Below are 288,358 nucleotides of genomic sequence, written 5' to 3'. Positions count from 1 at the left end.
TACTTGCAATATCATATTCATTGTAATCATATATTCAACAAATGTGTAATTAAATTAAATTAAACTACATGGATATACCCTAAACCCTGTATGCTGTCTCTATTCCTCAGTTTGCAAGCATTGCACTTCTCATTTTAGTTTTATTTTCTCTAGTTCTAATTTTTCTATTTCAAGTTTGAGTTTTCTGTCTTCTAGAAGAAAGTTGCCATATTGTTGTTGCCTTATGCGCCGGGGGGAACAGAAGAACCAAAAGCATACAGGGATGCAGAAAACATGGCAGGTTTAATAGCAAAAGCAGGGGCAGACAGAGCGGAGTCAAAAAACAGGCCAGGGTCAAAAACCAGGGGGTCAGTCCAACAAGGCAGAGGTACAGATATCCACAACAACCAAAGAAGAGTCCAGGGAAGCAGGCAGGGGTCAAAACAGGAAATCCAGATAAACAAGGGCAAGGACTCAGGAACAAGGAGGCTAGAACTGGGGGAAGGAATAAAGGGCTCAGGACTCGAAAAACAAGACGAATTAGCAGGGTGCAACTGAAAGGGACAGGTATAAATACACAGGGGAATGAGACAAACTAGGCAGGGCATGGAAGTGAGGGCGGTCTAACAAATAAACATCAGGTGAGACACATGAAAGGGTAATAGCACAATAACGAGGGGGAAACTAAAACACGGACTGGATTCACAAAGACACACATGTAATACAAACGGCTCCGGACTAGGGAGTAGACAATTGCAGAGAATCAGGAGATGCAGAGATAGGAAGAGACAGGTGCGAATACTTCGCTGAAACTAAGCAAGTAATCAGTGATAGAATAGGGAGTTACATAACAGAATTGAAACTGGAGATGCATTAGTAAGTTAGTTAAGTGATTTAAATTACAAATACCCAAAACTAGTGAATGTTACATTACATTACATTACATTACAGTTTGTTAGTTTGACACACATATTAGCGTGTTAGTATAATTAGTATAGTACAACTTCTATGCTAGTTGGGATTAGTATATTAGTGCTATGTACAAACATGAAATGGAGAGAAAGCAGGAAGTAAGGAATGCAAGATTGGAAGGAAGGTTGAACCCCGGAACTACCTTAAACACCCGAATAGTGGGGCACGCAGACAGGGGAGTGACTGGGCTAGTAAACATTCAGACTCAGACATCACAGGGGAAGATGAGTGCAAAGACTAATGAATATAAACAGAACACCAGACATGAATATCCATCCATCCATCCATTATCTTAACCCGCTTATCCTGAATAGGGTCACAGGGGGGCTGGAGCCTATCCCAGCATACATTGGGCGAAAGGCAGGAATACACCCTGGACAGGTCGCCAGTCCATCGCAGGGCACACACACCATTCACTCACGCACTCATACCTATGGGCAATTTAGACTCTCCAATCAGCCTAACGTGCATGTCTTTGGACTGTGGGAGGAAACCGGAGTACCCGGAGGAAACCCACGCAAACACGGGGAGAACATGCAAACTCCGCACAGAGAGGCCCGGGCCGACGGGGATTCGAACCCAGGACCTCCTTGCTGTGAGGCGGCAGTGCTACCCAGTGCACCATCCGTGCCACCCAGACATGAATATGAAAAATAATAAATTACAAGAATAATGAAAATAAACAATGATAAACTAACACAGGACAGAACACAGGAACATAACATTATGTTGTTCACTGTTGGAGTTGGCTGGGACTGGCTGGGTCTGGCTGGAGTTGGCTGAGACTGGCTGGGTTAGGCTGGAGTTGGCTGAGACTGCCTGGGTCTGGCTGGAGTTGGCTGGGACTGCCTGGGTCTGGCTGGAGTTGGTTGGAGTTGGCGAAGACTGGTTGAGTCTGACTGGATCTGACTGGGGTTTGCTGGTTGAGCCAACTGAACATGACTGGCTTCTGGGTCGGCATCTAAATTATAAGATATAGGGAAAAATGAATATCACATAATGGAAATGTGAAGTAGAGTACCTAGGTAGCTAGCTAGAGACTATATCACCCTTTCCCAAATACCCATACATGTGTTAGTGACTGTTTGATCATTGTAAACAGGTTAAAATAGGTAGCAGGGTTAGACAGGGTTAGATTTTTTTCCACTGGCCACCCAAGCCACCAGTAAACGTAGCGGCCAAGATACAATTCTTTCTGGCCCAAATGTAAAGAACCTGGAAACTATTGTAAAACCCTTAATCACATAGAATCTATGTTTTAAAGCCCTTTCCCAAAGGTACCAGTCTCAGTACCAGTTCCAATATGACTTTCCCAAAATGACTCAGTTTTAACATCCGCATCAAAGAGGGGCTATAGTACACTGGAAACAATGAGATGCTGCGTGTGGCAAAATAGCACAGCTGGGGGGTAAGGCTGTGCTCTCACCTTCTCATAAACCTCCTAACTAGTAGGTTGTACGGTGGTATTGTATTTCAAGACAGTACAGTAAATCATGCTACAATCGCTACTATTATTTTAATCACTGTAATTTTTTTCCAAACTGAGTGTTTCTTTGTATTAGAGTTTACATCTGAAAACATTTACAATGAAACATTCTTCTCTGAATTATATTATTCCATAATGCAGATAATTTCAGCATATGTGAATGTAATAGATTTCACTCTACCGCTTGATGCCGCCATGCTTTAGTTTCTTTTCAGTGTCTTAAATTACCCATAATTATGTGCAAATTTGACTAAGTCAATCATTTAAGTCCTACTTAGCAAAGTCAACCGTTAGACAGCTCTATGCAATTGCCTCCAGTCAGTGACTTTACCAAGTCCTACTTAAAGGTACAATAGGTAAGATTTTCGGGTTTTTAAATATGCAGTTGATGGGCCGGCACTCTGTACCATCTTGTAGCTGTACAATAATATTAGCTCATTGGTTGAAAATTGTTTCTAATTGCCACAGCCAATGGTGTTTCACCGTCAGTGCGTTTACAGAGACGGGGTAGGATAAACAGTGTTGTGGTTTGAGTGTGTTTGTTTCTGCAATTCCTCTCTTGACCGTTAGAAGTACGAAATTACCTATTGTATCTTTAAACAAGACTGAAGGCTATGTGATTTCTGCATCAGCCTGAGACTAAGCCCAATCAGCCTACATTTCTGCTCTTTACAAACATTTTCTATGTATTTCATGATTTGGTTGACACACATTATTCCCTATTACAGCCAAAAGTTGGAACAGGAACATCTGCCACAACAGCCAATAATGTATTGTTTCTTGTGTGCTCAGCATACTCTCCACCACACTCTTGCCAATTTAATAAATGCTGCCCTGTTCCACCCTGCATTAATGCAAAGACTTTCAGGCCTTTCATGTCGTTCACAGCAAACCGCACAAAAGAACATTAAAGCAGGTTCTGTCCTGCAAAAACTATTTTTCACAGTGTTGCCAGATCCTCCTCAATTGTCTTTGAGAGTCTGAGAGTAGTTGTTATCTATCTTTTGATGGTCTTAAGGCCCAGACGCACCAAACCGACGGTCGACCGTCGGACGTCACACCATTCACTCACACACTCATACCTATGGGCAATTTAGACTCTCCAATCAGCCTAACGTGCATGTCTTTGGACTGTGGGAGGAAACCCACGCAAACATAGGGAGAACATGCAAACTCCACACAGAGAGGCCCCCGCCGACGGGGATTCGAACCCAGGACCTCCTTGCTGTGAGGCGGCAGTGCTACCCACTGCGCCATCCGTGCCACAATTTTAATTTGTTCATGGAAACCTCTCATTTCTAAATACAGGATGTTTGGTTCAAAAAATACCTTTGTGGGTGTTAGCAGAATACAAGCCAGTCTGTCAGTAGAACAGTATATATAGAAATGGTAAAAGAAAAAATTATATTTCTTTACACAGACACTTAACTCATCACTGCCTGTCCTGTAGTGCTACTGTATGTAGCCTATAGGGTGTAAAATAGTGACTGCCTCTCCTGTAGTACTGAGTGTGAAGTTTATGGTGTAAAATACTTGCTGGATCTCCTGTAGTACTGTGTGTGGGCTGTAGGGTGTAAATATTCACTGACTCTCCTGCAGTACTGCGTGGAATATAGGGTGTACTATAGACACTGGCTCTCCTACAGTATTGTATGTACCGTAGGGTGCTAAATACTGGCTCTCCTGTAGTATATTGAGGACTGCAGAGTGTGAAGTAATCGCTGGCTCTCCTGTAGTACCGTGTATGACCTGTCTATACAACCACCCTCCAACCACAAAGAACTGCAGACACCCACAGCTTGCCAGCTGGTCCTTTTCACCTTACATTTTGGGCGGGGGGAGAGGGTCAGGCCATTCCGAATCTGCCCTCCAGCTGTTGCCGTTTCTCAAGCCATCCCAGTCCAGCCGCCCCCATCTGGAGATTTCCAGGGTACGCTTTGTTTTTTTCCAGCGATTCTTCCAAAACTCAGCGCACCTTTTCCCACACATGTCATTGCACGTGAGGATTCTGGATCACTAATTGGATTTATTTCTTTTTTTGGGGGGAGGCGTGCATTCCGTCCCTGTTGCCCTCAGTGGCACCATTCCCCCCACAAAAAAACATTTGCACAGACATAAAAAAATCCAAAACAATCAAAAGTAAAAAGATGTTACAGGAAATCACATTACATTTGACGTTGACCAAGCAGTAGTTGACAGAAAAACTTTGAGAGCTGTGCTTCACAGATGAGTTTGTTTGTCTTGGATCATGAGCAGATCCATTCCTTCTCCACACTTTGACCTTTCCATCACTCTGGTAGAGGGTAATCCTGGTCTCATCAGTCCATAAAACTTTGTTCCAGAACTTTTGTGGCTCATCTCTGTACTTCTTTGCAAATTGTAATCATCCCTTCTGATTCTTACTACTTGCATCTTGTGGTATAGCCTCTATATCGCTGCTCTCTAAGTCTTCTTTGAATTGAGATACCTTCACCCCTGCCCTGTGAGGATTGTTTGTGATGTCACTGACTGATGTTTTGGGGTTTTTCTTTACAGCTCTGTCATCAACTGCTGTTGTTTTTCATGGTCCATGATGGAATGTCATGGACATTCTAAGTTGTTGTATAAGCTATTCTAAGCTATTATTTTTTTTATAAGCTTCAAAATGGCTTGTTGTTCTCTCAAAGACAGCTCTCTGGTTGGTTTATCTTAACAAAGGAATCGACCTTGCTGTTCCAATACTTTTACAAAAATATTAACCATTTCAAAAGAAATTACTGAAAAATCAACTCTCTGAAAGAACACTGAATATGAATGGTGTTACTTTACTTTACAAATACTTTTTCCGAGAAGCATAATGGGGAGTGTGCAAATCAAAAAAAGATTTAAAAAGAGAGAATGGATTCTAAAGTCTCCATTGCTTTTCAGGTTGGAGCCATCATGTACACCAGACTGCAGGATCATAAGCCAGCATGTGCATGCATACCCTAGTTTAGTTCTGAAACACATCCTGAGGACCATTGACTTATCTATGTGTCTTGAAGTGGAACAAATTGGGAAACACCTGAGTGAATAAGGTGAGGCGGTTGGGTGGGGAGGGGGGGCAGTTGTGACACTCCCTCATTTTTTACTTTTCCACACAGGAGAGAGGCAGGCATTCCAACTGCGCCACACCCAAGGTCATTGTAATGAAAATTCCAGTGGCCATGCCAGAGAGATTGGGTTTCCTATAATCCCTCTGTGAAGAGGTACCTGATCTTTGGGTCTGGCGGAGGTGTTGTTGTGTGCCTGCCGGCAGGGTGGGGGGGTGATTGGAATGGGGTACATGTGGAAGGATGCAGGACATAGGATAGCGTGGGACATCTTCCCTTCAGCCAATATTCACTTGCTCAGGTACAGACCCTTTCAGGTGTAGACCTACTCAGGTATAGACTTTTTCAGGTATAGACCTGCTCAGGTATACACTGTTGCAGGTATAGACCTGCTCAGATACAGACCTGCTCCATTCAGAGCCTGCACACAATCATGTATACACTATCATTTGGGGTTAGTTTATTAGGCTATGCCTTTATGGATTTTTAAAATGGTCAATAGTCTTCGGCCCCGTGAGAAGCCCATTATGCCCTGGCCAAGCCGAGCACAAGCACAGCTGCTACATCGCACAGACTCCCTCCCCACTTCTGTACGCAGAGTATCTGTAGACATAACATCAGCTGTCCCCAGCTTCCTCAACCTGCAACTGCCTGCAATCTCAATGGTAAGGATAAAAATATATCTGAACTGACAATTTCACAGGCTGGAGTTTAGGATCTGATGCAGTTTCATCAGGTCCTAAACTTTATTTTATCTACATTTGGCTTCCTTGCAACACCTACAACTTTGGCAGCATTGTTTTTTAAGGTTAATTTATCATTTGCTTCTTAGAGATAATTAGCAAGCTATCTAGAAACAGCATCTACAGTTGGTAGCTAGCTAGCAAACATTCAGTAACCTATGTGAAGGTGGAGGTTGACAGGAAGAGTTCTAAATTAGGCTGGCTTGTGAATGTGTACCCTATCCATTCAAGCAATACTGGATATCACCAATAATGTTCAGAACAAAATTGCCATCTTCATCGGAAGACTTCAGTCTTAATTATTGCATTTTTCCAATAATTAATGCCCAGAATGCTTTGGTGTCTGCCAGGAAATAAAAAAAAGAAGAAAGAGAAACAATCATTTTCCTGCTGAATTTGATTTTGTATATTTTTTTAAACCTCTCTGCTTCCACAGTTTTATTAGACCTTGTTTAATGACTGTGGGTGTCATACTCAGTGACCACTTTATTTGGTAGGCCTGTACTCCAGTTCATTAATGCAAACATCTAATTTGCCAATCTTGCGGCTGCAGAGAAAAAAATGTAGACATTCAGTTGTTGTTCAGATCAAACATCTGAATGGGGATGAAATGTGATCTAAGTGACCGTAGAATTAATTTTGGTGCTGGACAGTGTGGTTTGAGTATCTCAGAAACTGGAGCTCTCCATGGATTTTCACACACTACAGTCTCTAGAGTTTACAGAGTATGATATGAAAAAGAAAAGACATCAAGTGAGCTGAAGTTCACCTTGTTAATTTTACAGGAGAATGGCCAGACTGGTTTGAGCTGACAGGAAGGCAACAGTAACTCAAATAACCACACGTTATGCAGAAGATGCTCACTACCATACCAGTATGTAGAAGTATGCAGTATCCAGTGGTATCCCTAATTTTGAGTTGCACGATTTGACCTATACTGTCAGTGTAATGCTTAACATGACAAGTGCGATGTTCTTGCTTTGAGGCTAGGCTTGTAGTGAAAACAACAGTCTGTCTCTTTTATATTTAGGCGGGGTTTTATTGGCAATGGCTAGCACTGCGGGTATCTAATCAGCTCCAGCTGACTGACTGAATAAACTTCATGGACACAGCCGGAATGCAAGCAGGATGTTGACGTGCCCTCCCGTCCCAGTCCCAGTTCAATGGCCAGACTGACTCTAATTGGAACAGCTAGCTGGATTTAGTCATTCATACCTTCCTCTCTTGTCATTAAATCATTTTCAAGAACAACTGAAGTTGCTGCCTAGTATGCATTTACACAGCTGCATATAATACTTAAAGGTGCAATAGGTCATTTCGGTCAAGCAAGGAACAAACACACTCAAACCACAACACTGTCTATCCGACCCCTTCTCTGTGAACGCTCTGACATTGAATCACAATTGGCTGTGGCAATTAGAAACAATTTTCAACCAATGAGCTTTAATTATTGTACAGCTATATGATGTTTTGTACAGAGTGCCAGTGTGTCAACTACATGAATTAACTTACCTGGGAATTAAACCAGCCTATTTCTTTACCCGTTATACTATACTGTCTTCCTAAAAGACAATCAAAGGGTGGTAATTTCTTATCACTTTCTTACCACCAGAAAATCTGGTCAAGTCTGTTTAAGCCTGTGTAATAAATCAACTTGTGTAAACACAAAACCTTTACTCATTTAGTTTTCTTGTTCTTTTTAAAGCAGTGTGTTTCCATATTTGGAGGCGTTTACCGCCCTAAAGCTTTGAGCTTTTGTAAAACTGCAGATTTCTCACGGAAGAGGTCCTTAGACACGCATTTGTCAAATGGAGTTGTGTTATTGTTGAAAGGCTTATGACACACCGACTGCCCCACTACTGCAGTCTGACATATCATACATTTTCACTTCACATATCTCTACTTATTTACTCATATTTATTTGAGCTGTCATTTGCATTTTCTGCCTTTGCACATTTCATTATACGCATTGCATACCATTTTTGCAATGTATTGTATTTTTCTTTTGTTATTACTATTATTAATATCAAACAAGTACTGTCATAATACAATACAGTAATATTGCACTGTTATTACAGCACTTTAACTACTATTTGCACTACCGGGTCAGATGCAACTCCCATTTCATTGCCCTAGTACTTGCACTCATTCTGATTCTAAACCTGAAAACCTTCCAGAAAACAAAAGAATTCATGAGAAGGGGAAGACATGGACGCACTCAAACAGGTGTGCTCACCTGCCGGAAGCCCCGTCCCGATCTCAGAGATACCGGGGAATGAAAACATGAAAGGAAGCCAGGCTTACACAGGGGCCCATATTTCATCTGAACGACAGGTTAAGGCTGTCTACCTGAGAGAGGAAATCAGCTCACCTGTCAAGGGTGGTGGAAGGGGGGGAAGGCATGTTTACTTAGGCTGTATACCACAGCCACCCCAGGCATTTTTGGAAGTGACACCGGTCTTGGAGGGAGAGCTGCCGTGTCTGCTGGCTTTCAATGAATTTCTGCACTTAAGTGCATAATCATTGTCATTCAGTCATTGACTGGCTAAAGGGTCTATCCACATTGTTGGTCTAAACTTGTTGGCTAAAGAGTCCACCTATCAAAAAAAGCTTACATCTGCTGCTAGTTGAAAGGAAACCACCACCACCCTATCTATTCAAAACCAAAACTAAAAATGCTGGATGGCATAGTTGTGGTGAATTCCATTGCAATTTTAGCAAATTAACTCAAATTAATTGATAACACTTTATAATAACGATCCCTTATAAGCCATTTATAAGTTACTAGTTCATGATGAACTAATCATTAACAAATGATTTAAATACATTTATTAATGATTAATAAATAATTTGTTCATACATAGATAAGATGTTATAAGTCATGAACTAATGAATAAAACATGTGTAAATGATTGGTAAACAATGAGTTATTATGTTAGCTAAACCTTTACATATGATTTGTTGAATACTATCAACAAACTATTAAACACATTTGTGAATGATTAATAAATAATTTGTTCTTATATAATATGTTGTAAGTCATGTAAAAACTATGAACTAATTATTGATAAAACATGTGTAAATGAATTGTAAACGTTATGACGTTAATAAAGAAAATAATAAATAATCTGTAGCTGATCTATGAAACATTATTTTTAAATGGTGGTATGGCCAGCAGGGATGCCACCATTCACTTTGCTCCTGCCAAATGGTTGAAGCTCAGCAAGTATGGGCTTGGTTAGTACATGGATGGAAGACATCCAAAGAAGTTTCTGCTGGAAGAAGGCGGCATTCTTCCCTCTGGTAAAATAAGCCCCGACGCAGTGATGTTTGGGAGGCCATCTTTTGAACGAGACATTCAATCATGACACTCATTGTTTTAATTCATTAGTTCTCAACCTGTCACCTAATCGTCATCTGATTTAATTTGCTAAAAATCATTCTCTCCCTCTCCAATCTGTGGCATGTTTTTGGTGCAAAACATCTTTATAAATGAAGTTTTCAATCTACAATTTGATACACAAATGCAAGTCCCTATAAATATATCTAATTGTTTTTAAGAAGCAAAAAAAACTAGCCTTTATTCAATTTAATAATCAACAAATCATTTACAAGTGACAACACATTTGTCATACTAGTTAATCCCACGCAATTGGTCTGTAGATCATTTGACGCATAAAAATGATTTACAAATGATTTCTTCAACATTAAATATTCATTAGTTAATATGCAGTAACCATTTCTAAATACAAATGAGTAGAAAGTAATGCACGCTCACCTACAGTAGAATATTTGTAAACAAAGTATAAATAATTTAGCATGTACAAATGTCTAACTGATTTGTGGACTACCAGTTGTTTCACTGACTAGTTTCTCATCTGTTATACGTGACCTGCAAATGTATTAATTGTTTATTCACTAGTCATTTACAAAGCTTGTTGCAGCCCCTAATCTAAAGTGGGAACTGTTCTCCACGTATAAATGTGTATTAAACTTTGTTATGCATGGTCTACCCTTTTTAGTTTCTCACCTGTTACACATGATATGTAAATGTATTCATTAATCATTTACTAACAATTTACAAAGCTTTTAGAAATGGCAAAAACAATTCAACCCAAAATCACTTGAATTGAAATGAAATTCACTGTTTGTACCAAAGTTTTGGTGAAGTTCTAAGCACAAACACGTACCTTCCCATGATAAGCGTTTAAACATGAAATTCTCCTAAACATAACAAACAAATGATGTATATTGCCAATCAACTGCTGCCCCCCACGCAACACTCACCAGTTCAGCTAAACATGGTATTCCCTTTAACAGAACACCCCTGTATCACCTGTTACTGAATAAGCCCCCCGTCCCAACTATTGTGTCAATAGGAATAGACTTGTCTGTACAGTTTTGCAATGTCGAGAAGGAGTTGCCATAGGTGCCCATTAGGATGTATTTTTGCAAGCCATTGATGCTATTCATATACTGCCAGGTGGTCTACCTGTGTCTCTGTGTGGTTAATATGTCTTTGTGGTTAATATGTGGTTAATAACACTTCACTGGTTGACTTCACGCTCTCATATGACAGTTGGTAGCCAGGTCAATATTTTTACTGGACACTTGATATGTACAGCCTTATAAGCCCAAAGTCCCTGGTTACGTTTGAGTAGTTTAAATGGATTTTGATAATAGAGATGTCAGACTACAATCATGTTAATGCTTTCGAGCGTACGCCAAAATTTAGGTAGCAAATAACCGTGTTGTATCCTTCTAATGTAATTTACATAGCAATGGAACTCTCAGATCACGGGGACTCACCAATATCAGCCAAGAGAAATTAATGACAATTCCGAAAATGTATAACTTTTAAAATTTAAATTGATTCTATGGTGGGACTTTTGCCATTTATGGATGGTGCGACAGAAATTTTGGGTTCTGTTATATTTACAGTACTGTGCAAAGGTTTTAGGCAGGTGTGAAAAAATGCTGCAAAATAAGAATTCTTTAAAAAATAGAAATGTTAATAGTTTCTTTTTTATCAATTAACTAAATGCATGAACAGAAGAAGTGAATGAACAGAAGAAAAATCTAAATCAAATCAATATTTCGTGTGGCGAACCTTTGCCTTCAAAACAGCATCAATTCTTCTCGGTATACTTGCACGCAGTTTTTGAAGGAACTTGGCAGGTAGGTTGTTCCAAACATCTTGGATAAATAGCCATAGGTCTTCTGTGGATTTCGGCAGCCTCAAATGCTTCTGTCTCTTCATGTAATCCCAGACGGACTGTCTGCCAAATGGTATCATGAAAATGAGGAAGTGAATAATGTCACAGCCAATTATTATTTTTCTATTATTTATATGAAAGAAATTCCTTAGTTAAAACACACCCAACATCCTTTTACACACCGTGTGCCTTTTAGTAGCAACGATAGCAGCACCCTACGTTGTGTTTCTTGCAGCATAGCTTGCTAAGATTACAGTTCCACAAGTTCCAATAATTCCAATAATAGTTCCAAGTTTAAATAATTCAGGCTCATTGAGCCAAACAAAATGAATGCACTAGCAAAAGATTTAAATTGATCCTATGGTAGGACTTTTGCCATTTAGATTCCTTATATTTCAAGGTTTTCCTATAGCATAATGTAGATGTAGTCTCAAAATCATAGCTCCCGATTTCTTGCATAAACAATGTCTAGCCTCACTTGATTTTTTTTTGAACGATTAAAGTTAATGCTTAACAGTTACCTTTCATTTAAAAATGAAAAAGTACGTATAGATTAATAAACCAACACTGCATCGTGATTCAAATTTCAACACTTTGTAACTTTGTTTACAAATAAAGTTATTATTATTCTTGAGTCGCAGATGCAGATTAAGCCTAGTCGCAGACTACATTTAATTGGAGATTATCCATACAAAAATGCATTTAGTCCAGGATTAAGATTAATCTGTGTCCATGTAACAAGTCCATTTTTTGTTATTGACCCTCATCTTATATTATAGCCCATGGTAATGCTTACATTATGTCACATGAGTCACACAGAGTTCTTAACAAATAGAATGGGTATTTATTTTATCTTAGTGATATATCAATTACCTACCACACCAGACCAAAATGTTCCAGCCATATTGAGAAAGGCTTTGCCAAAATGTTGGCTCAGGCCTGGTAGTTTATTGATATATGAATAAATAAATGAAATCTTTTTGTGTGCCCCTGCTAATACTGCTTCTTCAGTTGTCACACACTTGATGTCATATACAAAATATGTCTTCTACACTTCTGGTTTCTATATATTCAATCAGCATAGGAATCATGTTAAATTTCTATCGCCATACTGTTGTTCAGGCTGCACCATTCTGGAGCCTTGAGACTTGACTTGGACTCTAGCTCAGAGACTTCAGACTGGACTTGGACTCTAGCTCAGAGACTTCAGACTTGACTCAGACTTGCACTTGATGACTTGTGAACATCTCTGCTGCCTACCATAACAATAGAAAATAAATGGTTAAAAAATAACTTGTAGCACTTCAACTGCCTCACATCACCCTGAAACTCATCGACACTAGAAGGGAAATGTGACTTTGGAGTGAATGTAGAGAACTAGGAAAGCACACAGTCCCTGGTTTTTGCTTTTGGTGTTTGGTATCTCCAGTTATGGAAAACCATCCGCCCTCCTTTCAGTCTTGGTCGCCAACTTGTGAAATAGGCATTATGCTGGTTGCAAAGCATTGTGGTTCCTATCCACCTTTCAAGTGACTAGATTTCACTAGATTTGATGATGCATTGTGGGGTATTTCTACTGCCCTCAAAATGTGAGTAAAATTAGATTTTTGAATTTGGACACCAGAACAAGATAGATGATGGCCATGATGCAGATCTAGTTTGCTATTTAGTGAATAGTGAGCCATTTCGGACACAGCCCTGGTGTCGTGACAAATCAATTGAACCAAGCCTGTCTTTCTCTCTATTATTTTCCTCTCTTTCTCTCTCTCGCCCTCTTGTCTTCCCTCTGTCCCTATTCCTCCCTGCCTCCCTCCCTCTCACTAAATGAAAGAAACAAACAGCAAAGGGGAATACTTCCATGTGGAAGCTTCCAAAATCTGCTTCATGATCCTGCTCTCCCGTTCAGCCCTGAAACCTGTTATCCCTCAATCTGCAGTTATAAGTGATAACAGCTAAAGGAGCTTCTCCCTGATACTGGCATAGGGAAATGTGTTTGTTATTTGTTGTTATTTAATGTATTAAACATGTACAGTGCATGCTGGAGAAATGACAGGAAACCATTGTGAAAAGAGTGAGAGATCAAGGCACAGAGATCCAGAGCCTCCTAGTCTTCCAAATTCACAATCTGTTTAAGGTCTGGGCAATATGCACATGAGGCTAAGATATATATATTTGTTATGTTATGCACTCGTTTTAACATTGGAATGGGGAGAGCCAACCCCATTGGGCATTTGGACTTAATTAATTTCTCCAACACTGTAAATGCAATACTCTCCTACAAAAATTCCCTGCAAGCCAATAGGAAGCAGGTAAGCCTACTGATACCAAGGTGTGAAGGGGAGCTCTCTCCTCCGACATGCTATTCAGCCACGGAATGACCATCAATCAGCAATCAATGCTGTAATGCTGGAGAAGAATGAAGCTGCCGGGTGCCTCCCTCTATCCTACCCCTAACCCCATCCACTCTCCACATCTCTCTCTGGACACGACTGGCTGGTGCAGAATCCGGGTAACATGCTGCTCTCCCCCCGGGGGCGCAACCTCAGAGTGTGCTCAGTGTGCCCACCGGTGCCCGAAACCTGAGAGCAGCAGTAATCCCACCAGAGTTTTACACCACAGGTTTTTGGTGGAACTACTGGGGACCAGCCAACCACAAGGACGCGGCAGAGGGAAACGATGTTCATTATAAACGCCTCAGCTGGCCTTGGGGCCCGGGCAATGACACGTATTGCCTGATGTGCAAAGGTTTGCAGCAGGTCAACAGCATTAAATTAATACTTAAAAGACAATAAAGAGAGTCTCCTTGAACAGTGGTCCTCACTCCTGGTCCTGGAGAGTTGCAAGGTGTTCTTGTTTTTGTTTTTGACTTAACATCAACAACCAATTCAGACCCACAAAACCAGGTGAGGTGAGTTAACTGTGCTATTAACTGTTTCATTGATCAATTAAGAGCTGAGTAACAACAAAAGCAAACCGTGTGGCTCCCCAGGACCTGGAGTGAGGACCACCGTCCTAGAATGTACCACCCATCCCAGCTGGGGCAGAGAGGCTGGTCTGGCACAGTCAGGAACCAACAAAGCACCCGAGCACAACTTTTTTTTGCAGTAGGAGTTTGAAAAATATCCCAGATAAATGTGTGCAGTCTGCTGTATATCTTCCTTCACTCCTGCTTCACTGAGTTTCGGGTACAGAGGCGCTCAGCTACATAGACAGACAGGGGTGCCAGAATAATTTCTGAAGTGCAGGGGCCAAATATAGGAATGGTTAAAAAGAGCTTAAATCAGGAAAACTGGGCAGAATGAAGTGGTACTTTTTACATTACATTACATTATTGGCATTTGGCAGACGCTCTTATCCAGAGCCACGTACAGTTATTAGACTAAGCAAGAGACAATCCTCCCCTGGAGCAATGCAGGGTTAACTACGCTACAGGCCACCCCACTTTAAATGAAGGAGTCTTTAATTGTTCCTTAATTTGTGAGCAAACCTCTTAGGCTGCTGTTCGGAATAATGGCTTTGCATTTTGTTCAGATAATATTTTTGTACCACTGAGAGAATCTTTACTTGTCATCAATAAAGCATACAGCCTGACCTTATTGAGTGATATTTTATTTGGTAGCTATGTTTTATTCACCTTTCTTATGGCCTGTTCTTTTGATGTTTTTGCAGAGGCACGTGATCACAATGCAAACTGTATTAATTTGATTTGTGTGACAATTGACACTTTGATTAAAATAAAATGTGACTTATCGTCCTTTTTATGTTTGCATGGCTTATTTGACCTAATATCAGAGTGGACAGGAAGGCATGCAAATATTTTTATCGCAGGATAAAAGGGAGCCCCCCCTAATTGGCCCCCTGGCCCCCCCTTGTTCCGGCACCACTGGGGACAGCATGTACAACACAACCAAGGGACTTGCAATTTCAGGTGAAATCTGTCTTGAGGTCAAAGACTATGAAGTGATTGGTTATAACCACAAACACACATACATTTGCTCCTATCACAGATTGATTGTACATTCAGTGTCAGAATTGATTTAGACCTTTTTTTATTTAAACAATTTGCTTTCCAGCCAGTTTTAAAAAAAAATGTAAGAGGCATGGAACACTGAGTGACAATGGGCAGAGCAGGAGTCCTCCTGGAACACAGGCAGGAAGTGTTTAAGAGATTCCAGTCACACACTGCAAGGGGCTGGCTTTAACGCAGGACCAATCCCACAATCCCTTGCAGCCAGGCACATCAGACCTGCTGAAAATCTCCAATCTGTGACCAGAAACCTCATCCTGGTGGCTTTTTTGGTCTCCTTCAAGGAAAGAGAGAACAGGGTCGTTTCCAGTTCCAGGTTGTTTTGAAAGTCTCCCGGTCTGAATTGAGCCCAAAAAAAAGAGCTTAATTGGAAGTGAGAGAATAAATGCTGGAGGCATTAAGGACCATAATGTTTCCAAATTAAAGGCAGGTTAGCTCAGAGCTGCTGAGGGTAATCGGATCCAGGCACCGCTGCAAGTTTACACTAGAAGGGCCTGGTTTATGGGCCGAATGGCCCACGTTTGGCCTGAAAAACATGCACCACATCTTTGATTCATAAAGCGATAAGAAAAAAAGACTATGAGACAGTACCCCACCCCCCCTCCAGCCCCCAGCGGAACAGTCTCCCTGCGCCCTGCTCCTCCAGGCTAATATTAAAGCCAGCTTGGATGTGGTAAATATTAGTCTTCCTCTCTAATGTTGACAGTGTGTGATTTTCCACACACCACAGAACAAAGGTCTGTGATACTGGAAGCCCAGCTCAACTCAACTCTACAACAGAGTGGGGCTGACTTCCACTGCAGGCCACAAAAGAGACAGCCTATCATTGTTAATGCTATTTACACCGGTAAAAGCATACATACCAGTGTGTGTATATATACAGTCCACTCCAAAATTATTGGCACCCCTGACTGGCAATGCAGAAAAAATACAATATAATTATAATCCTAATATAATTATTGAGATCAAGTCAATATGCCAACATGTGAAAAATAATGCAGTTTGTTAATGTTTCAATTGAACCAACCAAAATAAAAAAAAATAGATTTCACCAAAAAATTAAGGTTCCATAATTATTGCCATCCCTGAATTAATACTTGGTGCATTCACCTCTGGCAAGAATAACAGCATGAAATATTTTCCTGTAATCCTTGACAGGTTTAAGGAATATATTTAGAAGGATTTTGGACCATTATTCTATGCAGTTCCTTGCAAGATCCTTCACAGTTTTGGGTTTGCATTTTTCAACCTCTTCAGTTCAGCCGACAGGTTTTCGATATAGCCAGTTCTGTGTGGATTTGGGGGTATGCTTTTAGTCACTGTCTTGCTGGAAAATCTACCTACAGCCAAGTCTCAGCCTTGTGGTAGAGGCAACCAGATTTTCAGCCAAAATTGCCACCGAGGACCGGGGTTCGATTCCTGGCCCTGCCTCACGTAGGAGCGGCATAAATTGGGCCGCCGCTCCGAGAGTGGGGGGAGGGACTCGGCATGGGAGGATCACCCCAACAGCGGCCCGGTCGTGAGATGAGGTGATGCGGCTCGGAGAAAGCATGTCACTCTCCAGATCAATAGATCTCCTTGGGCCGCCAGGGGGCGGGTTGTAGATGGTGTCTTAGCAAACAGGGGTTACGGGAATAGATAGGGTACAATTGGCAACCAAATTTTAAGAGAATGGGAAAAATATGAAATATATTATTTAAGAAAAACATTTAAACATCAGGGACACACCCCTGAGAAGATAGGTGAGCTGGTCACCGGGAGATATGTAAATTATTGATTTCACTGTATTGTATATTTCACTGTATTAAATTGCGGAACTGGGGAGAAAGTGATTGCCGTGAGAACAAGCTTAAAAATAAACAGAAAATCTTTGCCTGTCGCCCTCACGGGTTCTGGGTAAAAAATAATAATACATTCTGGCAGACTGGACACTCAAATATTAAATTCAGGAACTGTAAGCATGTCTGTAGGTTTAGTTCAAACACTGGCATTTTATGGGAATATAAATGCTCTTTACTCCCATATAAATAAAGTCACATGGAGCTCCATTTTGAGAAGCAGCCATTCACACCAGACCCTAGACTTTCACAGGTCTGCAAGCTTACTTCCGTAAGTCACTGGTGAACAGAGCCATCCCGTCCCAAAATCATTAAATGTGGACATTTTGTTCTCGTGAATGATCTGTAAGCTATATACTGCAATAAATACATAAAATTGCACTTTCTCCAAGAATGAATATTAGTAGCACACTGGGGGAAAATGTACATATTTTACACACCAAGCAAAACTAAAAGCTGACAAGTTCAGTTGTTTAATGTGCTCAATTAAATGAGATGACAGTTCGATGTCAATCTACAATGAAATAGCAATTGCTCAATAGGTTTAATGCGACCAGCATGCTAATATTTACACTCATGTTCAAATGTCTTTCTTAAAATTACGTGCACCTTCATACACAGCAACAACAGGTTGCCCTTACATTTCCCAACCCCGCTTCTAACTAACCACTCTAGCCTACAATAAAGCATGAAACTTATCGTCACATCATTATTTGTGAGATGACAGTAATTGCACAGAAGGAAGTTATGAATATTTATATTTTTCTATGTTTCTAGTTCCTATGTTTATAGTTTTGGAGGAGTTAATGGACTATTCTTGAAACTTAGGCCTGTATTAACATAGCCGAGCCGTGTCCATCCCTGGTAATTCCCTGGTCGAGATCAGGATTGTGTCTACATTTTATAGGATGTATAAATCTATATAGTGGTGTCCTGATTAGAAATTCTCAGATTTCTTAGCATTCATGATTCCTACTGTCACTTAAATCATTATTGTTTTTTTATGGAATAACATGAAAGTTATGTTGTAAATTCTGTGAAGCCTCCTTTTCATAATGTTCCTGTTGTAATATTTTTCTATGTAGGTACAGTGCACACTGAGATTTTCCTGCAAAGTATAACTGTATTGGGAAAGTAAACTTTTGAAATGAACCCTACTTATCCAACCAGCTCTTCGCATACATGTAACAAAAAAGACAGAATGTAATTTAAAAGCCAGAAATATTATAATGACTGGTTTCATAGACTGCCCACAAAATATTAATGTGTTTCATAAAACTTGGAAGTTTAAACAAAAAAAGAAAAGAAAAACAGAACTGAAAGTAGGCCGGCAGTATTTTTGTAATACTAGAGTTCTGGAACATGTATCTGTGAGCAGAGGCAGTTTGTGACATCACATCCTGTGGCAGGATGAGGATGTGCAGAGTCCTTGATTGTGGTGGCTTCTTCTTTGATCACAATAAGCTTGTTTACTCTCTTCCCTCATGTGTTCAGACTATATGCTAAAAATAGGCACTTTTTGTAAGTACAATATATCATCAATTATTTTTCATTTAAAAAAAAAGATTTCTATTTATTTCTTTATTACTAGTTATTCTGCAACACCTTGCATCAGTTGCCTTGTAAATGTAATTCATGAATACTCTGACCATACATGTCCTTTAAGTATTACTTTTGATTGGTGGACTCCTGTCAACAGGATTTTGGATTTTGGCGTGACATTTGCCGCACGGCTTTCTTGTTAATGTGGACAAAGCTTTTCCTGGTGAAACATATTGTTTACGTTCTCCGCTGCAACTTTTTGGCTAACGGGATTTGGCTAAAGTAGTTAATTTAATTAATCTATTGCTCAATGCATATCTCCCTGTTTTTCTCAAAGGGAAGTAAAGGAATGCCATTTCACATGTGTATAAAACCCTCCTTTCAGCTGTCTTACAGCTGTTGAAAACGGAGAGAACTTTTTGATAAGCAGCTTCCGTCCGCTTTTGGCTCGGCTCAAAAATTTTAGTTTGTTTTAATTTGTACTTTTTTTAAAACAGTAAGCCCTGTTAATCCAAGAGAGTGTTTGGATAGTGTTACCTTAATGTTTTTTGTGTTTATACTTCAGGCCAGGTCTTTTGTCTCCTGGAAAAAATGGGAAGGTGTCATAGCTTAATCCATTCATCAGCAAGGGCTAACTTATGAAACAAAATACATTGTATAGCTTTAAGATAAACAAAAGCAGTGATCATTTAGAAATGTAACAATAATAAAAGGCCAAGAGGCTGCCGAGGTTTCGCTGGCCTGCCGGGTTCCTCCACAGTGCCGAGGAAATGAAGCGATAGCATCATGACCTCAGCATTAATGATTAACCTCCATGAGCCTGCTGTACTGCTGTAAGCAGGAAAACAGACGTGACAACTAGGTTGTGCAGGTGTAAACCAGAGCATGGAGTCTACGTTCCCTTTTATGTTTGTGGCTGATGAGGGGAAATGCTGAAGGTGAACTGCTACATTATAACTTTTTAAAAAAGGACACTGAGACTGACATTGTCATGCAGGAGAGAAACTTGTTTGAAACTCATAGGGTGGGTTGAAAGAAATAAAAACCACTGAGTAAAATCACCAACTGCATAAATAATAAAAACATTTAAAACAAAACCTCTCTGCTTTACTTTTTGACTATGTGGCAGCTCTCTTCTCCATTCCCCTCCCCCTATCCTCTCCTCCACATCCCTCCTTTCCTCTTCTCTCTCCTCGACCCCCGTCCCCCCTCCTCCCTCCGCCTGCGGTTTCACTCAACTGACTGATAATAACAGACACAGAAATGCTCTTATCCCATTTCTCTCCAATGAAATGAGTCACTTCCGCGGCAGAACCGGCAGCTGGAACACCGCCACCAGATACTCTGCTATTTACTGCCCGCGTCCCCCCTCCCCCTCCAACCCCCCAGCCCCCAAAGGAAGCCCGGGAAGAATTTTAGAGGACCCCACACTTCCTGCTTGGCTTAAACATCCGATGGGACACGGACCCGTCTCGTTCCAAGGCGGAGGTATTCTTCACTTGCTCTGCCTCTCTCTCCAAACCCCCCCCCCTCCCTTCAGGGACTCGGGAGATTTACGTCCATCTCCGCTTCTGCTTCAGATGGGAAAACTGTTTGGCTCACTCAGAATGCACATGAGAACGAGTCCTGAGGGGTGGAGTGTTTTTTTAGGGATTTATTTTTTTGAGTTGAGTTTCTGTTGTTGTTTTGTTTTGTTTTGTCATTGTCCTTTTTTGTAGAGCCCTTTAGTTGGGACATATTAAATAAGGTATGCGCGCGCACACACACACACACACACACACACAAAGGGACACACACATACTGTGCATGGGCACATGCACTCACACAGATATGCAAACACATGCACAGGGACACGTGTTGAGCATTTGCACACTAAAAGAATCCTTGTGTGCAAGCAGGAACTGCAGTAAACAAGGATTTTACAAATGTGGGGGCAATTTTAAGGGTTGGCTGTACTCAAAGTCCCCCTCTTCCCACCACCTCCCATAATTCAACAGCAGGAATGCTCACAAACATGCAATCTATTTTCCTGTCTGCATCCTACCCTGTGTAGAACATGGTCAGAATTTTATTCTACATCTCTGATAATATTGAAAAAATAAATGCTCAACCCTTCCCACCACCACCAATAAAAGAAAAAGCGTAGTCCTGTGATTGTGTGATGCAGCTTTGGCAAAATTTAAACCTTGAGCCATTCCGCCCTTGAAAAAAAAAAAAATGCCTTTGGCAAAGATATTCACGATGTTACTCGGAATTCACATTAAACTGCCAGAGCAGCACCGCATCTACCAAGCAGCAGTGGAATGCCACCAGCTGAATGGCCCTGCATCACCCAGCGGACCAGGAGAAAGCAGCCATCTTTAATTCTCCCCACTAACAGCTCATTACAAGCATGACATTAACACACATTTTATTCTGTCAGAATGCTAAAGAAAATTTATAAGCATAAGCCACTACTTCCTGTGGGTTTGTAATTGAAGAGAAAAGAAACAGCTGGTAATTCTTGTCTTACGCCTGGATTCAATCAGTATTTGCCCTAAACTTTACGCCTGGATTCAATCAAGATTTGTCCTTAACTTAAGGCTCACAATTAAATGCATATCTGAGCCATTTCCTTCACAAACACAGTTTGGGGAGGAAGTTCAGTGATCACCAAAGTGATATCGGAAACCTGTGTTTATGACAGAAAGCTACTAAGGCTTCAATTTAATTGTAAGACTGAATTAAGGACAAAAGGTGTTTGGATCCAGGCCCTTATTTAATCTCTTGTGATGACTGACTGTTATTTGTAACAATGTCTAAAAGGTACAATAGGTAAGATTTATGTGTTAAAAAATGCTTAAGATAAATGCTTAAGATAAATTTGGGTTTCAAAATATACAGTTGACAGACCGAACACTCTGTACCAAAACATCGTATAGCTGTACAATAATTCAAGCTCACTGGTCGAAAATTGGTTGTAATTGCCACAGCCAATGGCGTGGGGGTTTCAATGTCAGCACGTTCACAGAGAAGGGGTGTGATAAATAGTATTGTGTTTTGAGGATGTTTGTTGCTAAAATTCCTCTCTTGACCGATAGAATTCTGAAATTACCTACTGTACATACTGTAAATTACCTACTGTAAATAACTATGGGGTAAAAATTCTGATAGACAGAGGAACAGAAGTGTTGGAGACATATAAGAGGCAGGCATGTGTAGTTTACAATAAGTATGTGGCTGGTGAATCCAGGCTAGATGAACATTAAAATAGTTTGGCTGGGAGACGTTCAAAGGAGTAACCTTATCACGATAAGTCACTCTGAATCTGAGTTACTGTATATAAACATGTTGGTAAAATAATTGTGACTTACCGTGAGATGTCACTGCTGTGCTGATCTGTAGCAGTGTATCTCACGGTAAGTCATTCCTTCTCAGCAAGGATGTTGGGTGGCTCGTCCTGTTAAACTGCAGTTATGCTGCATGGAACGACGTGCGGTTGGCACAAGCGCAGTCCAGGCATGGGAGAGTCTCAGCTAGCCAGGATGACAATGACTCGATGCACACCAGTGACCCCTGCTGGTCGACTGCACACCCACAAGTCCATAAGTCTTCCTCTGACTTGGGAACTAAAGTGTGATAAGAAGCAGCAGCAGATATCACATGCTTCGGAGAAGGGCAGTTTTGTTGACAATACACGCTTATCTACACTCTAAACACTAAACTACACTAAAATAATACTGCAAGTGCCAGCAGTATTACTGTATGGTTGGCCATTCCAAACCAAGGAGAAAATCATGAAAAAAATAACTGAAAAGAGGGAATCGTTCAGGAAACCTGCACATGTATTAAGTGCTAATGGAGTCTGTTCTCTATCTGAACATACAACAACAAAAAGGTGCAGAACAGACTGGAAAAGGAGATTCATCCATACGGGAGGGGGCTGAAGTCTCTGTAACCCCAGTCCTATACAGCTGGGATCCCAGCAAGGTCCTGTTTGTGTGCGTATGTGTGTGTGGATATGTGTGCGTGTGTGTGTGCCTATCTGTGTGTGTGTGCATGTGTATACGTGTGTGTGTGTTTGTCTCTCTCGCTCTCTCTAACACAAGACCTTTTTCAGTCCCAAAGGCATTCCTTTCAGTCCAGTCCAGACACGTCTCTCTAATGGTAGGGTTTGTGTTTTTATTCAGGAGGCCTCTGTGTAATGCTACTGCCTTCTTCTTCTTTTATTTCCACTGAGGCAGATACCTGTTTGCTTTGTGCTGCCATTCAGCTCATCGTCTCTGTTGGGGAAAACTTTGGATGCGCTGGATTGTAAATCAAATTAGCCCAGAGCTCCTTTAATCTCTGCAGCCAGCCAGCTTTTATTTGTGGTTTATTTGTACCCACTTCTCAGCCAAAAGCCCCTCGGCCTGCACCAGGTTTGGGCGTGTGGAAAAAGAGTGGTCACGCCAAGTGATGACCTCAAAAAATCAGTAAGATAGAGCAGAATCTCAACGTGACCAAGTGCAACCAGCTCTTGGCAGACAGAACTGAAATCTGTTTAATTTTTTTATGTGGAAGAAGGGTGAAGCAAAAAAAGAAAAAAGCAAATGCAAAGATTCTTAGGTTCACAAACTCCAGTATGTGAGGTAATCTTAGAAAGCGAGTTGCCAAAACAACATTGAGGCTGTTCTTTGAGTCCTCACCACGATTAAATTGGCTGCAAATGCTGTGGATGCATTCGATTTCAAACTGATGTGACTCCAATATTTTAACCCTATCTACTTCGCCCTCTTGTGGTTGAGGTGTCGAGGTCTCAAAGTATTGTTGCGTTCATATTTATATCATACAAAAAACTGTGACATAATAAAAGCCCAAACGGTGATGCCAGATTGTTAAAAAGACAGTTTAGATGCTTATCAGCCCCTTACTTGAAAAAACCTTAGGGCATTAAAACTCTACCCTCCCCCATGCCATACTCACAGTTTACAACCCTTACCTTGCTACAATAAAGGCATATTCTAATAATCCTTCATACAATTTCTCTACATCAAAAAATCTTGTTCCAGTATAAAATAATATATATATATACAATTCAGAAGTTGCATGAATAAACACTTTTTTTTTTCTTAACTCACTTTTATTGCACATCCAGCCGACCAACATATTTCCGGTTTGGGAGAAAAAAAAGTTTATTTTGCTAATTATTTGATATGCGTGTCAATCCACAGCAATCTGGCTTCAGGCCTGGTCATAGCACCATTACAGCAGCTTAATTGGCTATAAATGATATAGTAACAGCGTTTGATAATAAGCAAGACTATGCAGCCCTTTTCATTGATCTAGCAAAAGCTTTTGATAAAGTAGACCACACAATCTTAATAAAAAAGTTGTCCTCCATCGGACGTGACAGCTTAGCCTGTTCATGGTTCCAGGATTACCTTTCAAATAGAACTCAAGCTATTATGGTTGGGGATGTGAAGTCAAAAGTAAAGAAAGGAGTACCCCAAGGATCCATACTTGGACCAATTTTATTTACAGTCTATATAAATGATATTGCTAGCAAGATAGCAAATTGTAAGGTTAAGTCTTATGCTGATGACACAGTGCTTTACTCTTCAGCACCAACAGACGCCCAGGCCCTTACTTACTTACAATCAGCTTTTAATGATATACAGCATGTTCTAGCTGGTCTTAAACTTGTTTTGAATACTGAAAAAACTAAGTACATGATCTTTTCTACACAGAATACAACTATGCCAAATACTGCCATATCCTCATTGACTGTTCAGTACTACAAATAGTTAGGTATCTGGCTGGATCATGATTTCTCTTTTAAAACTCATGTGGCCTACTTGTCCAAAACAATTAAGACCAAAATCAGGTTTCATTACAGAAATAGATCCTGTTCTTCATTTGACAACAGGAAGAAGATTGTGCAGGTGACAATCTTACCCTTATTTGACCATGGAGATGTCCTGTACAGGCATGCCTCCAACAGTACTTTAAGGCCCTAGGATGCAATTTATCACAGCGCATTACGCTTCATTACAGGAGATGGTTTCCGAATACATCACTGTGCTTAATATAGTTCAGTAGGATGGTATTCTCTTTATTGTAGAAGGAAGCAAAATAGCATGCTATTTATTTATAAAGCCTTGCTAGGCAAACTTCCTTTTTACCTGACCAGGCTTCTCTCCATCAAAACCGCAAGTCATCGTATCAGATCTCAAGATTGGATTACGTTAGAGGCACCCAGAACTAGAACTTTTATTAAGCGTTTTAGCGCATTTTCACCTTATATGTGGAATAAATGTCAGGATATAATTAAGTTAGATTGCCTTACCCCGATCGAGTCCTTCAAGAAATTAGTGATGGATATGATACTAAAAGAGGCTGAATGTACCTGCCTTTAGTGATAAATTAGCACAATCAGGTCACTATTCCCTATCTTGTGTCCTTTTTATGATTTTTGTTTTTATTTATTTATTTACTTCTTTTATCCTTTTGGATCCAAACTGTACATTTTGTTTTCATAAAACTGTGACACCCCTGAAAAAGGTTTTGTAATCTGTTCAGACATATTCGATATATAATTGCCGGGACTATACCTCGTCTGGAACTAGTTCTTATTGTTGCATAAATGCATTGCAAGGTCATTTCAATACCAAACTAATGTAAACCATGGTATGGTTCTTGTACGGGCTTTCCTAGCCTTTCCAACAAGGTATAATGTGGTATAATGTGGTATAATCAGGTGACGTACAGCAGTGTTCGTACAGCAGAATGAAAATATAAAAATTCATAATTACAGGATTTGGGCTTGCTATAGATAAATCTGTAATTGTACTGGCTAACGGGGCTAACGTGGTTCTGGTCAACATAATTTTGAAATAAAGTTCCATTGTAAAGGTAAGGCAGTTTGGTTAGAAAGCATTAGAGTGAGAGATCCTTTTTGGAGAGCTTTTTGGACACTTTAGGCATACTTTATAAAAACATACTGTCATATATGTGAATAAAACACATGTGAAGGTTAATGTTCTTAAAATGTTGTATCATAAAATCTGTTTTAATAGAAAAATAAACATTTTGGATCGTTCAGGTGCCTGGACAAAAAGATATCCAGATGTTTTGTATTTGAGGACACAAAACATGGAGGACACTTGAGGACATATGTGTGCAGTTGTCAATATCTTTATCATATTTTGAACAGAAGTTGACATCAAGTTCGTGCACAAATATAAAGTAGTTCTAGGTTGCTCCTTGACTTAGAAATTGTTAGAAGTCCTGCAGATTACTGATGATATCGAAAGCAACATCTACTTTCATTCTAATATTTTTTAGCAAAATTCTTATTTTGTGTGATTGTAGATTGTGGTCAACAAGTTCTGATAACATTTTCATGGATTTAGAGGAATATTTTCCCCCATCTTTATCTAAACAGTTGAAGTAATTCCAATACATATTTGACCCAGGTCTGGCCACCCAATTACCAATAGTATATTACTTAAACTGCTGGAAGCAGAGCTCTAATTTCACAGGGGAAACTTCCTCCCTAGTAGAAATTTTCAGCACAGAACAGCAGGAGAATAAAAAAAGGAATGTTGGATATTTATGTGGCCTGAGGTGCCAGGCAGGCCCCCTTGTATTTTTTTTATTTAGTGAGGCCTGGATGCAGAAGTAGTTACTGTTTTCCCTGGAAAATGTGTAATTGCAGACTTCCTCCTTAATAATCAGTTCCAGAGACCCAACTGCCATCCTGCCAGGGTGTAATTATCTCCTCCTCTGAGCCTGCTTCAGACTTACACTACGCTCCCTAACCCAACTATAACTCTGTACACTTAAACCCTAACTCTCTACACTTGCACCAGGCTCCCTAAACCAACCAGTCAACATCAAATTCAAGAACAGAATCCAGGTTTATACCACAAAGAACATTTTAAATGCTTGGTCAACAGAGAAGAGTGCCTCCTACTGGCCCACCAATACCTCTGCCACCAGTGTCCACGTTCACTCAGGTTTTCCAGTGAAGTACTAAGAGTAGTCAACACTACTGAGGTTTACCCACTAGGCAACAGTGACAAGGTTACATGGCTGCTAACCAGGTCATTAGCACAAATTTACAAATGAGCTGCAGTACTCTACTGCGGTTTTTGAATGAGAGGGCCACATGGAGACATTTTTGCCAAAGCCTCAGACAAAATGTGATTAAATGTTATTATTCATCCTGCTAAAACACAAACCTTTTTCTAACCAGAACTGAATTCTGCTCCATGATACAGGTCAGAGTGTCTATGGAGTCTCTCCCTCCTTGGAAGCCAAACTAAACTTCCTAAATGCATTTGGGATACTTTTCGGCGGCATTCAGTTACTCCTTTTCATAAGAAGTAAAAAAAACTCTGTCTGAATTACTGCATGCTAACCCTGTCCAACGACAACTCTAACTGCACTAATTGTATGTTTGTCTTGTGCAAAGAGATTATTGTGAATTTGTTTTCATCTAAAATGACAGTGTCAGGGTCTTTAAATGACTCTAATTACAACTATCGCCAAAACCTCTCGAATGAGAGGAGCCAAGGACCCAATCTCCATGTAGCCCTTTTCTTAGTGCATTACATAAGCCAAACATTCATGCCTATTTGACCTCAGGAGATATATTGCATATGTGCAGTTTCTTGTAGTACATTATCACTGCTATGACAGCATTTTACCTCATTCTCACTTCCAATGTGAAAGATAACATGTATTGGTTCTCAGAACATTGCCAAAATACTAAATATTCCCAATAAATATTCCCTATATATGAATGTTTCACGTTTCCTGGCCATCTTTATAAGGATTTGTTTGGAACAATTAAATATTCTAAGACTGTTTAAGGAATACTTTTGTCATCATATGCTCTTACAACCACAAGGTGACATAAATAAAATCTTCCTCCAACATTCTGGAAACGTTTGCCGTCAGCTGGATAGCATGTGTGAATCCTGATCCTATGGCCACTAATGTTGAATGAGCATAGTTGGCGGTAACATGCGCTCTTCTAGGGTGGACTCGAGTGGGTCATTTAAGACCGAAAATAAAACTGCCCTGCCATTCTGGTGCTCTCGCAAAAGTCAAAAACCTGGCTGCAAAAGTGTGGCGATTAAAAGCAGGACTTGTCTGGAGGAGGCTTTATCTCGGTCTCCTGATCCGCTCAGATTATCTGCGGAAGTGCCGCTGGATACGGGCTACTCTCAAACACAGCGACTGTACCATAAAACACTGGCATTTCCCCCCTTTTATCACAGGCAAACAAAATTGCACAAATGACATCATCCTGGGAAAAAAGGAATTGTTCACACACACAGTCAGAATGATGCACTTAGCAACTCATTTTTGGCATAGTTTAAACACCGGCAGAACACCAGGCTCTAAACAGTCCAGTTCACACACTGCTGTACTAGCTCAACAGGCCTAGAGGAAGTTTTGCATGTTGAAAGGGAATCTTTATTTGCTGTGCAAAAACTTCACTTTAGTATCAGACTTTCAACAATCTCCCCCTCAATTCCGATTCCCTGCCACCCACCTCGGAATGGGAATTTCATCAGCCTGGCAGTTTGACGGCCCTCATTCGCATTGAACATGTTGGCACATTTATCGTCTCATGGCTTCCATTAAATAAACCTTTAACCAAATGCATTAACATGCTGAAACGCACTGCAGCCAAAAGGGTCTCCCCTGCTTTCTGTAGGTATTCCACTGTCAACACCACACCCGACAGGTAAGCACATTAAAGACATAATAATTACAATGTAAATAATGTTGGACACCACAAGGTGGCGCTAACCAAACTGAGACTTGCATGAACTTTGCCACCAATGCCAATATGTTTGGAGAAAGAAGATCTACAACCTGGGAAGACAACAAGCAAACACGAGTCATTTTGACTGACACACGCACATTTAAAAAGCACAGAAGGGCTCTTTGGTTTGTTTGACTATGCTTCCAGGAAAACACGTGTCTGTGTCCAAAAATGAATATAATTCTAGATTCCACAACAATCATGGTGGACATCTAGTATATACAATACACTGGCAACATAACATAAGCAATACTTACACATTTATTGCACCGTGTTCAGAAAGAGACAAAGATGCAAAGTCAATTTATATCCATTACTGGCACCTACTGAAAACAAGCATTCTTGTGTTGGATGATATGCGTGTGTGCGTTTCACAGTTTCATGTACAGTTGCTTGTAGCTATGGTGCAAAATGAGGGAGGTCAAAGATGGAACACAAACGGCTGCAGGGGACCCACACACGGGGTCTGGAGTGACCCACAAACAGGGTCCGATACTTATCCCTGATTTATATTTCTGCATTGAATCTACGCAGAGCCTACGGCGTAGCCTTCACAAGTGGCCTACGCTGTTGTGAGCATTTATACTTGTGCACTGGGGTGTCTGTGTCACTCTGCAATTACACCGCCAAAACGCTAGTTTTCACCAGGCATTATATGCCAATCCTTTGTGATTAACTGATTCTTATTTCCATTAAACTAATGATGGCTGAAAACAGTGGTGAAGTTCGCAAAGAACTGTGAAAGAGCTGTAAAAGAACAAGAACAAGCTCAACATTTTGTTTTAGTTATACTTTTTAAACAAAATTCAATTACCTATGTAATGTTTTTAGCCTCCGTGAGCTAGCCAGCTATATTGTTTCTAATTATGCATCACGTAATCGCATTACTTTCACTCTTACATCTTTCTGCCTTCAAAGTGCACCTCACTCGCGTGCTGCGAAGGCACCTCTGAAGTCGCCTTTGAAGGACACATTACTAATCAGGCAACGAGGCATCAAGTCAACTGACTTCAGTTTCGGTCACAGCCACAGGTGACTGAAACTTATCAATGGCAGAGCAGCAGGAAATACGTAATGCAATGCTACCAAGCGGACCAATTACAGTTGTTGCGTTCCGCATTGGCGGAACATTTCTGGGGAGGTGCACGTCAGGCTATGCCATAGGCTACAGTGTAGGGAACGTGGCTACCTACGTGTAGGTAGTACCTACCTACTTTGGCGTAGATTCGACGCAGAAGTATAAATCAGGCGTTAGGGTCTGCAGGTTGCTCACACACAGCATCTGTACAGAGTCTGGAGGGAGCCACACAAAAGGTCTGAGGGAGGCTCACACACAGGGTCTGGAGAGACCCACACACGGGGTCTGGAGGAGGCTCATACACAGGGTCTTTATGGACCTACACACAGCGTCTAGAGGGACCCACACACAGGGTCTGCAGGGGACTCACGCAAGCACTAAACAGTTTCTTCCAAGTTTGAAGCCCCTTGTGTCAGGACACATGAGCCACAGTGCAGGCCGGGGAAGCAGAGTCTGAGGGGGCTGAAAGTCAACGAAATGAAAAGTGTGCTCTGAGTAGCAGAAGGGAGGGAGGAGAAAAGAGAGAGCAGGCTTCAGAAAGAGAGAGAGAAGGGGTGGTGACGATTTGTCCCACAGCACCCCAAAGAAACTGATGGAAATCAGGAAATATTACTTTATGTTAGTCTACCTCTCTCCCAGACTATCCAACGTTGCAGAGTGGTTAAATCAAATTACTGGAAACTTTGAACTTGGGCAACTGGCAAAGATCCCGTACAAACAGCAATGTAGAAGTTCCTCTCGGCAGTGGGGCTGCCTGTAAAATGGCAGTGGTGGAGGAAAGGAGGGGGTGTCCCTGTTAAAGACTTATAGCCGGTTACAGCTGCTTGGAATGAACCCTGGAGATAGTCAAACAAGCCTGGACTGGTGTTATTTCCTACTACTGCCCCCTTTGTTTGGCAAAGAGGTTTTTTTGGCAGCGCTTCTACTGCAGCCTGATCTGCCATTGAGAAAATGCTCATGTCTCACCATGGAGAGAGTTCCTCCCATCCTATTATCAACAAAGTGATAATAGGATTATATTCTGCACTTCTTTCTCTCTCTCTTTACAAAACTGACATTGTGTACTTTTCTCCCTTGATTTCAACTCAGGATATAAACGTTATTTGTCCTGGCTTTGATTATTGTATGTATTAATATGTGTCCATTAACCAGAATTAGCTTGCCAAACGGTGTTTTTGTCATGATCTGTGTTTCATTAATAACTAGCCCCGAATAAGACAGGGACAGACACAATCGGTCACTCCCATCCCGTCAGATTTGTTGGTTCACTGGGATTAATATGTCTCCAAAATCACCAGGTACACTAGTAACACAAAATGCTAAACAAGACCTAACTGAAAGTGGAGACTTCCTTCCGTGGCCTCACCACGCACCTCCGTCTGTTTGAGTTCTGCGTCAGTCAGAACACTTTTTCCGAAAGATGGAAAACTGATGGATCTGTTTCTCAGTTCTAGGTGTCACAAGCAGCGCTTCATTTTGAAGGCACGTACCATGATAAATAATCATGTAGTTAACATGTTCTTGGTATACATACTGTGATTTTTAACACTAATTGATCATTCATATTTACGCCTGCTGATCTCCTTAATGTGGGGGTCTACTGCATGGGGAAAGTTGGAAAGTTCTCAAATTCCACAGTATATTGCATATATAATGATGGTTACACCGGAAAATGTAATAAAATCAAATTTGCTTCCTTGCTTTTCAATAAAAACACTGTAAATTATTGATGAACGTGGACTGATGAGTCCAGTACTCTATATAAAGTATTTATATATTAATAGATTGTTCTCAATGTTTATTCAACACTGAAGCTTTTACCGTGTTAAACTACAAAAACAACAGAAAAAATGGTTTGAGTTTTAAGAAAACAATGGATTCTAAAAGATTGAATGTTTCAGAGGTTAAGTTCCTAATAAATTCCCACATCATTAATTAATATTTGAGATTGAGATTTGAGATGTTATTATTTATTATTGCTATTAGTTATTATTTGATAATATCACTGCTGATATACTGTGGAACTAGAGGTAGTTTTTTTCCTAATAAAGTCATCTTTTCTAGTTTTCAACCCTTCACCAAAACTAACAAATATAACTCAGTGAGACTTAGTAATTATTGTAAATATCCAATAATTAACCTGACAAAGAAATGTTTCAAAGAAATGTTCATGCAAATTACAGCAGACACTGTGCAGTACTGTTCAACTGCAACATTAAATCTGTTTGACTAAAGCGATGAGAATTCCAGGTCTGTCCACTTAATAGCTCCTTATAGGCAATGACATAATTACCCCTTTCGTACCAATCTCCCCCGGCAACAACCATCGCAGAATGAAATAGCTTGAGTTAATTCATTACTTACAGAGGAAGTCCCTGCCCATAATGACATGAATTGCCCAGGCCTAAAGGCTCTACTAAGACCTACAGATATACTGGCTAGGAAAGGACTGCTATTGAAGCTCTTTCTCCACCTAGCAACTGCACGCCAGGCCTACAATTTCAGCACAAAATGTTGCACATTACTTGTTGCCTGAAGTCTGAGAGCAACATAATGAAGGCGCAGTTGTACAAATTAAGGATGAAAAAACAGTTGCCCCAAAAGTGGAAGCATGTGTGCTAAATGGGACCGAACAGGAACCGCCGTACCGCGTTTAATCTGTCACGGTCTGAAAAAGGCGAGGATGTCCACTCAGTCAACACAGACCGTAGACCTTCCTCTACATATCCTTAACCCTGAAGTGACCAACGGGGGCCATATTTGACACAGATATATACTTTTATTTATATCTTAATGGTAATATATTTGATCCTTCCAAAATGTCTTGACTTTGTCAAGCAAGAAATAAATAAAATAAAATTTGGGTTTCTGCCTTAAGTGATGTGGAGTGGTGTGATGATTATGTGATGACATATCCTACAGTCAAAAGCAATACATTCTGCCAATGCAACTTGATAAAGGAATCTTTATAAGAAACCAGATTTCTGATATCATACCCCCAGTTAAAATTATGTTCCAAATTAAAATGATTATATTCATGTGCTTAATTAATATATCAGAGGGTATATTTTTTCAAATGTTTAAGATAAAAACATTGACTGTAAATTTAGAAATGTGGTATTACAGCACATGGCACAATAGAGTGTGGGGAAAAAGTTTAAATTGTACGATTCTGGGCAGTAGCATGAAGTAAGGGACGTATGTGGCTCTGTGTGTCACGTTTCAGGTCTGTCTCGCCATGTTTTATGTTTATTCATTTTGTATTAGTCTTGTATTGTCTTATCATGTATTTTGTTAGTCTAGGTTCGTCATGTTGTTTAGTTATGTTTCGTTACGATTTATTTTCTTGTCATGTTTAGTTATGTCTCATTACGATTTATTTTCTTGTCATGTCTAGTTATGTTTTCGTACGATTATATTACCTGGTTATGTTGAGTGTTTATCGTCTTAGTTTCGCTTTGTGTTATGTTTTGATGCATGTTTATTGTTACGTTACTGGTCGTTGTTATGCATACACTTTTACATGTTTTTCCGCAAACCTTGCGTTCCGCCTTTTCTCTCTCTCTCTCTCTCTCCTTCTGTCATTCACTCCCTAATTGTTTCCATTTGTCTATTTACTAAAACTACTAACGCTAGATCAGGATTGGGTAGAGACTAACAAACTAATCATGTGTTCATGTTACCTTACGTTTCTCGTGCATGTCATCTTCTAATTTACTAATGCTAGGGCAGGATAGGTTTATTACTAACGATTACTAATCTCCTTGTTAAACTTGTCATCCATCACACCTGTTTTCCATTTCCTTGCTACGCTCTAACTAATTGTCTGCACCTGTCTATACCCGCATTTATAGCCCAGTCGCGCTACTGTTCACTACGAAATTGTCTGCCTCTGTTTACCACGCAACTCTTGAGCATTACTTACTGTTTTGATTACACGTTACGATCCAAGCCTGTTTTACGACCATTGATTATTGATTTCTGTTTTGTGACCATCGTTTGTTTTTTGACTACGTCCTCGCCTACCGTTTTTGTACTTTTGCTTCGCTGATTGTTTCATGGTTTCGACTCCCGCTTCGCCCACGACTACGCCTCTGCCTGCCGTCCGTCTGTTCATCTGCCCCGCTGACAGCTCTCCTGCTACCGGACCTCCCTGCACGTCTACCGACTACGAGTTTGCCTCTTCCCTCGGCACCGTGCTTTTTGTTTGTTTACTTTTTGTTTGGCTGGATCTACGTGTATGGACTTTGCTTGTGTTGACTACTCTCCTGGGATTCGTCCCAAATAAAGCCCTGAGGGGTCTTTATATTACTTTTGTTTCTGAGTCGTGCATTTTGGGTCCAACCCCCACGCACCCGTCGCACTGTGGCTGTAGAACATTTTAGCAGCAGCAAATACAGAGCTTGTGAATAGAGTCACTGACTCCCCTGAATGAGTTCACAAATAAATATCAGAGAACAATGTCCTATCACATCCAAAACAAGGATGTATGCAATTTATCACAATGTTAACATTATATATTGACCTCACACGGGTTGCATGTGTTACGGCTTGCTATTCCTCCTATTCTATTCCTGTAAGGGTGGCGAGCGGGGCGGAGAGCCAGGGGCGACCAATGCTAGAACCTTTCTAGACTAGTAGACCGAGATAGGGGTACACAGCCTCGGGAAGACTTCTCCCGGAAAAGAAAATAACACAAATCCTATAAAAGGGGAAACAGAAAACAACCCTTAACAAACAGGGCGAACCAATAACTTCAGGAAATGTGCCAATAGCTGGGCACAAATGGTCACAGACCAATAAACCAAAATAAAATACAACCTGGCGAGAAAAAGACCAGGCACGAAAAATAAAAACCCTCGAGACGCAGCTCAGGACAAAACGCAAACCAAAACACATGCACCGGGGACACCGTCCCTCCACCGCCGACCCACACGAGCCCAAAGAAAAACAAAACCCTTGAGGAAGGCGACAGCACATAAACACTCTCAGCTGAACGCCTTCCTTACCTTTTCTCATAAATACCCTTTTTTAGCTAATAAACCACCAGCACCGAACCCGACTCGTATCCGTGCAGAGTCCACCAGGTGCTCTTACCGGCTCTGTGCCAAGGGCGTACGGTTGAACACAAAAGCACTGAAAGATAGTACCCGCTGGTCTTAAATACTCTCAGGGAGGTAATTCCTCTGGTGCTAACAAGGAACAGGTGGAACCAATGATCCTTGGCCCTCTCGTGGCCACAGCGGGAATAACCTCCCACCATGACAGGACCCCCCTACTAAGGAGCGGCCCCAGACGCTCCTTCAGCCCCTTGCCTGTGAAACTCACGAATCAATTCAGGATCTAAAATATCCCTAGTGGGGACCCAACAGCGTTCCTCAGGCCCGAAGCCCTCCCAGTCTATGAGGTATCGTCTCCCTCTGCCCACGCGGCGTTCCGCCAGGATGCGACGTACGGTGTAGACCGGGCCCCCGTCAACCAATCGCGGAGGTGGTGGAGGGACCTCCGCCGGTGCCAGTATGCTCGTTGACACTGGCTTGAGACGGGAGACATGGAATGTTGGGTGGATCCTCATAGAGCGGGGCAGCTGGAGGCGCACCGTGATCCTCCGAATGATTTTAAATGGTCCCACGTAACGAGGGGCGAGCTTACGCGACTCGACCCTCAATGGCAGGTCCCGCGTGGACAGCCATACCCGCTGCCCCACCCTATAGCAAGGCGCTGACCGGCGACGCCTATCGGCCAGCCTTTTCTGGTTAGCCGTAACCTTTAAAAGAGTCACTCGCACCTTCCTCCACGTGGCCCGAAACCGCCGAACAAAGGCCTCGGCAGAGGGCACCTCGCCCCTGTTCTCTAGCTCCGGGAACAGTGGCAGGGGGTAGCCAAACTGTACCTCGAACGGCGAGAGGCCTGTGGACGCATTCTGTAATGTATTGTGGGCGTTCTCCGCCCACGTGAGCTGACGGCTCCATGATGTGGGGTTGTCCATGGCCAGACACCGGAGCGTGTTCTCGAGCGTTTGGTTTGTACGCTCTGTCTGCCCGTTAGTCTCTGGGTGGAAACCAGATGACAGGCTCACCGAAGCGCCCAACAGGGAACAGAACGCCCGCCAGAACCGGGAAGCGAACTGAGGGCCGCGATCAGACACCACATCCTGAGGCAGACCGTGAAGTCTGAACACGTGGTCTACCACCAATCTTGCGGTCTCCACTGCTGAAGGTAATCCAGGCAGTGCCACAAAGTGAGCCGCCTTGGAAAAACGGTCCACCACCACTAGAATGGCCGTTTTACCCTCCGATGGTGGCAGACCTGTGATGAAGTCTAGCGCGACGTGACTCCAGGGGCGCTTAGGGATGGGTAACGGGCGTAGCTGCCCTGATGGCGGTTGGTGAGAGCCCTTGCTGCGTGCACACACTGGACACGCAGCCACGAAACCACGGACATCCTTTTCCATCCCGGGCCACCAGAACCGTCGGGACACCAAATCTTTGGTGCGGTGGACCCCGGGATGCCCCGCCAGCCGTGAGGCGTGTCCCCACTGAAGCACTTGGGACCGGACTCCAACCGGCACAAAGAGGCAATTAGGTGGACCCCCCCCTGGATCCGGCTGTTGGAGCAGTGCTCTCCGCACTGCCGCTTCCACCTCCCAAACAATAGGTGCCACAATTTTAACCCCTGACAGAATGGGTTCAGGCTCATGATCCCTGTCCGTCCTATCAAAAACCCGTGAGAGCGCGTCTGGCTTGATGTGCTTGGATCCGGGGCGGTACGTTACTGTAAAGCAAAACCGCGCAAATAACAGTGCCCAGCGGGCCTGGCGCGAGTTGCGGGTTTTAGCGGATTGAATATACTCTAAGTTCTTATGATCCGTCCACACCGTGAACGGATGCTCCGCCCCCTCCAGCCAGTGCCGCCATTCCTCCAAGGCTAGTTTCACTGCTAGCAGCTCCCTGTCTCCCACATCATAGTTTATCTCGGCTTGGGACAACGACCGCGAGAAAAACGCACAGGGGTGCACCTTTTGGTCTTGAGGAGAGCGTTGAGATAAAATAGCCCCTACCCCCAGCTCGGAGGCGTCAACCTCTACAATAAATGGTAGGGACGGGTTTGGGGTTATCAGAATCGGTTCTGAACAGAACCTCTTTTTTAGCTCAACGAACGCTCCTTCTGCACGAGCTGTCCATACAAAACGCGCCTGGGCATTCTTCTTAGTGAGCGCAGTGATGGGTGCGACTACTGTGCTGAAATTACGGATAAACCGACGATAAAAATTGGCGAAGCCTAGGAATCTCTGCACTTGTTTGACAGATTCCGGGGTAGGCCAGTTCTTAACGGCAGAGATTTTAGTTGGGTCCATTTCCGTTTTACCTGCAGATACGATGAAACCGAGAAATGACACAGAATTGGCGTGAAACACGCACTTCTCCGGTTTAACAAAAAGGCGAGTCTCCAAAAGACGCGACAACACTAGTTTCACGTGACGAATGTGCTCAGAGATAGTGGCGGAGAAGATCAGGATATCGTCCAGGTAGACGAATACAAACCTCTCCAGCATCTCCCTGAGCACATCGTTGACTAATGCCTGAAACACCGCGGGAGCGTTGGTAAGGCCGAATGGCATGACTAGATACTCATAATGGCCAGAGTGCGTGTTAAATGCGGTTTTCCATTCGTCGCCCTCCCTTATGCGTACCAAATTGTAGGCATTACGGAGATCTAGCTTTGTGAATACCGACGCCGTCTGCAGGCGCTCGAACGCAGAGTTCATAAGTGGCAAAGGATATCTGTTTCTAACCGTGATAGAATTTAATCCCCGGTAATCAATGCATGGCCTTAGACTTCCGTCTTTCTTTTTAACAAAAAAAAATCCCGCTCCAGCCGGAGACGAAGACGGTCTGATAAAACCATTGGCTAAGGCGTCGCAGATATATTCTTTCATTGCCTTGCTCTCAGGCACTGACAGCGAATAGAGTGCGCCCCGGGGTGGAAGTGTACCTGGGTGTAAATCGATCGCACAATCGTACGGCCGATGCGGAGGTAGCGTGGTCGCGCGCTGCTTGCAGAATACTTCTGCCAACTCGCCATATACCCTAGGAACGTTGATAGGTAGCGAAAATTCAATAGCCCCTACTATCTGCTCTTCACCCCCACTCCCTGTGGTCATTAACTGGCTCTCGGTGTCCCAATCAGAGCCCTCGCTACCCTCCCCCTCGTCAATAGGACGATTCCAGTCATACACAGAGTCCCACTCTAGACTCCCCTCCTGCTCCTCCTCCTTCGGCGCCCTGACACTAGAATCAAGGGGCTCCCTAACCTCCTCTTCGTCCAATTCGGACCCTATGTCAGTTTCGAAAGGGGGCATCGAGGAGTTATATGTATGATCGGAGTGTGCAGCACATTGCGGACCCCACTGGGACACCGGGTTACTCCGGTTACCCCAGTTTATTTGTGGCTGATGTTTTACTAACCATACATGTCCTAAGACTATCGGATAAACCGGGGATTCCACCACATAAAAATATATACGCTCCCGGTGCCCCTGAAATGGGATACGCATAACCACTCGCTCAGTCTTATGACGTACCACCCCGGACCCCAGTGGGCGGCCGCCAAGTGCCGTGATGGCTTGAGGCTGCGGAATCGACCGAACCGGCAGATGGTTTCGCTCAGCCCACTGATGGTCAATAAAGTTGTCCACCGCCCCAGAGTCGATAAAAGCGTCTGTCCTAACTGTGGCCCCCTTCCATGTCAATTCGACGGAAAGTACTGTGTGAAAGCCAACACCTGCACTCGGTCCCACTAGTGACTCTCGCTCCACTAGTGAGACTGCTCTTGCTTTCCGGTCGGGACAGTTTCTTATTAAGTGCCCTGGTCGCTTACAAAAGAAGCACAGCCATTCTCTCCCGGATCGCCCTCTAGGGCGCACTAGAGTGGTAGTATCTAATTGCATAGGTTCCTCCTTGCTATGTACCCCCCGTCTCCCCCCAGTCTCTGTACCCTGACCTGGGGAAGACGGAACCTATCCTGCTGGCTCTCTCTCGCTCACGTTCCCGAACCCGGTTGTCGATGCGAATAGCCGTAGATATAAGCAACCCCAAATTCCCCGGTGGCTCCACTGTGGCCAGCGCGTCCCTGACCGGGTCTGACAACGCGCATGTAAATAATGTCATGAGCGGTTCGTCAGCCCACCCCGTCTCCCCTGCCAGAGCCTGAAATGCCACCGAAAACTTGGCCACACTCTGATCTCCCTGCCTCATCCACGTCAAGCGGGCCGCCGCCTCTTTGCCCGTGACGCTGTGGTCAAATACCCGTGTCATCTCCTGCATAAGAAGCTGGGAGTTGCTCATTAACGGGGATTGTGCCCCCAGGCCAGCGCGGCCCCGGTCAATAGGGATAAAATAAACGCTATTCGTGAATCATCCGTTGAGAACCGTGAGGGTTGGGCTTTAAAAAAAATTAGGCATTGGGAAAGAAACCCCCTACATTTACCCGCCTCTCCCCCATACCGTAGCGGCAGCTGTAATTTGGGTTCCCTTATTAGTTGTGTAATGGGCTGGGAAGCGGATCCCATAGGTAGGGAAGAAGGGAGTGGTTGGGGGTTGTCGGGGGTTGGCGCCTGTGCCTGCGCTGAGCGGAACTTGCTTGCCAGTTGCCGAAAACTATCGGCGAGCCCCATCAGCACATCTTGCTGCCCACCTAGCCTGGCCAGGATTTCATCCTGACGCTGAAATACCACCGTTTGCTGCTCTACAGTAGCAGCCTGCTGTGCGTGCAGCGCTTGCAGCGCCTGCTCCTGCCTCGCTAAAGCAGCCTGTTGAGCGGCTATTACAGCTTCAAGCGCGGAACTTCCTATCTCGACCCCTGAACCGGTCGCTGGTCTCTCCATGGTGGCTTTTGTGTTCTGTAAGGGTGGCGAGCGGGGCGGAGAGCCAGGGGCGACCAATGCTAGAACCCTTCTAGACTAGTAGACCGAGATAGGGGTACACAGCCTCGGGAAGACTTCTCCCGGAAAAGAAAATAACACAAATCCTATAAAAGGGGAAACAGAAAACAACCCTTAACAAACAGGGCGAACCAATAACTTCAGGAAATGTGCCAATAGCTGGGCACAAATGGTCACAGACCAATAAACCAAAATAAAATACAACCTGGCGAGAAAAAGACCAGGCACGAAAAATAAAAACCCTCGAGACGCAGCTCGGGACAAAACGCAAACCAAAACACATGCACCGGGGACACCGTCCCTCCACCGCCGACCCACACGAGACCAAAGAAAAACAAAACCCTTGAGGAAGGCGACAGCACATAAACACTCTCAGCTGAACGCCTTCCTTACCTTTTCTCATAAATACCCTTTTTTAGCTAATAAACCACCAGCACCGAACCCGACTCGTATCCGTGCAGAGTCCACCAGGTGCTCTTACCGGCTCTGTGCCAAGGGCGTACGGTTGAACACAAAAGCACTGAAAGATAGTACCCGCTGGTCTTAAATACTCTCAGGGAGGTAATTCCTCTGGTGCTAACAAGGAACAGGTGGAACCAATGATCCTTGGCCCTCTCGTGGCCACAGCGGGAATAACCTCCCACCATGACAATTCCACCCAATGTGGGTGACATTGATGAGTAAATATGCTGTAATTGTCATAATATACTGTGGATATATACTTTTGTGATTTATGAAAATTAAATGTCTTTTATTTGTTTAATGACATTTTAACTAACACCCTTTTTCTTAAAGGAGCACTGTCACGCTTGTTTCAGTTTCCTAAATATGGGGTAAAACTTCTAAGGGCAAACCCGTCCAGTCTGTGTTTCCCAGAGGGTAAAAGGCACTCAAACTCCACCCTTGAACGCAGAGACTGGTTTATGGCTGGTCACCCATCCACGCGATCACATGATACTCTCAGAAAACACAGTAATGTTAGCATACAAATATGTCGTAACCTAACCTGGCTAGCCTGAGCTCTGACTTCGCAGAGTACATACAACCTTACAGTTTTGAACCGGAATTTACAGAGGAAGAATTGCGAGAGAGACAGAGAGCAAAGGGTGAGGCAGCCGAAGCTAACAGCTTTCTAGCAGCTCTGACTTCTTTTTGTTGGCTATTGGACTCCATGGCGAACTACTGGGGAGAGGTGTAAGAGTTGTGCTGCCATCATGTGTAGTCTCTGCAGCATGTCACAGATACCCTTCTCCCAATGGTCAACATTTTGGATTTCCGGACATAACAATAAGCTGTCAGAGCTGCGAGAAAGCTGTTAGCTTCGCCTGCCTCATCCTCCACTTCCTCGTCCTCCACCTTCACTTTCTTGCATACACAATTCTTCCTCTGTAACACTCATTTACTTTTTTGTCTCACCAGGGTTTCTGACCCCAGTTGGTCATTAGTGTGTGCAAAATATGTTGGTTGCTTGAGGGTGCTAGAGAACTTTACAACACAGTAAAATCAGTGTTATTTCAACATTGATAGTGTTTATATGAGTCTACAAGGGAAACATCTGTGAAAAATCAAGTGTGGTACACAGAAGCACAAACTATAGCCCAGTGGTCCACAAGGTATTTTATCTTTTATGACTTTGTTGGTTTGTTATACATTGGTTGGTTATCTGAAGAAACCTTGGTTGGAGCATTTACAAGCTACAGTTTTATTGTTTTGCATTTTATTTTTTGGCTGCTAATGAAAGCACATCTGAGAGCCGGGGGTTGGATAGCACACCTGAGGATGCCAGGTTCCAAGATTTTGATTTGTCGGAGGTTAATGCTAGCTGCTAGCTGGCCTATCATCAGTCAGTATAGTGGGGGTTCAAGAGGAATGAGTGGAGAGCAACGGATGGGCTCGGACTGGTGCGCAGATGTTCGGAGCCACCCTTTCATCTGGTCCAAAGGCGCCCCAAACGGCCATCTTGAACCTTCAACGCACGCTGTCACGCACAAAAGAAAAAAGAGAGGTGCATCTTCTCCTTTCTCTTTCTTTCTCTCTTCTGCCGTTTGTTTGTGATTTTATGCAGCATCTCTGGAATGCAGTCGGGTGATTTACAAGCTAAATCTGTCTCAAATATAAAACCACAGCAAACAAGTTGGAAACGACTGTGTCCGTTCCAAGTCCAAGGAGGATGCCGTTTGTATGAATGAAGGCAGTCATTAAAAATGTTTAATGTGAACAACAAAATTATGCTTGAAACAGCAGGTAGCTGGTAATTGCAAGCTGACCATAGTTGGATTTTATACTTTGGACAGTGTGCTGAAGAATGGCATCTGTGGATTCTGAAGCCACTCATGCTAAAGTGGCCTTTTTTTCCAGAAGAACCATCACTACTGCACTAGCTTTAATTTTCAGTGCTGAACTTTCTGGATCATCGCCACTGGTTCATGAGGCACACAGTCTGCAACACTCAGCAAAATTATAAACAGGTCTTCTGTTTGACACTGGAGCCAGAAAGTGCCGTTTTGACCATATTTATATGGTTGGAACACAGAAATTAGCCTCTGTTACATTTTTATTTTTTTGCAATTGACTAATTCAGTACCATGGTGAAAAAACGAAAATGTTGGATGTGGATTCAAGGGGAGGAGTTCATGGGATCTGTCAGAGCTGGAATATAATGCAATATATTGTAAATATATATGGACTTTTATATATTGCACTGTTCTGAATTTGTGTCCTAGCTCACACATTTTGGAGATCTACATTATAGTATATTGACTAGTGTTATACTTTCTGACCTGGCTAATGCAGTGAGTACAATATGTGACAGTGTGACACGTTTTTGTACTCTAGCACTTTGAGTCTTAAAAGATAGAATGACAATAAGGTTGAATCCGTCTTCAGTTCCTGCTTGTTCCTACTTGCCTTCAGTCTCCTCTTCAGCATGTAAAACACATGTTCAATTGGATTCAGATCGGGTGATTGACTGGCTCTTTTAGGTGCTTTTTAGCAAACTGTAATCTCGCCCCTTTGCTTCTTGTAATGTACCCTCTGTAGTCCTGCTGGTGCAGTCTTCTGTGTATGGTAGACTTTGACACATCTACATATGCATCTAGGAGAGTGTTGTTCATCTGTTGGGCTGTTGTCAGGGGGGTTTTCTTCATCAGTCATCCATATCAGTGGTCTTCCTCGGTCTACCAGGTCTTTTGACATAATTGAGTTCACCGGTTGTTTTTATCTTGTTAACAATGAGCCAAACTGTTGACTTGGGCAATCGATCAGTGTTCCTGATTGATTGATTTTAATTTCTGAGCCTTATGATGGCCAGCTTACATCAACACTGTTGTCTTCCTCATGTTGTCACATCCCAACAGGAATCTCCAAAGTCAATTGCACTTAAATCCATCACTTACATATTCACACATGATTAATCATACATGCCCCTCGAGGTAGGGAAAAGTGGTCTGTAGTTGCGCAATGCTTTTGCCCAAACAAGCTACCGTGCTGTCAGTCATGTTGCATACCCGCATACACACCCTTTCTTTTACCTCAGATTTCAATGGACCACTTTCATGTCAATTTAGTGCTCCATTCAATGTAAAGTTTTTCTTTTTCTTTTTTTTTATGATACTGTCATGCATTTAACTGTGAACAAATCATAACATATATAATTTCAGATGATAATATGTGGGATTATCAGTAGATATTTAGTATTTAGTATTGACTGTGAAACTCTTCAAGCTAGCATGACCTTGCGGAAAATGGCCGCCCATCTTAAAATTCCAGCTTAAACTAGCCTGAGCTGTTTTTAGTTGTATAAAACAGCTCAGGCTGTGTAAAACCAGCTGTTTTCCTGCTGACCAGCTTATATAGTCAGCTGGTTCAGCTAGCTACTTCTTTGTGCTTCTTCAACAGAGCTTGGACAGCACATCTGGAAACCCCTGTCTGCCTGGAAATTTCTGCCTGGGAGAGACCTTGCTGATACAGTATAAGTACCTAGTGTCTTGTCACTGTGCTCAGTCTTGCCATTGTGTATGACTGACATTAAACTGTCTTCAGCAACCTCACCTTGGAAGCAGAGTTTGGCTGTTCCTCACCCAGTTTTAACCCTCCTACACAGCTGTTTCTGTTTCAATTAATGATTGTGTTTCAACCTACATATTAAATTGATGATCAATAGCTTCTGTTTGGTATAATTGGTTAATCACACACCTGACTATATGCCTACAAAATCCCTGACCTTGTTTAAGTGTACCTAGAAGAATTGATGCTGGTTTGAAGGGAAAGTGTGGTCACACCAACTATTGATTTGATTTAGATTTGTCTTCTCACTTTGCATTTTGTTCATTGATAAAAAATTAACTATTAACATTTCTATTTTTGAAAGCATTTTTTCACACCTGCCTAAAACCTTTGCACAGTACTTTAAATAAATTAGAAAACAGATCAGTTTTATCACGTTATTATTACGTTACCAACAGAGGATTTGAGGATTCAGGACACCAGGTGGAGCCCCCTTTGCAATGAGAGGCCCTATGCAAAGCAGTGCTGAGCCTATATATGAATGACTGACCCTGACAACATGATTGAGCGTTGAAATCCTCGTCCCATTGGTGCACTGTGGCCAAAATCCCAAGATCAAGGACCTCCAGATCACCCGATTCACCTTACCATAAGCAAACAATGTCAGAACACTGTTGTCGTTAATTCCTTAAGTTAAAAATAATAATGGGGTGTTAGTGTAGTGCAGTGGTTAGGGAACAGGTTTACCTAAGCTATAGGACTGATTCCCATGTGGGAACAGCACTGCTGTTGTTCTTTAGTTAATGGTATTTAAACTGAATCACTTTAGTACCTGCTGTACAAATGGGTTTTATGTAAAAAAATATATATATTTTTTTAAGTTAACTGGACAAATGACTTGGGATTAGAGTTTATGCTAAATGCCTTATGGAAATAAAATAATGATCATAATAAAGGGTGCTTATTAGCATAAATCCTCATTCAGACTCAGCCTTCCTTCTCTGGAGGACGGCGGAGTGCACCCTATAGACTAAGCGGTCATTTTGGCCTCTGAGGCCCTGTCACCTAGACAATGGTGGCAAAGAGATCCGCTTCTTCCTTCCTTCCTGTTGAGTGTTCTGCCTGGCTTCACAAACTCAATGGGTCCCTCTGCCCCCTCGCTCCCCCCTTCTCCCTTACTGAAGCCCCCCCCCCGCTCTCTGTCCCTCTCCCCCTCCCCCAGTCGACACCACCCCCCCACCTACACACACACACACACAGACACCAAGTACACAGTGGCCTCAACATGAGTTGAGAAAAAAAAGACGGGGGGGGGGGGGGATTTTGCTGAGGGAGGGGCAGATCTGGAGTGAGGGTGGGGGTTGCAGCTGTAGTCACTGAGCACCAAGTCAACAAGCAGGTTTCACATTGAAATGTAAATGAGGAAAAACTGTCCACAACAGCACCTACAGTGTTCTAAACTTTTCAACTCCCACCACCGCACTCTCCCCAACCCCATGGCTTTTTACAAGCACGTTTTGCCAGGCTGCAACCAACCACACACTTATCATCACAGGGCCCTGTAAAGCAGACTGTACCAGGGCTGTAGCCAGCCTACTAGAAGGGGTGGGTCGTTTTTTTCCAAAGAAAAAGCAAGCCGGCCTTTTAAATTATACGACTATTACACTATGAACAATAGCAATAAGGCACTTTAAACAATTGAAACATTGTCCAGCACTAAGTTGCGTTTCAATCATTTATAATACTGTATCTGCTACATGATATACATTTTCCCTGCTTTAAGAAATTAAATTAAAAAATGAAACAACAATTCTTATATGTGTGGCTGCATGTGCTGTCAGAACTCATGATGGAGCTGGCCACCTGTCAGCACCTGACAAGATGGCAAAGAACCATCCCTTACAATCCCTTACATTAATACGTCATTATTTTTGGTTCCGCGAGTTTACAGTAACATATTGTATTGATTACTGTACTGTAATTCAACTTTTCTTTGTGTTAATTTGTTGTTGTAAAAACCTGCAATGGCAAAAAAGAAAATAAGCTGTATATATTTTTATCTGAAGCCTTTCTATTTTTGTGTTCATTGAAATGTGATTAGATGTACTGTACTGGGACAATCTTTCACAGAAGCATGTATGAGAAAATGTAAAAGGTACTAGTACAAAGTACTAAAGACAGCAGTGTTTTGCAGAAAGTACATCAGCGTGTTGTTGCTGCTTTGAAAGAGTAATTCAAATGGTGCATGTGTGTATCATTTTGTGGCAAAAATGCCATTTTGAAAAAGGATTGTTAGGTTTTGATTGAAAAGTTTCATTTTGCCATAGAAGTGAGATGTTTATCTCCAACCGTTTTGTCTTATTTGACTTGTGTTTTGAGTGAACACAATGAGGCAAATTCCACAACAAGTGAAAAAAATCAAAAAAATCTCAAGACCCAATTGGAAGATCTTTTTGTTTTTTGTGACATATGTTGATATGTGATAAATGTCATATATTATATATTTTTTAACAGTTCATGTTTTAATTATTACTCCCGAACAAGGTAATCAGATTTCATTTTAAAATAGTTTTTCCCTTATTTTATAAATGTACCTCATTGACAAAAAAAAGCCAAATGCTTGCTTGAAGTGAATGATAGTATTTATATAGTCATTAGAGGTTTTCTCAAGGGAGAAAATAAATACTTTCTGAACTTAAATAAATAAATATATTATGCACAAGATGTCATTGTGATTTACTGCAGCTAACAACAGTATGACAGTAAGATATTCCTCGTCTCAAATACTAGCTTTTCCAAAGGTTATTGCAGGCTGACTGTGTGCTGATTGCTGAAAGCATGCCAAACACACTTTTTGCCTTCTATGGTTAGGAAATGGGAGAAGTTTGGCTAAATAAAGACTTGTAATAGCTCAACCTGAAGTGTATTTCTTCAAAGAAATATACACAACATGTGCCGGTTGCATTTCTGGTTCACGGAACAGTATTTTTCTCCTCTCGTTCCACTGCAGATAAACTGCTGTTTGGCTTCAAGATTTGTAGTTATCTATTTAATCTCAGTGAAGGGAGACTAATGAGGATGTGATTGAGGTTTTAGTTTCTTAAACAGAATTTAAAAAGTGGTTTACAAGAGGACACTGGGTATTGTGTGAAGCTTAATTTTGCACTCATGCTAGGAAGTTTTTACTTTGCACAGAGTTGCTGTTTAATGAGCTCAAATAAATTTGCAAGCCTCATAGTGGAAGCAAGAACTTGCTGAATGCACTCTGTGCAACCCTTGCCCTTGGAGCACCAATGGATCTGCTGGGTGCTCAGTTTCACCTTAAATTTCAACACCCAAATCAGACATAACAAATCGAGTGAGGTGGGCTGACTGTATAATCAACAGTTTTACTTGATTAATGATGTGCTTAGTAAAAGTAAATACCTGCCCACCCTGTAGTTTTCTCCAAGTTCTCTGCATTAGCTGTTTATTTATTCAATTATGTTCTCTGATGTCCACTGATGCACTGTTTGATTATGGTGCGCCTCCTGAAAATATCACTGTTGACCTCATAAAACCTCACAGCAGGAACAAAGGCTTTGACATTTAGGCTCCGCACATCAGAAGAAAAAAACATTCTGGTCTCCAAGGGCCGAACACAAGCTGTGGGTATGTTATGAATAATGTGCAACAGGTAAATCAGTGCACCGGCCTGGTGGCTTGGCAACCCATCTTAGTTCTCAATTATAGTTATAAAGTGCAATTCCACTGACTCACTATGGGTGCATTGAAGTTAAAACTGTGACCTGCTACAGACAATGAGAATTCAGGACAACAGGTTTGGCCAATCATAACTGTCCAGCAGCAGAGACAAGGATTGGTTGGGTAGGGGGGTATTGATAACATTGTCGAACCTTGAGTGAAATCTATTCCCTATGTGTTTTCTCTCACTACAAAGTGGCGCACACACGGACACACACCAACACACACCATTATTTTCTGCTCTTCAAAAGACCACCACACAAGGAGGTGGTCTTTCTGGTATTCCTGTTAAAGGAAATAGACCGCTTGATTGAAGCAAAATATTTGACTCATTATTGGTGTGGGGGGCAGGAATGTTGCAAAGAAAAGGCATTTCTGTACAGCTGGTTTAACTTTTTATGCTCTTCCTCCCCCTCCCCCTAACTGCACTACCACCCCACCCGACATCCCCAAACAGACACACCACAAGAAATGTTTTTACCTCAGGATGTCCTTGATTCGGGGGGGGGGGTAAGTTTATACGATTCCGAGGGCCCTTTCTGGAGTGCTGTGGCTCAATACAACACCTTTTCATGGGGTCTAAAATCTGTAGTGTCACTCCTGGTCAGATGTCAGTTGATACTGAAGCCTACCACCCCCCCCTCTCCCCAACCAAAAAAAGGCTATGTAAATCAGGCTACGTTACGCTCTGGGGGTTATTCTGATTGTTTGTGTTGCTGCCCAAATTGCACTCCAGCCAAGCAATCATTGAAACTTTGTGTACTATTGCGAATCTATTATCCAAGCAAAGACTACACATCTAGTTATAAAACAATATCACTTTGTTATCGGTAGCAACAAGTAAATTAGCTATAGTTAGTTTCAAGAATTTACAGATATCCACTTACGATAAAATATAGGCAATACGAACATAGTAGCGATTGCACAAGCGTTGTGCTTGAGGTGGATATTTGTACATTCGGGAAGCTAACTAGTAATAGCTAATCTTCTTGTTATAGTGAACTGGTATTGTTTTCTAGCTAGATTAGCAATAGTATACTGAGTTTCAGTGATCGCTTGTCTGGAGTACAATTTGGGCAGCTACACATTCCTTTTGTCTCTTTACAAGTTCAATCATCTGTAAACCTTTATTTCTCTCAAACTGTAAGTTGCAGTTGCATCGTTTGTGGTAGACTATCATATCTTAGTTACAGTCCCGGCCAAAAGTTTTGTCGCATGAGTGGACAAAAGTGACAATTGCTAATTACCCAACTCTTAATTAGCTAATACAGTTAGGAAACAACACAAAATAATCATAAGTGTCTAAAGTTTATTTAGATACTTCCATCCATCCAGCCATCCATTATCTGAACCCTCTTATCCTGAACAGGGTCGCAGGGGGGCTGGAGCCTATCCCAGCATACATTGGGCGAAAGGCAGGAATACACCCCGGACAGGTCACCAGTCCATCGCAGGGCACACACACCATTCACTCACACACTCATACCTACGGGCAATTTAGACTCTCCAATCAGCCTAACATGCATGACTGTGGGAGGAAACCGGAGTACCCGGAGGAAACCCACGCAAACACAGGGAGAACATGCAAACTCCGCACAGAGAGGCCCCGGCCGACGGGGATTCGAATCCAGGACCTCCTTGCTGTGAGGCGGCAGTGCTACCCACTGCACCATCCGTGCCGCCTATTTAGATACTTGCAAAACAAAAATTTCATAGATGCTTATAAGGTTTATTGCTTGATAATGATGAACAAGCCAGTTTCTACCTGGACAAAAGTCTTGTCGCAAATCAAATTATAATCAATACATTTTATCTTTCTCAAAAAGTAAATAAAATACCAAATGAAAAATCAGTCTAGTATTTCATCATGGACTTTAAGTTAAGAAATGAATAGCTTGTATGGGTTCCTTTGGCCTGCAGAACAGTTGCCATCCAGTTTGGCAGAGAGTCGTAGAGCTTGTTGATGAAGTTGTCGGGGATGGCATGGAAGGCCACCTTGCAGGCATCCCAAAGCTCCTCCAAGTTCTTCGGCTTGGTCCTCCAAGCTTCCTCCTTCATTCTTCCCCAGATATGCTCAATAATATTCATATCTGAATACTGTGCTGGCCATCCCAAAAGGACCTTGATCTTATTCGCCCTGAGAGAATTCATAGTGGAACCAGAGGTACGGCAAGGAGCTCCATTCTGTTGAAAAATCTGACCCCTCTTGTAGTTGGGAATGTACTGGGAGGCAAGAATCTGTGGATATTTGGCACTGTCAATGTTACCATCCACCTTACAGATATCCCTGGCACCTCCGTATTGGATGTAACCCCAAACCATAATCTTTCCACCTCCAAATTTGACTGTCTTCTGGATTGTCGACGGGCCCCAGAGGGTTGGAGCTCAACTGACGAATCATCTGAAATATAAATTTTTCACCACTTTTCTGCTGTCCAACCTTCCGTCAGGCTGTGGGCCTTGGCTTACGCAACACGTTTTCTTAGCTGTCTCTTGTTTAGCTCTGGTTTCTGGGCAGCAATACGACCGTGGAGACCACTGCGAGCAAGAATCCGACGTACAGTTCTTGACGAAACAGGTGTTGCTGGCGTCCACTCCTCCTGGAGCTGTGAGGTGGTTGACATGGGGCTGGCTTTTGACAGTCGGACCAGCAAGCTGTCGTCTCAAGCAGTTGTCTTGCGTGGTCTGCCTGACCTGGGTCTTTCATGGACTTCGCCAGTCTCTTGGTAGCACTTGCGAATCCTCTCCACCTGCCGTTTAGACACATTGAAGATGTCTGCAACTTCAGCAGGAGACTTGGACTTAAGATTCTTGATGATCAGCACTTTGGTTTCTGGTTTGATCTTGGGCATGTTGACAGAAGCAATGTTGAGCATGAACTTGATGGCTTAAAGTGTCAAATTTCTGCTTTTATAGCGCAAAGTTACCTACAGCTGACTAATCAAACCCCTTGTTTGTTTCTTCCTTATTCACTGTGGCCTAGAAATTGGAGTTGGCCATTGCGACAAGACTTTTGTCCGGCCAAAACTGGCCTGCTGTAACATTTAGTAACAATTTTGAAATGTAATTTTGCTAGCTTCTAATAAACTTTAGACACTTATGATTAATTTGTGTTGTTTCCTAACTTTATTAGCTAATTAAGAGTTGGGTAATTAGCAATTGTCACTTTTGTCCACTCATGCGACAAAACTTTTGGCCGGGACTGTATACAGCCAGCTGGTTATGCAGCCAAATAACTTGCTTTCTCACAATATAGTTGGTCAGCTAAAGTGAAAACTATAAATAATGTTGTGTAGCACACCAAAGTCAAGATCTCATAAAGCACAGTTATCAAATTCCAGTCCTGGAGGGCCGTAGTGTCTGCTGGTTTTTGGGGTGTTCTGGGTTCAGTCAAGTCATTGATTGGTTAAAGTATCCACACGCCTTATTCTCAAGGCCTTAATTGCCCTTAATTTGGAGCTGATTGAAAGGAAACCACAAAAACCTGCAGACACTGCGGCCCCCTGGGAATTCAGTTTGACACCCCTGTCATAAAGTCACTTGTTACTAGAACACTATGAAAAGATGGCAGGCTCTGTTGCGTTTGTCACTGTCAGCTTTCCAAAAAAGTGCACGGGAACACTGAACTGTATAATAGCGATTTATATCACGGGTTATATTCATTGACTGTGGGAAGCTTAAACAGTGTTGTGGTCTGAGGTTGTCTGTTGTTGCAATTCCTCTCTTGACCATTAGGAGTCCGAAATGAGCTATTATACCTTTAACAGCAAATTAAAGGCCAGTAAAACAGTAAAACAATTAAAGGCCCTGTTCACACTTGCTTTTGAGGCTTGACAAGCCCAACAACTGGAGTCACTCATGTTCTCTGTCCATGCACAAAAGCATATTTAGTAACAAGAATCCCTCCTGTATGTACAGAGCTCTCAGTATGTAGCGCAGGTAATAGCGCAATATTTGTAAATCGTCTTTTCAAATATTGCAAGGGTGTAAACATGACCTATTTATAGATAGATAACTTTATTTGCCCCCCCTGGGGGAAACTCAATTGCCACCACATCACAACATACACAAAATACAAACATTACATTGCCAATACAGCAACACTGTAAAAAGCCTTATCTCTCATGACTAACAGCTAAAGGCTGCCGTGAATCACTTAGAAGTGATCATTAAAACATTTGACTGCTGCTGGAACAAAGGATCCTATGAAATGTTGAGTAGAACAGCGCGGCATCACCAATCGCTCACTGAATGAACTTCTAAGATTATTAAAAACTGCATATAATGGATGGCCTTCATAAAACAGGACTGTCTGCAACTTGGTCCTTATTCTCTTTTCAAGAGTGACCCACCTCCCCCAGCAGATACAGCTTGAAAAGGACACTGCATTATCAACCTAGATCCCACCAAATGCCAAATTTTATATTCTTGCCTGGCCAAGTCAATCACCCGACCTGAACCCAATTGAGCTGAAGATTAAACCCCGCACAATGAATAGGAACTGAAGATGGCTACAGTACAGGCTTGGTGGAGCATCACCGGTGAAGATATGCAGTACCTGGTGATCTGTGGTGTGCAGACTTCAGCCTGCCATCAATGCAAAGGATTTGTAACCAAATCTTAAATATCATGACTTTAAGATTATCATAATTTGTCCTATTATTTTGGCCTCCCAAAATTGGCTATGTATACAAAGGGTTGCTATTCCAAAATGGTTCATTCGATATTGATATAAATACTTGAATTAAAGCTGCACTCATATGGGGCGACATGGCTCAGGCAGTAAGAGCAGTCGTCTGGCAGTCGGAGGGTTGCCGGTTCGATCCCCTGCCCGGGCTGTGTCGAAGTGTCCCTGAGCAAGACACCTAACCCCCAAATGCTCCTGACGAGCTGGTCGGGGCCTTGCATGGCAGCCAATCGCCGTCGGTGTGTGAGTGTGTGTATACATGGGTGAATGAGAAGCATCAATTGTACAGCGCTTTGGATAAAGGTGCTATATAAATGCCAACCATATGAATTGTTTAATTTCAAATCCAATGTGCCAAAATGACAAATATTGTCCAAAACCAAAAACTTACGGATTGCACTGTATCTGGCTCAAGGGTACAATGGCAGCACCCCAACATTTTAGTTACCAGTCCCATTCGCTCACCATTATATTACGCCGCTGTAAGACTAGATTTAATAGCAGAGAGTATCAGTTGCCATCACCGACACAACTGAACAGTAAAACTGAATACCGGGAAAACCTGGAAAAATAGAACTGTATATAAGTCAGTTATGTCTCCCACGCTACGTCATCATGTGATCTTCTACACTCATTACCGTACCCAATTGTATTATTTAGCTGATGCCTTTATCCAGTGCAACTTACAATGGGGACTTGCTCAAGATCCCAACAGCTGTGCAGATCTTATTGTGGCTACACAGGGCCTTGCACCACCAGCCTTTCAGTTTTCTAGTCATGTACTTTAGCCACTAGGCTATGAGCCCGTCCCAAAATCATATGGACTACACTATTCCGGTACGGACTATATGAGGTTTCAGTGGTTTTCTTCCCACACACCGGGGAGGTTTTTATTAATACAGTGAAACTGAACTAAACTGAACTATTCAATTAAACAATTGAAATTCTGATTAAATGTTTTTTTTAATTATTTTAAATACTTACATCCTTAACCTGGTCAACGCTTTTACTCTCAGTTTAAATATGCACTCTTTTTCTGTCTTCCTTTCCTTTTCATCCCTGTCTGATTACAACAGATGTATTTGTTCTGTAAAAACAGTAATTCTGAAAACAAACACAATTTTCATTTTGTTTCAGACACATATATCAGACATGTAATTCCTCATTTAAAAGAAAAGATTCAGAAAAGGATTGAGCTTCAGATTATACACTTAAAGGGCTTTAATAAATTAGGAAATGTTTTTTTCTTAAACAGCCAGGTGAAAAGTCAGAATGTCTCCACCTGTAATTCCCTCAAGCATTTTTGTAGTGCTTAGCGTTAGCATGAGCTCCAAATCAACAGCAGATAAGTTGTCTCTAAGCGTCGCCTTTGATATCCCGGACCCCTGTTGGCTTCAAAAACAAGGGAACAAGCACTGAGTTTCCGACAGAGACTTCTGGGGGGTGGTGGGTGGCTGCAGGGCTTGGGGGGAGAGGGAATGCAGGCCTCTTCACAATACACATTCATCCCATTGATCATTCTAAGACCAGGGAAACTGTGGTGCTGGATGGCTGAGGAAGGCGTAAATGAAGTTTTTTCTCCTTTTCTCCTTTTCTCCTTGAAATGGAATGGTCATGCTCACATCGCAAGGCTCCTCACAGCCCCACTGTCGATTCCAGATAGCATGCAAACAAACGTTTGCCCTTCTGTGAAACGCCACAGTTCACAGAGTCAGGCTCGCGCTCACGTGAGTCAGAGGAAGACACTTCTATGTACAGATTTACGTGCATAAAGCTCACAGCGCAAAATGTGACCTGACGTGGGTGTGTTGGTGCGGTCGCAGTCTGCCTGAAGTTAACGTCTTATTTACAAAGGCTACAGATAATTATGCATCAGCGAATGAGACTGCCTACGAACTGCATTTTGCGAAGAGACAGATCTCAAACCGTGAAGTTAAAACAGGCGTATAGTGAATCTTGAATCTTCACTGCGTGTGGCGATATACATGTCGGCTGCAACATGAAAGTGTATCCAGTGCAGGACAAAATGTGTACACATTCCAGCTGTGGCAATTAAAAGCAGAAAATCATTGCATTTAGCATACTCATATGTTTTACTAGCGGATTTTTTTCAAACTTCAGTCAGTGCCACTACAGTTGAGCATGTTATTTCAGTCACTTCCCACTGCTTCGCATGAGATATTGCTACATTTAATCAATTATTACAACACACAGTCTTAATTATTGCTTGGCTGCAATCATTAATTAATATTTGCTATGAATAATATGTCTGATAATTTCTTGCTCTGGGGGTTGAAATAGAGTAGTGATTCTTGTTGCAGTGTGAGTATTTCAGTGCATCTTCAAAGCCTCTGTGTTTCATAGGTGCACCTGAAAATCGGCACAAAAGGCTTAGTAAATCTGGTCCATTGTGTGCAGCTCAACAGGCAGACTCGATCAGCAGGGGTCACTGGTACACGATCAGGCACCTTTATCCAGGCCCACTGAAATCCTCCCCTCTCTGGGTGATGCTAGTGGGATGCTGACTGTAGCCAGCACGGCTGCACCAAGTCATCTCTGACGTGGTCCAGATTCAGACATCCATGCTCTTGGCCAGTGTCTTATTAGTGTGATATCAACATACTATGGCTTTCCAAGCTGGGTTGATCGAAGAGGCCAGGGCATGAGGGTATGGGAGCAGGGAAGGTTTTCAAAGTTGTTTCAAATCCAGGTCAACACCTTTGTTATATCGCACTGTGTGTGCATGTACCTGTGAGTATGAGGGTGTATAAGTGCGTGTGTGTGCATATGTGTGTGTCTATGAGAATGTGTGTGTATGTACACTGAGCTCCACTGTACATACATATAGTGACATATTCTTTCTTGATTTGGCTCGGCCTGATTAGGGCGGCCTGTAGCGTAGTGGTTAAAGTACATGACAGGCACACGCAAGGTTGTGGTTCGAATCCTGGTGGAGCCACAATAAGATCTGCACAGCTGTTGGGCCCTTGAGCAAGGCCCTTAACCCTGCATTACTCCAGGGGAGGATTGTCTCCTGCTTAGTGTAATCAACTGTACATCGCTCTGGATAAGAGCGTCTGCCAAATGCCAATAATGTAATATAGTGGCTCTGTACTCATCTCAAAATAATTTAAAGTGCTGATTTACAGCTTTGAACAAGTATTTTTATACATTTTCATTTCACAGTGTAGAAATTACAGCACTTTTTATTCAAAGTGTCCTATTTCAGGGTACCAAACAATTTGGGACAAATGGCTTCACAGGTGTGTGTGTGTGTGTGTGTGAATGCATGCATGTGTCTGTGAATAAGGCTTGAAAGCCTTAATGAAGGCCAGTAGGAAAGCATGTTTTCAGTAACGTCTCTCATCAGCTGTAATCAGGCGGGCTGTCCTGTCTATTCTCACATATTCAGGCTCCTGTCCCAGTTCTCCAGCTGTAACCTGAGATCGGCCCCTTTGTTGCCGTCTACAGGACCATAGGAACAGTGGAGGTCATTTGCTTCGGTCCTGTCCTCCGAGCAGCACTGTGTTCAGGGTCATATTCTGTATGTGTGTGCATATGTACATTTAGAAAACATAAACCAGGAGAGTTTATGTTGACTTTTTTTATCAAAGCACCCAGCCTCAGAGCTACTTCCACTGCTTCATTATATGTGTGTAAGAAAATCTTATACTTAAGAAACTTATAGTGATCTAGGATAAAGCTTTCCTATTCCCTACATAGGCAATGATAATAGTGATTTCCTCTTCGCACTTATACTTGTGTTTGATTTGCACTTTGTTGTACGTCGCTCTGGATAAGAGCGTCTGCTCAATGCCATGTAATGTAATGTAATTTCACCTGTGGAAAGGTGAGCGTCTGCTGAAGGGTAACATAACAGCCCCCCCCCCCTCCACAGTCATCCATGCCCCCACCTCATTGTAGTGACCAGGGTGCAGTGCAGAGGTGACAGGCCAGGGGATAGCCTCTAACATGACACCCCTACCTCCCAGAGCTGGGGCACAGGTCTGATACCCCAAGGTCTCCAAAGCCCCCTTTTGTTCTTCCTTTTCTAACTCAGAACTAAAACATGGCCGCGTTCCTAGCCAAGCGATGGGGACTTGGCCCTACCTAATCAAGGTCAAGAGGTCACTTCCCAACAACTGGCCTATAAAAGATTATTTCCAGCCATGGGGGGAGGGGGATTCTTTCTGTATGGGAGGGTTAGGGTTAGGGGGGAGGGGGAGTTAGTTGGAGGATGGGGGTAGAGGGGTGGGTTTCTGTCTGTGTGGGAGGGTTAGGGTTAGGAGGGGGGGAGGGCAAAGGGTGGGAGGAAGTGAATTAAAAAAAGGCAGCAGACAAGAACCATCTGGCGGGATTGCATGGCCTAATCTTGAAAGGTGTGGGGGAGACCCCCCCCCCCCGACCCCCCCCAAACACACACACACACACACACACACATTACATTACATTACATTACAGTTACTGACACACAGACTGATAAGGGCTGCTGCCTCCCTGGAATGAATTTCAGCCCTTTATAGATTTTATGGTAAATTAAATGGAGTAGTGGGGGTGGGGGAATTTAACAGTCTCACTCATAGCCACCCCCTCCACACCCAGGGAACGGAGCAAAACTAAACACACAATCTCACCTTCGAGGGACATCACGTAACATTTTTATATTTTCTATATACTCAGTGAGCACTTTAATAGGTATTTATTACTTATTACTGCTGCTGTAGCCTATCCACTAGGAGGTTTGACGCGTTGTGTGTTCAGAGTAGAACAGCAGATTTTTTTCTCTGTTTTCTCTGCAGTTGTGTGTGGAAAACCCCAGTAGATCAACTGTTTCTGAGATACTCAAACCACCCTGTCAGGCACCAACAATCATCTCACAGTCAAAGTCACTTTGATTATGCTGCCCTGGAACCAAAAGAAGCTAAGCACTGCATAGTAATATGTGGAGCTGAAGCTGAACATGTGCAGTCTGTAAGTATTTGGGCAGTGGTACAATTTCCGTTTTTTAGGCTCTGTACTCCAGCATGTTGGATTTGAAATTAAACAATGAATATGAATATGTTATAGTGCAGACTGTCACCTTTAATTAACATCCATTTCATACATATTCCCCCATTTTAGGAGGCCAAAATTAATTTCAGTTACTTTCAGTATCTACTATTGCTTCTAGCCTTTTGTTTGCCTTTGGAATCTGTTAATGGTGTTTGTCGACATGAGAACCAGAGTTGTGCCAATGAACGTCTACGAAGCTTGTGGTAGCCATACATGCCCAAACCATAACACCACCACCATGTTTCACAGATGAGGGGGGTGGTTTGGTTCTTGTGTGGTTCCTTTTCTTTTCTTTCTTTTCTTAATTATGCCGCAAAGTTCTTCAGTTGTCAACTGTTAAGGTCTTGCAGACCATTTGCAATTATTGGGTTCACCAGTGCTCTCTTTCTTAATGATGTTCCAAACAGTGGAATTCGGTAAGCTTTTGTCTGGCCAATGTCTCCGACTGTTTTAGTCTTAATGGCTTCCTTGTCTGTCATTGGCACAACTCTGGGCCTCATGTTGACAAAAGCCAATACCAGGCAAAGGCAAACAAAAGCCTAGAATCAAGACTAGATATTGAAAGCATTCTTGTACCTGCACTAAGGAAGTAATTGAATACACCTGACTATTCAGAAATGGCTGAGAAGCCAACCGTTCAATTACTTTTCGTCCCCTAAAATGGGGGGAGGGAGGGGGTGCTATGTATAAAAAGGGATGTGATTCCTATATGGATAACCCAATATGGATGTAAATTCCCTCAAATTAAAGGGGACAGTCTGCATCTTAACCTCACATTTGTTGTTCATGTCCATTGAAATGGATGTCAGGTCTGAATGCTTGTGAAAATGACTACCTGCCTATCCATCTATGAGTCTATTAATCACTTTGATTATTTATATTCACACTCGATTGAATCATGAAAAGGAATAGAAAATATGTATATTTTGTCCCACCCATGTTAAATGTTATCACTCGTACATCTAAAATATTGATGGTTCACAGAGAAGGGGGAGGGATAAACAGTGTTGTGGTTTGAGGGTGCTTGTTGCTTCAATTCCTCTCTTGACCTTTAGAAGTCCAAAATTACCTATTGTACCTTTAAACATGAGCTCTTACTGCAAATTTCAAAGCCATATTGCTTTTTATTTTCATCTTTTACTGTTTATAAGTGATATAAAAAAGGAAAGGGGCCCTGTACAAAAGTTTGGGAGCCCCTTTGGAGTATTACATTAACATTAATGGCATTTGGTAGACGCTCTTTGTTATTCTTTGTGATCCATTTCCACCAATAAGGAGAAGGCTACAAAAACTGTCTCAATGTGTCAAACTACCTTTTTCACTGTAAGAAACATTAGAAAATGGAAGGCAAATGGAACAGTTGAAATCAAGGCATGGTCTGGAACACCAAGAAAGATTTCAGAGCTACAAAAAAGAGTTGTCAGAAAGAACAACCTAAACACAAAATTAAGCGTTAGAAGTATGCAAAAGAAAATATTGAGAAGCCTGAAGCCTTTCGGAACAATATGCTTTGGACTGAAAAAACCAAAATGGGATGGAACTTTTTGGCCACCACCAAAGAAAGTATATTTGGAGAAAAAAGGGTGAGTGCTTTGCAGAGAATAACACCTTGCCAACTATTAAGCATGGAGGTGGATCCATTATGCTTTGGGGTTGTGTGGCAGCTGGGGGCACAGGAAATATTGTGGGAGTGGAAGGAAGAATGGATTTCACCAACTATCAAGAAATTCTAGAGGCTAATGTTTGAAGGTCAGTGCAGACATTGAACTTGAAGAGAGGCTGGGTATTCCAGCAAGACAATGATCTAAATCATACCTCGAAATCAACCATTAAGTACCGCCAGGAAAGACAGATGAAGGTTTTGGAATGGCCCCCACCGTCACCAGACTTTTATTTAGAATATTATTTCAAATCTGTGGAGAGATCTCAAACATGCCATGTATGCAAGGAGGCCGAAGACTATTTCTGAGCTAGAGGCGTTCTGGCAGGAATAATGGAAAAAAATGGAATTGAAAGACTGGAACTGAAAGTGAAGATTGGAAGACTCTATCTGGCTCCAGGAAGCGTTTGTAAGCTGTTATAGTTGATATTAATTTTTAATTATAGTTTTTAATATATTTGATAAAGTATTTTTGACCAGGGGCGCCCACATTTTTGCTGTGATAAAGGTTACTTGATTTGACGACTCTGAGGTATTGCTGATGTAACAGGTGAGAAATTGCCTGAGTCCAAGGTGGGATTTGAACCCCGGCCTCTCACTTGTCCAAATTATTTGTTGAACGAATGCATTACCAGTCAGCTAAAGACGAACTCGCCCCTAGCCAAGGGCAACAACGTTCTTTTTGAATTTGAGGGTTACGTCATCGGGGAGCGCCGTCGCGATAACCTGCTACCAGCCTTCGCTTTCACTGCACCATCTGTGCTTACTAGCGAACTAGCTGAGCTAACCACGATACACTGACATTCGGTGTCAACTATTTGGGCTATACTTGATTAGTGATTGATTAGTCAGGGTCTACTAAATAGCCAATCATAAGACTGTTAAGTATATAAATAAAAACACCAAACATGTGATATCCATTGCAATGGACACAGGGTCTGAAGTGGTTAAAAAATAGCTGGTGTATATTTCATAGCAAATGACACTCACTCAGAATTATTTTAGGCCTTTTTGAATTATCTGATGTTTATTATTTAATGAAGAGCAGTTAGGGGAGGAATCGACCTCGAGCAGTCAGCGTCCACGAGGTGCATGGGTGTGCGAGATGGAGGTTCTGCGCTGCCTCACTAATAACTTCTGTTTCAAAAAAACAGCAACATGGACAAATGGGCATCATGTCGGCAGGGAGGGAGTTGTTCCACTTACCTCTGAAATGCCCTCTGTGGGTGTTGGTTTTGGGTAAGTCACAAAGTTTAAATGGATAACTAGTGCGCAGGAGGGAACCATGTGCGCCAACCTCTGCTGTGGAAATGGCTAAAAACGAAAGCAATCTGTGAGCGGAAATGACGTGCCGACAGGTCTAAACCCTAGCGGCCCTACAGCACGTTGAGACTGGAGGGGGAAAATAAATGAAATAAAATAAATACCTCAAATGAAGTAGTTTGGCCTTCAGCTACCGAAATAAATACACAAAAATAAATACATTTAGCAATAGGAAAGTTTTAACCCTCCAGTGACCAACTGAGGACAGATATGACCCCAAACATATACATTTTTTACTATCTTTATGCTAATATACTTAATCCTTCCAAAGATTTCTTGTGAATCAACTTGTCCTCAATAAATACAACCCATTGTTTCTGGTTTCTGCCTTAATTTGGACTGATGTGATGATTTGGTGATGACATAGCCCATCCTTTGGGGTCATATACACTGATCAGCCACAACATTAACAAACCACTGTCAGGTGAAGTAACATTGATAATCTCATTACAATGGCACTTGTCAAGGGGTGGGATATATAAGGCAAAAAATGGACAGTCAGATCTTGAAGTTGATGTGTTGGAAGAAGGAAAAATGGGCACGCATAATGATCTGAGAGACTTTGACAAGGGGCCAAACTGTGATGGCTAGACAACTGGGTCAGAGCATGAAGGCCAACTGGTGAACCAGCAACAGGGTCATGGGCAGCCAAGGCACATTTATGTGAGTGGGGAGTGAAGGCTAGCCTGTCTGGTCCGATCCGACAGAAGAGCTACTGTAGCACAAATTGCTGAAAACGTTAATGCTGGCTATGATAGAAAGGACATGTGAGCGTCAGAACTTGAAGCAATGGAAGAAGGTGGCCTGGTTTGATGAATCACTTTTTCTTTACATCATGTGGATGGATGCGTGTGTGCCACACTGCAAAAATTGTTCAGGAATGGTTTGAGGAACATGACAAAGAGTTCAAGGTGTTGACTTGGCCTCTGAATTCCCCAGATCTCAATCCGATGAAGCATCTGTGGGACGAGCTGGATAAACAAGTTTCATCCCTGGAGGCCCCACCTTGCAGGACTTAAAGGATCTGCTGCTAACGTCTTGGTGCCAGATACCAGAGGACACCTTCAGAGGTCCTGTGGAGTCCATGCTTTGATGGGTTAGAGCTGTTTTGGCAGCACAAGGGGGACCTACACAATATTAGGCAGGTGGTTTTAATGTGGTGGCTGATCGATGTATGACCCCAGTCAAAACCAACACATTCTATGTGACTTAATAAAGGAATCTTTGTAATAATCCAGATTATCACAAGATATGAAGTGATACGTACTCACAGATTTATTTGGCAGGTACAATTATGTTCCAAATCAAAAGTATTGTATATACACTCACCGAGCACTTAATTAGGTATGTATTAGACTTATGATAACAAGAGTTATGATGCGTTGTGTGTTCAGAGATGCTCTTCTGCATACTACTGTTGTAATGTGTGGTTTGCATTTGCATTACTGTCACCTTCCGGTCAGCTTTGACCATTCTCCTCTGACGTCTCTCATTAACAAGGCGTTTCTGTCTGCAGAACTGCTGCTCACTGGATTCTTCTTTTTTTGCACCATACTTTGCAAACTCGAGACTAGTGTGCATGAAAATCCCAGGAGATCAGCAGTTTCTGAGATACTCAAACCACCCTGTCTGCCACCAACAATCATTCCAAGGTCAAAGTAACTTAGATCCCTTTTTTTGCCCATTCTGATGGTTGATGTGAACATTAACTGAAGCTCCTGACCTGTATCTACATGATTGTAAGCATTGCACTGCTGCCACACAATTGGCTGATTATAAAATCGTATTAATAAGTAGGTGTAATAAAGTAAAAAAGTTCCTTATAAAGTGCTTGGTGAGTGTATGTGTTTAATTAAAATGTCAGAGGGTACATTTTAAATGTTTAAGTTATAAACATTGAAACATTCTAATGTTAGAAATTTGGTATTTCACATGGCACAGTAAAGTATGGGGAAAATGTGTAAATGTAACAATTTTGGGCATGAAGTAGGGGATGTAAGTGGCTCAGAGGCTGCAGAACAGTTAAGCAACAGCACACACTGAGCTTGTAAATAGTATCACTGACTGACTGATCCCCTGATTGAGCTCACAAATACATATCAGAACAGTGTCATATCACATCCAAGACAAGGATATACGCAATTTATCACTGGCCACACATGGGTTACTATTCCCCTTTTTTATAGCCAATGTGGGTAACCCTATTACTAAATGTGCTGTAACTGTAATACTATAGATATATAGTTTTGTTCTTTATGAAAATGGAATGCCTTTGACATGTTTAATGACATTTTAATAACAATCTAAATGGTTCTGAATTGATTCTTTTTCATAAAATGTGAAATCAAAATGTGAGTCGTATCTGATCCCAGTTCGTGATTACAGGGCGTGAAATATGTTGGTCGCTTAAGGGTTAAAATGTATAAGCATAGAAACTTAGCAATCTTAGCTTCTCCCCTCAATGACAACAATCAAAGTATATGCTGAAAAGCATTCATCAAGTAAAAATTGTTGCGATTCTGGCAGATCAGAACCTGTGTACAGTACGCCCTCTTTACCCTTCACCAAGCTTTCAGATTTCCCAACAAACATTACCTACTGTTAATCAGCAGTAACATTTCACCCCAGCTACTTCCCCTGCATCCCAGGGCTCCGCTGTGAAACCTGAACAGCCCCTCATTGTCTGTGATTGTCCAGGGGCCAGAGGCAAACGGGTCTCGAATGGCAGCCCTGAAAGGCAACAGGAAATTGGCAAACCGCTAATCTGCGCTAAACTATTCATAGTAACAAAAGGTACATTCCTCCCTGAGAGAGGAGGGAGAGGGGGGGCGGGTAGGAAGAGAATGAAAAGGAGAAGAATAATTCTAGAAAGGCCCATTTAGGGGAGGTCCTGTTACCGCAGAGTGCTGACCCTCACAAAATGATACACATACTCTCACACACACACACACACACACGTCCTGATACACAAACACACAGCTGGTATTTTTCACTGCTACAGAAAGGAACGTAATGACTTATCAGGTGTACCTGGGCATTATTAAAACCATGACACCATTACAGTCAGGAAACTATTAGGCAACGTGTGAAACAATCACAAGGTTCTGCAGTGCTCGTTTCCAATGACTCAAAGTTGCTGAAGAAGAAAAAAAAAAACAGGGAGGGGTGGGTTGAAATGCTATTCCACCCCTTTGTATTTATGTTTACCTAAAGAAAGCAGAGCAGCAATTACACAAAATACCACAATCGCACAATCCAAGAAACGCCAACCCCTGTTACACAGGCCTGAGGGCACTACCATAGCAAATCTAAAAATATCCTGTGGTTAATTACTCACTCTGGGTGTTCAAAGGCAAACCCCAGCGGTATTTATGGAGGGTTGCGCCTCTCTTCTCGGTCAAAACTGTCGGAGGCATCTGTCAGACGGATGTGCTTGGGGACAGACAAGTGTGGCCCCCCGGGGAGTGGTGGTGGGGGTGTGGGGTGTCAAACTTCTGCAATAGACAAAATCCCTCGGAAAGAAACGAAACCAAATGGAAGGGTTCCTTCCCTGTCACTTCCTGCAGCGCTAAAACCGTGCAATAAAAATCGAGCTCCGCTAGCGGTTTATTATCTTTGAACAGGTGTACACTGGCTGATGGAGCAGCCCTTATTTCTTACAGCCATTCAGACCGGGACACAGTTTTAGTGCAGTAGTTGGCAACAGAAAACTCTCTAAATAATGCCAGTAAAAGTAGAGATGTCTGGGTTGCTTTTCTCCGGCCACTGTGTTGACCTTTAGAGGTGTTGGTTTAGTCGTCTGGCAGAAGTTTGGTCAAAGCTAAGCAAACCGCATCCGTTCCCGTTCCACGACATTTTGCGCTTGACCACAAATTCCTTTTGACACAGGAAGCCTTGACAAAATAAAGAATATGTTTTGTGGCTTAAAAGCTGTGCCGTCCATAACTCTGGTCATGGTCTGATTGAGAACTTAACAGCTAATACACAAAGCTATAGTCCTCAACGCTAACCATCAGAAACCGAGTCTGGATATCTAATAAGTAAAATAATTTTGGTAACTGAAAACATCTCCTATATTAGAGACCACAGTAAGATGTTTCAAGGGAAACTAGGCTAATGGGAACCAAAAAAAAAAACAAGACACAAAGGCATTATTTTTCATTAATTAATATATTTTTTGAATTATAGTTAACAGTTTTTTCTTTTGTGCCACCCTTTAATTTTTCAGTAAGTATTGATATTTTGTTATATTCAGACATGAGTAAATTTCAAGACTGTCTTTTGCAATAAATATCATAAAATAATAGCGCTTGACATAATAAATATTCTTTACAAGACAGACATTTTTCTTTAAAAAATAGCCAGATTTTCATCTTTAAGATTTATACATACAATTTACAACAATAAAAAAAATGCCACAGAGTGAATGAAGAAGTTTGGAGTGGGGGGAAGGGTAAAAAAGGCATTTCTACGAGAACCAGTGATGAGGTTAAAGTGTGACAGAGTGAGAGAGAGATGGAGAGAGAGGAAAGAGGGAGAGAGAGAGAGAGAGATGCTATGGATAGCAACATATTTTCCAGATAGTCCTTCACAGATTTGGCAAGAGGCTACTCTCACACAAAGTTGGAAGAAACAAGAGGACCTTCCTAGCTGAAAAAAAAAAAATTCTTTACAAGGAGTGAAGATTGTTAATGAGTATCTGAGGAGAAATTGGCAGGGCAAACACTGGATTGTAGAGGGGTCTTGAAGAAGGTTTGAAGAAGGGGGTTGGGGGGAGGGAGGGGTTCATACTCATTTTGGGCCATGAAGGGTTTCTCAGTGGAGAAAGTAGGAGATGGGGGGGATTGGGCGGGGTGGGAGGTGCTTAAACATCAATAATTATTATTATTATTATTATCATCATTATAATCAAGTGAGCTAATCCTCCCCATTCCAGAATCAGAAAGGCTTTTCCTGGGCCCTAGGGGGCGACCAGTTCTCCAGCTTGCAGTAGACAGTGTTGGAGTTCTTGCAGCGGCAGCCGGGCCTCTTAGCCTGGTCGTAGCAGCGCTGGCAAGCCTTGACACAGCCCTTGGCGGGTGGGTAGCACAGTAAACAGGGGAAAAGGGCCGACATTAATCCCATGCAGAGGAAGCGTGAGCAGCAGTGGGAGCGTGACAGGGAGCAGGGGCTATCTGCGCACGAGTCTCCCTCGTCGTCGTTGGAGCAGTGGTAGAAAAGCCCCTTGACCAGGCACATGCAGGTGCCATGTTCCACCAGGGTCTCGGCCGAGCACAGACATTGCCCGCCGCAGGCCAGGCAGGAGGGTAGCGTCCTGGGGGCGGTACACTCGGCGCACTTGCACCTCCTGCACTGCTCGCACACCAAGCGGTGTCCGGAGGCGCAGTCCTCCTCCTCCTCCTGTGCCTCCTTCTTCTTCCAAGAGGTGGGGGGCTTCAGCGGCTCCTCTGGAGGGGGCTGCGTGCGGCTTTTCGGCTGAGTCCGGATGGGCCGGTGGTGTGGCGAGCTCAGGCGGCCCGGCTGGGGCCGACCCAGGAGGCCCTGCTCCGACGAGACGCTGCTGTTGCTGCCCGAGCTGGCGGCGCTGCCCGTGCTGGTGGAGCGGCTCAGCACCGGGGCGCCGGGGCCGTGCCTGGGGGCCCGGCGCTCATAGGCTTCGTCGTCATTGTTGTTGTTGACGCCGACGACCTCGTGAGTTCTCTCCCGCTTATCGGGCCGGGGCGCGGCCCTAGGGGGGGCAGGCCTCCGGGGGCCAGTGGGGCCCTCGGTGTAGTTGTTGCAGGAGCGGATGGCCCGGATCTGGTCCAGCGAGAGGATGGCGGCGTGCTGGAGGTCCCCGTCGAACTCGAGCCGGGGCCGCCCCTCCGGCGGCTGCAGGGAGGCTAGTCCGCCGCCTCCTCCACCCCCGCCACGCTGACTATGGTGCTCCATCTGGGGCTATCACCACTTCCGACGTTCACCGCGGACTTGGCGTGCATCTGAGATCCTAAGTGCCAGGAACCACCAGAACAGGAACCAGGAACCGCCATGAGGAACAGGATTTAAAAAAAACAAAAACAAGGAGAACCAAAATTAAGGCATTGTCTCTCCACAATTACAACAGAGGAAGAAGTGGGGTTGGCAGAGCATGAGAGTTACCGCCACAAGCCACACGCTACAAATTCAGAAGTTTGAATGCACTCTCAAGCCTTTAAGGTGTGAGATCGCAAATATGCGATTAGAATGTTCTTAAGTGAATGTAACAATCACTACTGGTAATTGAAAATAATCAGAAAGTTCTAAAAATGTGACTTTTGAAAAACATTCCAGAAAATGGTGCGAGCTCCTTTATTTTGGGAATGCACATTTCACCTACTGAGGAATCCATAGGCCTCATTTCAGAAAAGGTATTTTCAAAATAAACGAATAAACTAATAAAACATTACCAGCATCAATCAGGCAGTGCATAAAAGTTTAAACTTGCAAAGCATTGCATTTAGTCTATGAATCAAAAAAATTACTGCCATTAAAAAAAAGATTTGTGCCCTTGCACAACTGCATTTTTAAAAAACCTGGAAAGGGAAGTAAGCTGCAGGAAAGTTGACTATTAACAGGACTTTAAACAACCTCGCACAATACGCACAAACTGAACTTCAGTACAAACACTTCCCCTCCTCATTTACATTTGTATAGCTAGTTAACATTAAAATGCACCACAGCGGCGAAACGAGGACACGGTCCATGTAGACTGTATGATCTACCTCTTTGAATATAACAGTTAAATTGAATTACACACATTCTATTTATGTGTGGAAAAACAAAAAAAAATGAAACGCATGAAAAATATGATTCGAAAACAACCGATAGCCTACATTTTGAGGTTTCTGCAAGGCCATACAGATTGACTTTTTAATAAATAGCTCTAAGTATCGTGCACCCACAGCAAACTAATTCTACGACGCAGTTCGGAAAAAAGACCCTGCGTTTTGTAAACAATAAACTTGGTCATTACACAATAGGCAACACGAGATTTCGCTTTGTGTGCCGCGTACGTGTATGTAGGCTACAGAACAGAACTTCGCTCCCGACGCGCAATTTAGTGGGCTATACCGACAGAAAAGTATAGTCTTTCAAGAGGAGAAATGGCCTGGCAGTGGGGGAGAAAAAAAAGATACAAGTCTTACCTTGATTTATGAACTCTCGCTAAAACAAAAACTAAACAAAATCGGTCTAGTCTCGGGGCGGTTTAAAAAGTGGACTTCTTTACACCTGGTAGGGAAAAACGTCCGATTCCACTTGCGTATTTCTCTATAACATGTAGATACAGCATGTTGTAAGTAGCCAACTCTTCCCCACTATATTGGGCTACATGCAGCCGGACTCCAGGGTAAAACGGGGGAGAGCTGCGCCCTCTGTGAATGCAATTGAAGTAGTGATTGATAAACAGATACCGGAGAGGAGCAGGGCGGAAGGAAAAACTTATGAATGAAAACAAGCACCGTTGGGGGAGGGGTGTTTGTTAGTTGCCGCAGGAGGGCGAATTCTCCCACTATTAAAGTATGACCGGTCTGTTTTCTTGCCAAGTACAAATGGCGTGTTCTCGGCTCACGCTGAGCGACGCAAAAGAACGGCAACAGTAGCAGAAAGCAGCAAATATTACAGGACTAACATCCGAGACTTTTAATCCGCATTCAGTAGCATGAAACACGTAGAGGACAAACTGCGAAAACGACCCACATTTTGCGACAACGCGAATAGTTAAAGAAAAGTAGCCCCGGGGTGATAGTATATTTATATATAACAGCCAGCCTTAATAGTATAATTGAAAACAAGCGGCCGTGTAACAGTAATAGATTACACCAGGATCTAGAATTAAAGCAAAACGGTACAAAGGGTAAACACTCACCTATATGCAACCATCCATGTTGTCGAATCCATCAAACAATATACCAAGAAAGTCCCGTCCAGTGAACTTGTCCGAAAGCATTAAGGTCCATATCATACATTACAAAAACGACTGTAATTCCACAAGAGGAGGACAGCACGATAAGTGGAGCTTCTCGCTTTTCAACGCGTACAAAAACATGCCAATGCGTTCCAGAAAGGGGGTAAATCCACAGTAAATGCTTGCAGAAACACGCGCCCAGGGCAGCGGAGAGGTTGCGGTACGCCGACGTCAAATCAGCCAATGCTGTTTTGCCCCACAAAAGGATCAGTAACCGACAAAAAAAAAGACAACGTGTTTTTAATTTACTTCAAAGGGAGAAAAAACGTAGTCTACACGTCAGATGCAGGGCAATAAAAAACATATCCGATTGCTGGATTTGCACTTGGGAGAGAAAGCAGAATAGTTATTTCGTCGCGTGCAATGTTCCATCAAAAGCTGGGAACCAACTGAAATGTGACGCGCTCATCAGCACTCCGCCTTGCTGTCTTTAACACTGAATGAATGAGAATGTAGAGTTCTGTGTTTGTTCGACTGGCCAACTCCCATTGGTCATTCACCCCACTGAAAAAGGATACATCGCATCCGCTCTTAATTCATTGGGCAGCTGTGGGGGGCTGGGCGATGGAGAGATGTGTGCAGCCTTTAAGGTAGACCCGTTTTACAAGGTTCCAATAAACACGATCAACCTTCTTCTTTTTGTTTAAAGGTGCAAATAACGCATGAACCAGCAGGGAATTTCATATGATGCAAAGGCTGTAAGCGGTAAGAGTTTTCTATGCCCACGTCTTCAAACGATCAATCAATTATTTTGGAAATAAACCGCGTTTTAGACTACTGCTTTCACTGGCTATTTTACTGGATTGACGGCTGCAACAAACTCAAACTTGTAAGGAAATAGGCCAATGCGTAAAACGGACTAATAACGCGATAGAAAGCAACGGATAGTATGGTTTGTCGAAAACCGACTTGGACGAGATTTATAAGAGGTATAGCCCATTCTTTTAATCTGGGTTCGGTCTCTTGTTTCGACAAACATTGCAGAGCCACCTTAAAAGAGAAGCGTCCCGGGAGGGAGAAAAAGAAAAGATAAGATGTCCCGCTCAGTTCTTGACTGTCTGGTTTGATTGGTGTCGAGGATGCCTTACATCCGGACCCATGAGAATAGGAAGTTCAATACAAAGTCAATCTATCCTATTCAAATGGAAAGTCCGCAGATAGCTGACCTTTACGGCAACCTTCCGTCTGCGGAAGTATAAAAAAAAGTATAAAAACAAGTGCAGCAGTTCCATCACACTTTCTCTTTGGTTACCTTTTAAAACAAGTCTATATAAAATATATTTATGTATTCATTTATTTTCAGTTTTTGGAAATGCAGTGTTTAAACACCGCATAGGAAAATGGGGCCTGTTGCACAGCAGGCGCCGTACTGTTCACAGGAGCGGAAGGAAGTCGTTCATTGATTGCAGCAATTAGCGACTTCAAGAGATAAAAAAACATATTACTTGTCTACACTATTTCTTCACAGTGAATGCAATCTGACCTGCCGACTGATCAGACGGTGGAAACATAGTCAATCGAATTTTAGCCTATCCGTTTTATTGTTTTGTCGGGTATTGTAGACTTGTGTTTTAGTTAACATAGGACAAAATAGACAATGAGATAATACGTTCTTTTTCACCCTAGGAACTGTACCGAAGGGCTGTCATGAATACTTGATAATAGTAAAACAAAACAAATAAATAAAACATAAAGAACTTAAGATGTTCTGTAAGGCACAGAACTCCACAAATATTAACAAAACCAAAATGTTTATTTTATGCTGAAATTCGGTACAGAACATCTTATGTATATAGTTATAATCAGAAATTAGAATCCGAACGAATGCGAAGCTATATTAAAATCTCAAGAAAATGCTTCCATAAAAACATTTTTTGGTCGCTTGAATAGGTTATACGTTAGGTTAAGTAGCCTACATTGCAAAACATTTGAATATCCGCCGAATAAGTTCAATGCTGCAACCTCTCAACTTGATTTATTCTAGTTTTATGCGCGATGTAGTTTTAATGTATTTTGGGTTCACTGTTTAGGCTATAACTGGCATTCCAGAATCAAGACACTGCTTTTGCAAAGTTTCGTGTACACTATAGCCTATATTTAGCATAGACTAAAATCGGAAATGAATGCAGCTTAGATATATTACTTTTATTAGGCTATGGTATGATTGGCCAAATTCAAAGTTTCGGGAGCCGTTCGTCTCATTAAAAACATTAAACTTTTCAAAGCAAACTAATAAACAGCTTTATTATATTTATTCAGTTTTCTTTATTGGTACACGTTTTTCCTGCAAATGCATTTTGTTGTGTAGTCTGAAAGAAAAAGCAGACTTCTGTGTTCGACTTTCTTGCGGCGATGCAAATTCCAGGCGAAAACAGTGCGATCTTCAGACCTCTGTCTCCGCGGCGCCACTTTCGGCCAGCTCCGCGTCCTTGTAATCAGGGGACTCTGTACCCAGCGGAAGAGCGTGCACGCGGGGTGACGCGCGTTCTATTAGTTCCAGTTCTGAAGATTAATTCTCAGCCGTGAACGAGCTCGGCCAGGCCGCCTCAGAGAACGTGCAGACCGCTTTTCTGCTGGAAGCTGATGTAGGACTGAATTAGGGACTCAGGTATCCGGGGCTGCACCAACTCCAGGGCGCCCTCAAAGTGCCTTCCCATGATGCTCCGGGCTCCGATATCCTCCTGCAGGGCCAAGAGGGCAGCCTCCCTGCACACAGCGGTTATCTGCATGGGGCAAACGGGGGAAACAAGAGACAGAGAGCGAGGCTTCATAAAACCACAACATATAGAGCTAGCCGCATGCTGTCAATCAGTTAAAATGTTCTCCGTGGATGGTGGGGGTGTTGATATATGTCCACGCTTATATGGACATACACTCAGTGAGCACTTCATTAGGTATTTATTATTATTTGACCAGACTGGGCTGCGTTTCCCGAAGCCTTCTTAACGCTACGTCGTTATATGCTGTACCTTAACATTTTAGTTTGTTTCCCGAAACGTTTTTAGCTAAGTATACCTTCTGTACGTGATACTTTCGTAAGGGTGGCCTGGGCTACTGAGCTATACCTTATCGATGTTGTCAGCTCACTCCGCTAGTGTCCACCACGGTTACGACCGCAAGCCTCTGATCAGCTGTTGGTCTTAGTTACATCTCAAACTGTTAAGCAATATGTACACTAATAATTCTACAGTTGTATTTGGCCAATACTGTTACTAAAATACCAGATTAATAGGATTGTTTTCATGCAAAGAATAAAATTGTACATTAAGGTGGATGCATGTTGCATTTTATTGAACATGTAGCCTAATTGCCTTTTAAATGATATTTATAAACTGACGACTTCCCACTCTCTCTCTGTGGACTGGAGCGATGTTTAACCAGTTATTTATTTGTTTTGTTGGACACCGTAGTCCTAAAACTGGAAAAATAAATAAATCAATAAAAACAAAAACAGAAAAACGTTTCTATTGTTCACCACAATATCCCCATTTAGTTTGCTGTGAAGCTGTGGGACCGCTTCTTTTTTTAATGTTGTTTTAGTGTTGGTGCGTTTTGCTTGTTGGTGCGCTTTCATTGAAAACGTCAGCCAATCAGAGAAAATAGTGAATTACACCAGTAATGTGGTGGGGCCACTGACAAATCAACCCTGATTGCAAAGTCATTTAAGGCACCTTGACAAAGATATTAAAATAATGTAAATAAAACATGACATGCCAAAGTAGGCGTATTGCCAGGTGGCGTAGTAGGACTAGGTGTCTGAGGTGCCGTGTTCTTGCACCAATTTGGCGAAAATTATATATACGGTTGGATAATTCAGTTTCTAAGTTCATTCTATTAATAAGTTCCCATCAGTAGTGATAAATGCAATATTTTGAAGTATTCCTGCAGTGTTTCATAAATAAATAACACAACTTTATCTCATAACGCAGCCAAGCAGTCGCTGCATGGAGTGAATAGTCCTTGATGGGCCTAGTTACGTCGCAAGTAGAACCTATGCCTTAAGCAACCTCCTAAGGGATAGTTTGGGAAACACCCCTAGAAAAGTGAACAACTTTAGTAAGGTATGCCTTTCAAGTCTTTGTAAAATGCTAAGAGATGCGCCTCTGATCCTAACCTCTCTCATTAACAAGGCGTTTTTGCCCACAGAACTGCTGCTCACTGGATGTCTTGTTTTTCGCAGCATTCTCTGCAAACACTAGGAGACTGTTGTGCGTGAGAATCCCAGGAGATCAGCTGTTTCTGAGATACTCAAACCACCCTGTCTGGTACCAACAATCATTCCAAGGTCAAAGTCACTTAGATCAAATTTCTTCCCCATTCTGACATTTGGTCTGAAAAATAGCTGAACCTCTTGACCACTTCTACATGCTTTTATACATTTAATTTCTGTCACATGATTGGCTGATTACATATTTGCATTAACAAGCTGGCATACAGGTCTACCTAATAAAGTGCTCAGTGAGAGTATATTCTGCAGTGGGCCAGTTGATGTGGTGTGCTTCATGGAATGTCAACCCGTGCAATTTCACAGAATAACAATCTTGGCAGGACACACCACAACACACATTCAGGACACTCATAAAAAAAAGTGTTTACTGAATTTAAGCTCGGACGTAGTTACCAAAATGATCTACGAAAAGAAAGTTGAAACGGTAATCTGAGAGCAGCACAGTAGCAGTGTATGGCGGCTACGAAAATTAAATGATCAGATTAGGAACAAAGTCCAGAAGATGAAAAATTCTCTCTCACACTCTCACTCTCACACACATATACAGGTCTGTCAAAAGATCTACATTACTAGTAAGTCCAGCACTTGATACTATAGTTCCCTGTCATCTATGGGCTGATAAGCCTATGTGAGTGTTTGACAGGGACACACAGCCCATCCGTGGCATGTTAAGACAAATACCGCCACAGAAAAGACACTGCAGGCTTACCTGCATTCATGCAGCCAACACCTAACACCTAAAAATACATCCATTCGATGAAGGTAAGATTGGGTAGATGTTTTCCTTCTCAAAACAATGCAGATGGTGGTTTCAGGATACCAGAGTCACATACAAATGAGATTACCGCATTTTGGGTGATTTACCGCAAAGACTATCTAATTTTAAAAAATGTATTTATTCTTGCTTCATAATTTGTGGCACGCTTAAAACCACCTGATTTCAGGGCATAGCAGGCATAAGCACGACTGCACACAGTCATTCAGAACCCCTCACTATATCGTTCTTAAAAAATAAAATCAAAAAACATTAAAGTGGCCTGTGACACCGGCTAGGTTAAGAACGCGTGTGCGTGCAGTATTTAAAATCACGGAGGCTGAACTTTTACTCGGGCGATTTCCGAGGACTGACAGCACGCCGCGGGCAAAGACAGAACAAGCAGACGAGCTGGGCTCAGCGTAAACAGCCGGCGCGCGCTTCAGCGGCCTCAATGCAGCAGTGTTCTCGGCTTAACTGCGAGCCTGTTCCTTTGGCTCCCTTTATAGAAAAAAAGAAGGGGGGGGGGGGGGTATTGCGTAAGTTGTCGTTTGTAATGAGCGTGTGGTTTTTGGAAGCGGCCGGCGCGCTCTGGAAGGTGGTGGCACGGCTGGGCGCGCGCCTGGTGTTCATCACGCAGATCGCTTCGGAAGTGACTCAGCCACCAGGCGCGTGGAGAATTTCATTTAAAAAAAAAAAAGATTGTGGCCTACATTCGATGTTGCGGTTGCATAATACATTTTAGTATTATAAAACACCATAAAATTTAAATTTCCTTTAAAAAATAGCTAGCCTGCAGTTGCTCCAGCAGCTCAGCACAGACTCAACCAGTCTGAAATACACAAAACCATCTGAGTATCTATCTCAGCCCCCACCTAAAAAAACAAACCAAATCAAGACAACATAAAAAGAACAGGTGTGTCTCCTTCACCTGCAGGTGTTGCTTTTGGAGCTGTTGGGTGTGTGGAAAACAACAGCCATCCAAAGACAACTGATTCACCAGTGGTAATGCACTGTGACTCCCTCTCATAGTCCTGCAGTGCGGTTTCCACTGTGACTCCCTCTCATAGTCCTGCAGTGCGGTTTCCACTGTGACTCCCTCTCATAGTCCTGCAGTGCGGTTTCCACTGTGACTCCCTCTCATAGTCCTGCAGTGCGGTTTCCACTGTGACTCTCTCAATAACTCTCTGCACTGAGGTCTGTGACTCTTTCTCATAGACCTGCAGTGAAGGTATTTAATGCATACACACTTTTTTCAGGGGGATGAGGGGGAGATTTCCATTCGTCCAGATGAAATGGAAAAATGCTGCTCTTCTGTGTGCATCTGGGCTGGAACCCACAACCCCCACCCTCCCTGATTCTCCTTTTTGAACAAAGAGCATAGTTTTAAAAATTTTTGAAGGGAGGCAGGTGCAGGCCAGATGTCAGGAAGTGGATTTTTTTCCTTATTTCGTTCAAGCAGCCAAAGAAGAGCTACTGTGGTGGTAAACCGTGGGGACAGCTTGTTTTCCCCTCGGTGAGGGAATGACACCTGTTGAGCAAGATATTAAACAACAGGGGAGTAAGAACATCACTTCCTTCATGGGTGTGATTTTCCTTTTTTTTTTTTTTTTCTTGATTAATACACAAATATCTGGATCTTTTGTCTTTATTACATTACATTATTGCCATTTGGCAGACGCTCTTATCCAGAGCGACGTACAGTTGATTAGACTAAGCAGGAGACAATCCTCCCCTGGAGCAATGCAGGGTTAAGGGCCTTGCTCAAGGGCCCAACGGCTGTGCGGATCTTATTGTGGCTACACTGGGATTAGAACCACCGAACTGGCGTGTCCCAGTCATTTACCTTAACCACTACACTACAGGCCGCCCTGGAAGTATGGAAGTATAATGACTTTGGCTGACCTTTATCGGGCCTGTAGTGAATGTGCCAGGCCCAAGCCCCAGATCTCTGAGAAGAACACAATCACCTGCACTGGACTGATGGCAGGCCAGGGTATTCAGCAGGAAAGGCAAAATGTAGTTAGGATGAAAATCAGTATTGTCTGATTCATCAGAGAAAATCGCATCCATGCAGCATGAGTGTGTGTGGGGGGTGGGTGTCATTTCCATGTCATGACGACCATCGCCAAATAAAGTATGTTACCAAACACCCCTGAAAGTATCATGTCCATTCATAAACTATGACATACCACTGTTATGAGACAATCTTTGAGACACAATTGACACAACAACCTGCATAGAAGGCTCACTATGATCGGGGTGTCATACCAAAGATTCATTTGAAAATGACTGTCAATTAATAGCTGAAAGCTATGTCACTATGCGCCATGCAGCAGTGGTATGGTGGCGGGGGGCATAAGCATAAATACATGTACAGACAGGTGCCTGGCAGCTCCACTAAATTATGGATAGTCTTACTGCAATACCAGCCCTGTTTGTCACAGCCTTCACCACTACATCCCAAAACAAAAATTGTGATTGTCAGGGTGTCGCTAAAGACTTATCAAACTCTCATAACAAAACATGTGGGTGCCGGACATTCAAGAAATTCGAGCCAATGGCCATGCAGAAGATTTTGGGAAAAACACCACGACTGGCTGGTATGTTTAAAGTACCGTTTGCCTTTTTCCATAGGGACATTATATTTGGGACATTATATTAGGAACATTATATCAGGGACATTATATTTGGGACATTATATTAGGGACATTATATTTGGGACATTATTTGCATATTATGTGCCGTAACTTAAATACCATGCCATGGCGTAGCTGTGGTAATCTCCCTCAAAGAGAAAACTGCCTTCCATTTCACTTTTTTACTTATTTATTAGAGAGAGAGAGAGAGAGAGAGAGAGAGACAGATTTACAGTGGCAGATGAGGCCAGTTGGGTTTTATGAGGATGAAGCAGACATCCTCATCACTCACACACACACACACACGCGTACATACACAAACACACGCTAATTGAGGTCTTGACTGACCCAAACCACAGGATTCACCTTTCCAACCTTCTCGACTGGATACACTGTGCCTCAAAACGTGGCCAAAATGTCTACCTTAAAGGAAAAAAATGAAGGTCAGAAGCAACAAAAATTCAGACCATTTACGGTCTGTCATTTTTCCCAACCACGAGATGGGGAAAGAGAGGAAAAGCGCCGTCTTTCTGGAAACGTAATGGTGCCTTTCTGCAGGTTGGGGGCGGCTTATTTGGGAGCAGGCAGAGCTGAAATGGCCTATGCGGCGTGCGTGCATGCCCCGGATTGGCCGGATTCTGGCAGAGGTGGGCTGAAATTCCGTGGGATGATGTCACGCCTGGCACCCGTGCGAGAGGGATGATGTCAAGGCTGGCGTGCGTTTCGACAGTCCCCATTTTCCGCCGCTACCGCATTGCTAGCCGCCCCCCACCTGGGGACGCACGACATACATGTGTACCACGCCATATATGAAGGACAGGAAGTAATTAGTGTGTCGTGCTTGCAGTCAGAGGAGGTCAGGGGTTTGGCCTGTTCAGCACACACCAGGGTTTGCAAGAATACTATGCTCGTATGCATTTTACTCCTAGTACGTACCGTTCATTCTACCATAAAATAATAATGATAATGATAATACTATTATTCATTAAAAGAAAAACACTCTACATTACATTACATTACATTACATTATTGGCATTTGGCAGACGCTCTTATCCAGAGCGACGTACAACAAAGTGCATACCCATAACCAGGGATAAGTTCGCTGAAAGACCCTAGAGGTAAGTACAATTTCAACTGCTACCTGTACAACAAAGATAAGGACAAGGGCCATTTTTTTTTTTTTTTTTTTGAACAAACAAACAAACAAGAGCAAAAGTGACCAAAGTTAACTATCCAAACACTGCTTACATATAAGCACACTATACATACAATTATTTCCACAGAAACGTACAAGACAAAAGTGGGAATGAGTAAAATGTTCAAATGTAAGTATTATTATTTTATTGTAAAGCCTAAGCTTTTCCTGGTGTTTATCAGTGAACATAGAATCTCCCACGGCTTGGGAAAAGGTGGTTATTGAATCCTGATGCAAGAGAATAACCTGCAGCGGCGACAATTTGTATGAAACGAACAAGAAACGACTACAGCCTGGAGAATAAACTCCTTTGAAATTCCAGTGGCGTTCAAAGCCGAGTCACCACCACAGAGCTGAAATGGAAATGGGAGGTGTGCGAGCAGTCTGACGCCTGCCCCGGGTGTGTGTGAGGAACAGAGCTCGCATGAAAGACAGACTGACTGACAGATTGACGGACTGACTGATCGTCGCGAACGGAGTGAGTGACAGCGCGCCGGTCGTGCCTGGCACTGACGCACGGCATTCCATACCTGCCCAGGCGTTTCCCAGGGCGTCCGCCAGCTTTGCGCTAGTCTCCACAGGCTCGACCTCACCATACGTTACACTGCGCTCGGGCACGTAGCAAGTCACAGACGACAATTCTACATACAGTCCACTTATACAGTCGGACACTGAAAGAGTAGTTGGGTTTAAGAGCCTTGCTGAAATAACACTAATTCTCTCACTTTTCTCTGCCACCATTTCTGTCGCCTACTGTCCATTGAATCATCAGAAACCAGTGAGAAAACCTTTTTATTAAATATATATCACAAACACAGACCCCACTGACACACACAGGTATTTTAGAGCAGCGATTTAACTCAGTCCAGCACTGCACACCCATCACTCAGCATTATAGAAACTTTTTTATTATTACTTTTACTCCACCTCGACCTCACTGACTCTCATACTGGCTAATCAGTCCTCCCCTCCTCCACGATTATACCAGTCCCTTGAAAAGAGTCCTTAAGGAAATGGAAAAATATTGACTCCCAGTTCCTAAAAAACCCTGCTTCCAATCGACAGAGAGGAAATTAAATAATGTATAAATCAAACAGCCATGCAGCGATGGGGGTGGGGGCCCAGCCAGGAGTAATGGGGGAGAAAACAAACATCTCTTCCTCTGAAAGAAGGAGAGGAGAGGAGGAAGGGACCAGCCAAGAGAAATAGGGCCTGACCTCAGTCCCACATGGAGCCTGTTTAGTCATGGGGGCGGCGTGGGGTTACACACACCAGCATTGGCCCAGGAACGCACCAGGAAATGGGGGTGGGCTGTCTTTGAGTGGGCGGATGGCAAAACAAAAGTTGGAGCAGTTTTAAGAAATGCTTATTCTCTTCTGTTTTCTCCCTATCCTTCTCGATCTCTCCTGCCATATTTTCACCATGTCTGTATGAAGAAAATATGCGTTGATCTTTCCACAATGGTCAGGACAGAAGAACCACCACCATCTCCTGACACACTGATACTAAGTCAGGCTATGATATTTTTGTGACTCTTCTTAGAGGCTGTTTATCTTCTTAAAAGGCTATGGATGGAATATGTATGTACATATAATTTATATTTTCACACTTAGAAAACCTAAAAAAGAAACAAAACTAAAAGTCAAATATACCACAAGATATGGTGCAGAGAATGGAAAATATTTTTGCAACAAGTATATGGTCAAATTAAGTGGTCAAGTTTGAAACTGGCAAAAATCTATTTCTTAAAAACACATTGCTGTGAAATATATTTATCAGTGTATTTCCCAAAATGTACACATGCTCGTGATGCTCGTGCAGGCAGTTTCCCAAATCCATTAAAAATCAAACGGAGAAACCTCCAAGCAGAACGCATTAATGGAGAGACGTGCCACCCCACCCCTGTGCGAGGGAACACCTGTGGGCCAGGCTCTTGTGTTTTATGTAGGGGTGGGGGTGGGGGTGTGTGTTCGGGGCATGTTTGTTCTCACCCCTTAATATCAGGACTGAAAGCCGCATGCTTGCACTGGCCTGGGGGATGAGACGCCATATTTACAAAACATGCTCACACTGGATCACCCCCCCCTCTCTCTCAGCGCCCTATTCCCCCCACCCCCCCTTGTGAATAACAGCACCCCCCCACACCTCTGTAGATCAGCAAGTTCTCTCACACAGCCTGGCCCCTCTATGAAAGTTCTTTCTGCTCTGCCGTGTGTGAAAGAAAACAGCTTCACCTGCTCACCAAGAAATCTGTCTCTCTCCCTCCCTTCCTCTTTCTACTCTCCTTCTCTCTCTCTTTCACTCTCTCCCTCTCTTTTTCTCTCTCCTCACCTTTAACCAAATATCTATCAGCACCTGCATAAATAGACAATGCGTTCGCAAAGGGTTTTTAGGAGTCATGCCGGATAAAGATGTTTATCAATGAAACAAATAAATGAAGAAAACAGGACTCAAATCCTTGCTTCTTCAGTGTCACTCTTTGTGATGCCAGGTGTTCTCTTGGTGAGAGGGGTGAGGGTTTTATGGCAGATAGGGAATGGTGGTGGGGTAAACAGCAGTGGCAGTGGCTCAATTTGTGGTTCATACTTAAAGGGGCCGTTCACCCAAAAATTAAATGAAGGTAAACTGCGTAGTACCTGTTCACCCAGATGATTTTGCTGAAATGTGTAGCATTTTCTAAAATATATTTGCTTTAGTGAAGTGGACCACATGGCTCCTTCGTCCTGTGGCTTGTGCCAACAACTATACATTTGAAAAAATGAAATGGTAAAGTCTATTTCCGAAATGCAGTCCTGCAGTTAAGCAAGGTTCCATTGAACTAGTTTACTTCTACCAAAATACACAACTTTAGTGGTGGTGACAGGACGTGGTGGAATTTTGTAAACATACATTATTGCAACTTATTTTATTAAAGCACATAACAGGTTCGAAATTACACACCCATGAATTTAAAAGCTGCTATGCACTTTCATGAAGTTAGTAGCAAACAAGTTGTTATATTGAAACTACTACACGCTCAAACACATACATAAACACACACACACACACACACACACACACACACGCACATATACACAACAACATGGAAGGGAAATATGTCAGGAGCTCAAACATATAAATATATAAAACCATGTTAAAATATGTATGTGTGGGACACAGTGTCTGAAAAAAACACCAGTAACAACACACACAAAGCAAATAAATAAATTGAAGTCAAATTACTTCCAAAATGCATACGAGTACACTGTAACACTATGGTGATGAAATATACATATATTTTTTTTACAAGGAACAGTAACACAAGAATCGTCACATTCATATTTGCTGGAAATGCGCTGAGAGGGAGAGCGGGTATCGCATGCGAAGGGACCCTGTCCAACTGCAACTCCACAGCAGAGCGCTATGGTAAACAAAAGCTGATTAAATGAATCCGTCTGCAGTGTGTGCTAATTCCTATTGTATACAGATGGCAGGGCGTGATGCGGTTTGAGAGCGAGGTGTCGGTATGGCCCCCTTGGCACACACACACACACGCGCACCCCAAATTCACTTTGGGCCAAGAAGAAAATTGCTGGGTGGGGGAGGCAGGTGTTTGCGAAGTGGTTCTAGACTTGTCTGTTGATAAGCGAGAGAAAGTTACAGGAGAGGAACTAACACTTACAAAGACAACAACAAACAGGGGGAGTGCATTTCCTGTTTTCTGATTGCTTAACAAAGGGGTGTTTCTCTGAGGTAGGCAGGCCGTTAACACTGGCCAATGGCACTTCCTCCATACCCGTCTATAACCCCAGCACCCCCCGTGGTGTATGTGTGTGTGGGGGGGGGGGCTCTCTGGAGGATGGCTAACACTCTTAGCCCCCCTCCTCCCCACCACATCCTGTGGAATCAGCAGCCTTCGTAAGCACAAGCTGCAGATGCCCGAACACAAGCAACCTTTCCTCAAAGTGCGTCACAGCGCAGAGAGTCAGTTATTGGCTGGATTTTGACTGGAATTTTCTGTGGGAAAATGTCATTTCTTTCATAAAAGGAGGTATGCTAACAGGAGGGGGGGGGGTAATATGGTCGGTGGAGGATGTATGTTTTGGGGGATTAAAAACCACAACAGTCTGGCAACTTTAGCGTGGAGTCAGGTGCGGAGAGTGCCAGGGGGATTCAGACGAACCTGGCAACCTGCCTCCGCCTGAAAATGGCCATCTCCAACCTCCCTGTTATTCAGAGGGGCGATGGCTATTGCCTGTTTATACTTTTCCTACACATGACCTTATTAAAAAAACAACTCTATTTGGGACTGCGCTGTAAGAGGTCATAAATCAGCAACGAAAAAGGCAATGGAGCCAAAATTAGCATCAGCCTTTAGGAGAGGGTGTTGGAAGAGCTAGCCGTTTCTCTAATCGTGAAAAAAAGACGAGGAAAGTCAGAGAAAAAAACTGTTTTAAATTGAACGCTTAATTAATGTTATTAGAAGTGACCCCCGGCTAATGGAATGCTCCCTGATACGTGTCAACCCTTTTTTACGTTTCTGACTGAACCTGAGGTTCAGCCAGAAACCCTTACCTCTACCTTTGTTCCTGTAACGCTACCACCTGTTCGAAACAGGCCAAGCCAGAATACATCTGAGTTTTTATTTAATTTTTTACTATAAATCTCCTGACAGTTATTTTTTAAAAAGAATACAAAGATAAACAATCCAAATAAAGAGGTGCGCTTCACCCCTGCATTTGTGTCAGAGCAGAGGGCCCAGAAAAAAGAGTCAATGCTTACTTAGTTTGAAAAGAAAAATAAAAGGAGTAAAACACTGGTGGCTGAGGACGTTTCCCGGTCGTCTCTGTACAGATGTAAAAAGAAAACGACCTACAACCCGCTTGTGTGACGATTCCCAGCTGCCTTATCTCAGAAGGTGTTAACATGTTAAAGGATCGGCCGTTTCCTCTGCCAGGATTTTGTTGTTTTTTTTTCTTCCCTTTCCTTGGTCTCGCTTGCACTCTTCATAGCGAAGAGTTTATCTAGAGGCCCCATTAATCATTCCACAGGCTGGAGGGAAAATATTTTTTTCTAAAGATGAACAAGTGATGGTGGCCGGAGAACAGCAGGAAGTTCACAGCTGATTGGCGAAATGGTCGATTCTTGACACAGTCACGTTGCATGTCTGCCACATGGAGGTGCTTTCAGTGGACCAGCTACCCCCCTCGATGGTGGGCAGAGCACAGCAGGGCTAAAGACGGCACTACATTACCCATAACCCTTTGGGTACAGAGGCTCTTTTTCTTGCATTTCAGGCCTTACCATGCTAATGCCAATGGTTCATGGTGAAACATTAATTATAACTGTTCTTTTTGAGGGTTTCTAACAGGGTCCAAAGAGATAACATTTTGCATGCAGGTGTCAATTAAAGGTTTGTTACATACAGACAGAGTATGTATCTGAATGTGCAAAAATTAGAGGTAAGAGTTAAAAGGATCTGTGATTTTTTACAGAGACCGGCATTGTGCCAGGTGACGCAATCCTGGGAAACAGGTGAAACAATAATAAAGTTGCGTAATTAACAAAGAAGACTGGTCTCAGACAACGGTCTGTATTCAATAAACATGTCCTTAACCGTGAATCACAATTAAAGAGCAGTGTTCATCCTTCACAAACACAGTTTGCCAAGTTCCGCAAAATGAACTTGGCAAAATGCTTTATGTGAAGAAACCAGAAAATTGCTTGCATTTCAATTTGGTTTACGGGTATAAAACAGTCAATTTTACTCTGGGCTGAATTCTAGCAGTGATTCAGCTCATTTAGTGGAAGTTTTTTGGATTTTGGGAAATAACTATAATTTGACTTTCGAGAGGTCAAGCAGGTGGCACGGATGATGCAGTGGGTAGCACTGCCGCCTCACAGCAAGGAGGTCCTGGGTTCGAATCCCTGTCGGCCGGGGCCTCTCTGTGCGGAGTTTGCATGTTCTCCCCGTGTTTGCGTGGGTTTCCTCCCACAGTCCAAAGACATGTAGGTTAGGCTGATTGGAGAGTCTAAATTGCCCATTGGTATGAGTGTGTGAGTGAATGGAGTGTGTGCCCTGCAATGGACTGGTGACCTGTCCAGGGTGTATTCCTGCCTTTCGCCCAATGCGACCCTGTTCGGGATAAGCGGGTTAGGATAATGAATGAATGAATGAATGAAAGGTCAAGCAGCCTTTTCAAAGATGGGCAGCCTATAACTAAGTGCCGAAGGTACATGACTGGGACCCGGAAGGTTGGTGGTTGAAGCCTTGGTGAAACTACGATAAGATCTGCACAGCTGTTGGGAACTTGAACAAGACTCTTAACCCCACATTACTCCAGGGGGGGACTGTCTGTTTAGTCTAATCAAATGCAAGTCACTTTGGACAAAAGAGTCAGTTAAATAACTTAATTATATCCAGATCAACAGGAATGTAGAAAAAAACAAAAACAAAGAACAGAAACATTTTGGGCTAGACTGAACACCTACCCCAAATGTAGGGTATCATTCACCCCACATTCCAGCACACATCCCATGCTCTGCTTCTTTTTTTGTACCGAATCGCAGGCCGGCTCGAAAATTGGCTTATCTGCCCAAACAACCACTCTGCCGTGCGTCAGTACGAATGCGAGGGGGGAACGTAAATGTCTTCGGTGTAAATATTTTCATTGGGGGTTGAGGAACTGCCAAAACCAACTGAAACCATGTCCCTCCGAAATTAGTATGTCTGGAGGGCAATCGTCATATCTGCCCATAAAAGAAGGATAAAACTTGACGAGGCGGAATAAATCCCTGACTTGTTCCTCGCCCACTTCCCTGTGCGTCCACACAAGACAAAAGTCCCCACAATGTCTGCCAGATTCAACATTTTTAATTATTATTTACACTGACATTTTTTACATTTGAGTCATTTAGCAGACGCTTTTAATCCAAAGCGATTACAAGTGCATAGGTTCTTCAACAAAGTAAAAACATCACATCCATAAATAGCAAAACACGCATGAACATCTGTTCTAACCAAAAAGCAATAGTCATCGTAAGTGCAATTTTTATTTTTATATAGGGTGCACAAGAGGGATATCAGAAGGGGGCGTGGGGGTTAAATCAGGAGGGAGGACTGATTTGTTAATAATATAAGGTGTACAAGAGGGATTTTGGAAGAGGCTGGTAAATCAGGAGGGAGGACTAAGGTATAGTCTGAAAAGGTGTGTTTTCAGTCTGTGTCAGAATATGGGGAAGGATTCTGCTGTCCTGACAGTGGTAGGCAAGTCATTCCACCACTGAGGAACCAGAACGGAAAGCAGGAGTGAATGTGCAGGTCGACCACCTGGTGTCGTAATGAGGGGACCACAAGGCGACCAGATTAGAGTGGTCTTGCTGGGGTTTCCTTTTAGAAAACGCAACTATCACCACAATAACAACACACCAGTCATTCCAGATCAAAACAATATCAAAAAAGTACTTTTCAAAAATCGTTTATGCTGAAATTGCCTGTGATAATCTGAGCTCATAAGTATCCAATCAAAGTGCCCGAAGAGCACTTTATACTCCACCAAAGATGATTTAGCACTGAGCACTGGTGTGCTGCCCTTGCTTACGGGTCTTATGAGTTTCACATTCCAGGTTAAAAAAATGAAAGATTTGCTGCGGCTCAAAAGGATCACAGTCACAAAAGAGTTGACAGACAAGAAGGAAAAAAAGGAAGAGGAGTGTGATGAGATGAGATGAGGGGTGCGGGGGTGTGGGGGGGGCACAGGAAGGGGTGTCACGGGCAGGCTTAAGACCAGGTTTCAGAGTGTGGGGGGCATCATGTTAGAGATCCACAACCATGCATGCTGCACAGGTTGCACATGCCACCTATTCAGATTTTCATGTAGTACGTTTTTTAAAATTGTATTGGACATTACAATGAAGAGAGAAGAAGAAAGGGAATGACATACAGGGAAAGACATGCACAAAGGTTGTGCCTGCATTCAAACCATTACATTACATTAATGGCATTTGGCAGACGCTCTTATCCAGAGCGACGTACAGTTGATTAGACTAAGCAGGAGACAATCCTCCCCTGGAGCAATGCAGGGTTAAGGGCCTTGCTCAAGTGCGGATCTTATTGTGGCTACACCAGGATTAGAACCACCGACCTTGCGTGTCCCAGTCATTTAGCTTAACCACTACGCTACAGACCACCGATGTTGCGTGTCCCAGTCATTTAGCTTAACCACTACGCTACAGACCACCGATGTTGCGTCTCCCAGTCATTTAGCTTAACCACTACGCTACAGACCACCGATGTTGCGTGTCCCAGTCATTTAGCTTAACCACTACGCTACAGACCACCGATGTTGCGTGTCCCAGACATTTAGCTTAACCACTACGCTACAGACCACCGATGTTGCGTGTCCCAGTCATTTAGCTTAACCACTACGCTACAGACCACCGATGTTGCATCCCAGTCATTTAGCTTAACCACTACGCTACAGACCACCGATATTGCGTGTCCCAGTCATTTAGCTTAACCACTACGCTACAGACCACCGATATTGCGTGTCCCAGTCATTTAGCTTAACCACTACGCTACAGTCCACCGATGTTGCGTGTCCCAGTCATTTAGCTTAACCACTACGCTACAGACCACCAATGTTGCGTGTCCCAGTCATTTAGCTTAACCACTACGCTACAAACTGCCGATGTTGCGGCTCACGACGAACATGCGGATAGTGCTGTGCAGACCGAGACACCCCTTTTAAATATCCTGTTAGTAATAACGTGTGCCAGTATTGGCAAACCTCTTCAGCTAGCCCCTAATCAAACCACTCCACATCTGTTGTTATAAACAGCAGTTAGAAGGTCACGAACAAGAAGTTAACGAACAGTCAACATCTCTGCTGCATATACGGACAGTTATTGTCTACTACACCCTTTTAAAGTCTTGGGGAGGTACGCAACATGTTCACGGAAGCGGTCTGCAACCTTTGCATATCTTACCCAAATGGCACAGACCTCCTACGAGGATCTTGTACTCCGCACAAGTATAAAACAGCACTAAACAGTGTTTCAATAAAAGCACCACAGACATTGGACAGAGTACAGATGAACTACAATACTATTAGAGCTCACTGGATTCCCAGTGAACAAAAGCATCAGCTGTACACTGCTGTAGAATACCCATGCGCTTATTCGCATGCAATCCTTTTTTGGGGAAAACAGTGAAAATAATACAATTCCAACAATGAATTTATAAATATGAATGTGAAATGAAGCAGGAATGCAGACGGACAAAGGGCAGGTGAGCGGAATGTGAGTTTTGAGTCTCGGGCCTTACCTGGCACCGTTCCCACAAACAGGAAAAACAGAGCAATGTGATACTGCTCTTCCCTCCTCACTCACTCAGACAGAGAAAAAAAACAACCTGACAAGTACATTTCATACAAGTGCAGAAAAATATCAAGAGTTATATTACGTACAGAATAAAAAAGAAAAATGTAATATTTCAGGGTTTTCCTGAAGAGAGGTTTCAGGGTACAGTAATGGAAATGAATTGTTTGTGTGCGTGTGCATGCATGTGGGTGTATGTGTGTGTGTGTGCACATGTGTATGCATGTGGGTGTATGTGTGTGTATGTGCACTTGTGTATGTGTGATTGTGTTAAGTACAGCATAATGAAATTGAGAATGTTATGGTATCCATCTGGAAAAAAATATTTTTGAAAAATGACAGTTTATGTTCATGAGGAAATTCATCTGTAATTAAAAGCCTTTTCAGCAAGGAGCAGGCCCTGACATCATCCAACGATGATGTCAGGGCCTGACAATAAGTGGGCCACTATGAGATTGGTTGGGGCCAGTTGATTGACCTGTTACTTGCTCAACTGGGCCGGTACAAACAGCCTACATCGTATCCGGGTCAAAGAGATGTTTTTGACCATCCTGCAAACTATGTAGCAACTTGATCCTTTCTGTACTTGCTTATCAATATTTGCTTATCAATAACTAATGTTATAGCATGTGCAGAGAGGCCAGTTTTGAGCGGTACTGCAGTAGTACTCAGTATCTAGCCAGCAGCCATACCATCATGCACCCTGCTCCAGCCAAATGGCTGAAGCTAAGCAAGTGTGGACTTGGTTAGTACTTGGATGGGAAACTCACAGTGGTCATTGAAGATCCCATGACACTCTTTGCAAAGAGTAGGGGGATCCCCGATGTCCTGGCTAAATTTCCAACCTGGCTCTTACAACCTGCCACCTAATCTTCCCCTGATTTAATACTGTTCTCTCCCTCTCCACTTCGCTAGTGTGTGGTCAGCGTTCTGGCACATAATGGCTGCCGCTGCATAACCCAGGTGGGTGGTACACAGTGGTGGTGGTTGAGGCGAGTTTCCCCCAATCACTGTAAAGCGCTTTGAGTGTCTAGAAAAGTGATATATAAATCTTTCTGTCTGTCTGGAGAGGAGCCACTCCCGGCTTCTCACAACGTAGCAGACGTTCACCTTGCTGCTTCAGTGTCAGCTACAGGGCCGGAAGCGGCTATATACCATGGTAACTGTCAGGCAGATATTGACCATGCTGGTTTCCATGAGCTTAATGCATCAAAAGTGCTCTTATTTCTTTGGTGTAAGGGGAAGCGTGTCACCAGCTTTACACTGCAGTAAATATGCATAACAGGCACAACGTCTGGGGGCCAAAATATTAAAATGTGCAGATATCATTTTAGCGACATGATGCATGTTCGGCACTAAGACAGTGTGTGCCCATTACCGCACAGTCCTTATAGCACTTATATTTATGGTCTCTCACTGGCAGTGCACGAGTGTCATCCCACAGGGAAAGCTGCCGGATCCAACCAATTACCTTTTCTGTCGGAAGCCCGGAGAGCAAAGGGCCACTCTCATCTCCTCTGCTGGAGCGCCGCTCGTAAATCCCGCCGGAGAAGGCCTGTTGGACAAGTAGGAGCAGTGCCTTCCTATCCACCCCGGTGGCTAGCCGTCCCTGTGACGATGCCGTGCAATTACAGTATCGAATGTCGTGTTTTGGACAGACAGGGGGTAGGTGGGGGGGTAAATGTAGGAAAGGGGTTGGCCGCGAGGGTGAATATTAACAGGCTTTTGGCCCTGAGCTGGCAGGTGCACCCACTGAGGGGGGGGGGGGGGGTTGTGTTCTCAGGAATGTAATTCAAATCTCCTGCTCCAGGTAGGAGGACCTGTTACGGCTGACCCCAGATCTGCCTGTTAGTCACACTCAGTAGTGAAGTTGAACTGAAGTCGCCTGGCAGAACCCAAGATAAAAAAAGATTCCGAATTTTTTTGCAGGTTGCTCAAAATTTCTAATGCGACAATTGATTAGACTAAGCAGGAGACAATTCCCCCTGGAGCAATGCGAGGTTAAGGGCCTTGCGCAAGGGTCCAACAGCTGTGCGGATCTTACCGTGTATGGCTACACCAGAGATTGAACAACCGACCTTGTGGGTCCCAGTTATGTACGCTACAGGCCCCTCCGCCCCTTAGACAAAAATATACGATTTTGTTCATAATGTTTTTGCTGTGTAACATAAATTAATAAGGATGGTAACTGGATAAGCCCTCTTTGGTTTCCCACATACCCTGCACTGTCCTTGTTATCCATTTCCAATTTGTTGTTGTGTGCTTTTTTAAGTGCGCAAGTAAAAAAGATATATATTATCACGTATGACGGTATTGAGAAGCGCGCTGTAAGTGTGAAAGCTGTTGCTGTTGACTGAAACACGACGGCAGCTCCTGTAGCCTGTGGACAGGTCTCAGTAAGAGCCTGGAGATTTACGGCAGCCACTCACAGCCTTGGCTTCCTGCAAGCGCGACGGGATGATATACGGCGTGTGGCAACAGCCCGCTTTCAATGTGCTGCGGGCCGCCGTCCGCGACAACGCTCCCTGATGACATAACCCTCAAATTCTAAATAACATTGTTGCCCTTGGCTAGCGGCGATTTCGCCTTTAACCGACCGGTAAAACCCTTAAACGAGTGAGAGGCCGTGGTTCAAATCGGGGTTCAAATCCCACCTTGCCAAATCTCTAACTCATTACATGGGCACCCCACCTCATTGCCGCTGTGTAGACCGGAAACACCAGCCATCCAGCAATGTGATAAGGTGGTAACACTTTACAATAATGCTACATGGACTGGCAATAACTAATGTAGTTGTTGTTACCTAAATAACTACAGTTAATCTGTACATCTTTGTTTATGTATTTGTACATCATCAATTCATGTATCAACAGCTACATTAGTTAATGCCTATTCATATTGGAATTAAAAAAATTGTTAATGTATTTGTTAATGGTCACCTAATTATAAATGAATCCCATGGTATGCATGTGTACACATTCATACATAACTAACATATTATTTAGTAGCGAATATAGTATCCAAAGAAAAGTTAATTCCATGCTTAATTAATGTCTTTGTACATCAATTCATTAATATTAACAACTACACTAGTTAATGCCAATTCATGTACCCTTCTTGTATTGTGACCAATAAGGTTAAGGTTATTGAAAATTCCCACACCAGGGATCGCAGTCAGGCTAATGAAAATGTACAGCAATGCTAATAGTACCGTTAGCCTTGCAGCTCAAGGGTTGCAGGTAAGATTCCCACCTTGTAGGACACTATCACTGTGCAGTACTTTTCTACCCTAACCAGCTCTATAACTTCATTACTATGTAAATGAATACAATAGAGTTCAAGAGTGGCCACTCCACTGAGCCCGCCCTGCTCGCAGTCACTGAGGCACTCCACTCTGCTGAAGCCAAATCCCTCTCCTCTGTCCTCATCTTCCTCGACCTGTCGGCCGCCTTCGATACAGTCAACCATGAGATTCTGCTGTCATCGCTGACTCGGATGGGTGTCACAGGATCTGCACTGACATGGTTTTCCTCCTACCTCTCTGGTCGTTCCTACCAGGTGACTTGGAGGGGCTCAGTCTCTGAACCCCACCCACTACAAACTGGAGTCCCGCAGGGCTCAGTTCTTGGTCCTCTCCTCTTCTCTCTATACACCATATCTCTTGGTTCTGTTATCTCTACCCATGGCTTTTCTTACCACTCTTACGCCGATGACACCCAAGTCTTTCTTTCCTTCCCCCCCAATACCCAGGTCACCACACAGACCTCTGCCTGCTTGGCTGATATCTCTGCTTGGATGACTTCCCACCACCGGAAGCTTAACCTTGCCAAGACTGAGCTTCTCTACATCCCTGCTAAGTCTTCTCAGACAATCGACCTCTCACTGATTGTTGAGGACTTTGTAGTATCCTCCTCCCATACAGCCAAGAATCTTGGGGTGACTCTTGATAACCGCCTCACCCTGGCTCCACATGTATCCTCCACTGCCAGAACCTGCAGGTTCTTCCTCTACAATATACGGCGTATCCGTCATCTCTGTCCAGGCGCTCGTCATTTCCTGCCTGGATTACTGCAACTCCTAGCCGGTCTCCCAGCTTGTGCCATCAAGCCCCTCCAGCTGGTCCAGAATGCTGCAGCCCGCCTGATCACCAGCCAGCCCAAGTCGGCTCATGTCACCCCACTCCCTATTGGCTTCCACTGGCTTCCTATTGCCACACGCATCTGATTCAAGGCCCTAGTGTTGGCATTTCAGGCTGCTAAGGGGACTGCCCCACCTTACATCCAAACCTTAATCACTCCCTACTACCCAGCTAGACCACTCCAGTCTGCCAGCTCTGGTCGCCTTAAGGTTCCCTCACTACAAGCACCTGGCGGTCGAGCTGCACGTTCACGCCTGTTTTCCGTTCTGGTTCCTCAGTGGTGGAATGACTTGCCTACAGCAGAATCCCTCCCCCTATTTTGACGCAGACTAAAAACACACCTTTTCAAACTGTACCTTAGTCCTCCCTCCTGTCCTTCAGTTAATGTTCACATCAACCATCAGAATGGAGAAAAATGATATAAGTCACTTTGACCGTGGAATGATTGTTGGTGGCAGACAGGGTGGTTTGAGTATCTCAGGAACTGCTGATCTCCTGCGATTTGCATGTACACTAGTCTCTAGAGTTTGCAAAGAATTGTGCAAAAAACACAAAAAAATCCTGTGAGCAGCAGTTCTGCAGACAGAAACACCTTGTTAATGAGAGACGTCAGAGGAGAATGACCAGACTGGTCAAAGCTGACAGGAAGGTGACAGTAACACAAATAACCACACAATACAATAGTGGCATGCAGAATCTCTGAACACGCAACGCATCATAACTCTAAGTTGAAATAAGTCTAATAAATACCTAATAAAGTGCTCATTGAGTGTATATGTATACTGAGTGTATCAGCCTATAGGCTGTGAAATATTTGTGATTTTACACATTTACACAAGATCAGAAATATCTACTTAGAATGTTCTACTAAAAAGCATTTCCATTTCCTGTAGAACAGAATGTTGGCTTCTGCCATGATATACAGCAAGATCATAATATGAGCAAACAAATGAGCAAAGTCAAATGAGCAAACAAATTCTAGAACCTGCACTGAGGGAGAACAATGCTTGCTTTGTCTCTTTAGGTCAAAATGGCAGTTCATTTCTGCATCTTTGTAATTAATTCAGAAAAGAGGTGCCAACGAAAATGAGAAAATGTAAAGAGGAACAGTAACTATGAGAAGCCTCGGGCTTGAGTGGAAATAAGTCAGCCAGCCTTAAAAGAATAATTATTTTGACAGTCAGTGGATTCTAGCCTGCATTACAAAACTATCAGTCAAGCCAGCTTAACCCCCAACCCCCAACAACCCCTCACCCCCCATCCCAGCGCCCCACCCCGTCAGATTTCAGAATGACAGCAGATTATTTAAACTGGTTGGAGGGGGTCAAAGTGTAAGAGAATCACCTGTGTCCACAGCTATAACAGAATTAGACGCTCCGCTTAGGGGTGATGATGTAAAATCCAACACGGGCCCCTCTGTGAAACATGAGGCGATGGCAGTGGATCGTTTACCCCTACATACTTACCTGCGGCAGGTGTAAGCTTGCTTTAAGCTGCTTTTAGGGGAGGGATGGGGGGAGCTTTCTGTTTTTACACAGGAAGGGGCCTATGGGTTTACACTGCCCACACTTAGACCTTACCTCTTAATTCACTAGTCTCTACACTGTATGAATGTTCCTCTAAATGTGCTGATCTTTACAGTGTAACACCGTTCCTCTGAATGTGCTGATCTTTACAGTGTAACACCGTTCCTCTGAATGTGCTGATCTTTACAGTATGAGACGTTCCCTCAAAATGTGCTGATCCCTACAGTGTGACACTGTTCCTCTAAATGTGCTGATCCCTTGTGGGAGACTGTTCTACTGTTACAAGGCTGCCGTTGCAGCTTACATTTCCATGGTTACCCCAAGATAATAGTAACAGTGTGGATTAGTGCACCCCCCCAGCCACAGGGTCTGCTGGGGTACGTAACCCCGGTTCTCGAGAGCTGTAGGGTTTGCTGTGGTCCCTAAACCCTGATTTATACTTCTGCGTCGAGTTGACGAGGAGGCTATGGTGTAGCCTATGCGCAGACGCGTACCCTACGCCGTACCTTACGGCATAGCCTGACGCGCACCTCCCCAGAAATGAAACTACACGTTGCGGGACCATTAGAACTGTGATTGGTCCACTTGGTAGCATAGCATTATGCATTTCTGGCTGCTCCGCCATTGATCAGTTTCAATCGCCTGTGCTGTGAAACCGAAATCAGTTGACAACAAGTCGCCTTGTTGCCTGATTAATAATCTGTCCTTCGAAAAAAGGCGACTTTGGAGGTGTGTTCACAGCATGCGATTGAGACGCACTTTGAAGGCAGAAAGTTGTCAGAGTGAAAGTAAAGTGATTAAGTAGGCGTACTTACAAGCAATTCAGCTGGCTAGCTCACGGAGGCTTAAAACATTACATACATTATTTCAGTGTTAAGCAATTCAAATGTTGTCCATAAAGTATAACTAAAACAAAATGTCGAGCTTGTGTAAATTGTGTACTTGCACTTGTAGACAAGCTCTTTTACAGTTCTCTGTGAACTCCGCCGCTGTTTTCAGCTGCCATTAATTTAACAGAAGTAAGATCCGTACAGTTAATTGCAAATGATTTGGGATATAATGATGACGAAAACTAGCGTTTTGGCGGTGTTTGCAAGGTGACGCAGACACCCCAACACACAAGTATAAATGCTCTCAACAGCGTAGGGGCTATGAGTAGGCTGTGTCTACTCGAGAGACGCAGGGTCCTTGAGAGACAAAGGGCCTATTGGGGACCCTAACCCTGGTCCTTGAGAGACACTGGATCTGCTGGGGTCCCTGACCCAGGTTCAGGAGAGACACAGGGTCTGCTGGGGTCCCTAACCCAGGTTCAGAAGAGACACAGGATCTGCCAGCTCTCAGTGATACTCAGCACTTCACCGAGCAGCTAAAGCAGCTGATTGCTGTTAACTGTGTCTGAACTGGTGGTGGAATTTAAGGCAAAAACAAACCGCACCAGACCCCGTGGCTCTGCTGTAAAGGTACACTGAGGTACACTAGAGGTACACTGCTGTAAACATTTACAATGGGCTTACTGCTACATATGTAAGAGAAATGAAAAATGATGCACACAATGGGATATTATTTACCTGTGGGTGGAAACTGGTACATTTTACTGATTTATTTATGCTTTCCTGGCTAGGTTAATCGAGACATGTCTCTTTTCTTAAGGCAGGCCTGGTCCAACTGACAACATGATAACAAATGGTCAAAATTTCTTGCGAACAAAATGGGCTAAAAGGGTGGAGGTAGAGGCATGCGATTCATAATTACCCCACAGGACACCTGGGGGAGCAGTCATTCTGTATAACCCCCCTCCTTCGCTCGTCTTTCTATAAATTTAAAATCCAAGGAATAGAAGTCAGTCGGCGTGCTGAGGCAGATTCTGGAGCTAAATTTGGTGACTGGATGAAGCATTTCAAATAATTATGCTCATGAGTGCTTTGGGTTCCTTTACATAAGCCTGGGTGAGGGAAGGTGATATGGTGGGGCCCTAGCTCCTTGTATCTACAGTGGGCTCCAGAATTATTGGCACCCTTAATAAAAATGGAGAGAAAAAGGCTGTATATAATACACAACATTGATAATGATATATATTTTCTGTTCAAAATACAGGAAAATTATATAATTGTATTTAATTTACTTTCATGTTTCAATGTTTTTGTATTTTGTAATCTTAATTTTTCGTAAAACCACAGGTGCCAAAATTATTGGCACCCCTAACAATTATTATGAATAAAATCAAACAAGGAAATAGGTAAAGTAGTTATGGGTACAAAAACATACATAAATGGTTAAACATACCCCTTAGCATGGTTAATAATAATACAATTATATATAGCAATAATAAAAAAACAAAAAACAACGGTGATGGAAGATGGTGAGGGAGGCAATAAGTTACCCAAGGATCTGTTTAAGAATTACAAAGATTGGTTGTGTCTTTCGATCACCAAGACTAAAAAAAGAAAAGAAAAACATATAATGGCACCTCCAAACCAAATTATGACTTGAAGAGAGTGCTATAGCCAGATCAGACTGAAATTTCAACATTTTGGCCGTACACACCATCAACATATTTGGCAGCAAAATGGAATACATACAAGGCGAAGCACCTCATACCTATTGTCAAACATAGCGGTGGGTCATTGATGCTTTGGAGATGTTTTGCTGCCAGTGGTCAGGGGCACCATTTAAGATAAATGGCACAATGAATTCAACAAAGTACCTCCAAGCAGACATCAAAATCAACACAGAAATGGTTAAGTAAAAACAACAACCATGTTCTGCAATAGTCATCTCAGTCTCCAGACTGAAATATCTGTGGTCTGAACTGAAGAGTATCCCAAGGATATCAATGATTCTGAAAATGTTTGCATGGAGGAACGGTCAAAAATCCCTCAAAATGTGTTTTCTAACAGAAATTATAGGAAAAGACTGGAAAATTATGGTTGATTCCATTGAATCATTGATAAAGTGCACTATTTTATGCAAGTTGGAAAATTAAGCTTTTGTCAATAACTGTATTATTATTTCGTTTACAGCACTTTGTGAAGATTTATCCGGGGTGCCAATAAATCTGGAATGTTGCTAGTGTGAATGTTTCCAGGAAAAGGAACATTTTTTCATGTTGACTTATGGACATTATTCAAGCCTTTCCATTAGGGAGTCAGGTCTGAGCAGCACTCTTTCTAATTATATTCCTCAGTTATTACATTTTTTATTATTATTATTGATGGCTGACACCCAGGCGAAAAAAGGAAGCTTGCCATCACCTGCGTTGGAGCAGAGAGAACGGTTCCATGTGTCTACCTGAAAACCACACTCACCTTCGTGAAGCACCTATGATTCACTGAACCACTGGCTCAAATGGGGAGCTGTATGGACATTAATACAAATAAAAGCATAAAACATTGACTGGTGGAGGACGGGGGTATATGTTGTCCTCAGGGTGGTAATTTTTAGGAGAATTGGGAGAATTGGAACAGTATACAGTATGTGAGAATTACAGAAAATTGAGGAGGATCTTAAAATGGCTGTCAACTCAAGGAAGGACGGTATCCTGTGTACTTGACTCTTCTCAATGACTCTACATCCCAATGTCCCCCTGACAACCATGGCCAGTAACCAAGAACCAAAGCAGGTATTGTGTTCTGGAGTAGAGTGAACCTATTAGGATGGCAGGAATCTGCCTGCATTCCACACTGGCAGGCTATATCCGATGCCAAAACAGCACGGTGAGCTTGGCACATTCCAGACTCTGTGTTACAGAGGAAAGGACTACGGCACTGTAAGCTGAGAGGTCCTGACGCAGCACAGACGCCTCCCCAGCTGCCAAGACAAACACGGTCTCTGCCCACCTCTCTGTTTCATAACCGTCAAAAGCAAACCATCCACACGTAATCCCCAGTGTCAATAAATACGTTTAAGTGGGTAGCGCTCATGTTTATTTCTCCTTGAAACACTACCTTCCAGGGGGAAAAAAAAGTGTAAACAAATTGCCAAAAATATTTCTTTAAAGTTCAATTCAAAATGTTTGAGTGGGAGAAGGAGCAGCAACAAGCCTCTCAATTTAACCTAGGGTAAGTCTTTGGTTGGACACTACAGACACTCCCTTAAGGCGGAAAACCATATTTTTTGGAAAAGAAAATGACATTTTTTTCTACTTTTAAATGTGGTGTTTCTGACTACCCCATAGGAGACAAAGCTAGGGTCAGATTCTGATTGGCAGGTTGGCCACCACTAGCATTTTGGTGGCCATTTCTCTCCACCTTTGCATAATTATAACATTTTAAGGTGTGTTTTATTCCTCCTGAAATTCCAACATGAGGTACTGTGTACATTGCAGTCAGACCCAACCCCCGCACCCTGCCCTGTCCTGCCACATCATCTCCATGCCTTGCTTACCACTGTCATCACAGCAGAATCCCTAAAAACTAAAAACACACCTTTTCAAACTGTACCTTAGTCCTCCATCCTGATCCCCCTCCCTTTCCAATATCCCTCGTCTAACCCCCCCCCCCAAAAAAAAAAGAATTCAGAAATTTGCACTTACAATGACTGTATTTTTGTTTAGAACAGCGCTTCATGTGTATTTTACTAGTTATGGATGTGATGCTTTAACTTGTGGAAGAACCTATGCACTTGTAAATTGCTTTGGATTAAAAGCGTCTGCCAAATGACTAAAACGTAAAATGTAAATACCGTGTCCACACAGTGACACTCACCTCTGATCCCGAGTACTTCTTTGTCCGGATCACCAGATCATCCAGGCTCACGTCGGGGGCCACGGGCATACGCCCAAACTGAAGGGCCAGGATCTCTCGCCGTGTGGCTGCGTCCGGCAGGGGCACATACACGATACGGTCCAACCGCCCAGGCCGCATCAGAGCCTAAACAACAGACGTGCAGACACCGGTCATTACCGCTACCACAGAGGGCTACAGACACAGACATATCTACTCTGAGGGTTACAGACACTGGTCAGTACTGCTACTATATGGAGGATTACAGACACAGTCAGTACCATATCTACTCTATGGGGTACAGACACGGTGAGTAGCATATATACTCTAAGGAGTACAGACATGGTCAGTACCATATCTACTCTGACGAGTACAGACATGTTCAGTACCATATATACTCTGAGGGGTACAGACATGGTCAATACCATATCTACTCTGACGAGTACAGACAAGGTCAGGACCATATCTACTCTGAGGGCACCAGTTAGTTGTATGTTCACTGGAAGCCCATAAATTCAATATTTCTGACTTTATTTTAATTTTATTTTTTTACCTACTTCATATCACAGGCTAGTGTCGGTCTTTATTGCTCTGACAGACTGAAGCAGCTTGTGAGGGTTTTGGGGTGGGCCCCAGGGAGATTGGGCTGTGAGACTCAACAGATACCTTTACTTTAGAGCAGAGGTCACAGCCAGATAGGTGTCAAACAGAGAGGGGGGGGACTGCTTTTCAAGCAGTCCAGGAGACAGGAACTTCCAGCTCAAATACTTGGCTTGGCAAGCGAGGCCGGCGATGATAGACACCTCTCTGAGCGGCCCGCTCCACCTGAAGCCTCAGCACGGTGGGGGAGGGGCAGGGATGGGGGAGGGGCCAGGCTGGGGACCGGCCCAAAACTACACCCAGCTTCACCAAACAAACACTTTAAAAATATATATACTGTACTGTAGAATAGGCACATGAGAAAAAAATTCTGTAAAAACAAAGATACTATCAAAAATAATTAAGTTTCGAAATATCAACGGCAACAGGGGAATGTAGAACTATACCACCGACACAGGCGTGGACGCACTGTAACCATGGAAACAAGTGGGGGTGAGTGGGTTCAACATGGTGGTCGCCCTCTGGAATTTGTTTACCAGGCCGTCAAGTCACTTTTCATACCTTCCGGAAGGCTCTTGACTCCAGGGCCAGCTTAAAAAAAGACTGCCAAAACAGAGCTGCTGACCTGACATGGCCCTGCCATATCCCTGATGAAAGAAGGTTTGCCGTGGGAAAGTGAGAGGGAGTATGTGTTTTTCATACGGCCCATGCCCCCCCACCCGCTCTAGCTACTGTATTTGCGACTGTGATGATGTCACTATCGCATCCCAGCCGGCCAAGTAACATCCTGAACCATGAAGATCCCACCGCATCACCCTCTGTGATTGAGGAAAAATGCACAAACAGGACCCAGCAAGGGACACAGACTCTGAGAATCTGTCCTTTCACTTAACCAGTCCCCAACAGAGGCCAGATGGGGCGGGCACGTGCGTGTGTCTTTGGGCGTGTGTGTTCTTGTGTGTGTGTATGTGTATGTGTTTTTGTGTGCGTATGAATGCTTGTGTGTGTGTGTTCATGTGTCTGTATCTGTCCATATGTTCTTGTGTGTGTTGTGTGTGTGTGTGTGTGTGTGCTTGCGTGCATGTGCTTATGCATTCTTGCGCATGTGCGCGTATGTATTCTTGCTTGTGTGCATGTATTGTGTGTCTGTCTGTGTGTGCGTGTGTGCATGTATTGTGTGTCTGTCTGTGTGTGCGTGTGTGCATGTATTGTGTGTCTGTCCGTGTGTATGTGTGTGCATGTATTGTGTGTCTGTCTGTGTGTCTGTGTGTGTGTGTATGTATTGTGTGTCTGCGTGTGTGTGTGTGTGTGTGTGTGTGTGTGTGTGTGTGTGTGTGTGTGTGTGTGTGTGCATGCGCAAGTGAAGCTTCCTCTCTGCTGGGCGTGGTCCTACGCAGCTCAGTCAACATTGGGAAACAAAGAGCGCAGTGTCACCACTCCCCACGTCACCAGCTGTCCTGTCCTAGCCTCGCCGCCAGCAAACTGTTCTCACTGAGTCATTCTCCAGTATCTGGAGCTAACGCTAACAATAAATTTCAGCAATGAACAACAAAATGACCACATTGAAATTTCTCTGGTTCGCAGTGGTCATCAGTGCATTTTAATGTTTTACTTCAATACTTTACTGCTGATACAGGCCAGGCCTAAATTAAACGCACAGAGCATGCAGGGCTCTAGCAGCCACAGGAGAGGAACTCATTTGTTTTAATTTGTCTGCCAAGTGATTTGGGCATGAATAGATAAGCACACTATTATTAGTTGTTTTAACTTCCAAATGTCCACACACAGGCAATCAGATGCAAAGATTAGTACACGCATACACACACACACTCTCTCTCTCCCTCTTGAAGACAGTGAACTGCATTAATCATCCAACTAGCCTGAGGCAGAGAAAGCCCTTTCTTCCTCTCCGAGAAGCAGGTCATCCATCACTAGCAGAGATACTTCCTGTTTTCAAGCAGTCCAGGAGACGGGAACTTCCAGCTCAAATACTTGGCTTGGCAAGCGAGGCCGGCGATGACAGACACCTCTCTGAGCGGCCCGCTCCACCTGAAGCCTCAGCACGGTGGGGGAGGGGCAGGGATGGGGGACCGGCCCAAAACTACGCCCAGCTTCACCAAACAAAATGTATATACAGTACCATGCAAAAGGCATGTGAAATCAATTCACATAAGTTAAGCGAAGATACTATCAAAAATAATGAAATGAAGTTTCTAAATATCAAAACATGTACTATAAAGAGCAGTAAACAGTTAAAACCTAAATCAAATCAATATTTGTTGTGACCACCCTTCGCCTGCAACTGCATGAATTCTCATAGGTAAACCGCCTGCAGTTTTATAAGAAAATCAGGTGGTAGATTGTTCCAAACATATTGGAGAACTTGCCACAGTTCTTCTGCAGACTTTGGCAATCTTGCTTGCCTATTGCTCTGAAGGTAATTCTAGACAGCCTTGATTTTATCTGAAAAGTGGTCTATTACTGAATATTTTAATGACATACAAAAACTTATCCACATTTAATGTTTGGAAATCTCAAACATTCTCTTTTGCTGACACACTAATGCAGAAAACAAAAAAGAAACATCTCAAATCCAGGCCTTTTCACAGTATTGTATATACTCTTTTCAGATGAAGGAGGTATTATACATTAAAAAATGTTTTATTATTATTATAAACACAACAATAATTATGTTTCTGTGCAAAACTGAACCTTGATACATTTGTTCAGAGCTGGTCAATGTGCTTTCTGAAAATGTCCCTCATTTAGCCTTTTTTAATGTGCACCTCCAGACTCAACTGGGAATGTTCCTTCTGGTGATGTAGGAGCTTCTGAGCACAGCATTATGTCAAGACACTCCATATCATAGAGGTGCACCTTCATATCATGGAGAAAAAACAATCCTGAAACAGGGCCTAGGACAAATCCATCATTCATTAATGCCAAACTCCTGCTCTATAGCACCGACCAAAGTAAAGCAGAGGCAAACTGTTTTCAATGACCACAAAAAAGCAGAACGTTTTCATTTCTTGTGGGTAAAAAATAGATGGTAGAGGGACAGCATGTTTGGGGAATCTCTCTCCCATCATTCCATCTGATTACAACATTCCATGAGGAATAGCCAATCTGACCCAGGATAAGCACACCCAAGCATCCAAGACTCTCTGAACAGTGGAAGACCAGACAGACAGAACCAGTGAGCTATGCTGGGAGACTGCTGGCCTGGTTGGGGATGAGAAAGGGGGGGTTGGGGTTTTGGTTGTGCTATTTACAATCTGAAATACAGTTTCCCTCCCCAGCTCTCACGCTGTAAGTGTGTCTCCCCTACTTAAGCACATCTTGCGCCAAATAAAAAAAGTGCAATTAAAAACAAAGCCTCTCCCTTATTAAACAAATTATGTATCAGCTTGCAGAAAAGTGAAAGCGGTTTGCAAACATTAGAGCGAGACTGTTGATTGGCTACCTAACTGTAAGAGCAAACCATCCAACCCCAGTGTAAACATTTTGGGATGACGTACACATTTTTGAAATGACAACTGAGATGCCTTCCGCTTGAGAACTAAACGCCCTTTTTTAAGTTCCCTCTGCATTCCTGCATTCTGACCTGTTCTGACCACACCCACATCTCAGGTGAGAGAGCCCAGGTGAGAGAGCTCACATAAGATAGCTCAGGTAAGAGAAAGGTAGCTCCGGTAAGGAAGCCCAGGTAAGAGACCTCAGGTGTCAGAGCCCAGGTTAGAGAGACAAAGTAAGAGAGCCTAGGTAAGAGAGCCCAGGTAAGAGAGCTCAGGTGTCAGAGCCCAGGTGAGAGTTGAGAGCCAGGCTCAATACAGCATGCAGTGCCATGAAAAATTATTTGCCCTCTTCCTGATTTCCTCTGTTATTGCATATTTGTCACACTGAATGGTTTCATGGGGGTACAATATTAAGCAGGATTACTGAGTTAGCTGGATAAGTTCACTGAGTAAAACCCTGAACAGCTGTTTTTACTTTTGTCCATGTTCCAGTTTTTGAAGGGTTCCTGTTTTACTCTGAACTTATCCAGCTAACTCAGTAATTCTGCTTTGTGATATACCCCCCTGATCTTTAGACAAAATGTAATATTAGACAAAGAGAACCTGAGTAAACAATCTTTTAATTTTTTATTATGGTTTCATTGATTTAATAAAGGCTACACGGATGGTGCACTGCCGCATCACAGCAAGGAGGTCCTGGGTTCGAATTCCGGTCGGCCAGGGCCTCTCTGTGTGGAGTTTGCATGTTCTCCCTGTGTTCGAGTGGGTTTCCTCCAGGTACTCCGGTTTCCTCCCCCAGTCCAAAGACATGCAGTTAAGGGTGACTGGAGAGTGTAAATTGCCCATGGGTATGAGTGTGGGAGTGAATGGTGTGTGTGCCCTGTGATGGACTGGTGACCTGTCCAGGGTGTATTCCTGCCTTTCGCCCAATGTATGCTGGGATAGGCTCCAGCCCCCCTGCGACCCTGTTCAGGATAAGCGGGAGGGATTTGAGGGATTTTAACCCACTCTTCTGCTTTAATAAAGACAAATTGGGCATGAAGTGCTCTTTTCAGGTTCAGCCACATTATCTCTATTCGAGTCAATTCCGGACTTTGACTTCGACCACTCCAAAACCTGCACTTTTTTTTCCAGTCAATTAGATGTGAACAAGTTGTCCAGGTCCTGAGGCAGCAAAGCATCCACACACCATCACACTAACACCACCATGTTTGACTTGTCTTTCCTTGATATCCTTCTTGTGAAATGCTACATTGATGCTTCATGCCAGACACAGTGGTTTGTGTTCTACATGGATCATGTGTGACATCATGGATTAATTGTCACTGTGCCCTTGGAGGAATTTTGGCAGGCTCGCCACCCCTGGGAATATTCTCCAATAGTCCAATTGTTCCCCATTTTGAGATAAGGGCTCTCACCGTGGTTCACGGTGGCTTTCCAGCCTGATACATTTCAATATTTTTTGGTCATCTTTTATCATGCCATACCAAACCTATGAATTTGTCTGAATTAAAGCATTTCTACAAAGAAAAGTGTTCTAAAAAATCTCCACAGCGGTGTGAAAAGCTAATATCATATTATAGGAAGTGTTTGGTTGCAGTTATAGCTGCTAAAGGTGGGGTGATTTGGGTGTTTGATAAGTTTTTACAGCAATTATATCACAGAAAGGGACATTCCATATCATGGAGCTGTACCTTCATATGATGTTCAATGAAAATGGTAGAACAATTGGCTCGTGTGCAAATTAAAACTTTTGTGCAAAGACGTCAGTTTGGCAGAGCGCAGTTTCTGTGCTGAGAAAAGATTCAGGGCACAAAAAGGATCATCTCTGGACCAGAGTTGTTTCACCGAGCAGGGTTACAGAGTTTGCTGGATAACTGCAGTGAGTAAAACCGGGAACCATCCAAAATCTGGAACATGGACTGAAGTAAAAAGTAAAAATTTGACATCACAAAAAAAGCTCACTTCAAATGAAGAGGCAAAAAGGATATAACACACAATCATGCACAGACATCCCTTTCCTGCAGAGTGTGTGAGTGTAGACCCTGCAGGTCCACCTTCCTTAATCCTTCAGGCTTCATTAGCACACAGGGCCTTCAGCAGGCCCCCACGGAGCCACTGCGGAGAGCTGGGGCCCAAGAGCCACAAAGACTACAGAAATTCCAGGAATTCAGGCCTTTGGTTCCCTGTCCCTCCCTCATTTTCTCTCTCATCTTTCTGCTTATTCTCCTCTCTTGTCTCTCTCCTGTATTCATGGCAGGGCCTAGATACATCTGCATGTGTGTATGTTTATTCACTCTCTCTCCCACTCACTGTTCTCTTCCTAGTTTATGAACACAGGAAAAGCTTGCCCCTGCCCCCTCTTAAACACACAAACACACACACACACACACACACACATTCACATTCCCTTGTGTCTTACAGTAATAGCCATCTTTCCAGGGGGAATAACAGGGGCCTCACGTTTGACTTAACGACCGGAAGTCCAGGGACAACAAACAGAGCTGATCCGGCCGGGGCAGGATGGGGGCAGGAGTGGAAGGGGGGGGGGGGGGGGGGGCATGGGGGGCTGATATGAGCACACAGCTGTGTGTAGTTATGAGTGCTCCCCTTTCCCATCGCGCTGAGAGACAGACTGGGGCAGGCCCCACAACCGCAGCCGTCTCTGTGACCATGAAATAAATGGCGCTACAGCGGGATAGGGCTTGTATATGGAGGGACACCCCCCGCCCCCCCCCCCAAAAAAAAAAAAAGAGCGCATTAATGACTTAACTGTCAATCTTTACCATAGGTCAGACGACTACGGTGTGTCTGTGTGCATGCGTGTGTATGTGTACACGCACGCTTGTAAGCATCAGTGAAAGGGTGAATGAGAGGCATTCATAGTAAAGCACTTACAATGTGATATAAATATAATGCAATCAATTTAAAATGACCATAGTGACTTTAATGAGGCGCACCAGCCATCCCACCTGGCCCTCCTCCCCCTATGACACTGTCTATCTCTGAGCCAATGAGATGCAGGAGCCGTGGCTACAAACGATATTAAATTATTTACTGAATTACCCACAGTGCATCACCAGTGTCTGAACTGTTACCTGAATGTCTGAGAGTTTTGAACCCTGCCAGGCCCCGCCACTCCCCTGCTTTGCCAGTGACATTGGCCTGATTTATGGCAGGAGGATGGGAGCAGTGAAAAAGCTCCTCTCAGAGGCAGCTGTTGCCTAATTGTGTTCTGTCAGTCAGGATGATCTACCCATTGCTCTCTTCCATCTGTTTCTCTTTCCCCTTCTCTGTCCACCCACTTCTCTTTCTTACCCACTTATCCTTTATTGCGAGTGTGTGCATTTTGTGTTCTTTTTAAAAAGTGGTGTTTTTTTTCTTGTTGGTGTGACTGGCACCAGCTCAGGCCTGTAGAGGCATTCCAGGTCTGTGGAAAGGCGTGTCCACATGGGGGTTGGGGGGGTGGAGTTGGTGGTCAGACATAAACCCTCTGGACTTCTGTGCCGAGACCAGCACACTTGGTTTTGTAGGGCAGAACTCCATTCTGGGTCAGACTGGCTGTTGCCATGGCAATGACCTCGGGGCAAATACTGACAGCACAAGGATATGGGGGGTACACTGTGTGTGTGTGTGTGTGTGTGTGTGTGTGTGTGTGTGTGTGTGTGTGTGTGAGAGAGAGAGAGAGAGAGAGAGAGAGAGAGAGAGAGAGAGAGAGAGAGAGAGAGAGAGAGAGGGGGGGGGGGGGGAGAGAGAGAGGGGTGGCAGAGAATGATAAAGAGGGAGAAAGAAAAAGAAAGAGCAAAAAAGAGATGTGGGTAGGGAGAGAGGCAGTGATAATTATTTTGAGAATGACAGAGAATGATCTAGAGGGAGCTCTGTGACAGGGTGAATCATGACCAGACCAGGGCCAGACCAGTTTCCCGAATCACACAAACCTAAACCTGAATCCAGTTCCAAAGACTCGCACAGAGGAAGTGTGGCCCTTTCACATTCAGCAACACAGGAGCTGTCAAGCCCGCTCTTTCGCCTGACAAAGTGACAGATTCTGCTGTAAGACCACGCAACCTGGCCTGATGAGGAGGATTTATCGCACCAGCACAGCATCCGATGGCCACAAATCTTCCTGGGACCCTGCGCTCCTGGATTACATCAGATAATGTCACATGACCCCACCACAGAGTTGCATGGGTTGCCTAATGTCTCTGCCATTGGCCTTCAGGAGCAGGGGTCCCACACCAGGCACCCAAAAGGAGTCCCAGGAGTCCTCTTAAGTCAAAATTATTTGCATGAATTAAGTTCCTGCTTAACTTAAGTGGGCATGTATTCATAATTCTATATTAAAGACACATTTTATACCACCAGTATACTAGTTAGTATAGTTGTACATACATATACGTTTGTGCGCACAGGCAGTAGAACCTTAGATAAGGAATGGTTCAGAACATTTCATAGCTTAATAATCAAACAAACAAGCAACAAACTGGATCTCAAAAGAACATTTATTTTCGATGTGGGCTTTTCTCGAAGGCAAATAATATGTTTGTAACTGACGACTTAACTGTTAGCAAAAAAAAACCCTATATTTCCTGTGAATATATTTTGTAGTAATATGTTTGTCTTTTGTGATTATGTGGACCTGTCGGCACTTGTAACACAGGACAAATTTCTGAGTAATCAGACAATAAAGTATAATTGCATCCTATTGTACTGTATAATAATGTACTGCATTCTATGTGCAGGATATAAACTTGGAAATGCAGAATTTCTCATGATTTTCCCAGGTTCAGGCTCTGTTCAGCTGACTGGGCAGTCCGTGAACTGGCATGATTTAGACTGGCTCCCAAACGTACAGGAACTGGGTCTGTTGCCAGAGAGGCGTCACCATGGCGCTGTCCTGATTGACAGGCTGCTCATTCCTCTCCACAGGGACTCTTCCTGAGGGAGGTCTTTCTACAGTGCTGAGCCAAATTTGCCCTGGGGGGGAATTCCCCCCACCCACCCCCCCACCACCTCTTTATTTAACTCCTGAGACCATGGTGAGCACAGCCTGACACACAGGAACCCCCCACAGGGAACAGACACACATACACACTCATAAGCACACACATACTTGCACGCACACATATCCACCAACAGCACACATGATTGCCCCACAGTAAAGGATAAAAAGGCTATTGCCCCACAGTAAAGGATAAAAAGCCTATCCTTCAGGAAGCAACTTCCTGTTTACTGCCCTTCACCACAAACTACTGCATGGGGGGGATTAAATATGAGGGGAAGGGGCTCCCCAGCCTCACTGGGCACGGCACTGGTGCGGAGGGCAGAAGCGAGAGCTTTGACGATATTTCCGGTATAACCCTGCGATGGCACAGCCCCAGAGCAGCTGAGTAGCTCCCCTGCAGCTCCCCTCCCTTAGCTCCTCCACTGTAAATCTGCCGAGAGGAAAAGCAGGAGCCCCAACAGCCTCCAGTGCTGGAGATCTGTTAAAAATATCTGGGCTTAAAGTACGCTTAAAAAAAATAAATAAATAAAAAAAAAAGGAATACGGGGGAAAACTGTGGTCAAACTGTCTTAGACCTGGTGGATTATTTCATTTTCAGAGTTAAGGGTTATTGGCTAATAACGCAGTGAATTCGTAATTTCCGATAAAAGTAAATAAAGATGTAAAGGAAAAGCTGCAATAAATAAATGCAAACTGCTGAAGTCTCCCTATCGGAGCTCATGTGTATGCATGCCAGGATCAGCTCTGCACAAACCACCAGAAATTGTGGGGCTGCTTCAGTTCAGCACACAAAAGAGACGTTAGGAGATGGATGACCCATGGAGTAATACGAACAACCCAAAGCAGTACACTCACACAAGCTCCTCAGATTTCCTGTTTATGCAAGCACATTTCAAAAATAATATCAAAACAAAGTGAAATTGGCAGTAAAATCTTACTTAATTTAGTTAAATCTTAAATCTTGGTCTAAAGTAACTACATTGTGTCATTCCATTGCATACAAAATCCCTTTGTCATCCATCAGCATGGGAAAAGCCAAAAAAGCAGAAGAAGGATTGTGACTGACCATCACAAGTCTGGTAATGGGTACAAAAATACATTAATGGTTAAACCTACCACTAAGCACTGTAAGTGCAATCATTGAACAATATTTCAGACATATGGATGTCCCCACAGACAATGAGGAAGATGTGAAGGAGGCCATAAAGAATCCAAGGTTTAAAACTCAGTTAAAAAATGTAAGCAGAGATAGGTTGCATCTTGGGGTCAGATGAGACCAAAATTTTTAATTTTGGCCATACACACTGCTGAGATGTTTGACAGCAAAGAGGAATGCATACAAGGAGTACCCATACCTGCTGTCAAATATGGCGGTGGGTCATCGATGTTTTGGAGACATTTTTCTGCCAGTGGTCCAGGGGCACTATTTATGATCAATAGCATAATGAATTCAATGAAGTACCAGGAAATTTTAGCACTTGTCTCTGCTAGGAAGGGGAGACTTGGTTGATTGTCCTCAAGAATGACTATAAACAAACATCAAAATCCACACAAAAATGGTCGTGAAAACAACACCCGTGTTGTGCAATGGCCTGTGGTCTGAACTGACACGAGTCCATTAGCAAAAACCTAAGGATTGCAATGAAGTCCTGCATGGAGGAATGGTCAAAAATCCCTCCAAATCTGTTCTCTAACCTGATCAGAAATTATGTCATATTGTCATATTTATTTTATTTACATGACAAATTATAGGAAAATACTCATGGCTGTCATCTTTGCCAGGGGTGTTTGCACAAAGTATTAAACTAGGTGTGCCAATAATTGTGAAACCTGTTTTTGTGGAAATACATTTTATATTTGAAAAATGTAATAGTTTGGTTGATGCTATTGAATCATTAATAGGGCAATTCCACAGTAACCACAGGATACTTGAGTGGCAAAGTCCAATACAGCTATATAAGACTGAAATCTGCTTTTATAACGATTGGTAGGAAATAACCCTGTTATCAGTCTCCATTATGTAGCTGTATTGGGCTTTACCACCCAAATATCCAGCAGTTCTAATGTCAGTTACCATGAAATTGCCCAATAAGGCACACTACTTTACACACTTTTTGAAAAAAGTCAAAAGTTTGTCAATAACTATTTTTAGTTTACAGCATTATTTATCAAGGGTGCCAATAATTCTGGAGGCCGCTGTATCTATGTGAGTACAAGTGTGTGTGAGTGTGTCTGTGCGTGAGTGTGTCTGCGCGTGTGAGTGTGTATGATGGGAGGCTCAGGCATCAGTGGTGCACTCTCTTCTAACTCACAAAGCACCAGAATCGCACACACTCTAAAGCCATATGGGAAAACACTTTCTGTTTTATTCCACAAACACTTCTTCCTCCTCCTCATCTGTTAAAAAAAAAAAGGAATAATAAACAGGATTTTATCTCTGGTACTTCAATAAAACCACAAACACTTCCAGGCATTTAGGCATTTTGCAGATCTGCGTAAGAGTGCACAAATACGTTTAAGTCATTAGGGCCACAACAGATAGTAGCCGCTTAAGACCGGGAAATTCAATTTTGCCCCTTGTAGAAGACATGAGGCTTCGGCCTTCAATTTGAATAACACTTGTGTCCAAAAAAAAAGGAAAAAAACGTGCCAATACCTGGATGGCCATGGCTGTACAGGAATGTAACGTACAGTGGGCTACAGAATTATTTCATCATTATGGGCACCCCTGGTTTAGTACTTGGTGCCTCCACCAACATGGAGTCTTTTCCTGTAATGCCTAACAAGGTTAAGTAACACCTCTGAAGGGATTTTGGACAATCCCTCTATGTAGATCCCTGCAAGATCCTTCACATTCTTGTAATGTAGTATCACTGGTCAGAGTGGTGGTTTCCCCATTTAGTTACTGTTGCTATGTCGTCAAGCTGTGGTCATGAAAGAGCACATGACTCAACATGATTCCACGGACAGATCAGCACTGATATTATATTGAAAAAAAAAAATTGTTTTTGGTTTTTGTATTTATAATGGCATACAATAATAATAAACATAATTAATACTACTCCTCATTTACTATGTATTCTGGCTTTAGCAACTTGAACCAAACAAGAGAGACATTCACAGTTTACGCAAAAAGAGCAGAGCCCATGCAAACTGTACATATGCCTGGTTAGCAAGGGAACAGTCGACTGTCACAGAACAGTTAAATTTCACTTTGAGTGCTTCCCACAGGAAGTAGCCATGGTACAAATAATTATGTAGCTATCATATCCTATTTCTGTGTTGATCATATTGTATTGTCCACACAGTTATCGTAGTTAGGTAGCAACGTTAAAAAAAATAAAAATTTATAATAATAATAATAATAATAATAATAACAACAATTCTCTACTCCTAGCTTCTTTCTCATTACAACCATTATAATTTCGAACACTTGTATGATGACTGCAGGTTTTTTTATGGCAAGACTGAGCACAGCAACAAGACACAAGGTAGTTATATGGCATCGGCAAGGTCTATCCCAGGCAAAAATTTCAAGGCAGACAGGGGTTTCGGTCTGCTTGCTGTCCAAGCTCTGTTGAAGAAGCACAAAGAAACGGGCAACGTTGTGGACCGTAGACGCAGTGGTCGGCCAAGGAAACCTAGTGCAGCAGATGAAAGACACATCATGCTTACTTCCCTTCGCAATCAGAATTGGCAGAAACCAGTGGGACCCAAGTACACCCATCTCCTGTGCGGAGAAGTCTGGTCAGAAGTGGTCTTCATGGAAGAATTGCAGCGAAAAAGCCATACCTCCGACATGGAAACAAGGCCAAGTGAACTGGGGTGCAGAAAAATGGCAGCAGGTTCTTTGGACTGATGAGTCAAAATATTTGGCTGTAGCAGAAGGCAGTTTGCTCGCCGAAGGGCTGGAGAGTGGGACAAGAATGAGTGTCTGCAGGCAACAGTTAAGCATGGTGGAGGTTCCTTGCAAGTTTGGGTCTGTATTTCTGCAAATGGAGTCGGGGATTTGGTCAGAATTAATGGTTTCCTCAATGCTGAGAAGTACAGGCAGACAGTTATCCATCATGCAATACCATCAGGGAGGCATCTAATTGGCACAAAATGTATTCTGCAGCAGGACAACTACCCCAAACATACAGCCAATGATATTAAGAACTATCTTCAGCGTAAAGAAGAACAAGGAGTCCTGGAAGTGATGATATGGCCCCCACAGAGCCCTGATCAACATCATCGAGTCTGTCTCGGATTACATGAAGAGACCGAAGCATTTGAGGCTGCCTAAATCCACAGAAGAACTGTGGCTAGTTCTCCAAGATGTTTGGAACAACCTACCTGCCGGGTTCCTTCAAAAACTGTGTGCAAGTATACAAAGAAGAATTGATGCTGTTCATGCATTTTGTTAATTGATAAAAAGAAACGATTAACATTTCTAGTTTCTAAAGCATTCTTATTTTACAGAATGTTTTCACACCTGCCTAAAACTTTTGCACAGTACTGTATATGTACAACCATGCAGTCAGCACCAGTAAGATTTGGGTTGTTCCGGCACATATGGTTTGCGCTTATCAATTGCTCAGTTCAGACCACATGTTTTCTTCAAAAACAACACCTGGTTTTGGCCATTTGTTTCTAAAGTTTGTGTGGTGACAGCAAATGATAAAATACATTTTAACATGCAAATATTGCATCATTATTTTATTGTACTTTATTAGGAGCATTTTTACTTCATTACACCAACTCATTCATGCGATTACCTAATCAGCCATATCAATTTGTATTTTATTTAGGCCTATTTAGCCCAGATTTTCTTTTAGCTGTTACTGTTTTTTTCCATCAAGCAGTAGTTAAAACTAAACCTAGTTTTTACAACAAAGCCAAAATGTAGATTAGCTATTCATTGTCACAACCATTCCAGTTTGGGCGAGGCAGCAAATGTGAGGATGACTGCTGGACAACCAACAGATAACCATGATGAAAAATGCCAAATAAAGTCACCAGATTCAAAGCTGAATAAGATCTGGGCCATGTTTCACGCAAGTGGCAAACTGAGTTACCCAGATTAGTTTGTTGACATTTTGGGAGAAACTTTTCTTCTTTTTTTTGGTGAAATTTAGCCAGGCTTGTTACGGGCTACAGAGATTTAAGACTAAATCTGGAAGAAAGGGGAAAGATTTGAGAATTGAAAGACTCTTAGCTAGGGCTCCCAAACTTTTGCACAGAGCCTTTTTCTTTTCTGAATTATTTAGAAAATGTAAAAAATTCAAAAAAAAGTAAACTTTAAAATTTGAAGAAATGTGTCATGTTTAACTTCGTACAATTTCAATGTCTGGTCTGGTCACCAAGATATTAATTGGAAAAGGCTTTTTGACCAGGGGTGCCCAAATATTTGCATATGACTGTATATTTGCTGCCTAACTAACGATTGGAAGAATTAAGTTGTATCCTACACCAAAAGTCACCAAAATTTCCCAGTGATGAGACCAAAAAATTTCTTACAATATACACTCACCAAGCACTTTATTAGGACAGTTTTTACTTTATTACACCTACTTATTAATGCGATTATCCAATCAGCCAATTGTGTGACAGCAGTGCAATGCATACAATCATGAAGATACGGGCCAGGAGCTTCAGTTAAATGCCTTGTTAATGAGAGATGTCAGTGGAGAATGGCCAGACTGGTCAAAGCTGACAGGAAGGTGACAGTAACGGAAATAACCACACATTACTACAATGGTATGCAGAAGAACATCTCTGAACACATAACTCTAAGTGAATAGGCTACAGAAGTAGAAGTTTAAAAAATAAGTCAAGCAAATACCTAATAAAGTGCTTGGAGAGTGTATATACAGTGGTGTGAAAAAGTGTTTGCCCCCCTTCCTAATTTCTTATTTTTTTGCATGTTTGTCACACTTAAATGTTTCAGATCATCAAACAAATTTAAATATTAGTCAAAGACAACACAAGTAAACACAAAATGCAGTTTTTAAATGAAGGTTTTTATTATTAAGGGAGAAAAAATCCAAACCTACATGGCCCTGTGTGAAAAAGTGATTGCCCCCTAAACCTAATAACTAGTTGGGCCACCCTTAGCAGCAACAACTGCAATCAAGCATTTGCGATAACTTGCAATGAGTCTCTTACAGCGCTGTGGAGGAATTTTGGCCCACTCATCTTTGCAGAATTGTTGTAATTCAGCCACATTGGAGGGTTTTCGAGCATGGACCGCCTTTTTAAGGTCATGCCACAGCATCTCAATAGGATTCAGGTCAGGACTTCGACTAGGCCACTCCAAAGTCTTCATTTTGTTTTTCTTCAGCCATTCAGAGGTGGACTTGCTGGTGTGTTTTGGATCATTGTCCTGCTGCAGAACCCAAGTTTGTTTCAGCTTGAGGTCACGAACAGATGGCTGGACATTCTCCTTCAGGATTTTTTGGTAGACAGCAGAATTCATGGTTCCATTTATCACAGCAAGTCTTCCAGGTCCTGAGGCAGCAAAACAGCCCCAGACCATCACACTACCACCACCATATTTTACTGTTGGTATGATATTCTTGAAATGCGGTGTTACTTTTACGCCAGATGTAATGGGGGACACACCTTCCAAAAAGTTAAACGTCAGACCACAGAGTATTTTCCCAAAAGTCTTGGGGATCATCAAGATGTTTTCTGGCAAAATTGAGACGAGCCTTAATGTTCTTTTTGCTCAGCAGTGGTTTTTGTCTTGGAACTCTGCCATGCAGGCCATTTTTGCCCAGTCTCTTTCTTATGGTGGAGTCATGAACACTGACCTTAACTGAGGCAAGTGAGGCCTGCAGTTCTTTGGATGTTGTTGTGGGGTCTTTTGTGACCTCTTGGATGAGTCGTCGCTGCGCTCTTGGGGTCATTTTGGTCGGCCGGCCACTCCTGGGAAGGTTCACCACTGTTCCATGTTTTCGCCGTTTGTGGATAATGGCTCTCACTGTGGTTCGCTGGAGTCCCAAAGCTTTAGAAATGGCTTTATAACCTTTTCCAGACTGATAGATCTCAATTACTTTCTTTCTCATTTGTTCCTTAATTTCTTTAGATCTCGGCATGATGTCTAGCTTTTGAGGATCATTTGGTCTACTTCACTTTGTCAGGCAGGTCCTATTTAAGTGATTTCTTGATTGAGAACAGGTATGGCAGTAATCAGGCCTGGGTGTGGCTAGAGAAATTGAACTCAGGTTTGCTAAACCACAGTTAAGTTTTAACAGGGGGGGCAACCACGTTTTCACACAGGGCCATGTAGGTTTGGATTTTTTTTCTCCCTTAATAATAAAAACCTTCATTTAAAAACTGCATTTTGTGTTTACTTGTGTTGTCTTTGACTAATATTTAAATTTGTTTGATGATCTGAAACATTTAATTGTGACAAACATGCAAAAAAAAAAAAAAAAAAAAAAGGAAAAAGAAATCAGGAAGGGGGGCAAACACTTTTTCACACCACTGTACAGTATGTGTGTGCTTACTTGTGTGAGTACGTGAGAGTGAGATAGTGTGCATGTGATTGTGTGTTAAGCACCTTTAGAATATATTTCTGCTTAAAATCCATAACAGACTTGGGTTTAAGCACCCTTAGAGGACATTTGTCAGGATGGGGACAGGATGCCAGACCTAAGAGTTCTGCTCAGTGGGAGGAGCCAAGTAGAGAATATGACCTCATTCTGTCATTCTCCCATCAGAGGTAAGAATGTTGCCCCCCAAACACAAATCCACACCTATCAAAAGGGACAAGGCTCTCCCACACAAGGCCTGTACAATGTTCATATCCACTTAATTTATTTACCTACAGTATGTTTAGTGCAATAAAATAATATACAGATCCAGAACACTGTAAGATTTGACACAAGGGTGCTACTATCACAGTCCAAAGTATTGGTGTAATAATATCACAGTAAATCCATGATCCCAATGGTAGGACAATTGTCTCTGAAAAAGATGTCCAAAGTACAGGTCATAAAAGCAAAAATATGGGATGGTTTGCATCACTATTGAATACCATTTCTATCTAATATAAACAAGAATCATAACAAAATATAAACAAAGCTTAGCTCCTACAAAGATCTTGACCCCATTTGCAGTTTCTGCAAATTATGGCTGGTTTAAACAATGTTGTTTGTTTGTTTTTTTGCGTTATATGGTTCCGTTAATTCTTATTGCATACTGGCATTTATAAGTGGATCTAGGCATGCATGCTAAGGTATTTACCACAATAAGCTATTCGGTAGGCTGCCAGTTTGTATTTGTGAATTTGTACTACCAAAATAAACAGCTGGGATATCTACGGAACTTAAAATTCGGAGCACATCCACTTGATACGAAGTGCTTGCAAATCCTGGCCTCATCTGTTGTCATCTCTTGGCTGCAACTACTTTCTTGACCCAATGGTATATTTCTGTAATTGCAGCAGCTGCAATGGAACCTGCCTTAGCAACTTTAGTTTGTCTCAAATTGATTTTGCTCAAATGATGTTGGTACACACTCATTTTTTTCTATTCAAACACTGTTGGTATCGTTTGAATACAAAAACCTGCTAGTGGCCTGCACTATTGGAACTTGTCCAGGTGGATAAATGAGTCTAGAGCAGAGCTAGCTGTTTCTGCTCTCTGTCCATTTAAATATAATTAATAAAAAAAATGTATCTTCCATGTCCAGATATTAAAAAGAGGTTGGACATCCACTGAACCAAATACACTTGCAACAGACTAAATGGCGACTGAGGTAAGAAATGCAAATTGTCCAAATGAGGAGGCGAGCATCAGGGCAGTGAAGGTTTGGGACAGACCACTCCCAACCAGTGCTGATACAATGTTTTGTGATGTTCTTCCAGATGACCACCACTCACAAACAGTAGTTGATGTCAGGACACTGTGGCTGCCCATTGCTCCTAAGTAACTAGGATGTGTGAAATGCAGCCCATGGGTTTCAATAATGTAAATCTTATCAAGTCACTTTCCGGCATGGAGTTGGACACCTCTGGACAGTTCCTCCCTCGATGTGTGCCATTTTCTACTCAACATACCAGGAGAGGTCCCCATCGACTACCCTCACAGGAAGACCAGCAAGTGAAGAAGGAACAGTCATGAGCAGCTTTAGCGGACCAGCTGGTCTCTGAGGGACTCAGAGCTCCCATTGTGTTCTGCTCATTCTGATAATTTATTTATCCATTTATATAGAGTCTGTTGGCTTGCAGCTCCACAGTGGGCCTGATTTGATGGCAGCTGTGCTTATCTGTAGCCGTAATGCTGCTTTTACAGCCATGTTAAATTTACAGTGGGCTCAAAACTTCTTGGCACCCCTGACAGAAAATGAACAAACAATACTCAAAAAAAATTCTAAACAATATATTTATAGACAAACTCAATATACCAACATGTGATAAATACTGTGCTATATTGATGTTTCAATGGAACCAACAAAAATCATTTACTGATTTAATTAAAAATCTATTTCCTCCAAATCAATGTTTCACAATTATTGGCACCCTTAAAGATTATTGTAAATAACACCTACCAAAATTAAACCAGGTATTACATTCCACTTATTTAAGTTTATCTATGTGTTCAGGAACTGTATTGAGTGATTACATCACTTCCTGTTTCACTAGGGTATAAAAATGAGGTAACACACATGCAATATCCCTTTGTCATCCAACACCATGAAGAAAACAAAAGAATTGGCAGTTCAAAAGAGGCAGATGGTCGTAGACCTTCATAAATGTGGTAATGGCTACAAGAAAATTGACGATTGAATATACCACTGAGCACTGTCAGAGCAATTATAAAAAAGTTCAAAAGATATGGAAATGTTGAAAATCTCATGGGTAGAGGATGCAACTGCATCTTGCCCCCCAGGATACTGAGGAGAATGGTGAGAGAAGCAACAAAATCCCCAAGGATCACAGTGAAAGAATTGCAGGCCTTGGTGGCATCTTGGGGTCACCAGGTTTCAAAAAGCACCATCAGACGGCACCTCCATAACCACAGCCTCATTGGAAGGGCTGCCAGAAGAAAGCCTTTTCTGACCACAAGACACAGAAGAAAGCGTTTGGAGTTTGCCAAACGTCATTTACACTATGACTGGAACAAGGTTCTCTGGTCAGATGAGACCAAAATTGAACGTTTTGATCAGATACAGCATCGGTATGTTTGGCGTAGGAACAGAGATGCATACAAGGAGAAGCACCTCATACCCACAGTGAAATATGGTGGTGGGTCAGTCATGTTTTGGGGCTGTTTTAATTCCAGAGGTCCAGGGGCACTGGTTAGGATTGATGGCATAATGAATTCCAGCAAGTATCAGGCAATTTTGGCTGAAAATCTGGTTCCCTCTGCCAGAAGTCTGGGACTTGGTCGTAGGTGTACTTTCCAACAAGACAATGACCAAAAACACACCTCAAGATCCACACAGAAATGGTTCCGTGACAACAAAATCATCTCAGTCACCAGACCTCAATCCAATCGAAAGTTGAAGAGGTCAGTTGATAAGCACAAACCCAAGAACGGATCTTGAAAGGATATGCAAAGAGGAATGGTCCAAAATCCCTCCAAATGTGTTCCTTAATCTTGTCAAAAATTACAGGAAGAGACTCCATGCTGTTATCCTTGCCAGAGGTGGTTGCACTAAGTGCTAGGTGAAGGGTGCCAATAATTCTGAAACCTTGATTTTGTTGAAATTTATTTTTTATTAAATGATTGTTATGATTTTGTTTTTTTCCATTGAAACATTAATAAAGTACAGTATTTGGCACATGTAGGTGTATTACCTTTCTCTATAATTATATTATTCCTTTTTTTAAGCCTTGTTTGTGCATTGCTGGTGAGGGTGCCAATAATTCTTGAGCCCACTGTAAAGCCAGTGGCTTCGGCTGAAAGGATGTCTCTCTACCGAAAGGCTTTGGCTGTAAAATCTCATCCTAATTTATTTGCTTGCTTTTTGCTCCTCTTTGCTTGGATTGTGGAAAAGCTCCCTGCAGTCACTGCCCTGCACGGATGGACTGACTGACTGAAGGCACTAATTGGTGGCCAATACCACCCCCCCTCCCCCACCCCGAGGGCCCTGGCCGGGGTGTTACGCTCTAATTGGGCGACTTCCTGAGGCAAAGCCTGCTGAGGGGGGAGGAATGCATGGCAAAAGGCCACTCAGACAGGCCAGCGCCTGGAGGGAGAGGGGACAAATAACAGGGCTGACCTCCACTGGTGCTGTGTGACACAGCAACTCATATCCAAATCAAGACAAACCCATACAGAATTCATAATCACACCCAAGTCATAAAACAATACATACCAATCTAATACCCAGTGTGGAGTGGTTGTGAAACCAGAATGGGCCAGAATGATTATAGTCCCACCCACTTCTCGGCATAATTTAAAAGAGCATTAGCCCCAATAACCTCAGTACATGATCACACTAAACAGAGCAAGTGTCTTCCTCCATTTGAAATGCTCCCGCCAGTAAATCTGGTTGGCTGACACACAGCTTTCTTCTGATGTCCTGGTCCCTTAGATGTCAGGACTACGGTCTGTTGCTCTTTGCCTGGGGTTAGAAGTTTCTGGCCATTTTGGAACATCACAGGCCAGATTAATGACCCTGCCCTCACTCTCTAGTGTTTTTGACTGTTCCCTTAACCCCTCCCAACACACAGACTCTCTGGTATCCGTGACTGCCCTCCTAACCCCCTCAAAAAACAGACTCTCTGGTGTTTGTAAGTCTCCTGCCAATAGCCCCAACACGGAAACACTTGTGTTTTTAACTGCCCTCATTACTGCCTGAACACACAGTGTTCTAGTGTCTGTGACTGTCCTCCTAACCCCCCCCCCCCCCCCCCAACAAACAGGGTCCCTCGTGTTTGTAACTGTCCTCCTAACTGCCCAAACACACAGGGTCCCTATCTGCCCCCCCCAGGCACTGCGGAGCCCAAGCGGAGACAGATGAGATTCCCGTCTGCAGGTGCAGAGTGCTGCTCTGAGCCGGCTCCAAAACAGGATGTCTGGAAGATTCCGGGCTGTGGGACTTCCTCTCCCTGGAGAGCCACGGATTTGCTGCAAGCGTTTGTTTGGGGCCCATCCTCGTCCCAGAGACAAGGAACTAATTACACATCTGGCACAGGAGACGGTACTGAGCGAGCACAGCACAGCCTGACTGCACAGCTTTAGCTGCAGGAGGAAGAGGAAGAGGAGGAAGAGGAGGATCCCTCTTTGGTTTCTTTCCAAGGGAATTTCCCCCCCACCAACCCCATTTTCTCCTGACGCTGTTTTGCGTCAACACAGGCAAGCACAAACACAACACACGTACAGGTTTTTGCAGCACGCAAGACTGTCGGCCCTCTCCTTGAGCATTGGAAAAACTGCAGAAAAAAATCAGCCGAGAGTAAAAAGATGTGGCGCAAGCTCAGCAGGCTTTTATCACATCATCCGCTGGCGAGGGGAAACGGTCGGGGAGAACATGCTGACCATTTGGAGGACTTCCAGAATAAATAACAGACTGTGCATCACATTAAATAAAGATTATATAACCATAACATAAACCTAAATACAGGCTAAATGCTTAGCCAGGGAGCTTACTCTCGAGTCAAAACCCCTCTGTTGCTTTGAAAGCCAGCGAGGGGAGCCAATGCGGAGACATGTCCAAAATAAATGATGAGGCAGACAGGAAATGAAGACCAGTCCACTTCCTGTTGAGGGTTCCTCAATCCAGGGGGAGGCAAAAATGATGAGAGGATAATGAACACCAGGAGGCTGCTCTTATCCCCTCATCTCCAAAAGGCTGAAGCACACCGAAGCTTCTAAACGAAGCCGCTAAACACCAGGTAGTACAGCAATACAGAAATACAGCCCATAACCTTTTATGCGTTATAAGCCTAATTCCCAAACAACTGCACTACACTGCCCCCTACAGGATGGGATGTCCTCCTTTGGGCAGACAGCCATGGATGTGCATCCCACCATGTTTCAGTGTACACGGTACGCAGAACCGCAAATCCCATAACCCCATAAAGTTTTTTGCAAAACCAGAGGTACCTTCCTTCCTCATTTATCCTGCTAATGCTAGAGTAACTGCATGCATGGTTACCAAACAATTAATGTCACAACTCCTGTATGACGCATATTTATGACGAGAATTATAATCAGAAGGCACCCACCAATAACTGTTGCTGTTCAATTACGCTATTATCAACACACGCTGCGATTGGTGAAAGGTATTTAAAGGTGAGGACAAGGTCAAATCCCCATTTTATTATTTGATTACCCCTGATTTCCTGCCAGTGTAGTCATTTAGTCAGAAGGAACTTTTTATGGTCATAAGTTCTGGAACCACCAATCAACTGACAGCTGCTCCGGTGGCCAGGAGTATTGAAATCCAACCAGAGCATGGTCACTGCAGGATTCCTGGAACGCCCTACAGAGAAGTAAAAATGGCGGCCAGTAGGTGACCCTAAACCACCGCCTTCATTTAAAGTGGATCCCCCTCCCTGGAGTGGTTGTCAGAACAACTGCAATATTTCTGTTGGAATATCAAATGCGAAGAGAGACCGCACAAACAAAGGCTACGATGCACATAAGTCACCTCTGTGAAAATTCACCTATGAAAATGTTTTAATGATGTGATTCATTTTAAATTGTTGTCTTCTTTTCGTAACTCCGTTAAAATTGATGCTCACTTTATGTGACACAACACATTTAAATATATGAATTTAAGCAGATATTCTTTACCTGTCAAGACAAAGCTCGTATTTATGATAAATTATTATTATTATTACTTCTTACACAGCAGGATATTTTACTAAAGCGGTTCAGGTTAAACTTGAGGGCTCCTGTAGTTTTTTGGGCACAACAGAATCCCACCTGGGAATTGCACCTGCATAATCTGAGTCATAAACCCAGTTGCCCAACCACTGTACCGCACAATCTCTCCAAGATAACAAAGGCAGAGCACTTCACAGCACAGAGCTGGCACTTCATAGCCTGCTCCCCACAGCACTATATCATCACAGCAAACCACAAGAGAGGCCTGGGGTCACATGAACGGTGGAGTCACATGACCCACTGCCACCCAATCAGCAGTGAGGAGGAGCAGAACAGGCAGGGTTACGGTTGGAATTAGTGTCCTTGCTTTTTCGCAAACAGATGTGGGACACGTCCCAGGCTTGGTGGGCACCCAGCCGAGAGTCTTGCTGAAAATGAGTGCCAGCTTCCAGCTTTTTAAAGCTTTTTTTTTTTTTCTTTAATTGTGCTTCTCTCTTTCCCCCCTCCGGAAAGCAGATAATACCTCCATGGTTTAACAACAACAAAAAGGTAGAAGCAAAATGCTGGCAAAACACTCCCTGGCTGGATGCTACTCACAGGTTAGCAAAAAAAGAGAACAGAAACAAACAAACTGCAGCAGAATTCAGAACAAATCTCAGAACAAATCTCTGAAGTTGTCAGGATCTTTTCGATGGCTCTATGTAGAGACTGGCAGAAGTTGAAACTCAGTTTTATGGATCTGGCTGTGATGCAGGAACTGTGTATGTGGGCGCTGTAAATACCACAAGGCCATCTCTGGGGTGTCTGTGACCACCGTGCACCTCCAGTGCTCATCTTTGCAATGACACTTTTAGGTCATTTAACATCCTGTGGTGTCTGTCCCAAAAACTCCTCCTTGCATTATGTCCAAAATAATACACCGCCAATACACCTGGCTTACGCAACACTTTCCAACTCTAGTTTTTGGTGCAAATATAGCGGCTGCAGATCTACCCAGTGCCTACGCCGACCCTTTGCTGCTGTTCTCAGTGTGCTGTACTGGCAGTAGAACTGTAAATACTGCAAAGACATTTCTCAGACCCACATAGGCTACTTCTGTCTAGTCAAGCAGGTTGTTTTCAATGAAAAACAGCAATAGAGAAAAGTGTGAGATTTTTGTCAGAAAATTTAGTGAAATGTGCAAAAGTGGAGAATACCCTTAAAGGTCTGGTTTGAATGTCAGGAAATGTATTGTACCAGGTAGTACAGGGGACATTAAGAAGTTGCTGTTGCATAGAGCATTTCACTGGCAATGTAGGTTAGATACTCCCGGAAATACCAGCAATGCATACTGACAAATTATATTTATAGAAAGGCAAAATATAATAATCTGATTTATATTTTTGGAAACAAATGGGCTTGTTTCGGAACCTGCAGGTGATAGGGGTGAACAGGAGGGCAAGAGCCCAGTGAACGATGCTAAGACCACTGAGCACAGAACCAGAGGCAAGTACAAAGAGGCTGGCTCCTATGGACACGGTGGAATCTGAGGCACCTTCCATTAGTGTGAACCCCAGAAGGGTTCCAGACTGTTACAAAAAAGCCCAGGAAAGTAAAGAGAAAGACAGGGGTTCAGAGCAGTGGTGCGGCAGTGCGGTATTTCAAAGTGCTGTCTGAATCCCTTAAGAAATGCAACTCCAGCGAAGTAGTGGCACTCACTGGAGATGTTAATTGCAGGGTTAATTTGCAAGAAAGGAAATGTGGAATCCCCAATCAAGTCTATTTAAGTCGATTTTGAGATAGTTTGATTTTGGGGATGTGTGGAGGAATCACATTGAAAAATTATACTCATGGGTTAAATTCAAGCCAGGTGTCTGGGGCAAGGCTTGAGAGATGTGTCAAAGCATAACATGACTTGGTTCCTCAAGAGCTCACTCACACCTTCTCATTTCTCCGATCACCATTTGTGTTCTGCTTCTGTTGCATCGAGTGATGGACCAGGAGCAGATACCGCATACCGCATACCGCATCAGGGCTTACCCAGGCTGTCTGAAGCAGATTGTACGGCCCTGGATGCCTCTCTGTCCCAAGAGGAGTTGACCATGGCAGCTAACGAGCAAAACTGTGGGAAATCACCAGGGTTTGATAGCCCAATGACTGAGCTCTATATGGCTTTTTGGAGCATTATGGGTGATGATTTAAGGGAGATTGTTCAGGAGAGCTGCAAAAAGGGGGACCTCCCTTTCAGCTGTAGAAGGCAGTAATGTCTTTACTGCCAAAAAGGGAAGATCTCTCCTTGTTTAAGAACTGGCGTCCGGTCACACTTTTAAGTGTGGATTAAAAGATCCTTTCAAAAGTACATTTCAACAGGCTAAAGAATCAGTTTACTGATTCACACTGACCAGACATATTGCATTAAAGGCAGGTCAATATTTGATGACCAGTTTCTAGTATGTGATCTACTCTGCACAGCTAAAACACAGGATATCGGGCTGTTTTTACTTTGCAAAGTGAATGAACAAGAATGAGTGATTATGTGTTAAGCAAAGAATGACAATTTTTTATGTTTCTTTCTGTTTATTTTGGTTCTTGTTCTCCTTGTCGATGTTGTTCGGCATTTGCCTTTATGGGAATGAACAAATGTCACCATACATTTCTCCTTGTCTGGCTTAACGCTTTCAGCTTCTCTCCTCATTCTCTCTCACGACCAGTATCCCATAAAAACATCTTGCCAGATATATTATAACAACCAAACATTGTACAAGTTGTGATCGTGTCTGAAATAGCATGCTGAGTCAGTTGCATAAATCATAGTTATGTTAAACCCATGCAATGTTCTTTATGAAATAGAATTTTCTTTTTAGTAGAACAGGAAAGTAAACTGAACACATAAACCAAGATTTCCTTTCTTTGGTGGCTTGATTGCTAGCAAGCAACATTACCAACTCGCCAGGCCGAGTAGCAACACTCAGCCCCTGCATTGGTATTCAGTAGGAGTGGCAACCTGTAACTGGCCTTGTCTGATGCCCACTCATGGACTGTAAGTGACTGTAGTCTTTAGTAAAACAGGTACCTAGAGCATGTGCACTAGTCTTAGGCTATAACTCTCACTCAATACAAGTAGATCAGGACGTCAGCTACTCTTCTCGAGTTAATTCTATGGAGATCTCATTTAAGCATGTTTTGTGTGATCATGATTCAGTAATGATTCAGGTGGGTCCATATGGAACTGGAACAGGCCAGTAGAGTGACTGAAAAGAAGGACATTACATTGCAGTAATTTACGTTTTTTTGCTGACGCTTTTATCCAAAGCGACTTACAGGTGATTAGACTAAGCAGGGGCCCCCCTTGAATAATGTGGGGTTAAGGGCCCTCCACAGTGGCCTAACATCTATGACAACACTGGGGCTTGAACCACCAAGGAATTCAAAGACAGATTCATGTACAAACCCAACCTCTGTACAGCTGCTCATGGGAGCTGCCATTTCCTCTCCACTCTCGTGACATAGGTCTTTAACCAAACATTAGTCAAGTACAGGGTGATGGCATGTCAGTCAGAGAAACAGGAAGCTGCTGCTTCAAAACCCAGCCACCATCCAATACGAGAGAGACAGGAGGGACGGAATCGCTGATCCGATAAGTCTCTCCAATTCAAATTCAAACTCGAATATGGCTTCATTGCAGGACAAAATAATTTTTTCATTCAGTGAAGCTAAGAACTAAAGTACAGCCAAAAAGCCTCCCAAAGGAGCAAGGCGTACGGAATGTGCTTAAATTCTCAATTTTTTATCCCCAAAATACTGCCTCCATGATGCCCAGGCTCCCATAGAGCACTGAGACACTCAAGTGAAGCATTTGGGCAAAAGTTAATATAGAAATAAAAAAATCCGGTCCAATAATCCAATAATTCAGATTAATACAATAGCATAGCTGTGTTTTCTGTTTAGTGTTTTTCATGCAGACTGTTGACAGGAAACCACTGCTTGTGTGTGTGTATGTTGAAAAGCCATCAGTCAAGGATGAAAGGGAAGTTACAGGGTCTCTGGCCCCAACTTCCTCCCTTCTCCTCCTCATCATTTTTTCAGTCACTCTGTAAACCAAGCATTTTGTTCTATTCCCCAAACTTGTTATGTTTGTTATGCTTGCAAGACATAGTGGCACACTGCGATAACACACAGCTGCACATACTCATACACTGACACACTGTCATACACACTCTACAATAACACAACGTCACACACATTCATACTACAGTAACACATTGTTGCTCACACACTACACTAACACTCTGGCACATATACACACATTGTCACATATACACACTACAATATCACAAGGTCACACTCAGTTTACTAAACTTACAGACAGCATACATCATTCTCGCTGTATGTTTCAATGTCCACAATATACAGTGGTATGCTAAAATGTGGGCACCCCTGGTTAAAATGTCTGTTAGAATGAATCTGTACATAAGGGAAAGCAAACCTGAACTGTAAATTAGTTAAACATGAGACCTTTCTGCAAATTTTAAAGCAAAATGCCATTGTTTTATGTTTCTAAATGATAAAAAAGGAAAAGGGCCCTGTGCAAAAGTTTGGAAACCAAAAAGATGATTACTAAGGCCCAAACCCAGGTGATGTACTTGTTAGGGCTTCAATGATTCCTGGGTGAACAGAATTCCTGGGCTGGACTTCTTTTTCCCTTAAGTAACTCCATGACTTTTAAACTATCAAACTGCACAGGTTGTTCTCTCTGGTGCAAACAACCATGGCTTCCTCCAAAAAGTTGTCTAAGGATGTCAGAATGAAGATGGTTCATTTCCACAAATAAGGAGAAGGCTACAAAAAAACTTTAAACAATTCAAACTGCTTATTTCCACTGTCAGAAACATTATTAAAAAATGGAAGATAAATGGAAGAGTTGAAGTCAAGGCAAGGTCTGGAAGACCAAGAAAATGTTCACATAACCTGAACCAAGACCTGGTGAGAAATACTCAGAAGAAGTCTGAAGTATGCAAAAGAAAACATTGAGGAGCCTGAAGCCTTTTGGAACAATGTGCTTTGGACTGACAAAAACAAAATTGAACTTTTTGGCCAATTTGTGGAGAGAGATGATAAATGCCTTCCATGCAAGGAGGCCGAGGAATATTACTGAGTTAGAGGTGTTCTGCCAGGAAGAATGGGGGGAAATTCCAAAAGCGAGAAATAAAAATCTTGGCTGGCAACAGAAAGTGTCTGCATGCTGTTATAGTTGCCTGAGGAGGAGTCACAAAGTACTAGCTGACAGGATTTCCATACTTTTGCACAGGAATTGTTTGCTTTTTTTATCATTTAGAAATTGTTCAAAATTAAAATGAAAAGTAACCTTGCTTTAAAATTTGAAGAAATATGTCATGTTTAACTTTGTACCATTTAGAGGTCAGGTTCACTTCTGTTCACCAAGATATTAATTGTAAAAGGCTTTTTGGTGCCAAATCTTTGCATACGACTGTAGCAGCACAGAACACTGTTCATGAATGTCCAAAATATAACAATGGCCCAAATATAACAGCAGAGCACGATGTGTATCAATGTCCCCTGTATAACAGCACAAACCGCTGTGTGTATCAATGTCCCCAATATAACAGCACAGACCACTGTGTCCCAAATGTTTCTTCTGAAGGCAAGACCATTCACCCACCCAGAAATGCTCAGAACAACCATCTACAGGTACATCTTGAATTGGAAATTTGAATATCATGGAAAAGTTTTTTTAAGTTTTTTTAAATTTCATTCAAAAAGTTAAAGTTTCATACAGTACTGTGCAAAAGTCTTAGGCACCTGTATAACATTCTGTACAGATAAGATTATTTCAAAAATAATTCAATGAAAGGTCCTAAATAAACATACTATACATTTTACATTTGGCAGAAGAGTTAAAAACGGAATCAAATCAACATTTTTTGTGACCACCCTTTGTTGGAGAACTTGCCACCGTTCTTCTGCAGACTTTGGTTGGCTCCATGTTCCTGATCTCAGACAGCCTTGATCAAGTTTTTATGTAAAAAGTAGTCAACTGCTTGCAGTAATATGTCACTTTTTTAATTAAACACAAAAATGTCTCTGTAAAATTAAATCTTTTGGAAAATTAATATTTGGAAATTTCAAATGTGTTTTTTTATACTAACACACACAAAAAAATGAACATGCATATATATATATATATAATGTGTCTAATTTAATATATATAATAAAGTCTAGGGTGCTTAAGACTTCTGCACAGTACTGTATATTCTAGATTCATTACACAAAGTGAAATATTTCAAGCTAAAAAAAATAAAAATAAAAAAAAAATCCAGTATCTCAAAATATTTGAATATTACATAAGACCAATCAAAAAAAAGGATTTATAATACAGCAATGTTGAACTCCAGCTTGTCAGGAGAATTTGGGGGTTAGGTTTCTTGCTCAGGGACACTTCGACACAGCCTGGGTGGGGGATCGAACCAGCAACCCTCTGACTGCCAGACGACTGCTTTTTTTTATGTGTTTTTCACCTTTTTCATCAGTTTTAAAAGCTGTGGCTATCCTCGGGTGGTTACAGGCCTCTGCAACAAGCTGCAGCTCACATAACCACTATGGTTTACCAGCGGTCCTCTCCCGCATAATGCAATCTGCTCCCATAAATAAATAACAATACTCTGACACGTATCCAGAAATACATCAAAAGCTTTCCGCATGCCTCTTTCTCTAGCGGACGACTTTACCAGCACTTATTTCCTGTGCTGGTCATACCCCCGATCCGCCGTGAAAAAATAAATCCGCAGTTCGCAGACAGAAGTGGCTGCATAACGACTAAAGCGACCAGGATTCAGCAAAACTTCAGCGTGTGCCTCTGCAAACTTCTACAGCCTTTTCAGTGTCCTCAGCTTAAGCCAGAAAACAGAGAAAGGCCCCAAAACCACGCTAAAATTACACCTGGCGCAGTTGCAGAGAAAATAAAACTGATGCAATCTGCCCAGAGTGCAGCTTTTAATTAGCCCCTTCCTTCCTTCCTTCCTCCCTCCCTCCCTCCCTCCATCCCCTAATTGGTCTCGTTCTCCTTCCGCTCTCCGAAGGCAGCCTTTCAATCTGCCCCGCAGGAGGGGCCGCTGTTTGTTTTCGGGAGAAACCGTACACCGTAATCAGGCGGCCAAAACGCAGGCCTCGGGCTGGAGCCAGTGACAGGCATCTTCCACCATGTTCTATAGCCATTATTCAGCCCAAGCGGCCTATCGGGTTTCAGGATCCCAAAGAGGAAAACACGTTCCGAGGCTAACGTCCCCAAAAAGAGGCCATTTATAAAAGAGAGACCGACAGTTTGGTAGGAAAATCTTAAAGGCCAAGTAAATTTGAACTTTACTGAATCCAAATGGACGGAAAAAAATGTGATTTCCAGTAGACACGACGTTTACTTGATCATGTTCCTGATAATCAGTTCAGTTGTTCTTCTTATTTTAGTTCCTCTTCAATGAAGCTTGACTAGATGTGCAAGTTGCCATGAAGGCTAATGTCACATGATTTTTAGGGAACTGGGCTTGTAATTCAAAGGCTGTGGCTTTGTTGGAGTGCTGCCACTGTTCTGTTGAGTAAGCTACTTAACCTGAGCAGGCTGGATATTAAAAAAAGATGTTAAAAAAATGTTCTGCTCAATGTGTGGGCGGGGTGCATGTATACGTTTGTATAGACATTTTCCTTGGTTTGGTTTCTCTTCCCTACAATTTTAGATTTGTAATCAAATTATTCACGTCACAGTTTTATTAAATGGTATGTTATACAATTTATTACAAATTACAACAAACTAAATTGCAACATATTTTATCCAGTACATAGCTCCCAATTTCAGGGCACCATAATGTTTGGCACAAATGGCTTCACAAGTTGTTTCTGACTAGTCAGGTGTGTTCAATCGCATCCTTGGAGCAGCTAAAATGGAGCTTTCAGTATCTAGTCTTGATCATTTTGATGTTTGCGATTGTCAGCACGAAGACCTTAGCTGTGCCAACAAAGCTGTGCTAACAAAAGTAAAGGAAGCCATTATTAGGTTGAGAAATGAGGATAAACAAAACAGTCACAGGCCAAACCTTAGGCTTACCAAAAATCATTTGGAACATTTTTAATTTCTGGAAAGAGTGACAGCCGAACTCTGCACATCCCACCAAAGAATGTCTTGGGAGAAACATCTGCCTTATCCTCATCTTCCATTGTAGTCATATAGACTACGAAAATGAGCAATACACCCTTGCCCATGCACGGATCTTAAAGGTAATGAAAATAGTTAATTTAATAGGCTCAAGCTGCACCACTGATAATATAGTCGGCATAGTCCAGCCCATTTTCCACCAGCGACACAAACCCTTAGCTGTGTGCTCGTCACATGCAATAGCCCCTCCCAGTGCACCCACACACCTCACCATGACTGCTCCCACTGCAAAAGTGATTCCGAAATATAGCCCCAAGATTCACCTGTATTAAAATAATGGAAAAAGCAACGAGGCCAAAGGAACAGCACAAGATCTAAAGCACCCGCCTCATCTGTGAAACATCATGATGGGGGTGTTATAGTTTTGGCTGCTACAGGTATTGGCTTGTTTGTCTGCACTGACAATGTAACTGCTGACGAATTTGGAAGTGTACAGAAGCACCTCATCTGCTCAACTTCAAATAAATGCCTCCAAACTCATTTGACAGCACTTCATCCAACAAGAGAATGATCGCAAACATATTGCTAAAGCAGAAAATGATTTTTTTCATAGCCAAAAACTGGAACATTTTGACTGGTCAAGTCCCTCACTCAATCCAATTGAAAATGTGTTTCATATGTTGAAGAAAAAATGTAAGGCAACTAACCCCTGAAAAAAGCATGAACTGAAGATGGCTGCATTACAGGCCTGACAGAGCAAGGGGACGTCTATGGGTCACTGAATTCAAGTAATCATTGCATGCAAAGGATATGTGAGAAAGTACCAACCATGGCCACTTTCATTTACATTATTATGTCCCAAACATTATGGTGCCCTGAAATGGAGGGTTATAGATAAAAAGCCCTTTCATTTATACATGCTGAAAACAATGTGTAAAAAACTACCCTTTAAAAAAGCTGAGAATGTGAATCGCTTGATCACAAATCAAAAGTACAGAGCGAAATCAAGAAGAAATGTCCATGTCCGACACATTATGGAGCCCACTGTACATCTAAAATGAGCTGGCTATTCATGGGGTAGACTGATTTGGTCACCGGCATACAGCATCTTTTGTTATTGGTTGAAGAAGGGGCCAACCTGCGTAACGCCGAAAACAGAACTTCAGCTCAGAACTCAGCTTAGCTGCAGACAGGGAAACCGTTTTAAAAGCGAATACTATTTTGTAATACCAAAAATGTGAGTTCAGCTAAACTGTTCAGTAAACAGGCACCATAAACATCCACTGGGAGCATCTTTGAGCATCCCTGGAAGGAGCTGTGTGGTCTGAAGCATGCATTTCCATCCATTACCCGAGAAAGATTGTTGCAGCAGCCTCAACCTGGAAAAATGACAGATTAAAAACCCAGTGCCATCTGTCTTAAAGTGAGTGCAAATGGCACCATAAGTGTCCAGAAGAGAGCGCAGCTCAGCGGTAACCTCCCCCAGAGTAGAGCAGTCCACACAGAGCTTTCTAGTGGCCCGGGCTACATGTAAACACGCCCATGCCCTGCTCCCACGTGTCAAAAACACAGGAACGCAAGAACGTTAATGTTTCCCTCCTAATCTCTTGCTTCCTGCCAGCTTTATCGTCATCGCTTCCCCTCGCTGCCAGGTAAAGCGCCTTTCATCTTCCTTCCCTTTTCTTCCTCTCTTTTGTTGCTGGAGACAGAGGGAGCTGGGGCAGAAGAAACGTGATTGGCTGTTACCCTGCGGAGGGGGGAGCCGTGTTTATCCGCAAACAGATCTGATCATCAATGGGGGAGACATTTTCTTTTTTGGAGGGATATGCTTCATACTAAACTCAATTTTATCCTACTTCATAAATCTCTGCATTCATTTTCAAAGACTTTGTGGTTATACTTTAGAATAAGGGTACATGGATTAGCATTAACTAATGTAGTTTTAACACAAATTAATTGATGTACAAATACATAATAATCATGCATGAAATTAACTTTTAATTATGGAATTTATTAGTTAACTATTAGCCACTGTACTACTTACATTAATATATATATAAGAGGAACCATAGGATGAACTTACAATTAGTTGACCAATAACAAATACATTAACTATTCTTTCTCATTCCAAATATGAATTGGCATTAACTAGTGTCATTGTTAGCATGTATTAATCATGTACAAATACATAAACAAAGCTGTACTGATCAACTTCTTAGTAGTTAATTAACAATTACATTATTTAATGCCAATTCATGTAACCTTATGGTAAAGTTAATTAACGCTTGAATAAAAGTCACTCATAGGTACGCATAGATTTAACTGCACTCTGTACATGCCTGTTGGGGTGGCTGCGTAGCTTAGTGGTTAGAGAACATGATTTCTAACTCAAAGGTTGTTGGTTTGATCCCCAGTTGGGGTGCTGCCTTTGTACCATTAAGAGAGGCACTAAGCCATAACCACTTCAGTCAACTTCCAGCTGCATCAGTGGATTGCACATCAAGCTTTAATCTGTGTAAGTTGTTCTGGAAATGAATATCCTATAATGTAAATTGAACGTGCAGGGAGTTTCTCACCAAACTCAAAAAATAAGATCAAACTGAAAAGGAATCATAACTATGAAGTGTTTTAAAATTGCACATAAAAACATCCTTAACCTAAATTCTCATTACTGCAAGAGTCATGTGTACATATTAAATTTCACACTCCCTTTTCATTCCTTTGTATTTACAGAAGGCTCACCTGCATTCACAAAACAGCAACATGTTGTCTGGAGCACGCACACGCATACACACACACAATTCTAACCTAAATGAAGGCATTGCCCAAGATCTAGTTTCAGCTTTGTAGCAGTGAAAGAATTGACCATGCATAGCCAGACAGTATTACAGCACTGTAAACCAGTATAAGATACATCTGTAGGACACAGGCATACATGGGGCTCTGCCACTTAGGATGGTTTACTCTGGTAGCCAAATGGGGCGGTGGGTGTGGGATTTCATTTCACTGACAAAAGCGGGGTAACTTAAATCTGGACCGAGATGACTCAGCCGAAGGCGGATACACACGCGGGCTCCATTACGGCTCCAGTGTCCCTGCTACACAATGGGTTGTTTGTGTCGTCTTTTGGAAACAGGATTGGCCTTGTTAGAAAAGGCTTCCTGCCGCGGCCGGGGCGGGGGTACCGCACGACGGTGCGGCCGCGCCCGTGTAAACCGCGGGACTCCGGTGTAATCCGGCAGTAAGTGGCTCTAATGTGGCGCTGGAGGCCGGCTTCTACGGGGCCCCAGGTCTGTACAACGGCCTCATTCTTCCCCACTGCACAGGCTCCTCCCCAGGTGTGCAGTGCAAGCTGCACAGGTGTAGTGAGGTGGGGTTTGTAGGTGCAGTCATGTGAGCTTTGAAGGGTGTACTAAGGCGTGAATGTATAGGTATAGTAAGGTGTGCTGGTGTACTAAATTATTATAAGGAGTGGCTTTCAGGTCTGGTAAAGCATGTAAGTCAAGTAAGGTGTGTATCTGTAGTAAGCTGGAATAAGATGTGCAGGTGTAGTAAAGTGTGTAGATGTAGTAATGTATGTAGGTGTAGGAAGCTATAGTAAGATGTGCAGATGTAGTAAGGTATGTAAGTGAAGTAAGGTGTAGTAAAGTGTGAGGGGTGTTAAGGTGTACACGTGTAGTAAAGTGTGAGGGTGTAGTAGCGTAGGTTTAGTAAAGTGTGTAGGTGTCGTAAGGTGTGCAGGTGTAGTAAAGTGTGCAGGTGTAGTAAAGTGTGTAGGTGTAGTAAGGTGTACAGGTGTAGTAGGGTATGCAGGTGTAGTCAGGTTTCCTGTCCCTCCACTGTTACCGCTTGCTGGTGCATGCTGGGAGATTTGCAGGCCAGGTGCTTAGAGACGGCTCAGGTTTTAATCCCCTTTCTGCAGAGGGGATGGCAGCCACGGCAACACAGGAAACCCAATCTCAGGACAGGAAGCACAGCCCAATAACAGAAACAAAACCCGCCAAACAAAAGCAGGCCAGCTTAGTGGCTTCTCCCAACCCGGCTGTAACCTTTCACAGGAAAAAAGAGGCTGCAATACTTCCGCTGGAACAGATCGAGGTTTGCTTTCACCCGCCACAGTTCAGATGAGAGATGAGATATAAACCATACGGAAAGGCAGGGGATTAACCCGTTGTGTACAGTAAATCGAGGATTACCCTTGGTTTGCTATCGAATCAGACGGCGGGATTCTGACTCTGGGCACAGCTCTCGACAGACACGTTCCAACCGAACGCGTCCATTTTAAGCAATGTTTTTGCAGCTTTTATGCATCATACTCTCATCTAATATCATATTACGTAACATATTAAAAGCCTTTATGGGCAGGAGTGACCTACGGTAGGTCACAGATGCACATGGAGGAAATGAAATGCGCCAATCAATGAGAGAGACTGAAAATATGATAAATATACTTAACTATAGTGGTTACATTTTGCAGTATGTGAAAGCATCAAGTAAGTGGAATATTGGAATATACTGTATACTGTGAAATGTTAGAACAAGGGGGTTAGCTGTCTTGATCCGACAGTTGGAAGGTTGCCGGTTCAATTCCCCGCCCAGGGCATGTTGTAGTGTTCCTGAACAAGACACCTAACCCCCAATTGCTCCCGAAGAGCTGATTGGTACCTTGCATGGCAGCCTATCACGTGTTGGTGTGTGAGTGGGTGAATGAGAGGTATGAATTGGAAAGTGCTTTCGATAAAAGCGCCATAAAAATGCAGTCCATCTCTAAATGGTAAAGAGTCAAACATGAGACCTTTCTGCAAATTTTAAAGCAAAATTGCTTTTTATTTTCATATTTTACTATTTATACATTTTAAAAAAGGAAAAAGGGCCCGGTGCAAAAGTGAGAAACCTCCGTTATTCTTCGTTACTTTTTAAAAAGATGATTACTAAGGCCCAGACCTAGGTGATGTACTCGTTAGGGCTTCATTGAGTATAATTCCAGGCCTAACTTTTTAATTCTGAAGTAACTCCATGCCTTCAAATTATCCAACTGCAGTGGCTGTTCTTTCTGGTGTTAACAACCATGGCTTCCTCTAAACAGTTGTTCAAGGATTTCAGAATCAAAGATGGTTAATTTCCACCTAGAAGGAGAAGGCTTTGGGTGTCTCGGTGGTGCAGCCTGTAGAGCACTGACCGCATGCTCATTGCGAGCCGCGACGTCGATGGTTCGAATCCGACCGCCTGACATTTGTCGCATGTCTTTCCCTCTCTCTCGCTCCCATTCTTTCTGTCTCTCTATACTATACTGTCCAATAAAGCTGAAAAAGGCCTAAAAAATATCTTTAAAAAAAAGAAGGAGAAGGCTACAAAAAACTCTCAATATCTCAAACTACATATTCCCACTGTCAGAAACATTATCAGAAAATGGAAGATAACAGATAACAGTTGAAGTCAAGGCAAGGTCTGGAAGACCAAGAAAGATTTCAGATAGAATGGCCCAAGACCTGGTAAGAAATGCTCAGAAGAACCTACACATCACTGCAAAAGAGTTGCAAAAAAGAATGGCAGACACAGGTCTAGCTGTTCAAAAGACAGCAATACAACGTACTTTAAAAAAAGATATACATAGCATAGTTGCCAGAAAGAATGACCTCAACATAAAATTATCTCAAACAATTGTCTGAAGTATACAAAAGAAAACATTGAGAAGCCTGAAGCCTTTCTGGACAATGAGCTTTGAAATTGAACTTTTTGGCCACCACCAAAGAGGGTATGTTTGGAGAAAAAAGGTTGAAGCCTTTGTAGAGAAGAACACCTTGCCAAATGTTAAGCATGGATGAGGATCCATTTTGCTTTGGGGTTGTGTGGCAGCAGGGAGCACGGGAAATATGGTGCGGGTGGAAGGAAGAATGGATTTCACCAAATATCAAGAAATTCTAGAGGCTAATGCTCAAAGGTCAGTCCAGGCATTGAAGTGGAAGAGAGGTGGGGTATTCCAGCAAGACAATGATCCAAAGGACCTCCAGGAAAGACGGATAAATGTTTTGGAATGGCCACCACAATCCCCATACTGTGGAGAGATCTCAAACGTACTGTACATGCAAGGAGGCCGAAGAATATTTCTGAGCTAGAGGTGTTCTGCCAGGAAGAATGGGGAAGAAATACAAAAGTGAGAATTGAAAGACTCTTAGCTGGCTATCGGAAGCATTTACAAGCTATACTAACTGACAGGGTTCCCAAACCTTTACACAGGGCCTTTTTCCTTTTTTATTATTTTGAATCTGTACAAATTTAAAAGAAAAAGTAATCTTGCTTTATAATTATGAAGAAATGTGCCATGTTTAACTTTGTACCATTTAGAGGTCAGGTTCCCTTCTCTTCACTTACATATTAATTGTAAAAGCCCTTTTGACCAGGTGTGCCAAAATGTATGCACACCACTGCATATGCACGGAGAGGCTGTATTCATGCATGTTTTCAGCTGAAAGCACGGGGCTCTTTTGGGCTCCTGTGTTTCAGTCTCAGGAGGGAGGCAAGCTGACACATGCTGTCAGGGGACCACAGAGAGACACACCACCTCGCCTCTCCCTTTATCCCCATCCCCCTCACCATCTCTCCTCCTTCCCTCTCAACCACTCTATCCCCCAACCTCCCTCTCTACACCTCTCCTCCCCATTCTTCTCCTCCCGATCTATCCCTCACCTACTTCCTACTTCTACCCCAATTTATCCACCTCTCCACCCTCCCCTCTCTCTCCAGCTCTCTACCTCTGTACCTCTCCTCTCCCTTCTTCCCCCCTTCCCTCCACAGGAAGAGGGTGGGAGGATAAGGCAGGGACATGCAGGCAAACCATTATTTAGTGTAAACCTTTCCCTTTCATCTACCCGCTCTCTCGTTCCCCCTCTCTCTGAACGATACACTCTCACACAGTCTCCTAGCCGCAAGCAAAGCCACATCAGCCCCTCAGGCCAAACAGCAAAGAAAATAAATAATCGAAATTAACCTGTTAACTCATTGCTACATGTGAGCACTTCTCCCCACTTTTGAAATGACACTCATTTCATTGGAACAATTTGCGCCACTGATGAATGTGTTTTTCAATAAACCTAACCCTAACCCTAACTGGACATCTAGGGTTTGGCGACACAAATTTCTGCATTCCTAGACCACTTTGGTTCCCCCACTCATCACTCCAAAACAGAACCAAGTTGTCAGTTTACCTACCTGGTTAAAGATGCAAAACAACATTGAAACTTCTCAACTATGGCTGTTCCACCCCACCCCTCTAGCACTATTCAGCTGATAGCCATTGGATCTTTTGTGTCTGAAGAGTATCAGTAAGCATTCAGTTTATTTGTATGGTGCAGATTCATGACACTGGTTCTGCAGCTAATACCCAGTCCAGAGTTTGTTATTCTTTGGAATGTTATTAAAATACTGAAACTGGTAGAACAATACTGACACGTGCACACACACACACACAGACACACACATTTACACAGCCAGTGTGCTAACAGAGAAAGGCCGTGAAGTCTAATCCTTTAAAAAGGCAGAGAAAGTTTCTGATGAATACTGTCACACAAGGGCCCTGGCCTATGTTTCCACATGATTACAAACACAAAAGATAAAACATCCTGTTTTGACTATATGGCTCATTAGCACACTCCACCTTTACCCAGACTTCCTGTCTGCTGAGGGGAGGGGGCACAAAGAGAGGGAATCTACCAGGACAAAGGCCTCTGCGTGTGTGTGTGTGTGTGTGTGTGTGAGAGATAGAGAGAGAGTGAGAGAGAGAAAGAGAGAGAGAGAGAGTTTGAGCGCCTTTCGTGAATCGTTGTTGGTGTGTTTGGATATGCACATTTGTATGTGTGTGTGTGTGTGTGGGGGGGGGACAAAACCATGTGAAGTAAAAAGGAATAAAGAATAAGCCATAGATATTATGTCTTGCTCTTGCAGGGGAACAGAGAATACTCCCTCACACCAGGTATGTGCGTGTATCTGTGTGTCTGTGTGTGTGTGTGTGTGTGTGTGTGTGTGTGTGTATTCATACGACCGTGAGCACATGTGTATCTGTGTGTGTGCTGGCAGGAAATCATGGTTCTCATCCATCAAAATCAAGTCACCAGCCTGTCAGTCAAGAAGTCACGACACCCCCCACCCCCATCTTGATCTCCATGGACTACTTCACATGAGGAAGAGCTGGATTCCAGAGATGAAGCTCCAAACTGCTCGTTTCATTTGTTCCCCAAAACATTTGTATTACCCTAGTAATAGTCTCAAGACTATTTTGCACCCTACCGTACACACAGTACTACAGGAGAATGTTTGAAAATTGCAAGTCAGCCGGAGAAACGGTGACAGTGAATATTTGGAAATGTTTTGGTGCAGAAAAGGCAAATGGAAGGCTCAGAAACAACATAACAAAGTGAATTAAATCTCTTACACATGAATAGAGCTTCAAATGCTGTCACAGTACAATATAGCCAGCAAATTTATAATGGGAAATTTACAGATGTACTTAATTCACAGTTAGTTTAGGATGAATGCATTTAAACAAGGGCAGACATATAGCTAGCTAGAAAACACTTCTCAGTTTTACAAGGCAAACATTGAACTATTAAAACTGCGTAGTTAGTCTTGTCGCTGACTTGGAAACACCTCCGTCTGCATCTTGGTATCCAGCTATTACATATCCTGGATACGACCGCAAACAACATAATTGTAGGCATCTAGTGATTTGCATGCCTTAACTTTTTATTTTGTCTTCATGCTGTGTTTCTCCAGATGTAAACTTAGTTAAACTTCTAGTAATAAAATTATATAAAAAGGGATTGTTTGAATTTGCATTCATTCTTATGACCGCAAGATCAAATTCCTGGATCGATTGATTAATTCGATATATTATTAGGGAGACCTACCAGACACCAATTAATGCAAATATCTAATTAGCCAATCATGTGGCAGCAACTCAATAAATAAAAGCATGCATATGTGGTCAAGACATTCAGTTGTTGCTCAGACCAAGCATCAGAAGGGGGAAGTAATGCAAATATGTGACCACTTTCATTGTGGAATGACTGTTGCTGTGAGATGGGGTGGTCTGAGTATCTCAGAAACCGCTGATATCTTGAGATTTTCTTGCAAAGCAGTCTCATGGAGTGTGTACGTATAAAAATATTCTATACATTGTTACATTGTTGGCATTTGGCAGACGCTCTTATCCAGAGCGACATACAGCTGATTAGACTAAGCAGGAGACAATCCTCCCCTGGAGCAATGCAGGCCTTGCTCAAGGGCCCAACGGCTGTGCGGATCTTATTGTGGCTACACCGGGATTAGAACCACCGACATAACCACTACGCTGCGGGCCGCCCTGTTATACATGAATGATACATGAATGAACACCAAAGTTTACTGTTTAAGGGCTGAATACTGCTAGTTTTCTGTCTAAGCCCTGAAGGCCGTGGTTTATTACTGTGTAAGTGGTTAGCACTGTGTCTTTAATTCCACTGGGAAGGGACACACTCAGTAACCAAATTTGGCTTTAGTCATCTTTTAAGGTCAACATTTGGCACACCCATTGATAAATTGAGTAGTTGAGACTGCAAGAGAGAAACACAGACAGGCTAAGTCCAAGTCTGTGGCATCCAGGGCATTTAGAGACTCTGGGCCATTGATCAACACGAACAAAACAAATTCCTGGTTCGGTAGGAAATGGCCATACAGAAAACAGTTCTTGAATGTTCCAATTCTTTTCAGAAGCTATCCTTTTTCAATGGCTGTTGACCCACTTCCTCAAGGTTGGATCAGGGCTAAAATCAGACAGATAAATTGGATGGGTGAGATGAAAAAGTGAGATGAGTGATAATGCATGCTGCCTGGAAAATAAGTGCCTGCTGCTTATAGCCTTTCTAGAAAAAATTAACAGTTATGATATTGCATTGGGGAAAGGCAAGAAATCCAAAGCTTGATTTACTGTATTTTCATCTAGCCATTTTCCCCCATAATTCAACATTCGCTTTATAAATCTATTTTTCCCATAATTCAGCAGTGAGGCCACCCATTTGGGCACAGCACTTATGAGTGGGGAATAAACCAATGCTAATTAAACTGCCAATATGAACAGATACACGCATACACGGTTAGAGAAGACAAACTAATATATACCTAAACAACATATGCTCAGTAGTACAACTATTATCAACTGACAGTATTCCACAAGTACTGCACAGTCATTTAAATACATTTTCCTCAAAAATATGGACTAAGCTTTTAGTACCGTGAATTATATCTCATAAATCAGCAAATCTACTGTAAAAGCTGTAATAATGTTCTGTATATAAATATATGAAGACAAAAATGCTCCCAGGAATTGTACAGTGCAGTTTTTCATTCACAAGCCTAGTTCACCGTGACATTCCCACCCACCAGGAACATAACTCTCAGAGCTTCTGAGTAGGTGAAAGTACATTTTAGCTGTTTATTTTAGCCTCTTACACACTCTCCCTCTCTTCTTCATCCTCTGTTCTTTCCTTCCTTTAATGGCAATGGAAGGTATGCAATTAGAGAGGAACTTTCTTTTTTTTTTCCACCCAACAATTATGAAAGTTCTAAGAGAAAAGGGTCAGAGAGGTCAGATTCCGTAACTTTTGCAATCATGTGTGGAAAATTAAAAATTACTGGGGAGGCTCTTTGAGTGGAGAGAGACAGGGAGGGAGGGAGAGATGTAGTCCTTTTAAAGCTTTTCTGCGTTTAGGAGGAAACCAGCAGTCATTAGGCTACAGTTTAAAATAAATACCAAGACCTTTTTTTCTTTTTCTTTTTTAACTGTGACAAGACACACAAAGCCATGTCCCCCCCACCGCTGAAGTCCAGTTTCAATCAGGGAGGGAGGTTGCAAGTGAGAGAGAGAGATCATACTAAAATGCGCTCCTTAACGTCTGCATTTTTTATATAAAATTAGATAAGCCTAAGAAAAGAATTTAGAGATAATATAAAACATATTATACGTCAATACGATTGTAATTAAACTTGTACCGCAGAAAATACTGCAGAACAGTGTTCAGACAAAAGATCACCTCAGAAACAGCAATGAACACCAAACAGAGACAAGATAAAGGACAACACAAGGAAAGCAACAGGATACAAAAAAGATCAGGAAGTGACTTTCTGAAGGAAGGACTAAAATGTGTTGGCTACATGCATCAACAAAGGAGAGCAGAATTTGTTTTGGGGGGTAGTCAAAGAGACCTGCGTTCTCCCCACACTGGAGGAAGGTAACAAAAAGCCAAATGATTCTGGGGAATCAATTGTATTACAATAATTATATTAAAAGTAATATTCATTAGGGATTTCACAACAGCAAGCTAATTAGCATTGGCTACATTATCTGAGAACAGTGACATTTAAGAGCGCATTTTTTGACAGTTAGTCTGCCCTTCCTCTGATTGAAAAGTTCAGCTGCCTGCATAAAAAAATTGATACATTCAAACAAAATGGCAACATCAGGAGCAGACAGCCACCACTTTGAGTTTTCATTAGCGATCCATACAGAGAGTGAAGGGATAAAATCCAGAGACCCTGTTTAAAGGGGTAAACTAGAGATGGGCTCGACTAGTCGACTACTCGTTATGTAACTTCCTAGTCAACTAGTAAAATACTTGTCTAAATCTACAAATATTTTCTATATTCATACATCCTCTACATTCCTGAACAGAATATTGCAGGTACAAGTTGAATCCACAGGGTGGCGGTGGTGCTGCTGTGTTGTCTTTTGTTGAAGACATGCATTTTTTTTTAACTACGAGAAAGGCAAGATGGCAGGGTCCTCATTTAAACGAAGCATGACAATATTCTGCAAGGCTTGTGATACAAAGTTTACAAAAATACCAGCACAATAGGGAATCATCTGAAATTCAAACAAACTGCTGTGACTCTCAATAGTCCCATGGTCCGAGGAAAGACAAATAAAAAAAACCACATTCACTTGGGTTAGGTGCAAATGTATGTGTCAGACTGTACATTTTACTGTAGATTAATTTGTGATGAGACAATTGCTAGTTGACTACTGTGTTAGACTACTCGACTACTAAAGTAGTTGAAATGTAATAGTAGACTCACCACCCCTCAAAAATTCCCCCAGAAAGATTTGTTGACATTGACTAATCTATTGCCACGTGTTCCACCTGTCTCAATCTTTTAGCCCCTTGTTGTACTTTGGAGTTTACTCTAGGACTGTTGCATTCTTGGTACTGTAATTCCTGAATTTATTACTTACAGAGACTAGTTCATGGCTGTACGACTGTTTCTATGTGAATTGGACCCTATCCATCCTGTTCTTGTCCTAATGAGTTTGGTATGCACTTTTTGTATATCATTTTGGATAAAAGGATCAGATAAATGAAATGTAATATACAGTAATGTAATGGACCTGAATGCAATAACAGTAACACAACCTGATTTTGCCATCACACAGTGAGATAACTATACAATTAAAACCATTATTAACATCTTGCCTATTCCCACAGAAATAACCACGATCGTGTAATCAACATGAAAATAACTCTTGCTGCCATGTCAAAGTCCTTGTCTGTACATCGTCAATGGTAGGCTAGAAGGGGGCTCATCTGGAAGACACACATTTTGCTCACGTCTCGGGAGTAGATTTAGACCCTTTCTCCTTCAGAACAGGCACTGTTAAACCCCTCTGTCCGACCACAGTTAAATTACTGGGATTCTCAAAAGGACAGAAACTAACAGCATTACACTCAAAAAGCGCAGTATGTCAGGCTGGGGGAACGGAGGTGGTTTGGCAGGGGGATTAAGCCGGGAAGTGACATAAGGCTTAACTCGGGATAGGTGGAACACTGGATGGATGCGGCATAGGAGAGGTGGGAGGCAAAGTCAGATGGCCGATGTTGTCAGGACATGGGTAATGGTAAAGGGGCAGATTAATCTGGGGGAAAGTTTATGACAGAGAATGGAGGGGAATGTGTCTGGAGGACAGCCAAACCTTTTGGCCCAGGGTGTAGCGGTCTACAAACCTCTTAATCTCTGAGACGTGGCACAGAAGGGTGGTGTGGGGTCTCTTCCGGAGTACGTTGTACATGCAGTTGCAGAGGCTGGAACTTCCACATCCCTCCTCCACAGGGTACAAGAGTGGCTCATCGTCCAGAGAGCAGGCAAAAGGTGAAAGTGCCGTGGAGAAAACTGGAAGTGAATTGTGCGCATATTCAACCCAAGTTAGTCGGCTCAGGAATTCCTCCACAAGACAGCACACCATTTTCTCTAGCTCCTCAGTCTGCCCATTGGTCTGAGGATGGATGTTGGATGACAACTGGCCTTTGGCACTGATGAGCGCACAGAAGGACTTCCAGAAGTGACTGGACAACTGAGGGCCACAGTTCCGTGGTCACCTCTAGGGGCAGGCCTTACAGGCAGAAGATGTGGAGGAAGAGGAGCTTTCAGGAGGTGTCTTTCGAGGAGGGTAGCTTGGGTAACACCACAAAGTGAATACATTTGGGGAACATGTCCACAATGGTCAAAACCACAGACATACCCTTGGAAACCAGCAAGCCGGTGAGTCCAGAGCAACATGAGATCTGGACCAACGTGGAACAGTGGTTGGAGGAGTCCCAGAGCTCGCTGGTTGCTGGCCTTTCCCCGAACACACTCGGGGCATGCAGTGAAAAACTCTTGCATCTTGCTTGGTGGGCAGCCTCCAGAAACAGTGGTCCAGGAAGGCCAGGGTATGACTGACCCCAGGGTGACAGGCAAGAGAGGAGGAGTGAGCCCACTCCATGGTCTGAGACCAGATAGCTTTGCGCACAGACAGACGGTTGTGTTGTCAGGGGCTGGACAACTCCTCACGGCTTCTTCCACTGTGCTAATTATGTCCAGTTGGGAGTCGGTGAACAGGGTGCCAGGGAGGCAGGAGGGTGGTTGGCTCTTCATCTGCTTGAGGAGGTGGGAGAGCGCGTCAGGCTTGACATTCTTGGAGTTGGGCCGGTAAGTCAGGTAAGTCAAGTTCAACCTGAAACAGGGATCACTTGGCCTGGCAGGGATTAAGTCTTTTGGTCGACCTCAGGTACTCTTAGGCCAAAGTTGTGGTAGTCGGTCCTAATAACGAACGGGACAGGTATGCCTTCCAGTAGGTGGTGTCAATCTTCAAAGGCCAGCGTGACAGCGAGAAGCTCTTGGTTGGCAATGCAGTAGTTCCTCTCTGTGGGTATGAGGTGATGAGCAAAGAAGGTGCAGCGGTGCATGTTATTGTCTGGAGTTCTTCGTGACAGACGATTCTCGAGTAGGCACTGCAGGACTTGACGGATGTAGCGGACATGTTCCTCAAGGAAGGTTGAGAATATCAGGATGTCTTCCAAGTCGAGATCATATCTCTCAGAATGTCGGAGCATTAGTGAGGTTGAAAGGCATGACTATGTACTCATAGCGGCCACTGGGAGTGTTGAAGGCTGTCTTCCACTCCTCATGCTAGCAAATGCGAACCAGGTGATAGGCGTTGCATAGGTCTAGCTTACCAAAATTTTGAAGGCAGAAGAGATCAGCGGGGTAGCGATTCATCATGGTTATCTCATTGAGCCTTCGGTAGTCGATGGAGGGACAGAGTGACTTGTCCTTTTTCCACAAAGAAGAAACCCGGGAGTGGTGCAAGGTAGCAAGTTAATGGTGCAGTCATAGGACCGATGAGAAGGCAGGGAGAAGGCCTGGGACTTGCTAAAGATTTGGCCAATGTTTTGGTAGACGGCCGGAATGTAGAACAGGTCAGGAGGCGTTTCTTCTAGGTCTATCAATCTGTCCAGAGTAATGGGCAGCTCACAGATGGTCAGCTAATCTTGAATGTGCTCAGACAGTTATAGAAGGTGCTGTGTAGTGTGAAGTGGTCCCACCCAGCCAAGGCTGCTAGGGTCCGGAATTCAATGGTGTAATCCGATACAGAGCAGTTGTCTTGGTGGTCCCAGAGTTGGCACATGGCAGCAAGTCCAGAAGCTTTGTGGTCAAAGACCCTCTTCATGGCCTCTGCGAAGAGGGCAAAACTGTGGCTCTCCCAGCCAGCAGGGTGATAACATAGGCGACCCGGGAGCACTCGGTCTGGAAGGAATATAGTTGCAGCTTGAAGATGAGGGAGTACTAGGACAGGAAGGATCTGCACAAGTCAGGTTCACCAGCGTAGTGCTCAGGTGGGGGCAGACGGGGCTCCGGGTGGGCAAGGATGGTCTCTGAAACAGCGACTCTCGGGGAGCGAGTGGCTTGGTGAGAGGTTTGCCAGGTTCTGGTTCAGGGAGTAGAGTTCTGTTCCTGCATGCCCAGCCAGTCGCAGAGCCTCTTGGGTCGGCATTGGGTTCGCGGGTTCCATAACTGGCCATATTGTTCTGTCAGGCTTCAGAACAAAGGAACCAGTTGCAAACTTGAAGTATTTCCAATAAAAGTCTTTATTGAAAAACTGGCAGGTAAAATGGGTACAGTGGGAGCAATAATTATTTGATCCCTTGCTGATTTTGTAGGTTTGTCCACTTACAAAGAATGGAACTGTGTAGAATTTTAATCATAGGTACATTTTAACATTGAGAGACAGAATATCACAAAATAATGCACAATAACAACATCATATACATTTTATTAATTTAATATCATATTTTCACATGAAATAAGTATTTGATCCATAGAACAATAGGACTTAATACTTGGTGGAGAAACCTTTGTTGACAAGCACAGAGGTCAGACATTTGTTGTAGTTTTTCACCAGGTTTGCACAGATCTTGGGAGGGATTTTGGTCCACTCCTCTTTGCAGATCCTCTCCAAATCCTTAAGGTTCCGAGGCTGTCGCTTGGCAACTCGAAGCTTCAGCTCCCTCCACATATTTTCGATGGGATTTAGGTCTGGAGACTGGCTAGGCCACTCGAGGACCTTAATATGCTTCTTTTTGAGCCACTCCTTTGTTGCCTTGGCCGTATGTTTTGGGTCATTGTCATGTTGGAAGACCCATCCATGACCCATTTTCAGTGCTCTCACTGAGGGAAGGAGGTTGTCGCCCAAAATTTCCTGGTACATGGCCCCATTCATCCTCCCCTCGATACGGTGAAGTCCTCCTGTCCCCTTAGCTGAGAAACACCCCCAAAGCATAAGGTTTCCCCCTCCATGCTTCATGGAGATGGTGTTCTTGGGGTTGTACTCAGCATTTCTCTTCCTCCAAACACGGCGAGTCAAGTTGATGCCAAATAGCTCTATTTTGGTCTCATCTGACCAGATCACCTTCTTCCAAGCCTCCTCTGGATCACCCAGGTGTTCTTTGGCAAACTTCAGACGGGCCTGTACATGTGCCTTCTTCAGCAGAGGATTTTAATCCTTCACGGTGTAGTGTGTTACTGATGGTTCTCTTCGTGACTGCGGTCCCAACTGCCTTCAGGTCATTAACAAGCTCCTCCTGTGTAGTACTGGGCTGATCCCTGACCTCTCTCATGATCATTGATATCCCACGATGCGAGATCTTGCGTGGAGCCCCAGACGAGGGAGATGGGGGTGACTTTGTGTTTCTTCCATTTTCTAATAATAGTTCCAACAGTTAACTTCTCACCAAGCTGCTTGCTTATTTTCTTGTAGCCCATCCCAGCCTTGTGCAAGTGCTGCCCATGGTGGAAACGTTGGAATCTGATTGATTGTGTGGACAGGTGTCTTTTATACAGCTACATAACGATGTAACGAGTTTACACAGGTGTTTTGGGTAATGAGTTGAGATTAGGAGTGCTTCTTAATGGAAAACTAACTGGTCTGTGGGAGCCATAATTATTGCTGATTGGTAGGGGATCAAATACTTATTTCATGCAAAAATACAATAAGAAATTTATAAAATGTATATGATGTTGTTATTGTGGATTATTTTGTGATACTCTGTCTCTCAATGTTAAAATGTACCTATGATTAAAATTCTACACAGTTCCATTCTTTGTAAGTGGGCAAACCTACAAAATCAGCAAGGGATCAAATAATTATTGCTCCCACTGTAAAGGCCAGATGCGGGCAGATGGAGATGGTAACACAGTTTGTAATCAATAATCCAGGCAGGGGTTAACCGGGAATAAGCAAAGGAAATGCAAAATGTAGTTGCAGTCACAGGCAAAATCCAAAGTCAGAAACCAGGAATCCAAACAAAGTCCAAACAAAGCGGGTCAAACATGAACAGAGGGAGAATCTAAAAGGTACACAAAACAGGTTGAAAGGCAGGCAGGCAGATCAGACAGAGAAAAACCTAGAGAGAATGGTAGGAGCACACTACAATCAGGCAAAGAACATACAAAATAGACAGGTATAATAGACAGCTAACAAGGGGAAATAATGATCAGGTGTGCACAATAATCAGGAAGTGAAAAACAGGTGAAACTAATGTATGGAATTAATGAACAGAAAACAGAACTACAGTGGTCACAGAGAGAAACAAAAGGTGAAACACTGGGGACTTAAAAAGAATACGGAGACCGAAAACACAGATCATGACACAGTAAGCTGTTCAATATTACAAAAATATACAGGCTGAAATTAGCATAATTTTCAGAAAGTCCCTAATTAAAGGAACACAGAAACAAAGAGAACCAAATAACGGAAATATACGCCTTCTATACTGTGAAACATTAAAGCAAAACAAACATACATTGGGAAATGAAAAGGCACAATATATCCATATGCAACTGGCAAAGATTGAGGAGTCAATAAATTAATCTTAAGTAATCCATCCAGTGGTCAGTACATGTTGTTTGAAGTACAGTCAGCATAGAGAGGGCTGTACTAGTTTGCAGTTAGGGCTGGTACAGCCCTGTCTATGCATACTGTACTTCAAATACCATATACACACCACTGGGTGGATTCATTTATTGACTGCTCAAATTTGCCAGTTACTTATGGATATATTGTGCCTTTTTTTTCGAGTGTATGTTTGCATTGCTTTATCGCTTTATCAAACTTCATTTCACAGTGGGTATGAGGTGGCTCATTTTATTTGCCCCTAAAGCAATACAAACTCCTTTTATGCATCTGTTTCGATGACAAACATCCTGATGCTGTATCTGACCAAAATATTCAATTTTGGTCTGATTTGGCCAATTATGATTGAATGAAGGTGATGAGATCAGATGAGAGTGAATTAAATGTTTTGGTCAGAAACAGCATTGGCATGTTTGGTGTCAAAACACAGATGCCTAGAAAGAGAGGGACCTCATACCTACTTTGCATTTTGGTGGAGGGTCAGTCAAGTTTTTAGGTCCAGGGGCACTGGTTTTAATGGATTCAGGCAATTTTCGCTGACAACTTGGTTGCCTCTACCACACGACTGAGACTTGGCTGTAGGTAGACTTTCCAGCAAGACAATGACCAAAGGAATTCCTCAAAATCCAGATACAAAAATGATTCTGAACAAAATCCACGTTCTGCAATGGCCATCAAATCCAATCAAAACCTGAAGAGGGCAGTTGATAAGCACAAACCCAAGAATGTGAAGGATCTTGCAAGGATCTGCATTGAGGAATAGTCAAAAATCCCTCCAAACGTGTTCTATAACCCTGTCAAGCATTACAGGAAAAGACTGCATGCTGTTAACGCACAGTTAACGTACATTGTTTTTCACGTTGGCATTTTAAGTTTCTCTGAATAATTATACTGCTTATTTTTAATGTATTTTTGTACATTGCCAGTCAGGGGTACCAATAATTCTAGAGCTCACTGTTTATATGGCACTGAAAATACTTGTTGATTCAGAAAGAGTAGACGGTTATCTGGTTTAAAGGATTGACATATAAGTGACACACATTTAGTTTGGCGCCCCTTGCTGCTAGGTATTGGGAACTATCAGTGTGGAGCCCTGTATATGGACCTCTCATATTACATCAACTGCTACCCTGGGCCACAGTGTTCATTCCTGTATTCAAAGACCAGCTCTCTCCACACAAAAATGTATATGACCACAAAACAATTCCCGATTGTGAATAGACTGCATAAACCTAAATAGTGTGACAGTCACCCAGCCTGTTCAGAGTCACAATATTACACAATTTATTCAATGTACATACCCCTTAGCCACAGTCTATGACAGAAAATAGAAATCAAACAGTTCACCCATCCTCCGCGACACTGTCCAGCACCCTCTCTGCTTCTCTCAAATTCAATTGGCTTTATTGGCATGGATGGAAATCAACTAAAGCAATACAATCTACAAATATAGCTGCAAAGCAGCGATTCACGGGGTCCAAGCACACCGTGCAATGCTGGAGAAGGCCAGTGAAGGCAAAACCAATGATGTACCTACAACAGCCCCTAGTGCTCCCAAGGTACAAGCCATGACTTAATTCTGACTTTCAGAATTTTCATCGGAAAATATGATTGGAAATCATTTTGCCATCTTTCAACTTAGAAACCTTTCCTTCACAATTTCTATACCAAGTGGGGCAAAGTGTTTGTCTACCTAATACCACCTTCATTGGACTTTTAGATTGAAGATTTTAAGTATTCTCTCTTCCAGGCTAACAATGCTAAATGACCAATTATTTTTATATTGTCCACGTTTTTCAAGCTATTCACTCCATTCAAGTTTTATATTGTTCAGAAAGTCATGGCCTTTGATGATTCAAGACCAAATGTGATGTCCGTTGTTTAAATGGAGATGCCCAGATGGGTCAATTGAATTAAGTCACCATTTAGGCAATTTTTGATGCATCAACTATTGCTTCACAATTTATTTAGATGATAGCCACCAAATCTTGAAATGTTTTTCTGAAAATTCTAAATGGCACAAAATCTAAAATAAATATAGCCGCAAAACACAGGCTCCAAGCACATAGTGCAATGCTGTACAAGGCCAAACCAATGAGAGCTACAGCACCCCCTACTGCCCCCTTGGTACTGCCAAGTCATAATTGTAATGACTTACAATTATGACCTAATGCTCATTTTCTTACAAAAATAGGACTGTCTATCTTTTCACCATCTTTCAACTTCTTGATGGGATTTATGCTTCATGAAGAACATTTTTAAGTATTATTTGTCCAGGCTAACAATGCTAAATGAGAAATTATTTTACAGGCCATGTTTTTCAAGCTAATCACTGCTTTCATATTAGCCTTGTTCAGAATGTCATTGCCTTTGATGTAGAGCATGAAGTTTGACATTTTCAAACATGCTCTATAGCTTACGAGGCCAATTTGTGTCATATTGTAATAGACCACAATTTCACATACTTAACATGCCTATCAAGTTTCAAGAGTTTTCACAAGAACGTTTGGGAGATATAAGTATACAAAGTGACACAAGGAACAATATTTTTTACACACTTAAGTGTGCACTGGAATTATGCCACACTTCCCCTTTGATCAATGAAGACGTCCTATTATCAGTTGGTAGTGCTATAATAATGAATTTATATTGGCATGTGGATGTCATTATGGTCCAGCACTGAGCATACATGTGCCCTATCAAGCACTTCAAACAATGCACAGTGAAATTGTGTCACACCTCCTTTTTCAGCAGCATTTGACCAAAAATGGCTGTAGCATAAACACTTTAACATCATGCTGAATGAATTTGGCATGCATGTTAAGAATCCTCTAGGAGGAGAATCAAAAAGTATTATATAACCCTAGCTTCCTATTATCAGCTAGTGCAGGGGTCGGCAACCCTGGTCCTGGAGAGCCGCAGGGTGTGCTGGCTTTCGTCTCCACCTGAAAATAAGCAAGCGACTCAGACCCAAGAAACCAGGTGAGGTGAGTTAACTGTGTAATCAACGGCTTTCATTGATCAATTAATGCCAAGCAACAACGAAAGCCAGCACACCCTGCGGCTCTCCAGGACCAGGGTTCCCGACCCCTCAGCTAGTGGTACTATGATAGTGAGCCGTTATTGGTAAATGAATGTGATGACACTCCAACAATGAACATATGTGCAACGTTTCCATCAATCAATGTACAGTGGAGCAGTGGACCATTGTGCAGCACTGGAAATTCAACACCTTGCCACACCGTGTATAAAAACTTCCTTTGCAACTTACCATCATGAATATTTCACATCATGCTGTGCAAATGTTGTCTGAATTTCAATCACCCCCTAAAAGTATTGGAACAGCACCCCAATTGCTTTGCTTTTGCAATATACTGAATACATTTGGAGTTGAGAAAAAGATGAACATGAGTCAGAGTTCAGGATTTCAGCTTTTCTTTCCTGGTATTTACACCTAAATGTGTTAAACTACTTAGAAAATAGCACCTTTGGTATCAGACCACCCAATCTTTAGGTGAGCAAAAGCATTGGAACAGAGAGTATTTAAGTAAATAAAAGTAAATAACACATAATATTTGGTAGCATATTCCTTGCTGCATCAAGCCTGCGACCCTTCGACATCACCAACTGTTGCATTCTTATTTTGTGATGCTTTTCCAGGCTTTTACTGCAGCCTCTTTTCTGTTTTTTTTTTTTTTTGGGGGGGTTCCCCTTCAATCTCCTTTTCAGGAGGTGAAATTGCATGCCCAATTGGGTTAAGGTCTGGTTATTGATTTGGCCAGTCTAAAACCCTTCCCTTTTTTCTCCCTAATGAAGTCCTTTGTTGTGTTGGCTGTGTGTTTTGGGTCATGGTCTTACACAATGAATTTCCTCCCAATTAGTTTGGATGTATTTCTCTGTAAATTGGCAGACAGAATATTTTTGTAGACTTCTGAATTCATCCTGCTGCTACCATCATCAGTTACATCATCAATAAAGATGAGTGGGGCCACTCCAGAAGCAGCCATGCAAGCCATGACACTTCCTCTACAGTGCACAGATGAGCTTGTATGTTTTGGATCATGAGCAGATGTATATCCTCACTTTGGCCTTTCCATGACTTTGCTAGAGGTTAATCTTAGTCAGCATAATTTACGGCTGAATCTAGTCCCACCCCCCCCCCACCCCCCAATTCCCATAGAGATCCATAAAAATGCAAAGAGTTTTAGTATCGCTTGTAAGATAAACGATATCCAGACTCTGATGATATTGATAGGTCAGGACGTTATGGCATGGAAAATAATTAAATCTATGATTTCGTTAATTTCCCCAATTATTTTTGAGCCCATACAATTGGGGGCTACGTGGTAGACCAGGGGTTCCCAAACTTCTTCATGCCAAGGACCGCTTAACAGAATAGCATCATGAATGGATGGATTTCTGATCCAATTAATCCATTGTCCAGCCCTGGGAAATAGTTGCTAAAATATTCCTTCAGATGCGTCAGATGCAACAATATTAGAGGCCAGACACTGTCTGCGGTGACACTGGATGTTGCAAGCTCCTGGTGAGTGGGAACAATTCCTTCATCCAGCTTTCTCTCCCAAAGTCAGATTTTTTGCACGAATGCTTGAAAATCTTGCTATCTTGCAAATTCAGTAAGCTGAGATCACGGCCCTGCATGTTCTGATTAAGGGCATTTAAAAGGTGGAAGTACGACAAGTATGCAAGCTTCAGAACCCACGATCCGTTGTCAAAACAGGGAGCAAATTGGGAGTTCTCAGATACGAGAAATTCACGCAACTCTTTGAGTTCAAACACTCGTTTGAAAATTGCCCCTCGAGACAGCCTGCGGACATCAGAATGCAGTACAAGACTTTCGAAATTGGCACCCATGTCATGACAAAGTTTAGCAAACATTCTGTGTTTGTGGGGAAGTGTTTTGATAACTGTTGACAATTTTAGCAACATCTTGAAGCACTTGTCCTCCACTCGTTTGGCGACAAGTGCTTCACAATGAAGCGTGCCCACAGAATCTGGAGCTTTGGCCTTTATTAATGCTACGACTCTGCTGTGCTTGCCTGTCATGGCAGCAGCGCCATCCATACACACCCCCATGCAATGAGACCAGTCAATTGAATGAACACGTAGAAAACTCAAATGTCCTGGCCAAGTTTCCTCCCCTCAATGGCAGAATAGAAGCTCCTCAACAAACTTTTCATCTCTAATAAATCTAACATAAACAAGAAGCTGTGCTGCATTAGCTACGTCTGCGCTGTCATCCAATTGTAATGCGAAGAACGGGCTGTCCTTTAACTGTTCAAGTAGTTGCTCTGTTACGTCCTCAGCCATGTCCAATATGTCTACACACTGTATTGTCTTCCCCAATTGTGCGGGGTTTCTTCGCACAGGCGATGTGATACCATGCCAAAAAAGACACCTTCAATGGCCTCTCTGAAGCCGTCACTTGCTGCGTGAAAGCGCTCGCTTGTTTCGTCAGCAATGCTGCTTTTCTTTTGAAGACGTCCGTATGTTTTCCGACATCATTAGGATGTTTTTGCTCTAAATGTCTTTTTAGTTTAGAAGGCTTTAGGCATTAGTTTGAGAGGATTTCTTGACATAGAACACATTTAGGATAATCAAGCCCAACTTTTTTCTTCATCAACACAAATCCGAATTCTATGTATGAAACCTCATACTTCCTCGATTTCGATTTTGATTTTGATTTTGCTTTTGCTTTGGATATTGACTCACTTGATGCATTCGAAGTAGAACTAGCTGGTTCTAACTCGGAATGTGTCCATTTAAAAAAACGGTCCATGCTCTCTAGCTTGAAGGATAATTAGCTACGTTGTTAGTTTTTCACAAATGTCCCACCCATGAACGCATTAACTACGGTAGCCTAGCCCTAGCATTTGAATGACGCATTTTGGAATAATCTATTATTAAGCCCATTGACGAAGAGATATGAGGAGAGTAACATAGAATGATCACAATATTACCAAATAATGTCAACCAGACAAGGTTACTTTAGTATTTAGCAATTTTACCATATGAGATCATTTCTTTTCATTTTTCTCATTTTTTTCAATTTGATGCAGACCCTCTGGAATACCTCCCCACTTTTCGAACCCCTGTGGTAGACAGCTAAAACAACAATACATTTATAGACCTGACCTATGTCTTGCTGTCACATGATGCAATGCCAGTTTTGATTTTGCATAAGAAAGCTTGTCTTTAATTAACATACACTCAGTAACCACTTTATTAGGTAGACCAGGACACCAGCTCATTATTGCAAAGATCTCATCAGCCAATCATGTGGCAATGTATAAAAACATGTAAACATGGTCAAGAGGTTCAGTTGTTCAAACTTCAGAATCAGGAATAAATGTGATCCAAGTGACTTTGACAGTGGAATTATTGTTGGTGCGAGGCAAGTTTGTTTGAGTGTCACAGAAACTGCTGATTTCCTAAGATTTTCATGCACAACAATATGTAAAGTTTACAGAGAATGGTGTGAAAAATAAAAAACAGTTAGTGGAAATTTTGTGGCCGAAAATGGCTTGTTAATGAGAGAGGTCAGGCGAGAATGACCATAGTGGTTGATGGTGATCCAGAACTGATTGGAACCACAACTTAAATAACCACGCATTACAGTGATATGCAGAACAGCATCTCTGAACACAATTTTTACCTTTTACCTTTTTAATATTTACAAAGCAGGCAAATGTCTTTCATCGTATTAAATGTGATATGATGTTTGGGTAAGAAGCCCCTCTCCCTCTCTAAGATACTTCAGGAAGTAAGGTCATAAGATTAACAGGAAGTAAGCACTTCTGATGAGGACCATTAAAAAAAGACCCTCCAGGTCCATTCTTTCATCCCCGCTTTGTAAACACAGATCCCCTCTCCAGCCTGCAGTCTCTCCATCATCTTCTTCCTCCTTTTCTCACTCAAATAAACTAGGTCACTGAAACCACCCCAATATCCCATTAGTCTTCATTTAGCCCATCAAATCCACCCATTCCTATGGAAATGGACTGGTTGGACCACCCCAGGGTACATACCTACAAGTGTGTGTGATGACAGGCTGCTGTTTTTTGGGGTGTCGGGGGGAGTTGATTTTGCGGATATGTGCTCCCCGTCAGGAAACATATTTGACATTCAAATGGGGGCCCCTGCTGGGGGGTTAATCTCATTTCCCAGGTAGTAGACCCATTCCCCTTATGTGTGTAAATGCCTGTGTGTGTGTGTGTGTGTGTGTGTGTGTGTAGGTGGGCAGCCATCAACCAATCAGATCACGAGAGCCCTTAAATTCAGTTCATTATCACTAGGGAGGGCAAAATGGAGCTTTAGAATGTGTGTGCACGTGAACGCGACAATACATTTATCACAGAAAACTTAGTTTGTCCACTTTTTTACTTCAAAGCACACAAAATTGGTCCACAACATGTTAATTTAAGGTTAAACAGACATTTTTCATGTTTTTTTAACAATTCATGTTGATTTCCAGAAAAATGATTTTTGGATGTCCTCCCTACCATCACCAGTCATTCTCTGGCTGGAGCTGAAACCCTTAAAAAGCTGCCACCTACTGTTTATATGCATTCATTATTGTGGTCAGAAATGGCAATAATGCCGTGTGTGTGTGTAAGGTGTGCCCTCAGACAACATCTCAGGAAAACGACTGTCAGTTCATGGACCTCAGACGACAGATGGAAAATGGCTGTCGGTTGAAGGAAAACATCGCTCAATCTATGGAAAAAGGTAGCTGTAGCATGCTAACTGTTAAAAATAACAATTTAAAAATAATTTAACCAGCCGGTGACTACAACAGTAGCCACATTGGCATTAGCTACATTAACATTATTGTAGCAGTGGCTATTGTGTGCACGTTCAAAAGTATAGCTGCTATATCTTCGTGGGCACCGCCATTTTAGTCGAGCTATACTGAGATGTCGTCTGAGGGTCACACTATGTGTGCCTGTGTAACAGTTGCAGTTTCATGGCTTTCAGGTAAAGTTCTTGCTTCGTCTTGTTTTGTTTTTATGACAGTTTTATTAATTTTTTAATGTATATTTCACTTATTTATTTTATGTTTTATGCTTCTGTGAGGCACTTTGTGAAATTGTTCTTGAAGTGCTATATGTGTCCGTGTGTACGTATGTGCATGCATACGTGCGGGTGGGTGTGTGTGAAGTGCGAACACTCTGAAGAGCATCACTTGACCTTTTGACCTTCAAGATGTGCATTGGGGCAGGGTGTCCTGATTAGTGCATTCTCATTGGTTGAGAGGAAGTGAGGGACCATCTCTGATCACCAGTACAGGAAGTGTTGTTGTCAGGGAGCTGGTGGTGGGGTAAAGGGGTGGGGCTTTACCTTGTCAATCATATCGGGACGGTTGGTGGCAGCCAGTACTGTGACATCACGCAGTTGCTCCACCCCATCCATCTCAGTTAGCAGCTGCGCCAGAACACGGTCTGCTACACTAGCCCCACCCGCACTGCCAATGAAGGAACACACAAGAACATTTTGGCAATTACAGGGAACCACAGCTCAATAAAAAAATAATTAAAACTCAAAACTCATAAATTAAGGAGCAAATTTGCTCAAATATTCTTATTTTGCAACTAGTATTGAACCAAGAAAAAAACAATGTATGGAACAGGGTGCTGAACACCTACCTTCCTCTTTCAATGGCTAGGGCATCGATCTCATCGAAGAAGACAATAGAGGGGGAAACTGCTCTCGCCTTCCGGAAAACCTACCGTCACAGACAGCGTTACTGGGGACACAGTGTGTTTCTACCTATTCTTATTATAATTAATCAGCATCATCATCATCATCATCTTTTTCTTCTGGCTTCTTTGGCAGCCCCTAGAACTGTATGGTAAACAGTTTTGAAATTTGGCACACTGATTCACCAAGATTCGAGAGCTCTAGCGCCACCAATGAGCCAAAGTTGGAGGTACATGGTAAATGGTAAATGGCAGGCATTTATATAGCACCTTTATCCAAAGCGCTGTACAATTGATGCTTCTCCATTCACCCATTCATACACACACACACACACCGACGGCGATTGGCTGCCATGCAAGGCCCCGACCAGCTCGTCAGGAGCATTTGCAGGCAAACCATTACTTGAAAGCAAAGAAACTATGCACTATGGTGCAAAAGGTTACCCTAATTATTACTTACCCTACCACTATTGTTAACTTAATTATTAAGAATTTCTTACTGTGTGCCTAAATAATACAGAATTAACAGAACAATCTAGGGGACAAATCAGAACAAACAATATGAACCGGTCACACGCAAGGCCCAGCATTTTGCAACATTTCAGTAATGTTAAATTAAATTACAGAATAAGCAAACAATAAGCAAACAAAAAGCCCCGAAGTGATTCATGTATTGGCTTAATCCATACATTTGTATTGTCATACTGCAATTAATGGAACAAATAGATGTGGATATCATAGAAAAAAGACTGACAAGTTTACCAACAAATTAGGTTTAGAAAAAGGAAACAAATGATGACAGTGCAATTAGTCTAAACAATAACAGTGCAATGCGGTACTCAAATAACCATTGTAACATTGTAAAATCATTAGGCCTATAAACATTAATCCGTTGAGCGGTAAAAAAGTCAGTTTACCAGCAAACTGTGCTTCGAAAACCCCAAAACTGTCCTTAAATGGGATAACTCATTTTTCAGCATGGCGAGATTTAAAGCTAGATATGGCCATCAGGAGTTCAGTCTGTATTTTCCCACTACCAAAAGCAACACTGCAATGCAGGAAATTACAATTAAGGAGGAATAAAAATGTAAAAGTGTGGTTGTGTGTGTGTGTGGGTGTTCGTGCCCTCACCTCTCTGACAGCCCTCTCAGACTCCCCCACATATTTGCTCAGTAGTTCAGGACCCTGTAATGAAGGATTAATTAAGGGTTAAACGGGAGACTGATTTCATTGGCATTCGATACGCTGCATAATTTCTCTGGATAAAACTGCTGAACTGCATATTGTAAGTGAAAATAAAGCCATTAACTTTATCACCTAAAAACTATGAAGGTATATGGAAGAGCCAAATAAAGGATGACTTCCTCCACAAGCCCTGCTTTCCCATAAACCCTCAAAATAAGGTGTCCTCAACCCTAGAACAAAAGCTTACCTGTGGATGCCTGAAACCTTGCCCACCAGTGTAGGGCAGGAGAGGAGGGGAGGGTGGGAGAGAAAAGAGGGGCTGAGCCAGAAAGGGGGATGGGGGATCCAAATGTCCTGAGAGACCCCCCCCCCCCCTTCCTCCACAGGAGAGAGAAACACAGCAGCCACCACACCCTGCCCTGAATCTACCCCTCTTCACAATACTTACTCCACAGACAATGGCGTTGGGGTAATTACCACAGAAACTGCCCCCTCTGCCTGTCCCACAAAGAATTGCAGGGATAATTATGAGAATAAACCCACAGACAGAAGAAATTAAGCGATGACGCTCACAGACTCTGATAAGAAGTGTGTGTGAGTTGGGTGTTTAATTATGGCCAATGAGGCCCAAGGGTGATGTGACGTACCGAATGTGATGTTATGAATCTCTCTCTCTCTCTCTCTCTCTCTCTCTCTCTCTCTCTCTCTCTCTCTCTCTCTCTCTCTCTCTCTCTCTCTCTCTCTCTCTCTCTCTCTCTCTCTCTCTCTCTCTCTCTCTCTCTCTCTCTCTCTCTCTCTCTCTCTCTCTCTCTCTCTCTCTCTCTCTCTCTCTCTCTCTCTCTCTCTCTCTCTCTCTCAGTACCTTGACAGACAGGATGTTCAGTCCGCTCTCGTTAGCCAGGGCTTTGGCTATCATGGTTTTGGAGCAGCCTGGGGGGCCATATAGTAACACCCCTTTAGGGGGCTGGATCCCCATTCGGGTAAAGGATTCGGGATGCCTCAGGGGCCACTCCACCGCTTGCTTCAGTTTCAGCTTCACCTCCTCCATACCGCCCACATCCGACCAACGCACCTGCAAAAAACAAAGGACTGGAAATAACATCACAGGAAGTGCCCTGATGCCCGCAAGTATCCATTCACTCTCGAACTGGCAGGTCCCCTACAAAACCTTGGAACAGGAAGCAACAGCACAGGAAGTGCATATAGAGAGGACCCCACACCAGGAAGTATGCTTAATCACTCTAAATGAAAGAGCCCTTTTGGCAGTGGCTGAGGGGGATGTCAGGATATACAGACTCCATGGTACCTGTCTCTCCAGGCCCGGACTGAACAGGTGTAATACATCCCTGAAAGATTCATTTCATTTCTGTGTACAAAATATTAAGAATCCATCAAAAGTGTAGAAGGGCCGTGTACTGCTATAATGAAGGAGTATTTCTGGAGTTATATTGACATCTTGCTGCAGATGCATTTTGAAAAACCACTTGTTATCATCTCGTTTTTTGGAGAGGGGAGGTTTTTATAGGGGTGGGGTTATCTTTGTCTTTTCTCTGATTGAGAAAGGGGCTCAGTATTCCCCCGAGGATCCATCTCACCCTGCCCCACCCTGCATAGAGAGCGGGAGGGGCCTTAACTGGCCTGGCTCCAGCTCCACTGGAAGTGTCTTATATAAACGGATTAGAAACAAATGTTTTCACTCATGTGGACATAATTAAGTGCCCCCCCCAGAGGCCTCTCTCCCAGCTGTGGCAAGAAATTCAAGACTGCCTTTGTTTCCGAGCATCTGGCTGAACCCCCCCCCCCATCTTTTGGGGTGATCTCAACACAGTATAAAGAGACTTGCCATAACTGGCACAAATCAGCGCCTATCGTCCCCCCCTAGAGCCCCCACCCCCAAAACAACAATCTGTTTTCCATTAGCACACCCAGACAGGATGATGGTGTGATGAGGTCCTTCCTCTGGAGGGGCGGGTTACGTCTGGCAAGGGCAAACTACAAACATCCTGTTGTACCCCGAACATCCCCTGCCGAGCCATTTGTTACACTTTGCAGAAAGAACTGTCCCAAGCCGGGCCCTCCCGTCAGTTCAGCCTGCAGAGCTACCCTCTTTCTGAAGAGCTATGAATACCCAAATACATTCAGAGAGCTATGAACAACACAAAACTCCACAAACCTTCAACACCACAAACCTCCAGACACTGCCAGACACCCCAAACCTCCCCAACACCATAATACCTCCAGAACACTTCAACATCCCAACCTCCACAAACCTTCAACAACCCAAACCTCCACTCACCCCAATCAACATCCCCCAAATCCCCCAATACCACAAAACACCTACAGACCTGCTCAACACCCCAAACCTCCACAAGCCTTCTGACCACCCCAAACTTTCACACACCTCCTCAACACCTCAAAACCCTACAAACCTTCTCAACACCCTGCAACTCCAAACCTTCTCAACATCCCAAAACCTCCACAAACCTTTCCAACATCCCAAAACCTCCACAAACCTTCTCAACATCCCAAACCTCCACAAACCTTCTCAACACCCCAAAATCCACAAACCTTCTCAACATTCCAAAATCCACAAACCTTCTCAACATTCCAAAACCTTCACAAACCTGCTCAACATCCCAAACCTCCACAAACCTTCTCAACATTCCAAAACCTTCACAAACCTGCTCAACATCCCAAACCTCCACAAACCTTCTCAACACCCCAAAATCCACAAACCTTCTCAACACCCCAAAATCGACAAACCTTCTCAACACCCCAAAAATCCACAAACCTGCTCAACAACCCAAACCTCCACAAACCTTCTCAACACCCCAAACCTTCTTAACATCCCAAACCTCCACAAACCTTCTCAACACCCCAAAATCCACAAACCTTCTCAACACTCCAAAAATCCACAAACCTGCTCAACACCCCAAACCTCCACAACCCATCTCAACACCCCAAACCTCCACAAACCATTTCAACACCCCAAATCTCCACAAACCTTCTCAACATCCCAAACCTCCACAAACCTTCTCAACACTCCAAAAAACCACAAACCTTCTCAACATCCCAAAACCTCCACAATCCTTCTCAACATCCCAAACCTCCACCAAACTTCTCAACACCCCAATCCTCCACAAACCTTCACAACACCCCAAAATCCACAAACCTTCTCAACACTCCAAAAATCCACAAACCTTCTCAACACTCCAAAAATCCACAAACCTGCTCAACACCCCAAACCTTCTCAACATCCCAAACATCCACAAACCTTCTCAACACCCCAAAAATCCACACACCTGCTCAACACCCAAAACCTCCACAAACCTTCTGAACACCCCAAACCTTCACACATCTCAACACCCCAAAACCCCACAAACCTTCTCAACACCCTGAAACTCCACAAACCTTCTCAACACCCCAAACCTCCACAAACCATCTCAACATCCCAAACCTCCACAAATCTTCTTAACATCCCAAACCTCCACCAAACCTCTCAACACCCCAATCCTCCACAAACCTTCACAACACCCCAAAATCCACAAACCTTCTCAACACTCCAAAAATCCACACACCTGCTCAACACCCAAAACCTCCACAAACCTTCTGAACACCCCAAACCTTCACACACCTCAACACCCCAAAACCCCACAAACCTTCTCAACACCCTGAAACTCCACAAACCTTCTCAACGCTCCAAACCTCCACAAACCTTCTCAACACCCCAAAATCCACAAACCTTCTCAACACTCCAAAAATCCACAAACCTGCTCAACACCCCAAACCTCCACAACCCATCTCAACACCCCAAACCTCCACAAACCATTTCAACACCCCAAATCTCCACAAACCTTCTCAACATCCCAAACCTCCACAAACCTTCTCAACACTCCAAAAAACCACAAACCTTCTCAACATCCCAAAACCTCCACAATCCTTCTCAACATCCCAAACCTCCACCAAACTTCTCAACACCCCAATCCTCCACAAACCTTCACAACACCCCAAAATCCACAAACCTTCTCAACACTCCAAAAATCCACAAACTTCTCAACACCCCAATCCTCCACAAACCTTCACAACACCCCAAAATCCACAAACCTTCTCAACACTCCAAAAATCCACAAACCTTCTCAACACCCCAAAAATCCACACACCTGCTCAACACCCAAAACCTCCACAAACCTTCTGAACACCCCAAACCTTCACACATCTCAACACCCCAAAACCCCACAAACCTTCTCAACACCCTGAAACTCCACAAACCTTCTCAACACCCCAAACCTCCACAAACCATCTCAACATCCCAAACCTCCACAAATCTTCTTAACATCCCAAACCTCCACCAAACCTCTCAACACCCCAATCCTCCACAAACCTTCACAACACCCCAAAATCCACAAACCTTCTCAACACTCCAAAAATCCACACACCTGCTCAACACCCAAAACCTCCACAAACCTTCTGAACACCCCAAACCTTCACACACCTCAACACCCCAAAACCCCACAAACCTTCTCAACACCCTGAAACTCCACAAACCTTCTCAACGCTCCAAAAATCCACAATCCTTCTCAACATCCCAAACCTCCACCAAACTTCTCAACACCCCAATCCTCAACAAACCTTCACAACACCCCAAAATCCACAAACCTTCTCAACACCCCAAAAATCCACAAACCTGCTCAACACCCCAAACCTTCTCAACATCCCAAACATCCACAAACCTTCTCAACACCCCAAAATCCACAAACCTTCTGAACACCCAAAACCTCCACAAACCTTCTCAACACCCCAAACCTTCACACACCTCAACACCCCAAAACCCCACAAACCTTCTCAACACCCCAAACCTCCACAAACCATCTCAACATCCCAAGCCTCCACAAATCTTCTTAACAACCCAAACCTCCACAAACCTTCTCAACATCCCAAAGCCTCCACAAACCTTCTCAACATCCCAAACCTCCACCAAACTTCTCAACACCCCAATCCTCCACAAACCTTCACAACACCCCAAAATCCACAAACCATCTTAACACCCCAAACCTCCACAAACCTTCTCAACATCCTAAACCTCCACCAAACTTCTCAACACCCCAATCCTCCACAAACCTTCACAACACCCCAAAATCCACAAACCTTCTAAACACCCCAAAAATTCACAAACCTGCTCAACACCGCAAACCATCTTAACACCCCAAACCTCCACAAACCTTCTCAACATTCCAAACCTCCACCAAACTTCTCAACACCCCAATCCTCCACAAACCTTCACAACACCCCAAAATCCACAAACCTTCTCAACACCCCAAAAATTCACAAACCTGCTCAACACCCCAAACCATCTTAACATCCCAAACCTCCACAAATCTTCTCAATGCTCCAAAACCTCCAGAAACCTTCTCAACACCCCAATCCTCCACAAACCTTCACAACACCCTAAACCTCCACAAACCTTCTCAACATCCCAAACCTCCACAACACCCCAAACCTCCACAAAACTTTAATAAAACCTTCTGAATCTTAACATGGTAGTGGAATTCCCCCCTCCCAGCAGAACACAAACCTTGGGGATGTCCACAGCCACCTCCCGCATAGCGCTGGGTTTGACCTCTGACATGGCCCACTGGAGATCCTGAAAGGTGACCGTCACTGCACCCATGGCCTGCTGGTCTGAGAGGGTAGCATCACCAGATAGCACCCTCCGCAGCGCATGGAGCCCTGCACAAAAAGCACACAGTGGCACACTTTAGCGGTGTCAGTCCTCCATGCTGCACAGGAGTCCATGAGCCATTCACAAATCCAATCGTTTAAAGAAATTACATTGTCTTATTGGTTCGTCCTTTCTGCTGTACTGAATGTGGCCGTTACACGTTTTGAATGGGGAGGGAAATCCATACATAGCAAGATACCCATAAATACAGCCACAATCATATCGAGAGGGGAGCTGATGGACCACAGTCTTTCATGATTAAATTTATGAATTGTCATTGAATGATTCTAATGCTGATGAAGGCCTCAGTTAAAAAACAGAAACATTAGTCTGATCGTTGATTGCGGAGAATTCTTTCGTGAGATTAAACTCCTTTCTGGTTTAAAGTACCGAAAACCTGAATTATTCCTTACCTCTGTGCGTGGTGGCTCTACGGACTCCGACTTACACAAAGAGGGGAATGGATTAAGTCAGCATTTGTGAAAGATTTTTACTCCATAAAGGCTTGGCAAATCCCTTAAGCTTATTCACAGCCACTGTGCCAATTCCAAGCAACAAGAAAAACTTTTTATGGTGCAACGCTCATGAAAAGATTTTGTTCCTGTCCTGAGAACTGTACTGTGCACACCTTTCTCCACATGAAACCAAACTAGACTATCAGAGATCACTCCATTTCCACAGATGAGGAACAGGTGAGACCAGCCAGGAGATAGAGGAAGACACAAGGAATGCAGTGTTAACATGACTATTAATCGATGAGCAAAATGAGCCACTGACTGGTCAGTCACTGTGCAGCCAAAGATGATATCCGGCAGATGGAGACATTACGCACACAGTAAAACTGATCTGATACCAACACATTTCTTCATCATTTCTTGTACTTAAATCAAATCTATTTGGCCGACTAGCTAAAGAAAATCTCTTGCAAACCCTTCCTCCCCATTTCTTACATGTGAATGCCATCTACTGGCAAAAATTGATATTTAGCTGTTCATTGAGTTCTGAACCATAGGTTTACAGCATACATAATGTTGCATGGTTTAAAAGTTGTCCAGGGCCATTTTAAATGAAACTAATTTCTTCAGCCATGTGAGAAATAGGCTCTCATATCAGACACCCAGCTAGTTAGCTAGCCTAAGTAAAAAAAAACCCAAAAAACCCAAGTCAGTTACCTAGTTACCTGGAATTAACACCCATTGCTTTGTAATTTGTCTGCGTTTTCTGGTTAGCTTGTTAGGACATATGGGCAACTTGCTAGGACCAATACGTTGGGAGTTACAGAAGTCAAATAAATTCCCAGGAGTCTGCCAAAAATTGGCACCAGCTCCTAATTCCCTGGGAGTGCACAGAAGTCACCAGCAAATCAGCAATGTGCACCACATTTAAAATAATGTAAATTACTTTCCCAAGGGTGGGATGTGTGCAGGACTGTTGTTTCACTCTTAACTTCACTGGATCGACTGAATCTGACTGAGTAAGACACAGACTGATTGAGGGAGTCAGTGTGTTCCGGCTGCCGCTGAGACATAACGCTTGCCCATTTAGAATTCAGAATGATTCAAACTTGGAGACGCTAGCCTGAGTTATATGTTAAGATTGTATCTCCCCATTTTAAGCCTATGGGGACTTCGTCAAAATGTAGAATTTTGACACCTCATTCAAATTGCAGCCAATAAAATATAAAAAGCATGCCTCGAAAATTACCAACTGAATGAGTGGTCTTGTGCCAGGATCCATTGGATTTAAATAAAGTTATTTTTGTGCAAAATAATTATTTATTTTCCACAACACAGTGATGCCGTAATATAGCCATACCAAAATCAGTATTTGGCAAGCCTGTTGCCTTCTACTACACCTGCAAAACGGAGCTTGGTTTCGAAACAGGTGAGATATTGAGGTTCAAATTTCAGTGTTTTACATGGGAGGGCTACTGTATAATACAGGCTCAGTGTAATGGAGAAACTGATTGTTTCTGCCCAGTCTCTAATAAGTGTAGCACACGCACAATGCAAAATTGAATTGCATGTGCAGTGTAGTGTGCAGTTTGGAAGTGGAGCACAGAGACAGAAACTACCGCAAATCCTCAAATTGTGTCCGGGGTCTTTTATTTACTTAGGCTGCACAAAGCACAGGCCTTTATTTGGGGCAGGCTTGTATTCGTGGGAGGCCTTTATTTCTTATTAGGCTTCTGTTGCAGAATTTTATTCTTAGAAATAAAGTAAAAGGCTTAAACTTAAAGTGGCCCAACACTGTTCAACACTTCCTGTAACTGTTCAGAAATCAATTAGTGTAGGCTAATCAGGAACACCGTTTGGTAAGTCATAGTGTCAGTCTTAACAGACTTTGAGAATATTTGCAATAAACTAACACAATAAATCACATGCAAGTCCAGAATCCATAAAATAACAACTTACCAGACACGCCTTCATGAACAATAACAAATTAGCGTAGATAACAGCAAGTTAAGGATCTTTTTTTCCTAAAGTGCGTTTTATTGTGAGACATGCGTTTCGTTTGGAACAGCATACAGCATACAAAAGGCTATCAAAAGATTTTCGCTTTGGTTTGGGATTTAATTTACTTTTGGACTGTTTGATTCTAGTGCTAAATGTTGGGACTGATGGACACTGAAATCTGGGGGGTATTTGATGGTTCACTGTTAAGTTTTATGTAGTTGAAAGAGTGTCGGGATTTCCACCCGTCTGTTTATTGCGAGCCAAGGCAGCCGCTTTCATTCATTCATTGAACGTGCTCTGTGCTGTAAATACATGGAAACCTTATTGCGTAGCCAAGTAGCCTAAATTTAGTAAATTTTTTATTTTGCCTGATTTACTTATTTATTAAATTCGTAGGCTGGAATGCCTCGCGGCAACAATTGTGTTTAAATGTATACAGCTTCAGCTTTTGGCAAGCTACTCAGAAGGGGGCGGCAAGCGACTGGTAGCTTGAGAGCAACGTGTTGGAGACCCATGGTGTAGGACAATGACTTTTCATTGGCAAGAGAATTAAATGAACCCACAATATAAAATATTAAGAAGAGCTCTTATTTCATTGAGTTAAATCAAAACAATGTCTTCTAGTGCTCATGGACTGATAGCCCTACTGGTAGGCAATATTACCCCAGCTTGTATTTGGGGGCTGGCCTTTATTTGTCCGAATCGGCCACGCCCCCGGCTATTATCCGAGGCCCGGCTTCAAATAGAATCCCGGACACAATTTGAGGATTTACTGTAGGCCTATTTCACAAAAAAACAGCTTGAAAGTGAGAGATGGTGGTGAGCTGGAGCAAAGTGTGTCATTATTTTAAGTTGAAAACAAACTAGTGCACCTTCTGCGCCAATTTACAGCGGTTCGATTACTGTGAATCATTTGTAAATTTGGAAATGGAACTGATTTGGTAGGGAATTTGGAATTAGGAATCTGGTAAGTAGCGGTGAGTGAGTCCTGCATTAGTAATCTGAAATAGGCGTGGTTTATCCCCGAAGTGGGCAGAGTTTGATTTAGTAGCTGTTCAGAAGCAGCGCTTTGTATGATAACTCCTGATAACTCCTACAAAGAATTATCTGTCATTTCTGTAATCTTGGGGCCTAGCAATTGAAAATAAAATCATTTTTGTAAGTGTTGGCATGTTCGAAATTGCAGAAAAATAAAATGCAGGCCAGGCCAAAATGCCCCCAAACCCAAAGAACCCAAAGAATAAAAAAAGCTCATCCATATGGAAGTCAGAGGGTGAAAGGCATTGGCTAAAACTGGCACAGCGAACAACAAAACATTGATAAAATAATGGGGGGGGGGGATTCCCTATGAAGTATACAGCCAGCTCCAGAATTATCAGCACCCTAGATGAAAATGAACAGAAAATACTGCATAAAATAAACAGATAATAATCGTAATGCTCATTAATTTTCTTATTATGGACTCATGAGTCCGGTTCCTTTAGTTCAGATTTAATATTAGATAAATATGAGGTAAAACCATTGTGGAGACGAAAAACATTAATCCCTGTGTGAGATAAGATTTTATTATTTTTACCAACGTACAAGGGAACCATCGCCTCGATCGGATGTTACGCATTCGTTATGACTGCAGCCAATGAAATAAATAAATCAATACAACATAAATTACATCAATATCCATGATGATTGGAGAATTGTAGTTGATCTAATTGCATATACAGCACTCAAGCTCTGAAAAATTTCATTAATTGTACCGGATACTAATTTCATCAGAGTACTCGGCTCACCCCTACTAGGACTGATTTTTGTTTTATTGTCTCTGGTAAGACGACTTCTTTTTTTGGTGAACGTTATGCTGCCTGTAACATCATCCAGCATGACGGGTTTGGCGGTGGGTCAGTGATGGTCTGGGGAGGCATGTCCTTGGAGGGTTGCACAGACCAGCATGTCATAGTCAACGGTATGTGCTGTTAGGCACCGGGATGAAATCCTCAGACCAATTGTCAGACCTTACGCTGGTGCAGTGGGCTCTGGGTTGCTCCTGGTGCAGGACAATGCCTGGCCTCATGTGGCCAGAGTGTGCAGGCAGTTCCTGGATGAGGAAGGCATTTATGCCATTGACTGGCCCTCATGTTCCCCTGACCTAAATCTAATTGAGCACCTATGAGACGTTATGTATCGGTGCATCCGATACCGCTAAGTACCGCCACAGACTGTCCAGGAGCTCACTGATGCCTTGATCCAGGTCTGGCAGGAGATCCCCCAGGACACCATCCTCCAACTCATCAGGAGCATGCCCAAACATTGTTGGGAGTGCATACAGGCATGCAGGGGCCATACACACTACTGAGAGACATTATGAGTTGGATCAGCCTGTGATTCAAATTTTTTACTTTGATTTTCGGTGTGATTTTGAATCCAGCCCTCAGTGGGTTGATGATTTTGGTTTCCTTTGACCGTTGTTACGTCATTTTGTTCTCAAAAATTATACAATGTACATCAGTAAAGATTTTCAACTTGAATAAATCGTTCAAGATCTGATGAGCCCCTTAAATTTTCTGAGCAGTGTATAATCTTTTTTTCTTTTTTTTCCCCCACAGTAGCACTTGGCCTATTTGAACAAAAATAAAAGAAATATCACAGCCATTCCATGCCAACTCCTCTCTTTTTCTGTGTGTTGGCAGACAATTATGAGATTCCTGAAATTCCTGAAAACTTGAGCTTTATACTTATACTATAAAGTATAAGTATACTTTATACTTTATACTATACCCATTTTGTTTTGCCGGTACAGCCATTTGAAGTTTGCCAGGAGTCGCAATGAAAAACATGTCGTGGCACAAAATGTGATATTTAGAGGTCCATTTATTTGTAAAGAAAAGCCCTAAAACTTTGTAAATTTGTATGTAGAATTCATATTCCACCTCAGAAAACATGCATCTACTTTTGTTCTGGAGATAGAAATTTACTTTCTTCTCCACCAGGAACCAATTTTCAGGGGGGTCATATCTCCAAAAGTAAACACACTCTTAGTGTCATTATTTGTAATTTAGTCAGAGAGCACTTTCTCATTCAGATAAGATAAAAATGTTACTAATAACATTAGCTGAAATATGAGTATGATCCACAGAATATTTGATTTGGCCATTTCCGCCAAATTTAGACATGCCTGGAAACTAGTTTCAGAAATTTCGCCCGACCCTCTACTTTGGATTATGTTAAAGTTACATTCTTAATCAACTTAACTAGAAAGCATTATCTTTGGCATTCAGTGGGTTTTGTTTATTCAACTCTTCCAACTATCCTAACTTCATACATCTTATACTCAACACTCCAACACTACATCAACACTCCTATAATCTAAAATCAATAGAGCCCAGTGGCCATCACCATTGCACTGCTGCCACACAATTGACTGATTAGATAATTGCATGAATAAGTAGGTATAATAGTAGGTCTAAATTGAATGATAAAAATAAAAATTTTCTAAAATAAAATGACATCGACTAATCAATGAATCAACTGAATTTCTTGTTGTCGACTAATACAAAGTCAAAGTCAAAGTGCCATCCCAAAAACAAAAACAAGGGACTTTGCCAGAACACAGGCTTACAAGGACCTCTCCTCTGGATGAGCACACACAACACAAATCACGCAAACTATACAGACTGTACAGAACTATACAAACACACACATTTACACGAACAAACACAATGACAAAGTCCAGACTGTAGCTGATACAAGGGGCCAGAGCAAGTGAAAGAGGGAAAGAGAGAGTGAGGAGAGGAAAAAGGTGAGGAGAGCGAGAGAGCAAGAAGACGACCTTCGTTAGAGCAATAAGGTTCCAATCCACATAATAACAAATCATACTTGTGCTTGATGTCTTGATACACAATAACCAGCACCTGGGAGAAAAGAATAACTGGCTCTGAAAGGGGGGAGGGGGAGAATAACTTCCCCTAGAGAGGGGGGGGGTTGCACCTGGTCCTCCCTGCATCATTTCGGAGGACAGCAAGTGGTGGAGGAAGACAGAGAGAAAGGCATGACTGGAGAGTGTGTGTGGTGCCATCAGCCTTGAAAAACACAAGCCTTTTTTCATCAAACAAACCATACGACCTTCAACATTGTGCTTTTTATTAGACCTACACTCACCAAGCACTTTATTAGGTATTTATTAGACTTACACTCATCAAGCACTTTATTAGGTATTTATTAGACTTACACTCACCAAGCACTTTTAGGAATTTACTCACTGAGGACTTTATTAGGACCACCTATACACCTACTTATTCAGGTGATTATCTAATCAACCAATCATGCGGCAGCAGTAAAATGCATAAATCCATGCAGATATAGGTCAGGAGCTTCAGTTAATGTTCACATCAACCATCAGAATGGGGAACAAATGTGATATCAGTGATTTTGACCGTGGCATGATTGAAACTCAGAAACTCCTGATCTCCTGGGATTTCCAAGCACAACAGTCTGCAGACAATGCTGCGAAAAACAAAAAACATCCAGTGAGCAGCAGTTCCGTGCCAGAAGCACGTTGTTAATGAGGGACGTCAGAGGAGAAGGTTCAGATGGGTCAGTTGACAGGAAGGTGACAGTAATGCAAATAACCAGACAATACAAGAGTGGCATGCATAAGAGTATCTCTGAACACACAATGTGTCAAACCTGAGTGTATTCTTTAGACATACCACTGTTGCAATGTGTGGTTATTTGCGTTACTGTGTTACTAAGCCAAAGAACTATCAATTCAGAAGGCACAGATGGTAATTGACCGCCACAAGTCGAGGAATGGGTAACAAAATTGAACGTTTTGGCCATAGATACCATTGACTGGCGGCAAAACGGAATGCATACAAGAAGCACCTCATACATACTGTCAAATATGGTGGTAGATCATTGATGTTTTGCTGCCATTGGTCCAGGGGCACCATTTTCAACAAAGTACCAGGAAATCTTGGCAGAAAGCAGAGACTTGATCATAGGTAGATTGTCCAGCACGGAATGACTTCAAGCATACATCAAAATCCACACAAATGGATAAATGGACAAAATTGCAATTTTTGCCAATCAATCTACACTCAATAACCCATAATGACAAAGTGAAAACATGTTTGCAAATGTATCAAAAATCTAAAACTGTCATTCACATCTCTCATTTACATATTCAGAACCTGTGGTACTCCAAATTGTGGTCAAAAATTGTTCACAGGACAACGCGCGCGCCTCACATACGCCTCACGCACGCACATGCCACCCTACTGCCCCAAACAGTTTTACACTTCACCCTACTGTCCCAAACAGCTTTACACTCCACCCTACTGCCCCAAACAGCTTTACACTCCACCCTACTGCCCCAAACAGCTTTACACTTCACCCTACTGCCCCAAACAACTTTACACTTCACCCTACTGCCCCAAAAAGGTTTGCACTCCATCCTACTGCCCCAAACAGCTTTACTTTCTGGGATACTGCCCCAAACAGCTCTACTTTCAGGCCTACTGCCCCAAACAGCTTTACTTTCAGGTGTACTACCCCAAACAGCTTTACTTTGAGGTCTACTGCCTCAAACAGCTTTACTTTCAGGTGTACAGCCCCAAACAGCTTTACTTTCAGGTGTACTGCCCCAAACAGCTTTACTTTCAGGCCTACTGCCCCAAACAGCTTTACCCTCCACCCTACTATACTAAATAACAGCTTCATTCTTCACCCTACTGCCCCGAACAGCTTTATCCTACACCTTATTGTACCAAACAAGAGCTTTACACTCCCCCCTACTGCCTCATACAGCACTATCTTCCACCATTCAGCAGTTGAGTGGGCCGGCATCAAAATAATAAATAATAATTAACAGAATAAACATGTTGTCCAGCCCAATTTAGGGCAGCTCATGTCGTGCGACGGTAAGGCCTGCGCATCGTCGCTCGAGTAGGTGATGAAAATGCAGTCTATTCAGGGACTTTAAGGGATTCCAGAAACCTCCCCCAGGCTCTGGAGACTCATAAGGTCCGCATAAGTCCTTCTGGGTGCCTGAATAAGGTGGCTAATTCAAGTAAGTTCTGCAGCACACAACTTAATTTGAAATACACCCCCAAGAGAGGTAAATCCCCCCCAAAAAATAACCTCACAAAATGAGGGAATCATGGTTAGGCCTACACATTATTTGATTTCTTCATACATTTATTATATCAGCAGGAAGGCAAAAGTTTCCATCTTTTGGCACCACCCATACACATGTTTTCAGTTGGTTTTCAAATTTAAATGCACTAAGCTGGTTTTGATCACAGTGGTTGTGCACATATTCAAAATCTCCAAGTCACAAGTAACTCAAAGAAAAAGGCCACAGTACTACAAATGAAAAATAATTTTGGGTAGCTCTCTTTTTATTCAATTGTGCATAACTTACACGTTATCTTCATGTCAATTATGGTTTATTTCTCTGGACGCACAGCATTGGTGCAAAGATAAAAATATGACAGACTGATGGACAAATGGATGACTTGGTTCTGTGTCAGGACAGGGAAAAAAAACTATTATAAGATAAATAAATAAAAAGTATGCAACAAAGGGCACATCTGAAGAGCAGGATATGCTGAAAGGCTTGTGCAGCTATGTCCTTGACAAAATGTGAAATAGTTTTGTCGTTACACCATAAAAAACAGGAATGTTTTCATTACTTGGCGGGCTTCCGGATGACTCTTTGCACCTGTATTTACAATAGCCAACAGCTGTTCCAAGCCGAACCGGCGCAATAATAGCGCCCTCTTACAAAACACAAGCCGTCATTAGGTGAAGGTAAGGATAGAGGTTACGGGGTGCACGCCGAACATTTCCGGACTTTATAAACAGAACAGTTAAATAAACTTCACGGACTGATCCAGCAGTATTTATGTTATTTGGACCAAAATGTCAGACAGCAGCCTTACAAGGGTGCAGGGGAAATGAGAACCGCTTTATATGGAAGGCTGTCTTTGTAAACATCATCGAAGAATTTAGCCCTGTTTATATCGTTCACGTCACTCCTGCCAGAATTTATATCTGATACAATGCTAGCGCTTAGTAAAGCTTCCGTAAATAGGCTACCTCAGCAGTAGACCTTATCATGATGTGGACTCCAGAAGGTTAATGACCTAAACAACCTGTTGCTGGTTATGAGTACATCAAATATGATAAAGTTGCACACCGAGGACCAGGGTTCCCGGTCCTGCGAAATCCAAGTATGGCCGGCGCACGAGGGAGTGGCATAATTGGGCCGCCACTCTGAGGGAGGGGAGAGGGACTCAGCGGGGAGGAAAGGCGCATACAAAAACTGCCCCGGAATCACGGTCTGGAGCATGAGATGATGCGGCTTGAAGAAGGCAACCGGGGGACAGGGTTGTAGCGATGTTTCCTCAACATAAACAGGGTACAATTAGAAATTATACAATAAATAAATGAAAATATGAGTGAGCATGTTTAGCGTTACGGGTCATATTAACTGAAATACAGATTCAATTAATGGATATTCTACCTCCTAGAATATCCATTAGATGTAGTCGGGGAGACCAGGAACAACCTAACAATTTTAGGTCTTCGCTTAATTAAAAAAATATATATACATATTACAGGAAATATTTTTCATCCAGAAAGAAAATGCATGTCTTTGCTATAACTATAGACCATCGGCACAGTTCTAGGACATTCCTGGGGATTACAGATCAGTCGAAAGTAGCGGGAGTGAAACTTGCAACGTGAAACAGCATCAGAAATGTCAGAAAAAGGACTGGAAAAAGCTTTGTTTTAATATAAATGAAAGTTTGGTGAATCTATCATTTCTTACCAATGACATTCTTCATCTGATAATTGTCCTGTATAAATAAGTGTGAGTGCTAAATAGACTGAATAAGTGCATGGTATACATGGAATATAAAATATTTTGAAAAGTTATTTTGGCTGATGCATGTTGGGAAAACAGTGCTACTCCTGCATGGATTGCAGTTTCTGTTTGCTAGTGACATGTGCAGTGGCATCTTTTGAACTCAAAATTGGAGGGGCCCAAAACTTTCCTTCAACCCTCTAAGTCTGACAGGCCCAATTTTCAATCACTATGGTAACAGTATGGTAATAGTTTTAAATTCTAAAAATGTGCCAACTTTGATAGAATGCACATTGTTTACTTGGAATGTCTGGAGGAATTATTATTGTTGTCATTTTAAGATATCAAATTTTAAAGGGGATTTGTCATTTGTCCAGTTTTTTGGCACTGGCTCCATTGTATTTCTAAGCACGCCAGGCACCGCCACAGTAATCTGTATCCACTCAAAAACAAAAAATCTTCCACTTCCACAGTAACTTTGTTTTAGTAATACTTAGCGTAACTCTGGAAAACATGGAAAACAAACCCCAAAGGATTACCTTTCAAAAGACACCAGGACTATGCCTGTAGTCAGAAGGGTTCAAGAATAGTAACCATTTTATTTTGGGTATGTAATTTTCAAGCTTGAACCCACAAAAGGGGTGACACTTAAGGGGTTAACCTAATCATTGATCTAGCCATTTTCATTCATTTATCTTGATTAACAAGCATACCAATGATAGGACTATTCAATTGACAAGTAACATGCAGCTTCTTCGTATTAAATCATAAATTCATTTTATCCATTAAAAATGGTAGCCAAGCCTACACTTATCAAAAAAGATCTACTCTGTTATCTACCAGAATGTGTGCAGCTGTCAGAATAACCAGCAATACCAAAACCTGTGCTTCTAGCTGTTTACAATCTACATCTGTTTTCCTGGTGTGAGTAAGTCTACATGTGTCCGTCAATAATGCAGATAAAATGTGCACACATTTGTCATAATATAAATAAATTCATAAGGCTTATGCTAATAAACTGCCTAATTCCCCCTCCACCATCACAAAAAGAGGTCAATCATTTTAGTTTTCTTTTCATTTTAATGTCTTGACCTATGATGTTATTTACATTGACATTTTAGTCATTTGGCAGATGCTTTTAATCCAAAGCGACTTACAAGTGCATAGGTTCTACCTTAAGTCAAAGCATCACATCCAGAAACTAGCAAAATACACAGGAAATGCTGTTCGAAACATAGTTGTCATCAGAAGTGCATTTTTTTTTGGGGGGGGGGGGGGGGGGGGGTTTAGACAAGGATAGGGATATCAGAAAGGAGGGGCAGGGGAAATCAGGAGGGAGGACTAAGGTAGAGTTTGAAAAGGTGGGTTTTGAGTCTGCGTCGAAATAGGGGGAGGGATTCTGCTGTTCTGACAGTGGTAGGCAAGTCATTCCACCACTGAGGAACCAGAACGGAAAACAGGCGTGAACCTGCAGCTCGACCGCCAGGTGCACGTAGAGAGGGAACCATAAGGCGACCAGAGCTGGCAGACCGGAGTGGTCTAGCTGGGGAGTAGGGAGTGATCAGGGATTGTATGTAAGGTGGGGCAGTCCCCTTAGCAGCCTGAAATGCCAACACTAGGGCCTTGAAACAGATGCGTGCGGCAATAGGAAGCCAGTGGAGGCCAATGAGAAGCGGGGTTACATGAGCCGACCTGGGCTGACTGGTGATCAGGCGGGCTGCAGCATTCTGGACCAGCTGGAGGGGCTTGATGGCACACGCTGGGAGACCGGTTAGGAGGGAGGTTATCAAGTTTAAATAAAGTATATAATAATAATTGGGAAAAGCTAGCTTTATCTGATTTTGTGAATTAATTGCTGTATTAATAGTCAGTGAAAACCAATTCACTTATTTCAAATGCACTGGTTAGCCTACTGTTGCAACTTTCTTCTGCAGTTTTCCATGATTTTCAACTCTGCTCTGCCACTTCAGTAAATATTTTCTGTGACAAATACCCGGCATTACTGATCAGTAATCGGTAAAATGTTGCCCTTAAAATGTAAACAATATTTTCACAGCTGTTCATTCAGGGGACCCCCCTAGATGTTTGCTATCAAAAGGACTACAAGTTACACTCAATAGACCACTTTGATGCTAATATATGTAACAATCAGACAAGATTTTTGTCAACGTTGCTGCTCATTTATAAATATTGTTACATTTCTGTATGTTTATGTGGATTGCCCGTCATTAGCCTATTATATGGACTAAGGGCCAGATTAACTAAGCCTTTTGCGATGATTTTCAGGTCCACAAATTACACATTCTGCCCAGGAAATATGCGTCATATGCATGAAACTGCTGCATATGCATTTAAGGGTGGCTTACACAAATAAAGGGAGGAGATAATATAAGTGTGGCAGATTATGTATTCCATTGAATTTGTTAAAATTCATGCACGTAACAATGATTGATTGTGCGTAATATCTCTCTGCCTCGAAAGAGCAGGCATAAGCTGAGCCACAAGCAAAATAGAGACACAGGTTCTGAATCTTGAAATAACTTTGCACTGAAATATTTGCAACAAAAATCACAATTTCAACTCCAAGAAATCATCAGATTAATAATATTAAATTTTAATTAATAATGGCAACCAAGCAATAATTAAGGCTGGGTGTGTGTAAAATGAACCAATATCTCATGCAAAGCAGTGGGAAATGACTGTAATAACATGCTCAACCATAATGACAGTAACAAGTGTTTGAAGCTGCTGCTAGTAAAAAATAAATTAATAAAAAATGAGTACACTGAATGCATATGCTGCTTTTAATTGCTTTTGTGCATCACAGAAATACATGATTTTTTCCTTTAACAGAACATTGTTAGAAACAGATCATGCTCAACTGCCACTGCTAAAATACTAAACACAGGGTTGTGTGTTGTTTGTTTTGATTAGTTATCCTCCTTACCAAATATTTTTTTTTTTTATTAATAAATAAACTGCTGTAATGAGCTACAGCCTTCATAAGTAAGACATTAATTTCAAACAGACTGCAACTGGACCTAGGCCACATTTTGCGCTGCAAGCTTCATGTACAGAAATTTGGCCCCAAGAGTTTCATTCTAAGTAAATATTGGAGGGGCCTCATGTCTCAACCTAGTGGGGGGGCCCACATAATTGTGCTACATAATTGTGCTACACCACAGCCCTGACTGTGTTTGGAACAATTTGTAACATGGTACCCAGTTGTGCCATCCACACCTTTACACTGTGTAGAATTAGGAACAGACTAATTTGCACCCAGAGAAACAATACCATTACCAGTTCACAGGCTTCCTAATCGAGGAAAGATTACACCCCCCAGGAGATGAGGTCAGTGAGCAGTTCTTATGGGGATGATAAGGTGGTTCCACCAATGAAGCTAGGGTGGAGAAACTCTGCAGTCGGGACAGTAAGGCTGAAATATGTCCTATATGTAGGGAGGGGCCGTCTTGTGGGCAGCAGCATAGGCCAGGGTCAGAACTTTGAATCTGATCCTAGCAGCTACTTGAAGGTTGAAGATGAGTCGAGCACAAAAAAAAAGGCCATGGTCAACAGTTTTATTGTGTAATTTCAAAACAACAATCTAATCATAGGTGGAGAATGGTACAGATGTTCACTCATTCTGTACCCCCGTTAAACCCACCCACCTCACCCTCCACCCCCTCCCAGAGAGACCCATAGTAAGCGAAAATAAACCATTGAAGGTTTAAACAAATGCTTAAACAGACATGCAAAATGCTTTCACCAAGAAAATTACCCAAAAAAAGGGAAATCATAGCATATACACAGCTGGATATAAGAGCAGTCTGTAGCCTAGTGGTTAAGGTACATGACGGGGACTCAATAAGTTTGTGGTTCATGCCCTGGTGTAGCCACGATAAAATCGGCACAGCTGCTGGGCCCTTGAGCAAGGCCCTTAACCCTGCAATTGTCTAAGTCTAACGACGGCACTGTTGTGTCCCATGATCATTGGAAAGTCTCCAGTGGAGACATATAAGAACTGTCAAAACAGTTACTTGGGATGTGCTCCTCAGTGCAAACTTGCATTCTATACACATGGCAAACACAGTCACTGGATTGTCCATCATATGTGACATTCCAAACCGCCACTATGCAATCCCAAGTGCATATAATAAATCCCCAGAAGTTGCATACTTGCATACTTGACAGGACCGTAGGTTAGAGGTATGCACTGATATCGATCTGAGCCCAGGCACATTTTCTTTCCACCCCATGCAAGCCCAGCATAAATCAGAGACTCGAGAGGCAGGTACAGTGTGTGTGTGTGTGTGTGTGTGTGTGTGTGTGTGTGTGTGTGTGTGTGTGTGTGTGTGTTTAGGGGGGAGGGGGCGATTAGTTGGGTTCTTCTCCCTACCTGAAGGGGAAACAACCGCAGCTCATCAGATTTCAGTCCCCTTCCAAGAAGAAAGGGGAAAATACAGGGATGGGGGTGGGAGGATTCCACATGACCTCAGAGCCCCCCTCCCCAGCTGCAGGCGAAAGAGAGAGTGAGTGTGCTCACTTCATTAAAGGGGTGAAAAGACTATGGAGCAATACGTCGGGCAGGGTCAGCCTCGGCGGTCATAAGGTTTACTCGCCCTGCGTGTCTGTATGTTCGACTCCCTACCATGTCTCTGTAATTCCATTCTCCCAGTGAGTGCTATTGGGATCTTTAGGGACCGCGGTGAATCAGGACTTCAGATTAACATTTCAGCTACTGCTCCGCAGTGCGGTACCTAATGACGGCTTGGGAACACTTGAGAACTCTGAGGTTTCAGGTTCTCAAGTGATACACTGCTGCTTTACCCCAAGACAACTGCTTAATCTGAATTGCTTCAATAAACACTGAGCTGTGTAACGCAACTCTAAATGTGGCGTAAAAGCACAAGAGCATCTGCAAAATGCCTTAGTGTCAACATAATTCAAAATGCACATTTTTATTTTGGAGCATTGGGACACTAAACAAGCTCTATCTTGGAGGGATGATATTTTGGCTCCGGCACAGATGGGAATCTTGTGTTTGTTTTGGTAAGAGTTTAAAAAGGGCGAGAGCGCTTTCACAAACATCGCACCAAGTCATATCCTGCCCCTGCCCCCTTCAGGGCTGCAAATCAGGGTCCCCACCAGAACGCAGCTGCAGAAACGCAGCTGGAAATGCGATATAGTGCATCCCACTCCCTCTCTAAGGCCACCCAGGAGTCCTGCTCAGCTCTGCTGTGCAGCAAACTGCGCTGAACTGTACCACCTTGCGTCACATTGCGCAACAGTCCCGTAAACTCCGCCAAGTCATACTGCTCCAAACTGTGCAACACTCCCATAATCGCTGCCAAGTCTTACTGCTCCAAACTTTGCAACTCTTCAGTAAACTCTGCCAAGTCTTACTGCTCCAAACTGTGCAACACTTCAGTAAACTCTGCCAAGTCATAGTGCTCCAAACTGTGCAACACTTCAGTAAACTCTGCCAAGTCATACTGCTCCAAACTGTGCAACACTTCAGTAAACTCTGCCAAGTCATAGTGCTCCAAACTGTGCAACACTTCAGTAAACTCTTCCAAGTCATACTGCTCCAAACTGTACAACACTCAAGTATACTGAGCCATACAGGGCAGGGGTGAAGGTATTCATCAATCAACAATTCAAAGACTTAGAGAGGAGCAATATAGAGACTATACCACAAGATGCAAACCACTCATCAGTAGTAAGAATTGGAAGGCGAGATTACAATTTGCAAGAAGAGAGATGAGTCACAAAGGTTCTGGAACAACGTTAAAAAATGAACCTCTACCAAAGTGATGGAAAGTGTGGAGAAAGAAGGGATCTGCTCATGATCCAAAGCCTACGAGCTCATCTGTGAAGCACGGTGGAGGAAGTATCATGGCTTGGGCTTGCATGGTTGCTTCTGGAGTAGGCTCACTAATCTTTATTGATGATGTAACTTATGATTGTAGCAGCAGAATTAATTCAGAAGTCTGTCTGCCAATTTACAGAGAAATGCCTCAAAAATAATTGGGAGGAACTTCATCATGGAGCAAGACAATGACCCAAAACACACTGCCAACACAACAAAGGACTTCATTAGGGAGAAAAAATGATTTTTCAGACTGGCCAAAACCTTAACACAATTGAGCATGCATTTCACTTCCTGAAGAGGAGATTGAAGGGAAAAACTCTCCAAAACAAACAACTGAAAAAGGCTGCAGTAAAAGCCTGGAAAAGCATCACAAAAGAAGAATGTAACAGTTTGGTGATGTTGATGGGTCACAGGCTTGATGCAGTTATTGCAAGCAAGGGATATGCTACCAAATATCAAGTTTTATTTACTGAAATACTCTCTGTTCCAATACATTTGCTCACCTGGTGTGTGGTCTGATACCAAAGGTGTAGTTTAACACATCTAGGTGTAGATACCAGGAAATAAAAGCTGAAATTCTGAACTCTTGTTTCATGATCATCGTTTTCTCAACCCCAAATGTATTGCAAAATAATAATAATAATAATAAAAAATTAAATAAATCAATACTTTTAGAGGGGACTGTACATCTCACACCCAATTTGGGCACTTAGCTACAATGTGTAACCCTTTATTAAATATTTAGATTCCAATGTCCAATTCCAATAAAATATTTTTGAAAGCAGACACAGTCAGTTGCTGTCACACAAAGTCACCAACGAAGCCTCATTTTCAGCCAGGAAAAACCCTGATGACTGATAACCTATTTTCTTCCAAAGGGGGGCGTTAGTGAGATCGCCGCATACAACAGCGCATCAGAATCACGGTCACGGGCGAGATGATGTGGCTTAGAGAAGGTGCGTCGTCCTCAGGATCACCTGATCCATCCGGGCCACCAGGCCGTCAGCAGTGTAGCCCCAGCTAACACATGGGCAATAGATAATAATAGATAGGGTACAGTTGGCTACGAAATGGGAAAAAAAAAAAAACAGGAAAAATCCAAAACAAATTTTAAAAAACGAAAAAGAGATGCAGTTTTGCGTTGAAGTTAAATAAAAAATAAAATGAAAATGTATCATAATCCCCCTTCCTGCTCACTGGTTGGTAACAAACTTTGGTTTCAAAGTGCCTGCCACCTGTGGATCGGGCCCACGCTCAGCCCTGACAAAACAAAGCATATATAAAATGGACACTGTGGCGCGTTCAACATCCTGTTGCAAACCGTGGGCAGACTGACTGACATAGGTACGGTTTGCTCCCACGGCATCTTTCAAGGCCACTTCGTACGTTCTCTGGCCTTTGACACATAGGCCACCACGCTGGAACAAACATACCTCAAAGCCTGTTGCAAAACGTTGCATACCGTTGGGAGGAAACCCAACGGTCGTTCGACACGGAAACCATAGCAAAACATTTTCTGATTGAACCGGGTGAGGTACAGGTAACACTCACCTGCCTCCTTGCAGACTGCAGCCAGGTCCGCCCCCACGTAGCCATGTGCGGTGTCTGTGAGCACAGTCAGCTGTTCCGGGGTCAGCTGGCAAGGCATGGCGCTCAGCTGCCTGCGCAAGATATCGGCCCGCCCCTCCGCGCTGGGCACACCCACCTCCAGCTCCTTGTCGAATCGCCCGGGCCGCCGCAGGGCAGGGTCCAGTGCATGGGGCCGATTGGTGGCCCCCAGCACTAGCAGCTGCCCACTGTGGCCCTCCTGAAGGAGACCAGAGGGGTAAAGTCTCAGACCCGGGGCGATGATATCACAACTAACGCTCTGACGCCATCCACCTTGACCTTATGACCGTGCACAATGATGTCACAACTCACCATAATGATATCATTTCACAGCGTAATGTCAAGTTGAATATGCTCAGAGTTTCTGAGATCACAGATCTGGATTTCAGCCATTTCTCTCTGTTTGTATGCCAGCAGTTCAATGCATACAATCGTGTGGATACAGCTTCAGTTAATTTTCACATCAACCATCAAAATGGGGAAAGAATGTGATTTTGAGTTTGACCGTGGAATGATTGTTGGTAGCAGACAGGGTGGTTTGAGTATCTCAGAAACTGCTGATCTCCTGGGATTTTCACACACACTAGTCTCTAGAGTTTGCAAAGAATTCTGCCAAAAACGAAACGAAAATCTAGTGAGCAGCAGTTCTGCAGACAGAAAAGCCTTGTTAATGAGAGAGTAGAATGGCCATACTGGTCAAAACTGACAGGAAGGTGACAAGGTAACATAAATAACCACACATTACAACAGTGGTATGTAGAAGAGCATCTCTGAACACACAACATACAACATAGCTCCAAGTGGATAGGCTACAGCAGTAAATCAGAAAATTAGTAAATTAGATCGTAAAAAAAATTTAACCGTTATCCATGTTGGGGCTGAAGAGCCCCACTCTGATATAGTACACCCAATCCACAGTCATGGTGAGAGAGGAATCATAGAAAGGAGGAAGTTTCTAGTGAATGGGGTTAATATTCTTCTCAACAGTAAGTGTGTGACATGCCTTTCTCAGTGCAACAGGACACTGGCTTTTCTCTGCGGTACATTGGAAAGAGCGCCTCCAACTGGCCCTCGAATACAACAGCCGGCAGCAGCCTGCTTTTCCCAGAGCAGCTCAGTTAGATGCAGCAGAAAATGGAAGCTCTCTAAGCACTTAAGCTGATGCAGATGGGACAGAAACCACAGGGAATGCTAAAGGAATGCACTTCCATGCTGGAATTCCCAGATTTCCATTCTGAACAAACCCCTTGTTTCCCACGCTCTTCTTCCAGCTCTGGGAAAGCTGGAATGGGGAAGGTGGCGGAGCCGGAAGTCAGCCACATGTGTGTGTGTGGCTGTTTGTATACAGTATTTGCTTGTGTGTGCAGGTTTGTGTACGTGTGTGTGTGTGCGTGTGTGTGTATGCGTCTCTCTGTGTGCGTGAATGTGTATATGTGCATGTATGCGTGTGTGTGTGTGTGTGTGAGTGTGTGTGCGCGTGTGTGGTCTGAGGTCTCTGTGACATGGGGTATAAATAAGCCTCTCCTCACTGCATGGGGACTAAACACAACTAAATCACCAGGCCGCAATCCCCACACCAGGAAGCACATTCATCAAATTCCCAGAAAAGTGCCCAATAGGAGCGCTGCGAGTCGCCGGCCTGGAGGCCCGTTAGGAAGCCACAGCCCATTTCCTGTTCGCATGTCACACAATGTATTCCGGCATGGCACTGAAAAAAGTAAAATATTATTTAAATCATTTTTACCCCGATTTGGCGGCCCACACGGCATCAATAGGTTTCCCATGTAAGCCATGCCTCCTTACATGACGCCATCCTACCATGCTGAGTTTGAGGGAAAACTCACTTGCCTTCTCCACACAGATAATTATTTTAACCCTCATATTATTAACATCCCATTCAGTGTTTGGCATCTCTTAAAAACCACTTAACCTTGATACTGCATGATCTTTCTAATTTTCTTATCTTGATGGGATTAAACACTAAACATGCAATAAACATAAAGCTGTTTTCAAAAGTCCAGTACCAACATTGCATACAAAGGTGTTGTTGTGTGAATCAGTGTGATCATTCTGACCCCAGCCTCTGTACAGTGGGGTGCAAAAATTTGGAGACTCCTGGTTTAAATGTCTGCAATGAATCTGAATATGATCGAAAGCAAACCTGAACTTTAAATGGTACAGTTAAACATGATACCTTTCTGCAACTTTTAAAGCAAGATTGCCTTTTTAATTTTTTTTTTTTTACTGTTTATGAATGACAGAGCCCTGTGAAAAAGGTGGGAACCCTTTAAACCCTTTAAACCCCAAGTAAATCAACAGATTACAGGACTTTAGAAGGCGTGATGTTGAACTGTATGCCAATTAATCAACCAAAATACTTCTAAAAGTATGCCCGGTAAGCAGGCGGAATGGTTTATTTTATTGAATAAAGTCCAAAGCTTGTCCAGTGAATATTGCTTTTATTTGGACATTTAAATCACCTACATGCATTGCAATGTTTTTCAAATGCTGTCTCAGGGATTCACTGTGCATGATTCTTTTTCCCCATTTGGACAATTGGATTCATTTTAGCCTGGTGAAACTTACACATTATATAACAGTTAGTTCTGACCTTGCATTGTGATTGGCTGAGAGGCATTAAATAGAGTGACAGCATCACACAATACGTCACTTCTAACTCGGTAAAACAAAACGGCTATGTTCACGTTCGTTTGATTCGTTACATCAGATATCATAAACTTGTAACCTAGCAACACTTCAGAAGCGCACCGTTTTGCCATTAAAACAGCATAAAAAGACGTTTCAAATTACTGCATTATTCTTTAATTTTCCTTTTCTAAATATATAAATATGCTGGTAAAACTGTTGATCTATGGTACTTGCTGACTGCAGCACAGCGGTGACATTATCGGAATGGTATTATTGTATAAGTAATTACTGGGAGACTGACAACTTTCAATAGAAAGCAGAGCAAAATGAAAATTTTTTGGTTTTTTAATTTCAATCTCCACAATTCAGGCTGCAGAGAACGATACCAGCGCACTGTTTGTGATCCACAAGTGGGTGGGGCTTCCACCCCCGAGTACTCACAGAACCAATCCCGTCCATGAGGGTGAGGAGAGAGGCGACTACACGCTTCTCCACCTCATTCTGCGCCCCCTCCCGCTTCGGACATAATGCGTCCAGCTCGTCGATGAAGATTACCGCAGGTTGCCTGTCAGAGGAAAGGCCCCCCCCAAAACTGTCAAGGGACACACAAACACAACTCCCTTCCAAAGCAGGCAGGGGCCACCCAAACCCCCTTGCCCATCTGTAGGGGCAGCCTGTATATAAGTGTAAGTCACTTTAGATAAAAGCTAAATAACTAATGCAATGTCTAATTGTAATGTTACATCAAAATACCACTTGATGAAGTCTGTGTTCGGCTCCTACCTTTGAGCAGCTTCTGCAAAAATCTGTCTCAGCCGTGCCTCTGTCTCTCCGTAAAACCTACAATAAAGGCACACAATAAAGGCAACATGCTTTGCAGACCGGGAACATTATGTGTAGATATACAGTTCACCACTGCTTTGTGAAAAAATGTGTTTTATCTCTACTGTCTTCACATCTTTCCATATACACTCAGTGAGCTCTTTATTAGGCATTTATTAGACTTATTGGTTGTCTGCAGCTGTAGCCTATCCACTTAGAGGTTTGATGCGTTGTGTGTTGAGAGATGCTCTTCTGCATACCACTGTTGTAATGTGTGGTTATTCGCGTTACTGTCACCTTCCTGTCAGCTTTGATCAGTCTGGCCATTCTCCTCTGATGTCTCTCATTAACAACACGTTTTTGCCGGCGGAACTGCTGCTCACTCAATGTTTTTTTTTTTCTCACCATTCTCTGCAAACACTAGAGACATGTGCATGAAAATAACTTAGATCACATTTCTTCCCTATTCTGACATTTGGCCTGAACAACAGCAGGACCTCTTGATCACGTCTGCATGCTTTTATGCATTTAGTTGCTGCCACATGATTGGCGGAATAAATATTTGCATTAACAAGCTGGTGTACAGGTCTACCTAATAAATTGCTCACTGAGTGTATAACAGGACATGCAGCCAGAAATCCACAGATAAAGCAAGAATAAATACACTTTGTATTGTTATTGTAATGTGTATGACACAATATATACTGTACAGTAGCATATACTTGACAGTGTATAACACAATATAGTGTTGGCAGCACAGTAATGTAGATGTTGGGGTAACTGCAGCCACAAAACCGCCTCCTCACTTGCTCATGATCTCAGGGCCGTTGATGAAGATCATGTGAGCTCCAACCTCATTGGCTATTGCTCGGCCAATCAAGGTCTTCCCTGTCCCAGGAGGGCCGTAAAGGAGGACTCCCCGAGGGGGTGGGATTCCTGAGGAAGAGACCAATGCAGACAGGGGGGTCAGGGTCACTCTTAAATCTGCTCCTCTGTTCAGTATCTGTGGCTTTTCCCTGTCAGCTAGGAATGTCCAGTCATAAGAATAATACACACACACGCACGCGCAAGCGCACGTACGCACTGGAGATCTGCGGTAGGGCTCGTACCGTAGCTCCTGAAGATTTTGGGGTGTTTGAGGGGAAGCTCAATGGTCTCCCTGATCACCCCCAGCTGGTCGCTGAGGCCACCAATCATGTCGTACGTGACTCTGGATGCCCCACCAACCTCCTCCACCTCCTCCCCCTTGCCCCCCTTCCCCACCACCATGACCTTGGTCAGCAGGCAAATTCGATAGAATGTGCCATCGCTGGAGGCTCCACCAAGGGGCGCTGTAAGTGCCTGCTCAGAGTCAACCGTGCATTCCTTGCTCCCAGTGCTTCGATCGCCTAGGCAACCGGGTTCTCGGGGCGCCGCAGGCAGGCAGGGGCGGGAGTCAGGAGAGAGGTTGCCGGGCCGGTAGGGGGTGCTGGTTGCAGGGGGGGGCTGTTTATCATCAATATCCAGCGCACTGAGCCCCAGGGAGAGGGACAGGTCCGCGGGTGTGGCATCCACAATGGGCGTGTCCGACGGCTCCACCTCCGCCTCGTCAGCAGGGGTGTCCTGCCTCTCTAGGGTCACCCCATCCACTGTTCTCACCCTCTCCACCCTCAGGGTGCAGGGACGCCCGTAAAAGGTCAGGAAGAGGGTGTTTCCCGGGAGAACCACTTTTCCATCTGAAACATTGCATTACAATACAGTTATTTATCTGACTGCATTATCCAAAGCAATTTACAGTTCATCAGAAAAAGAAGTGGCCAATCCCCCCTGGAACAACGTGTTGTTCAAGGGCCCAACAGCTGTGGCTACACTGGGGCTTCAACCACCAACCTTCCGGGTCCCAGTCAAGCTTTGCCACTTATCCACTAGGCTATCGGCTGCCTCTCACACAGTACAACTGCGGTCACAGAGTGCCTGTTACATGCAGCGTGGAAATCACCTTCAACACTGCCGTTGCAGGACTGTGCTCAATTCTACTACAGTTCAATCAATTCTGAAAATCTATTCAAATTCTGAAAATTACAATCTTGAATGGATTAATGAATCAAACATTCTTCTTACAATGAACTGAATTTCAATTATTTGAAATAATTGGCTGAAGTCAAACTGAAGCTGACTGGTGAAACATTGTTCATTAGAATGGGTTAATCACATGCATACATGTAGCCATTTAATTAAATGTTATGACGTGCAACATACAAACTCACCCAGAGACCGGAGAACAAAATCAGTGAACTCCTCCATGTTGAGTGTGTCATCCTTTTCTCTAAAATCAGAAAAGATTATGCACAATAATATAATAAACTTTAGTCCAGGTGTGTACCTACTTAACCAGTAGGTGTGGTCCTCGGATTGCCCAGCTTCCTTCCCGCAAACCATGCATTTGCCACAATAACATAACATAATGGAAAGAGCAGGCCATTCAGCCCAGCAATGCTCACCTTTTCCTTTCACTAAAGTGTACCTACTGCTTAGTTTGCCAGAAAGCTAAATACTATCTAGCACTGTATCAAGCCTGATATCTGCTGAATTTATTCTTGGCCAATTCCGATTTATGCCCCCTCGTTCAGCTAACCAAACTCACCCAGAAGAATCACCTGTAGTTCACTTTGTTAATCCCTTTAATGAATTTAAAAGCCTCAATACCGCCATGCCCCTTCCCGGGGGTAAGTATAACACTGCGGGAATAGGACATTTTATCTAAATTAGCTATAACTTTTGACAATAACCAATTTATTTATTTTATGGCCGACAAGCTGAAAGTATTTTGAGCATTTCCATACCAAGTTGACATGTTTACGATGAGTAGTTTTTGAGAACAAGAGCTTTGTTTGACATCTACGGCACTCTCCATCTGCACCTGCTCTATATCTGTATGTAGTCTCAAAATTGAGCAAGTAATGGGATTTAGAGTGAGACGAGAGTGAGAAGAAAGCTGTTCTCAAACACATGCTCATAAATCAAAAAGTATAAGTACTACCCAAAAGCTGGACCAAGCTGGGCATTTTCCAGTTGGTTTGTTGTTGATATCTCAAACTGTGGGAGGAGTAGTCAAAAAACCAGTGGAATAATAATAATGAACTTGAATTTCTAATTACAGAACTGTGTTGCTTCACAATCACACTAAATAAATAGTGAAATCAGCTGGATGAGGTAAATGGTGAAAGAAACACACGGCCGGACTTTTACATTCTCACTCCTGGACTTTCCACCTCTGGCTCTCAGTGTAAAAACATACCACAACTGGGCAACTTCAACACAAATCATACAATGGAGCAATCAGAGTGCAGTTATACAACAGCACCACCAGATGAAAGCATATAAGCAAAATGTGGGCACCCCTGGCACCCCCATTTTTGCACACCACTGTACATGCTTACCTGAGCATTAAAACCTAAGCTTCGGGTTCAGATCATGCTGATCCTCTTGTTTAAGAACTGCAATACCTGATATTACCGAATGGCACCTTGTGATCTCTTCATTGCAATGCAAATTTCAGAAAGCCTTGATTTCCTGTATCAGCTTACCAGCTCTGATTAAATAACCCAAACAGAGAAAGCGTTTGGAACCCGAAAGGTTCACACAGCTCTGTTTCAAAGCATTCTTGCACCTATCGTGCAAACCATCTTCAGAGTTAACATGACTCACCATGTCCAGACCAATCTTCTGATATTTCACTCAATAAATAGATTCATGACTGCAAACTCTGAACGCTGCCATCAATGACAGTGCTCTTGTCTGGAAGCTGAGGTTAACGGATAACAGCCTGCAGGGTAAATGATGAGCCTAGTTGGGACTGATGCATTAAATGGCAACACAAGAAATATGGATAGGAACAAGAAGAACACTCTATTGAACCCTACGGGGTAAGCTACTTTGTCCTCAGCATTTCACTTGTCCTAGTTACTTAGGAGCAGTGGGCAGCCACTGTGCGCCAAGGGAGCAATGTGGGGTTAAGGGCCTTGCACAACAGCTGTGCAGTTCTTATTGTGGCTACAACAGGGCTTGAACCACCAACCTTCCAAGTCCAAGTCATGTACCACAACAACTACACTACAGGCTGGCCATAACAGAATATTAATCAGGAAAGAATTTTAATCAGGAAAGCACAAAATTCCATTCTCCCAACCAGGAGGTTTGCAATTCTCTGTAACCACTGCAGACCGTATCACAGGGCTTTGCCATTATAATCGGTTTCCAATATGCTGACATTGACAATACTGACAACAACATTGCTCTTCTATTCAAATAATTTCCCTCATCTTTTTTTTATAGATTTTTTGTTTAGCTACAATATTTTCTGTGATGCATTATTTTTGTTATTTTATAGTTATTGTTCATATGATGATTGATATATTGATCATATTTTTATGGCTACAACACTGTAAAGCACAGTGGAAGTGGACGCAACAGAATTCTGAGTGGGAAGGAGATCGTCTCGTCCCATCCTGTCCCGTCCCTGCCAGTGGAGCACTGAAGTTTGAGCGAGGCTTATGGTACCTTAGGGACAGATGCAGCGCCTCCACTTGCAGCACAGGTCCGGTCAGCCGCCGAACTGTGACCCTGTCCCCCGACTTCACCCTCAGGCTACGCTGGGTTCCCCCCTGCAGGCCCACTTGCCCCCCCGGAAAAGCAGCCACAGGCCAGGCCATGCACACCTGCCACAGAGGTACACAGACAATAATTCTCTCCCTCCCCACCTAAGCTACTCGGACACAAAATGGCTGCCATACATCGGCCAGCATTGGTGTGGTCTCAAAGAACTTAAATGCAATTAATTATCAAGCAATTTTTATTTGTATAGTGCTTTTAACAAAGGGGCTTTGTCACAAAGCAGCTTTACCGAGAAAGAGTACACCTACGGCAACAGTGGCTAGGAAAAACTCCCTGGCAACAGGAAGAAACCTTAGCAAATTACAGTTATGTGAAAAAATTAGGACACCCCGTTAAATATTCAGTTATTCATTAAGAAATTATCACATATCGATGTCTAATCTTGTTTTTATTCATCTCTGGAAAAGAAAGTGATCTAAATGCAGGTAAACTACAAAAATTAACCTTGTTTAGCTCATTAAACAAAAGACATCAACATAAATGCATATTCTAACTGAGGAAACTGAGGACACCCTACCCCCTAATACCTAGTGTTACCCCCTTTGGCTGAAATAACTTCAGTGAGACTCTTCTTGTAACCATCTACCAGTCTCTGACATCGGTCTGAGGAAAGTTTGCCCCACTCCTCCAGAATTCTTTAACCTGTGAGATGTTCGAGGGGTTTCTTGTATGGACAGCCCGTTTCAAGTCACCCCACAGCATCTCAATGGGATTAAGATCTGGGCTTTGACTGGGCCATTCCAGGACTCCATTTCTTAGTTTTCAGCCAGTCCTTGGTGGATTTACTGGTATGTTTTGGGTCATTGTCATGTTGCAGGGTCCAATTCCGCTTCAGCTTTAATTTTTTTACAGATGGTCTCACATGTTCCTCAAGCACCCGCTGGTACACTGTAGAATTCATGATAGATTCTATGATGGTGAGCTGGCCAGGTCCTGCTGCAGCAAAGCATCCCCAACCCATGACACTTCCACCTCCATGCTTCACAGTTGGTATGAGGTTCTTTTCCTGGAATGCTGTATTTGGTGCGCGCCAAACATGTCCTCTGTTCTGGTGTCCAAATAATTCAATTTTAGACTCATCTGTCCTAAGAACATTATTCCAGAAGTCCTGGTCTTTGTCCATGTTCTCTCTGGCAAACTTCAGTCTGGCCTTAATGTTTCTCTTGGAGAGTAAAGGTTTCCTCCTTGCACACCTCCCATGAAAGTTAAACTTGTGCAGTCTCTTTCTGATTGTAGAGGCATGCACTTTCACATCAACAGTTGCCAGAGCCTGCTGTAGGTCCCGTGATTACATTTTTTGGACGGCCAGACCTGGGCATGTTGGCAGTTGTTTTGAATGTCCTCCACTTGTAGACTATTTTCCGGACAGTGGAATGACTGATTTCAAAATTTTTTGAGATCTTTTTAAATCCCTTACCAGACTCATAAGCTGCTACAATCTTCTTTCTGAAGGCCCCAGACAGGTCTTTCGATCTCACCATGTTGTTCACTCTCACGTCAACAGTCAGGAGCACACCAAACTAAATGTCTGAGGTTTAAATAGGGCAAGCCTCCTTCAAAATGCTGAGTAACAATGTTCTAATCATGTGCACCTGATGTGATGCACCTGTGTGTGATTTCAGCCATTTTAGGTGGGAAAAAGTGTAGGGGTGTCCTAATTTATTCCTCACCAGAAATTGCATTTTTATTTTACTACATTTTACAGAAAGTTTTAAAAAGTATTTTCTTCAGTTTTACTTTACTTAAGTTATATTACTTGAATCTCTCAGTTTTGTTAAAATTGATATTAAATATCCATATGTCTAAAAAAACACACAATTTTCCATAGGGTGTCCTAATTTTTTCACATAATTGTATGTTAATGATGTGCGTGCATATCCACTGATACTAACTGGATAGGTTTGAATACTGTTTATGACACACAGTTTGTGACACAGTACATGCACTACATTGACTCTGGACAAACCTCCTGCCCAGCAGGACTAGAGACCAGGACAGGTCGTCCGATGCAGATATCTGCAGCCTTCATGGAGTTCAGACTCAGCTGGGCAAGAAATCTCCTGCATCTCTTCTGTACCTTCTCGTCCACTGCAATTTAGTCGGAAAAATCAGTAAATAATTAAGCAATGCATAACATCCTCCAGGCTCTCATGCATGTGCTGCTTGCATAACGTGGGTCGGTGTAATGTTAAGAGGTGAAGACTGCATGTTGCATATTGTCATTTAGTTCAGACGCAATGTAGATAGAATGATCTCTATTTCATATGCAATGTACTGTAGCATAACCGTGATAATTAGGATTTGATTCCCAGGCGAGGGACTACAGTTTTACGCTTGAGCAAGGCGCTTAATAATTACTTAAGTAAATAGCCGTTTACAATGCAATACAAATAAATTCGCTCTAGATATGTCCAAACCATTTATATTATCTGTGTGGACATCCCACCCAAATAAGCCGGAACTGTCACTGGTAATGCACAGCCATTATCGGGTCATACATTTATTCAAAGTCTACCTTTATCAATGAAGTCGATTACTGTGAATGAATCATTGGAAGTAGTTGGTCGGTCTCCATGGGCGAGTCCAGAAGAGTCAAAGGAACAATCGGTGCTGTTCTCAAATTCGTTCGGTCTTACGGGTTTTCCCTTATTTTTCTTTTTTGATGACATTATGACAGGATTAACATTACAGCCTTTCCAAGCATGCTTCTTTCACCATGCCACTTCGCTAACACATAAACTTCCGGTTTAAAGTTTATGGATCCCACCCCTTTACCGTAATGACTAAAGGCAAATGTTATCGTGAAGTCTTGGGGGTTTAATTTTGTTTATGTATCTTATTTAGATGTACACACCTCATGCAAATACAATGAATACGTCATCACTGGTGTAAGAAAGCAACATATGAAATATTAGAAGCAATTAAACACCTGGATACACTTTGTGTTAGTAATTAATCTAAATTGCAGTATTTCTATAAGCATTACGGTTTTTATGTACCTTTGGAAAGCCATACGGTTTATGTAAGACCGTTGACCTGTAGTGTGTAAGACGTGTTCGGAATGGAAGGTAATTTAACCTAACGTTGCTTATTCTAATTGATGACTGATCATGGCAGTGCAAAATTGCAGAATGCCGCTTATCCTGAGAAAAGTCATCACGAAGCAGAGTGGTGGATGTGTGCGTGCTGTGTGGATAACAAAGATGACAGATCGATATTTATCCTGTTTGGGAACAAACTATCAAATCCACCGTGAGAAGGGAAATGTTACAGGCAAAAATGTCATGACCGGAAATGTGGATAAGTTCGGTGGAATCACTGTGCACCTCAACGAACGAGACTTTCCACCTGACATCAGCGAAAGTGCCTTCAGTATTCAACTGCGAGGCAAGTTGACTGGCTATTATTTGGTGCACGGATATAGTGAAATAAATTCCTGTTATCTGTCATGTTGGAAGCACTTCACCCGCAATTACAGTGTCAGTGTCAACGATTAACACCAATGTCACGACACTGGCATAGCCTATAATGTCTGAACAAGCGATCATTTTGAATGTGTTTTGTTTATGTGTCGCAAAAACGATGCCGGTTATGTGTCATAGGCTGTCATGCTGTCAAGACTCAAGCAAGACAGTTATATAAAGTTAGCCTACCGAAATATTCAAAAGGAAAGCAATTTTGATGTCATAGCACTAGTTCATTAAACAGCAAATATGTCGATGAACTGGTAAGCTACTGTCTTGTAATTTATAAACTGTACAAGTGTCAGAAATAGGCCTGTTTTGCCTGAATATTCTCGCATATGTAGGCTGATTATTATTCTATTTTCGCGTCTATGAATTCTAAAAAGTTTGGAAACTTTTGACTGAAACCCACTCTGTAGTCCTACCCCAACAAACAAACAGTTGAAATAAAAAAAAAATGTGGTTAAAGTGCAGACTTTCAGCTTTAATTTGAGGAATCCATATTGGGTGGGCAGCTGTTTTTATACATATACCAAAAGTAACTGGACAAATGAACACAATCTGAAATAAAGTAATCATTTGCTATTTCATTGAGAATCCTTTGCAATACTGCAGGATCCTCATGTTGAGAGACAACAACAACAGACTCCAAATGTAGATGGCACTCCTAGCTAGCTCTTTTATGCATGCACTAACGATAAAGCTTAACACACCTGTCAAAGAAACATTTGAGCTGCCAATTATCCAATTACTTTTGTATAACAATTGTATTTCCCACTGGGTTCATCATATGAAAAACCTTTAAATTAAAAAGTGCATTTTGACCACGTAGTGATTGTTTTAACTGGTTGTTTACTGGAGTGCTGTCCAAATACTCACAGACTGCACTGTATGTGTCAGACTCTCTCAGCCATTGGAGGGCAGAGGGTCGCATCGCGGTGTGGCTGCATGTGCCCCTCATCCAGAGCCGCTTCATCACCGCGGCCGCTAAACATGGCTTCACCTTCCACCACGCCCGGCATGACTGGTCCACCCTCTGCCTGTGGCTGGCGGAGGGCGAGAGCAGACTGCCCGGATTTGCCACGCACCAGATCGGAGTGGCAGGTAAGGCACCGGTTCTACTTCATACTTTCTTAGCTTGGAAAGCTTAGTATGCTACAGGGTTCAATGAAGTGTCCCATTGCCTGCATGAAATTCACACCACACCAGTGCCAACTTAAACCAGAAAACCAGGTTGACTGGAGCTGAGACCACAACTGCGTCAGGGTCATTCTGTGAAAAATCAACCAGAAGTGTGGGGGGTGACCAATTTTGTGTAAATGTTTTTTATATATTCAAGTGAGATTATGTAGGGTAATTTTGTTGTTGTTTGATTGAGCAGTGGTTTGCAACCTCAGTCTTTAATTTGATCAGTTAAATAATTTTGTGACCTTTTATGTTTTCTTTGTAATAGAGCACAGTAAGCACAATGTGAACATGGGATTTTTGTTCCTCATGGTATGCATAATGCATAGCTATTTCTGACATAATGTGGCCTAAGAGAACAAATAATCACTTAAAACATGAGAAGCACTTAATTAAAAATAATAATAACAGCAATTCTAGGATTGCAACTGTTGTTGGAACACAGTGGTTGCGGGACTGTGGCTGGATTAGTGGAATTTAAAGTCAAGTCCTACCAGCAGAGGGCGACATAAGTGAAGCTGACAGCTGACTTATGTGCACATACACTCAGTGGGCACTTTATTAGGTATTTAGTAGACTTATTTTTTTAGACTTCTGCTGCTGTAGCCTATCCACTTAAGAGTTGTGATGCGTTGTGTGTTCAGAGATGCTCTTGTGCATACCACTGTTGTGTGGTTATTTGCATTACTGTCACCTCCTTGTTAGCTTCGACCAGTCTGGCCATATCTCTCATTAACAAGGCATTTCTGTCTGCAGAACTGCTGCTCACTGGATTTGAAAAAGTTTTTTTTTTAACTCTAGAGACTAGTGTGCATGAAAATCCCAGGAGATCAGCAGTTTCTGAGATAGTCAAACCACCCTGTCTGCCACCAACAATCATTCCACGGCCAAAGCTCCTGACCTGTATCTACATGATTGTGTGCATCACACTGCTGCCACACAATTGGCTGATTAAATAATCACATTAATAAGTAGGTGTAATAAAGTAAAAATGTTCCCAATAAAGTGCTCAGTGAGTGTATGTATAAAAATACAAATTGAGAAACAGCAATGGCCAGGTTGTAAAAAGCATTAGCTGCTATGTAAAAATACCCCTTTGGCCACTCTCATTCTTCATTTCAAATGGTGAGCCAAAAAGAGCCTTGAAAAACTTTTTTGAGTTTAAATTAAAACATTCATGTCATGTGTCTGTCAATCATTCACTTCCTCATCTTTAGTTTTTTGTTCTATTCTGTTTCAAATGTCAGCTTTGAATTTGACTTTACTCAGTGTATTTATTTAGTTGTACTTATTTTTTTAATTTTATATGCTATTAGTTTGACTCGGAGTGTGTTCAACTTCGGTCAATTGTACCAAATGTAACTCACATCTGCAGTCCCCGGAATGAGGTTTCTGCTGAAATGGAGAAAATGCTCATGATTCATAACATATTTAACTTTTGCAGTTACTTAGTAATGACTGAATATAGTTGGTTAATCTCAGACAGAACACACACTGTAAGCTCGATGTTAATGAATGCCAGGATAATGTCAGGATTTTTGGAATGTTCTGGACGTGACCTTTAGTCTGGGAATAGGATGTGACCCTTCTGAGATAATTAAGAGGAGATAAAAACTTAATGAGGAAAAACAAACAAATGCGGATGAACAAATGCATCTCAACCAAGCAGACATCACTCTGCTACAGAGGAAAAATTGTCACAAATGAAAAGAAAATTGTGCAAGTCGTGGGTCTGTTTGGCTTTTTTGAGTACAGGATATAGGGCGGCCTGTAGCGTAGTGGTTAAGGTAAATGACTGGGACACGCTAGGTCGGTGGTTCTAATCCCGGTGTAGCCACAATAAGATCCGCACAGCCGTTGGGCCCTTGAGCAAGGCCCTTAACCCTGCATTGCTCCAGGGGAGGATTGCTCCTGCTTGGTCTAATCAATTGTACGTCGCTCGTCGCTAATGTAACTGGTGAATACTAAATCGGTGACAAAACCAGCAAGGACAATTAACTGAGCTCAGTCTCAAAGGAGAGAAGGATTGATGAGGAGAGCAGGCCATTCAGCCTTTCTAGGCTCACCAAACTGCCTGTGTGAGAGAGTGGGCGTGTGCAATGTTACCACAGTGGGAGTTCACATTTTCATGAACAGAGAATGTGTGTGTGTGTAAGATGACCACCAGAGGGCAGCCTTGTACCCTGTGCCATCATTACCTGAGGACATGAGGACATGTTAGAACATGTCTGGCTAACCATTGCTTATTTGCTGTCCTGCTGCACATTATCCTCACATTTTACAGATGTTTCCCTCTGCAGAGGACTCTGGGGGCATCTGCCATTCCTTCAGAGACTCGGTGGCAGCCGCAATTACACTTCCCGTCCACCCACCTTCATCTCCTACCTTCCTCTTACTCCTCTGCAAAAACAGGTTTTCCCCTTTTAAAGCTCCTTACTGGCGGAAACAAAAATATTTATTTTTGTGTCACAGCCATTTTGAACAGGCCTCATGCCATTTAAAGACCCAAAATACAAACAGGAAAAATTGCAAGTAAATGCCGATTTGCACTCTGCAATTTAAGTACCCCTTTTACATGAAAAAAATTGTAATAAAGAACAGGTGTGGGTGTAAGAGAAATAATTGGTACTCACCACATCCTCAGCTCTGAAGGGTACGGTGGGAATAGGCCGTCTCCGGTGGCCCACTAGCAGCCTCTCCATAGGCATGATGGGATTGTATGTCCTGCAGGGGAGGACCTTAGGTGTTGTACTGGAGCCGCTCAGCATTTCACCATTCACACTCATTGACTGTTGAAGCGTGGGCTTTTAACCCATTGAGATGTAAGATCGCAGGTATGTGATTAGAATGTTCTTAACTGAATGTAACGATCACTACTGTATTTCAACCCAAAGGAATTCCAGAACAATTCTAGAAGTCAATTTTTTAAATAAACATTACAAAAAAACCTGTTCAAAGGGTTAATAATCTATCAGACTAATAGTTCAGATGGAACAAAAACCTGAAAAATCTCTTGCTTTTACGTATACTAGGCTGATGTAATGGACTGGTTGTTGGATTAACAGGCAACCTGTAGAGTCCTCTACTATATGTGTAGTCTCCTCTACTATATGGTGGTCATTTTTCAATAAGCTTCAATAAGCCTTCTCTCTGATTTGCAAATGTCGAAAACCCAAAGCAACTACCCAAACAAACACATGGTATCCTCACATCGTTGTGACATAGTGGGGCGACGTGGCTCAGGCAGTAAGAGCGGTCGTCTGGCAGTCGGAGGGTTGCCGGTTCGATCCCCTGCCTGGGCTGTGTCGAAGTGTCCCTGAGCAAGGCACCTAACCCCCAAATGCTCCTGACGAGCTGGTCGGTGCCTTGCATGGCAGCCAATCACCATCGGTGTGTGAGTGTGTGTATGAATGGGTGAATGGACTGGCCACATACTCAGCCCCCAACATGTTGTCCCCCACCCCTATACACTGTCAACTCTGTTTCATTGGGTGTGGGACAATTGCTTGATGCAATTGGTTATAGCCTTACATTCAGTAGACATGCATATACAGTGGGAGCAATAATTATTTGATCCCTTGCTGATTTTGTAGGTTTGCCCACTTAGAAAGAATGGAACTGTGTAGAATTTTAATCATAGGTACGTTTTAACATTGAGAGACAGAATATCACAAAATAATCCACAATAACAACATCATATAAATTTTAATAAATTTTATATCGTATTTTCACATGAAATAAGTATTTGATCCATAGAACAATAGGACTTAATACTTGGTGAAAAAACCTTTGTGAGGTCAGACGTTTGTTGTAGTTTTTCACCAGGTTTGCACAGATCTTGGGAGGGATTTTGGTCCACTCCTCTTTGCAGATCCTCTCCAAATCCTTAAGGTTCCGAGGCTGTCGCTTGGCAACTCAAAGCTTCAGCTCCCTCCACAGATTTTCGATGGGATTTAGGTCTGGAGACCAGGCAGGCTGATATTAAGGTCTCCAGGACCTTAATATGCTTCTTTTTGAGCCACTCCTTTGTTGCCTTGGCCATATGTTTTGGGTCATTGTCATGTTGGAAGACCCATCCATGACCCATTTTCAGTGCTCTCACTGAGGGATGGTGGTTGTCGCCCAAAATTTCCTGGTACATGGCTCCATTCATCCTCCCCTCGATACAGTGAAGTCGTCCTGTCCCCTTAGCAGAGAAACACCCCCAAAGCATAAGGTTTCCCCCTCCATGCTTCATGGGGATGGTGTTCTTGGGGTTGTACTCGGCATTTCTCTTCCTCCAAACACGGAGTCGAGTTGATGCCAAATAGCTCTATTTTGGTCTCATCTGACCACATCACTTTCGCCCAAGCCTCCTCTGGATCATCCAGGTGTTCTTTGGCAAACTTCAGACAGGCCTGTACATGTGCCTTCTTCAGCAGAGGAACATTGCACGCGCAGCAGGATTTTAATCCTTCACGGTGTAGTGTGTTACTGATGGTTCTCTTCCTGACTGTGGTCCCAACTGCCTTCAGGTCATTAACAAGCTCCTCCTGTGTAGTACTGGGCTGATCCCTGACCTTTCTCATGATCATTGACAAGGCGAGATCTTGCGTGGAGCCCCAGACCGAGGGAGATTGGCGGTGACTTTGTGTTTCTTCCATTTTCTAATAATTTCTCCAACAGTTGTTAACTTCTCACCAAGCTGCTTGCTTATTTTCTTGTAGCCCATCCCAGCCTTGTGCAGGTCTACAATTCTGTCCCTGATGTCTGGCTCCTTTGTCTTGCCCATGGTGGAAACGTTGGAATCTGATTGATTGTGTGGACAGGTGTCTTTTATACAGCTACATAACGATGTAACGAGTTGACACAGGTGTTTTGGGTAATGAGTTGAGATTAGGAGTGCTTCTTAATGGAAAACTAACTGGTCTGTGGGAGCCAGAATTATTGCTGATTGATAGGGGATCAAATACTTATTTCATGCAAAAATACAATAATACATTTATAAAATGTATATGATGTTGTTATTTTGGATTATTTTGTGATATTCTGTCTCTCAATGTTAAAATGTACCTATGATTAAAATTCTACACAGTTCCATTCTTTGTAAGTGGGCAAACCTACAAAATAAGCAAGGGATCAAATAATTATTGCTTCCACTGTATAACAATGCAGGAAAGCATGCCCTCGGCCAACCTAAGCAGTGAGGCACCCTATGACTACTGAGCGCAAAAGAGGTTTTTACCCATAGAAAGCGAAAGTGTGACATCACTTCCGCTGAGTTTAGTGCCGGTGTCAATCGACAGTCTGCTCACCTCGACAATCTGCTCGGGGTCCTTGCATATCTTTGTTGTGTAGTGACGTATCACATATTTATGCTAAAGTAGCTAGCAAACAACGACTACTAATGTATGCTAAATTAGCTAGCGTTCAAGCACCTGTTATCGAACAGGTTCCTTCAGCAACAATGAAAATTCAAAAGTAGTAGCTATATAGTCTAACATTATCAACAATTAACTTGAGATGTAAAGTATGTCCTCAGAACTGTTACATGTGCCAAAGCATTTCAAGACATCAATGGAAGATAACAATGGAAAGTACAGCTAGCTAGCGAAGCTAGCTACTTTATAACTGTTAGCTGAGAAGTGGCCAGCAAGCTAGATAGTTGTAAGCAAATTGCTGGTGAGCTTGTGTAGCTCTGTGTTTTGTTAACTACACTGAAGCTTAGTGGAGTGAGGCCTCTTTTTCTTTTTGGTTCAGCCTAGAAAAAAATTTGACTCTGGAAAATGTTTTAATGATATTGCCTTCTTCTATTGATGCCTGGAATGTGAGCTTTGGGGTTGCAATTCACTCTGTAAGGAGTCTGATGAGTTTAGATAACACTCAGAAAATGAATGGCAGGCTCATCAGTAATTCTATTTCCGGGCCATGGCAGTCATATTGCGGCGGTGCCACTTGTGGAAGAACTTAATTGAATGGGTTAGAATGGAACCACGTGACCACATTTCATTTCCAGTTATTATACAGTGCAATGGTTTTTGCACTTGTGTTTTGGACGCACCTGATCACATAACCATTAACTTCCAAGCTTGATTTACGCACTAGTCCACAAGTCTGCAATTTGAGACTCAGCCCTTAACTAAGTACAAATCCGCTCCCTGATGAAACCCTAGACAAGCATATATAATAACTCGCAAGGCAAAAAAACTGTTTTCAGCATATCGAGCTGTAATCGATTCGTAAACGTTACAAACTGCCAAGGAAGAGCCGTAAAAAAACATTAACAAAGAAGTGAGGAGGATGCACAAATGTCAGAGGAGGAGAGGAGGAGAGAGTGTGCAGGAGAACGTCTCAGGTATGCAGCACAGTAGCAGAATATTTATTGAAGTGATATTACAGTTATTATTGCATCTGAGTTCTGAGTTGTCCCACAGTATGGAATAAGACAGACTTCAATAGTGAAACTTATCGTTGAATGTTAGTCTCTCTGTACAATCATAGTTGCACTAATCATGCAACAATCATAAACAATTAAAGCGGGCTCCAATAAAAATTAAGAAAAAAGGCTGTATATAATAAACAACACAGATAATAATAGACTACATGTTAGGTTAAAACATATGGCAAAACTGTATTTTTATTTCAATACATTTAGTCTCATGTATGTATCTCATGTATCAAGTAATTAATTGTTTTGCCACCCCTAACACTTACCGGAAATAAAAGTGAAATTGGCAATACAATTATACTGTCAGGTTCTGTGTTTTCCTCCCTGAGGCCGGGGATGACGGGGATGACAATTCCTGGTGGACTGGGAGGGGTACAGGCCCGAGGAGAACTCCTGGGTGCCTGAACGCCACATCCTTGACCCCTCCCTTATCAGAGACTTTTTTCGGGAACACCCGGAAATGGACACTAGGGGCGCCAGGTGTTGCCCATAGAGAGGTCTAGATGTCTAGTCCTTGTCTAAGTACCTAGCATTTCTGTTTTTGTGTAAGCCTCTGTGCACACCGTAGTCACCCTGTCAGTTCATTCACTCAATGTTCTTCGTTTCACCTGCGTTTCACCTGATTGTTTCCCACACCTGATTGCCATTCCCTCTTGTTACCTGTCTTATAAAAACCCCTCTGTTTGTCTAATTTGTCGCCAGATTGTTATGTGTTTACTCCATACTCTCCAGCATTTATATCTGATTGATTCCCATTATGACCTGTTTTGTTTTTGACTTAGTGTGAATCCCGTCTGTATAGTTCTGATCCGTAGCTTATTGACCTGTTTTTGTTTTTCGACATCTGCTTCTGGATTCTGTTTCTGTCTGATTTGCCCGCTTGTATTCGACCCTTCGTCTGTGACCACAACTTTGAATTGGATTATCTTTGTTATACCTGTTTGCTGGAGTATTGACCCATTGCCTGGACTATTGATTACGAACTGCCTATTCCCTGCTATTCCTGTTTGCTGGCTACCGAACCCCGCCTGTCTGACCTGCCTTTATTTTAATAAAGACTCTGAATTGAATCTTGCCTGCAGGATTTCTGCGACTTGGTTCTGTAGTTCTAAATCCCTGATATTTACTTAATCTATCTCTCTGATTAATGCTAATGTCTCCGCTAGGAGGTCGTAGGTAGATTGTCCAGCTGGACAATGATTTCAAACATACATCACAATCCACACAGAAATGGTTCTGCAATGGCCATCACAGTCTCCAGATTTAAATCCCATCAAAAACCTGTGGTCTGAACTGAAGGGGGTTCATAAGTGCAAACCTATGGATATCAATGATTCTGAAAAGTTATTTACGGTGGAATAGACAAAAATCCCTCTAAATGCGTTATCTATCCTCGTCCGAAATCATATGAAAATACCGATGGCTATCATCTTTGCCAGGGTTGTTTGCACTAAGTATTAAACCAGGCATGCCAATAATAAAAAGAAAAATTACTTATTGTAATAAAAAACATTGAAACATGAGAGAAATGTATTGAAATAAAATCATTTAGTTTTCCTTTATCTTTTGAACAAAATGTATAGATTAGTATCTGTGTTGTTTACTAAACACTATCTTCTTAATTTTTATCAACGGTGCCAGCTGTAGTTGTGATGCCAACACACGCACATGCTAAAGATACAGCTCATGTCATAAAATCTCACTCCAGCAAGTTGACCAGGCAACCCTGTGTTCTTACAGACCTCATATACAAGAGCTTGGAGACAGGGATTCATAGGCTTTCCATTGTAAAAGAGGTATTAAAATTGAATAGTTTCCCAAAACTTCTGGACAAAACAAACATTATTTCATAAGCTATTACACATAATGAAATTTGTATCTGAAATAAATTGACTGATTAGGATTTCTTCGGTTACATGGTAAATGGTTGGCATTTATATAGCGCCTTTATCCAAAGCACTGTTAAATTGATGCTTCTCATTCACCCATTCGCCCATTCACCCATTCATACACCAATGGCGATTGGCTGCCATGCAAGGCACCGACCAGCTCGTCAGGAGCATTTGGGGGTTAGGTGCCTTGCTCAGGGACACTTCGACACAGCCCGGGCAGGGGATCGAACCGGCAACTCTCCACCGGCAACCGACTGCCAGACGACTGCTCTTACTGCCTGAGCCATGTCGCCATGTTGGTTCTAGTCTGTTCACGCACATGTTCCATGCAAGTTTAAAAGTGTGCAAGCACGCAAGCCCCTTTGAACAGATGCAACCATACACCCACTACATATTAATAATATATTGGTTATAGTTTGCATTGAAGGATACTGAAGTGGTGTGATGCTCATTGGTTTGGTGCTTTTATAGCATTTAGAAAAGCATAAGAAATCCACTTAATTGGGGCTGTTATACTAAAGCCGAATAAAATAAACACTGTTCAACTGGCCCGTTAAGGTTTATTTTTTAATACAACGAGAAAAGGTCACAAGTTTTGGGAATTGAAAATTTCATATTGTATTGGCTATATCCTAAGCTAAGCAGCATGCAGGATGTTCTCTAAGGATGTTCTGAATTATTAAATCTAGCTACCAAGCAAATTTGTTAATTTTGGAATGGTATAGCAAACAGTGCAAGGAAAAAAATAAATGACCTCCCATTAAAAATCTGTGACAGAGACCCAGTATTGAAAAAAAGTTCCTGCCTGTTCCGGTCAAAACTGAGACAAGTTATAATGGCTCCTAACTATAGCATGACAAACGACCTAAATGGTAAATGGCTGGCATTTATATAGTGCCTTTATCCAAAGCGCTGTACAACTGATGCTTCTCATTCACCCATTCATACACACACACCGACAGCGATTGGCTGCCATGCAAGGCGCCGACCAGCTCGTCAGGAGCATTTGGGGGTTAGGTGTCTTGCTCAGGGACACTTTGACACAGCCCGGGCGGGGGATCGAACCGGCAACCCTCCGACTGCCAGACAACTGCTCTTACTGCCTGAGCCATGTCGCCCCCATCATGGTAACCTGATACAGATCCATCATCCTTACTCCCTGATTTCATTGGGTGAGGTACAATAATACACAGAGAAGATGCTCGGCTCGATGATCAGCCAATCATGTAGCAGTAACTAAATGCATAAAAGCATGCAGACATGGTCAAGAGGTTCAGCTGTTTTTCAGACCAAATATCAGAATGGGGAAGAAATTTGATCTAAGTGACTTTGACCGTGAAATGATTTCTAGAGTTTGCAGAATTTCTAGAGTTTGCAGAGAATGGTGCAAAAAACAAACACCCAGCAGTTCTGTGGGCAAAAACACCTTGTTAATGAGAAAGGTCAGTGGCAGTAGGTGACAGTAACGCAAAGAACCACACATTACAACAGTGGTATGCAGAAGAACATCTCTGAACACCTCTTAAGTGGATAGGTTACAGTAGCAGAACCAATAAAGCCTAACAAATAAGTGGAATAAATACCTAATAAAGTGCTCACTGAGTGTATGTAGCACTACATATAGGACCTGGAACTGGAAAACGCCTTTCAAACAGTTTTCAGTTTGTGTGTTTACAGTTGTTTAGTTCTGTGGGACACAGTGGTCAAAGTGCACTGCATAGAAATATATTTTAATCTAACTTAAGCCAAGTTGGTGAATGACAGCTCACTGTAGCCCCACCACCACTGAGCCGTTTCTGCAGATATCTGGTGAGCCCCCATAAAGGTGAAGGCCATGCCAAACATACATGGGCCGAGGCAGTCAGGTTGCAGGTGACCCTCCTTTGATAATGGCTCCTGTAAGCCCCTGCCATGACACCACATTCTCTGGCAAACTGCTATTCCCATGCAGCCGCCGCGTGATGACAGCATCTGAGCATGTGGCCCTGCCGGTGGGGAGTGGAGGACTCGAGAGCCGGAATGATGTCAGTTTCCACACGGAAAGGCCAAAGTGGGTGGGGGCTAAGTGTCCTTCTCCTCTCCCCTCCTGTGTCTTTTGGAGGCAGCTTGTGTAGGAGGCTCACTGAAGACAAGCAGATGGATTAAGGAAAAAAAAGAAACAAAGCATCACTTCCCCTCCGCATAGTTGGTCTGCTTACTCACACCCTGCCGGAAACTGTGCCCACTCCAAATAGAGTGTGTGTGTGTGTGTCCGAGAGTGCATTCAGAACTACCACATCTGACTCACCAGACCAACACTTCCGAAATGTGGCCCGCTCACACACACTGCTCATACCACATGAGTGATACCAACAGTCCTGGGCCGTGTCGAAACAGCCTCCTGACTACTGCGTCCTCAAAATATGTGCCATCTACTGAACACTGCTTAGTATGTTAGTATGCAATGCGTGTTCCTTTATGTAGACCCTGACTACGCTGGATGAGCAAGTTATTAAGCAGGCAAAATTTTCTCTCAATGTAGTTTACATTAATGCACATATTTCTTGGGTTTTGTATTCACAAGCAGATATTTCAGGAAGTCAACCATACAGAGCAGAAGAGGCGGAGTCATCTTTGGGTCAAATCACAGTCCAATATATCACAGAGGAAGAGGCAGGGGCTTTTTATTAAACTGGCGGGCATCTTACGGAAATTCCACTTTACTGTTGGAAAAAAAGCATGGAGAATATGTTGGGCAGTTTGCAGTATGTTTAGTTGGGACTACATATTTAGCAAGATCACAAAAACCCTGGAAATATGTGGATATATCATTAATAGCGACTACACTTCAATAAACCTTACTTAATCACTTTTTGGACAAAAATCCCTCTAAATGCGTTATCTATCCTCATCCGAAATCATATGAAAATACCGATGGCTATCATCTTTGCCATGGTTGTTTGCACTAAGTATTAAACCAGGCATGCCAATAATTTTGGTTTTAAGAAAAATTACTTACTGTAATAAAAAACATTGAAACATGAGAGAAATGTATTGAAATAAAATAATTTAGTTTTCCTTTATCTTTTGAACATAATGTATAGATTAGTATCTGTGTTGTTTACTAAACACTATCTTCTTAATTTTTATCAACTGTGCCAGCTGTAGTTGTGATGCCAACACACGCACATGCTAAAGATACAGCTCATGTCATAAAATCTCACTCCAGCAAGTTGACCAGGCAACCCTGTGTTCTTACAGACCTCATATACAAGAGCTTGGAGACAGGGATTCATAGGCTTTCCATTGTAAAAGAGGTATTAAAATTGAATAGTTTCCCAAAACTTCTGGACAAAACAAACATTATTTCATAAGCTATTACACATAATGAAATTTGTATCTGAAATAAATTGACTGATTAGGATTTCTCATCCTGTGTACTCAATTTATGTATGCAACAGTAAGCAAGTAAGCTTTTTTCCTTCACAGTTTGGCAATTTTAGCAGTCACTAAAACCAACTTGCCAAACTGGATTTGCAAAGTAAAACTTTAACGCTGAAGATTATTGTTGATTAAATGCAGGCCAAGGCCTCTTGAGCAGCGTACAGTGAGTGAGGTGAAAGGGCTGTTTCAGTGCCCTTTTTTAGGGCCCTTTCAGTGATGGGTTTGAAGTCACCATGATCTGTTTCTCACTTTAGGTGCAGTCCTCGATGAGGCAAGTGGAAAAGTTCTCGTCGTTCAAGACAAAAACAAGGTCTGTCTATCTGTCTGTCCATCCCACATCCACCTCTGTGAACACTCAGGAATAATTAACTGGCTTTTGCATCCATTTCAGTATGAAAAAGTATTGCATTTAGAAAGTCTCCAGGACCCATGAATCAAAGCCCTTTTATAATCCCTTCATTCTGGGATTAGCAGATTTCTAGTTGCGTACCAACATATGGATAGTACTAAAAGGGCACTTCACAACAACGAAATTTTTGCATGGTTTTGATTGTTTTATTTTTATTTTTTCAATGAAAAATCGACCAAAAAAAAAACTTTTTTAAAATGGTCATAAAGAAATGCCACCAAATGCGCACAATGTTTCCAAGCCTGACCAAAACATTTCTGTCACAGTAGAAAAGTAAAGAGTTTCATTGAGATAAAAAATAGAACAGCAAGCATGCCGGATAATGATGGAAGGTTAAGTGTTTGTCGCCAGAGACATTGGGATTTTTGGACTGCGCATTCCCCTCTGAACAACCTTGGTACTGTCTGAGCCTCTGTACCAGATCACCCCACTGAGGCCTCAGTAGTGAACTCCTGCTCTGTCCTCTCCCACTGCTAAACACAACCCACGGTTTATTTAAGAGCCTTTTCCTGGAAACCATTTACATCCTAGATCCCTCTCCTGATATGAGGACCATCTTTCTCATTCATGTCATTTTCTCTCTCTCTCTCTCTCTCTCTCTCTCTCTCTCATTCACTCATACACACATGTTGTCATGCTGTTACTGCAGCAACAGCCCCAGGAACTGCTGTTGTATTCCGGAGGCCGCTCAGACTTAAGGAATGTGCTAATTTCTGTTTGTAGGCCTTTTTGATTACTTTTATATATATATATGTACACTCACTGAGAACTTTATTCGGAACACCTGTAGATCTACTTATTCATGTGATTATCTAATCAGCCAATCATGCGGCAGCAGTGCAATGCATATAGTCATGCAGATACGGGTCAGGAGTTTCAGATAATGTTTACATCAACCATCAGAATGGGGGACAGATGTGATCTCAGTGACTTTGACCGTGAAATGATTGTTGGAGCCAGACAGGGTCGTTTGAGTATCACAGAACAGTCTCGAGTTTACAGTGAATGTTGGTGGGAAAAATAAACATCCAGTAGCGGCAGTTCTATGGGGAAAAAAACACCTTGTTAATGTGAGAGTCCAGATCAAGCTGGGGTCAAGCTGACAGTAACTCAAATAGCCTTAGAACAGTTGCAGAAGAGCACCTCTAAACACATAGCATGTTGAACCTTGAAGTCGATGGGCTACAGCAGCAGAAGAGCACACCAGGTTCCACTCCTGGCAATGGTTCAGGTTGGTAGTGGTATAATAGTGTGCAGAATGTTTTCTAGGCCCCTTAAGTCTTACTTGCACATCCATTAAATGCTTTTGTAAGTATTGTTGCTGACCATGTGCATCCCTTTATGGCTACAGTATACCCATCTTCTGATGGCTACACACACATCATCTTAAGTTGGGTCCACAAACATGAGTACTCCAATGGCCTCCACAGTCACCAGATCTCAATCCAACAGAGCACCTTTGGGATGTGGTGGACCAGCTGATTAGCAGCATGAATGTGCAGCCGACAAACTTTCAGCAATGGACCAGACTCTGTAAAGAATGTTTCCGGCACCTTGTCTAATCCATGCCACAAAGAATTCAGGCTGTTCTGGGAGAAAAAGGAGGTCCTGCCCAGTACTAGAACAGTGTACCTAAGAACTGGTCACTAAGTGTAGGTTATATGTCAGTCAATGAGCTTCTCGTATCAGGTTTTTACCCATTTCTTGGGGTGGGAAAGGGAGATTTGTAACATTTTAAGGTGTAATGTCAGTTTTTGTTTTTTTTATTAGAAAAAGTTGATCAAAAAAGGAATTTCTTTATTTTCCTCCAAATTCAGTTCAATTAACATGGATAGCAGCCACCACTCCTAGATGTCACCAGAGACAGGGCTTGAAGCAAAAGCTAGGCTGTTTGGCAAGACATGTAGAAACAACCCCAGTGCCCCCCATGCCACGTTGTTCTTATGTCCCACACCAAGCCATCAGAGGCCGGCTGAGGGGAGAGGAGTGTTTGGGGTGCCTCCTCCTGCCTCGCAACCTTAAGGAGGCCCCCACATGCGTAGCTTTGGCCCCGTGCCAGTTTGGCAGGGCCACTCCGTTGGCCTGCACCGCTCTAATTTTTTATGTTTCTGTAGAACCAACAGGGCCTCCCATCACCCAGCCTCCCTCTGTGGAAGCTGGAAACAGAGTGAAGGATTGGGAGGATTTGTATAAATATTTGGGGAGGGGGCTGATGTTTTAGATGGTTTAATTTCCCTTTTTGGTGAGACAGAACCATATGCATTTTGTTAAATAATAATATTTGACAGGGTATTCCCTAGCAAATAAATTGCACGATAATCTACTGCTGTCACATGGCCACTGACAACTGATTGGCTGATGCCGATGATATTTTATTACTTTTTTTACATTCAAGCGGAGATTGAGCCATAGACATAGCATGCAATGTTTCCGTGTGGTGGCCATAATGTTTTGAAAATTCAACATTTCTTTTGAAAATTATTGAACTTCAGACGCCACAGATTCCTTGTAGCCTAATTTGGTAAAGACGGGACAAATGACCCCAGACTAGTTTGCAAAAGTAAATGGCAGGCATATATTAAATTGGGAATATACAGTGCAGTCCATAAGTATTTGAACAGTGGTACCGTTTGTGATTCTTTTGTCTCTGTACTCCTGCACATTGGGTTTGAAACAAAACAATCGATGTTTAAGTGCAGACTTTTAATTTGAGAGTATTTCCTTTCATATCTGGTGATCTGTGTAGGAATTACATTCCTTTTTATACATTATTTTAGGGGACAAAAAGTAATTGGGTAGTTGGCTTCTCAGCCGTTTCTGATTTGTCAGTTGCTAGTCAATTGCTATCTTAGTGCAGGTACAATAAACCTTTCAGTATTTAGTGTTGATTTTTAGTTTTCGATTGCCTTTGGAGTTTGTTATTGGCGTTTGTCAACGTAAGGACCAGGGTTGTACGAATAACAGTCAAGAAAGCCATTATGAGGCTGAGAAGTAAGAAGAAAAACAGTCAGCAGCATTGGCCAAACAATAGGCTTACCAAGACAAACTGTTTGGAACATAATTAAGAGGAAAAAGAACACTGGTGAGCTGAGTAATTGCAAAGGGGCTGGTACAACTACAAATGACAATTGATGATCGATTAATCCATAATTAAGAATACCTGAAACACCTGTTGGACAGATGAGAAACACTCTTCTGGAGGCAGGTGTGGACATTTTAGTAACTATTCTCTAACTATAACAGAAGCCTTCATAAACAGCTCTACAAAGGCTACACTGCAAGTCACGAACCACTAGTTAGCCTCAAACAGAATGGCTAGGTGACAGTTTTCTATGTAGTTCCTAAAAGAGTGCCTGCAGAGTTTGTGGAAAAAGGTCTGGTGGACAGATGAGACCAAGATTGACTTGTATCAGACTGATAGCAAGAGCAAAGTGTGAAGGCTAAAAGGAACTGCCCAATAACGAAAGCACCCCCCCCCCTCCTCTGTGAAACTCTCTGTGTTGTTGGGGTGACATAGTTTGACAATGTGCCACAGGTGCTGCCTCACTTGTCTTCATTGATAATGTAACTGCTGATAGTAGCAGCATAATTCATTCTGAAGTGTACAGAAGCATCTTGTCTGCTCAAGTTCAGTAAAATGCCTCTAAACCCATTAGACAGTGCTTCATCCCACACATACACTCACTGAGCACTTTATTAGGTACATTTTAACTTTATTACACCTACTTATTCATACGATTATCTAATCAGCCAATTGTGTGGCAGCAGTGCAATGCATACAATCATGTAGATACCGGTCAGGAGCTTTCACATCAACCATCAGAATGTGGAAAACATGTGACTTAAGTGACTTTGATCGTGGAATGATTGTTGGTGGCAGACAGGGTGGTTTGAGTATCTCAGAAACTGCTGATCTCCTGGGATTTTCACACACACTAGTCTCTAGACTTTGCAAAGAATGGTGAACAAAATAAAATAAATCCAGTGAGCAGACAGAAATGCCTTATGAGAGAGGCCAGAGGAGAATGGCCAGACTGGTCAAAACTGACAGGAAGGTCACAGTAACACAAATAACCACACATTACAACAGTGGTATGCAGAAGAGCATCTCTGAACACACAACATATCATAACTCTAAGTGCATAGGCTACAGCAATAGAAGTCTAATAAATAAGTCTAATAAATACCTAATAAAGTGCTTGGTGAGTGTACACCAGTGCTTGATTTCTTCTTATGATGTTGCAGACAGTTTTCTTTAGTCAGCCTATTATTTTGCCTTTGCCTACTGTTTTTTCTTATTTATTATACTCTCATTGGTGCAACTCTGGTCCTCATGTTGACAAAAGCCTATCACAGACTCCAAAGGCAATCAAAAAGCATAGAATCAAGACAAGATACTGAAATCTTTCTCAAACCTGCCTGAAGGAAGCAATTTAATACACTTGATTAATCTGAAACAGCTGAGAAGCCAACTTTGCAATTACTTTTGTTCCTGAAAAATGGGGGTACTATGTATAAAAAAAATAATAATACTGTAGGTATCTAAAAGTGAATTGCTGTTTTATCACGCTGTTCTGCATACTTGCAGTTATGAATTCCAGCCATCACTGTGTCACAATGTGTGGAGGAGAGATATAAATGAAAACATAAACATGTTTCTCTTTCTGAAAATGTTTATTACTTATTTTATTTTGCATTGAAAAAGGTGAAATGTAAATATCCAGATCAGTATAATACCAAAATGAGGACCTTAAGATTAAATCGAGAATAAAGATGCAGTGTAATCCTTGAACACATTTAAAAATATATAATTTACACATGGTGTAAGCATGGATTGAAATAGAAGTCATAGTTCTCTCGATGCATAACCACTGAAACACATTCAGAAAGTAAGGCAAATTTAAATTGTTTATTTGTTCATTTAATTGTTATTTCTGTTGCTTTTTCAGACAAAAAATGCCTGGAAGTTCCCCGGTGGACTCTCAGAGCCAGGAGAAAATATTGGTAAGTGACAAAAACAATTTTGCAGAATTCAGCCAAGTATCCAGACACATTCGTTCACTGATAGTAGAACCCTGTACCACCAATGTTTCATTTTACAGTATGTAGCATCTAATCTTGCATACCTTTAAGTTCCCTATTTGCTCTGCCCACACCAAAGCTAAATATTCTATCCCCTTGGTTTAAGCATTTATGTTTCATAAATACTGACCTGATAAATACATACACATATGAAAAATAAAGTTAAAAAAAATTGGCCACCCAACAACCATTCCAATTCAATGACTAAATTCTAGTCTTTCAAAAGCAGCTTTTTATGTCTCTACACATTCATTCAAATAACAAGAGAAGTGTTGAGGGTAGCAGCTTTGGACAATTGATTGAAAAACTACACAAGCAAATGAGAAATGTTTAACTCTTTTTAAACAACACACTCTAATGTATGTACAGTATTATGATGAAATCATTACTTATTATAAAATGCTACGGAGCATTTTTCCTAACATTGCCAACATATAAGAAGTACAGTGAGGTGCAAAAATGTGTACCCCTGGTTTAAATGTCTGTTACACTGAATCTCTATGTGAAAGTAAACTCTAAATTAAATGTGAGACATTTTTAAGCATTGGTTTTATTTAAATTTTTTACTGTTACTATAAATTATAAAAAAGGGAAAAGAACCCTGTGCAAAGGTTGGGGAACCCTTTAGGATTATTCTTCGTTACTTTTTAAAAAGATGATTACAATGGTTCAGACCCAAGTGATTTACTCATTGGGGCTTCAATAAGTCAGGTGAGTATAATTCCAGGGCTGAACTTTTTTTTCTAAAGTAACTCCATAAGCATGCCTTCTAAAGTATCCAACTGCAGTGGCTGTTCTGTCTGGTGTTAACAACCATGGGTTCCTCTAAACGGTTCTCGAAGGATTTCAGAATGAAGATGGTTCATTTCCACCAAGAAGGAGAAGGCTAAAATAACTCTCTCAATGTTTCAAACTACCTATTTCCACTGTCAGAAACATTAATAGAATATGGAAGTTAATAGGAACAGTTGAAGTCAAGGCAAGGTCTGGAAGACTTGGAGATAGAATGGCCCGAGACCTGGTGAGAAATGCTCTGAGGAACCTACACATCACTGCAAAACAGCTGCAAAAAAAGAATAGCAAACACGGGTATAGCTGTTCACAGTTTCAACAACAATACAACATACTTTAAACAACAAAAACCTGCATGGCGGAGTTGCCAGAAAGAATGTCCTCAACACAGAATTAAGCGTCTGAAGTATGCAAAAAAAACAAAAAACATTGAGAAGCCTGAAGCCTTTTGGAACAGTGGGCTTTGGACTGACAAAACCAAAATTAAACTTTTTGGCCACCACAAAAGAAGGTAGGTTTGGAGAGAAAAGGGTGAAGCCTTTGAAGAAAAGAACACCTTGCCAACTGTGAAGCATGGAGGTGGTTCCATTATGGTTTGGGGTTGTGTAGCAGCTGGGGGCACAGGAAATATTGTCAAGTGGAAGGAAAAAAAATGGATTCCACCAAATATCAAGAAATTCTAGAGGCTAATGTTCAAAGGTCAGTCCAGACACTGAAGTTGAAAAGAGGTTTGGTATTCCACCACAGTCCTCAGACTTGAACATTATTGAAAATCTGCGGAGAGATCTCAAACATGCCATGCATGCAAGGTGGCCGAAGAATATTTTTCAGCTTGAGATGTTCTCCCAGGAAGAATGGGTAAAAATTGAAAAGCTGAGAATTGAGTCTTCTTAGTTGGCTACTGGATTTACAAGCTGTTATAGTTGCCTAAGGAGGAGCTACAAAGTACTAACTGACAGGGTGCCCAAAATGTTTGCACAGGACCTTTTTGCTTTTTAAATTATTTTGAAACTGTAAAAAAATGCAACAAAAAATAATCTTGCTTTAAAATGTGAAGAAATGTGTCATATTTAACGTTTTACCATTGTGTAACATTGTCAGGTTCGCTTCCTTTCACTTAGGTATTAATTGTAAAAGGCTTTTTCATCAGGGGTGCCCAAATTTTTGCACAGTATGGCATGACAAAACATATCATTTTATGGAATGAAAAGTGAGTTTATTCAAACATAACCTTTTTAATTTGTGTTTTAAGTCTAGGTAAATAAGCAAGCATTGTGAGGTGAAGATGGTTTCTCTTATTTGTATTAAGCAAGCAAGAAAATGCCAGTTAAATAAAAAATATTCCCTTTGAGCAAATTAAAAAATTAAATTTTTTTATCCTCCACATTCTCATCACACTAATGGAAAATATAGAGAATACTTCATATATTTACACTCCCCAAAGGATCCAAATAGACAATTTGGTTATGTAACACAATACATGTTAAAATTTTATCTCAATTATATCTCAGTTGTATTGTTTTTAACATAAATGGCACATTCAATGACACCAATAGCAACCGAGGGCTGAAAATTAGCACAGGAAAATGTTGTTATTGTTCCACACTAAGTGACTAAGTGACTAAGTGACAATGGGCTGGATAATGCTCAAAAAATATCAGTGGGTGTGGTGCACCTTTATTAATTAATATCTAATCAAATTAACTCTTTTCATTACCATTAAAATCCATGCATATTGCACAGGATGTATAGGCAATTTCCGTGGTCACTATACAGTGGAAGACAGATGTTTCTCCCAAAAAGTAATTTTGTGGTAGGTGTTTTTTTTAATTGACTTCTAATAAATCTCATAAATAAGAGAAATCCGTTTGAAAATGCATTGGTGTGTATTTTATTCTGTTAGAATTTCAATAAAGCATTGCATAAATGTTTATTATGGGCTACTTTTAAATCCCCATTAAACCTGTAGCTGAATACTTTAAACGCGCTATTGTATAACTAAGAAATACTGACACGTTTTTCAAGTATTGAAGTAAGTTTTCTAAACAAAATAAAACCAGGGAAAATCATAACACAGGCTATCAATCTGTTCGCACCAGTGAATGACTCTGTATGAACTGTTGCTCAAACAAAAGAAAAAAATAACATACAATTAAATAATGAATTCATATGAATCCAAATGAACAGCATGCCAGCTCGCAACATGGCAGATGCAGGCCGGAAAATACGGGGTGTGAAGAGTGCTACTGTAACGAAAGGTTTTGAAAAGCATCATATTAAAATGAGATTGATTTTGTTCATTCGGGACCCTTGTCATATGAAAAATGACAATCCGTTGTCCCGGACCGGGCAGGTGACACAGCAGTCCGGGAGGTGTTGGAAGAGACAGGGGTGCGGGCTCAGTTTAAGTCCCTCCTGAGCATCAGGCAACAGCACAACCACCCCGGAGCGTTCGGAATGTCGGACATGTACCTGATCTGCCGCCTGCAGCCGCTGACGTTCCACATAGACTTCTGTACCCAAGAGTGCCTGCGCTGCGATTGGCTCCCCCTGGAGGAGCTGGCCCACACCAACGCCACCACGCCCATCACCAGCCGCATCGCCAGGCTGCTCCTCTACGGACTGCAGCACGGCTTCCACCGCATAGACCTGCCCGTGGAGCAGCTGCCCGCCGTGTACTCCGGAATGTTCTACCAGCTGTACCACAGAGTGCTGCCCGTGAATGCGGCCTGAGTCAGGGTCGTGTGACGAGAGCTGTCTCAGGATTTCACCTCCTCACTTGATTTAAACTAGGCCCAATCCTTTATTTTAACTTTTGAAAACTTCCCCATAAACCTATAAAAGCCACAGGTATAGGCTTCACTAAACTGGAACTGGATGAGATGTGCCCCCCTGCTCAAGTTTCTGCTCTCCATTAGGCTGTGATGGCCCACTCCCCCGCTCAACTAACCTAGTAAAGTGGCTTTCATATGATCAGCGTCACTCAACAAGGCGTCAAGCCATGATGATACCCGACTTGGCAGCAAAATTAAGCCTGGAGTAATTAAAATAAAGCCTAGCATATCCAGTCACATCACAACTTTGTATGAAGCAGTAGCCTCCACTACTAACAACACAGAGCCCAGGCAGCGTTTGATTCTTGTCATGTGAAAGCGGCTTAATGGCAGAAACAGCTGCTTCCGTCACCATTCATTAGGCCAGATGATGGTGCGGGAGAGAGCAAGCGATGGGCATCTCTGTGTGGAGTGTTTGTCTCATCAAAGCATATTAAGCCCTTTGCCCTAGTGTTTGTTGCATCTTATTTATTTCCCGCACATGTCCTTTCTCTTCCTGTTGACAGGGACAGAGATGCGTAAAGGAAAAATATTTTTTTAATTCCACAGCAAGTTGGAAGGACTTCAGTAGTGGTGCAGATGGTAAAGGAATCATGGAGTTGGGTTTGAGCAGGTCAACTGCATTTGGGTTATAACCAAAGAAACGCAAGCAATCAAATAAAGACTTGGGTTCAACCAGCCAGTTGGTGAATGCTCACTTTTGTTCATCTTTTACTGCTTAGTTGTTGCTCACACTAGCTATCACTCACTAGTTGTCACTTTAGCTGCATGTAACTGTGTGTTTCCTCCTGATAAATTTGTGTGTATTCGTTTAATTTCCCATCACGCTGTTTCGTTCACATTATGCTGGTGTGTTTGAAAAGCCTTTCGGGGAAGGAGAAGGAGCACTGCAGGATGGTGATCAGATGGTGGCTTACCACCGTGTCATACCATATGGCAACCCAATACCGAGATCCCAGACTACGTTATTGTTCTCATTACCGATATCACCACACCTTATCTACTTATGGGAAAGTCACCCCAGTTGCCTCAGTACCAAGAAAACACAAGAGGAACCAATGGGTGGACCACAACACAATTGGTCAACAACAGTCGGCAAATGCTAAGCTCTGTCGGTGAAAAAAAAACAGCGGAAAGTTTGGATGATTCCGGAAAAGTTTATGGGATTGGGAAAGGTTATGGGGGGCAGTGGGTGCTGGCTGCCCACACAGTGTATTCACTACTCCTTAGTTATCCTTATGTTTGTAGAGCAGGACATTTCCAAAGTGGAACAGGTTGGGTCGGGATCAGCTCTTAGCTGACATGGGGAGGAAGAGAATGGCCTTCTGGCCCGGGCTGGTCTTCGGCCCGAGTTTGTGCTGCCCGTTCCGCTTCAGTGCCACGTACCAGTCTGGAAACTTCTGTGAGCGATACGTGTTGTAATTGTTGGCCTCCAGCCTCTCCAGGAAATAGCACTCGTCTGTCACACGTCTCTGAAAGGGGGTAAAAAACTATTATTATTTATTTTTGTTGGGATTTATACCCATATTTTCGATCACTGCAACAAGATAAACACACACTCTCCTCCAAAATCTGTGTGACACATCTCAAGCAGCTGCTACAAGCGCCCTCAATTTAAACTGGGACTGAGTCAGAAGAGGATACTTTATTTCGGAATTATGGCTCTCTGTGCACCATGATTCCTACTGAAGCCATGTTTGTCAACAATGGTCTATGCTCAAAGGGGTTCATCGGTGCGCAATGAGGCGTCCTGTCAACTGAAACCCCTCCCATGATGACGCAGCTGACTGTGTGCCACCCTGTGGGGCTACCAGCCACAGTCAGCATTGAAACAGTCCAGATTGAAAACATCTTTTTTTTTTTGGGGGGGGGGTGTTTGCACGGATGTTGCAAATTTAGAAAAAATCTAAAACTGAAATCTCTCAGTTACATAAGTATTCAGACCCTTTGCTGTGGCACTCCATTGTGGTCAGATGCAACATGTTTGCTTTAAGTATCCTTGAGATGTGTCTACAACTTGATTGGAGTCAACCTGTGGCAAATTTAATTGATTGAACATGTGTATACACCTGTGTATACACTGATTAGCCACAACATTAAAACCACCAGGCACGTGCACAGATAGGGCCCAAGGGGGGCTTGTGCCCCTGCCCTTTTGCCCTCAGAGTCAAAAAGTGCCACTTTTTGGCTGCTGTTAATTGCATTTTATCTTTATATTTATTTGTTATTTATATTCTATAAAAAAGAGGGAAATGTATAGTACTAGCCATGAAAAAATACACCTTATCAATGTAAGATCCACTCAACACTTACTTACTTTTTATATTATACATCCGTTAAAAAAAAATGAAATAGGTCAGTAGGACTTTCAAACTGTAATTGCGTCATTACTAGCCTCGGTACTTGCGAGTAGCTAGCTAGTCTATCATTAAAACAATGTTATCTCCGTCATGCACAACTTACAAATATGCAATTCATTTCTGAAGCAGGTTACATTTTCCATAGTTTTGGTAGTTTGGTGATTAGTCGCCCCCCTTTTTTAATACCCAGTTTACTGAAAATGTGATGTTTAAAAGTGTATTATTGTTTGGGCATGTCACAGTGGGTTTTCCCTGTTAAAATAAAAGTTTCAATCAATCACTCAATTTTGAATAAGAAGAAGCATGATGAACCCTGCTAGAAGAGGCAAAATCACCTGTCTTCAATGAAAGGCAAACTACTTCTCTCCTCCCTGACCCTGGATCAGTTTTTCAGCCATAGATGTAGCAAATATATAAGAGTGTGTTTAAGTAGTGTGTGTGCACAATGTTTTCTTTATATAGGCCTATTTATTCCGTTTTATTTATTTTTGTGTGTTTTATGTGTTGTTATTCCTGTTCCTGGAATAAAGACTGAAGACTAAAGTATATGTGATGTCTGTGTGAATTGCTGTAGTAGATACAATCTTTCGAGCATGAACCATGCCACACTTAGGAAGTGCACATACTGGAAAGGTACGATCAGTTTGAATGCCACTCAACCTGCTTAAACTAGGTGGTTTGGTAAATTACTTTTGGACAGATATTAATAATTATGTATAGGCTTATATACGCACATACTGTAGGCTATATATCTGCTTCTACACTAGAACGACAGTAGGCCTATATGAATGAGATCATAGCAATATACACTCTATACTTTAACACACTTTAATACAGGATCTATCAATTCATCACACTGGACATACAAGATATGTGGTCCCAAATGGGCATGTTGGAAATAAAGCATTCTTAAGAAAACATAGAACGTTACCATTCTAGCATGCTTTTGCAAAATAAGTACATTGCCTCTAACTTTCATCTGCAGAATTGCCAATACACTTCACAGTGCACTACACTAAGAATATGAATTATTTAAGAAATTTGAATCTTAAACAATCTGCCCAGTGGTGAGCACATGTTGACGTACAATCGACATTATATATGGCTACAGCAGCCTGTCAGAGATCTGTGCTGATACCTTGATGGATAGCAGGCTGATGTTAATGTTAGGGTTGATCAGTTTAATTTCCTGTCTTTTGAGCAAATGCAAACATTTAACTTAAAACATAGGGCCAGATTTACTAAGATGATTTTAAATCAATAATTAAGGCTGGGTGTTTGTCACAGAACATATTTACAAAGTAATTTGTGAAATTAAGCAATATCTCATGCGAAGCAATGGGAAGTGACTGAAATAACCTGCTTAACCGTAGTGACAGTAACTGATTAGTTATCCTCCAAAAGAATCGTGGAAAGAATTAAAGGGACTGTCAAAAAAGAGAAAATCCCTTGCTAATTCAGCCATACAAATAATTATGCAGATGTACTGGTACCTCCAGTACATCTGTGTAATTATTACGTTGCCATTCTATCTAGGCAATAGTGAAGTTCATTGCAACGTTACATCTCACATTTAATTCAAACGAAAATAGCCACCACAGCTGGAATATGTAGGCTACACATTTTGTTCTGCACTGGATACACTTTTACATGGCAGCCAATGTAGCAAGTAAATGTAGCAAGAGTTCTCGAGGTACTGTAGGTACTGTAAGGTACTGTATAAAATGTGGCCTGCCAAATTTGTATAGCAGTGCAAATATCCACAGTATCAATCCATCACATGCTCTTGTCAAGATACTAAGAGGAATAACGTGTTAGTCATATGACAACTGCTCATATCAACACAAACTACAGTGGGATTTCTTAATTATTATTCAAGATTTCAGTCACATTAGTGAAAACAAAACAATATCCAAAATGATTTATCAGCGAATCAATATGGCAGCGACAAATTTCAAAATATGTTTCAAGTTTCAAGTTAAAAAATAACATAACATTCTTCTTTCATAACATCTTGTTTAGTAACATGGACCCACGGCATCTAAGGTATTTCAATAGTTTTTTTATATTTAACCCTTTCAGCCTATTTTGTACTAGTCCTATAAAAGTGTCAATCAAAAACGATTTACTGCACTCATGTGGTTGAAGACCTAAAATAAAATTGAGACAGAACAAATGTATGTCAGAGCATGTACATAGTGTACACAAAAGATACACCCCCGGAAATTAAAAAACGCCTTATGTTTTTATAGTTTAACACTGAATATCTAAATGTCTAAGTCAAGGACCAATCCAGAATGACTTTATATTTGTGCACAAATGTACAGGCATTCAAATTCCACATGGGTTTTCCCCAAATCTCTCCAAATACAAGAAATCTGCATATCTTTCTGTCCAGAGACATGAGTGATCAGAAAAGCTTACTTTTCTATTAAACCCAATGTTTCTATACAAAATATAAAGAAAATTACCCTTCACATTTTTTTTATGGTACAGTGGGTAGCACTGCCGCCTCACAGCAAGGAGGTTCTGGGTTCGAATCCCGGTCGTTCGGGGCCTCTCTGTGTGGAGTTTGCATGTTCTCCCCGTGTTCACGTGGGTTTCCTCTGGGTACTCCGGTTTCCTCCCACAGTCCACAGACATGCAGGTTAGGCTGATTGGAGAGTCTAAATTGCCCGTGGGTATGAGTGTGTGAGTGAATTGGATGGATGGATGGACATTTGTTTTATTCACATATATGAGAGTATATTTTTTAAAGCATGCCCAAGGATCACTCACCCTAACAAACCTGCATCAATGGAACTTTATTTCAAAATTAGGTTAACCAGAGCCCCATTAGCCCTGTTAGCCAGTAAAATTACGGGTTTATCTCTAGCAAGTCCAACGCAAAAGCTCACTTGATGTTTCACACACGTCCGAATATTGATTCTGCTATGTGAACACAGCATCATTCCTAAATTGTCTGTCTCCAGAATATGACACATTATACCTGGTTGGAAAGGGTAGGAAACCCCCTATAAAAAGTGTGCCATGTTTTACATTCGATCAGTAAGGAAATGGCCTAGCAATGCATTTATGCAAAAATAACAAGTAGTTCAAGACAGCATTTGCTTCAGTATAGTCCCGGCAATCAGAAAACAGTCATAATGAGGTGGGATATTTGGTTCCATAAATATGGCTGTACCTAATAATTTTCTAAACAAACTTGTATTTCTACCAAACCAGAAATATGTCGGCTGGATGTGGAATGAAAGTGAGCTAAGAATTTTATTTTAAGTTTAAAGTTGAAAAAATGAGTTTATTCATGCAACTTCTGAATTGTATATTTTTGTTCTAATATTGGAACATGATTTTTTGATGTGGAGAAATGGTATCAAGGATTGTTAGAATATGCATTTTATTGTCTGAGTCTGTGACAAGGTTGTGGTTATAAACCCTTAAGCTTGGCATGGGGGAGCCTGCTGTTTTATTGCCCTGCATTGCAAATAAGAGGATGATACAAATCTAAACGGCTGTTCTTGCTAGCTGAGAGTCTTTTTAACAATCTGGCATCACCGTTTTTGCGGTTTTATTACATCACAGTTTTTGTATGATATAACTATGAACACAACCTTAATTTCAGACTGGTTTCTGGCAAGAGCTCTAGGCCATGTTTATAAGAAAGTGTTGATCTTACCACTCCGAGCAGCCTCCCATCTTTGTTCATGGAGAGATAGCGGTTGGATGAGACTCCTTTGATGACCACTTCTCCCACGGAGGTGGCCTGCAGCTGCAGCCTGACTGGAAGAAAAGATAAAAATAAAAAAACAAATACAAGTATAGTAAAATATCCTACTCTATATATATAAATTATGTAAGCCTACTTGTATAGGTCTGCCGTTTGTATAATTGCTTATAAAACTATGGCCAAGAAAACTGAATTCTGTGCCCAATGTCAGCAGTAATGTCAATGTCAGCAAAGTAATGATAATACACACTCCTGAACAAGCCATTTAATTTGACATTTATCCTGTGACATTCATCCTGTGGAACAGGATGTCTGCTTTGTTTCAGATGTGGGCCATAGAGAAGGGTGTTGCCAGAGAGAAAGAAAGGCTTTTTTAAGATACCTTGTTTTGTGTGTCAGTTATGAAAACTTTGGAATGTCTAAAAGGGTTTTACAGAATTTGTCGTGTCTAGGAAACGACAGAGTCCAAATCTCCAATTTGTCAAAAAACATCTTCATGAGGGAAAAGACACCACGGCAGCAAGCTGTTCAGGAAAATCAGACTTTATTTAGCACAAGTGCATAAAGCTGGACCAAAAACATGGACATGGACTGCCATTTTTACACCCATTTTATACACCGTTAAAACATCATTCTGGCCAATCACCCACACTTCTTATCTTAACTCCTCCTAAACCATCAGCTGACTTGGCAGCGCTACCTTCTCGGTTCTAAAAACCATCGTGGCGAATCGCCCTATTGATTTCCAAAACAAGAAAAAGGATTTTATTACATACATCTTGCTTTGTAGGCTGTATTTTTAACAAAATTAAATCATTAACATAGGACTCATGTAAAACACGGTGCTATTCACTATATAGTGTTTTCCAGAACTTTCTACGACCTATATAGATCGTTTTTGGTACTTTTGCAGCATAATAATCATTTTTGGTACTTTCCACTTCTTATTAATTATTTTACTCAACTTTAGATTACACATGGGTCACTTATGCACTTCTAACACAAACTTATCAGCAGTAAATCATTGAACATATACAGACATACTAAACATTTGATTACTATTCTCTTCTAACATTCTTTTCTAATATACAGACATACGAAACATTTTATTAATATTCTCTTTTACGTGAGTAATTGTACGTTGCATTCTTTGCATTCTTTGCTCTCATTTAAACAGTTTTCACTGTGGTTTCTTGCGTTTTCATAAGCTCAGCTGTAATTAATGTTCTATGTTCATTTGATTGGATAACAAGCAGCGTACATGTGATATATTGATTACAAGCTACTTACATATAGATACACTTCTGGCATGAATCATTAAGAGTTTTGGAGAAACCAGTTGTACAGTCATATCAGACACCCAACATCCTTGACTGTCTGGTCTACACAGTTCAAGATGCCAGCTGGCTGCTTTACATATGGGTTCACTGTGTAATTCTAGCACAATTTAGCAGTTAATCAGTTTGAAACTATACAGGGTACATATCATACTTTAATATGGATATATTGATACACTTTTAGCATACATCGTCAAGAGTTTTGGAGGAACCAGCCTGCTCATCAAGGTTGAGTCTGATTTTGACTTGTGATTGTTTATCATGCTTTTAGGAGGGAGATCTTTTGTTCTGTGAATTTTCCCCTACAAATTTTCTTAGGTTTGTTTGTTACAGGCTGTCAGACACATCATCAGTCTGTTCTGTAAGAGTTTTAGCCAGGATGTTTCCTCCATTTAGAATAATTAATCTGTGAGGAGACTCAGAGTCCAGACTGGTTAGAGACGGCATACATGGGCAAATATTTGCATTAGTGTAAACTGGGTGGGTTTGACCCAGTGTGCTTGATGCTGATATACGTCATGCTGGTGTAGTGTCCCCACACCTGTCTATGTGTTTTTCTTAATATATAATTTCAAATGATCATGCAGTCATGACAATAAACAGGATGGCTGCAATGGAGAAATGTTCTCAAAGCTTTCTTCATGCCCCCTATGGAATTCCACCCTAGCCTTTGACACCAAGTTTAATTTATAGCCTGAAGACTGAGCCCTTTATTTAAACAAACGGCAGACTGCAACCTCATAAGTGGCTCATGGTAGGATTCGCAGACTTCAATGAACGCCGAGCCTTCCTCACCTTAAAAATAACTGCAATTAGCCTCTTCCCACATCCGGGTCTGCGGAGCCTTTCGTGTGGTTCCACCGTGGTGGACAGGGCATTTTTTCATTTTCTTCCGCTGACCAAGTTCATCATAGAAATGGGAGGTTTTTTGTGTTCAGGTAGACGATTATATTCTGGCAAGCTACTTTGCAACACCGTTTGCCGGTTCGGGTTCTTGATGGGTTCAGCATATGCTGGCTAAAGCATTGGGCTTTATACAAGGACATTTTCATATTCTTATAATATATTTATCTTATTATTTCCGTACGGAGGGCTCATACGAGTGTGCCACATCAGATTCAACAAACGCACCTAACTTCAGGCAACTGTACTAAATTAAGATGTCCGTTATAATTAAGTACATACGAGACTGTAGGTGGGTTCTGTTGGATAGATGGGAATAACAAGAACAAGGAACAACTGAAACCTGATTATGTATTCCATAGTTTTTAGCAAAACAAAGCCTTTTGCAACGAAATAACGCTCTCTTGTAGTGACAGTAACAAGTATCTGAAGTTGAAAAAAGTGTTGCCGGTAGTAAAAAATATGAGTAGACTAAATACATTGAAATGCTGTTTTTAGTCGCCTTTTTCCATTGCGGAAAGAGCGTGTGTTTGTTTCGATTAGTTATCCTCCAAATCAATCGCGGAAAATAAATGTGGAATTCAAAGGATTGCCAAAAAGAGAAAATCACCTGCGACTGTGACAAACACCCAGCCATACAAATAATTACGCTTCTGGGAGAAATAAATGATGTACTGGTACCACCCATACATTTGGATTAATTCAAACGACAACTGCCGCCACAGCTGTATTATGTACACATTTCGTCCTGCGCTTTATAAACGTTTACACGGCACCAGATACATGGATATCGCTACATTCAGTGAAGATACAGGTGTTTTAACTGCAACGTTTAAGAACTGCCTCAGTCGCAAAATGCGATTAGTAAGCAGTCCCATTCGCTGACTGCGTAATGAGCTGTGGCCTTCGTAAATAAGACGTTAATTTCAGGCAGACTGCGACCGCACCAATGTACCCTCGTCAGGCCGCCTTTTGTTGCGAATTTCATGTACAATCTGGCCCTTTGTCTTTGTTTCCCTAAACAATCCATTAAAACATATAAGCAAATTACAGTTGTTGAATCTTGATTCATATTTGATATGCAACGCCTAGTTAGAAAGTTTGAGTTCTGTTTGCCAGGCAAGCTGTGCTGACATGCACTGCATATCATACATGACTCGTACTACAGGTCGGAACCACTTAAATGTTATTCCTACCTAAGAAAAATGTATGAATGTGGCAAGTTCTTTTAAGTCACTTGTTTAAAGAGAGTTACAGTGGGTTTCAGAATTATTGTCACCCTTGATAAATATGCACAAAATGTGCTGTAAACTAAAAGAAAAAAAAATACAGTTTGACCCAGTGTGGCTGATGCTGACATACGTCATGCTGGTCTCTGTATCATTCATTCATTCATTATCCTAACCCGCTTATCCTGAACAGGGTCGCAGGGGGGCTGGAGCCTATCCCAGTATACATTGGGCGAAAGGCAGGAATACACCCTGGACAGGTCACCAGTCAATCACAGGGCACAAACACCATTCACTGACACACTCATACCTACAGGCAAGTTAGACTCTCCAATCAGCCTAACCTGCATGTCTTTGGACTGTGGGAGGAAACAAGAGTACCCATGCGAAAACAGGGAGAACATGGAGAACATGCAAATTCTGCACAGAGAGGCCCTGGCCGACAGGGATTCGAACCCAGGACCTCCTTGCTGTGAGGCAGCAGTGCTACCCACTGCACCACCCTTGCCACCTGGCCTCTGGATGTTTTTTCAAACAGGATGGCTGCCAATTAACTTTGAAAGAAAATGAGACACATTGCACAGCAATTTATCCCAGGAATAAGTTACTCTGGAGTGAGTATTAGAAATGTTATCATTTCCCCCAAAAAAAGCTCCAACTAATGGGAACCCGATTATATGGGGATGCCCATCCTCTGCAGGCCTAATCTTCCATGCTTATTGCCTAATTTAGTATACTCTAGTGAAACAAGAAGTGATGGAATGACACAGTATAGTTTCTTTAGACTGAAATTAACTACATTAAAATAAAATTGGATTGCCAATTTCATTTGAATAAATAATTGTTAGGGCTCACACTGGTTTAGGTTTCAGTAAAACATTATTCTATATTTCAATTTGAACAGAATTCATATTTGTACACGGCGGCACGGATGGTGCAGTGGGTAGCACTGCCGCCTCACAGCAAGGAGGTCCTGGGTTCGAATCCCCGTCGGCCGGGGCCTCTCTGTGCGGAGTTTGCATGTTCTCCCCGTGTCTGCGTGGGTTTCCTCCGGGTACTCCGGTTTCCTCCCACAGTCCAAACACATGCACGTTAGGCTGATTGGAGAGTCTAAATTGCCCGTAGGTATGAGTGTGTGAGTGAATGAATGGTGTGTGTGCCCTGCGATGGACTGGCGACCTGTCCAGGGTGTATTCCTGCCTTTCGCCAAATGTATGCTGGGATAGGCTCCAGCCCCCCTGCGACCCTGATCAGGATAAGCGGGTTCAGATAATGGATGGATGGATATTTGTACACTTCATTTCTGTGCAATTCCACTGAAGTCCTTAAGAGTTTTTTTTAACCAAAATTTGGTATAACTACAGTACTGTGCATAAGTCTTAGGCACCCTAGACTTTAATATATATGGGGGTTTTTTTGTGTGTGTATTAGTATAAAAGAACACATTTGAGATTTCCAAACATTTATTTTCCAAAAGATTTTGTTTTACAGAGACATTTTTGTATTTAATTTTAAAATGTAACATATTACTGTAAGAAATACATCAAGGCTGTCTGAGATCAGAAGGAAGGAGCCAACCAAAGTCTGCAGAAGAAATGTGGCAAGTTTTCAAACTTGCTTGGAACAACCTCCCTGCTGATTATGTCATAGGACTGCAGGACAGCGTTGGCTATCTCAGAGAAGTGGTGCAGTTTTAACGCCAAAGGGTGGTCATAAAAAATATTTATTTGATTCAGTTTTTAACTATTCTGCCAAAATACTAAAATGTAATGTAAAATGTATAGTATGTTTATTTAGGACCTTTCATTGAATTATTTTTGAAAGAATCTTATCTGTACAGAATGTAATACAGGTGCCTAAGACTTTTGCATAGTACTGTATGTGTCATAAATATGTTGCTTATTGGGGGCAATTTGATAGGATTTTGATATTGTACATTCAGAGTACTTTTAGGGCGTCTGTCATTTTGATTAATGAAGAACTGATGTGTTTTGCTATGTTAGGATGTAAATGCTTTGGAGCTCAATATCTCAAAAGAACTCACAAAAGAATGCAGACAGAACCTTATAATTCCAATCACATGAAGACCATCCCAAAATGTCTGCAGGGACCTGAGCAGTAGAGCAAGCACTCCTGTTTCACAGGAACAAGGCAGTTAAGGGTTCATGCTATGGCTAATGAGAGGGAACCAACCCCTGTTTTACCCCAGAATGAATCAATAATTAGCTGCTCTGTGTTTAAGAGAACACTACTCAGAAGCCTAACATCTGTCCACACCTCGTAATAAGCTGTTGACCTCTACAATTTCAACAGTTGTGTATCTTGGCTGGATGCATGACTATCTTTGTTTTACTTGGCAATTTACGCTTCTGGTTCTTTTCTTTGTTGTACTGATCTAGGTAGACTAGCTCTGCGAAGCCTTGCTTCTGTGACTTGAGAATTATTGATAGCTTTGTTGACTTTGTGTATGACCGTATTTCTGGTTTGGCTCTGCCCCTCGTCTAACCCCTTTTGATTTGTTTGCTGATCGGATTTTGATGCTTGCTTCATTATGATTCTATTTGGTTTGTTTGCCCCAATGTATCACTCGTACTCGACCCTGTTTGCCCACCCTGGCTTTGCTTTGCCCCTCTGCTGGTGATAGCTAATGGTTATTTAGAGTGTTGGCTGAACAAGTAGGTTTATTCACAGAGTTATACAGTCCAAGTTCAAGGAATGATACAGGTAAGGCAGTTTGTGGTGGCGGGACAGGTAAAGGTTGATATATAATATATAATATATATAATATATAATGAGTGAATGTTCACTTTTTTCCTGAAAATGAGTGTTATATTATAAGGTAAATGTAAATGTGATTGTATGGTTATGAATGGATAATAAATTAGTTACCATATCAGGCAAAAAACAAGATTGGATGATGATCTTTTTTTGTATTTAGCCAAATTTTCAGCAAGCTTGGGCTTTCTGGCTTGTCAGCTCATGATTTGGCTCGAACACTGGTCACGGACATGGTACCCGGTCTCAGCATTGTTTGACCTGTATCAGAGCAGTATCACTTTTTCCTTTACGTGACCATTGACTGAATTTAGATACTGTATATACAGAGTCTTCACTTTTTGCAGGTTTTATTGTAATAAGCAAGGGATAATCCAATTTTATCTGAAGCGACTTTGTCAGGTTGTGTGTTTTTGTAACTTTGTAACATGTCTGGCTTCCGTTTACATTCATTATTCAATGCATTCGTATTCCCCTTTGACGTCTGTGTCTTTATGTAGTTCTGGACCTGAGTCACTACCCTGTCTGCCTGATTCACTATTCAGGTGTTTTCAGAATTTTCCGGTTTCCCACGATTCCTTCTCCGTCTTGCTTTACTTGCTTCCTGCTTTCCCTCCATTCATGTTTGTTGATAGCACTAATCTACTAATCCCGTATAACATATAATTTGTACAGTACTCATTACATTAACACGGCCTGGGGTGGCCTGTAGTGTAGTGGTTAAGGTACATGACTGGGACCCGCAAGGTCGGTGGTTCTAATCCCGGTGTAGCCACAATAAGATCCACACAGCCCTTCAGCAAGGCCCTTAACCCTGCATTGCTCCAGGGGAGGATTGTCTCCTGCTTAGTCTAATCAACTGTACGTCGCTCTGGATAAGAGCGTCTGCCAAAATGCCAATAATGTAATGTAATGTAACACACTAATATGTTTGTCTAACTAACAAACTAACATTCACTAGTTTTGGGTATTTATAGTTTAACCACATAACTAACATTCTCCCTATCTCTGCACTGCTCTGTAGCTCCAGCTCCCTGTTCTCTGCTTGCCTGGCTTAATTCTGTTCACACCTGTTCCTGAACTATCACTGCATTCCTTAAATCTGTGCAATTGTCTACTCCTAACCCAGAGCCATTTGTATTACTTGAGGCTATGTGAATTCAGTCCCGCATTTTCGTTCCTCCCTCGTCATTGTATGATTGCCCTTTCATGTGTCTCACCTGATGTTTATTTGTTAGACTGCTCTCACTCCCATGCCCCGCCTAGGTTGTCTCATTCCTGTTCCCTACCCAATTTCTAGCTTCCCTGTACCTGTGCCCTGTGATATTTTGTCCTTTCTGCTTTTTGTATTTTTCTGGTTCTGATATCTGCCTGGTTTTTGGACTCTGTTTTCGGTTTTTGTTCTTGGACTCTGCCTGTTTTCTGACTTCGCTCTGCCTGCCCTTCATGTACCTGCCTGCTTGGATTTTGACCATTGCCTGTTTTTGGATCTGCCACTCTGTCATTAAAGCCTGCGTGATTACATTATCCCTGAGTCTGCGTTTGGTTCCTCTGTCCCGAATCCTGACAGACTTGACAGACAGTTGATTAGACTAAGCAGAGGACAATCCCCCTGGAGCAATTCAGGGTTAAGGGCCTTGCTCAAAGGCCGAACTGCTGTGTGGATCTTATTGTGAACCACCAACTTTCCAGGTCCGTGTACCTTAGCCACTAGGCTGCCCGATTTGTTGTTGATTTAATTTTGAAAGGATCGAATTTCAATTTTTGCCCATTAATCTACATTCAATAACTCATAATGACAAAGTGAAAACATGTTTTTAGAAATTTCAGCCAATTTATTAAAAATCACCATCAGCTTCGAGTCTTCTAAGGTGAAACCTTCTACAAGCTTTGAACACCAGGATTTGGGCTGTTGATCCCATTCTTCCTGGCAGATCCTCTCATACTCAGATTGGATGGGAAGCATCTTTGAACTGCCATCTTCAGGTCTCTCCATATATTTTTTATAGGGTTTAAGTCTGTGCTGTGACTGGGCCACAATGTTGTCTTGGCTGTACGCTTCAGATCATTGTCGTGCTGAAAGGTGAACCGTCACCCCAGCCAGAGGCCGCGTGCAGGTTTTCTTCAAGGACTTCTCTTTATTTGGTTGCATTCATCCTTCCTTCAATTCTGACCAGTCTCCCTATCCCTGCCACTGAGAAGCACCACTATAACCTGATGCTGTCACCACCATGCTTCACCGTATGGATGGTATTAGCCAGGTAATGAGCAGTGCCGGAGCACTGAGTTACATTTTAGTCTCATCAGACCAGAGAATCTTTTTCCTCATGCTCTTAGAGTCCTTTAAATGCCATTTGACAAACTCCAAGCAGGCTGTCATATGCCTTTTACTCAAGAGTGGCTTCCACTTAGCCACTCTACCATAAAGGCCTGATTGATGGAGTGCTGTGGAGATGGGAGAACCTGCCAGAAGGATGACCATCTCTGCAAAGGACTTCCGAAGCTTTTGTCCTGATATGCAATGTGAATTGTGGGACCTTATATACACACACGAGTGTGCCTTTCTAAACTATGTCCAATGAATTCAATTCCCACAGGTGGACTCCAATCAACTTCTAGACACATCTCAAGGATAATTAAAGCAAACAGGATGCACCCAACCACAATTGGGAGTACCACAGCAAAGGGTCTGTATATTTATGTAAATGAGAGATTTCAGTTTTTGATTATTTTTTTTATCTGCAAGAATGTCTAAACACTATTTAGTGAATCTTTTCACTTTGCCATTATTGGTTATTGAGTGTAAATTGTATCCATTTAAAATGAAATCTACAACACAATGCCACTGAACATACTATTTAATACATTTACCTTAAGGTATAAATGTTCTCCATCGCTTATGTGGTTATCATGACAACTGGTATTGATAGCGACCAGGATACTAGATGCTACACTGCAAATCACAACACAGACAATACCTCCAGTCCAGCTATGCCTCTCATAGTAAATGTTGGCTATGTAAATATGCATAAAGCTTGGTATCAACAAAACCTCTAAGGTATTTACAGGGCACACAGTAGAATGTTCAGGTGGTAAGTCAACTCAGGCAGGGCACGATTTACTCTGTCATAGCTAAATTAAAGTGTTTTTAGTGTGTAAACAGCCAGATTAGGACATTGCTGGCTAGAATGGTTATGCAAGACAATAAGTCATACAAACAACATAATACCAGGCCACAAAAGGACAAACTATCTCATTTCAACTACTGATTTTCTCTGATACATTCAAGCAGCAAGTTAGCAGCCAGAATGCAACAAAGCAGGAATGTACAGGCAGGTAATAACAGGATGGAATGGAATAATGGAAAAAAAGGGGTCACTAAAGGACAAGAAGAGAACTCAAATCTGCTCTCCACTTATTTTTTTATATTATTACAGATTATATGTGCTTATGTGCTTAACATCTCTCTCTATTTAAAATAATATCTGTATAACTGCACACTTGCAAGTAAAGACCTAAAGATGAACACACCAATGCAAAAGCATGTTGCATTAATTTATTCTATTGGCTGGGGGGGGTTACTCACAGCAGTAATCCCCCACCATGTGCATTAATTATTAAGCATAGAAAGCTTTGCTTCCCTGGAAAAGACGAGGATGAAACATATGGAAGCACTTACTAAGCGGGTCGTTCTTATCGCGAATGCCGTCCACATGTCCATCGGCCGTGAGTCTGAGGAAGTATCCCCCGTTTTTGCAGTACAGTCTCTTGGGGTCCTTGAAGTTTCCCGGGGGGAAGGTGGCACTGGCCCCATCCTCGGGCACTGGTGGGAGAGTGGTGATCTCCCCCGTAGCCATCGCCTGCTGTGGGTTTCCTTATCAACACTCCCGGCTCCCCTGCTCTTCCCACAGAGAGACGCACAAGTTCTCCGCTCTTCCAAAAGAGAGACGCACAAGTTCTCCGCTCTTCCAAAAGAGAGACGCACAGGTTCTCTGCTCTTCCAAAAGAGAGACGCACAGGTTCTCTGCTCTTCTGAAAGAGAGATGCACAGGTTCCCTGCCCTTCCGACAGAGAGACACACAGGTTCCCTGCTCTTGCAATAGAGAGATACAGGTTCCCTGCTCTACTGACAGAAAGACGCACAGGTTCCCTGATGGTAGTGCCCCACCAGCAGTTTCCAAACAGAGGAGCCCTACAGACGCACAGGGCCTTGATACGAAAGCTAATGAAGGGCAGCTGGTGGTGGCTCCGGACTGCCTTCTGGAGCGTGGAGACTCCCACTGCTCCCAGGCCTCAGCTCCTCATTTCTCAGCGGTATTCCTCCCCACGTTACGGACAGCCGCTGCGCCGGAGGAGTCCGGATCTCATGTTCCACCGACCGTCGCGATGCGTGTGGGGTTTATTCCTCCGTGACTCTCTTGCTCACTCTCTCTCAGCCCAGCAATGGAGTGTTTACAGCAGGGTAGCTGGCAGGAGACCAGCCTCTGTGTAATCTTACCTCCCCCTAAAACCCCCTGCACATGCGCTGAAGCCCACCACTCCCCCCCCCAAAACACATACACACACACCTCCCGCTCAGTAAGCCAGCCTGCCTTACGTTCATGCAGGACTGGTCTCAGACAAAGGTGGGGGGTTGGGAGGGGGGCTGACAGAAACAGGTCATGTGACAATCCCTCCTACCAGCAAACCGCCCTCCCCCTCCCACCAGGGGGGCCATTTAGGGAACAGAAAGAACCCCTCCATATGCAGAGTGCAGTGACCAGTATATTGTCTCACTGTCACTGAAGTTCCAAGTGCTTGAAATACCAACTCTTTCGATGCTGGTAAAATTTCAGAAAATTTGCAGATCCCAGTCAAACATTTGTTCTAACCCAAAAGCACAATCACATAAATGTGAGCTGGTGGACGTGTCTGTTTCAGAGAGACACCGTTTTGATGAAGCCCTGATGAGCTGCTTTGTCATTCCTGAGATGTGAAGAGGATGGTTCGCCCTGTACAGGGGTCCGACAGCCTGTTCAATCTGGCGAGACAAGGTACCGCTGTCTGACTGGGGAGTGCAGGAGGTCCCGCTGTCTGACAGGGGAGTGCAGGAAAATGCTGAGTTACATCACCTCTGATGGAGTACATCTGACTCTCATACAGTCTTGTTAGATTATTTAATGTTGAAGATTTCATTGCAATGAGGTGAGTCCTCATGTCCAATATGTAGGCCATCATTCACTTGAGATCATATCACACTTACTGCTATATTCCCTGATATCCTTTAATCACTGTGTTTTTTCATGCCAATATCTTTAATATTGTATCTATGTTTCTGTATACCTGCCGATATGGCTCTAGGTATCTGTGGCAGGCAGCCTGTAGCATAGTGGTTAAGGTACATGACTGGGACCCGCAAGGTCAGTGGTTTGATCCCCGTGTAGCCACAATAACATCCGCACAGCCATTGGGCCCTTAACCCTACATTGCTCCAGGGGAGGATTGTCTCCTGCTTAGTCTAATCAGCTGTACGTCACTCTGGACACTCTGGAGTGTCTGCCAAATGCCATTAATATAATGTATCTATAGATACAATTGTGTCATTGTCCCTTTAAATAAAGCCTGTGCCATGAACAACACAGGAAGCTGGGTAAATACTGTATGCATCTCATTGATTGGAATAAACCAAACTAACAATTACAGTATTAAAGCAGAAATAAGCATTTTAAAAATGAGCCACACTGAGATCTAACATCAAGATCCAAGATTCAAAGCTGTGTGTGTGTGTGTGTGTGTGTGTGTGTGTGTGCACACGCATGCGTGTGTTTACCTCACAGGAGCGAGTAAGAGTCATGGAGCTCAGCTGTCTTACTCGAAGTTTTCCGAGCTGTGTCGAACACCAGAATTACTCTATGGAGCAGTAAGGGGGTTGGGTTGCAGGCAGGATGACGATGTAGAAACTTCCATGTCCCCATCCTGACCTCTAAAATATGTCAACACCCTCATCCACCCTTCCTCCTACACCGATCCCTTCCTTTACTCGACTAAGAACAGGAATGCCAAAATATGCCAAGTTTGTTGTAAAACAATTGATTTGATTGTGCTTTTATGTAATTTGTAGACAATTGTAGCTGGAAATGACCTGTTCATTACCCCGGAAAACACTGGTATGAGGTGGCCTTCTATATAGAAATAAAACTGAATTGAACTGGAACTGAATGAAATTGAGATGAATCATGACACAGTGTAGCACCCAGCATGCTTAAGTGCATTTCCTTGGCAGCTTCATTCATTCAGCACAGCCTCACTGGCCTGCCAAAACATTCTACTCATTCTGTCACATGCTGGTTTTATAATTTATTTACCACACACACACACACACACACACACACACACACACACACATACACACACACAAACACACCCTGGAAAGGAGTGCTAGTTCCTTTGTTGCTCTCCACTCAGTCTGGGGCCCACAAAACAGGAACCATGAGTAATCACCTCTTATTGCTGAACTTGTGAGGCAGCAATACAAAATAAAGCATTAGAGAAAGAACAAGTGAGTGAGAGTGAACATGAGAGCAAAAAGAAAAGGAGAGAGCAAGAGAGAGAAAGAGAGGAGGGTGGAGAACATGTGCCTCTCTAGTCCATCAGAACATTGGAAATGTGATTGGTCAAAAAAACCTGCATGACAAGTTTGTGTCACATAAAATTAAGGACATGCGGTTTGTATTGAGTATACTGCCTACTTAATCATCCCCTACTTCTGATTGGGTGCTTCAATCCCTTGCATTCCCAACCCACTTTGATTCCCAGTTCAATTTAATTCATAGGGTCAAGTGCATTCAGTTGACCTCTGAATTACTGCAACCTTCCTTGTTAAATAGTACAATTTAAATAAAACAAAAAAACAAAAGATCATTTAGACATTGCTAGCTTGCTAGGGACAAGTGTCTTGGTGCCAGGCTTGTTCTGCATGCCTATTTTAATCACAGAACCTGAGACCCACCTACATCACCCACAACACTCCCTTATGTGTACCTAGATTGGTGTTGACAGAGTTGTGTAAATTCGGAGCTAAAAAAAAATCCTTGCACAAACAGAAGCTCTGTTGTCACAGGAAACGGGGCTCTCATTTTGGCGATCCAGCCAGTACCAGACCTCTTCATTAGTAGCCAGTGTAAGCCGGTAAACTGCAGTCCATGGACAGAAAACCAGACTAACATCAACCCTCAAAGACTGTCTGTACTGTGTTTGGGGAGGGGGGGGGGCAAATATCCTACCAAACTAAATTACCATAACCAAGGTTACAACAAGTTAAAGAGCACTATGAACTGTATTAGGAAACCGAGGAGGGTTCAGTTGTGTGCATTTATCAAACAGAAACTGTAAAAAGTAAGGGGAAATTCAAGAACATTTATGTCACACTACACCAGCATAGTTAATATCTAGTGACCAGTGGAGGCTCCTCCATAGAGGTGGAGGAGGCCTGGCCTCCCCAATAATTTGAGAGAAGAGAGAGATTAAAAAAAAACAATAAATATATTTATTTTATTTATTTATTTTAACAAAAAACATATTTTTTATTTTTTATATTCATATTATTTTAGTTTTGTTCATAAATCTAAATTTTCCCATGGCTAAAACCCAATATTGCAATTGTAAAGCAACAGCCCAGATTTCCCTATCAGTTTGTATTAAGGGAGGCCAGGCCAGGCCAGGCCTCCCCTAGGAAATGAGATTCTCATAGAAGTCAATGTAATGCATTTTTTTTCATGCCAATATGTGATTGGCCAGATCACTGAAAATGGGTGGGCAACGGAGGCCTGGCCTCACCATGCATTGTGTCCAGGGCTGAAAGATTGACATTTTGTTCGTCCAATCACATGCTACTGGTTCATTTGGAATCAACTATCCTTTCCTTTCCTATTCAACACAGAAGCCATTTTGAGAATTCGCTAGTCACTTCAGTCAAACAAACACTCGCCATAGTGGCTACGAGTGTCCTATCAACTTGTGCTTTGCAGGAAATTTAGAGAACACCCCTGGCTATCATCCCTGGAGTTTATAGCTCATTTGGCCACACACTTTTGCTTAAAACTACCTCGGAAGTCGGCGAGATTCTAGCGCAATTTGAGATCTTGGGCTGGAGATATGCAGATTCCAGATACTAGGGAGTGAGAATGACATTCAATAGGTCATGTTAGACACCATTTGGGATTTATTGAACAGTTTTATTTTTAATGTAGTCCATTTCGTTTTATTACAAGTCAATTTAATAATCTTCCATATCAAATTACCGAATTGTTGCTCTGTGAGGAAATTCACTCTAAATACGAATAGAGTGCTGCCCTCTAGTGGATAACGTTAACGTTAGATAAAGCCAACTGGAACCATATTTTTACATATTTTATATTAAATATATTGAATAAAACTACATATGATAAAGAAAGTGTTATCTTATCTTTTTTATATGCTAAACTTGATTAAATTGGTGATTACATGTTGAAGCTGTAGAAGAATGAAAAATGTAAGCTAAACAAAATTGTTTTTAACTACATAATTAAAATTCCTGCCTTTTACACATGTTCACTTGGCATTTATATTACATCCAAATGTCATTTCTCAGCTTAATTATCAGGCAGGCTCATAGACTTACAGCAATGTCATTTCTTCAGGAAGGCACAAGGCTAAGCTCTGCACAATGAATTTCATCAGCCAGAACTTTCTGACTGTAGCTTACACTCCAAATAGTATGCCTTTGGCCAGCACAAAGACAGATAAGAGAACAGGGAACATTCCATCGCGAGTGAAGTGAGCAAGCGGAAAAAAATGGCCTCCTCAATTCTGGAAGTCACCAGCCTCCACTGCTAGTGACACAGATACACAGAACACAGCAAGTAATTAGCTACACTTACAGAATGTCACAGGTTTTATTTTAGCAGGGCAATGAATGCTTTGAGGCCTTAGAAGCTTATTAATGCCCACCTCATTATGAAAGGGTGGACTGAGCTATCAAAGCAGTCACTATGCACAAGACTAACTATTCACTGGGTTCGATGGAAAAGCTAAATGCTGTACTCAAACCTATCTCAGGGTAATGTTTGTTTAGTGTTCTTTATAATTACTGTCATCAATTACACTTGTACACAAAACTATTTACATCTGAAAGGAAGCCTTTCAGGTGTAAATAGTTGTTGACTGGAAACACAAAATTAAACAAATTGGCCAAGAAGAGGAAGACCACAGTCTATGCATTTTTGATGATGGTGATCGTGAGCAAGTTAATGACTGTATCTGTAATTCACTATGCATTCTGCCACCAGAAGTGAAATTCTGCCACTTTAAAAACAATGCTGACATGAACATTTAAATGTAGCCTTCTTCAAACTTCCTGTTTGTTTTGAAATGACAAGACAGAGCATTGGCTAAGATAATACAAGTATACTTATAGTATATGGTGCACGTTATTAAAACCTTTGGAAAGCACAGAAATCAACTACTGTCATAACTAGACATGATACTAATGTCACCCAGAGGTTTTGCTACCCATTTATCACAATGAGCGCCACAAATAACAATGACATGGTTCAGGCGGTAAGTGCAGTCATCTGGCAGTTGGATGGCTGCAGATTCGATTCCGCCCTGGGTGTGTCGAAGTGTCCCTGAGCAAGACACCTAACCCCCAAATGCTCCTGACGAGCTGGTTGGTGCCTTGCATGACAGCCAATCGCCATTTGTGGGTGAGTGTGTGTATGAATGGGTGAATGAGAAGCATCAATTGTACAGCGCTTTGGATAAAGGCGCTATATGAATTCCAACAATTTACCAAATGACCTTAACTGTGAACTATGGAGATTACAACATAAAAACTACTGTTTGCTTAAATCCTTAACCAATTCCCTCTGACTAGCTTTTTCATACAATTCCCCATCAGTGGTATGTATTTCAAATGGAACATATGTTTACCGGGTGAGGCTGTGCAGCACTAGCATGCACAAACATTTGTCTCCATCTTGTGGTGGCATCAGTTCTAACAGACAGAGCATTCCCCTTTCCATGGTGCAGTAAAAGAGCTACAAAAATGTAAATCTTGGAAATATTTTTACATTTTTCCAAATGCTTTCTATACTACACTGTCATCTATAAACTACACAAAAAGCACTAAACACACGCTGGACCAGTGGTCTCCAGTTGTGCTGCTATTTTTAAGTATGTTTTTATGTTAAGTATGTGCAAGCAAGACCATTACAATCTGCTGACAAACTTTATTCATTCATATGCTTTTTTTGAAAAAAATTCTCCTTAAATCAACATGAGATGGGATTCCTGCTTGGCATCTTTTGTGCTCAAGCCAGTGATGATCTCAGTGTCGGTTTGAAGCACCAGGAGGACCAGGTCCAAGGCCCTCCTCCAGGCTTCCAACTTTGCCTCCACATTGTCGTAGACGACCACACCTCCTCCATCATTGTGGAGATGCTCCAAGAGGCAGGCGTATGATAATGTCCCTGCCCCCAAGCCCTTCAGAGATTGGTTAATAACTGTCCAGGCTTCCAGCTTTGAGGGACATACTGCAGTGTTGTACATCACCGTAGCCATATACTCCATCCACCCCTCCGCCATGTATTGGAGCACCACACCCCTGTACGAGTTTGAGTCTCCCTGTGGGCGTGTTTTGTTGCCATCAAGTTTTGAGAGTTCTCTGAGATGGTGGGCGCAGAGAATTTCAGTGACCCCCGCACCAGGCAGGACATGCCCGTCCCCCATTGCATGGTACAGGCGGTGCGCACAGCCCCAAAACCGGTCCTCCAGCACCTGTAGCTTACTGCTAACACAGCTGGAGATTACCACTGTTACAAGCAGGGTCCCATTGGCCTGGATGTTAACCGCTACAGCTTTTCCGCATTCCCGCAACATGGATGCCCTTGCACCTTTGCCCACACAGTCCTCATCCAGCTGGGACACGTAGGTGACTGCCACGGCCCCCGTTGTTTCAGTGAAGTCCCGCAAGACACCACGTGTCACCCTCTCAACAACTAGGAGCCCTTGCTCAATGCAGTTCTGGCGTAGACTCTCTGCCACCACTCCACCAACCAGGAGCACGTCGACCTTCAGCCTCCGCAGAGTCATTAATGTTTTCCCAGCCCACTCACTCTCCAAATTTAACCCTAGAGAATCCAATTTTCCAGTTGTGTGCCGGACATCAGCCGGCCTGATGAAGCCCAGGTGGCGGTAACTCTCAGAAAGGTCACCGTTGATAACAGCCACGTAAAGACTTCGGTCCCCAAGGAGTTTGGGGGTCGGAGCCTGCTCCTCAGAGATGAGAGTGAGGAACCCCTGAAGGACGGTGGCACACCCCTCGGGCAGCCAGGGCAGGACACATGTCACTAGTTTGCTGATGTCAAATGTTCCACGCCCGCTATCGACCCTGTTGCTCTCCATCTGAATTCTGCAGGCCTCGACAACCAGACTCATCCCGTCCTCACAACCATGACTCACAGAGCCAGCCAGATGGGCAATATTAAGGGGTTCAGGCTTCCCTGAAAGTGATGAGAATGGAGTCATCGCTGCCGCTGAGCTTCCCGTCTCTGTTTTTTCACCTGGGCCAAAATGCCTACTGTGAGTCAGTTTTATTTTTGCTTTTCCCCTCAGGAGAGCTTGTGGCTTGCAAGTCTCAGCCTTATGTGTTTTTCTGCTGTTAAGTCTGCAAGCCGCCATCCCACTCGCATCATGTGCGAATGACAGAGAGGAGACAATAGTGGATTTAAGAGGCACGAGGCAACCTTTACCCATGGGAACTCTGTGCCTGTCTGGACGTTTGTCCCCTCCAGAGCCAAAATGGCAGACAGCCTCCTTGATCGGCAGGCGGATTCCCCTGCTGGCTATCAAACATGAGTCCAACCCTTCCAACATGGCTGACACAATATGCTGAACGGGTACCCCCTCCTGAAGGCACTCCAGAGCCGCTGCGCTCCAGACTCCCACCATGAACAGCAGACAGCCTGTTCCTGTACCAAACACCTTCTGGTGCGCCTGCACAGTCTCATTGAGCAGTTGTCCAGCAGCACAGCTCAGATCCAGCTGCTCCAGTAAACGGTAGGAGGAGCACACCATGTTGGACTTCCCGCTCTCCTGGTCCTCCACGAACTTGAACTTTTTATCAGGGCCCAAGAAGGCATTTGCTGCTGCAGCTAATGCTGCCAGCTGCTGCAGTCCAATGTGCCGACCCTGATTTACTGCCAAGTAACCTAACTTTGGCATCTGAAATCATAGAGGTGCATCCAGAAATTAATATGATGTTGGGTTGTTTTTATATGCATTCTTCATTTTGTAGACATGTTTGCAGTATATCCATGCAGTATATCCGGTGTGCACGTCCATGCAGGAAAGACCATTCCTCGCCGAAGACTGCCAGCAGACGGGAAACAGCCAGTTAGCTCATTGTAATACGCCAACGAGTTAACGCATGAAATCTACACTTGTCACAGTATAATACGAATAATACAAGATAACCAGCGAAATAGTGGCAAATAATACCTTAAATCGCTCACAAATAATCATTTTCCTCGTATGTATTTCAACACTACAACTAAAGGTAGCCTATCTGTTTCGACGACTCTGGATTTCTCCAGACTAATCTCAGTGGGCATGCGCACTTTTTTGTCGGCGGCAATAAACCCGCTTGTAACTAGGAGACGGAAAAAGCAACTGCATACAAACTATTGTTCGTTAGTCCCGCCTACGCGCGTTTACAATTGGCCATAATGTTAATATTATTTCTAAGAGGACAAATTCGTTTTTCTATTGGTCAAATATATTGTCATTTAAATCTTCTGGACGACCGCTGTTAGCTCGTTTGTTTATCTCTGAACACATTTGTCAGGAGCTGCACAAAAGTGTTAGCCTTGCCCAAGCCTGCGTAATTTATTTGGAAATGGTAAGTAAAAGACATACAGCCAAACCTGTATGTTAAAATTGGTTAGCTATATAAAGTTTTGTGTAACTTAACGCTAGTTGCTATCAGTCGTAGCTATGAGACGAGAACACCAGTCAGCCAGTTTTAACAAGGTAACTTATGTGTAATTTACGGTTAGCTAACTAGCTAGATCTGTACCTTATAATGTGTAGACTAATCTATCTAAATTAGCAAACCAGCCAACTAAATTGACATACCTATTACTTGCCCCAGCGTTGGTCGTAGCAAGCTTGTTAACCATCCGTTTGCTGCCCATGCTCCGTTAGCTTAGCTGTGCGATTGATAATGGTGAAATGGCAAATAGTGAATGGTGACCGTTAGCGAGCTATTACGTTAGCTATCAAAGTTATGAAGTTAACCAACAAGATAATTCATTACCCTTTAGCTTGCTGTTCTGCGACGACGATAACGCGTGGATTAATGTTAATTAATGTTAATGGTCGTTTTACTAACTGCGGTCACACCATCTGCACTTCGAAAAACGTTGGTCAAACTATCTGCACTTAAAATGTAGGTGCGCATCTACGTTGCGCTTTGCGGTAAATCGTGTTTTCGCGAAGATGTACTTCAGGAAATCTCCGCTACTCGCACGTTCAGTAGAGAAAATGATGTCGTTTGGTTATTTTGTTATTTTCTAAAGGAATACAACAACATTTTGCGAAATATACCTTTTTTTCGACTTAACCAAACTTTGACGAGATGTTCGATTTTCATTTTCATTTTCGTGCATTCACTGGCTCGGTTTCCATGTTATCCAAAATGGTAATTGCATTCAATATGTAGCACGATTTAAATATCTATAAAAAATGATTTTAGGAAAAAACACCATCCGGATATAAAGCGTGCAGAAAGTTGGGCACTCCTGGTCAAAAAACCTTTTACAATGAATATCCAAGTGAAAGAAAGCGAACCTGACCTCAGCATGTCAGTGAGCCTTTTTCAACGATTGGAAGGGATTTACAACAATGTTTTAAACCAAAAATCTTTGCTATTGTAACTTTAAAGTACGTTGTATTGTTGTCCTGTATACAACTAGACCTGTGTCTGCTACTCTTCTTTTTTCTTTTTTTGCAGTGGTGTGTGGGTTCTTCTGAGCATTTCTCTGGCCATTCTATCTGAAATCTTTCTTGGTCCTTGCGTTAAACTAGTTTGAACAGAGCACCTGTGGCATCAGACCACCCAATTTTTAGGTGAGCAAAAGTACAGGGAGTATTTAAGTAAATGAAAGTAAATAACACTTCATATTTGGTAGCATATCCCTTGCTTGCAATGACTGCATCAAGCCGATGACCCATTGACATCACCAAACTGTTGCATTCTTTTTTTGTGATGCTTTTCCTGGCTTTTACTGCAGCCTCTTTCAGTTGTTGTTTGTTTCAGGGGGGGTTTATCCCTTTGCCCTTCATCTCCTCTTCAAGAGGTGAAATGCATGCTCAGTTAGGTTAAGATCCGCTGATTGACTTGGCCAGTCTAAAACCTTCCATTTTTTCTCCCTACTGATTTATGAGCCTGCTTCACAGATGAGCTTGTATGTTTTACATCATGTGCAGATCCCTTCTTTCTATACACTTTGATCACTTTGTTGAAGGTGAATCTTGGTCTCATAAAACTTTGTTCCAGAATTTTTGTGGCTCATCTTTGCAAATTGTAATCCCGCCTTCCGATTCTTCCTACTGATGAGTGGTATAGCCTCTATATTGCTGCTCTCTAAGTGTTCTTCAAACGGTTGATTGAGATACTTCATGTGATGGTAGCTCATTTACCCTACTCAGGCAAACAACAACATGTGCGGTGCTAGCAGAGAGTGTAGTAAGAGCCAACAAAATGTCAACAATTTGCCAATATTTTATATAATCGTGTAAAGCATTTGAAGGTGCATCACACGGAAGAGCACAATCGGTTCATCAAGGCAAAAGGGACCTGAGTTTTAAACCTTAGGTTCACAGAAGATCCGTGTTTATTCGTTGACATGCTAATTCAAACTACTGCCAAACTGAACGTAGCTTTCCACTAGGCTGTATCTACATAAAAATAAATGAAATAGCTAATGCATCATTTCACAAATGCTGGACGGAATATTCAAATACGCTGTTTCCATTCTAAACTAGCAATCTGCGACCATTTCAGAGGGTTAAGGATGCAAACACCGCAGGGAATTGAATGCTAAAGTACAATAGTTATCAAATAATTTATGTGTGTTTTAAATCTGTTGGTTCACTTATGGCTTATTGTATGGCATTTCTTCATCTGTATTTATTCATTGACAGGTAAATTCAAACTACCGGTAAACTGAACATCGCTTTCCTCTATGCTACATCTACATAATGTATTGCTTCATTTATTTTTATCATTAGGCTATTTATCCATCGGATATTAAAAGTGAAAATTCCCTGCTTTCAACAAAAAATGGACCATGTTAATCTCACCACCACGATTGTCCCACGCCATATAAAATGCATTGGCAAAGTTTACCGGTACATACAAAAATATCAAATTGTACAGAGACTTGTATTGGTGTAAAAGTAAAATCATTAGACCAGTTGCCTATGGTAAAATAGACCTGCATATTATATTACAAAGTTCTGAAAAGGAGTATATTTACAGATTTAGGCTAATGCCAATCAAGTCTGTCTGGCAGAAGTCATAGGGAAGAGGGATGAAAACATGAAGAAATATAATTTTAACCGATGCATTTAAAAAAAGAAGAAAAAAAAGACACACAATCGACCACCATGCCTGGACGTAAACTACAGGGATGACTACAGCCTTCTGCAACTATGAGGTTACACTGCACAAAGTCAATGTAAATGTAATTCTTTAATTTGGCAATTAAGCTATTATCTGACTTACAATGTTGACATTTAACTATTAAGATGGCCAAAAAACAGAGTTGTGATACAACTTAAACTTTACACCTACTGTCTACTAGGTGTAAAGTCATTCCTAAAACAGCCATTGACGCAGTGCATCTATTTGAAAGATTGGGAAACTTGTTGGGAGGAGAAATTCATTGCAGTATAAACTAGCAGCACATTACCACTTTAGATCGATTACCCCTTTTATTTGTATGATGAGTTTGCCGTGCTCTTGTACTTTCGTTTTCAGCAAGCGGATAGAGATACAGAAAATAACCGTGCAGGAATAAATTACTCTGTAAATTTTAAGAGGTTATAATAAAAATACCTTAAATTGTTGGATCGCAATACATATCGAATTAAGCACCGTTTAAAGCAGTCCAAATAATGACATCTACTAAAAGCCCATAGAATAGGTGGTAGACGACAGGCTGTAGGAAACCATTGAGAGAATGATTTATCCATCATACTTGACACTTGACGTTAGAAGGGCACAAGACGTGAATTTTCAACAATTCCTCAGTAATAACAGCTTTACATGTGCAGTTAGTTTAATTAACCCAAAAGCATGGCTGAGGCTTGCTTCTGCTTTCTAAGCTGCGTATTCTCCCATGAATTTCTTGGAGTGGTGCTGGGGTCTACGCTTGCGGATAAGGCACTCTTCATGGAAAGATTTTAGCACCACATGAGGAACAAGTGTTTTTTCCTTTTTATTTTTTATTTTTTTTAATGCATGGTAGTATAGGGTCCTCACATGGGCCACCAAATAATGTAGGTATTTTACACACAAAATATTGACTATTTGAAACGTATATATGTATATAGGATATGCCCCTACATTTTGTGTGGATTGCGAGGATTGATACATTCAATGTTTATGCTAATAGGTATGGCGGCAATTAATGTTATGTAGCAGTATAACTGCAAAAAGTAATCGTCTCATAAAATGACTATTATCTGAAATATCTAACCACACGTTTTGTATTTTAATTAATAGTTCAAATAGAAATAACCTATATTAATGTTTGAACATACAGATAACCTGAAGGTTGGAAGTTCTTCGAAAGACTGATTTGATTTGGCTCTCATGTTGACCAAAACAGATACCAGGTTTAAAATAAATGTATTAAACAGACGTGCAATCACAGAACATAAACTGGGTTGAGCTAATGGGAAGTTAGGTAGGATAAGGTATGGTTGATGTGTAGAATCTCTCCCCACCTTCAAGCGCAAGCTGAAGACACACCTCTTCAAGCAGCACCTCTCTCCATCCCTCCCTACCTCCCTGTGAACCTTAATTGTTGTCTCTGTGACTTGCTTTGTGTATCGGAATTCTTAGTTGGCTAGGTAAGCAGTGTTTGGATAATTAACTTTGGTCACTTTCGCTCTGTTTGTTTGTTTGTTTTCAAAAAAAAAAATATATATATATATATATATATATATATATATATATATTGGCCCTCGTCCTTATCTTTGTTGTACAGGTAGCAGTTGAAATTGTACTTCCCTCTAGGGTCTTTCAGCGAACTTATCCCTGGTTATGGGTATGCACTTTGTTCGTCGCTCTGGATAAGAGCGTCTGCCAAATGCCAATAATGTAATGTAATGTAATGTGTGTGTGCATGTGAGCAAGCGCGTGTCACTTGAACAAAGGAAGGGTAAAAGTAGCTAGCTTGGGTGGTTGGCTAGTGTTCTGGGTGGGAGTGTTAGCTGTGAGAAAAGTTTGTTTGCTGCAGTGTCTAGTGGTGAGCTGATATAGCAATTCGCATACACCAGTTTACAACTTAAGGTAGGCCACGTTTAGTTACAGGAAGGTAAGATAGGTGTGAGGCCTTGTGGTGTGCTCTGTCCAAGTGTCGGAAGCTGGGTGAGATCTAGCTGCAGGAGCCAGAGGCAAGATGCAAGGAGAGGGCAGAGAGGACGAAGATGAGTAAAAGAGGGCTGGACAATGCCATTGTCCTAGCTCTTATACTGTGAAAGTTTATTGCTCCCAGCATTACAGTATTGGCTTAACGGTAACTAGACTTCACGCCAGGGTGGCAATAAACTTTGCATAAGTGTCCTGTGGAATTATGGGAAGTGTAGTTACATGGTCCGTACAGTAGGTTTGATCTAAATGAAAAACTGTATTTCTCGATATAATTGTGCTGCCATGGAAACGCATTTCAACGCTTGTGGGTCCAGGCACTCTTGATAATGAATTTTAGGACAGATCAGGCTGCATCGAAAACAAAGATGGCGATTCGCAGGCACATCTGTCTCAAATGTAAACAGGTCTGGAAAATTTATGACATTATGGCGCGTTCCATTTACCTCGGAAGTCGGAGCTGGGAATGACGTCACACCCGAGTAAACAACTCGGATAACCAAGATGGACGCCTCCAGTGCTATTGTTGCTATCGTTGTAGCCATTGTTAGCAATACCAGTTGAAAACACCACATTACACGGTATTCTATACATACAAACTCCGTAGTAACATGTCCACAGATAGACGTTGGACAGTACTACGTATACCACTTATTTAATTACACAAAAACAAAACAGAAGTGCTAAATAATACATTACGAGAGATTTTATTAACCGTTGACGCACGGAGCAGCCATCTTGGATTTCTAACTCGGGGTTACCCGGTCCTTCCGACTTTCCCAGTCGGAAATCCCACCTCAGGGGGCGTTCCAGTTGAAATATCCGACTGGGAACTCGGAAATTCCGACTTCCCAGTACAAATGGAATGCACCATTAGCAGTTAAGCAAGTTGGCTGTTTGGGGCTGGATACCTGGATGATATGGAATGTAACATTGATCGTATAATGGAAGCTGGCTCGGTTAAAATAGCTTCTTTTTTCTTTTTCTTTCTTTCTCCAAGGCATCTAGCTACAGAAAGCCCACTTCTTCAAACCTGCGGAAGAAAGCAGGACCCAAACCTGACCTAACAGAGGAACAGAAGCAGGAGATCCGTGAAGCGTTTGACCTCTTTGACACAGACGGATCGGGGACCATCGATGTTAAAGAGCTTAAGGTGTGTTCTTTCAAGATCCTATAAAGTGATAGTCTTATATTAGCAATGCTAATATTTTATTAAATGTCCCTTGGCCATTTTCAGTGAAATGAGACACTTTTGGTCACCATCCACAAGCTTCTAGCAGGCTTCTTTTTTTTTTTTTTTTTTCTTTGACCACTCTCTTGACAGAATTGGTGCAGTTCAACTAAATTTGTTGGCTTTCTGGCACAGGTTTGTTTCTTCAGCACAGTCCACATGTTCTCAATGGGGTTTAACTCAGGACTTTGGGAAGGCCATTCTAAAACCTTCATTCTTGCCTGAGTTAACCATTTCTTTACCACTTTTGATGTGTGTAGTTTATACTAAAGTAGAATTAGCAGCAAAGCGTCAGTCAACCGATTCCTAACTATAGAATCGGGCAAACGACCGATTCATGGTACATTTAGATTGATCCATGGGTCCGCGTATCGATGTAGTCGCATCTTTAACGTTAAAATCTACGACCCATATCGGTGAATCGTTACACCCCTAGTATGTATCCCCTGTCATGACTTCCTAATGAAGAATTATTTCTCCTGAATATTTTTTCCATTGAGTCCCACAGGAAAATTTGTCAAGAGAAACAATTCTGCATATCTGACAGCAGCACAGTGGTTTGAGGCTTGATAACTTGGACCCTTGATGACTTAAAGCCATTTAGCCAACATATGTGTTCCATACTGTGTCAGCATAATTTACAGCTGAATCTTGTTCCACCCCACTATTCCCATAGAGATCCATTCAAATGCAAAGAGTTTTACTATGGCTTGTAGCACAACCTGAAAATAAGATATCCAGACTCTGATTATGCCGATGGCTCAGAGACATTAGGAAGTCATGACATGCAAAGGATATGCAACGAAATACAAAACATGACTCGTTTTTGGCATTATGTTAATGTGTCTCAAACATTGAAATGGGGGACTACATATAAGTGCTGTAATTACTACATGGTGAAACCAGAATACCCTTTTGACAAAAGCTCTGAGTCTGCACTTTGACAACACTGAATTGTTTGATTACAAACAGAGAAAATAAAATCTTAAATCAGAAAAAGCAGAAAAAGACAAGTTGGCCCCAAACTTTTGACCAGCAGTGTTTATTATTTATTTATTTACATTTTACTAATCCAACTTTAGCATTACGGGGTCACATCATGAATTATCATGGGCTTCCTGTGCACCCCAACAGGCACTTGTGACTTGCCACCCCAACTGGCACTTTGCAAAAGGACTGTGATGGTTACCCTGGCCACATGGAAGGCCTCAAGTTTTTTAATCTGGCCAATGAAAAGAAAAAAAGTGGGCGAGCACAGACACAATATGTGTTCATTCAACAAGGGTGTTCATAAGAACTTTTGGTAGAACAATGTACATACTTTATATAATTTGTCATGTGTTGTATTGAGCACTTAAGGATGTTGCTTTTACCTGCACATACAATTGTGTTCTGTCTCACTTCTGTGATGAACTTTCAGTGAATATCAGTTATCTTAGAAATCTAAAAGAAGCTCTGCTATGTAAAATGTTTGAGGAAGCCCTGTTTGATTGCCGTGAACTGGAAAATGGGCATGGGTGCTATATAGGGGGGTTAGGACGATTCCAAGGGCTGTAATTGTGCTGGGATGGGATGGCCTGGGGTGGTGGGGTCCAATGTGAAACGTGGCCCAAAATCCCTGGTGGTGTCCCTGCTCACCGGTGGTGCAATTCGTGTTGCAGGTGGCCATGAGAGCCTTGGGATTTGAACCCAAGAAAGAGGAGATCAAGAAGATGATTGCAGACATTGATAAGGAGGGCTCTGGCACTATCGATTTCAACGACTTTCTGTCCATGATGACTGTGAAAATGGTGAGTTCATATCAAAGGTTGACATGCAGGTAAATTTTCCACTGGTTATCTGTGGCCAGTGGTTTTTCAAGGTTATTGGTCTGCACACTGAAACTACTGGCCCATTCGGAAATCACTAGGTTTTAGCAACTACCAGCGTTCACTCACATTAGATTTAAATCTAGGAACACAAACTAAAATGAATTGTTAAAGTAATTTTTTCACATTTTTCATATTCATTGCATTTTCCAGCTAGTTCTTATGGTTAATCTGCAATACAATCTGCTTGCTACCTGTGTTGTGTTGAGATTATGGCCTTATAGAGAGGAACAGGATAATTGTATGGGGCAATGTTATATTGCTTCTAAGAATGCTGATTTACTCCTCAAAGTCACACTGATGCCCTAATCTAGGCCTGCTATCTATGGGCCTGACCTCCTGCAGAGTTGGGCACTGAAGAGACACCAGAATCAGGGCAGGGTCCTGCCAGAATTTCCTTTTCGCCCACTTTAACTTTGAATGCAGTCTGTAACATTCAATTGAAATCATTCATTTAGTGTCTATTTAGATTGTGATTGTTGAATCTGGACAGTTGAAATCTACATCACTGATAGAAGCAGTTCCAGATTCAAGCAGAAACCAATGCGGTGCGATTTGGTTTTATTATATAGAATATGTAGATGGAGATTGTGACTCCCCAGATTGAACAATCATTTGTCTACAAGTATGACCTGTTGTTGGAAGCAGAAGTAAAAAGTATTTTGGTGCTTATTGTGCGGCAATCAGCTAGCCCTGCCAAGACCCTCCCTCTGGAGCAGCGAGCCAATTATGCCGCTCCACGTGATCCTTTTGGCAGGACCGGGAATCGAACCTCGGTCCCCGGTGTGCAACTGCAGTGAACTGCAACTGCAAGTCTGCTGCATCTTAGCCTGTTGCGCCACCACGGCATAAATGGTAATTTAATGGGTACAACCCTTTAAAGTGTGCAAAAACTGAAGGGGTCTGAATACTTTCTGAAGCCAATGTACCTAGTTACATTTTGGCAGCGCACGGTAGCCTACATTTTTTATAAACCAATGTATTTGCATTGGTAGCTATTGTAATGACCAGCTCATAGCCAAAACATGACCCAACCAGAAATGCCGAACAACTGGTTTACTTTTGCGGTTCACAATGCTAAAACTACGAAGCAGCTTGCTTTGAGAGTGGGGGGCTCTCCCAGTGCTGGCCCTTCTAAGACTTATAGATGCAGACCAGCTGCCATCAATTTACCAATTCAGCCTGCAGCCACGCCCAACCACTGATCATTGCAAAAGAGAAACACAAGAGAGACAGACACCAAACGGAAAACACAAGTGTGCTTGTCACACTATCTAATCAATACAACTTTTTGTTTGTTACCCAAGTTACTGTTAAATTGAAATATTTTTGTCACATGACGGGACACATCTGAAAGGATAGATGAGCTGGACACAGGGAGATATGGAAATGTAATCTGTTTTATTACAATGCGAAGCAGGGAAGGGAGAGAGTGACATTTTAAAAACGTCTTCGGCTATCACTCTCACGGAACCCAGACAAAAAATATAAATATAATAAATTAAAATAATAAATGCAAAGGAAATAACCCGACTCACATGTAGCTTTTCAGCTGGCTGGCTTTTCAAGTGTCCGGTGTCTTCAAACTGAACTCTCCCTCTCGACTGATGTGGCGGCTCCCCTGTCTCACCCACCTACTGCAGAAAGAGCACACATAGTAAAAGCCTGGTCTAATTTGCAACGTAGTCCAAGTGTTTGCGTACCAGTAGGCGTGGTCCTCGGATTGCACTGCTTCCTTCCCACAAACTGCGCCATTGCCACAATTTTGCAGTAAGAAAAATTGGCCCGCAGCTGTGAGAGCATTGGGCAAACGTGCAAGATTAGAACCACCCGGCATCGGCATTCCATAAATCTTCTTTAAAGGAAAACACCAATTTGGGAAATACACCTTTTTTTCCAATCAGACGAGATGTTCGATTTCATTTTTCTGCATTCACTGGCTCAATTTCCATGTTAACATAACGTGTTTGCTTGGCATAAATACTTGAAGCCTATAGGAGTCAGTAGCCTACCTCCTTCAAAGTGAAGTTCTACCTTTTAAAACTACCTTCAGAAGGTGCACGATCACTGCGCTCAACCAGTGGAAGACGTAAGAGGATACATGTGTGTTCAGCGGTTATAGTTCCAACTGTCTTAACTTCTCAGAAAACAGCGTCTTTCTTTTTTTTTTTCCTTTTTTTTTTTCTTGCACGTCTATTTCAAATACACATGATGCCCTGTATAAATAAGACAACTTCGGAGTTCCTGTAAGGTGTATTTCTTCACTTTGAAGGAGGTAGGTAAGTATTTATGCTAAGCTAACACTTATCTATTCTAATGTGGAAATTGAACCAGTGAAAGCACAAAAATGTAAATGAAATCGAACATATCTTCTCGGTAAGTCGGGGAAAAAAGGCATGTTTTACTTTTAAGTATTTCATAATTTCACCCAGGTCCACAGTAATTCATAATGGCTGCTTTTTTGTTTTGTGATTTCAGAGTGAAAAGGATTCTAAGGAGGAAATTCTGAAGGCTTTTCGGTTGTTTGATGATGACGGCACAGGGAAAATCTCTTTTAAAAATCTTAAAAGAGTGGCCAAAGAGCTTGGAGAAAACCTGACGGACGAGGAGCTCCAGGTTAGCCCCGCCATTGTTCACCAAATTTTTATTTTACATTGCACATTTTGATTAGTGACATGTCCTAACAGAAAACTCAGAGGTAGAGATTTGCAATTTACCAGCATTTAAAGAGTATGTAAGAAGGTGTATTTTACCCAGGTCGGGTGCCAATGACTAGTCAAATGTTTCAGTTATACTTCATCTAAAAGCTCCCAAAAGCAGAACTTAATGCAAACATTTGTCAAATCAAGTAAGATCAAATAAAAACTTGAAGCTAACAGGGACAATGGGGTCTATCTTGGACTCGGAGCAACATGGTGATAACCCAAACCCAAGTGTTAAAGTGTTGTTTCTAGTTTCAGAGAGATGCATGCCATCACACATAAAATAGCATATTATCATGTGATCATGACTACAAAGAAGACATGAACTCTTTGCCCCAGAATACTTGTGTGCCTTTTAGTTTCACTGAAAAAATAAAATGAAAACAAATTGGACGAAATTATACAATTTAGACAAATTTAATGGACTTTCACACAAGCAGGTTTTTATTCCTCAGAGGTAAATATGTCTACTTTTGCTAAATCTGCCATCATATTAGCAATCCACCAAGGGGCAAATGCACTTGGCTTTAAAGGCAATGGAAGATGACATTCTGATTGGTTTATCACATTACGCTTATGGTACGCCTATTAACTAAGTCATTCCATCCCGTTTGAACCTTGTGCATTTGAACTACCCGCCGTGAAACTAGCAAAAGTGCATCTGACCACGCCCTAAATGGCCTTTATCCACAGCGCTTTACAATTGATGTTTCTCATTCTCATTCTCATCCGACCCCTGGACCATGAAGATTGAGCCCCATATTTTCTCTGTTAGTCAAAAGCACTCGATCAGAGTTTGTTTAACACTGAACATTGTGTACTTGCTCACCATTTTCTGAAGACTGATCATATAGCAGACTGCAGGAGACATTTATTTGCCATTCTGGTCCTACAGGAAATGATAGATGAGGCAGATCGGGATGGAGACGGAGAGATAAATGAACAGGAGTTCCTGAGGATAATGAAAAAGACAAGTCTGTATTAGAGTGCTGCGATAAGAGCATCCAGCATGCTCATAAACTCTCTGCCAGACTTGCACCTTCGACTTGTTGATGGAACTGGATGTTGCTTTTTAAGGTTTACTACTTCAGTCATTTTTTTATTATTATTATTTTTTTTAAGTAATCATTAAAATGTTATATGTTCATATTTTGTAAAATATTGAAGAAAATAAAATGGTTGCTCAATCTGTGAGAATGTCATTATTTGATGAGGAATGAAATTAATGCAGATGTTTTAAATTCTATTGGCACCACAGTCAGGGGTGCTGTCACAACAAATTTTAGCTGGGCTGCAAAAATGATCTGCGTGACATGTCTAAAATTCGAAACAGTTTACTGGTCTCTGTTACTAGGGACTTTAACCACAGTGGCCAGAAATGGATCTGTCTTGACGCTATCGCCGCCGTCAAATCCATAGAAGTTATTAAGCAAAGTGCTTCGAACAGCTGGCCGGTCACTAAAGTCACTAAAGTTACAGTAGTTAGCCAGCTAGTTACCCTGAACGCAATTAACCTTATAATTACGTTATACCCTTTATTAGTTAACGTTAAGTTACCTGTTACACAATCAGTTTGATACTAGCTAGCATAGTTATGTTAACGTTTGTTAACCTAGCTAACGTTAGCATATGGGAAAGTGAGGTAAATCTATTGCTAAAAGGTTATTACTAGAGGCACCCCTAATACAATCAACTTTTGTCACTAGTTTCTTAATTAACAATGTACATATACACTGTAATTGTATAAACATGTAGCCAAGCTAAGTTAAATGTAATCTTATGGGAATGCTTGTTTGTACCGCCAACACTGACACAACTGTCATCTCAAGGAGCAGACAAAGCAGATTACATCGCTTTGGGAAAATCTTAACATTAATCAGTGTCTATGGAAAAAGTTCACTGAAATAATTTTAAGCATATAATAGTGTCAATATCTATTGTAAAAACCAATTTAATTTCAAAATCACAATAAAAACTGAGAATTCACTCCCCTAAATCACATGTTCTCGTGACTACATGACAGTGCAACTTTTTCTGCAGGCTACGGCAGCAATGCGGAGTAAGTCTCAATCAAGAGAGCACCGGTCACCGTAAGCTGTCCCAAAATCCATTGTTGCTTAAAGTCCCTACTGTTCTACAACGCCGACCGTTGCTATACCGACGCTGCCTGCTCGCTAGAAGAAGGTTCTAAAATGACCTAACCCTTACTTCGGCAAACAAATTTCATCCGGGTTTCAAAAATGATCCATGATGATTAACGTTCTAAAACAGCTGACACAGCGTCTGTGCAATTCATTCCTCCGGGTTTATTGGCCATGTTCGCCATCATTTTAGTAAATAATGGCTATACATTTCATTTGCATCCTTGACATAATAGTTAGCTATCTTCCTGAATATGGATCATCTGTGCAATAGAACTAGAGGCGGCTGTAAAAGTGGAATAATCACCCCAAAGTCATGCTGCAATAACCTAATTTGCTGAGATTATGAACATTTTTTAATGCTTTGTCTGCATGAAAAATGCGTTTCAAATGGCGTGTTGGTAAAAGATGAAACACATTTATTCAGTGTTAGTTTAGTTGCCTGAGATTATATATACAGTACTGTGCAAAAGTTTTAGGCAGTTGTGAAAAAATGCTGTAAAGTAAGAATGCTTTCAAAAATAGAAATGTTAATAGTTTGCTGCTGTGTATTTGTTTGTTTGTTTGTTAGCTATTACAAGTGGTGTTTATTTAGATTCAGTGAAACTGGGTTAGGTGTTTGTTTCTCTCAGGTGAGCTAGGCTATTAAGTTAGGCTATTGTTTTACTGGCTGGCAGGCCACAGCTTTTGTTGTAGGAGGAGCCAATACTTTGCACCCTGCTCAGGGTATAATTACTGGCACACCTGAACTCCCTTCAGTGTGCATTAGTGTTCTGCAGTGGGTTGGTTGCATTTTCTGTATTCAGCGTCAGTGTTATTTAAGCAGTTGTGTAGCGCACCAGCGGCAGCTGTGTGCGGCAGCCTCGGCTACTTGCCTCGGCGTACGAAGTCGCAGGTGTACAAAGTCGGGGGTGTCTATCTACGGGTGTCCATCCCGGCTGTCCGAGAGCCTGATGTCTGATTTTGTTTTTGCTGCCTGCCCTCATTCCACTGTGTAGTATTCCTCTTGTCCTCCCTAGTTCCCTCCATGTGTTTCCTTCCCATCCCTGTCCTCTCTCCTCTCCCCAGGTCCCAGTCAGGTAGGAGGTTCGCCTCCCGCCACCATGGGCAGAATATCTCTAACCTCATCTTCCCTCCCAGATCCCCTGGTATTGATCTCTGTGTGACTGGTGGCCTCTGGAACTGCCAGTCCACCGTCCAGAAAGCAGACTTCATATCTGCCTATGCCTCCCACCTCAACCTTGACTTTCTTGCTTTAACTGAAACGTGGCTCTCACCAGAGAACACGGCCACCCCGGCTGCCCTTTCCTCTGCCTTCTCTTTTTCCCACACACCCAGATCCTCTGGCAGAGGAGGTGGCACAGGTCTCCTAATCTCATCCTCATGGAGATCTAGTGTCTTCTCCTCATCCCTCTCCTTCTCCTCTTTTGAATTTCATGCGGTTTCTGTTACTTTGCCGTGCAAACTGTTTATTATTGTTGTTTATCGCCCCCCAGGTCCTCTGGGGAACTTCTTGGATGAGATGGACATCCTCCTCAGCTCCTCACCAGTCAATGACACTCCCCTGGTCCTCCTGGGTGACTTCAACCTCAACTCAGAGTCCACCGAGTCTACCTTTCTCTCCCTCCTCTCTTCTTTTGACCTTACCCTCATTCTTTCCCCTCCCACCCACAAAGCAGGCAACCTTCTTGACCTCATCTTCACAAGGAGCTGCACAACAACCAACCTCTCTGTAACACCACTCCATATATCTGACCACTCCTTCATCTCTTTCTCTCTTCCACTCTCCTCTTACACCCATCCATCTCTCCCACCATCCACTGTCACCTGTCGACGGAACCTACGCCACCTGTCTTCCTTCACCCTCATCTACAATCCTCTCCTCCCTACCATCCGCGGAGTCTTTCTTTCGACTGTCTCCCGATGATGCGGCTACAACTCTCATGTCCTCCCTCTCATCTTCCTTTGACTCTCTGTGTCCCCTCACCACCAAACTAGCTCGGGCCTCCCCCCCCAGTCCTTGGCTTTCTGATGCTCTACGAGCTGTCCGAACCGAACTGCGAGCGGCGGAGAGAAAATGGAAAAGGTCCTGTCTCCCCAGTGATATAGCTTCCTTCCATGCCCTCTTATCATCTTTCCATTCCTCTGTCTCTCTAGCTAAATCTTCCTTCTTTCACTCGAAAATTAACGCGGCCGCCTCTAATCCCCGCAAACTGTTTTCTCCTCTCTTCTGGCCCCCACCCCCCCCACCCCCCTCATCACTCACACCTGATGACTTTGTCTCCTTCTTTGAAAAGAAGGTCGATGCTATTCGCAATTCCTTCTCCCAACCCTCCACCCCTGCTGACCCTCCTACCCTCCCCAACTCCCTAACCTCCTTTTCTCCCCTCTCTGACGCCGACACACTGAAACTCCTTACTTCCCACCGCCCAACCACCTGTCCTCTTGACCCCATCCCCTCTCCCCTCCTACAATCTATATCTGATGACATTCTCCCTTTTCTCTCCTCTCTAATCAACACCTTCCTCTCTTCCGGCACCATGCCCTCTTCCCTGAAGAGGGCCAGAGTCACTCCCCTGCTCAAAAAACCTACTCTTGACCCCTCTGCTCTGAACAACTACCGGCCTGTCTCTCTTCTTCCCTTTCTCGCTAAAACTCTGGAACGGGCGGTCTGCTCCCAACTGTCCACTTATCTTCTCCAGAACAATCTCCATGACCCCAACCAGTCTGGCTTCAAGAGTGGCCACTCCACTGAAATCGCCTTGCTCGCGGTCACTGAGGCACTCCACTCTGCTAAAGCAAAATCCCTTTCCTCTGTCCTCATCTTCCTCGACCTGTCGGCCGCCTTCGATACAGTCAACCATGAGATTCTGCTCTCATCGCTGTCTGGGATGGGTGTCACAGGGTCTGCACTTGCTTGGTTTTCCTCCTACCTCTCTGGTCGCTCCTACCAGGTGACTTGGAGGGGCTCAGTCTCCGACCCTCACCCCCTACGAACTGGAGTCCCGCAGGGCTCGGTTCTTGGGCCTCTCCTCTTCTCGCTATACACCATGTCTCTTGGTTCTGTTATCTCTTCCCATGGCTTTTATCATTCCTACGCTGATGACACCCAACTCTTCATTTCCTTCCCCCCCGACACCCAAGTCACCACACGGATGCACTTATGATGACAACTATGTTTAGAACAGCATTTCATGTGTATTTTGCTAGTTTCTGGATGTGATGCTTTGACTTATGGTAGAACCTATGCACTTGTAAGTCGCTTTGGATTAAAAGCGTCTGCCAAATGACTAAAATGTAAATGTAAATGTAAGTTTATTTTTATCAATTAACAAAATGCAAAGTGAGTGAACAGGACTTGGTGCACTTTTTGTAGGCATAAAGTCAGGTGTGTGATTACCCAATTATACCAAACAGGAGCTAATGATCATCAATTTAGTATGTAGGTTGAAACACAATCATAAACTGAAACAGAAACAGTTGTGTAGGAGGGTTAAAACTGGGTGAGGAACAGCCAAACTCTGCTTCCAAGGTGAGGTTGCTGAAGACAGTTTAATGTCAGAAGTCATACACCATGGCAAGACTGGGCACAGCAACAACACACAAGGTAGTTATACTGCATCAGCAAGGTCTCTCCCGGCAGAAATTTCAAGGCAGACCGGGGTTTCCAGATGTACTGTCCAAGCTCTGTTGAAGAAGCACAAAGAAACGGGCAACGTTGAGAACCATAGACGCAGTGTTCGGCCAAGCAGATGAGACGCATCATGCTTACTTCCCTTTGCAATCGGAAGATGTCCAGCAGTGCCATCAGCTCAGAATTGGCAGAAACCAGTGAGACCCAGGTACACCCATCTACTGTGCGGAGACTTGTGGTCCAAAGTGGTCTTCATGGAAGAATTGCGGCCAAAAAGCCACACCTCTGACGTGGAAACGAGGCCAAACGAATCAGGTATGCACGAAAACACAGGAACTGGGGTACAGAAAAATGGAAGTCAGTGTTCCCAAGGGACAGGGTTGCAATCTGTAAGGCCCCTCTTTACTCTGTGTATTCTTCGTGTGGTGTATATATGTGGACATGTCAGAAATTACAAATGTGGAATCCTGTAAAGCAGTAAGGGCACAAATTCCGAGTAAACAGTGCCCAAAAAAGCCACTACCAATCAGATGACACTGGATTGCATGTGACATCTCCTTTCTATACACATCAACAACCTTGTGTAGAATGTTGCGGCTACAAGTGATACACAGACAGTCAAAACATTCCAGTTTTATGGGGAGCAACTACAAATAACTGTTTCACAGTGATCAATGTACAGCACTGGTGATGAAACCTTTTTGCAGTGGCTGGCGTGGACCTGGCCTTCCACTTCCATGGCTGTCGGCGTGGTGAGTAGAACCTGGTAAGGGCCTCTCCACCTAGCCTGGTGCCGCTTCTTCCTCCAGAAGTCTTTTATCACCACCCTGGCTGCAGATTGTGCAGAGAGCCACTGGCTGGCGCTGGGAGCGCTGCTCGAACCTGTTGATGCACAGATCTCAGAACATTGGTTAGCTGAACACAGTAACTTACCATTCGAGTGTCTGCCAGGTCCTTGTCCAGCATCAACCCAGGGGGGTAACATCCAGTTCCCATGGGCTGCCAACCCTGTCGCAGAGTGGACCCTCCTCCGGATACCTTTGAGGACTGCATTATGGACCTTCTGGCCCTGCCCTGCTTTATTTAAATTTTTCACAATGAATGTATGCATAAGTTGAAAAACACTGGGACATTAAAGATACCATTCCCCCTTTTGACACCTGTCCATGTGTCAATTTAGCATAGTAGGGAAACAAATAGCGCGGTAAATGCAAGTTTCGTCCCATTTACAATTGTGTGTGCAGACTGAGAGTTGTGTTGGGATGGGCTGAGGCAGTGACCTTTACAGCAGAATTTCCTTGAGAGATTGTGTCTGGCTGGCCTGTGTTTGCGGGACATTTACATATTGCAACAGATGTAGGCAAAAGAATGGCCTCTAGGAGGCTCCATGTCCATAACGAATAGCTTTTCCTGAGGAAGTAAGAAAACCTCTGCGTTTCCAAAGTGTTTTGAAATCGTGCACCACCCCAAAAGCATATCTGCAGTCAGTGAAAATATTTACAGTTGTATCTTGGGACAAATAGCAGGCGTGTGTGAGAGCAAAAGGTTCAGCAGCCTGTGGATGATAAGTAACGATTGATGCAGGAGCCATAACAGCAGAAGCAGCTGCTGAAAATCATTGCAGACAAGGGGGGAGACCCCTAGTGACAGCACCATGTCCCTTCGCGGTCACCATCCACAGTCAAAAGAAAAGGTTTGTTCATGTCAGGGCTAATGTCAGTTGTCGTTTTAATTTCAGAAAATACATGTCAGCAGTCTCTGTCCATATAACCTTATCGTTGGCAGAGAGATTTAGGCCATGGGCCAAGTAGTAAGGGATCCACTGTCCACAATTACCTGTCATGCCTCAAAAATATAATTTTGTATTTTACTTTGGGGTTTAGGAAGATCGAGAATCGCCCGGATTCTGTACTTTCCCAAAGATTTTCCTGCTTTAGAATTTTTTTGGCCACATATATAACTTGAATCAGGCTGAACTGGAGTTTTTCTTGTTTGACCTTGCAGCCCTGTTACTTGTAATTTTAGCAGCTTGAGCGAGCTTTGAATGCAGCTGTCCTTACCCGGTGAGTGGACAAGAATGTTAACAACATACTGAATTAGTATTTGGAACTGTTCTAAATTCTCACCAGGTGTATCATTTTGCCTTAAACGTAAAAGCAAACCAGTGCTGGGAATCAATATCAACCGGTATACTGAAAAAGAAAAACATTAGGAAGATCGATCAGAGTGAAATGTTTTGCATTGCCCGGGACTTTGGCCAAACTAGTAGTTTAGGTTAGATACCACTGGAGCACAGTGTTTACAACTCTTAAATCTTGCACAAAACGGCATCATGGATTGGAGGTCAATGTTTTTTTGTTTCTTTTACTTTACAGGCAGAATTGTATTGCACAAAGAGTTAGGGCAGGGAACCACAGCACCAGCTTTGAAGAACGCATGAAAAACAGGGCCAATTCATTCCTCAGCCTCTAGGTGGAGGGGATATTGGCATTGGCCTGTACTCTGTAACTTGAAGTGAAGAAGCCCCAGTCATTTTTGCACGTGGCCCATAATTGAGAGGGAATTGCGTGTGAGTGTCACAAGGCAATGCATGAATGCTGCAAGCAGCTGTCAGAGAATCTGGTAACTGGTGTGCAGTAACACCCAGAGAGGGAGAATAGTTTGTTAGTTCTCTTGTCTCTTTCCAGTCTGTAGTCCAAACATAATTTAACACAGGGTCCTGTGTCCTCCCATTTTTTGTTTGAGGCTTTTCACAGAGACACATGGGGTGCGCTTCTTAAAATGGTACAAAATGGCTGTTGTGCTGAGCTCAATTGTACAGACAATGCAAAAAATCTTGTCCTACCAAAAACAATGAAGTACTCAATTTAGCTTCACCGTACCATTTCTCTTCATATTCACAATCTCTACTCCGACTACATGCAGTTTTCATCTCTGGCATATTTACGTGGCCTTAGCTGTGCCTGGGCATCTGTCCTGATCCCACGCATAGAAGTACATTTCAAAGTTTTCTGCACTCTCAATTCTGTCAATTGTTAAGCCGTTATTTGTACATTCGACAACCATTCCTAATCTTGCACATTAAATCTCCACAAAGCAGGTTTACCAGACATACAGGCGAGAATAAAAATGCATGTATTAAAATGATAGTAGAACCTGCATTGATCCCCACAATTCTGCTGTTATTACAGAATGTGACCAGCCCCCATAAGTCTAATGTTTGCCCATTTACTTTTAACGACTAGATTGGTAATGAATTTGTGGTCGTTCCATATAGAAAACCTGTGGACTCACCACCCTGTGCATGCACCTTGTCCTCCCCTGCACACCTTCATTGTCCTTGTAATCCAGTTTGGCTGCCAGGATTCGGGAAAACACTAGTGCCCTGTGGCATCTCAGTCCAGCCATTCCATCTGGGGCAGCCACCAGGGTTTTGGATCATGACATTACTCTGGGGAGCCATTTCCCAATGTCCAGTATCCTTTTGCTGAAGCCAGTTCTTTCCGCAAACCATCCATGAAGCAGTCAATTAGTATATTATCTCCAGGTTTCTCCATTCCGCTCTATGCGTCGTATTTTTTTGTCTCTCAAGTACATCATTAACAGTTTCACCAATTTTTTTCCATCCACCTGAGTCGGGTCTGGCAGGTCCTCACACATGGTCAGCTTCCAGATATGATACACCAGGACCGTCAGACCCTGGTCTTCCTGACCCACTCTGGGGTTCGGGCATTTTGTGCAGTTCGCCCGTGGTGGAAATTACCTTTCCTGTGGAATCTGGGCTTGCTGAGGTGTATTTTACAGTATAAAATTATAATACACTGGTGTGCGGTTGCCGACCCATACTGTCATGCACTATTTTCATAGGACCCATAAATTCTGGGTCTTTGAACTCTTCAAGCCCATGGTTATTACCTCACCCCACTACTAGTCTGTACCATATTATTAATCCATCCATCCATCCATTATCTGAACCCGCTTATCCCAAACAGGGTCGCGGGGGGCTGGAGCCTATCCCAGCATACATTGGGCGAAAGGCAGGAATACACCCTGGACAGGTCGCCAGTCCATCGCAGGGCACACACACCATTCACTCACACACTCATACCTACGGGCAATTTAGACTCTCCAATCAGCCTAACCTGCATGTCTTTGGACTGTGGGAGGAAACCGGAGTACCCGGAGGAAACCCACGCAGACACGGGGAGAACATGCAAACTCCACAGAGAGGCCCTGGCCGACGGAGATTCGAACCCAGGACCTCCTTGCTGTGAGGCGGCAGTGCTACCCACTGCACCATCCGTGCCGCCCCATATTATTAATATTTTTCCTTTTTACTTATTTTAATGCGCAAGTTTTATTTTTAAGACATTTTTTTAAACTTAATGAACTTAACTTTTATTAAGGTGCACCTAATCTAATCGGAGTTGGATTCAAATTCCGCACTAGACAATTTGTCTTTGCTGGCAACACTTTCACACGTGCGCACACACACACACACATACACAATGCCTCTATCGCACTGGCGAGTTCAGCTTGCTCTCACAGACAACAAAAGATACGATATTACACAACAAGGTAATTTAATTTTGAGCTCAGTTCTTTTTTTATACGTATTTACTCATGAAGTCCTGTCAATTATTATAGTTAACTATTAACTATTACTTCTATCAGCACTTGGGACCCAGTCCCAGAGTGTTATTATTACTACTAATCACTCTCTATCACTCATAGCGCTTGGGACCCAGTCCCCAGAGTGTTAGTGAGAGCATACCGGCTCTCGTGTTTGAATCACTCCCAGAGTGATGGATCAGTCGGCCCCAAGTCAAACAAGGTATGTTTTCGTGGTTTACCGGGGCCTCACCTGAGTGTTCTTTTTATTAGGATCAGGTATTGGTTACCCCACACATAAACGTGTCAGAACTGGACCGAATACCTTCGTCCTTCCCCGTAGGCGATTGCTTATAATCCCTTCGTGGGGTGGGTTTTTCGGTTCAAGGGACTCTAACCCCTCGGCAGTGTACACTGTCCGCGTCTCACTCTAAGTTCGTTTTTTAATAGGGAAAAACCAAGTTTGCAATCCCATCCTCATCGCCAAATTATTATGGAAAATGCCCTAACATTTCAGAGGTGAGCATCGTCTGATGAAACAGATCCACAGTAAAACAACGATAGTATTGTATTTATGTATTTATTTGCAAAGAAATAACAGAAAATTAGGAAGCTTACCTGCTTTCTGATTTGAATCAGACATAGTAAGACTTGTATATAGTTTTCAGTACTTTCTCCCAGAAGGGGGGGCTTTACCAAAACAAAAAGACATGAAGCTGGCCACTAACATTTATCTGTATTTTGTCTTCTGATTACTCCTTGTTGGCCTTGCTGTCAGACCGGAATGTGCTAGCTACCCCCTTCTAGGAGAAGCAGAGAGATTAAGGTCAAAGGCTGTCTGTCTGCTGTGAGAGAGACAGAGAAAGACTCCTAGTAAGCACTTAATTCAGAAAGGGGTCTAATAGTAATAAGGATTAAAAGGTTATTTTTAATCACGTGATTGTCTTTATGTTAACCCACATTGTAAATTAAGAATCACTTAAGAAAATTACCCTTACAGGATTAAAGTTTAGAATTAGTTTTTCTGAGGAGGCATACAGTCTGAACACAAACCAGAAAAAACAAAAGACACTGTCCATAGGCTACTACAAGCTAGACTGTCATGTTTATCAAGACCTACACTCTTAGCACAAATCAACGTGAGCAAGGTAGCGGCCACTACCCAAACACAATCCATCCGGATCATTTAAAAACAATACATTATTTAATTATTCCTGAAATAAATTTTAAAAATATTCAACAGTTGACACACGGACAACTGTAATGTCCGTGTGTCTGTATGTCTGTGTGTGTGCCCATGCGTTATTCTAATATATGGCCATATATACACTCAGTGAGCACTTTAGTAGGTGTACCCCAGCTTGCTAATGCAAATATTTAATCAGCCAATCATATGGCAGCAACTAAATGCATAAAAGCATGCAGACATGATCAAAAGATTCAGCTGTTTTTCAGACCAAATGTCAGATGGGGAAGAAATGTGATCCAAGTGACTTTGACCATGTCATTAGTCACTTTGATGGTTGGTGCAAACACAACAGTCTCTAGGGAATGGTGCAAAAAACAATAAACATCCAATGAGCAGCAGTTCTGAGGGTAAAAACACGTTCTTATTTCGGATAGGTCAGAGGAGAAGAGACTGGCCAAAGCTGACAGGAAGGTGACAGTAACGTAAATAACCACCCATTACAACAATGGCATGCAGAAGAGCATCTCTGAACACACAACCTCTAAGTGGATAGGCAAAAAAGTCTAATAAATACCGAAGTGAGTGTCCCTATGTAAAAACAGGATGGACACAGACAAATGACAAATTGAAGGAAAATGAATTTACATCTGAATAAATGAGTGGAGAAGCATGCTTCCATACAGGTGTACTGCAGAATACAATAAGCAATTAACATTCTATCATGCTCTGTGGCATACATCTATCCATCCATCCACTTATCCTGGGGCTGGAGCCTATCCCAGCATACATTGGGCGAAAGGCAGGAATACACAGGTCGCCAGTCCATCGCAGGGCACACACACCATTCACTCACACACTCATACCTACGGGCAATTTAGACTCTCCAATCAACCTATCCTGCATGTCTTTGGACTGTGGGAGGAAACCCACGCAAACACGGGGAGAACATGCAAACTCCGCACAGAGAGGCCCCCGTCGACGGGGATTCGAACCCAGTACCTCCTTGCTGTGAGGTGGCAGTGCTACCCACTGCACCATCCGTGCCGCCCTGTGGCATACAGTCCCATCAAAAAGTATTGGAACAGCAAGGTCGTTTCCTTTGTTATACATGAGATGATGTACATGAGATGATAAATGCGAATTTCAGCTTTTATTTCCTGGTATTTTTATCTAGATTTGTCAAACAACTTAGAACATATCACCTTTTGTATCTGACCACCCAATGTTTAGGTGAGCAAAAGTATTGGAACATGTGACTGACAGCTTGTCCTGTTAGATTGAACAATAATAGTTCTTCTAATATGTCTCCTCTTAGCCTTGGATTTTGCCTGTGAAGACTGCATTTGTGTTTGAAAAGATAAACCAACATGAAGACCATGACCTGTCTTTGGGAGAAAAACAAGCCATTTTGAAGCTTAGAATAGAGGAGAATGGCTTGTACTACAACTTGGAATGTCCTAAAATCCAAAGAAAACACTGCCGTACTGAGCAACTGACATCGAACAGGTTGACCAAGGAAAACAACAGCAGTTGATGACAGAAACATTGAGGAGAAAAAACCCAAAACATCAGTCAGTGACATTGCAACCAATCTCCATAGTGCATGTGTGGCGCCATGGAATGTGGTACTGTTTATAATATTGTTCATAATATGCATTTTGTTTGTAATATGCATTGCTTCTTATGATACCCTCATAGTGCATTTTTTAATGTTCGTTGAATATTTATTTGGTTGTTCAAACAGTATTTTGGAAACAGTTTGCCTGCAACTGTTCTTCGCACACCACTCCTAGCCGCTAGGTGGCAGTAGTCACACCGGATATCATCCACACGCGCTGTACCTTGGCCAGAGCTAGTCATGTCAGTGTGAATGAAAGCAGAAAGCAGAGAAGTGTATCATAGCTGCTTATCGTGAATACAGTTCAGCTAACAATATTTTAATGTGTTGTTGCAGGTGAGAAAGTAATATAACATCACGATAAGTACTGTTTATAACTCATGGTTTATATTATCTCATGCTGAATGTCGGTGTTTATGTTTAGGAGAGGAATGAAAGTGACGACGATAGCTTGTTAGCATAGCCACGTGGCTCGGCACGGAGAATAACGTTAGACTATTGAAGTTGGGAGTGAGCTGTTGTTTCTGGGTTTAAAGGTGCAGTTTTGGTAATGTCACAGCATAAAAGTTAAACTGTGAATGTTATAAAATATGGTGCTAATAGTAGTAATAGCTGGATCATTGTTATTATTTCTTTTTCTTGTTTTGGTAATGGTAGTATAGTAATATAATATATGTTATATTATGATATATTATAATATGATAATTTCTCTGATCATCATAAAATATTGTAAGTGCAGAGCAAGTCATGTCAGTGTGAATGAAAGCAGAAAGCTGAAGCGTATCATAGCTGCTTATCGTGACTACAGTTCAGCTAACAATATTTTCATGTGTTGTTGCAGAATACAACAAAATATGAGCACCTGGATATCACAAAGTGTCATTATTCAAGTGTGCAACACATGGGTGAAGGAATCTCAATCAACCATTCGAATAAGACTTAGAGAGCAGCAATATAGAGGCTATACCCCAAGATGCACACCACTCATCAGTAGTAACAATTTGCAAAGAAGTACAGGGATCAGACACAAACGTTCTGGAAAAATGTTTTTATAGACTGATGAGACCAGGATTAACCTCTACCGAAGTGATGAAAAGGCCAAAGCATGGAGAAAGAAGGGATCTGCTCATGATCCAAAACATACATACTCATTTGTGAAGCACGGTGGAAGTGTCATGGCTTGGGCTTGCATGGCTGTTTCTGGAGTGAGCTCACTAATCTTTATTGATGATCTAACTCATGACGGTAGCAGCAGGATGAATTCAGAAGTCTATAGAAACATTCTGTCTGCCAACTTATGGAGAAATGCGTCCAAACTAATTTGGAGGAACTTCATCATGCAGCAAGATAATGACCCAAAGCACACCGATAACACAACAAAGGACTTCATTAGGGAGAAAACGTTTGGCCAAGTCAATCACCAAACCTTAACAATTCCGTATGCATTTCACCTTCTGAGGAGATTGAAAGGAAATACCCCCAAAAACAAAAAACAACTGAAAGAGGCTGTGGTAAAAGCATCACAAATGCAGTTATTTTAAGCAAGCGATATGCTACCAAATATTAATTATTTACCTTCATTTACTTACAATAAACGCTTTGTGTTCCAATACTTTTGCTCCCCTAAAAAATGGGTGGTCTGATACCAAAGGTGCTATAGTACTTACTCATCAAGGTGTAAGTAATAATTGATTAATTTTGAATGAAGATGGCAAGAGGAAAAGACCTAAGTGACTGAAAGAGGATTCATTATTGGGGCAAGGACAGCAGGAGCTTCAGTCACAAAGACTGCTCAGTAGGCAAGTGTTTCAGTAGGAACAGTGACTAAAGTGACATCTGCATTTAGGTCTGTGGGACATCAGTAAATAGCATCCAAAAGGCGGAAATTATTCATTATTATTAATTATTAAATTATTATTCTGGCATTATCACTCAGGGCTGGTCAGCTTGCTGGCTTCCTCTGGTATTGTGGCAAAATGTGGCTGTAAAGTAATTTAACCCAGGAGCATGCACCATTAACCCTCACTATCTCCGCACCCATACGGGCAGGAGCCTGTGGGGGAAGACTCAGGCCTCCAGCCGTAAAACTCGTTACGACTTTTACAGCACGGGAAGGTTTCAGAGGGCACGGCCTGTTAGGCCCTGACCTTCTCCTGAACCCCCCTTTATTGCTCTCTCCCTCTTTACTCAGTCACTAAATGATGTGTACAGCACTGGATGTTTCATGACAAAGTCAGTTTAGATAATATTCATGTTTGGTATTATTCTGATTGTTTCAGTGTGACTGGTGCAATGGTTTTATTTCTGCAACAGCAAACCTTGGACATCATAACCAACCAGGAACCAGAGGAAAACTGTGTGGAGCTCTGCCCCAGTGAAAGCCATGTGCCTCAACCCCCCTGCGTTTCCTGGGGAGGCGTGGCTCCAAATGACAGATGGGTGACCCATTTTTAGGGTTAACATCAAAGGCCAGATTTTGGATTTAAGGACAGTAAACTAAGCAATCTGGGAGAATGCAATCAGCCTCCCGTGCACACAGTGCACATAATTTCTATGTACAGGGTGTCTGTAGCCAGACTCCCGTATGTAGCTTTTATTACCAGGTATGACTTTTAAGACTCCGTAATTTGGTTTCCGTTGTAATGTTTTTTGATTTGGAACTAGTGTGTAATTACGTATGTAACCTGCCTGGTAAATAAATTGTTAAAACTTGATCTGTGTGGTTTCGCTTACTGACACTCAAAGTTATACAGGGGATGCTTGGTTTACCCCCTCGAACTGGTCTAGGGAGGATGAATATTTACGCTTAATGTATCACGGCGTATAGCACCCGTAGACCTATGATGGTAAATCCCTCGCCTCCGCGTGGTAGTTCATTCATGTCGAGCACAGCCGTAGCTAGGTTGGTCTGCTTGGGTCCCTAGGCTGTAAACAGATATACCCAAGAGTAGCTATTCCTGCGACCTCTGATGACTACAGATAGCTAGTCAGTTCGTGAGACGTGCACATAACGCGCGATGTGACATGCGGCGGTACCAGCAGAGGACTGTTCGGAGAGTGAATCTCAGTACAGGATTCCTATAGCGATCAAGTCAAAATTATAAATATGACATCCACTAAATGTGGATAACTAATCAAAATTATTATTCTAAAATGGAGTCCGATAAACGAAGGTGAATCTATTGATTCTGGGTCAGCCCGGACCAGTAAAGAGCGGAAGGCAGAGTGGTACTACTGCCTTTGTATCGTGGTTTGTTTATTGGCTGATCTAGACTGTCTGCATAGGGGCCACTCATTTTTAACCCTATTAGTATTCTTTCAGCAACACCAGAAGGACGAGCACGCTGATACCTTCAGCCCTCGCTAAATTCCGTCGTTGGGTTAGCGTGGGGTTTTACAATAGCATCCAAAATTTTAAATGGATAAAATACCATTTTTGCCCATAAATCTACAATCAGTAGCCATAATGGCAGGTTCAAAATGTTTTTATATACAGTACTGTGCAAAAGTCTTAGGCACCAAAGCATGGAAAAAGAAGGGACATTATAACATTCTGTATAGATAAGATTCTTTCAAAAATAATACAATGAAAGGTCCTAAATAAACGTACTATACATTTTACATTACATTTTTAGTAATTTGGCAGAATAGTTAAAAACTGAATCAAATCAATATTTTTTGTGACCACCCTTCGGCATTAAAACTGCACCACTTCTCTGAGATAGCCAACGCTGTCCTGCAGTTCTATGACACAATCAGCTGGGAGGTTGTTCCACGCATGTTGGAGAACTTGCCACAGTTCTTCTGCAGACTTTGGTTGGCTCCTTGCTTCTGATCTCAGACAGCCTTGATCAAAGTAGTCAATTTCTTACAGTAATATGTTACTTAAAAAAAATAAAAATAAAAATGTCTCTGTAAAATTAAATCTTTTGGAAAATGAATATTAGGAAATCTCAAATGTGTTCTTTTATACTAACACACACACACAAAAAAATAAACATATATATAATAAAGTCTAGGGTGCCTAAGACTTACAGTACTGTATTTTTGCTAATATTAATACATTTACAAAAAGTCCAAAAACGTTTTCACTTTGTTTTACTGTCGGTCGGAGGCCAAAACGTGACCGAGAGGGGTCCTAAAAGTTACCCTCCAGATGTGGCATAACAACTAATATTTTCTAGGGGTATCCCTAGAGACAAGGGATAAGCCCTAATGGAGGAAGAGAATAAATAAGTCTCCACCACTTAGCCAGCCAATAGAAAGACCTTTCAAAATGGTCAAGGAGTCTAATCTGACTTGAGAGAGGAAATCATAATCACAAACCGCAGGGAAACTGAACCTGACGTTCTACTAATTACGCCGATCGAAAACGAGGAAAGTAGGAAGTAGGTATATAAACAGCACCAGGGAGAAAACTATGCTGGCTCCCTACTGCGTTATAGCCTTCCTAGGACTGGGAATGGCAAAGTGATAACGAAAAGATACACTGCACATCCCGTCTCCAATTCAACTGATGCAGCAGGATTACTGATACTAACACTCAGGCGCCGTAAAGGGGTGAAAAGTTTGGAAGATTCTAAGGGCCCTGCTGGATGGGGGACCCAAAAAAATGACATGGTTATTATACCTTTTTGTTATGTCTCCTGAACATGAATAAATAATGGTCTTTAATATAAAAGCATATTAATAGAATCGACATAAAAATGATTGCATGATGATCCAAAATATCCACAACCTCCTTGTCCCCCCCAGCCCCATTCGCCCCCTCCCTCTCCCCCTCCCCATGTATAAAATGGTTTAATCCCCCACAGCGACGCTCATCACAATATTTTACATCACTTGCTAGCTAGCACGCCATGCCTCCTCTGCCGAAAGGCAAATCAGGTTCTAGAAAAGAAGAGAGCTGAAAAAGAAAAAAAGGGTAGTCAGTTGCTAACACAATTTTTCACGAGTAAAGGTGAGTTACTTGCTAGCAAGCTACGTAATGCTGCGTGTGTGTGGAGCAGGTTTGCCTTGCCTGCAAAGTGGCTAGCTAGTAAGTAACACAGAGCTAACATTAGCTAGCTAAGAAGATAAGATAAGAAGCCAGAACAGATGTTTTCTTAGACTAGGCTATATAGCCCTGTGCATTCTTCTGCCCTCTACAGCCCAGTTAGAGAATGTGGAGGAAGGGGTAGGAGAGGTCAAAAGCAGCAGCAGCAGCGGACATGGTGGAGGCAACAGCAGCAGCAATGATGAGGAACGGTCAAGAGAGAGGACAAAGAGGGAAAGTGAGGAAGATGCAGGACCGAGTGAAAGTGAGGAAGCTGAAGGACAAAGGACTGATAAAGAGGCCTGTGAAGAGGAAGAAAAAGTTTTATCTGATGATCCAGGATTGTGACCAGATAGATTGACAGACAGTGACAGGGAAGCGATTGTCAGAAAATTAGCCACCACAACAGACACAGACCAAACAAAAACAATGCCGCAGGACTCAGAAGGCAAGCCTTTTCCCCAGTATTTGCAATACACAAAGTTGGCCAATAGACAGGAAAAGATTAAAAGAGACTGGGTCACCCACAGCAAAAGCACAGATGCATTATATTGCATCCCATGTGTGCTTTACTCACATGAACAGAAAAGGCCTTCCCAGAGTGCACTGAGTAGTAAAGATGAGATGAGTACAAGATGTCTGACCTTAAGTGGCGCAGAATGTATATGATAAATACATGAGAGGACTAAGGGACACAGAGAATTTTCCACTATTTGAAGTGGAAAAACTTGCAGCAGCACTGCAATGCATTGAAGACAGGAACTTAATTCTCCAGTGAGGAAACATCTCTCTTGACACAGAAGCAGTCAACATTGAGGTACTAAAACAAGAGATGCAGGCTCTGCATGATGGATGGGATTCTCTTCTGTGTGAAGCCTCCTTGGTGGCAACTCAAATGGATGTAACACCTCAGTTTTGCAAGAAACAAAGCCGGCAGAGGAAAAGAAAACATTTCCATGATGAGACTGCTGAAGTGGAGGCAGTTCAAGAGAGTGCAGACATTGCATTCCACAACAAAGTGTTTTACAATGCCATGGACAATATCATCAGTGATATTATATATACACTTGTTTCCACACCACTGCAGAAATACTTGAAGATTTTGCAGCTATTTTAAAATTAGTGAGGACAAAGTCCATACTGTGTGCCAATCGCTAATTAACAAATATTCCACCGATCTAACCCCAGAGTTTCAGAATGAGGTAAGACACCTTAATGCTGTCTATGCTGCCACCCTTCCCCCTAATCTGCCCCCTCTTGAGCTCTTCAATGCAAAGCATTTTTGGAGAGGTGAATATTGCACTAAGAATATTTTTGCACACTCCCTGTGACGGTTGCTGGTGGTGAGAGGAGTTTCAGTGAACTGAAATTAATTTTAAAAAACTACCTCAAGGACTTGATCAGTGACTTTGCCAGCAAGAAGGCTCAGCGCTGGGTTCTTGGGGAGTAAACTGTCTATTTTTTATGGAACAGTGAATGTCCCAACTGTTGTTGAACTGTAAACTGCAGTACCCGTTTTGACCTGCAGAGACCTCAATTAGGCTTGCCTTGTCTTGTATATAGTTTGTTTTGAAATATATTTATATTATATTGTAATATTTGGAATTTGGTTAATGTGTAATATAATTTTTTTTTATGTCCTTATCTATATATTTATCTTTATTTAAAAGTCTTTTTTGTTATATAATATTTTCCCTTCTGTGATGTTTTTACCATAATTATCATTATGGTAAAAAGGGAGGGGGGGGGGCATTCCTAATGGCGCCCCTGCTAACACTAGAATATATGAAAAACATTAAAACTCTAATTCAACTGACGAAGCAAGATTGCTTAAACAGAGATGGAAATACATGAAACACATTAACCCTCTAATTCAATTGACGAAGCAGGAGTACTTATACAGAGGTAGAAAGTGTACACGAACAGCGACGGGGGTCTTAACCTGGGCTTATCGGCGAGTTCGCAAAAATCTCCACTGAGTGGGGTGATACTCCAATGACCATGTACACCCCTTGACTTTAGGGAAGTCAGAAACCCATAGAAATTCACCTGACATTCACCTTGGCTCAACTGACCATACAGGAGACTTACAAGTACGCCAACTAAATGCAACTACCTCATATAGAACACAACTGAAAATAAAAGACAGAAAGATGCAATGGAAAATTGGGAAATAACACACAAGCGCCCCACAAGAATCCCGGGACTGGTAGTGCCTGGAAGAGCAACTCTTCCTCAGGTGACTGAGATTATCAATTCCGGATGTGATCAGACTGTGTCCGGAAGAAGAGTGCATCAACAGCTACATAGAGAGGGATAATATAGTGATGCAAAAACCATAAGTACTGGTCTACATGATATGGAAGATGTGGGTCAGATGAGTCCTCCATAACCATATTCTTGGTTAGTTGGCAATGGTATGTGTGGCTTTGACCAAGAGAATGGTTCTGGTCTGAATACTTTACCCCTACAGTGAGGGAAGGGCAAGCCCTATAAGCTACAGAAAATTAGACTCCGTAGTCTTGTTGTCCATAGTGATTTATTTAATTAATTATTCATTAATTAATTCATTCATTATCCTTACCCGCTTATCCTGAACAGGGTCACAGGGGGGCTGGAGCCTATCCCAGCATACATTGGGTGAAAGGCAAGAATACACCCTGGACAGGTCGCCAGTCCATCGCAGGGCACACACACCATTCACTCACAGACTCATACATACATACATATGGGCAATTTAGACTCTCCAATCAGCCTAGCCTGCATGTCTTTGGACTGTGGGAGGAAACCGGAGTACCCGGAGGAAACCCACGCAAACACGGGGAGAACATGCAAACTCCGCACAGAGAGGCCCTGGCCGACGGGGATTCAAACCCAGGACCTCCTTGCTGTGAGGCGGCAGGGCTACCGACTGCACCATCCGTGCTGCTGTAAGGCGGAAATTATTCAAATCTGGCATTGTCACTCAGTGCGCTGGTCAGCTTGCTGGCTTCCTCTGGTACGGTGGCAATATGTGGCTGTAAAGTAATTTAACCCTAGGAGCATACACCATTAGCTCCCATCGTCTCCGCACCCATACGGGCAGGAGCCTGTGGGGGAAAAAACGAATGCATTGTTCCGAAAACAGCTGTCTTCCTGAACCCCCGTAAATCCCTCTCAGGGTGCGGCATCCGTTACGGCACGGGAAGGTTTCAGAAAGCACGGCCTGTTGGGCCCAGCCATTATTCTCTTCGAGCCCCCTTCCTTACTCCCTCCCTCTCACATCTCCCTCATTCCTCAGTTTCCTTGAAAGTATGCATAAAGCATCGGATGTTTCATGACAAAGTCAGTTTAGATAATATTCATGTTTGGTATTATTCTGATTGTTTCAGTGCGACTGGTGCAATGGTTTCATTTCTGCAACAGCAAACCTTGGACATCATAAACAACCAGGAACCAAGGAGAATCTGTGTGGAGCTCTGCCCCAGTGAAAGCCATGTGCCTCAACCCCCCCTGATCAAATCTCGTTTCCTGGGGAGGCCTGGCTCCAAATTCCAAATGGTTATAAAACGCCAGATGGTTCATTGGTTCATTGCGGACCCAGTTTTAGAGTCAACATCAAAGGCCTGATTTTGGATTTAAGGAGACCAAACCAAGCAATCGGGGAGGATGCAATCAGACTCTCATGCACACTGCACATCACTTCTATGTACAGGGTGTCTGTAGCCAGACTCCCGTATGTAGCTTTTATTACCAGGTATGTCATACAATGTGTGAAATGTTGCTTTTCTGGATTACATGCCACTTTATCTACTAGGTGGGATAGAAACAGTTTACCTCAGATTAGCTCAACACTGAATGTGGATTGTAAAATGACCATTGTAACCTGTAATCAGTCAAACAAAAGGAAAATGTATCATTTAGTAAATTTTCCTATTCCCAATGACTCAAAAAATTGTGTTGGTCATTTGTATGAAATGTACATTTGAATAAAAGAACATTACAACTCATAGCATGAACATGAATTTGACGAGTGGTATTCGCAGCTTTTGAGACAAATAAGGAACCCCTTGTAACTCATATATTTTTACATTACATTACATTATTGGCATTTGGCAGACGCTCTTATCCAGAGCGACGTACAGTTGATTAGACTAAGCAGGAGACAATCCTCCCCTGGAGCAATGCAGGGTTAAGGGCCTTGCTCAAGGGCCCAACGGCTGTGCAGATCTTATTGTGGCTACACCGGGATTAGAACCACCGACCTTGTGTGTCCCATTCTTTTACCTTAACCACTACCCTACGCTACAGGCCACCCCATACTAATTAACAAATTAAATCAAATACATTTATTTTACATGTTGCATATGTGGAGGGTTTTAACAGTTCAGTATTCACAAACGTTAAACGAGGGTATTGATTGTTAAAATTGCTGGATTCAGAAATTCATCATATTTCACCTTAAACTTCATATCCCCTATAATAGCTGTGCTTTCAGGGTGTTGTTGAACAATAGTAACCATAAATGTGAAAAAAAAACATGTTGCTTGTTACATTTCCAAACCAGCAACCAGATTTCTTACAAGCCAAAAACTGCGACCTGTAATTCAAATATTTCCAGATCTTGCCTACCTTACCGGTAGCCTATGCTTTCCTGAGCTATATGCGCAGTTCCGCATGTACTGTAGTGTCCTACATCTAGTGTAGCCTCAGCGAGTATTGCTGGATATTATGGTATTGGTTCATACTATGTTACCAGTTACTATTTTAATGGAATAATCCATTGTCAGTGTCATAATAGGAATATAAGAATGTGGATATATTACCAGTGTCTACTTCAATATGGGACCCTTGACCTCCCTTGACCGCTCCCTGACAACACAACTACACAATTTAAGAAATAATTTACAATAAAGTTTTAAGGAACTATACCACTGTTACTCCTTATTGTTATTTATTGAGCATTTTGATTGTATTCTAAAATGTCACCATATAGTACGCATGTAGCCATTTTGGCTTTTAAAAGCTTTTTTCATCAGTATCATAAAAGGCATGAGACGGGTACGTGGGAGGTTGGACCCAAAATGCACGACTCAGAAACAGGGGTGTAATCCCATCAGGGCTTTATTCAGGGAGTGTCCAGTGAGCGTAGTCAAAAAACAAGCAATGTTCATACATGTAAAATCCAGCCAAAACCAAAGTACAGTACCAAGGGAGAAGGCAGTCTCGTAATCGGTACACCATGCAAAAAGTCTGGTAGCCAGGAAAGCTGTTAGCGGGGCAGAAGTACAGGCGGATGGTAGGCAGGCTCAGGGTCGATGACGGTGCAAGAGTCAAGACCGAAGTCTGCTCCGCGGGGCAAAAGCACAAAGACAGCAGGCAAAGTCGTGTTACAGGCAGGCAATGGTCAACAAAACAGAAGTCAATAATCTTTGGTCAATAAACAGGCTTGGATCGTAACGGGTAGACAATGGCTTGACAAAAACACTCAAAAGTGCACTGACGAACAGGGGGCAGGAGAGAGAGAAAGCAGGAATGCAAGGTTTGAAGAAAGACACAAAAAAGTGTATGCTAAACAATGAACAGACAACATGAAACAACATAAATTGTGACATAACAAGTTTGCGAACCTATGACAATGAACTATGTAACGTGACAAGACTAACAAATAAATCATAACAACTAAACATGACGTGACAAACATGAAACATGACAAGGCAACCAAGACTGTATTTTAAATAAGCTTTTTATCTTGAGAATATGAAAAAAATGAAAACAACACAGTAAAAGTGACAAATGAACAACTGCACTATACATGAAGTAGCTACTGGACTCATATAAACTCTAGAGTTGAATTTACACTGGACATTTTTTTGTGAAGAAACAAGTCCTGCTTTGAATGTTCAAATATGAGTACTTCACTGTATGCACAAAGAACTAACATGAATATCCAGAGAGAAGTGCTATTAGTCTAAATAGCTTTATGTAATATATTTAACCAGGAAATCCCATTCAGAAGTAGAATGTATTTTATAAAAGACCAGCACACCAGGGCAGTGGGCTTCACAACAGACAGATAGACAGTCAGGCAGTCAGACTGATGGACAGACAGACAGACAAACAGCAGACAGGCAGACAGACAGATAGCTGCATGTTGTGGTGTTCCACGGCCGGTTCACGCCAAACGGACCGCATCACATAACTGTTGAACTGAGCAATGGATCATCTTCACCGCAAGTCACAAGCAGATATTGGCCACATCCACCCAGGCGCTGTCTGTACCCACTGCGTCAGTACCTCATAAGGTGCTGGAAGAGAAGTAGTGCAATGCATCTGACGTCATTAGGTAATTTCCCCAGAGCAGTCTCTCCCTTTTGAGGGTTTTCTGATGATCAGGTTATTCTTTATCAATGCTGGTTTAAACAATAAACCACAAGTTGTCGTAGTTTGCAGAATATCATCACCTCTTTTCCAAGTCATTTTTAATTGGAATGGAATTATTTCACATCTTGTCTTTTTCTTTCATTCTTTCCTATTTCTATGGTATTCTTTTGAATAAATATACTAATTGTATTATTTTGAATAGATATACAATTTGTATTATTCTGAATAAAACTACCGGTTACAACCCACTTGACAACCCATGTGAAATATTTTCATTAGCACCCTTTTGGTTGATTGTTGATTGTTGATTGTTGCCTGGTTATTTGGTTGGTAAGAACCATGCTAAAATGTAACAATGCATTCTTAATCTGAATCCAAAATTATTTCAAGCAATCTGTGGGCTGAGCATAAAAAGGCAGAGTTGGTATAAATCCAGGCATGGAGGCATCAGTGGCAAATGGAAGTTAGTAACAGGAAATTATTATTATTTTTTAATAAAACATACATTTACCATTTTATATACAGCCCCCTCCAAAAGTATTGGAACAGCAAGGCCAATTCCTTTGCTTTTGCAATACACTGAATACATTTGGGGTTGAGATAAAAGGATGAACACGAGACGAGAGTTCAGAATTTCAGATTTTACAGCACTGTGCAAAAGTCTGTATAACATTCTGTACAGATAGGATTCTTTCAAAAAGAATACAGTGAAAGGTCCTAAATAAACGTACTATACATTTTACATAACATTTGAGTAATTTGGCAGAATAGTTAAAAACTAAATCAATTTAATATTTTTTGTGACCACACTAGTGTTAAAACTGCATCACTTCTCATAGCCAACACTGTCCTGCAGTTCTATAAGACAAGGTTGTTCCAAGCATGTTGGAGAACTTGCCACAGTTCTTTTGGTTGGCTCCTTGCTTCTGATCTCAGACAGCCTTGATCAAGTTTTTATGTAAAAAGTAGTCAATTGCTTACAGTAATATGTTACTTTTTAAAATTGAATAAACAAATGTCTCTGTAAAATTAAATCTTTTAGAAAATTCATATTTATTCTCAAGTGTGTTCTTTTATACTAACACACACACAATATATACACACAATAATCTCCTGTTATTTACACCAAGATGAACAGAGCACCTGTGGTATCAAACCACCCAATTTATATGTGAGCAAAAGTATTGGAACAGAGAGTATTTAAGTAAATTAAAGTAAATAACACTTAATATTTGGTTGCATATCCCTTGCTGGCAATGACTGCATCAAGCCTATGACCCATTGACAACCAAACTGTTGTATTTTTCTTTTGTGATTTTCCTGGCTTTTACTGCAGCCTTTCAGTTGTTGTTTGTTTCAGGGGGGTTTATCCCTTCAATCTCCTCTTCAGAGATTAATTAGGTTAAGGTCTGGTGATTCACTTGGCCAGTGTAAAACCTTCCACTTTTTCTCCCTAATGAAGTCCTTTGTTGTGTATGTTTTGGGTCATGATGAAGTTCTCCCCAATTAGTTTGGAAGCATTTCTCTGTAAAGTTGGAGACTTCTGAATTAATCCCGCTGCTACCACCATCATTAATAAAGGAAAGTGAGCCCACTCCAGAAGCAGCCATGCAAGCTCAAGCCACCTCCACTGTGCTTCACAGATGCGCTTGTATGTTTTGCATCATAGGCAGATCCCTTCTTTCTCCACACTTTGGCCTTTCCATCACTTTGGTAGAGGTTAATCTTGGTCTCATCAGTCCATAAAACCTTTGTGGCTCATCTCTGTACTTCTTTGCCAATTGTAATCTCACCTTCCGATTCTTACTACTGATGAGCGGTTTTCATCTTGTGGTATAGCCTCTATATTGCTGTTTCCTAAGTCTTCTTCGAACATTTGGTCACCCCTGCCCTAGAGAGATTGTTTGTGATGTCACTGACTGATGTTTTGGGGTTTTTCTTCTCAGCTCTCACAATGTTTCTGTCATCAACTGCTGTTGTTTTCCTTGGTCGGCCTGTTTGATGTCTGCTGCTCAATACGTCAGGACATTCCGAGTTGTTGTACAAGCTATCGCCAATGCTTGTGCGATGGCTCTGATTTCAACTCTTTTCTAAGCTTAAAAATGGCTTGCTTTTCTCCAAAAGACAACTCTCTGGTCTTCATGTTCGTTTATCTTTTCTAACAGAAATGCAGTCCTCACAGGCAAAACCCAAGGCTAAAACCATGAGTAGACTTGTTTAACCAATAAAAACCTGTCAGTCAAATCCAAAAAGTATCCAGTACTTTTGCTCACCTACAAATTGGAATGGCCAAAAACAACTTGACGAAATGGCCCCCCATCCTGATTCTGCAGCAATGAATGCAAGAGAGAGCCCCATGTTACCCCACCCCAATGCACTCACCCACTTCCTGTGGCTGGCTCCCAGGGCTGCTGTACTTCCAAGTCGGATGGTGAAGCTGATAAGGGCATCTTTCGCAGAATGCTTCATATTCACTGCCAGTGGAATTCCACTGTCAAAAAGAAACAAAAAGAGTTCATCTGCCAATAAAACTGGTCCAGTTCTGTTGTATGACTCTGACCACTGGCAGTTCATGTGAAATGTCCATCTTTAGACAAATCAAAAGATATTTAAAAAAATAATGAAATTATTTATTCTGTAAGGAATTAAAATAAATTTAATAAAAATAATAACATGTAATTATCTGTAATCTGCATCACCTTTGGCCTACAAATAGTATTTCAATATTTGTTGTATTTTGTCATTGTCTGTTTACATTTTTTTTATAACAATACACTAAAATTGACCATTACTTAAACATCTATGATACTGAATAGGAAGTCTGTGTTACTGTATGGCCTAGAGTATCCCTGTGTATGCTGGTTTTCATTCCAACCACAATTGCAATCCAACTTTTAACAAGCTGTTTTTTTTTTCTTAATTAGGTGCTTTTCATGTTTAGAGGGAATACCTACACTCCTAAACCGCATTTTGTCAGCTAGCTATGTTTACCAAAAATAATATAATTCCCATGTTCATACAGTGCATCCGGAAAGTATTCACAGCGCTTCACTATTTCCACATTTTGTTATGTTACAGCCTTATTCCAAAATTGATTAAATTCATTTTTTTCCTCCAAATTCTACACGCAATACCCCATAATGACAACGTGAAAAAGTTTTTTTGAGATTTTTGCAAATTTATTAAAAAAAATAATAATAATAATCACATGTACATAAGTATTCACAGCCTTTGCCATGAAGCTCAAAATTGAGCTCAGGTGCATCCTGTTTCCACTGATCAGTTGATTGGACATGATTTGGAAAGGCACACACCTGACCTGTCTATATAAGGTTCCGCAGTTGACAGTGCATGTCGGAGCACAAACTAAGCATAAAGTCAAAGGAATTGTCTGTAGACCTCCGAGACAGGATTGTCTCGAAGCACAAATCTGGGGAAGGGTACAGAAAAAATGTCTGCTGCTTTGAAGGTCCCAATGAGCACAGTGGCCTCCATCATTCGTAAATGGAAGAAGTTTGGAACCACCAGGACTTCCTAGAGCTGGCCGCCCGTCTAAACTGAGCAATCAGGGGAGAAGGGCCTTAGTCAGGGAGGTGACCAAGAACCCGATGGTCACTCTGTCAGAGCTCCAGCGTTCCTCTGTGGAGAGAGGAGAACCTTCCAGAAGGACAACCATCTCTGCAGCAATCCACCAATCAGGCCTGTATGGTAGAGTGGCCAGACGGAAGCCACTCCTTAGTAAAAGGCACATGGCAGCCCACCTGGAGTTTGCCAAAAGGCACCTGAAGGACTCTCAGACCATGAGAAACAAAATTCTCTGGTCTGATGAGACAAAGATTGAACTCTTTGGCGTGAATGCCAGGCGTCATGTTTGGAGGAAACCAGGCACCGCTCATCACCTGGCCAATACTATCCCTACAGTGAAGCATGGTGGTGGCAGCATCATGCTGTGGGAATGTTTTTCAGCGGCAGGAACTGGGACACTAGTCAGGATTGAGGGAAAGATGAATGCAGCAATGTACAGAGACATCCTGGATAAAAACCTGCTCCAGAGCGCTCTTGACCTCAGACTGGGGTGACGGTTCATCTTTCAGCAGGACAACGACCCTAAGCACACAGCCAAGATATCAAAGGAGTGGCTTCAGGACAACTCTGTGAATGTCCTTGAGTGGCCCAGCCAGAGCCCAGACTTGAATCCAATTGAACATCTCTGGAGAGATCTGAAAATGGCTGTGCACCAACGCTCCCCATCCAACCTGATGGAGCTTGAGAGGTGCTGCAAAGAGGAATGGGCGAAACTGCCCAAAGATAGGTGTGCCAAGCTTGTGGCATCATATTCAAAAAGATTGAGGCTGTAATTGCTGCCAAAGGTGCATCAACAAAGTATTGAGCAAAGGCTGTGAATACTTATGTACGTGTGATTTCTTAGTTTTTTATTTTTAATAAATTTGCAAAAATTTCAAAAAAACTTCTTCATGTTCTCATTATGGGGTGTTGTGTGTAGAATTTTGAGGAAAAAAATGAATTTATTCCATTTTGGAATAAGGCTGTAACATAACAAAATGTGGGAAAAGTGAAGCGCTGTGAACACTTTCCGGATGCACTGTATTGTGCTTATCATGCAATATTGTAGACAATGCATACATTCTGCATAAAAATGGCATACAGCATGGTACATCATTTTGACCTATTTAAATGAAACACTGAAGTGAATCGGTGGGCTCCTCATTGGTGAAGTTGGTCTGACACATGGCCACCAAACCTAACCACTTGTAAGAATTCAAAAGCAAAGCAAGTGATAAGAAAGCAACCCTGCATTGTGTTGATACATTTAAGGAAATGAAATTGCAAATGAAATTAAACACATGTTCAACTACCTAATTATGAACCTATTGGTTAACCTCAGTCTTTTGTTACCACTCCTCATGTTGGTGCAATAAGCACAATATGAACATGGTCATTTTATTCTTCATGCCATTGCAAAGCTATTCATGGCATAATGTGGTTTAAGGTAAATAATACAGCTTTAGTTAGCAAGCACCTTTTACATTACATTAATGGCATTTGGCAGACGCTCTTATCCAGAGCGACGTACAGTTGATTAGACTAAGCAGGAGACAATCCTCCCCTTGATCAATGCAGGGTTAAGGGCCTTGCTCAAGGGCCCAACGGCTGTATGGATCTTATTGTGGCTACACTGGGATTAGAGTGTCCCAGTCATTTACCTTAACCACTATGCTACAGGCCGCCCCTAACAACACTACAGACACCCAATTAAGAAAGATTAACAGTTTATAAAATATTTTGGGGTTGGTACAAAAACCAGCATACACAGGGATACTCCAGGATCGAGTTTGGGAACCATTACTGAATGGGTAACATGACATGAGATGGATAATGGGGCTGGTGACTGCCTTGATGTGTGCACAAGTAAACTAAAAGGTTAAAAGTTAAAATTGCTGTCATCTGCAACTATATGGTTGAACCATATGAGGTGGTCCTCATATGACATTTCAGGAAAATGACATCAGTTCATGGACCTCAAACGACATCTCAGGAAAACAACCTGTCAGTTCATGGTCCTATGGAAATATGGAAAATGGCTGTCGGTTGAAGGAAAACAACCATCGATCTATGGAAAAAGTCCCTTGGTCTATAGAAAACATACTTCGATCTCAGATGTACTGTTGAAAATAACAAAAATCACTGAATTTAACCAGCCAGTGAATACAACAGTAGCCACGTTGGCAAGCTAGCTAGCTGACATTAGCCAGGTTAAAGTTATTGTAGCAGTGGCTATTGTGTGCGCGTTCAATAGTATAGCTGTTGCTATTTCATGGCTACTTTGCTAGCCACCGTTATCTTTGTGGGCACCACCATGTTCGTTTACAATTCATAGACAGCCCTTTACAGTACAATGGCATTCTTGCAGCGTAATAGCTTTGTAAATATAATTACCATATATTGTAATATAATATAATATTTACTTATTTATTAATTTATTTACTTTTGGTACACATTGTTACTGTGTATTAACCATGTATTTTAGACTGGAGAAAGGCTAGTGTAAAGTTTTTAGTGAGCATCCAGATAGCGTTACATGATGGTGCAACGGTATTTATTTAATACTTCGGCCTCTCACACGTACAAGCATATGCATGCACCAAACACAAACACACACACACAAACATGCAGGCTACAGTACATCATCACTCACACACATACGCAAACCCCATTATCCTCAACCTCACATAAGCCTATGTAATATCTGAACATTTTATAACTGTACAGTTGAACTCAATCAAATTATAAACACAGTATATATTTGATAAGTGAAGAAGTATCACTATTTTGAGTAAAACCTACTAAATATTTATGCTTGGACATAATAGGCCCAATATGCAGAATATACCTACATACCTTGCATATCTACCTATCAGTCTGAAAAAGCCAACCCTACCTCTTTGAAGAGAGTCCAGAGTGAGCAACTAGTTTACTGATGAAGTACAGGGCTTGGTATTAAGTGAAATAAGCAATCACTTAAATTGGTTAATTGTATGTATTCATCTTTTTATGTTAATTATTTAAAGGTAAACTGGTAATATTGGACTTCTAATGTTCACAATAGGAATTGCAGCAACAAACACCCTCAAACCACAACACTGTTTATCCCTCTCCCTTCTCTGTCAAAGTGCTGATGTTGAAACCCACACACTCCATTGGCTGTGGCAATTAGAACCAATTTTCAACCAATGAGCTTGAATCAGCTATACAATATTTTGGTAGAGTGTCGGTCTGTCAACTGCATATTTTGAAACACAAATTTAAGGACTACAAACACAGGCAGAAGATGAGCCTTTTTCAATGATAGGAAGGGATTTACAATGGTCTTGTAACAATGTTTTAACCCAGAAATCTTACCGATTGTACCTTTAACCTCTCCGCTCAATTTATATTTGAATCAAGATTCCAAATCTATGTAGCTCAAACAATGTTCTATTTCTTTATTAGCTTCACTTTAAGCTCTATGGGAATTGGATTTTATCCAATCTCGAGACTGAAAAACGATCTAAGCAACGCCATCTCGATGGCCAATCAGGGCAAAGATGCGCTTTAGCGACCGAATTTACATACGGTGGCTATATAAGCAACATCGCAGGCCGCCATTCTTTCTTCTCAAATTTTCAGCGCAAGGTTAGCAACCTAGCTGGAGACTTACGTTTCTACCACGCCGAAGTTCTTCGTCTGCGAGCAGAAACGCGCCGCTGTGAGGAAGGAGATTTTTTTCCCCGACTCAAAGGCCCTCGCTAGACGACGTCGAGCTCGAAGATTCGCCATGAAGCAGTGCCAAGGGTGCGACGCAGCCGTGGAGGGTATGGACCCTCACACTTCTTGCGTTATGTGTCTCGGCAAGACCCATGCTCTCGCGGCCTTAACTAAGGTGACCTGCACCGCCTGCGCTGCACTCGGGGCGCAGGAGTTACTGCGCCGGGCAAGCATGCACCGCGAAGATGCCAGTTGGGCCGGAGGCTTTTGCCAAGCACTCTCAGAAGGACAGACCGAACCTGCGCGATGGCAGGGTTCGGTCTGACACGGCCCACCTGGAAGAGGCGCTCCTAACCCTCGCTAACAGCTCTGGGGACGAGGACGACGACCTCCTTCTCCACTCTAGTGATCAGGAGATGCTTCCAGATGACAGTTTGGAGCCTTCCGGCTCTGTCGCTATCCCAACGGCGACGGGTGAGTTGGAGCACCACCCCTCCCTGTTGAAAGACTTTCCGGTCGTGATGAAAGCGGCGGCGACCAGAGCGGAGCTCCCCTGGCCCCCTCCTCCTGCAGCGCCTGTAAACCAGCTGGTGGCTCCAGTGTACAGGCGCGACACATCGAGGCAAGGTGTGCAACCGACCCCCGTCTGCCCGTCTGTACAGCACTACGTGCAGCTAACCTGGGACAAGCCTTTCTCTACGAAAGCCCCAGTAGTGTCTTTTTCGCCTTTCACGGTGGTGTCGGGCCGACAAAAGCTTCAGACGGAGGGGGTTCCGCGACTCGAAGATTCCTTGGCTACTCATCTCCTCGCCCCCACAGCAAGGTGGAGCGCAAGGAAGCCTAACCTTCCCACTCGGTCTGGGCAGATATCAGCTGCCTTGTCTGAACGTTCGTTTATCTGCGGTTCCCAAGGCGCCGATGCAACGAACAATCTTGCTATCCTAGCGATAGCACAGACGAACTTGATCGAGTCCCTTACTTCCTCCCTCGCAGATGATGTTTCTGCCGAGCTGAGGAAGAACGCGGGCGCAATCCTGCACCTCACCCAGGTGTTGGCACAGGATTTTGGACGGATTATGGGCTGGAGTGTAGCCTCTCTCCGGCACTTATGGCTAGCGAACTCGGCACTCCCCGAAGCGGACAAGGTCCCCCTCCTTGATGCCCCAGTCTCTCTTGACGGTCTCTTCGGTCCAGCGGTGACCGAAGCGATAGTGAGGTTTAAACGACTGGATGAGGAGAGACCTACTCTGCAGAAGCACCTGCCTCTTGCTTCAGATGCAAGACGCCAGGATCGCCGTTCGTGGTCTAAGACTCGCCACACTCCTGTGTCGTCATCCCGGCGCTCAACTGAGGAGCAGCCCGGTGGCCGTAGGGACGCTACCGCTATTGCTAGCGGCAAGGCTTGGACAAAGCCGTTCAACCCTGCTGCACCCAGGGCTCACCCGCCTCAATCGAAAGCCCAGAAGCGTTCCTGAATCTCCGCGGGAGAGTGTCGTAGAGGCGATCCGGTCGAGTGGACCGGACACCCCTCCTGTATCACTGACTTTACTAGCGCCTACTCGGGAGCGAGTTTCGCCCTTACAGTCACAAAGCACACTCCCCCTATTGTTACACAAACATTTCCCTTGCCCTCTGCCTCAAAGCTGGCATCAGCGCTTGGTGATTTCCCAGTCAAAAGGGGCCTTTTTCCCCGACATTCAGGCAGTATTGGAGTCCTCGCCGGCTCAGAATCGAAGTCGGCCTATCCCAGATAAACACCAGGTCGCTGGCTGAAATTCGACCCCGCCCCCACTTAAGAGCCGGGCTTCTGCAAATTCAGAAGCCCGTGGGAAAGGTCTGCACTGCTTTCAACCAGGTCCGCGTTCAACCTTTGTGCTTGGACTCGGAAGTGCAAGCTGACGCCATGGTTCAGTACTGTAATCAGAGCGGGCTACACGTTACAGTTCGCTGTCCCCCCTCCTCCTTTTGTAGGACTAAGGGAAACGAATATGCCCCTGCATCTAAACAGCGCACTTTCCCAAGAGATAGAGACTCTCTTGGCAAAAAGCGTGATCCGCCTAGTCCCCAAACACGACGAAATGCGAGGGTTTTATTCCCTTTATTTCCTCGTTCCAAAGAAAGACGGCGGTGTGAGACCAATACTGGACCTGCGAGCACTGAACCGTCATTTGGTGAAACGACGTTTTCAGATGCTAACGCACAAGTGCGTAATGAGCTCAATCAGCCAAGGGGACTGGTTCACGCTCATAGATTTAAAAGACGCTTACTTCCATGTGAACATTGTACAGTGCCATTGGCAGTACCTTCGTTTCGCTTTTCTGGGAAGAGCGTACAAATTTAGCAAACTCCCATTCGGTCTGTCCCTGGCACCCCGCACCTTCGAAATGGTGGCGCGGGCTGCTATCGCCCCATTGCGACAACAGGGCATACGTGTTTTAACATATCTGGACGACTGGCTTGTGTTAGCCCCTTCCAGGGAGTTGGCTGCATACAAAGATGCTGATAACCCACATCGAAGGATTGGGTTTCACCATCAATCGCGACAAGAGTGTTTTCACCCCGAGCCAGTGTGTTCAGTACCTAGGGCTCCAGCTGAACTCATTGTCAATGACGGCGCGTCTCTCTCAGGAGAGAATTGCTTCCCTGAGAGACCACGCTTGCCGATTTCTCCCAGGTCGCTGCATCAGTGGAATCACGATTATGCGCCTGTTGGGTTTAATGGCGGCAGCAATCGCCGTGGTTCCGTTGGGATTGCTACGCATGAGAACGGTGCAATTCTGGCTCAAGCGAATGCATTTCGATCCAATGAGAGACCGCGCAAAGCTGTGTCGCATTCCGCAGTCGGTTGGCGACTGCAGATAAACTCTCGCACTGGCAAAATGGGCGAATGCTGAGTGTCGGTGTGCCAATGGGCGCTATCTCCACTCATGTCCCTGTATACACAGACGCCTCCACCAAGGGGTGGGGGGCGGTCTGCAATCGAATGATGGCGAGCGGGTTGTGTAACCCTCCTCTGCCTCATATCAATGTGCTGGAGATCACAGCAGTATGGCTTGCATTACAACATTTCGAACCCCTTCTTCGGGGCAGACACGTTCTAATCAGAAGCGAGAACAAAGCGACAGTCGCTTACCTAAACCGACAGGGCGGCACCAAATGTCCACATCTACACCGGCTGGCGGTGAGGATCTGGACTTGGGCATACCCGCGAGTTCGCTCCTTACGGGCGCTCTACGTCCTGGGGCAGCTGAACTGCGGTGCAGACCTCTTGTCTCGGGGCGGTCTTCACCCACTCGTGGTAGCGGAGGCGTGGTCACGCTTTGGGAAAGCGAGAGTGGATTTATTCGCCTCCCGACAGAATGCGCATTGCCCATTATGGTTTGCGATGACAGCAACCGGCTCGCCCCCACTGGGAGTGGACGCGCTAGCCCATTGCTGGCCCAAGGGCCTCCTTTATTCCTTCCCTCCCTTTGGTCTGGTACCGCAGGTACTAGCCAAAGCGAGAGAGGAGAGGAAACCCCTGATTTTGATCGCGCCAGATTGGCCGCACAAACAGTGGATGGCCGATGTAGCCCTGCTGCTGACCGGCGTCCCGTGGCGACTTCCCCAGCGCCGGGACCTCCTGTCACAGGGGGCGGGGACCATTTTTCATCCCCACCCAAGCAGGCTGCGCCTCACGGCTTGGCCCCTGTTAGGAGCAGGCTCGTGAACATGGGACTGAGCGAGGCAGCTGTAAATACTATACAGCATGCTCGCGCTATCTCAACTACAATGGCTTATAAAGGCAGATGGGAGGCCTTCGAGACTTGGTGTCTCGAACGCTCTCAGGACCCCCTGGTGTGCCCTGTATCCGTAGTGCTCAACTTTGTGCAGAGCCTACTTGATAAGGGGTTATCTTTGTCCACGTTAAGGGGGTATGTCTTCGCAATTTCTGCGTGCCATACTGGCTATGGTGGCTCTACGGTGGCTGCCCACCCCCTGGTAAAGCGTTTTATCCAGGGCGTCCGGCGTCTGAAACCCGTGGCCCCACCCCGTGTTCCGCAGTGGGACTTAACGGTGGTACTAAAAGCCTTGTGTAGCCCTCCTTTCAAACCGCTGGAGAGCGTTGAGTGGAGAGCTTTGTCCCTTAAGGTGGCGCTGCTTACTGGGCTAGTTTCTGCTAAGCGAGTAAGCGATTTATGCGCCTTGTCTGTGCACCCGGACTGTCTCTCCTTTTCAGGATCTGACAGAGTTGTGCTGAGACCGAACCCCGCGTTTACCGATTGGCTTACTGACGCAATCAACTGGGCGTATGAGTGTATGGGCTTGCCCCCTCTGTCGGAGGTTCGCGCCCACTCTACTCGAGGCATGGCAGCTTCTCGGGCACTTTTTAAAGGGGTCAGTGTGCAGGACATTTGTACAGCGGCGTCATGGAGTTCGCCATGCGCCTTTGTACGTTTCTATCTGCTGGATGCATCGACACCGTCGGTTGCGCATGCAGTCCTGAGCTCAGCGTCCAATCGGACGTAGCTGCTGCTCAAACACATTATGTGCGACGCCTCTATGCGGTGGCTAGAGGCGTGCATGTTTATATTGACCATCTCCCGGCTTGGGTATTCGGTAGCTGGTTTACATGAACCGAGCCCTGGGGATGGTTGTGTCTCCTCGGTTTATACATTCCCCCTTTTTTTCATGCATGAAAAAGGGCTGGCTGTTTAGGGGAGCCCCTCTTGATTGGCTATCACTGCCATCGCCTGTTGTTCTGCATCAGGGGGCTGATGTTGACGACAGGGCGTGGGCTATAGGGTTCCCATAGAGCTTAAAGTGAAGCTAATAAAGAAATAGAACTTCCGGGTACAGCGGTACCCATTGTTCTATGAGTTATTAGCGAGCTTTAAGCTTCACAGGCCCTGTCTCTTTCCTTCGCTGAAAATTTGTCTCGAAGAAAGAATGACGGCCTGCGATGTCGCTTATATAGCCACCGTATGTAAATTAGGTCGCTAAAGCGCATCTTTGCCCTAATTGGCCATCAAGCTGGCATTGCGTAGATCGTTTTTCAGTCTCGAGATTGGGTAAAATCCAATTCCCATAGAGCTTAAAGCTTGCTAATAACTCATAGAACAATGGGTACCGCTTTACCCGGAAGTTCTATTTCTTTATTAGCTTCACTTTAAGCTCTATGGGAACCCTATAGCCCACGCCCTGTCGTCAACATCAGCCCCCTGATGCAGAACAACAGGCGATGGCAGTGATAGCCAATTTGTTACTGTATTTTCAATAATAAACTTCAAAACTGGAAAAGGTCAGTGTACCACCATTTTAATCTTCATCAATGGCCCCTGGCATCAGTTATTCAGGAAAGTTTGTTTTAACAGATGTTTTGTAAAACCATACTTATCACTTTTGCTCACACTATTATACAAGCACTTATTACAAACACATTCTGAAAAGTGTCCCTGGTATCTGAAGGGTGAAGGAGGACACTAACGCTTTTTTTTTTCTTCTTTATAGTAGATATCTCAGTGGCAAGTCATTCAATGAAGTTGGAGAAATCCCTTGGGAAAGATGGTTTATCTGTTTAATTCTGTTACATTTTGGGATATTATTCATATGTATGAATTGTATGAAATGAGTTATAGGGGAAGAAGAAATACAATCTGATCTCTTGGATTCTAACAACCAACAGAGATCCTCTATCATTGGCTAACCGACAGCCTGTTACCATGTTGAATGTAGATTAAAGTTTCAGATCAAAGTTTTTATCTGGTCTATAAGAATAGACTGAGGGCAAGGCTTAACAAGGCTAAGGCTAAAGACTCATCAGTGTAATATAATAATTGGTTTAGGTATATTAGATTACACATACAACATAGAATTAAACTACATGAGAAACAAAAAAGTACTATTGACTGTGAAGTAGTTACTTTGAGTAGACATTGTCTTGTAGGCTTAACTGTCATTGTGTCAAATTTGCATATGTAATATGTCATATTTGTGCTTTTTGTATGGATATTGTTGTCTGACCTTGTGCAGTACATTACTTTTTCTTTTAATGATTTTTTGTTGCAAAAAAGTATATCAGTTTTGCAGCAGATGAAAAAAGACTAAAAGCTGTGCTGTGGTTTTGCCGCTGCCTCTAACCACAAATGGGAATGCATGTGAAGTGGTGATCATAAAACAATGCTGCGACTGCCTTTTCTGCAAGGTCATGCGCTGAACTGGTTCACCACTGTAACCCCACTGAAATCACAATCTTTCGCAGGTGCACATTTAACAAAATGTTAAATGTGAAAGAGAAACGCTCTTTCTCTCATCATCCTTAACCACACTTGCATCTGTACATTCCAACACTCTGGGGATTTCTGATCACTGCCTTTTTTTGTTGTATTAGGCCCTTGTTGTGTCGCTTCAAAAACACCACATAGTCACATGGGTGGCCTGTAGCGTAGTGGATAAGGTAAATGACTGGGACCTCGATCTAGAGTGGCTCGGTGGCTCGATCTAGAGTATCTTATGGTGTACATTACATTACATTATTGGCATTTTGGCAGACGCTCTTATCGAGAGCGACGTACAGTTGATTAGACTAAGCAGGAGACAATCCTCCCCTGGAGCAATGCAGGGTTAAGGGCCTTGCCCAAGGGCCCAACGGCTGTGCGGATCTTATTGTGGCTACACCGGGATTAGAGCTGTTAGGCCCTTGAGCAAGCATTGCTCCAGAGGAGGATTGTCTCCTGCTTAGTCTAATCAACTGTATGCCGCTCCGGATAAGAGCGTCTGCCAAATGCCATTAATGTAATGTAACATCCATGACAACAGATTCTTGAACAGGCTTAGTTACAGGTCAGAGCAATATTTCTAGGAAGATAAAACCCAGGGTTTGCATAATGCATTTTTGTTTTATGGTTTGCTTAGAGCTTTTGTCTACTGAAAAGCCTTAATTTTTGTTTGTGAGCTCAGAGAAGGGTCTTGAGGACAAAAAAGGCGATAGCGTATTTATTTGTCACTGTTAATGTCATCCTGAACATTAGCATATCTGTAGTCTATTAATTTATGTTTAGTCTTAGTAGACCAGTAATACTTAGTAGATTTTCACACGTGAAACAATAAAAAAAGATATAAATAATGCCAAAAATAGTTTGTGCGCTCAAAGCCAGGAGATATGGTGGCCACCCCAAGACAACCCTTGGACCGCCCTTGACCACCCCAGTAAAATAATCCTAGAACTGCCCCTGCATATGCAGAAAAACTGTTGAAAATGAGAACTACGTTTTTATACTAACTGCTAGTTGATTTTAATTCGTCTTGGTTCTTTACAAAGATTACAAAGTGTTACAGTATGCAATAGATTCTCTTGCGAAGATTGAATACTTAAATTGACTAGTCTACATAATCCACCCTGCTTTAAATATAGGTATTAATATGCTAGAATACACGTGTAATCATATCACATCATTCTACTGTCAATATCTGCTACTCAATATGGAATAAATATACTGATATTACCATTGGTTTTGCTCACAGAGATGTCCCTTTCAAGATTCAGTATATTTATTTATCATATATTATTGTCTTGAATAATCCATTCGAGAAAAAAACACACAAAGGGGTAGGCATTATATCAGCCATGCGTAATAACCCACTTGTATTTAAAGATGTTTCAACTCCTTTCACACCCTTCCATTTTGATTGGGAATTGAGTAGAGAACAGAATAAGCTTTCCAACAGTGTATCGCTTGTGTGATTTTAAGTAAGTTACAAGGACTGATAACAGATGACAGATAAGATAACTGTTAAGAGATAACAGCGCAACAAGGACTGACATTCCTTTCGCAAAGCTTTGCAACCATAACTTACAGTTTTATACATCCTCCCCTTGAGGCCTAATTTTTGTTTTCTCTGGTGCCAGAAGATGTTTTTTGTTCAAATTATTGGAAATCTGTAAAATGTAATCCCATTAGGGTAGCCACCTGAGTCCTGTAAAAATCCTGGACACATACAAAGCTGGCAAACTGAGTAAGCCGGACTGTTAATCACTCTCGAGGGTGCGTGAGCCTGAAGGAATGTGGTGGGCAACTACCTTGTGCTTGGGGCCAATTCCTCTTTCATTACAAAAATAAAGAGTGTCATTTGTGAAGATTAATAATGTCTCTGCACCAT

General features: G+C 42.6%; 6 protein-coding genes and 1 long non-coding RNA gene across 14 annotated transcripts; 2 read left to right on the top strand and 5 right to left on the bottom strand.

Annotated features, from left to right (window-relative positions):
- Window positions 1-64,319: 64,319 nt before the first annotated feature.
- Window positions 64,320-69,349, bottom strand: spry1 (sprouty homolog 1, antagonist of FGF signaling (Drosophila)). 2 transcript variants are annotated; one of them, XM_061252179.1, is made up of 2 exons: window positions 68,054-69,349; window positions 64,320-66,154 (listed from the first exon to the last, which is right to left on the bottom strand). In XM_061252179.1, the coding sequence occupies exon 2, from the start codon at window positions 66,097-66,099 to the stop codon at window positions 65,107-65,109; it is 993 nt and encodes a 330-aa protein (XP_061108163.1). In that variant the 5' UTR covers window positions 66,100-66,154; window positions 68,054-69,349; the 3' UTR covers window positions 64,320-65,106. The 2 variants fall into 2 exon arrangements, with proteins under 2 accessions (XP_061108163.1, XP_061108164.1); XM_061252180.1 differs by lacking the exon at window positions 68,054-69,349 and adding an exon at window positions 67,332-67,864.
- A 1,019-nt stretch (window positions 69,350-70,368) lies between these two features.
- afg2a (AFG2 AAA ATPase homolog A) lies at window positions 70,369-189,760 on the bottom strand. 3 transcript variants are annotated; one of them, XM_061252103.1, is made up of 16 exons: window positions 189,561-189,760; window positions 189,012-189,133; window positions 186,932-187,089; window positions 184,639-184,697; window positions 183,502-184,107; window positions 183,199-183,328; window positions 182,354-182,410; window positions 182,012-182,135; window positions 178,865-179,120; window positions 160,972-161,126; window positions 156,262-156,471; window positions 155,346-155,399; window positions 154,161-154,240; window positions 153,856-153,979; window positions 96,693-96,857; window positions 70,369-70,875 (listed from the first exon to the last, which is right to left on the bottom strand). In XM_061252103.1, the coding sequence occupies exons 1-16, from the start codon at window positions 189,712-189,714 to the stop codon at window positions 70,699-70,701; spliced, it is 2,631 nt and encodes an 876-aa protein (XP_061108087.1). In that variant the 5' UTR covers window positions 189,715-189,760; the 3' UTR covers window positions 70,369-70,698. The 3 variants fall into 3 exon arrangements, with proteins under 3 accessions (XP_061108087.1, XP_061108088.1, XP_061108089.1); XM_061252104.1 differs by lacking the exon at window positions 70,369-70,875 and adding an exon at window positions 76,169-76,545; XM_061252105.1 differs by lacking the exons at window positions 70,369-70,875; window positions 96,693-96,857 and adding an exon at window positions 137,503-137,536.
- A 306-nt stretch (window positions 189,761-190,066) lies between these two features.
- nudt6 (nudix (nucleoside diphosphate linked moiety X)-type motif 6) lies at window positions 190,067-215,461 on the top strand. 2 transcript variants are annotated; one of them, XM_061252445.1, is made up of 5 exons: window positions 190,067-190,432; window positions 191,410-191,613; window positions 203,691-203,746; window positions 208,795-208,849; window positions 212,073-215,461. In XM_061252445.1, exons 1-5 carry the CDS (start codon window positions 190,156-190,158, stop codon window positions 212,450-212,452), a joined length of 972 nt encoding a protein of 323 aa, XP_061108429.1. In that variant the 5' UTR covers window positions 190,067-190,155; the 3' UTR covers window positions 212,453-215,461. The 2 variants fall into 2 exon arrangements, with proteins under 2 accessions (XP_061108429.1, XP_061108430.1); XM_061252446.1 differs by lacking the exon at window positions 203,691-203,746.
- On the bottom strand, window positions 213,620-229,302 carry fgf2 (fibroblast growth factor 2). Its single transcript, XM_061252447.1, has 3 exons — window positions 228,564-229,302; window positions 218,590-218,693; window positions 213,620-214,025 (listed from the first exon to the last, which is right to left on the bottom strand). The coding sequence occupies exons 1-3, from the start codon at window positions 228,739-228,741 to the stop codon at window positions 213,840-213,842; spliced, it is 468 nt and encodes a 155-aa protein (XP_061108431.1). The 5' UTR covers window positions 228,742-229,302; the 3' UTR covers window positions 213,620-213,839.
- Window positions 229,303-235,116: 5,814 nt separating this feature from the next.
- On the bottom strand, window positions 235,117-238,357 carry bbs12 (Bardet-Biedl syndrome 12). Of its 3 annotated transcripts, none has more exons than XM_061251633.1 (2): window positions 238,218-238,357; window positions 235,117-237,271 (listed from the first exon to the last, which is right to left on the bottom strand). In XM_061251633.1, exon 2 carries the CDS (start codon window positions 237,122-237,124, stop codon window positions 235,169-235,171), a length of 1,956 nt encoding a protein of 651 aa, XP_061107617.1. In that variant the 5' UTR covers window positions 237,125-237,271; window positions 238,218-238,357; the 3' UTR covers window positions 235,117-235,168. The 3 variants fall into 3 exon arrangements, with proteins under 3 accessions (XP_061107617.1, XP_061107616.1, XP_061107614.1); XM_061251632.1 differs by lacking the exon at window positions 238,218-238,357 and adding an exon at window positions 238,037-238,180; XM_061251630.1 differs by lacking the exon at window positions 238,218-238,357 and adding an exon at window positions 237,401-237,534.
- Window positions 237,656-249,553, top strand: cetn4 (centrin 4). 2 transcript variants are annotated; one of them, XM_061251635.1, is made up of 5 exons: window positions 237,656-237,800; window positions 243,562-243,714; window positions 245,454-245,582; window positions 248,139-248,276; window positions 249,258-249,553. In XM_061251635.1, the coding sequence occupies exons 1-5, from the start codon at window positions 237,798-237,800 to the stop codon at window positions 249,345-249,347; spliced, it is 513 nt and encodes a 170-aa protein (XP_061107619.1). In that variant the 5' UTR covers window positions 237,656-237,797; the 3' UTR covers window positions 249,348-249,553. The 2 variants fall into 2 exon arrangements, with proteins under 2 accessions (XP_061107619.1, XP_061107618.1); XM_061251634.1 differs by lacking the exon at window positions 237,656-237,800 and adding an exon at window positions 237,832-237,931.
- A 22,173-nt stretch (window positions 249,554-271,726) lies between these two features.
- LOC133134630 (uncharacterized) lies at window positions 271,727-275,454 on the bottom strand. The gene is made up of 3 exons (XR_009709312.1): window positions 275,336-275,454; window positions 272,773-272,877; window positions 271,727-271,915 (listed from the first exon to the last, which is right to left on the bottom strand). It is a non-coding gene; the product is annotated as an uncharacterized LOC133134630 (long non-coding RNA).
- Window positions 275,455-288,358: the final 12,904 nt, after the last annotated feature.

The sequence above is a fragment of the Conger conger genome, chromosome 8 (genome assembly GCF_963514075.1).
Source record: "Conger conger chromosome 8, fConCon1.1, whole genome shotgun sequence".
Lineage (NCBI taxonomy): Eukaryota > Metazoa > Chordata > Actinopteri > Anguilliformes > Congridae > Conger > Conger conger.
The sequence above is the reverse complement of the archived record's forward strand: the minus strand, read 5'-3'. Positions and strand labels throughout refer to the sequence as shown.

Coding starts and splice junctions, on each gene's coding strand:
- spry1 (XM_061252179.1), bottom strand. CDS start 66,099: ATGGAGCACCATAGTCAGCGTGGCGGGGGTGGAGGAGGCGGCGGACTA.
- afg2a (XM_061252103.1), bottom strand. CDS start 189,714: ATGTCATCAAAAAAGAAAAATAAGGGAAAACCCGTAAGACCGAACGAA. Junction 183,329..183,501: donor CAAAATCTTCAGGAGCTACG/GTACGAGCCCTA, acceptor TCTCTTCCTCAG/GAATCCCACCCCCTCGGGGA. Junction 161,127..178,864: donor TGCAGTCTGCAAGGAGGCAG/GTGAGTGTTACC, acceptor CTTTTTGTGCAG/GGCTCCATGCGCTGCGGAGG.
- nudt6 (XM_061252445.1), top strand. CDS start 190,156: ATGGCAGTGCAAAATTGCAGAATGCCGCTTATCCTGAGAAAAGTCATC. Junction 191,614..203,690: donor GCACCAGATCGGAGTGGCAG/GTAAGGCACCGG, acceptor TTCTCACTTTAG/GTGCAGTCCTCGATGAGGCA. Junction 208,850..212,072: donor AGAGCCAGGAGAAAATATTG/GTAAGTGACAAA, acceptor CGGACCGGGCAG/GTGACACAGCAGTCCGGGAG.
- fgf2 (XM_061252447.1), bottom strand. CDS start 228,741: ATGGCTACGGGGGAGATCACCACTCTCCCACCAGTGCCCGAGGATGGG. Junction 218,694..228,563: donor CGATAAGAACGACCCGCTTA/GTAAGTGCTTCC, acceptor CTTTTCTTCCAG/TCAGGCTGCAGCTGCAGGCC. Junction 214,026..218,589: donor ATGGGAGGCTGCTCGGAGTG/GTAAGATCAACA, acceptor ACCCCCTTTCAG/AGACGTGTGACAGACGAGTG.
- bbs12 (XM_061251633.1), bottom strand. CDS start 237,124: ATGCCAAAGTTAGGTTACTTGGCAGTAAATCAGGGTCGGCACATTGGA.
- cetn4 (XM_061251634.1), top strand. CDS start 237,896: ATGAGACGAGAACACCAGTCAGCCAGTTTTAACAAG. Junction 243,715..245,453: donor TCGATGTTAAAGAGCTTAAG/GTGTGTTCTTTC, acceptor TTCGTGTTGCAG/GTGGCCATGAGAGCCTTGGG. Junction 248,277..249,257: donor TGACGGACGAGGAGCTCCAG/GTTAGCCCCGCC, acceptor CTGGTCCTACAG/GAAATGATAGATGAGGCAGA.